A 280000-nucleotide genomic window follows, 5' to 3' on the forward strand; every position below is an offset into this window, starting at 1 on the left:
AACTTTTCCAATTGTCTATGAACCCTATGTTATTTTGCAGACACCACTTAGACAACCAGCTATTGAGTGATGATAATCTGCTAACTATCTCATCACTCCTTTTAACAGGGAGGGGACCAGAGCAAAAAGCTGCCTTTGACATCGTACTTGCGAATTTACACACCTCTTTAATGTTAATTTTGGTGATCTCCGACTGGCGAAGTCGAACATCATTAGTGCCAACGTGAATAATAATCTTAGAGAGAATTTACGATTAGCTTTAGCCAGCACTTTTAAATTTGCTTTGATGTCAGGCGCTCTGGCTCCCGGTAAACATGTGACTATGGTGGCTGGTGTCTCTATTTTCACGTTCCGTGTAATAGAATCGCCAATAACTAGGGCACTTTCAACAGGATCCTCAGTGGGTGCGTCACTGAGTGGGGAGAACCTGTTTGATGTTCTAATCGGAACGTAAGAGTGGTTTTTTGATCCGCGACTATGCCGTCTCACAGTTACCCAGCCCTGCTGCGCGGGCTCAGCCGGAACCAAACAATGAGTGTTCACTAAGCTAGTCGCATCCAAAGTAGTATCTAAAGCTGTTACATTCTCACTACTCTCACATAAAGCTTGAATGCGTGTCTCTAAATCTGAAATCTTCTCTGTCAGCCTGATTAATTCCTAACATTTATCACATGTGAAGCCCTGTTCGCCAACGGAGATAGATATGTTAAACCTGTAGCATGCAGTGCAAGTGACAATGACAGGAGAAGAAGCTTACCGTATTTGTTGATGAATCCAAAACTTACCACAGTTGTCTGATGGAATCTATTTAATAATCCAACACACCACAGTTGTCTAATGAACTCAGAAAACAGGAGACCCGGATGCCGGGATGGAAAGCTACCAGGCTAGCGAAAAGCTAACATGCAGTAGTGATTTAGATTAAAAGCTACTGATCTCAAATTTAACTTGATAGGCCATATTAAACAATATATGGTGATGAGTAAGTTATATTTAGCAGTATAGATAACAGAGAAAATATATTAAATAGAGATTCAAACACAGCTATACAGAGCTACAAACGCTGAGGCAGGCAGGCAGCAGGTAGATAGATGAGCTGGGGTGAGTAAAATATCAGGATATTTTCATTTTAAAGTGAACTAATCCTTTACACAACCCCTATAATTATAGAATCGAGCCTTTTTTCCCATGGCTGATTTTTATTAGCAGGCCAGCGGAGCATGGAGTGAATAAAGCATCCATGAGTCTGTTCCCACGGAGCTACAGCCCAGATGTTCCCAAAGACACTTTTGTTTAGCATCACCTCGCTGCAAAAATATATCGTTTCTAGTACTTGATTCTGATAATCAAAATGAATTACAATAAACTACAACCCTGTTGAAGAAAGAAGGGAACAAAAATGTGTTTTTGTTTTATTGCATGCTTGCAATTTCCCATTGGAAAAGAGCCAGAACACGGAGGCCTGTGTTGAGCATTAGCACAAACACTTCCCAAACCTTCAGAACAAACTCCATCCCCGAGGAGTGTTTTAAAAGCGGCTCGTCTGTCCGCATTTCTTCATGCTGGTTATAGCGGTCTAAAATCCCAGCAATTTCTGCCTGTCTGAGAGAGAGAGAAGTTACAGACACACTCCGAACAGCAGTTCTTCATTCCCTTTAAACATCAGCATGCAGAGGCAGGTTTTAGACCAATAGGAAAACACTGTTCTGAAGCAAAATCACGAGAGTGTTTATTTAATGTAGGAAATACCTAACAATGTTAGAGTAAATAGAATAAACGTGCTGGTGTTATTATTAGCCAAATATGACAGTTGTTTTGTCAGAAATTACGATGCCACAATATATTCCATTAATTGATAGTCTACTATAAATATATTTCATGTTTATGAAATCCGTACTGACTGCCGCGATGTTTTTCATTGTCTGCTTGATCAGTATCGGTCTTAGGTATTGGTATTGACAAGAGCTACTCATGTCAGAGAGAGAGTTTCTGGTGGCTAATAAAGAAAGAACTTGAATTTTATTATTGTTGTTGTCAATGGCGAATCCATCATGGCGGCGAAAATTAAACGTAAATGGAGGTTTTAATCACAGGCTAAATTCTAATCCCTAATTTGTTAATCTGGGTTTAAAAAGAAGTGGTGCAACACAACTTGATTTCAAATAAAGCCTAGATCAACAAATCCTAGATCATCTCTAAACTGGGGCCTATTGCGCTAAACTAGCATAAGGGATTAAGCCGGGATATATTGGTGATCCTGGCTCTATTTATCCGCTAATATACAGGATTCATTTACACGACAGCGGTGTACTAAATGTTGCGTACAGATGACAAGATCACCAAGATATCCCGTCTTAATCCCTTATCCTAGTTTTGTGTAATAGGCTCCTGATCTTAATTTAATCCTTGTTGGTGCAACCCACCCTTAGTTTCAAACTTCTGTTTCAAAATGTACTTCAGGGGCAGTAGAATAGATTTCCAATGTTACATTTACGCCAACGCCAACATTTAGGCTAAACCCAAATGTGGATGGAATAGCGTAAAATTCACCATTTAAAATGTGCACTGCAAAAAATGCTTTTCTTACTCAGTATTTTTGTCTTGTTTCTAGTCCAAACATCTAAACATTCTTAAAACAAGAAGTATTTACTAGACAAGCAAAAGTAATTTGAGAAAAAATAAGTTATTCAAAATGAAGAGAGTTTTTGCTTAAAATAAGATAAATAATCTGCCAATGGGGTGAGAAAAATAATCTTAATTCAAACAGAAAACAAGATTATTTTTCTTATTTTCTTTCTTGTATTTTATTTGTACAAAATCACGAGTGTTTATTTAATGTAGGAAATACGTAACACTGCTGGAGTAAATAGAAAGCGTGCTGGGGCTATTATTGGTGTAGTGTTAGTCAAGCCCAGGATGTTAAACGGTGCCCTCTTCCATCTTGCTCTGGGCTGAGCGATCACATTTGGACAACTGTAGAGCAGGGCTGCATTTCCCCAAAGCATCGTAAACCTCAGCAGATAATGGAGACCATTCGCACCAGTGCCATCCACTCAGGCTCCCAGTGCTTCTGGGAAATGCTCTGGGAGCATCCCAGCAAACATCTCAGCTCTTTCCGTACTAATGAAACATTCGCAGTCTGATATATTTCACTAACCAAATGCGTTTTTGGTTAATTCAGTTTTGTACTTTCTAAGGGGGGTTTGTGCGTTAGTGTGTGTGAGTGCGTGTGTGCATGCGTGCATGTGTGTATGTGTAAATGAGTGTGTGATTAAGGACTAAATGAAGTGAACTTTGCAGTGTAGTCTTTGGACGGTAATCCTGAGCAGTCTGGATGTCTTAGATGTTCCCTGTACAGAGACATGCCTATATCTGTCACAGACCTCATATCAGTTTGAAGACAGCGCACTGGGTTAAAAACTTGGGTAGATCTTAGCCCAAGAGCTGATAAATATACGACAGAACACATGTTGGGCTAATGTTACTCATGCAAATTGTTTTAGGCTATTCATCCCAGAATAATGGGTTTATTTTATTAATAAATTGGAACTATAATGCTAGTTCATTTTACTTAGATTAACTTAAATCCTCTAAACTTTTGTAAAATACTCCACACAACCACTGGTTTACCAGATCATTTCCTTTATTCCATGTTCCCAGAATGTCCTGGGACGGTCATGATGTGGAGATCTTTAAAGGGTTGGGGACGTTATTCAGGACATTCATTCTCCTGCGACTGTTTAGAGCACCGTTACTATAGGACATTCCCTTAGGTCTCTATACTTCATTTCCATCTCGTTTGCAGGACCTCAAACTTCCCCCTAAAGTCACATGAGGAACCTTGATCTGCAGCACTTTCATTACGATGTTATTAACACAAATTCGGGAGGAGCGCTTTCAGATAATTGACACAGATGGAGAGCACTAAGCTAATCAACAAGAGGTGTGTATATATATATATATGCAGCAGTCTTACCTCCATTCTGTTGACAGTTTATCAGCATCCCTTTACCACCCCTTCTTATCATTTTGCTCTTTTAGTTGTAACCACTTACGTACACGGGTACTCTGGGTTCGGGCCAAGTTCGATCGCAGTTCGTGTCACGTCATTCGTCTTCGTCCCTTTTTTCAATGACGTACGACTCGCATTTACTGGGGAATATCCGATTCAATATCAATATCAGACGCAAATGCACGTATCCGATTCAAATCGGCTTCATTCCCACATATGAGTGAGGCCTGAATCTGATCTGCTTACACGTTCACATGTCATATCCGATCTGAGCCACATGAGAGGAAAAATCAGAACTGGGTCACTTGAAGCATGCAGTGTACATGGGGTCTCAGAGAAGCTGTCAATCATCACTCACACTTCAAACATTTCTACTATTCGTTTTTTTTAATAAGTTTGGTTTTAGTTAGTTATTTGATGCTATAAAGGGGGGGTTATAGCATCAAATAATTAGCTAAAACCAAACTTATTTAAAAAAACGAATAGTTGAAATGACATCAGCATAAAATCTGCCTAAAATTATAAAAAAAACATCTTTGGGTAAAAATTATGTGAAGTATTATTTGATTGTTTAGTTTGTCTCGCGTCCATTAGAACACATTCGGGCGGGGCTTATGCATGGAGGGGTGGGATTATGAGTTTATAGAGACCGAGCGTATTTAGGCCACACCCATTGTTTGTTGGAAAACAATGACTTTGTATAGAGGGAATGCACGTGACGTCATCATCAGCTGGAGCGACTGTGATTAGGCCCCGCTGAGTGGCAGAAAGACTGAGAGGCAGCATTGGTTTACAGCGCGAATGCAGCGAAAACTCACAAAACCAGGCCCGGCGCCAGAAGGGGGGTAGGGGGAGGCTTGTCCACAGACCGCAGTCATCGCTGTTCTGAGCTCGAGACGGACTTGATAATAGCGTGTAATTTTCTCACTCAAACCACTGCCAACTGCTGCAGCTTCTGCTTTAAGAGGGAAACGCTGCACATAACTGCTTGTCTAGGATATTTAATCCTCTGTAATAATTCGTAATAATTACATATTATCAGCGAAAAGGAGCTAGCAAAAGATCCAGTGTGTATCTGTATTTGCACTCGTCAAATGATTACATTTCCAACGTGTTTTCGCCTCGGTGAGTAATGTAGCCAATCACAGACATGTTTGTGGACTTCTACAACGGAATTGGCCAATCACAGGTGTTTAATTTGGAATCACTCACCGCTCGAGCGTTTGTCCAGGCGCTGAGTTCAGTTAAACGCGCGCAGCAATCCTCTGTAAGTGCAGACATTATGAAATTAAAGAGATTCATTGTATACGAACGTCACTGCGGAACTTTGTGAGATTGCGTTTATTGAATGAGTGACAGCTTTTAGTGAATATAAAGTTTATTACCACCACTACACGCTTCCAAACACGGACCCATCCACATATACCTGAGGGATTCACTTGAAAAATGTGATGAATGACAGTTAACATAAACATTCTTGTCGAAATGAGGCTCTTAAAAATGTCAGGAAAACACGATTCCTGGCTGCATATCATTATCCATGGATCACTGAATCTTTGGTAAGTTGTAAGGATCGTTTGCTCTACTCGTGTTTTCCTCCACTAACTCCAGTCACGCAGCAGCTCTTCTGCCACTCAGCCCCGGCTCAGAGGGCGTGTTACGGCGGGAAAGTGACGTTGATGCATTCCCTCTGTTGGTTGAGACTGCCTCCTTTGCAGACTAAATGCTTTTCTAAGTATTTTTGTCTTGTTTCTAGTCCAAACATCTAAAAATTCTTAAAAAAATAAGTATTTACTAGACAAGTAAAAGTAATTGTCTTGTTTTGGGAAAAATAACTCAAAATGAAGAGAGTTTTTGCTTAAAATAAGATAAATAATCTGCCAATGGGGTGAGAAAAATAACCTTGTTTTCTGTTTAAATTAAGATTATTTTCTCACCCCATTGGTAAATGGACTGCATTTATATAGCGCTTTTATCCAAAGCGCTTTACATTTTTGCCTCACATTCACCCATTCATACACCGACGGCGATGTCAGCCATGTAAGGCGCCATCCAGCTCGTCGGGAGCAGCTGGGGTTAGGTGTCTTGCTCATGGACACCTCGACACTTGGTCAGGTGGAACCGGGGATTGAACCACCAACCTTCTGGTTTGTAGACAACCTACATGAACCACTGAGCCACTGCCGCCCCATTGGCAGATTATTTAAAATTGACCATTCCTGGGTCTAAATATTGTAGCAGTAAATGAAGAGATGTCACACCGATCACAAGTTCAGTATGGGGTACCGCAAGGATCAGTGTTAGGACCGTTGCTCTTCACCCTGTATCTGCTCCACTGGGAGATATCATTAGGAAACATGGCGTTAGTTTTCATTGTTATGCTGACGATACTCAGCTCTATATTTCCTCACGCCCTGACGAAACCTACCAATTCACACGATTACTGGAATGCAGAGCTGATAATAAAAAAATTGGATGAATAGTAATTTCCTGCAACTTAATTCAGATAAAACTGAATTTTTAATTATTGGACAGAAAAGCTCCACAAGTAGTAACCGAGAATACTGTCTAACACTTGATGACTGCTCTGTCAAGCCCTCGTCGTCAGTGAGGAACCTGGGTGTGCTCTTTGACACCAATCTTTCATTTGAAAGCCACGTTTCTAGCATCTGTAAAACCGCATTCTATCATCTTAAAAATATATCTAAATTACGGCACATGCTCTCAATGCCAAATGCTGAACAGTTAGTACATGCGTTCATGAGCTCAAGGCTAGATTATTGTAATGCTCTACTGGGTGGTTGCCCTGCTCGCTTAATAAACAAACTCCAGCTGGTCCAAAACGCAGCAGCTCGAGTTCTTACTAGAACCAGGAAGTATGATCATATTAGTCCAGTTCTGTCAACACTGCACTGGCTCCCTATTAAACATCACATACATTTTAAAATCTTGCTTATTACTTACAAAGCACTAAATAGTTTAGCTCCCCGGTACTTAAGCGAGCTCTTAACACATTATACTCCATCACGTCTACTGCGGTCTCTAAACTCTGGCCAGTTGATCATACCTAGAATATCTAAATCAACTGCAGGCGGTCGATCCTTTTCCTATTTAGCTCCTAAACTCTGGAACAGTCTTCCTAGCATTGTTCGGGAAGCAGACACACTCTGTCAGTTTAAATCTAGACTAAAAATACATCTCTTTACTATGGCATACACACAGAACATTATTAACTCTCATTATTCAGATCAATTGACTGATTGTTCGGCTGCATTAACTAGGTCAGCCGGAACCGGGAACACTTCCCATAACACCTGATGTACTCGTTACATCATAAAAAGAGTGACATCTACGCTAATGTTGTCTCTCTGTTTATCCCGAGGTTTATCCCGGATCTGGGCCGTGTCCGGATCGGATGGTGGACCTGCCTGGACATGACCAGCTCATCCTGGAGTGTCTGCTGAGCCGTGTCAAATGGTGTCTCCTCCGAATTGGCCTCACCGGCACGCCATGCTCAAAACCCGTCTTCGGCGCAATAATTCTGATCTTTCATGTATTCATACTCTTGTGTAATCGACGCCCCATCCTAAATAAATCCGTCTCTTCCGTGATACCCTGAAATTTTGAATAATCCGATCTAATATGATTTCCGACCTGTAAGGTTGCCAGAATAATAATCTTACACGGTGTGTTAATAGGCCAGAGGAGAACTGGCACCCCGACTGAGTCTGGTTTCTCCCAAGGTTTATTTTTCTCCATCATGCCCTGATGGAGTTTTGGTTCCTTGCCACTGTCGCCTTTGGCTTGGCTTGCTCAGTTGGGGACACTACAAATATGATTAAAGTTATTCAACTAATTATAAAAAAAATTATGAATTAGGTTTTATTTAATTCTATAAACTATAATACTGATCTGCCAACATTGTAAATGGAATGGACTGCATTTATATAGCGCTTTTATCCAAAGCGCTTTACATTTTGCTTCACATTCACCCATTCATACACCGACGGCGATGTCAACCATGCAAGGCGCCATCCAGCTCGTCGGGAGCAGCTGGGGTTAGGTGTCTTGCTCATGGACACTTTGACACTTGGTCAGGTGGAACCGGGGATTGAACCACCAACCTTCTGGTTTGTAGACAACCTACATGAACCACTGAGCCACTGCCGCCCCCTAACATTGTCTCTCTCTGATAAATTAAAATAAGCTGATAACATCACTGTTTACTCCAGAACGACTGTACAGCTAAATCTAATTTTGTTGCAATATTATCTTGTTTGACACTGAAGCTGCTCTGACACAATCGTGATTGTAAAAGTGTTATATAAATAAAGTTGATTGATTGATTGATTGATTGATAAATATCCTATAATTGAGGTGACTTCAACCCGCGGACATGGAGAACAACCGGTGGGAAAACCGCAGACTTGGCAACACAGTGCATTTGAGTTCTGTTGACATTTGACAAATAACGTTATGCATCGCTCCGCTGCTCTGATTGGTTGTTGGTCTGTCCAATCGAGGTTTTTCCTGGTTGGGTTGAAACACGCCCCATAATCACAGCCCAATGAGCATCAGACTCATATTCTGACTAGACCTGAGTATGACGACACCAGGCTATACTTTTCTTGTATCACTAATTTAAATGGGAAGCTTTTATATCTTGTATGTTATACCTTTTGCTCTCTTCTGTCATTGTATTCACTGTTTTTATTGTTAACAAACAAACCCTATCCATCCCCCACACTTTTGAAAAGCTGGTGATGAGGAACAGGTGAGCTCTAAAACACTAAAGCAGTTCCATCTTTTCAGTCATCTAACTTTGTGGAGTGTACAGAATACTACACTACTCTATATTTAGAGCTACATGTAACCTTCTAGATTGTGATACACTGTTAAGAGTTCTCCAGTGTGTGTGTAAAGTATTTCCTCCAAACCTCTGAGAATCTCTCAAATATGTGATGCCTCTAACCTGTCAAACACTGTGATTACTTCTTCCTCACAAGTGCTCATTAGAGCAGCCTGTAAATCTGTGTTTAAGGTGAGCTAGGATAAACTTGTGTGTTCTTGCCAATGCAGTTTCATAAAGCCAGCAAATCTGAGCCTCGACTGAGGATAAACCTGAACTATGCCTGATGTATACACAGATATCATGTTCATGTCCAGCTCGTGCGTGTGTGTGTGTGTGTGTGTGTGTGTGTGTGTGTGTGTGTGTGTGTGTGTGTGTGTGTGTGTGTGTGTGTGTGTGTGTGTGTGTGTGTGTGTGTGTGTGTTCCTTGTTTGGCAATACTTGTGAGGACACAAATGTCCTCACTTATATAGTAAAACATGAAAATGACCCACTAGTGAGGACATTGGACTGGTCCTCACTGGTTAAAAAGGCTTATAAATCAGCCAAAACATGTTTTTATTTAAATCTGTTGTTCTGCACATGTTTCTGTGATGGGTAGGTTTAGGGATAGGGGTTGGGTTAGGGGATAGAAAATATCATTGACCTGATATAAAATCAATGGAAGTCTATGTAATGTCCTCACTAATATAGTGAAACAAACCTGTGTGTGTGTGTGTGTGTGTGTGTGTGTGTGTGTGTGTGTGTGTGTGTGTGTGTGTGTGTGTGTGTGTGTGTGTGTGTGTGTGTGTGTGTGTGTGTGTGTGTGTGTGTGTGTGTGTGTGTGTGTGTGTGTGTGTCTGTGTGTCTGTGTGTCTGTGTGTCTGTGTGTCTGTGTGTGTGTCTGTGTGTCTGTGTGTCTGTGTGTGTGTGTGTGTAGCGTTCAGTCTCTCCTCATGTAGTCAGTGAATCCGCTCATGGCTCGAGCACAGCTGGCTTTTAAAGGGAAAGGGAGATGAGGCTCTGATTGGTTTATTGCTCGTTACGCCCCAAACAGTGGCGTAGCGTCAGGGTATGCTCGTGCAAATGGGCTCGCAGCCGCCCATGGGGAACTTTCAATTACATTTTTAATTCATGGCCACAGTAAATAGATATGTGTATGTATGCATGTTGTGTAGTAATTTCTTGTTTCGTGGAAATGTCTAATTTCTCCATAATTTCTTGTGTGCGTTTATTATTTTTTGCACCCCATGCCGTAGAACTAACTCACTCTGTCATTTTTATATGACGCTGCATTGTCGTGCCAAATTTAAAAAAGAAAACAGTATGAGAGGTTACTAGCGGCAAGCTACTTGAACATTAAAGGATGGACAAATACAAACACAAAAGTGGTGCTTTAAAGAGAAAAGAGAGGGTGGAGAAGTTACTCACGACACAAAAACTACCCAAAATAGACCGTTTTTTTTTTGTGCCGACCTAGTGTAAATGACAACGATGTCAAGAGCTGGACAGTAACTTAGCTCATTTACTTGAGTACTGTACTTAAGTTCACTTTTTGAGTATCTTTTTACAGGTGTTTTACCTGTATTTTGAATTACACATAGCATTAGTTTGTGTTTTAAAGGTTAACGAAAAATTCTGTGAAATTCCTGGCTAATGTACTGGCAGAAAATTACCAGTACATTTTTTCTGTTTTTATTTTTTACAGTGTGATTTATAGTTTATAGCAAAATAGAAGAAGGCGGAGGTCAAAATGCTAATTTTGTTGAGTAGTCAGATTGTATTCCTACCGCTCTACAGTGCTGTGGTGTTATTTCAGACATGCTTTTGCTCATGTGAATTCTGTCGTGACTGGGACACGAGTCATACAAGCATTGTTATATACCATAATAAATAGTTTAGCATCGAAGTGCGAATATAGAAATTAGGCTAGGCTATATAAATTCTCTAATGTGGATAAAGGAATATTTTGTACACATCACTATACAACACATGTCCATATTAGGAGAAAAGGATTGTTGTTTTAATGACAACCTCTCGTTATAACAAGAAAAGATGTCCTTAAAACGACATATGTTGTTATTACGACATAATTGAGTGGGAAAAATATGTATGTGGCAGCAATGCATCACCGTATGTTTTTATGGTATTGTTTGGTATGGTATTTTCTTGATAGACTGAGTGTCTATAAATGTCTCTTCGATATACTTCGGGGGCGGGGTTAGGGGGACTCGTTCAATTTATTTTGCATATGGGCCTGGGACTGACTTGCTACACCACTGGCCCAAAACACACCCATGACGAGGCACAACCCTTTTTGACCATGAGCTGGGCTTGCAGACTGTTTTTTCTACTAGCAAAAGTAGATTCGGACATGCCCTAAGAGCTCCTGCGCCATGAATTCTGCACCTGAATCTGCAATAGGTAAGCAGCTTGGTGTGAAGAAATCAACTGTGGGAGCTATTATTAGAAAATGGCAGACATACAAGACCATTGATTATCTACCTCGATCTGGGGCTCCACGCAAGATCTCACCCCGTCATAATCACAAGAACGGTGAGCAAAAATCCCAGAACCACACAGGGGGACCTAATGTACGACATGCAGAGAGCTGGGACCAAAGGAACAAAGGCTACCATCAGTAACACACTACGCCGCCAGGGACTCAAACCCTGCAGTGCCAGACGTGTCCCCCTGCTTAAGCCAGTACATGTCCGGTCCCGTCTAAAGTTTGCTAGAGAGCATTTGGATAATCCAGAATAGGATTGGGAGAATCTCATATGGTCAGATTAAACCAAAATAGAACTTCTTGGTAAGGGTAAAGATACCCTTTTCATCTTTGAAACCTATGGCTTTAACTGCGTACATCACTTTAGCGCTACCAATATATTGGCTACAGATTCCAGTGCATAGTCATCCACAGCCTATGCCAGAACCATATCGGCTTTCCTCCTTGAATATGAGCTATTTCATTCTTCAGCCTCCTAGCTAAGCTCCTGGGCACAGTGACATCTCAAATGCCTTATCTGGCACCACTCCCAGCTCCAGCATATCAAACACAGTCTGTTTCACCTCAGCCTGTTCCTGTGCCATCTCTGCCAAAGCTCGTGAATGACAGTGGAAGATGGTCCAGTGGGACCAGGTGCAGAAGGCTTTAACACAAAGAATAACTAATTCAAGCCATAACTGTCTACCATGTTGGTGACCAGCCCAAAGCATCTACAGATGTGCAGTCTATAACTGCAGGGCTCCACAAGCTTGGTGAATGGTTAAAACTAAGCTAAACATCTTTGGATTTTCTGCCTCAGCCAGCATTACTTGTCACAGAGCTATGATCACTGATCACTGAGTGATCACTGAACGCTCACCGGGCCAGATCATTAGGTGAATAGGGGATGGCCAGAGAAGCTGGAAATGCAGACACGCTAGCCACAAGTGCACACTAAAGAACTCTTGTGAAGAAAGCGGAGAAGAGTCCTGCATTACAGCCAGAGTTATAGTGCAGAAACACTGGGCCAAACCTAAAAGCTGGGATGACCAGAACCTTCCAGCTGACCTTTTTGAGAAGTGGAACACCTGAGAAAGAGAATTGCAAGGTCAAGCTACCTTGATGCTACTGCATGTTCCTTTTGAAATCAAACATCAAAATTCAGTCTGCATGTATTCTGTGATGCATATGAGACAGCCACAGGTACAGATGGCATACATGAACTTCAAGAAGCATGGCAAGACCCAAACCTCATTCACCATGGCCCGATCCCGATTGGGCCCTAAGTGCCAAACCACAATGCCCTGACTGGAACTCTACACGGCCTTGATCTGTTATGCATATAAAATAATCCAAAAGCAGAGGTGACAGGACAAAAACAGTCTGTAATGATTACTCAAATTAAACTCAAACTACAGGCTGTAATTATGGCACACAGAACTGGAAAAAACGAACTCAGAAGTAGCAGAGAAGGTCATGTGAAGGAAGATGGCTGGACTCCCGAGGAGATGGAGGCAGTTCCTTTATGGGTAACTAGGCCAGGAAAGAGGTCTGCAAAGGCTCACATTCAGCAGATTCAGGGCAGACACAAGACTAGGCGCTAGGCTGAACCGGACAAACAAGCCAAGGTGAGATATTCAAAAACTTGAACAGACAAGGAGAAAACAGCTGCTGCATGGCATGACAAGAAACAATAATCCCACAAGAAGCTGTAAGAGCAAACACCAGATAAAGGGTGAGCACTTAAAGGGTTACTGCAGGGATTTGGCATTAAGCTTTAATGCTAATTAATGTAGTAGAAATGTGAATTATTTTTGAATTTGGTGCCTTCTAGACTGAGAAAAAGACAGAAAATATATGTTTGGCTCATGGGGATAAAAGACAACAATTCCCAGAATGCATTGCTTCACTGCCCTACGAGGCCACTCCCAAAGCCACCACTACTGGATCACTGGATAACTTTCCCACCATGTTCATCTTCATTAAAAAAGCTTCGAATCATTATGAATCAGTGAATCGATTCATGATTCGGATCGTGTGTCATACTGCTGAAATCACGAGACTTTGGTGATCCGAATCATGAATCGATTCACTGATTTATAACGGTTCGAAGCTTTGTTTTGAAATTGGCCATCACTATATAAGTCGTTATTTAGGCTGCTTTCACATCTCTAGTTCAGTTCATTTGGTCCGAACCAAGGGCAAACAATTATACATTGTTGCATTTCTCAGCTTTTTTGGATCCTTTTCACACCACACTGATTGCTTTGGTCTGAACCAGTTGAAACGAACCAAAATGCAGGCACGTGACATCATCCACATCACTCATTGGCCGTGGCGTATTTCCTAAACTGCTTTTCGATTGGTCAGAATTTACTTGTGGGAAAATTCCAGCAGAAGAGGCAAAGCCAGCAAACTATAATAACCCTATGGAGAGACGACTGCGGGCTGGTTTTGTCCCTGGCCATAATCTACTACACTGTGTGTGTTTACCACAGTATGCAAACCATACATTTCTATAATGAAGCGCGGATGCGACGTGAAAACAACGCTCTAATGCACTGCAGACGGCGAGAGCGCATCGCTCGCCACTTCAAGTGGAGGCGTGCATTAATTATTCTTAACTCATGCTCATCTTCCCTGAACATATTTCCAACGATCTATCAGGTAATAATGTCATGCACATAATGTCAGCGCAGCTAACTACGGCAGCTGGTGAAGTCCAAAAATGATCAGTACTTTTGCAGTTGGTTCTGTTCGAGGTCGGATCACGTTCTCACCACAAACGAACCGCTCCAGAGTTCGTTTGAAAGCGTACCGAGATCAGCTCTTCAAGGAGGTCTCGGTCCGCTAGTTTGGTCCGCTTTTGGTGCGCACCCGAGTGCGATCGCTGCTTTCAGACCTGACCAAACGAACCGCACCAAAGAGGGAAACGAACTCTAGTACGATTCAACCGAACTAAATGAGGCAGGTGTGAAAGCACCCTGATTTTTTTTTTGCGCACTAACTCTATTCTGGCCTCTTCATCAATGATTGTAGAGCCGCTGTAGTGAGATGGGCTTTGTAACGACGTCTTTAGTGCCTTTATGGGTCTTGAGAGAGGAAATGACATTGGTGTCAATGAAGGCCTTTCTGAGCCATCGGATTTCAACACTAATATCTTCATCTGTGTGTGAAGATGAGCGGAGGTCTGACAGCATTAGGGTAAGTAATTATTGACAGAATTTACATTTTTGGGTCAACTAACCCTTTAAGGGTACCACCTCAGGACGGCCACTTGTACCTTTAAAATTACAATTTTTTTACATTACAATTTACAATTACAATTTACACTCTTTTTTTTAGAGTGTATAGGATGTTCTGTAAAGCTTGTCTGAGCGAGTGCTAATAACCATGAGGTGAGACCACAGAGAGTCATTTTCTCTCCATAAACACACTCTTCACTAAAGGCTGTTAATGCAGGGACAGATGGCTCTGAGATCTCTCAGTGTTAATGAGAGGCCGCGGCGCCGTCTTTAACACCTGTGACACAACACCTTTCTTCAGTGAGCTGGATCTGTCTGGACATGCATCATTCTCAGCCTCTAATTCACACTTTTCTCTCTCTCATATTCGTAAATGCAGCTACAAAACAGGAAATCAGGAATCGAGGACAGTGCCTAAAGGGTCTACTTCACAGATAAAAACAAATAAAAGATAACTGATTTTTAAAAAAAAAGATGATACACATTGTGTAAATTTTCTTAAATTACATTTTTTTTAATCATTTATTGCACCAAGGCAACCCACCGTTTTAAGTCTTTATAATGTTATTTTGCAGCAATGTCATGTTTTTTTCCAGAGAATTTAAAGACTCAGCAGCAACACTGCAAAAAATGCTTTTCTTACTCAGTATTTTTGTCTTGTTTTGGGAAAAAATATCTCAAAATGAAGAGAGTTTTTTAAAATAAGATAAATAATCTGCCAATGGGGTGAGAAAAATAATCTTGTTTTCTGTTTGAATTAATATTATTTTTCTCACCCCATTGGTAGATTAATTTGCCAATGGGATAAACTTTTCAAGAAGTAAACTTAAACTCATTTAAATACTTGTAGAAAAGTTACAAAGCTCTTTATAAAGCTGCTGTCACTTTAAGGCCGAATGCACGGATCCAATACACTGATACACATCTGATATTCTCACACTGTTCACCTTCACTGAAGACAGAATCAACTTTGTTTATGTGAATACTCCACTAAATGAGCATTTGGACATCCGTCTTCTTCCATTTTGCTCTAAACTATAAATCAGTGTTTAATAAATGCTGTGAAATCATCAGTGATGGGAATAATGGCGTTATAGATAAACGGCGTTACTTTTTTCAGTAACGAGTAATCACACTAATTACTGTTTCCCCCGTTACAACACCGCTACCGTTACTGAGAATAAAATGTGGCGTTACTATTATTGAGCTCACTGAAATGGTTTTCATCCGATCAGGCATGCGCTCTGTCAGCGGACCTGCAGCTGTATGTGTGTGTGTGTGTGTGTGTGAGTGACACATGCACGCGGGCATGCGACCAGGGATCAGGAGTCAGAGCGATATCATGTCCAATGACTTCAAAGGTAGCTTTCGTAAACTGGAAGTATAAGCGCTACTTTTCCCTCATTGAGGTGAAAGGTAAGAATGTTTATAGCCCCGTTTCCACCAAAATTACCCGGAACAATTTGTACCAGGAACTTTTCTACAGGAACTTTTCTCCCCCCCAGACCTGCAGCTGTCTGCGTTTCGACCGCGATAAAGTTCCGAGAAGATTAGGCAAATTAGTCTGGTGATGTAGGACTGCACGCGACTGTTCCTCCAAGCCAGTGACGGACAAGGCTGTCACTTTTTATTCAATATTCGAATATGCATTCGAAGATGACGTGAAATATCCGTAATCGAACTATAAATAAACTATCCGGTTTTTAAAGTGCCATGTAGCGCAATTTTTTTTACTGTCGGTGCGTTTACATGGAGCACTGTAGTTTAAAAGTCCAATCTGAAGGAAAATGCTCCATATAAACACCTCAATCGTAATAAAAATGCCCAAACTGAATGAAATTGTAATCGTTTTGAGATGAATCGTTTAATCGCTTTTAAAAATGCAGAGTTGAAATAAAATGTCGCCTGAGCTCAACCAATCAGCGTGTTCAGCGCCCAAGTCCCGCCCTCGAAAGTTCCTGAACTTTGAAAAAGTACTACCTCGCGAGCAGGGCCGTTTGGAGGGGGAAATATTTACCCGGAACTTCATTTAGACCCTGGTTCCTGCGGTCTAAACACACCGAGTAACTAGGTTTTTCTCCACTGCAAACTCTTATCACCCAGACAGAATTTAACAAAATATCTAGATACATAGTTGAGGACATGCTGCCGTTGTCGGCAGTTGAGTCGGATTCTTTCCGGGCAATCATTGCGAAAATACCCGCGGGAGAGAGAGCGGGTAAGCCCGCCATAAAAGACTTGAGAGCACTTCTTGTTAAACTGTTTACTTTTGTGAGGAAGAAAATACCTCAAGCAGGCTACAGTATGTCTACCAGTTGTGTGACAGTTTTAGAATTTGAATGTGCACTACGAAGAGTCTAGGCTATGTAAATTTGGCTAATATATTTTTTATTATTAATAACTTATATTTTGTTTTATTGTTCCACTATATTACTGATAGTTACAATAATGTATTGAATTTGATAGGTGTCTCTCACATTGTCCCACAGCAACATTAAAATAGTGTAGATTAGTGTACAATGTTTCATAATAATAATTTATTCTATTTAGTGTCCATTTTATTCATTTAACATTTAATATTGGGGGAATCCAAGTAATTTTACATATTTGAACATTAAAAAAAGTTTAAAACACTTGTCTGTTCTACTCATTTCAACTGACTTGTGAAAACTGGTTAAAAAAAATAAATTCTATAGCTTTCCTGTAGCTCAACCAGTAGAGCATGGCACTGGCCACGCTAAGGTCATGGGTTTGATTCCCAAGAATATAAATGTAAATTCTATGACTTTTTTTTTCAGTAACGCAAATAGTTACTTTCCCTGGTAACGAGTTACTTTTATTATAGAGTAATTCAGTTACTAACTCAGTTACTTTTTGGAACAAGTTGTGAGTAACTATAACTAATTACTTTTTTAAAGTAACGTTCCCAACACTGGAAATCATTGAACTTCAAGAGTCTCTACAAGAGTGATTCCTGAAAGGCTTTCTGCAAAAACCCAAACACCTTTTAAAGAAGAAAAAAATCATCACTGACTTTCAAAGCTGCGACAGAAACGACTTTCCACTTCGAGGACCTTGATAGAAATGTAGTGGAGTAAAGAGGACGATATTTGTCTTTCAGATGGAGTGAAGTTAAAGTCAGAAGATTACAGAAAAAATAAAGTACAGATACTCAAAAAGTGTGCTTAAGTAAAGTACTCCAGTAAATGAGCTGAGTGACTGTCCAGCTCTGCCTGTTACGATCGGTAAGTTTGAATGCTAAATTAATTAGTTCCAGGTTGTGCTTGTGTAGTTCCAGCTTAAACTCTAAAAGCAGGCTATAAACCTCTGCATCCTCTGTAGGGGAGCTGGGCTAATCATTCACATCTGGCCCATCTCAATCAAACATCTCCGCATGCACACCTTGTGTGTCCTGCACATTGTGGGACGGCGATGACGATGTGCTAAAAGAATGTGTAACCCATCGAATTACAAAAAAACAGGGAACGCTCTTTTGTCACAAATCATTCTTAGCATCAGAAAAATGCACCCAGTCTAGGTCGAACACAAGCAAAGGTTGGATTCCTGGAACCAACCCACCAACACCAGCGCTGCAAGGCTTTACCTGCCCCTTCGCTCTAAACATCCCAAGCTTTTCATGTGTAGTATTTATGCCTGTCCCTGATTATTGGATTTATAGGCTTGGTTTGTTTATGAATTGCTCTGATCTGGTTTGGATGTGAGATGAACAGCGTCCTCATTGTTGTAATGCCCCGCGGTGCGGCTGGTAATTGTGTACAGCGGGTGTAGTTGGCCAGCTGGAGGTGGTTTGCTGGTGCTATCTCAGATGTTGGGTAGTGTAGGGCTGAAGTGTAAAGATCCAAACCAGCTTCAAAAGAAGCATTAATGGACAAAACCGGGATGATCCCAGATCTGCTGAATGTGATCACCTCTTCCATTCGTCTACTGGCAGTGTGTCTTTGTCTGGGTTTTCTGTAAACCCTCCCACGTATTCTATACTATATGTTAATCCATTTAAAGCTTAAAAAAGAACTGAATGCTTGAGATGTTACTTGTAAGGATGTGGTTGTACTGCAGGATCCAGCCATTGAAATCTTAATACAGCACCCGTATGTTCACGAAGACAGCTGAAACGCAGCCTAAACAACAAGTGGAGCTTATAACTGTTTATCAGTTTTATTTTGATAAACTTGGGTCAACTTACAGGAACGCACTGAAACAACAAACGCACAACAAAGGAAGGTAAAACAGGAAAGGAACCGAGGAGAGTAGCGAGAGAAGGCAAACTATCTAATAACAAGATATACAAGGTTAAGATGAGCCACCTTTATTTATACAGCACTTTTACAAGTCCAACGATTTCAAAGCAGCTTCACAGTGTTAACATGAAGATAATGCATCACAATTTGATTCGGCTGTACAGTCGCTCTGGAGAAAACAGTGATGTTATCAGTTTATTTTAATTATCATATAGTGTCAATGCGGGCAGATCAGTATTATAGTTGAAATGTTAGTGTCCCCAACTGAGCAAGCCAAGCCAAAGGCGACCAAAGGAACCGAAACTCCATCAGGGCATGATGGAGAAAAATAAACCTTAGAGAAACCAGACTCAGTTCTCCTCTGGCCTATTAACACACAGTGGAGGATTATTATTCTGGACACCGCACAGCTCAGAAATCATATTAGAGCGAAATATTCAAAAGATCGAGGTATCACGGCAGAGACGGGTTTATTTAGGATGGCGTGTCGATTACACAAGAGGATAAATACTTGAAAGATCGGAGTCATTGCGCCGGAGACGGGTTTATTGAGGATGACGTGCCGATGAGGCAAATTCAGAGGAGACACCAATGGACACGGCTCAGCAGACACTCCAGGATGAGCTGGTCATGTCCAGGCGCAGGTCCACCATCCGATCCGGACACGGCACACACACACACAACAGGGATGGAAATTAACTTGTTTGTCCACCAGCTGCTGTGGCTGGAGGATTTCATAATCTCCCAGCCACTCAATGTCTTTACAGCCACTTTCTTGTTTTTAACCGACAATGTGCAACTGCATGTGAAATATTAACACTAGAAGCTCTACACTACTTCAGCAGTTTATTTAATCTCAAGTCTCAATGAAATAGCGATATTTTCTCTTTCTCTCTTATACACACACAAACCATGAACTGATATACATGTCATTAAATGAGTAGGGCTCTGTGCGCTCTTTTTTTTTTACCTGGATGTGGCATTTGGATGATTCGTGGTCTTTTATGGCTTCCAGTTTTAGGTTTTTAGTCCCATCAATGAAACTACTAGTTTTGGCATCTTCTGAAGCGTGTTGACGACACACCGAGCAGAACATTGTCAGAAGGGATGCACCGAAATCACAATTCTTGGCCGAAACCGAAATGCTAAAAGAAATGATGCCAATTATCAGTACCATTGCATTTATGGCTAATGCTATGACTGTGTAACTTTACTAAAAATCAAGGCATTGCGATTACATAAAGGAATAAATCAGTTACAAATTATGCAAATACTTATTTAGCACATTGCAACAATGCACAGTATCAAATAAAATTCAAACTAAAATGTTTAACTTGACCTCACTCATGTGTACATTTAATAATAATGCACAGGCCTGCAGAAAAAGGTACAGGAATTGAATAAAGTAATCAAATGTAAAATAACTACATATTTAACTGTTTAAATTAAAGATTAATCCTTATTATACTTACAAAAGCTATTCAATCAAGAGCAGTGAGTGATGTCTTTATCTTCTGTTTGACATTAAACAGACAGCAGTAACGGCTACTGCCCCTTTAAGACCTGATGCAGGGATATGCTCGTCTTTCTCGACTGTATAAAGACTATACGTCTGCTTGGATACTCATCGAGATGGACATGTTGACATACTTTTTATGAGTTTGTCCGTTTAAACGCAAGACTTGAAAGAGAACTCAGTATTTGCGGGCTGTGAGACGAGTGTGCGCTCTCGGATGATGCACGGAGAGGAATCTTCTCAATGCGCGAGTTCTCATTCGCCTCTTCTGGCTTTACACGCGTGTGATGACGGCAAAAATGACTGCTCATATTCAGACATACGCAATTCGCTTGCATTGAACAAAGTTTACAAAGAGGTGAAACAGTAGCTATTTTTACTTACCCGCTAAGGTGGCCGGTAGGTGAAGCGAGTTTACCCGCCACAACTCAAAATCACCCGCATTTGGCTGGTGGCAGGTGCTAATTTATATCCCTGACACACACACACACACACAGGCCGACTGCAGCAAACCTCGGGATAAACAGAGAGACTAACATTAGCGTAGATGCCACTCTTTTAATGATGTGACGAGTACATCAGGTGTTATGGGAAGTGTTCCCGGTTCCGGCTGACCTAGTTAATGCAGCCGAACAATCAGTCAATTGATCTGAATAATGAAAGTTAAAAATGTTCTGTTAGTATGCCATAGTAAAGAGATGTGTTTTTAGTGTAGATTTAAACTGACAGAGTGTGTCTGCTTCCCGAACAATGCTAGGAAGACTATTCCAGAGTTTAGGAGCTAAATAGGAAAAGGATCGACCGCCTGCAGTTGATTTAGATATTCTAGGTATGATCAACTGGCCAGAGTTTAGAGACCGCAATAGACGTGATGGAGTATAATGTGTTAAGAGCTCGCTTAAGTACCGGGGAGCTAAACTATTTAGTGCTTTGAGTAATAAGCAAGATTTTAAAATGTATGCGATGTTTAATAGGGAGCCAGTGCAGTGTTGACAGAACTGGACTAATATGATCATACTTCCTGGTTCTAGTAAGAACTCGAGCTGCTGCGTTTTGGACCAGCTGGAGTTTGTTTATTAAGCGAGCAGGGCAACCACCCAGTAGAGCATTACAATAATCTATTGGCAGATTATTTATCTTATTTTAAGCAAAAACTCTCTTCATTTTGAGTTATTTTTCCCCAAAACAAGACAATTACTTTTGCTTGTCTAGTAAACATTTCTTAATGTAAGAATTTTTAGATGTTTGGACTAGAAACAAGACAAAAATACTAAGTAAGAAGAGCATTTTTTGCAGTGTGAGGGCTAATGTTGGCTCAGATCAGATGATGGAGAGACTCAGAGGAACCGAATGGCCTTTGTATTCAGACAGCAAACGTGAGCGTGTATGTGTGAGAGATGCTGAGCTAAATCTGGAGTTGGCAGTTTCTTAGTAAGATGAGAAGAGCAGAACATGGACACTAATCCTGAATGTCATCTGAATGTCATATTACAATCAGGGTTTTTATGCTTAAGCCTGTTAAAAACAGCAGCCCATCTACACTCATATGCTGACGGTCTCCAGACGAGAGCTGGAGGGCCAGAAAAGCTTCTGCGAATCATGACGATCTCCCTAATCCTGCATTCAGACCCATTGCTTCCCACAAGCCCCGAAACACTAAACGAACACTCAGTGAAACTCGACTCAAATACACAACTAACATCAATGCATGTCAACTAAACTCAAAGCACAAAAAAAATCTCCAACTCATTATTAGTTAGCCCTTTGGGTTTGAAGAAAGCGCCGGCACATTCACTTGGATTTTCCTTATAACAGCGGAAATAACTTAAAATACTCAAGACACACTGCAACACATGATCTTCTTACTCAGTATTTTTGTCTTGTTTCTAGTCAACATTTCTAAAAATTCTTACATTAAGAAACATTTACTAGACAAGTAAAAAGTATTGTTTTGGGGGAAAATAACTCAAAATGAAGAGAGTTTTTGCTTAAAATAAGATAAATAATCTGCCAATGGGGTGAGAAAAATAATCTTGTTTTCTGTTTGAATTAAGATTATTTTTCAAAATGGCCTGCCGCCATTACTGCGTGCCTGCGAAGTGCGTGACGGTGTGACACTTGCCGGTGTCCTCTAATGACATTTCAATGAAAGCGGATCCTGCACATTAAATAAAATGTCTGGTGAAAGGGAACATTGGGTAGATGATGTCAGGCATTGGCCAAAACTTACAGAAAGGTAATTTATTGACAACAGGATGTATTAATGTATAAATGCGTCTGCCAAATGTAATGTAATTAAGACAGCAATAAAACTGAACACTGTCATTGTGAGCTGTGTTGCTAATATTAGGGCCCTGCTTTCCGTGATCACGGAATTGTTTTACACAAACACGTTTTAAGAACATGAAATAACGAACAGTTATGAGGACTTTTGCTGCACTTAGAGCAGCGCGCGGCAGTAATGCACGACGCGCTGTAAATGATAACAGAAAATAAATAAAACATACGTGCCTGTTACAAAGGGACTTTAAGTCACAATTACACAAATGTAACTTCGTAGTTTTCTCTATTGTTACTGACATATTATGGTACGAGTCCACTGCCTGAAAACCTCACGACACTGATTCATACGCAGCGGCTGATCTGTGATGTAGGATGCAGTATCTGGCCAATCCATCCCGAACTCATGCCCTGTAGTTTAGGTTCTGACGCTTATCGCATGCCAGATGATTAATAAAATAATCTTATACCTGTAGGAAGATGTATTCTATTGCTACAACTGGTCGTGGCTATTTATTGCAGCTTGTGAACATATGCACGAGCACATCGGTAGGTCACGCAAGTTTACGTGCTGATTTAATAAGGCCATATTTTTTGTAACTGATCGTTTCATATATGTCTAACGTTAATTGTGACTAGGTCCGTTTGTAATGGACACGTATGCTTTAATTATTCTCTGTCTTTAAGTTTTCTTTACGTTCATCACAGCGCGCCGTGCATTACTGCCGCGCGCTGCTATTTATTTATATATTAATCAATTAATTGTATTATTATTGAAAGTATCAAGATTTACAAACAAATATCTCTGCATAAAATCAACTTATTCGAATTCGAAATAGGATACAGAAAAGATATAGCCTGAGGGAGCAGCTCTTAATATCCTGAATACAAACAGGGGGAAAAGTAATAATAGCATGCATTCGTAACAAAAATAAAATTAATTTATAAGGGAAAAAAGGTAGGCTATTATAACATGACATGAGGGGAGAATCAGTCATTGTTAAGGTATTAACCTCATTTGAGAAGTGTTTTCGTGTACGCACTGCTCTAAGTCCTTAGCAGCAAGGCACGCAGTAATGGCGGCGATGCTTTACTTCCGTGTTTCGCCGGATTTGTGTATATAAAGCTTGAAGTGTCTGCTTTGAAATGAAGTGAGACTGAATGCAGTGCAATGAGACTTTGCCATTAAACAGCCACTAATGTGTTCATAAGCAACTGCACAAAAGATCCCAAATGTCAGAACTTCAGGATCCATAAACACACTCAGACCCCCGAGGACTTATTCATCATTTCATTTTAGTAATTGTATTTTATTATTTTTACCTGCTTGTGTGTGTGTGTGTGTGTGTGTGTGTGAGTGTGTGTGTGTGTGTGTGTGTGTGTGTGTGTGTGTGTGTGTGTGTGTGTGTGTGTGTGTGTGTGTGTGTGTGTGTGTGTGTGTGTGTGTGTGTGTGTGTGTGTGTGTGTGCCTGTTTATGTGGTTTATGAGGACATATCAAATGTCCTCATAATTCAAATGGCCTTAAAAACATACTAAATTATGTTTTTTTGAGAAAGTAAAAATGCAGAATGTTTCCTGTAATGGGTAGGTTTAGGGATAGGGGCAGTGTAAGGGGATAGAAAGTACGGTTTGTACAGTATAAAAACCATTACGCCTATGGAGAGTCCCTGTAAACCACATAGACCAACATGTGTGTGTGTGTGTGTGTGTGTGTGTGTGTGTGTGTGTGTGTGTGTGTGTGTGTGTGTGTGTGTGTGTGTGTGTGTGTGTGTGTGTGTGTGTGTGTGTGTGTGTGTCTGAAAAAAAGGAAGCTCTAAAAATGAAAACATCTCTAATCTCCCTCTCTCCCTCAAACACACACCAGCAGTAAGACCAGCAGCAGAAAACCAGTTCACCAATCCCACAGTAGATGAAAACCAGTTCACCAATCCCACAGTAGATGAAAACCAGTTCACCAATCCCACAGTAGATGAAAACCAGTTCACCAATCCCACAGTAGATGAAAACCAGTTCACCAATCCCACAGTAGAGGAAAACCAGTTCACCAATCCCACAGTAGATGAAAACCAGTTCACCAATCCCACAGTAGAGGAAAACCAGTTCACCAATCCCACAGTAGAGGAAAACCAGTTCACCAATCCCACAGTAGATGAAAACCAGTTCACCAATCCCACAGTAGAGGAAAACCAGTTCACCAATCCCACAGTAGAGGAAAACCAGTTCACCAATCCCACAGTAGATGAAAACCAGTTCACCAATCCCACAGTAGAGGAAAACCAGTTCACCAATCCCACAGTAGAGGAAAACCAGTTCACCAATCCCACAGTAGATGAAAACCAGTTCACCAATCCCACAGTAGATGAAAACCAGTTCACCAATCCCACAGTAGATGAAAACCAGTTCACCAATCCCACAGTAGAGGAAAACCAGTTCACCAATCCCACAGTAGATGAAAACCAGTTCACCAATCCCACAGTAGATGAAAACCAGTTCACCAATCCCACAGTAGATGAAAACCAGTTCACCAATCCCACAGTAGAGGAAAACCAGTTCACCAATCCCACAGTAGAGGAAAACCAGTTCACCAATCCCACAGTAGATGTTGTGTACAGTTACACTTTCTCACAAGACACACAAGAATTCCAGCTCAACATTTACAGGAAACTTATACTTTAATAAAGCTTTCGTTTGCTGCCAACATGTTTTACTCCATGCCAGCGTGATCTTACAAGGCAATATAACACACACCACAACCAAACACAGCCGTAAACACTCTATTACACACCGGCACTGCAAGAGACAGAAGACACACTTCATCATTACTGACACGCAAAACATTAACCTCACATATACAGGACAGGACAGGACAGGACAGGACAAACGCTTGGACACGTCACTATCTCTAACGTTTCTGACAGAAGTTTCTTCTGCTCATCAAGCCTGCGTTTATTAAACCACAAATACAGAAAACAATGTAATATTGTGATCTATTATTACAATTTATAATAATAGTTTTTTTCAGTGTCTTCTCCTTTTAATGCTGATGTGTTTGTGTGCTCAGAGCTGAATGTTCAGGATGGTTCCTCCAGTCTTCAGTGATCATGATCATCAGAAATCATTCTCAGATGAGGATTCATTAGGAGTGCTGGACACAGCTCTGATCACTGATATATCTGAGGAAGAAAAGGCTCAGAAGAACGGCATTTATTCAGAATAAAAACATATCTACAAATAATATAAATCTTCTTTACTATCAGTTTAACACATCCTTGATGAATAAAATTATTGATTTATTTCAAAAAAAAGAAAGAAAAAAAATGACTGACCCCAGATGACTGACCTGTAGAGTATATTACTGATACAAAAGAGTTAACAAAACATTTGCTTCTTTTCTTTCTTTTTAGTTTTTATTCATCAAAGTATTATAAAAGTATCTCATGTTATGAGCATATATTAGTGATCAGAGCTGTGTCCAGCACTCCTAATGAATCCTCATCTGAGAATGATGTCTGATGATCATGATCATGAAGACTGGAGGAACCATCCTGAACATTCAGCTCTGAGCACACAAACACATCAGCATTAAAAGGAGAATACACTTGTTACAATTGTTTTTCTGCATTTGTGATCACATAAATGCAGGCTTGATGAGCAGAAGTAAACAGTAATGTGTCCAAGCGTTTGGCCTGTCCTGTAATGTTTTGAGATGCTTCACCACAGTGCTCCTGAAGGCACACCAACACTGTGGATGTCTGTCTTATGTGGTCTTGAAGACCAACATGCTGACGAGCTGATGGGCAATAAGGTCAGCCGCAAAAATAACTTTTCATCTGTCATTTCTGACGGCGTGTCTGTAGGAAATCCTGAGGTAGTTTTTAAGACGAATGCACTGAGCAGATCAGTCCCTAACTGCACATACACCACAAGACTAGATGACGGAGACGGCCCTCTCCTCCTCTTCAGGAGCCTTCCTTCTTCCTACAGTCCTCGAAGGCTTTGATGCACTCCGCTCCGTCCTTCATCATGAACGGTCAAGTGTGGGACTGCTTCAAAATGACTTCCAAAGTCTCGGATGAGCCGTGCAATTGAGGAACCTCCAGTTTCATCTCACACGGCATTGGTGAGATTGGAGACAGGATTGGAGACCTTTCCACACCCCTTGAATGCGTTGCTCAATCTCTCCTCCGGGTCCTTTCGGTCCAGTGTCTCTGCTCCATACTCCACCTGGGATGCCGCAGCTTTTAACTGGGAATAGAAAAGGGCTTTAGTTTATTGGAATCCGCCACAGGCTCCGTCAGGTGCAGTGCTAGAAGAGTGAGAGGAACTAAAAGAGTCTTGCTTTGGTACAGTCGAAGCCTTCCATACTCTCGAGCATTATTTAGAATAACGTGTGTGTGTGTGTGTGTGTGTGTGTGTGTGTGTGTGTGTGTGTGTGTGTGTGTGTGTGTGTGTGTATAATGCCATGGGTATGACACAGGTATTACAGGAGAGGGTGAAATATGAGGACATTACCCATGTCCCCACTTTTCAAAAGGCTTATAAATCACACAGGAGGAGTTTTTATGAGAAAGTAAAAATGCAGAATGTTTCCTGAGATGGGTAGGTTTAGGGGCAGTGTGTGTGTGTGCGTGTGTGTGTGTGTGGCATTCACAGAGCGAGCCTTTCACTGATGATTACAGCTAAATGGGAAGATACACCCATAACTCACGCGAATCGTCACGGGTGTAGGAATAAGGTAAATATGCTGCATGTAATATTTAGTTAATATCGTTGATGCTCACTTGTGGTTATGGAGATCTAAGCTATCTAAAACTATGAGAGAAAAACATCTGCATCACTTACCCCTCAGGGATGACCGATTTCTGCTTCGTCAAGCCCATATTCCGTCCTCATCATCCTAAAACAAACACACATCCTGTTACTATAAAACCAAACAGTACACACACACACACACACACACACATTTCACACGTTCCCATCTGTAAGCTTCCGATAACACATCGAGTACGGTAAGTAACAGTTAAACCGATACATTTACATTTACATTTAATCATTTAGCAGACGCTTTTATCCAAAGCGACTTACAAAAAAGGGGAGAGTAATAGAAGCAACGGAACAGACAAGGCCAACAACCTGTAAGAGCTGTAAGAAATCTCAAGTAATTAGCACAATACACAATTTTTTTTTTTTTTTTTTTTTTTTTTTTTTAAAAGACAGACATCTACAACAAAAACTCACGTCCGCACAGTGCCGAACACTTGATTTTGATAGCTAAGATAGCTACAACCCATTAGGACTAAGGCTGTTGCCCCAGCTGTTGTCGTTAATGCAGATTCAGTGGCCCAATGGGTTGGTTTTGTATTCTAGCTAAACGCGCAGCAATAGCCATCTACAACAAAAACTCACGTACGCAATATACGGAACACTGGATTCTGATAGTTATGATTACTATGTAACATACCCGCCTGAAGGCGCAAATCCGGATGAGAGACGTAGATATGATCCCGGAGTGTACGCTTTTGGTCGTGGCTGTGGTGATCAGTAAGTGCTATTCTGTATTGGTCAAGTGCAAATGGAAAAGATGTGTCTTAAGATGTTTTTTAAGAATGGCTACAGACTCGGCAGCACGAATTGAGATCGGCAGGTCATTCCACCAGGTAGGAACGGTCCAGGAAAATGTCCGTGAGAGCGATTTCATGCCTCTTTGGGATGGAACCACGAGGCGCCGCTCGTTCGCAGAACGCAAGCTTCTGGAGGGTGTGTAAGTCTGAGCAAGTGAATTTAGGTATATTGGTGCCGAGCCAGAGGTTGTTTTGTAGGCGATAACTAGTGCCTTGAATTTGATGCGAGCAGCCATTGGCAACCAGTGCAGTTTGATGAAGAGAGGCGTAACATGCGCTCTCTTCGGCTCATTAAAGACCACTCTCGCCGCTGCATTCTGGATCAGCTGCAAGGGTTTGATAGTGCATGCTGGAAGCCCAGCCAGAAGAGCATTACAATAATCCAGTCTGGAGAGAACAAGAGCTTGAACCAGGAGTTGTGCAGCCTGTTCTGATAGGAAGGGTCTAATCTTTCTAATGTTGTATAAAGCAAATCTGCAGGACCGGGCTGTTGCAGTAATGTGGTCAATGAAGTTTAACTGGTCATCAATCACAACTCCAAGGTTTCTTGCTGTCCTTGATGGAGTTATGGTCGATGAACCAAGCTGAATGGAGAAATTTTGATGAAGTGCTGGGTTGGTTGAGAAAACAAGTAATTCTGTCTTTGCAAGATTGAGTTTAAGATGATGCTCTTTCATCCAGTCAGAAATGTCTGTCAGACAGGCAGCGATACGAACACTGACTGTAGGATCATCTGGTTGAAATGAGAAGTAGAGTTGAGTGTCATCCGCATAGCAGTGATAGGAGAAGCCGTGTTTCTGAATGACAGAGCCTAATGATGACATGTAGATGGAGAAGAGAAGTGGTCCAAGGACTGAGCCCTGGGGAACCCCAGTAGCTAGATTATAAGACTTAGACACTTCACCTCTCCATGACACCCTGTAGGACCTACCAGAGAGGTAAGACCTGAACCACTGGAGAGCAGATCCTGAGATCCCCGTCCTCTTAAGTGTTGACAGGAGGATCTGGTGGTTAACTGTGTCAAAAGCAGCAGACAGATCCAGCAGAATGAGCACTGAGGATTTGGAAGCTGCTTTTGCCAGTCTCAGTGCCTCAGTTACCGAGAGCAAGGCCGTCTCAGTCGAATGACCGCTTTTGAAGCCGGATTGGTTGTTGTCTAGGAGGTTGTCCCTTTCAAGAAACTTAGAGAGTTGATTGAACACAACTCGCTCAAGGGTCTTTGCAATGAAAGGCAGAAGGGATACCGGTCGGTAGTTTTCTAAAAGTGCTGGATTCAGAGAGGGTTTCTTAAGCAGTGGGGTTACCCGAGCCTGCTTAAATGCTGTGGGAAAGGTTCCCGTGTGAAGAGAAGTGTTGACAATGTGAGTGAGTGCAGGAGTGATTGAAGAAGAAATAGCCTGAAGGAGGTGAGTGGGAATAGGATCAAGTGGACAGGTAGTAGGGTGATTGGAAAGGATGAGTTTAGAAATATCTGCCTCGGAGAGTGGAGAGAAGGATGGAAGCGTGTTCGTGTTAGTTGTTGAGATGTGCGTGTCAGTTAGTGATGAGGAGAACTGTTTGCTAATGAGAGCTGTTTTGTTGGTGAAAAATGATGCAAAGTCATCAGCTGTAAGAGTTGATGAAGGAGGGGGAGGAGGTGGACAAAGGAGAGAGGAGAATGTTTTAAAGAGTTGGCGAGAGTCAGAGCAATTGTTGATTTTGTTGTGGTAGTATGTTGTTTTAGCAGTGGAGACATTTGTAGAGAAAGAAGAGAGAAGAGACTGATAAAAGGCAAGGTCAGTATTGTTTTTAGATTTATGCCATTTCCTCTCTGCCGCCCTGAGTCCAGAGCGATGTTCACGGAGAACTTCAGACAGCCAGGGGGCAGATGGGGTGGGGCGGGCTGGTCTGGATGAAAGGGGGCAAAAACTGTCTAAGGAGGATGTTAGAGTGGAGCAAAGAGTGTCAGTAGCATTGTTAGTGTCCAGTGCTGAGAACTGAGCAGGTGGAGGGAGTGAAGATGAAACCATAGTGGATAGGCGAGAGGGAGAGAGTGAGCGTAGATTACGCCGAAAGGTAATCTGTGTAGGAGTATGTTTTGTATCTGGAGTCAGTATGAGGTTAAGAGTGATGAGAAAGTGGTCTGAGGTGTGTAATGGAGTAACTAAAGTGTTGTCTGTGGAGCAGTTGCGTGTGTAGACCAGGTCTAATTGGTTACCTGATCTGTGAGTAGCCGTAGTAGATACTAACTTAAGGTCAAATGAAGTCAGTAGAGTGCTGAAGTCTGCAGCTAGGTGTTTATCAAGATGGATGTTGAAGTCGCCAAGCAGAATCAGTGGAGTGCCATCCTCAGGGAAGCTAGAAAGTAACACATCCAACTCCTCCACAAAGTTACCGAGGTGACCTGGAGGACGATAGACCACTACCACATGGATTTTAACAGGGTGAGTAATAGTGATTGAGTGCGATTCAAATGAATTGGCCGATAGAGACGGTAATGGATCAAATTTGCAATCATTTGAGATAAGCAAACCAGTACCCCCACCCCTCCCAATAGGCCGAGGAGTGTGTGAAAAAGTATAATTGCTTGAGAGGGCTGCAGGAGTGGCAGTGTCCTCTGGTTTGATCCAGGTCTCAGTTAGGGCCATGAGGCTAAGCTGAGAATGAGTCCCAATAGATGAAATAAAGTCTGCTTTGTTTACAGCCGACTGGCAATTCCAGAGACCAATTGGAATAAAGAGTAAAGTAGCAGAGGATGTTAGGATATAGCGCAAATTATTAGGATTACGGCGTCTCGTGCGTACGGAGCGTGATTTACGAGTGCTAGTAGTTATAGTTGAGATTTGAAAGCACATGGTGAAAAGGCCAGATAGGAATTAGAGCCGAACACAAATAATGAAAAGGAAGATGATACTCAAGTGCCTTGCCGGGGTCCTTGCTCGGGAGGAGTTGCACAGGGAAGAGTTGAAGTCTTTACACTCGTCGGTCTTCACACAAGGAGGGCTTCACACTGCCGCTTCCGCTGCCGCGGACTATCACGCTATTTATACTCACTTGAGTATCGTTATTGAAAGCAGCTGGGAACGCCCCCAACAAACTCGCTTCCAATGTGGCAATGACCAAACAAATGCTAACTCAACAAATGCTAACTCCCACACACACCCAGAGAATATACCAAAACTAATAATACACACCTCAGCACTACACAGACACACTTATCCAACAACAAATGAACAAACAATCAAATGAGAAAAGTTACAAACACTTACAGAGTAGTTGTCTATCAGTCAATTGAATTGCTTCTCTCTAGCAAACCCCTCTCAACAATCATCGATAATATTGTGGGTGTAAGACTGAAAAAACTAGTATATGCCGAAATGTCTGAATGAAGAACAAGGAATCTCTGAGAAAATAAAGGAAATTAACATCTGAACTGTCCGTCACACACCACTGGAGACGCAAGTCTCACCTCACTATCAGCTAATCTACATCTTTCCCTTTTGACCCACTCTCCCCCAATTCCTTCCCACTTTCATGCTGAGATCACTGAAAATACACACAAAATCTCTATATTACAATGGCAATCCACACGATACAGTATTATATGTGTTTGATATCGTTTGAAATGTCTCAGTGCGACTGGTACAAATATCTCAACTCCACAGAAGTTAACCAAAAGATAATCAATGTTTTAAGAGTTTAAAGATATCTTGTCTTAGTTTGGTGGGTGTGGCTTTCAGCCGTTTGGCCTTTACATCAATACAAGTCTTGATCAATGCAAATTCCCATTGTGCACTCGTGTTTACATTTGAAAGAGTTTGTGCATTTGTTTCTGGGTATTTAAGGAAATGTTGCAAAGAGCTCAGGGCTTGACACTTTAAACCGGTCAGCCCGTAATGTTGGATGTCTCAAGATAGCCAGCATTATGTAGTTTTCAGAAGTCAGGTATACATTTCATTCTTTACTTCAGAGTATTTGATGTTATATATGGATTACCTTTGAATTGACTATGTAATTGGCTTTATACATTTACCTGACTGTAAAATAAATTGTTACACTTTGATGGATTCTGACTTGCTCTGGAATTATTCAGGTTGGGTATAATTTCAACAAAGGGTTAAACGGAATAATTAAATGTGTAGTTAAACTATTAAAAATGAATGACCAAATAACCAATTGGCATTCTAACCCAAATTCTAAATTATAATTAAATGGAGTCAGATAACGAGGAATTGGAATAAATCCCCTTTGCCCCGCTGAAAAGACGAACACGCAGCGACCTTCACCCGCTGATCGTTAGCCTCCATTGGGACGATTTGGGCGGCCTTACAGTGGGCAATAAAACAGAATTGGAATTATAATTAATATAACAACGTGTGCAAAACAGTAACAAATGGCGGAAAAGTCGCGTTTATCTTTTATGTATCTGTCTGAAATGTCGTTGCCATAACGCGTTGGTATGGGTGGTGTGTGTTTTACTTGACTGTTTATTGTGAACACTGCGTCCTCTCTCTCTATTTTTATTTTTGTTGTAATTATTATGCTCATTGTAAAAGTAAAATACAATAAGTTTGTGTCTGTAATCGCGAACCAGATGGGTCATTCAATGAACGCCTGTGGCTCGACGGCAGGAAAAACAATCCAAAGAGTCACGATTTTTAAACCTTTTTCATCATTAATCAAAGCTATTATTATAAATGTAGGCTGTCAATAAGGAGGAAAGAGGGGCAGTGTCTCTTAAAAAAAAAACAGAAAGAGGCAATACATAATATTACAAAAATAAATCAACGTAAATGTAGATATAAAACATTATAAAAACGCATGTTTTGTTATACTTCTTAATGTAAAGTAACACTGTTCAACAGCGACACCCGCAGGTGAACTTACAGCGGGTTTCCTGAGCCCATAAAACTAACACACCTGCCAAAGTCACGCTATGATTGGATGCTGGAGAACATAGCGTGGCATTGGGGACGTAATGACGTGCCATAATCGATCTATGTTCTATCACATGTAAAACGGGAACATGAATGGAGTACTCTAAAAGCAACTCATGTAACCACCGTAATCAGAATATTGTCTTATTTAGAATAAGGTCAATAATTAGATTATTGCTGTCCATGTAAACGTAGTCACTGAAAGCTCATTTTCTCAGATATCAAACTCAAATCTAGAACACAAACACACATTTAAAAGGCCCTGCTCATATTGGCACAAAAGGGTGTGGTCCGCTTTTAAGCTGGCGGTTATTTAGAAAAGCAGAAATAATCCGGTACACTAAGCACTACTTCCCTATATAATATACATGATCAGGCATAACATTATGACCACTGAGAGGTGAAGTGAGTAACACTGATGATCTCTCCATCACGGCTCCTGTTAGTGGGTGGGATATATTAGGCAGCAAGTGAACATTTAGTCCTCAGAGTTGATGTGTGTGAAGCAGGAGAAATGGGCAAGCGTAAGGATTTGAGCGAGTTTGGCCAGATTGTGACGGCTAGACGACTGGGTCAGAGCATCTCCAAAACTGCAGCTCTTGTGGGCTGTTCCCGGTCTGCAGTGGTCAGTATCTATCAAAAGTGCTCCAAGGAAGGACCAGTGGAGAACCGGCCACAGGGTCATGGGCGGCCAAGGCTCATTGATGACCGTGGGGAGCGAAGGCTGGCCCGTGGGGTCCGATCAAACAGACGAGCTGGTTTTTGTAATAAAAATATCCATATTTAACATGTTATAAGTAAAATAACTAGCTTCCGGCAGACCACCTTCCATATTTTACTTATGACGAAAATATGATGTCTCTCGCAGTTTAAAATGCTTACACTATGTCCGACGTCATCGTCACACCAGTTACGCTTTCCTACATAAGCAAAAGGGGGTCCAACACAATACTAGGTCATAATATTATGCCTGATTGGTGTATATGCACAACACACACAGAGAAGGTTTGAGTGAGTGTGTTTGACCTGCTCCGGCGGGGGCGAGGTCAGTTCCCGCTGCTGTCCGTGAGGAGAATGATGGGAATACTGAGGGTGAATGTGTCCATCGTCATAATGTTCTGCCATGTGCTTCATCCTGCTGTGAGCCTGATGGACAGAATACAAATATTGCTCACACTTTATATTAGGCGTCCTGAACTATGTAATCAGATTACTTTTTCAAGTAGTAAAGTAACACATTACTTTTAAAATTTACAGCAAAAAAGTTACTTTTTCAAATAAGTAATGCGAGTTACTTGTTTCCCATTTATTGACTGACAGCTCTCGTCTGCCAATGTTGGAGGAAAACATCATAAGTGCAGAGGCATTGTGCGTAAACGTGATGGATGTTGTGGCTCTAGACGTACTAATATCACTTCCACACACACACAAAAAAATCTCTTTCTCAAAATAATAAAATCAAATGCTAAATCAGAACCTCTAATAATTAAATATGTTAAATAAAACAAATATGTGTATGCATTTAATCTCGCTTTATTAACCAATGTTGACCTTTGACGAGTCAGTTAAACCATAAGCAAACATTTATTAATTGTTATTTTTTTAAATTGGTGAAGTAAGTGTTAAACTTTCTTCTCCTGCGTCCTATTCCTTCATTTTTCAGAACAGCGGCACAGCTGAGGTTTGTTTGAGCGGCGCCCTCTACTGGACACGCGTGCATTTGCATTCCCTTTAGCCTGAGGCTTATTGTTTGAGTTTTGGTGTAAAAGGGTCTTTACATTTGCCCAAAAATAGAACAATTATGTTATAAAATAATAAAAACAAGCACAGCCCAGGTGAGAAAAAGTAACAAAAAAGTAACGTAGCGCATTACTTTTCTTAAAAAGTAACTAAGTACCGCAGTTAGTTACTTTTTAAGGGTGTAATGTACGGTGGCCCAGTAGTGCACAACACAACGAAATTTAAAACGCATACTAAAGTTCACAACTAAATCAAAAAACCCACAACAAAACGGAAATGCTCCCGACCACTAGGGGGCTCTCGGAGTGAGGTCTATAGTCTATAGATTCGCCAGTCTCACAAAGATATAAACACTCTGAGCAGTTTTAAGTGTGTAATCATACTATTGACATGAAATATCAATTTAAAATCACCTACATGAATTATAGCTGCATATTTATACTCGTAAGCGCTTTTACCCGCTATCATGGCGCTTGATGCCCAAGGGAACCTCTGCCAATTCCACAAGTAGTTGAAACATATCATATTATAATTTTTAGTTTTGTTTAAATGTTCAGTTTTCAATGTTGTTCATTACTGAGTCAGATTTGTTACAATACAACCAAGCTGTGGCATTTTAACATGTCTGTTTTTAAATGTTAAAAGTAATTTTAATTCATACAAATTATACGTTTTTATCACTTGGTGCAATTGGCAGACGTTCCCTTGGGCATCAAGCACCGTGGTCTATATCTATATATTCACTATTAACTCCGCCTTCTGCCTCAATAAACTCCTACTTTACTGCTTATTAATAGTTAGTAAGGTAGTTTTTGTAGCGTTTAAGTTTAGGTATTGGGTCGGATTAAGGGATGTAGAATAAGCTCATGCAGAATAAGGCATTAATATGAGCTTTAGAAGTGCTCATAAACAGACAATATCCTAGTAATATGCAGGATCATAAGACACTAGTTAATAGTTAATAACTGAACCCTAAAATAAAGTGCTACCGAAAATGTTTATAATTCTGTAAAAAAATAATAATAATAATAATAATTAATCAGTTATACAAGGTATATTTGTTAAATGAAAACCATGAAGGGAATATAATTACATTTAAATCAGGCTTCTCGTGTAATTTGGCGAATGGCCTGTTTAAGCCCCGCCCACTTCTGGATTTATCCAAACACAAAAAAACGACAGAACACTTTTACAACAATTATGTGTGTCGGCACACCGGTTCCCATCTGTGTGTCTTCTTCTGACTCATGAGCAGCGTTGAACAGATAATGGCTACTTCCCTGAAATTCCTTCTCTTGTTCCCAAATGTTTACAAGTCATCCGTCTGGCCTAGAGACAACATTCCCCCAAACTCCCTCAGACCCTGACTCACAGACAGCCTGCCTCTCTAATAGCTTGGTACATTATGTTAGTTAGCGTTAATGCTGGTTACGGGCAGTGGTTATTACTAAAGCTTTATTGCATTATTATGGATTAATATAATGAGGCGCTGTAATAATGACTAGAGTGAAACGCACTGAATCCCAGATGGAAAGGGCTCTCAAACACACTGTCCTAAACAGGTTTGTCCTGCACATATTGAAAAGTTATTTGACTTGTGCTCCTGAATTAAACATTTAACATGGACAAGAGGTTAAGAAACAGAGACTGTGACAAATCCCACAGGGAAAACAATCACAAGGAATAATACATGTTCACTATTAGTTTTATTGAATATATTTATATATTTATTAATATATTTATTTATAGTGTTGTGAGTGTAAGAGTCATTTAAAGGTGTGTTTGCATGCGATTTGACTTGTGTAACTTTAGTTAGTGTGTAATGTCGCTGCGTGAGCATAAACAGTCTCTGCAAAGTTACAGCGCTGAAAGTTCAACGCAAACGGAGATATTGTCTTTTAAAGTCACGGCAGTTTATTGCCTACAAAAATGGCCGCTTTGGACTACAACGAGCTTCTTCCTGGGTTGTTGACATCATAAACCCTCGCTACACTGTAAAAAAAAGGCAAATTTTGAACTTTTTAAGTACAATCGACTTGGATGTTTAAGTTATTTCAACTTAAATTATGTTAAACTGACTTTAAGAAATGAGTTACATCTTGTATAACTAATAAAAACCAAGTTTAACATTTCTTAACTTATTTTGATGAGTTAAAACAATGTAAAAACATACGTTGTCATAACTTATTGAACATAATTGTATTACAGTGTAGTCTCTGCAGATGTGACTTCTGCCCGTAATGGGAAGGGGCGTGGCCTTAACCTGTGCTTCAGCCAATAAAAATACAGGAAACTACATTTGGCCATCTGACCAATCTAAGACCATTGTGTTTTTCAGAGGGAGGGGCTTCAGAGAAGCAGGAAGCGAACGAGCCGCTCAAAGCACAGACAGCGGTGTGGAATAAAGACGGCCAAACCCAGACTCGTCCATGGGATTGTCAGACTGAAGCGTGATTGGTCGCTCAGAGAACACGTCTCCAGTGGTATATAGTGTGTATAGTATTTGCTACATTGAAAGCAATACATTTTAATGAACTGACCTGCTGTTTTTGGTGATTCACGAACCTCTCCTTCTCTCTCCTCAAGGTCATCACGTCTTCAGAGTTCGACATGTTTCTGACGGGAGAAATTTCTAGCAGACTAATGCAGCCATCTTTTTCACTGACGGCAGCCAGCAGAGCCTGTTGTCTGGTGGGAAGGTAAGGGAGGAGGTTACGACCTACGGTAAGTCATTACTTAAATAGAACCAGACACAAACATAAAATACAGTAAACACACACACACACACACACACACAATCTAGTACACGGCAGGAGGGCGTAGTGAGCCATCGAGCGTTTCGGTGATAACTCACAATCCCTTGCTCTCTTCCTGTGATCTGAAGAATTTAGGCCATATATGGTGCACAACTTTACCCTAAAGGTCCCGCATGGAATCTTCACAAACCGCTGCCTAATTACTAGACCCCTCTAAACCAGTCCCTCTCTCCTGCACACACACACACTATTGTTTGACGCAACCACAACGACTGTAAAAACCATGAAGGCAATTTTTGTCTGTGAATGCAGGTCTTAATCTTAGGAACACATATTCACTTTAACTATGACTTTATCATCAATAAACAATAAACAGGTAGTTGTTACGTTTCGGTATTTGGTAGTGATGTAGAATATGGTCCTGCAGAGAAAAAAAATGCTCTTCTTACTCAGTATATTTGTCTTGTTTCTAGTCCAAATATCTAAACATTCTTACAACAAGAAGTATTTACTAGACAAGCAAAAGCCCCGAAACACTAAACGAACACTCAGAGAAACTCGACTCAAATACACACACAACTAACATTAATGCATGTCAACTAAACTCAAAGCACACAAAAAAATCTCCAACTCATTATTAGTTAGCCCTTTGGGTTTGAAGAAAGCGCCGGCACATTCACTTGGATTTTCCTTATAACAGCGGAAATAACTTAAAATACTCAATATTACACTGCAACACATGCTCTTCTTACTCAGTATTTTTGTCTTGTTTCTAGTCAACATTTCTAAAAATTCTTACATTAAGAAACATTTACTAGACAAGTAAAAAATATCTGTCTTGTTTTGGGGAAAAATAACTCAAAATGAAGAGAGTTTTTGCTTAAAATAAGATAAATAATCTGCCAATGGGGTGAGAAAAATAATCTTGTTTTCTGTTTGAATTAAGATTATTTTTCTCACCCCATTGGCAGATTATTTTGCCTGTTTTAAGCAAAAACTCACTTCATTTAGATTATTTTCCCCAGAAAACAAGCAAAAATATCTCATGTTGTTTTACTGATCTAGTAAATGCATCTTGATTTTAGAATTTTTAGATATTTGGACTGGAAACAAGACAAAATACAAAATAAGAAGAGCATTTTGTGCAGTGTGGGTTTAGTTCATTTATTAGACCAGGTTATTTTTTTTTGTTTTATTTTTTTGTGATATCTGGCCTCCATTAGCGTGAGCGGTAATGAGGAGAAGTGTTCAGAAGAGAGAGGAAGGGGAGCAGCACATGTATGCGGACTAAAAAGCAGATATTGTCAATGCTACTTTAAAAAGAATTATACACACCATGTATGGAGACTGTTTAGCTTTTCACATTTGCAATGCCTCCAAACACGCTCATGTCTTTTGCGTAAGAAAAAAAGTAACTTGCAAGTTGATTTACCACTTATCAAATCAAAGGAAGTGATTACCGGCTGGTTACGATCTGAGGCCACTCGTTTTTTACAAATCTCGTAATTACAGTTCTTCCAACATGCCTTTGATTTCAAACTATTCACAGATATCATCTAGAACAACAGAGGAAAGGGAACCTGATTTACCTGCACCATGAGGCACTAACGAACGCAGACTTATGGAAGGAAAGGTTGCAAGAGAAAGAGGTTGCAAAGGAGGAGCATGAACATAGACAGCCGAAAACAATCAGGTCAGAGTTGGAAGAGAAGTTTCCGTTCGTACTCACTTTAGCTGCAGGATCTCTGTTAGCTGTTTGCTGTGATCAGCTCGGGTCTTGCTCAGCTCATTGTCTCGATCAGATAGAGTATTCTGTGTAGATGACAGACGCTGCCTTGTGACATCCAACTCTATTCTGGTCTTCTCTAGAGTCGCCATCAAATCGTCCATCTATGAGAGCAAGATTATATATAAACACGCACTTATTAAACTCATACTCACCTAAAGGATTATTAGGAACACACACTAATACTGAGTTTGACCCCTTTCGCCTTCAGAACTGCCTTAACTCTCCGTGGCATTGATCATCAAGCTGCTGAAAGCATTCTTTAGAAATGTTGGCCCATATTGATAGGAGAGCATCTTGCAGTTGATGGAGATTTGTGGGATGCACATCCAGGGCACGAAGCTCCCGTTCCACCACATCCCAAAGATGCTCTATTGGGTTGAGATCTGGTGACTGTGGCGGCCATTTTAGTTCAGTCAACTCATTGTCATGTTCAAGAAACCAATTTGAAATGATTGGAGCTTTGTGACATGGTGCATTATCCTGCTGGAAGTAGCCATCAGAGGATGGGGACATGGTGGTCATAAAGGGATGGACATGGTCAGAAACAATGCTCAGGTAGGCCGTGGCATTTAAACGATGCCCAATTGGCACTAAGGGGCCTAAAGTGTGCCAAGAAAACATCCCCCACACCATTACACCACCACCACCAGCCTGCACAGTGGGAACAAGGCATGATGGATCCATGTTCTCATTCTGTTTACGCCAAATTCTCACTCTACCATCTGAATGTCTCAACAGAAATCGAGACTCATCAGACCAGGAAACATTTCTCCAGTCTTCAACTGTCCAATTTTGGTGAGCTCGTGCAAATTGTCGCCTCTTTTTCCTATTTGTAGTGGAGATGAGTGGTACGCGGTGAGTATCACACGCAACGTTTTCACCACTGCTGTCTTCACCGCATTCTAGGAATATCATACCAAAATCACATTACGAATGACGAAGTTTGCAGCCGAGCATCGACAAGGCCCATGGGCACGGTCACTGAATGCCGGTTCTGGTTTGCAGGCTAGATCCTACACTGCAAAAATGCTTTCCTTACTTAGTATTTCTAGTCGAAATATCTAAAAATTCTTACATTAAGAAACATTTACTAGACAAGTAAAAATTATGGTCTTGTTTTGGGGAAAAATAACTCAAAATGAAGAGAGTTTTTGCTTAAAATAAGATAAATAATCTGCCAATGGGGTGAGAAAAATAATCTTGTTTTCTGTTTGAATTAAGATTATTTTTCTCACCCCATTGGCAGATTATTTTCCTAATTTTAAAGCTACACTGTGTGATATTTTCCCCCATCTAGCGGTGTAAAGGTATATGACCATCCAGTGTATAATAGTTTCTGTTCCTCTCAATTTCGATTTCGTTTTACCTCCTACGGTGGCCGATTTAGTCATGGCTTCCAGTTCGACCTCTTCGGTGAGTGTTGCTTCAAGTGATGAGGTTACTTTTGAAAACTATTATAATTTGCAGTTATTTAATTTGCCAAATGATCTATGATCAAATTAATCTATGTAAAATGAATAATAGTTTTACGTTTTCGTTATTTTTAACCAGTTCATTGCTAACATCAGCTATCAGGTTCCCAGACGAATGCGAGCTAATCTTAGTAAAGTAACTTTTATCAGTGCTATCGTTATTCTGTATATTGTACGACACCACTAGCGTAAGGCAAACAAATTATAATGCAATTAAAATATTAATCTCATGTTATCCGTCATAGAACACGGATTTATGTTATAAGGTAAACAATACTTTTTCATCATTGACGCGAGGAAAACTATCCTAGACGTCGTTCTAGTGTTATGCTCAGCACACCATGATATAATTAGCCAAGCAACAATAAAACTTCCAATATACACAAATAGGCTGAATTAATATTACCTGTCGAGAAGAAAGCAGGCAACGTCGGCGTTCTTTTTAAAATCGTTGCTCCTCATGAGCTCTTTCCATCTTGGAAAGGCCACTCCAATATTTACTTTTGTCTTGTTGATTTGCCCGTTGCGTTGCCGTCTTAATTCTCTTTTCCGCTTCCTTGGCGACTCTGATACATATCCCGCAATGTTACTAGGTCCGCGACCCGGGTCGAATTTGGTAATCAGTTCCGGGACGTGGTGCTTTCACACAGAAGGCGACCCGGCAATGCTCCGGGAATATTGCGGGTCCGACGTGCAGTGTGAAAGGGGCTTAAGAGTGATCCTCCATCGTCATATAGCAGCCTCAAGCAATCCTCCTCTTCACATTCGACACGGTGCCATCGAGTGTTAAAACGCGAAAAGCGAAGCTTGAATTTACGGGTATGTCCCTCTTTGGCTACTGTACTTTCAAGATGGAGGAGCAACATGGCGGCCGGCATCCGAACCCCTAACACTTATGTATTTTCAATGGTATATTATAAAATTACGAGAATGCATTATTACTTGAAAGAAGTAAATATACATTAATAAGCACATATATTTTTGAAAGAACTAAGTGATTTTAGCTAACAATAAACTAAAAAAGTTACACAGTGTAGCTTTAAGCAAAAACTCCCCCCAAAAAAACTCTCAAAAAAAAAAAAATATCTGGACTAGAAACAAGACAAAATTACTAAGTAAGAAAAGCATTTTTTGCAGCGTATGAATAGGAAGTGGCATCCTGCAAAGATCATTCTGCTCTATTCTTGTGCATTATCTATTCTTAAATAAATTGGGTGTGAATAATATAGCCATGCAATATAAAGTCATGCTCAATTTCTGAGCAAAGTTATAATCTGTGAGAATATACACAGCATATTCTTACCTGTTTTTGAGCATTGGGAGTCATTTCTCCGGCTTGGCCTGGGTTCACAGACTGCTTGTGGTTCTGCTCCTTCACCTGTCTGCAACACAACACAGTTTATTATCATGACTCCATAGAAATGTGTTTATCATCGTTTGGGTTCCTGTTCCCCCTGTTGCAGATGAGAACTAAACTTGAGCTGAATAATGACAGTTGTCTTCTGCTTTATAGCTGCATTTGGAGCAGTTATAACTGATGTTAAGTGGGTTTGATCATTCGTGTCTGTCATGGCAGTTTTATTAGGGGCCAAACACTAAAGGTGCGTAGCCACCTATTGTATCCATTTTGTTCTTCTTCACAGATTGAGGACAGCCTGAACATCACTTACAGCAATTTTGGAGTCGCTATCGCAATCCATCTAGTGCCACTAAACTGTGGCACTTACGTTTATGCTAATAACTTTTAAATTGTAAGGGCTAGAAACAAAATATTTTTTCCTTGATTCCTTGGCTCATGACGATTTTATCCCCCGGCATTTGAACTTTTTCAAACTCATCCTATGTGGTTTGTCTAATGGTTTGGTTTGGACTCGAATCCTCTTCAGACCGCAAAAAGTTCATCAAAGCTTTATGATAAACTTTCCGCAATGCTTTGGTGTATTGAGATTAATCTTGGTACATGATGACCTGCACTGCAAAAAATGCTCTTCTTACTCAGTATTTTTGTCTTGTTTCTAGTCCAAACATCTAAACATTCTTAAAACAAGAAGTATTTACTAGACAAGCAAAAGTAATTGTCTTGTTTTGGGAAAAAAATGTTTATTTGCTCTTTATCTTTGAATGGTCATTGGGTCCCTCCCTCACATTTATCTTGGAGTTTGCGTCTCTAGGTTGTTCGTAGTGAGATTGTTACAATATATTTCATTTTAATTATAAAATATATACTAAGACTATACAAAAACATATTATGAACATGTATGTCATGTGCATGCAAGCTATATGCTATGCATATACAGTATGTGTATTGTGTATAATGAGCTTTTATACAAAGAAATATATGTCATGTTTATTGATAATTATATAGAGGTATGTGAAATATAAAAGACTGTATATAAACATACATTTATATGGGCTAGTTTTATATGTCAATATATGAAATTGTTCCATTTTCTAATAGGTTTTATATATGGGCAGATTATACATTATCACAGAAATAAATCATCATTTAAAGTATAATACATTGAAAACCAATTATTTTAAATTGTAATAATATATCACAATATTAAAAAAATAAATCTGTATTTGTGATCAAATAAATGCAGGCTTGATGAGCAGAAGAAACTTCTTTCAAAAACATTACAGATAGTAATGTGTCCAAACGTTTGGCCTGTCCTGTATATGTTTTCACTCTCTATGTGGATATATGTATATTTCATATGTGTACATATATCACATTTCCGTGGTGGAAGTCATGTATCTGAAGCGTGAGACGCTATGGTTGGCATGTACCTCTGCAGCTCGATGATTTTCTTGCCCTGCTCCAGACGCTCAGACTGCAGCTCCCGCAGAAGAGCCAAAACTCTCTGGACTTCAGCATTAGCCTTCTCCACTTCCTCTTTACGACAGCCGGCTTCGGCCTGGAGAACCTGCAGTCGCTCCGCCAGCTCCGGGTTCCAGCGAGCAACATGCTCCGCTTCACTCGCCTTCACACCAGACAAACACACACAACGTCAGAACAACCTTTCTATCACTCATTTGTTCAGATTACTTATTACACGGCTCTGTGAAATACTTGATTCTGATTGGTCAATCGCTCATTCCAGCGGTATGTTATTTCCAGATAACACACACCGCTCATCCGGGTACTGCGAGTTATCTTGACCGGTTCTACTTCTGTGCTTAACGCTGGCGCCATCTTGTGGCTTAAACAGCCGTGGGTTACAATGGAAGACTTCAAGGCTGGTTTCCTTTATAAAGTTTTAAATATGGATATTTTTCTGACACAAACGCATCGATTGGAATCAGAAGGCTCTATTAACCCATTGGACAGACATTTGACGGACAGCTGCATTTTTTTATGGACTTCAAACTCAACTACTGCTGGGATTAACGTTAGCCTGGACTTTTTAAATATAACTCTGATTGTATTTGTCTGACAGAAGAATGTCATAAACACCTATAATGACCTGAGGGAGAGTAAATCAGAGGCTTGGGTTCATCTTTGGCTGAACTAACCCTTTCAGCATTCATTCTCAACATTTAGCAGCAATAGATAACGGCCTAAAGCAGTCTGGAACTGTTTTTCTTCGCGGAAGCTTTGCGTAAGAGCTAATAAAATATTTAATCTCAAGACAATATTTAGTGTGTAATTTATCTGAGACTAGTAGCCGTGTAATAAGCGGGATAATGTCCACCCAGCCGGTTGTTATCGCAGAATAAACCCCTTCAGAGTGACGCTCCGCTTCGCCTCGGGGTCCTGATCGCTCTGGAGGGGTTTATTCTGCGATAACAACCGGCTGGGTGGACATTAGCCCTTACTTAAAGGGTTAGTTCACCCAAAAATGAAAATTATGTCATTAATGACTCTCCCTCATGTGGTTGGACACCCGTAAGATCTTCGTTCATCTTCAGAACACAAATGAAGATATTTTAGTGTAAAGCTGAGAAAGGCTTCAGATAGGCCTCCATTGGCATTCAGTCCATTCCCACTCACAAGACCCATAAAGGCCCTAAACACATCGACACACAGCCCATTTCACCTCAGCGGCTGGACAATCATTTTACAATGCGACAAAAATAGTTATTGTGCACAAAAATCAAAATAACGACTTTATCCACGAGTTATTGCCGTGAACTCAACGCATGTGTGAGAATATGACGCCGCTCCGCCGTTCATGACCCAGAAGAGGAGGAGCGAGACCTACACGGAAGACAGTAACTCGGTGGATAAAGTCATTATTTCGATTTTTTGCGCACAAAAACTATTCTCGTCGCGTTGTAGCATGATTGTCCAGCCGCTGTAGTGAGATGGGCTGTGTGTCGATGTGTTTAGGGCCTTTATGGGTCTTGTGAGTGGGAATGGACTGAATGCCAATGGAGGCCTATCTGAAGCCTTTCTCAGCTTTACACTAAAATATCTTCATCTGTGTTCTGAAGATGAACGAAGGTCTGACGGGTGTCCAACGGCATGAGGGCGAGTCATTAATGACATAATTTTCATTTTTTTGCAGATCGTTTTGACAACGTTGTCGTCTTTACGCAATAAAACACAACTTTTCCCTTTTTAGCACATCGTTGTCCTGTATAAGTATCCTAAATCCTACAAATGTTTGCATTCAGATAAAATTACAAGCACAGCCATTCATCAAAAGTTTTGAGGTGATTATTATTGAGAGAAAAATGTAATTTTACTCTGTCAGGTGCGCTTGTTCTATCATAAAGTGCAGAACACTAAATTGTAATGTTGTTGGTTCACATAATCCAAAATGATGCTATGAGTTATGAGTGTGTTGGCTTCCATATCTATAATCAAAGGCTTTAGATGTAGAACAAACACAGACACCATTCAACATTTAACAGATTGAACCAAACTAAATCAAACTATACGGCAAGACTTTGTTTATGCCTATAGTGATTTTCTTTATTCTCGTTTGAACATGATGTTACTCATAACTGCGACAAAGCAATAAATCCCTTCCAATAAATATGCAGAGGCCTGTGGGCTGTATGCGATTATTTTCTTTGGCTTTTGTTGATCAGCGCTGATACTGTTATTAGCGCTGTAAACTCTCAGGATGTTTATGACTGCTCCTCTTGTGAAACCGTCACTATATGTGGCACCACGTCAAAAAGCAAGAAGGTATAATTTCCCGAGATTGATGTCTGTTTACTCAAGGTAACATAAAAGAAACATTCTCATAAACGTTGGTTGCCGAGACATGATGAACACTAAGGGATACGGGGGAGATGAGGACATATTTGATCTCTGAATACAGTCATGCTGAAGGAAAGGTCAAGCTCATCGATGGACTGTGACACTGAGGGGTCTCTATGAACAAACAGCACCCGCTGACGGTGTTAATTAACTAAATATATTTGTTTTATAGCCTGATGCACAAAGTATGCACATTTGGTGTGGAACTAAAATTCACCAGCATTTGGACCACCTAAAAGTCTGCTATTTTTGCAGAATGAGTAAGAAACAGAATCTTTTTTTATATCTGATAATATCTCAGATATAAGGCAGATTTAGACATGTATGTGGTAATCCCATTGGCTAGTGTTCATCAAATCACTATGTCTAAAAGCACATGGCATGACTAATGCGTATGAAGAAAATGTGAGTGGTGCTTGCAATGGTTGCCTGGTTGCTAGGGTGTTCTAGGTGGTTGCTAGGGCATTGTTAGGTGTTGCTAAGGTATTCTGGGTGGTTGCTAGGCAGTTGCTAGGGTGTTGTAGGTGGTTGCTATGGCATTGCTATGTGGTTGCTAGGGTATTATGGGTGGTTGCTATGGCGTTGCTAGGCAGTTGCTAAGGTATTCTGGGTGGTTGCGAGGGCGTTGCTAGGTGGTTGCTAAGGTGTTCTGGGAGGTTGCTAGGCAGTTGCTGCAGTGTTCTGGGTGGTTGCTTTGGTGTTGCTAGTCAGTTGGTAATTGTCACAGACGGTTACTATGGAGTGTTTATAGAGTTTTTACTATGTTCTTAGTCTGATTTAGCACTTAACTAATCACTTTTAGCATGTAGCTATTAACTGCTAGCAGGTGAAGCATGTTGGAAATGCTGTTTGCTAGCATGAGTCAAAAGACCAAACCCCCATGTCTCTGATGCATGTCTATGATGTTCTGATGCAGAGATATAGGTCTTGCTAAACGGTTGCTAGGGTACTCTGTTTGGTTGCTATGGAGTGGCAGAATCCAATGATTATACTCCAAAAGTTCCTTGTCAGTATGAATGATATAAATCAACATCCATTCCTCTATGACATTCAGATGTGTATATATCTACTGTGGATTTGGGTTGCTAGGGTGCTTGATAATGGTTCCTAGGGCGTGGCTAGGAAGAGTTGAAGGTGGTTTGTGATTGGCTGTTGATGCCCTGAGTCAAACAAACTCACCCTCATGTGACACTTCTATCCAAAGATATCCTTTTGATCTCTTTCAATGGAAGTCTATGGGATCGGTTGCTAAGGAGCTCTAAATGGTTGCTAGGGTGTGGCTTAATAGCGTCACGATGATCCTGAGATAGTGATTGGCTGTCTGAGTAGATTGAGCCCGCCCCCTTGTCTCTGTGACACTGTAAACAAGAGATGTGGTCAGTACAAAATCCCTATGCGATTTACCATAGTAGGAAAAATACATGCGTTTAATGGGACGACCCTCCCCATTATAAGTCAATGGGGAAATTTGGCAAATTTTGGGCAGCTGTAGCGCCCCAAGGGTACAACTTACACCCCATTGAGATGTATGTCCTGACAGGGCCTGTCAGCCTCTTCAAATGTCATAAAAGTCGCGAGTTTCTACGAAATTCTCGCTCGGAGCTATGAGTGGTCAAAGTTTGCGCAATGTTAAGTCAATGGCACTTTTCAGCTACTTCATAGCATTCATAGCAACCACCCAGAATACAGCCAGGTGTTGGTGAGCTGTTGACTGTGCAATCAACCAGAGGAAAGATGTGAGCAAAAAGAGTCATCATTAGCCAAGTTTACATTCGTGTTTGGTTATCGACAAAGAGAATATGCATAAAAAAGAGTGTGAAATCTGCTGTATCCAGCCTGTTGTGACTTCACCAATAAAATGGTGCACGTAATGAATAACACACATATTTTTTCATAAGTTTTGTGTCTTTAAAAAAATCCTCAAGTCGTTCTGCATATAACGCAAATTAAAGAGTAATTAGACTATTTAAATTCACCAGTTTACTGCTTATTTTCATGAGTAATAGACCTATTACTAAATACTAAATTATGAAATATCAATCAGAAGATCACGACAGGACGGCGTGTAACTGCATTTTGTGACGAAGCCCATGGGTTTGGACACAGGCTATAATTAGTTCAGCCGGAAGCGGGAACACTTCCCATAACACCTGATGTACTCGTTACATCATCAGAACAGTGGCATCCACACTAATGTTAGTCTCTCTGTTTATCCCGAGGTTTGCTGCAGTCGGCCGGGTCCAGATCAGATGATGGACCTGAGCCTGAATATGACCAGCTCATCCCTGAAGTGTCTGCTGAGAGAGGGTCAATTAAACTCTCCTCTGACGGCCTCATCGACACGAAATCCTAAATAAATCCATCTCTGGCGTGACGACTCAAATCTTTCAAATAATTTTATGAATATCTATTGATCTAATATGATTTCTGACCTGTAATGTTGCTAGAATCATAATCATACACTGTCTATTTGTCGGCCAGAGCCTGGTTTCTCCCTAGGGTTTTTTCTCCATTCTGGCCCTGAAGGAGTTTTGGTTCTTGCCACCGTTACCTTTGGCTTGCTCAGTTGGGGAAAGTATATACACAATATTCGACTATATTACCGATATGCCCGCATTGACACTAAATGATAATTGAAATGAGCTGATAACATCACCGTTTTCACCAGAGCGTCTGTACAGCCCAATCAAATTCTGTTCCATTATGTTCCAGTTAATACTGTGAAGCTGCTTTGAAACAATTGGACTTGTAAAAGTGCTGTATTAGTAAAGGTGACGTGACTATCCGAGACATGATGGACTTGGTTGAAGGACTATCCACCAATAGTGTACAGAGTAGGGGTGTAACGGTACACACATCTGACGGTTCGGTACGTACCTCGGTTTTGAAGTCATGGTTCGGTACAATTTCGGTACAGCAGTTTTACAAAATTGCTTTTTATTTATTTTTATTCAACAGTGGTTTATTGAAAAAAATATGTCTAAATTAATTCAATTATAACTAAACCTTTCTTAAAGATAATACTGTAAATATGGGGAGTCCTTACTTAGGCTACACATTGTAATATTAAAGGTTAACGACAGAGCCCAAATATGCCTCAGTTCAGTTATTTTAGATATAATAATCAACACTCATAAGCTTCACATAAGGAAGTTTTTGCATTGACTTCTAAATCTAATTAAATATATTTTCTTCTCCAATTTGTTGCTGAAATATAATCATTTATACATGGCTGTCAAATCATGACAGATTTATTTAAATATGCATTAAATACACAAGACATCAATGACAGGTTAAGCAGAATATAATTAATATATAGGCTAATATATAGTGCATATGTTTATGGAAGAGAGCCTGGAGATTCAGGCAGAGCAGGAGGCCAGAATGGAGCTGGCCCGGCAGATGACCAGGGTGGCGCAGGCGACCGGAGCGGAGCCGGCGGTCTTGAAGACCCCCACGGCGGAGCAGCCGACCACCACAGTAGAGCAGATGGTCTTGAAGACCCCCACAGCAGTGCAGGCGAGGTTGAAGACCCACACGGCAGCGCAGATGACCACCACAGCAGTGCAGGCGAGGTTGAACACCCCCACGGCAGCGCAGATGACCACCACAGCAGTGCAGACGAGGTTGAAGACCCCCACGGCAGCGCAGATGACCACCACAGTAGAGCAGATGGTCTTGAAGACTCCCACGGCAGGGCAGACGACCACCACAGCAGTGCAGGCGAGGTTGAAGACCCCCACGGCAGGGCAGACGACCACCACAGCAGTGCAGACGAGGTTGAAGACCCCCACGGCAGCGCAGATGACCACCACAGCAGTGCAGGCGAGGTTGAAGACCCACACGGCAGCGCAGATGACCACCACAGCAGTGCAGACGAGGTTGAAGACCCCCATGGCAGCGCAGATGACCACCACAGCAGTGCAGGCGAGGTTGAAGACCCCCACGGCAGCGCAGATGACCACCACAGCAGTGCAGACGAGGTTGAAGACCCCCATGGCAGCGCAGATGACCACCACAGCAGTGCAGGCGAGGTTGAAGACCCCCACGGCAGCGCAGATGACCACCACAGCAGTGCAGGCGAGGTTGAACACCCCCACGGCAGCGCAGATGACCACCACAGCAGTGCAGGCGAGGTTGAACACCCCCACGGCAGCGCAGACGACCACCACAGCAGTGCAGACGAGGTTGAAGACCCCCACGGCAGCGCAGATGACCACCACAGCAGTGCAGGCGAGGTTGAACACCCCCACGGCAGCGCAGATGACCACCACAGCAGTGCAGGCGAGGTTGAAGACCCCCACGGCAGCGCAGACGACCACCACAGCAGTGCAGACGAGGTTGAAGACCCCCACGGCAGCGCAGATGACCACCACAGCAGTGCAGGTGAGGTTGAACACCCCCACGGCAGAGCAGGTGGTCCAGGTCTTCTGCTCCGCCGTGGAGGTCTTCAACCTCACCTGCACTGCTGTGGTGGTCGTCTGCCCTGCCGTGGGGGTCTTCAAGACCATCTGCTCTACTGTGGTGGTCGTCTGCCCTGCCGTGGGGGTCTTCAAGACCATCTGCTCTACTGAGGTGGTCGTCTGCTCCGCCGTGGGGGTCTTCAAGACCATCTGCTCTACTGTGGTGGTCGTCTGCCCTGCCGTGGGGGTCTTCAAGACCGCCGGCTCCGCTCCAGTCGCCTGCACCACCCTGGTCATCTGCCGGGCCAGCTCCATCCTGGCCTCCTGCTCTGCCTGAATCTCCAGGCTCTCTTCCACTACATGGGCCTGGCCCTCCATTCCGCCCCCGGGTCCGCCTCCGCTGCACCTCCCTCCTGGACAATTTTAGGAGCGTCTGGAAGCCGCTCCTTTGAGGGGGGCTATGTCACAATTCACCAGTGTGAGTGCCCGTGATCACCACCAGAGGGCACTCCACCCCGGACTGTCACTCCATCACAAACTACATTACCCATAATCCGTTCCCCGCACTCATTAGCACTCATTGTTTACACCTGTGTCTCATCACCTCATTACCTCTGCCTATATAAGCCTGGTTATCGCTGATCTCTGTCACTCATTGCGAAGTCTTGTTTAGCGTCAACTGCATTTCTGAGCGTTTCTATGGTTTCATGTTTCTTGGTTCTTTGGATTTCTTGCCTGTCTCGGATTACCCTTTTGCCTCTGTCCCTTGTTTTGTTTGCCTGATTGAACTGCCTACCTTTGTATGACCTTTTGCCTGTTTTATGGACTACGACTTTGGATTACCCTTTAATAAATACTGCGTTTGGATCTTCAACCTTCTGTCTCAGAGCAGTTCGTAACAATATGATACATTTCAGTAAGTTGTAATGTATCCTTAACATAGCCTACCTTAAGAGATATTAATTCATGTTTATTCTTTGAATTAATAAGAGACGCGGAAGAGATGACCGCGTTTACTCGCACGCCGCGCTCCCGTTTAAACTGATGCGCCTATATTGATCAGTCACGTCACATTAAAGAGCGTCAAAACGGCATTTATCGTTTTAATTTCATGATAACATGGACTGAATACTTAATATATCCGTGAGGGATCTCTAATTGAAGTGTGTTCCGCACTTAAAACAAGCCGACTGTTATCTGTTAAAGATTGCATTCATAGCGTTCGGAACACACGTGCACCGAACCGAAAGCCCTGTACCGAAACAGTTCGGTACGAATACGTGTACTGTTACACCCCTAGTACAGAGTCATGTGAATTATGCCCACTGATCACGCCTCTTGTGCATTAGAAAATACAGAGCAGACTCCCCAGACCAATGTTCAATCTTAATTGAGATTGGTCTGGTGATAGCCAGATAAATTTCATCAGGTATACTTAAAAATCCATAGATAGAAACCTGGCTATTGACTTCAAGAAACAATATGCAGACTTTTTACATTGAAATATTAGTTTCAGAATCATTGTGACTCCTAATAAGGAGAACAGCTTGAACGTCACTGGTTTCTGATTATGTTCACCTGTGTATTGTTTAGTTGCTAATTTTCTTTGTGTATTTCTAGTGTTTCAGTTCGTCTCTCTCTCCATGACCGAAAATACTACAACCTGTGCTATCGTGTGATTTAACTGGATTGTATGTTTAGCCAAAACATTGCAGGTTTTTTGGACTGAAATTCTGACAGCAAAAGTGATGTAACCCTTTAGTCTTCATGTCAGTTAAAACAACCAACACTTACATAATTACAACCAAGTCTGGCATTTCTCCTCACGTACCTCTTTGTCTGACAGACGCTCTTGTAGGACGGCGAGTTTGCTTTTCAGTTCCATATTTTCGTTCTTATGCATTTCTGCCTCTTCTATCTGTCACAGAAAATAAAGTAGAAGTTAGTAATTTGCATAAAGTATATATATATATATATATATATATATATATATATATATATATATATATATATATATATATATATATATATATATATATATATATATATATATATATATATATATATATATATAGTATTGTGCAAAAGTCTTAGGCACGTTGGTATTTTCACCCCCCAAAAATATTTTTAAGCCACTTATTTATATATTTGGCAATAGTGTGTCAGTCGGTAATATCAGTTTACATTTTCAAACATTTGTTGAAATGAAAAAATATATTTACTGAAAAACAAAATCCACAAGCACTGCCCCAACATCTCCAGACTCTTGAAGAAACCCTCCAGCAAAGCTCCTGAAGAACTATGAGCAAGTGAACCAGGACAAAAGCTGTTTAAAACACAAAGGATGCTCACACCAAACACTGATTTGATTTAGTTATTAGGAGTTTTATAAACAAAATCTTTTTATGACATTATTTTTGAAAGCATTCTCACTTTACAGCATTTTTACACAAGTGTCTAAAGCTGCTCAGAGTTCTGGAGCTTTGCTGGAGGGTTTCTTCAAGAGCCTGGAGATGTTGTGGCAATTCTTGTGGATTCTGTCTCAGTTTCCTCATGTAATCTCAGACGGACTCATGATGGAGAGATTAGATCTCCGTGTGGATCAGCTGTTCTCCTTCTGAAGACACAAATCTCACAATTAATGGCAAAATAAATGTTTGAAAATGTAAACTGATATTACCTACTGACACACTATATAAATAACTGGCATAAAAACATTTTGTGGGGGTGAAAAAGTAAGACTTTTGCACAGTACTGTATATTTTTGATCCAATTTCTTAAAACATCTGCCAGCAACCAGTTGCCTTAGGGCAGGGGTGTCCAATCCTTCTCCTGGAGAAGTTTAGCTCCAGCTCTAATGAAACTGAAACAGCTTTAGGATCTCTAGAAACATCCACACAGGTTTGTCTGAGCTGAACTCTCCAGGTAAGCGTCCCTCTGAGAGCGGCTGATGTTTAATTGTGTGTGTGGTTAGCTGTGAATAGCTGAAGCATATATTGAGCACCTTCTCAGAGAGCGCCTCCTCCAGAGTAATGAGTGCGGTGTCCGTGTTGCTGGAGTCGGCCTGCAGAGACGTCACTCGCTCCCCCAAACTCTCCAGCTGTTTCTCCCGGTCCTTCAGCTGCTCCTGCAGGTTCTCCACCTGAGACACACACAGTTAATCACTGTAAACAGCTCATCACCTCTGCCAAGTCATTCTGAGGAGAAATACATCACATGTACCTTGCAGAGCCGAAAAAAAGAAAGAAAGAAAAACGACTACTAATAATAATAATAATCCATTTCCAGGAATTGCTCACATTTCTATGGAAGGACGTTTCCGCCACTAAATAAAAAAAATAAAAAGAGTAATTGCGATTACTGAATTCTGACTTTATATCACACGGTCCTGTAGTCTGACAAGCCTAACCCACATCAAGATGTTTGGTCTGGAAACTCACCATTGACGGCTCAATCCGAGGGGCGGATAAACGGCTGTCTGTCAAACTCCCTCTGCACGCGATAGGATAGCGGTACACCAACCAGAGCAACGAAGGTGAAGCAGAGCTAGCTGACAGATTAAACATTCGCCATATCCGGTCGGCTAAACTCCGAACACATCTTCCCTTCTTAAGAATGACTTCAGTGCCGTTCTTTTCTCAGAGAAAAGCTTAACTCAAGTCTTCCAGAGTCGCGGTCAAAGCTGATTCGACAGACCGCCGTTCGCCAGTTTCTGTGTTTACTAGAAGCACGCAAACGCAACTCGGCCGTCATTATGTTAAGCCCGCCCACCGACTCTATACACGATGTGATTGGCCCGGCCAGAGTTCGGCGTTTACAGCTCAGAAGGGTATTGAGAGTCGGTAGACGACACTCGCGGCAGATTAGATTTGCTGCCGCTAGGGGGCGTCTAGATTTCTAGACTAACAGGCCAGAATTCTGACTTTATATCACGCAATTGTGAGAAAAAAAGTCTGAATCCTGAGATAAAAAGACAATTTTTTATTTAGTGGCGGACACTGGTTGCCATACATCACTGACCGTTTCAGCACAGATGCAGTGTGTGTTTCTGCAACTAATGGCTGATCATCTTCCTTGATGTTTTACTCACTTGATATATTCAAAAGACCCATGTGACCCGCTGGAAAAGTTGAAAAACTGCAACACACGTGGCACTATATTTAGTTTTACTCATACACTCGTACAACATCATATTATTCTGTGGTAAATTAAATACCACAGAAAAAAACTAATGTGATTTCTACATTAAAAAGTTATTCCAGGCAAGAATAAAAAAACTAAAGGCATACTAGTGCCCAGTGCCAGTAGCCGTATCCCTTCTAGTCAAAAACTCACTCCATTTTGATTTTATTTTCAACGAAACAAGAAACACTCTCTTATGTTGTTTTACTTATATAGTAAATGCATCTTGATTTAAGATTTGTTAGATATTTAGACTAGAAACAAGACAAAATGACTGAGTAAGAAGAGCATTTTTTGCAGTGTTTATAATGAGTTGATATTTGTTTTACAGTGGATTGGACTGAAAGAAATGCTGCTGTTTAGAAAGCATTTCTCTAACCGCTCTGTGTCTCGTGTTCAGATCCAACGCCCTTCGAGTTCTGATGTCCATTGCAAACTGTCTCTGGGCAAGATATGCTCCAGATTTACATGTGAATTTGGTTGTAATTGAGAGCGTGTGTGGGTTTAGGAGGGCATGGCTGCAATTGTGTGTGTTTAAACAAGACTTTCTCTGTGGGGCTCTAAACTGAGAACATTTGTGTTCTAAAATTGAGACTGTTTGGCTCCAATTACATATGCAGATATACCACTGAAACAGCCAAAGGAGTCGAGATTATGGCCGGTCTAAGCTGCCTCAATTTGTACCACATCCTCTTGAAGCCACATTCAGAAGTTTGAAGCATTCTTGCGATGGAGATCTTCATACTTGCTGTCAAAAATCATTGTGATGCTTTTGCATCAACTCTGTGACATATTGTAGTTGTTACCACACTGCAAAAAATGCTCTTCTTACTCAGTATTTTTGTCTTGTTTCTAGTCTAAACATCAAAAAATTCTTACATTAAGAAACATTTACTAGACAAGCGAAAGTAATTGTCTTGTTTTTGGGAAAAATAACTCAAAATGAAGAGAGTTTTTGCTTAAAATAAGATAAATAATCTGCCAATGGGGTGAGAAAAATAATCTTGTTTTCTGTTTGAATTAAGATTATTTTTCTCACCCCATTGGCAGATTATTTATCTTATTTTAAGCAAAAACTCTCTTCATTTTGAGTTATTTTTCCCAAAACAAGACGATTACTTTTGCTTGTCTAGTAAATACTTCTTGTTTTAAGAATTTTTAGATGTTTGGACTAGAAACAAGACAAAAATACTGAGAAAAGCATTTTTTTGCAGTGCAATATTTTGTGGACAATTTAAAACTGTGTAGCATCAGTTTATGTCGGGTCATTTCATCATCATCATAATAATAATAATAATCCAGCACTGGGGCCAGTTTATCTCGGAGGCGTCCCAAATCATGTTTCAGGTCTGTGAGCTACAGTGGCCCAGTGCACAACACAACAAAATTTAAAAAGCAAACATAAATTCACAACACAACGGAAATGCTCCTGACCACTAGGGGGCTCTCTGAGTGAGGTAAAGTTAGTTTCCCTTGCCGTTAGTCTATAGATTCATCAGTCTCACAAAGATATAAACACTCTGAGCAAGTTTTAAGTGAGTAACCATTGTATATCGACATGAAATATCAATTCAAAATCACCTACATGCATTATAGCTGCATATTTACCCGCTACTACGGTGCTTGATGTCCAAGGGAACGTCTGTCAATTCCACCATGTAGTTGAAACATATAATTTGTATTAATTCAAATTACTTTTAACATTTAAAAGCAGACATGTTAAAATTCCACAGATTGGTTGTATTGGTAAAACTGACTCAGCAATGCACAGCACTGGAATTTGAACGTTAAAAAAATAAGTCATTTTAATTCATGGTTAGGGTTAGGGTTAGGGGGTTAGGGTTAGGGTTAGGGTTAGGGTTAGGGTTAGGGGGTTAGGGTTAGGGTTAGGGTTAGGGTTAGGGTTAGGGTTAGGGGGTTAGGGGGTTAGGGTTAGGGTTAGGGTTAGGGGGTTAGGGTTAGGGTTAGGGTTAGGGGGTTAGGGGGTTAGGGTTAGGGTTAGGGTTAGGGTTAGGGGGTTAGGGTTAGGGTTAGGGGGTTAGGGTTAGGGTTGATACAAATGATAAGTTTCAAACACTTATGAATTGGCATAAGTTCCCTTTGGGCATCAAGCACTGTGGTAGCGGGTAAAAGCGTTCTCGAGTATTAATATGCAGCTATAATGCATGAAGGTAATTTTAACTTGATATTTCATGTTTTTCAAAACCTCTTAAAATATGATCTGCACTGTAAAACATTTTTTTTTTTTTTTGGTTTCACTTTAAAAAGTAAGTAACCTGGTTGCCTTAAAATTTTGAGTTTATTGAAATTAAAAATGTGAGTTAATACAATGAAGAAAATTTGTTTAATAAATAGAAACTCAAAATATTATTGTATCTGAACCACATAAAAAATGTGATAAATCATGAAAATAGCACTATTTGGCTGCGTCATCAGAAATAAAACACACACAATTATCCAATATGCTTACAAAATCTTTTAATAATATTTTAATAAAGGTTGTCGAATCTCAAAAAATGTTCATTGTATTAACTCAAAATTTTAATTTCAATGAACTCAAAATTTTAAGGCAACCAGGTTACTTTTTTTCTAAAAAATTTTTACAGTGTGTTACTCAGTTTGAGGCTGAATGTTTAGTGTGTTTTTATCACATTATCTGGAATTCCCCTCTGATTGCTGAAGCTATTTTCAGCCACACTCACTTGTTCTTATTTTTCTTCCCAAAGCATTGACTAAGTAAAGGAAGAACAGGAGAAGGGTATGCAGTTCTTCTGGGTCTGCACAGAAACTGGCCTTTATTAGTTAGACCCAGAAGAGGATTGGCAGAATGTCAAATGGTCAGATGAAACCAAAATAGAACATTTGGGTAAAAACTCAACTTATTGTGTTTGGAGGAGGAGGAATGCTGAGTTGCACCATACCTACTGTAAAGCATGGGGGGGGGGGCATTATGCTTTGGGGCTGTTTTTCTGCAAAGGGGCCAGGACAACTGATTAGTTTAAAAGAAAGAATGAATGGGGCATATATCGTGAGATTTTGAGTAAAACCCTTCCATCAGCAAGGGCACTGAAGATGAAACATGGCTGGGTCTTTCAGCCTGACAATGATCCCAAACACACCGCCCGGGCAACGAAGGAGTGGCTTCGGATGAAGCATTTCAAGGTCCTGGAGTGGCCGAGCCAGTCTCCAGATCTCAACCCCATAGAAAATCTTTGGAGGGAGTTGATAATCTGTGTTGCCCAGCGAAGCCCCAAAACATCACTGCTCTAGAGGAGATCTGAGGCAGGAATGGGCCACGTTTGACCTCTGTCATTCCCAACAAAGGGAATATAATAAAGTATTGAGAAGAACTTTTGTTATTGACCACATACTTATTTTCTACCATCATTTGCAAACAAATTCTTTAAAAATCAGACAATGTGATTTGTCTCATTCTGTCTCTCATAGTTGAAGTGTACCTATGATGAAAATGACAGGCCTCTCTCATCTTTTTAAGTTAGAGAACTTGCACAATTGGTGACTGACTAAATACTATTTTGCCCCACTCTATGTATATGTGTGTGTATATATATATATATATGCAACCCCAAATCAGAAAAAATTGGGACAGTTTGGAAAACGCAAATAAAAAAAGAAAGTAGTGATTTCTAAATTTACTTTGACTTGTATTTCATTGCAGACAATATGAACACAAAATATTTCATGTTTTGTCTGGTCAACTTCATGTCATTTGTAAATATGCATCCTTTCCTGTCATTCAGACCTGCAACACATTTCAAAAAAAGTTGGGACAGGAGCAATTTAGGGCTAGTAATGAGGTAAAGGGTTAAATAATGATGTGATTTGAAACAGGTGATGTCAACAGGTGATTGAAATTATGATTTGGTACAAAAGCAGCATCCAAGAAAGATCTAATCCTTTAGGAGCAAAGATGGGCCGAGGATCGCCAGTTTGCCAACAAATACGTGAGAAAATTATTGAAATGTTTAAAAACAATGTTCCTCAAAGAAAGATAGGAAGAGATTTGGATATTTCACATTCAACAGTGCATAACATAATTACAAGATTCAAGGAATCTGGAGGAATTTCAGTGCGTAAAGGACAAGGCCGCAAGCCTAAGCTGAACAACCGTGATCTCCGATCCCTCAGGCGGCACTGCATCAAGAATCGTCATTCATCTATAAGCGATCTCACCACATGGGCTCAGGACTACTTTAGCAAACCTTTGTCAAGTACCACAATACGTAGTTACATCCACAAATGCCAGTTAAACTGTACTGTGCCAAAAGGAAGCCTTATGTTAACAGTGTCCAGAAGCGCCGTCGACTTCTCTGGGCTCGGAGGCATCTGGGATGGACCATCACACAGTGGAAATGTGTACTGTGGTCAGATGAATCAGTATTTCAGGTATTTTTTGGGAGGAATGGACGCCGTGTGCTCCGGACCAAAGAAGAAAAGGATCATCCAGACTGTTACCAGCAACAAGTCCAAAAGCCAGGGTCTGCCATGGTATGGGGTTGTGTCAGTGCCCTTGGCAAAGGTAACTTGCACTTCTGTGAAGGCACCATTAATGCTGAAAAGTACATAGAGATTTTGGAGCATAATATGCTGCCTTCAAGAAGATATCTTTTCCAGGGACGTCCATGCATATTTCAACAAGACAATGCAAAACCACATTCTGCACACATTACAAAGTCCTGGCTGCGGAGGAAGAGGGTACGGGTACTTGACTGGCCTGCCTGCAGTCCCGACCGGTCTCCAATAGAGAATGTGTGACAACGAAGACCCCGTACTGCTGCCCACCTTAAGACTTGTTTGCAGGAAGAATGAGACAAAATCACGCCTGAAACACTTCATCACTTGGTGTCTTCAGTCCTTAAACGTCTTTTAAGTGTTGTGAAAAGGAATGGCAACATTACAAAGTGGTAAATGCTTTACTGTCCCAACTTTTTTTGAAATGTGTTGCAGGTCTGAATGACAGGAAAGGATGCATATTTACAAATGACATGAAGTTGACCAGACAAAACATGAAATATTCTGTGTTCATATTGTCTGCAATGAAATACAAGTCAAAGTAATTTTAGAAATCACTTCTTTTTTTATTTTATTTGCACATTCCATACTGTCCCAACTTTTTCTGATTTGGGGTTGTATATATATATATATATATATATATATATATATATATATATATATATATATATATATATATATATATATATATACAACCCCAAATCAGAAAAAGTTGGGCTGTGTTGAGCCCAACACATATATTATATATATATAATGAAGACAGCAGATCAACAATGGCATTAGATATGCTGCAAAGCTTCTTATCTGCCTGATATATAGTTAGTCCTGCACATAAGGTTACCACATGTGAAGGAGCGAGTCTCAACACAGCTCAAAAAACTTGTGTCAGCTTGTCTAGTTTTTCCACCTTGGCATTCTAATATCTTTTACAACAAGAAATCACAGCTCTCACATAAACATATTTCAATCATGACAGCTCTCGGGTAAACTTTTAGCATGTTAATGAATATGCCAGGTTAGGTTTGGTCCTGCCGCAGATCATATAAACCTGCTAGTACAAATACAGGCTTTGGTTCTTGTCTCAGTACAGTACTGTTGGATGAGGCATCAGTATGTAAAACTGCTTTTGAGGGGTAAAAGCTGTTGTCCTCATCATCGTTATTTATTTAATTTATTTACCAACTGAGGTTCTTCAACAGTCAGCAGTGCTTTATGTCTTGTGTACCTTTTTCTGCAGGATCTTAATCTTCTTCTCTTTGACCTCCAACATGTCCTTCAGGTCACATATCTCACTGTTCAGTGTTCCCTTCTCTTCTATGAGATCCTGGATCTGTTTGCTCTTCCTGTTTAGGAACGTCTCTCTCTCCTCCAAACGCAGACGCAGAGCATCCACCTTCAGACACAATTCAAAAAGAACAAGGTTAATCCTCAAAGCTGGCTTTAATGTTTGGGCTTTTTTATTTGTCACTACCTTATAAAAGTCAGCTGGAAATCATGGTAGGAGAAAGACACAACACTGGAGCAACACTTACCTTCTTCTGTTGAAAGTTAATACAACAACAACCACAAAAGACCATCTAACTTTCTCATTTCCAGTTCTGTAACAATGTGAAAAAAGAACAGCGATATACACTACATTGCCAAAGGTGTTGTGCCGCCTGCCTTTCCATGCACATGAGCTTTAATGCCATCCCATTGTTAACCCGTGGGGTTTAATATGGAGTCGGCCCCCCCTCTCTAACAGCTCCAGCTCTTCTGGGAAGGCTTTCCTCAAGGTTTAGGAGTGTGTTTATGGGGATTTTTGCCCATTCTTCTAGAAGCTCATTTGTGAGGTCAGGCACTGATGTTGGACGAGAAGGCCTGGCTCTCAGTCTCCGCTCTAATTCATCCCAAAGCTGTTCTATCGGGTTGAGCTCAGGACTCTGTGCAGGCCAGTCCAGTTCCTCCACACCAAGTTGGGAGCATGAAATTGTCCAAAATATCTTGGTGAAGCATTAAGAGTTCCTTTCACTGGAACTAAGGGGCCAACCCATGAAAAACAACCCCACCCCATGATCCCCATAATGTTATGCCCCTTTCCACCAAACTTTAGATTTTATACACCTGTGGCCATGGAAGTGGTTGAACCATGGGCGTCGGAAGCAAATAAAAAGTGGGTGGGTCAGAATAAAATATGATAAGTGGGGAAATTGTTTTGTGGTGGGTCTGGGGGTTTTCCCCCAGAAAAAAAATGATTTCATAGATGTGATTTCCTGCATTATGGTGCGTTTTAGGCCATATCCCTTTCCTATACCAAAAAAGACCTCAACCCAGTCAATACCAATAGTCTAATAAAAAGGCTATATTCATTTAACTGCCATAGAAATCAACAGTTTCACAGATAACGATAATGATCAAGTTGCATGTTTTTTATGCTCCATATCCAGACAGAAAAAGTGCCGTTTACTAAACGATTGATTGGGCCAGACAAAATTAGAGAAATCACTGAATTATATACTGTGGCTGTAGAGTAAGACGCATGGCATCAAGTTTTGATGCATATCGCGAACATAGGTTCAAACCCGCCTTTCGCCACACTCGCTCTACTCCCTTTCCCCATCACATATCAGATCGGAAAGGTATTTATTTATTATTCAATAAAAAAAATAGAAAATATTAGAAAAGGGGAAATAAAGCGTTTAACATGTGTTTAATAATAAGTTTCTTAATACGTTTCTCGGTTACGGGTAGTCAATGTAAGCAGACGTGCTGAATTAGAGACGATAAAAGTGAGTGGGTCCAATATCATTGGTCTTAAAAAGTGGGTGGGTCTTATCCCGCCCACACACAATGGTTCCGACGCCCATGGGTTGAACACCTGAATTCAGTGATTTGAAGGTGTGTCCTAATACTTTTGGCAATATAGTGTAGTTATGTTATTCACTTTCATATAAAGTGCACCTATTATGCTTTTTCGAATATATTCCTTTTCATGCAGTGTGTAATAGAGCTGTTTGTGAATGTAATCCATCTGTAAAGTTTCAAATATAAATGGAATTACTGTCTCCTAAAATAAAGAATCGATTCTGAACTGAAACAAGTCATCGGTAATTAAAGGTGCACTATGTAGTATTTTTGCAGTAAAATATCCAAAAACCACTAGGCCAGTGTTATATAATTTGTTCAGTTGAGTTCTTACAATATCCCAAATGTTTCCAACTATTTGTAAATTGTGAGAAAATTGCGATTTTAACTAAGGACAGGGACGTTTCAGCATTGCATTTGAGAGAGTCGCCTGTCAATTGCGTTATATCTGCGTTACCCTCGGTTTCGGCTTTTATTTGGCAGGAGCGCTTTACTCTTAGCAGTGTGAACAAGTGAACGCACGGAGTAACGTCATAACATCGTTTTAAACCCACTTAAATGTATCTAATATGATAAACAGAGCTGCATTACCTCAAAATCATAACCGGAAGAGCGGATCAGTGCAGGCGACCGGCGACTGTCTCCCGTCCCGTCATAATAAAAGTCCCGGTATTCGCGAGGCGGGTATTTGTTTAACAATCGCTCCAGCAGCTGTGCTCAGCTCCACAACACTCGGCCCTGCTCTGCTTTAGACTACAGTAACGTTAATAACCGCATGCATGAACGTGATTTCTGCCTGAGTCCTATTTTCCACCGGCTGTGATGAGAAGACCACATCTCCCAAGATGCTGCGCTCACACGTTGCGTCATCAAACTACGCATTTGTTTTGAATAGGCGCCCTCCAGTGGACGGAAAGTTCCATAGTGCACCTTTAAGTCTCACACTACGCAGGTTTGCGCCTCTGGTCCTGATTGACTGAACAGCGTCTCTTAGCCCCGCCCTCACTAACTGTAGTTAATGCCCGCCTCTCGTCCTGATTGGTTGAACAGCATCCTTTAGCCCCGCCCTCACTCCCTGTAGTTAATTAGCATAATGTCTGCCTCTGGTCCTGATTGACTGAACAGTGTCTCTTAGCCCCGCCCTCACTCACTGTAGTTAATAAGCATAATGCTCGCCTCTGGTCCTGATTGGCTGAGCAGCGCCTCTAGCCCCGCCCCCTCTCCCTGTAGTCGTCTCTGAGACTGGAAGCGTTTGGTTGGTGGAGTTTTCTGTTTTCTGCTGAGATTGAGACGCTCAAACCCACGCCATCGTTACTGTTCCTATCACTGTGTGTCAAGAGCTGAAATTCAGATAGGATAACGAGCGCTTGCTTTCTGACCAATCACAGCAGAGCAGCTCTCAGAGAGGCGGGGCTTAGAGAGCCTGACTCCTGATGGAAGCGTTTCAGACACTGAGAGGAAAGAGCTGAAGCTGCAGTGGAGATCAGGAGAGAATTACAGAGTGTTTGAGCTCGGATGACTGAGAACATCGCCTGAGAACTAAACTAGGAACCTTTAAAATAGCATAATTGGTGCACTTTGCAATGTTTACTGGCTATTTTAAAATCATAAAAGACACCTATTGATGTCTGATATATTTAGTTGGATATGCAGGTTACATCATTTCAGACGATTAAAAATGCAGTGAGATGTGAGAGCTGAGGATTGGGTTACTCTTCACCTGAGAGGAACATGTGCTGCTACAGGGTGTTGTGGAAAACAAAACACACCAGGAAACACACATTTAGTGTCCAGTCAATAAATATCTTATTTCTGATTGGGACGGAAACAAGAAACAAGATTTCAATCAGAAATAAGATTATTTTTCTCACCCCATTGGCAGATCATTTTGCCTGTTTTAAGTAAAAACTCACTTCATTTAGATTTTATTTTTAACAAAACAAGAAAAAATATCTTATGTCGTTTTACTGATCTAGTAAATTAATCTTGATTTAATAATTATTAGATATTTTAGACTAGAAACAAGACAAAATTACTGAGTAAGAAGAGCATTTTTTGCAGTTTAGAGATGACATGGAGCTACACTGCAAAAAAATGCTCTTCTTACTCAGTAATTTTGTCTTGTTTCTAGTCTAAAATATCTAACAATTCTTAAACCAAGAAGTATTTACTAGACAAACAAAAGTAATTGTCTTGTTTTGAGAACACATAAGAGAGTTTTTGCTTAAAATAAGATAAATAATCTGCCAATGGGGTGAGAAAAATATGATTTCTGTTTGAATTAAGATTTTTCTCACCCAGATTATTTATATTTTAAGCAAAATCTCTCTTAATTTTTTTTTTTTTTCAAAACAAGACAAATATTTTTGCTTGTCTAGTAAATGTTTCTTAATGTAAGAATGTTTAGATGGTTGGACTAGAAACAAGACAAAAATACTAAGTAAGAAAAGCATTTTTTGCAGTGTAAAGCAGGGCAAGTTGAAGATTTGTCATCCCAATAGCACTCAGATGTGTGTTGTGTGTGGTTTTGCCGGACCTCTGTCTGAAGCACACACGCTCTGTGCTCTTTGGCCGTGAGCGACTCCTTCAGGACCTCTATGTGCTGTCTGCAGTCTGAGTTTTGATTGGTCAGCGCGTCAAGCTTCGTTTGAAGTGTCATCGACTCAGAGTCTTTCTTTACTACTTCCTGTTTCAGCAGATCAACCTGAGACATCGAGACAGAGACAACAAAACAAGGGCAATAGTTTGCAAAAAAACAATACACAACCAGGAAAACATTTCAAATTAGAGCAAAAATCCACTAGAGAGATGAAATACGGAAATGTGTTCTGTGTGCTGTTGTCATAGACATAAAAATAAGAAGACATCTGTTGTCATGAAACACACTGCAAAAAATAAAAAGTATTTTTGTCTTGTTTCTAGTCCAAATATCTAAAAATTCTTGCATTCAGAAACATTTACTAAACAAATAAAAATTATTGTCTTGTTTTGGGGGAAAAATAACTCAAAATTAAGAGATTTTAAAATCTTATTTTCAAGATTTTGCTTGAAATAAGCTAAATAATCTGCCAGTGGTGTAAGCAAAATAACGTTGTTTAAGATTATTTTGCTTACTCCATTCGCAGATTATTTTGCTTATTTTAAAGGAAAACTGCGGTGAGAAATGACCCTAGGGGTAATTAACACATGCTTACTGAGTAGATCTTTCTCTGGGATGAGTTTTCATGAAAATTTAATGTAAAGAGTTTTATCTCTAAAAACAGATTAGTTTATAACGCTAGTATATGGGGCATAGAATAAGTCAAATTAAATCGCTAGTTAATACCACTAACAAGGCTCAAAATAGCCTTACACTAACACGGCAGCATAATGAGGGTCCCTACATGCAAACCCCCTCTCTTGGGTCTGGCCTTGACGTGGCGAGGGGGCTTGCGTGTTCCAGTGACCCTTCAGAGCGATACCGCCGGGAGCTTGCTCCTGGTAGGGCCACCCTAGGCGGGTCGGTCTACAGTGTAGGTTCCAGACAAACAAAGACCCCACCATGTCGGTACGCTGTGAGGTGGCAGCCCCACCAACCGACTATCCTGCGGAGGGCTAACAACCCACCCAGGAGAAACCCTTTTGTTACGAAACTGATCAGAGAAAGTAGCCGGACTGCCCAACATGGTAACGTACCCCAGCATGCCCCGACCAACGAGTATGGATCAACCTTCGTCGCAGGACCCGAGTCGCCACATGGAATGTCCAGACACTCCTTCGCCCAGGAGCAGCCACCCTGCTGTCCCGAGAGCTCTGCCACTATAACATCTATTTGGCAGGGCTCTGTGAAGTTCGATGGCACGGCAATGGCGAAACAACAGCAGGGGACCATTGCTACTTCTGGAGTGGCCCAGAGAGACGGACAGGCCTTTATGAAGTGGCACTTGCTATCCCAAAGGCAAGACCCTCATCAGCTGGACTCCCCTGAGCAACAGATTACTGTCAGCCCTCCTTCTCCACCAACACGGCAAGATAACAGTAATTGTTGCTTATGCCCCCACCAATGTGGCTGATGAGGATGCGAAGGATGCCTTCTTTGACCAACTCCATCAGGCTGTTGGCTAAGCCCCACCACACGACATTACCATCCTCCTCACCGATGCTAACGCCACTCTGTCCAGCAGTGATCGGTCCACAGGCTCACCTGTCGGCATAACGTTTGCTGACAGGTCCACAAACGACAATGGTAACCGTCTACTCCTTTTCTGCCACCAAAACAACCTAAGCATTGCTGATACCTGGTTTTCCCGGAAACGTATCCATCACTGGACATGGTACAGCCCAGATGGCAGAACCAGGAAAGCGTTAGACCATATCCTCATCTCTCGATGCTGGAAGCAGTTTGTCACCAACTGCCGTGTGTACAGAGGAGCAGAGCTTGGCAACACAGACCATCGCCTGCTGGTGGCCCAGCTCAAGTTAAAGCTGCGAGCTAACCAGCACACCAAGACACAGCCTCGTCTGGACTCCTCCCTACTCAGTGACCCAAACATCGCCACAGACTTCAGTCGCGCCATCCACACCACCTTTGATAACCTGGCTACCGACAAGGTGAACCTTCAGGAAACCTTCAGACCTTCAAGGAAAATGTCATCCAGTCAGCTCACAATGTCTTCGGATGCTTTCGACCTTCCCCGAAAAAGCCTTGTATATCGGAGAGGACACTTAACATCATCGACCGGCGGCGTGAGGCCTGGCTCCGAGGCGACCTGACGGAGTATTGGCGACTGAACCGCCAGCGCAATGTGGCTATAGCCGAGGATAGGGAGAAGTTCTGGCAAGCAGAAGCTAAACATCTAGAGTATGCGGCCAATAACAACAATATGAGCCGTGTCTTTAGTCTGCTGCGCAAAGCTCGTAATGGCTCACGCATCAAGACAGCCCTAGTGAAAGATTCTGATGGCAACCTCATAGCAACTGAAGCAAACTGCCTCGAACGCTGGAAAGAGCACTTCAGCCTCCTTCTGCAGCACGGTACCTCCCCGGCTGATCCCACCATCTCATCGGCCACTAATGCTGCATCCCCCAGCACAGTCTGCAATACAGACCCCATCACACCTGAGGAAGTCAATGAGGTGTGGAAGACAGAGAGGCTTCCCAACGACTGGACTAGAGGAGTCATTTTGCCCTTCTGGAAACATAAGGGTGACAGGCTAGTCTGTGGCAACCACAGAGGCATTACTCTTCTCTCCATCCCCGGCAAGCTCTTTGCAAGGATCTTGCTCACTTGTGCTCTGCCAGCCATCAGAAGCAGCCGCCGCCCCCAGCAGGCTGGCTTCATGCCTAACCGCTCCACAACAGACCAAATCTCTGCCATTCACTTGCTGATAGAGAAGACCTATGAATTCCGTAAAGTCTGACTTCTTTATATCGGGTTCGTAGATCTTAAGGCTGCCTTTGACACCGTTTGCCATACTTCACTGTGGAGCATCCTACATGCCCATGGAGCACCACCCAAGATCGTTGCCCTGTTCAAGTTGCTTTATAGCAACGCTCAGAGCTGTGTCCGCATCAACGGCAGAGAGTCAGACTGCTTTCCCATCTCCAGTGGCGTTCGCCAGGGCTGGGTGGCTGCTCCCGACCTCTTCAAATGCATCATTGACCATCTGATGTCTAGGGTTTGTGACCGAAGGACACGACCCGGAGTGTCCTTCGGTAGTTACACCCTAACTGATCTTGAGTTCAGGACCTATTGGCAGATTATTTATCTTATTTTAAGCAAAAACTCTCTTCCTTTTGAGTTAATTTTTTCCCAAAACAGGACAATTACTTCTGCTTGTCTAGTAAATACTTCTTGTTTTAAGAATTTTTAGATGTTTGGACTAGAAACAAGACAAAAATACTGAGTAAGAAGAGCATTAATTTGCAGTGTAATTGTTGACCTGGTTTAGATTGTCTAAAAATATATCAGACTCAGAGGTTTTGTTAGACACTGATCAATAATAATACTTTTTTTATCCAAATAAAGAAATGAAAGCTTATTCTGCACCTGTGAGTAACTACTGCTGCTTCACCTTCAGTGAAAGTGTCTATCTCTCCACCATCATCTCAGTATCTATCACTCCACCATCTTTCAGTATCTATCTCTCCACCATCTCTCAGTATCTATCTCTCCACCATCTCTCAGTATCTATCTCTCCGCCATCATCTCAGTATCTATCTCTCCACCATCTCTCAGTATCTATCTCTCCACCATCATCTCAGTATCTATCACTCCACCATCTCTCAGTATCTATCTCTCCACCATCTCTCAGTATCTATCACTCCACCATCATCTCAGAATCTATCTCTCCACCATCATCTCAGTATCTATCTCTCCACCATCATCTCAGTATCTATCTCTCCACCATCTCTCAGTATCTATCTCTCCACCATCTCTCAGTATCTATCTCTCCACAATCATCTCAGTATCTATCTCTTCACCATCATCTCAGTATCTATCTCTCCCCCATCATCTCAGTATCTATCTCTCCACCATCTCTCAGTATCTATCTCTCCACAATCATCTCAGTATCTATCTCTCCACCATCATCTCAGTATCTATCTCTCCCCCATCATCTCAGTATCTATCTCTCCACCATCTCTCAGTATCTATCTCTCCACCATCTCTCAGTATCTATCTCTCCCCCATCATCTCAGTATCTATCTCTCCACAATCATCTCAGTATCTATCTCTCCACCATCTCTCAGTATCTATCTCTCCACCATAATCTCAGTATCTATCTCTCCCCCATCATCTCAGTATCTATCTCTCCACCATCATCTCAGTATCTATCTCTCCACCATCATCTCAGTATCTATCTCTCCACCATCTCTCAGTATCTATCTCTCCACCATCTCCCAGTATCTATCTCTCCACCATCTCTCAGTATCTATCTCTCCACCATCATCTCAGTATCTATCTCTCCACCATCTCTCAGTATCTATCTCTCCACCATCTCTCAGTATCTATCTCTCCACCATCTCTCAGTATCTATCTCTCCACCATCTCTCAGTATCTATCTCTCCACCATCTCTCAGTATCTATCTCTCCACCATCTCTCAGTATCTATCTCTCCACCATCATCTCAGTATCTATCTCTCCACCATCTCTCAGTATCTATCTCTCCACCATCTCTCAGTATCTATCTCTCCACCATCTCTCAGTATCTATCTCTCCACCATCTCTCAGTATCTATCTCTCCACCATCATCTCAGTATCTATCTCTCCACCATCTCTCAGTATCTATCTCTCCACCATCATCTCAGTATCTATCTCTCCACCATCTCTCAGTATCTATCTCTCCACCATCTCTCAGTATCTATCTCTCCACCATCTCTCAGTATCTATCTCTCCACCATCTCTCAGTATCTATCTCTCCACCATCATCTCAGTATCTATCTCTCCACCATCTCTCAGTATCTATCTCTCCACCATCTCTCAGTATCTATCTCTCCACCATCTCTCAGTATCTATCTCTCCACCATCTCTCAGTATCTATCTCTCCACCATCATCTCAGTATCTATCTCTCCACCATCATCTCAGTATCTATCTCTCCACCATCATCTCAGTATCTATCTCTCCACCATCTCTCCATCAGTCCTTCATCCTAACCTTGTTCTTCATGAACTTTGAGTGGTTCTTATAGACCTCCATCTGTTTGAATTCTTCCCCCTGGCCATCTGTGTGCAAAAGGCCATTAGTCTTCATTGTTTGGATCTCATCCTCCAGGTCTCGAATATTCCGCTCCAGCGACGCAAGTTTGGTGTCCTGTGTGAAGGACAAACAGCCAAGGGTGTGATTTATGGAGAGAGGTCAAACTGACCGATCGATCAATCAATCAATCAATCAATCAATCAATCAATCAATCAATCAATCAATCAATCAATCAATCAATCAGTCTGTTTGTCTGTGGGGCGGGGGGCATATTTTTTGTGACATATGAGGACTCAAATGTGTATAATGCCATGGGTATGACACAGGTATTACATGAGAGGGTAAAATATAAGGACATTACCCATGTCCCCACTTTACAAAAGGCTTATAAATCACACAGGAGGAGTTTTTTTAGAAAGTAAAACTGCAGAAAGTTTCCTGTGTGGTGCGTGCATGTGTTGTAGCCTACCTTCCATATGAAATCAGGCTCGTAACACAGCGCTGGAGATGTTCTCTGAAACACATGACATCCATATCAGCACACTTTAATAAGAATATGCACGGGGATAATCATAAGAAGATGCTGCTTAGCTTACACACACACACACACACACACACACACACACACACACACACACACACACTCACCGTGTTCAATAAAACCAGAGTTAGAGAGCAAGAATCATACACAGATCAGTGTGTTGTGAAATAGCTGAGTGTGAGCCTGAAAACATCTGACGACACTCGCACAAATAACCAAAGATAAACGAAGTGAATGAATAAAACTTCTCTTGAATCAGTATCTCGTTTGACTGAACATTGACTTCTACAGTTGATAAAGCGCCTCACGCTGCTGTCAGTCTTTAGCAGAGGCTTCAGCTTGTCTTCAGTGTGTTCTTCCTCTCGTGTTTAATTGCATGTTTGACTGGAATGTCTTGCCCCGAGTTCTTTCTCATTATATGTTTAAATGTATGTTATTATTTAGAAGAGATGAATCGCTGCAGAGTATTCCAGCTCATCGAATGTTTTCACTCGCTAAGGGATTTATTTCAGTCATTCTGTCAGGTTTTTTATTGTTTTTTTCTGTTATTCTCTCAGGTTAGGAGCGGCTGATGGGAACGTCTCAGTGTTTCTGGCGTCCCCTGGTGGTCACAGTCCTGTCCTGAATCTATTATTATCATTATTTTGTATTTTATTTTAATTTTTTATAGCAAAATTAACTAAATAATTCGGTATAAGAAATATAAACCATCTTTCAAATCTAAAAGTATGTAAAAAGTTAAAATCTATTGAACAATAAACCTAAAATAAAAGGAAGCAGAGAGATCGAGAAGAAAATGAAAAGAAAGAAGAAATCTATTATTATTATTATTAGCGAACTTTTTAAGATCTAATTTCTTATTGAGCTTTCTCTATGATCAGTGTTGAATGTTTCAGTGTAGTTTGAAGATTGTGTGTTTTTAAGATGTGGTGTCCTTTTAATCAATGAGTTCTTTATACAGTAGATATAAGAGTCTCTTAACGTGTTAACTGCTGTTTTTGTTTTTACTCACACCAGAGCTGGACAAATACTCAACTTCATTACCTGAGTAAAAGTAAAAGTACTACTGGTCAAATATGTTACAAATGAAAGTTGTAAAAACTGATTTTTACTTGAGAAAAACTACAGAAGTATTTGTTTTCAAAAGTACTTAAAGCTGCTGTCCGTAACTTTTTTTATGTTCAAAATGTACAAAAATTATATAATGAGAATGTACAACATGAATCCTTTTTCCAAACCGTGTTTTTGTCTTACCCTGAATCATTATGGTACACTTATAATAAGTGTTTATATTGGGACTATTTCAGGCCAGACTGGCAGGTACCGCTGTGGAAGAGCACAGTCCCTGCGTGATCCGCCATAGAGAAGTTATCCGGCTGCAGTGTTCTTCCGCAAGATGCATGCAGTTCTGTTTATTAACCACTAGAGTGCAAAAAGTTACGGACTGCAGCTTTAAGTATCAAAAGTAAATGTCCTTTGCTATGTCGCCGCATTATTGTATTATAGTTGTATAAATGCACATTATGCCATCATGGTTTAAGCCAGTCAGTGACGCTCCATCTGACACACTAGCAGACGACTAACTTAAACTCATTTAAATACTTGTAGAAAAGTTACAAAGCTCTTTATAAAGCTGCTGTCACTTTAAGGCCGAATGCACGGATCCAATACACTGATACACATCTGATATTCTCACACTGTTCACCTTCACTGAAGACAGAATCAACTTTGTTTATGTGAATACTCCACTAAATGAGCATTTGGACATCCGTCTTCTTCCATTTTGCTCTAAACTATAAATCAGTGTTTAATAAATGCTGTGAAATCATTGAACTTCACGAGACTCTACAAGAGTGATTCCTGAAAGGCTTTCTGCAAAAACCCAAACACCTTTTAAAGAAGAAAAAAATCATCACTGACTTTCAAAGCTGCGACAGAAACGACTTTCCACTTCGAGGACCTTGATAGAAATGTAGTGGAGTAAAGAGGAGGATATTTGTCTTTCAGATGGAGTGAAGTTAAAGTCAGAAGATTACAGAAAAAATAATACTCCAGTAAAGCACAGAGACTCAAACAGTGAACTGAAGTACAGGACTCGAGTAGATGAGCTGAGGGACTGTCCAGATCTGCATTTTAGTAATCATCATACATTCGGAATAGATTAATTTCTACATAGAGAAACTGATTTTGATTAATTCATGTTCAAATTCAGTGGTATAAATGTAATATCTCAGTGTCATTAAATATCTATTTCCAGTGTTTGCTGCCATCTAGAAGAAAGAGCCGAAACTGTCTGCAGGGTGTCTAGAGCTCTCTGATACACACTTTCAAAATGTATTTATAACCTTAAAATCAAGCGCCTTTTTATTACAGCTCAGACAACATATACGTACATGTTTATGACTTTTAGCAGTGTTTTATGTAACTTCAAAGGGTTTCCTGTAAAATGACACCAAGATTGTGTGTTTAGAGACCACTGTCTGTGTGTGTGTGTGTGTGTGTGTGTGTGTGTGTGTGTGTGTGTGTGTGTGTGTGTGTGTGTGTGTGTGTGTGTGTGTGTGTGTGTGTGTGTGTGTGTGTGTGTGTGTGTGTGTGGAGCTTTAGAGACAGGGCCGTAGGGTTTTAAAATCAGTGAGGTCTTAAATTTGATGTAGTTCGTTTTTTTTTTTTTTTTTTTTTTTTTTTTTGGAAAATGTAGAGTTTTCTGATCTACATATGTGCATTTTTAAGCTGTTTAAAGGCCCCCAAAAATTATACAATTTATATTCTATACTTTTATGAATTGAAAAACCATAAGAAAAAGGTGAATAAACATTAAGAGTCAATGTTCAGCAAATATTAGTTATTATGTTTTGAACTATGTTGTATAGCTGAATTTACTGTGTTTGTTGTCAAACTCGAACAAACATTTTTTAAATTTTTATTTAATTTTAATTTATATTGACAAAATATTTAGGTTTTTTTTTTTTTTTTATCAGATAACAGTTTAATCTTTCATATGCTCATGTCATAGTGTTTCACTTCCATTCTTCCAGGGTAAATCTGTATTATTGAAACAAAACCACGTAATTGTACCAGACATGTGAAATTAATGTGGGGGAAAAATTATGACTCTGAACCCCATGGATTTACACAAACTGAGAAAGTCAAAAAGTCCCATTCTGCCTAATCTGATGAAATCAAGCTCATGTTTATTTCTCACACGGACAAAATATGTGTTACATTAGAAAAAATGACATTATGAATCACTTAAATTTTAAGCCTATTTTTAATTTAAAACGGCAAAATTAGACATTTTTATAAGTTGACCTTATTCTTTTTCTCGGTTGTTAAATATTTCTATCCCTAAACAGCTGTCAAATATGAAATGTTACGTTTAGCTACGTGCAATCACACTTAATTTCCATTGAGCTGGAACTCGAGCATCATCTGTGAATGTAAAGCTCGCCTACTTTGATTTGATTGGTCATCTCAAAATGTACGGTAATATTTTTAATGAGCGGAGACAATGTGTGATGCCCTGGGGTCAGCAGATAAACATCACAGGCTCATTTATGGGTGAACTATCCCTTTAAAAATAACACAAAATAATGAACATAACACACTGCAAAAAATGCTCTTCTTCCTTAGTATTTTTGTCTTGTTTCTAGTCAAATCATCTAAAAAAATCTTAAAACAAGAAGTTTACATCAAAATGTAAACTTAATAACCAAAAATTTGACCCAATATAATAACAGTCACAGCAAAAAGCAAGCTGTGTTAACTCAAATAAAGATTTGAATGGTTAAGAATCAGCTGCTGAAATCACGTGACATTGGCGAACCAAGTCGATTCGCTGACTCATAACCGTTTGAATCTTTATTTGAGGATTGAACACAAACGCGGAAGAGAAGACAATGCTGAATAAAGTCGTAGTTTTTGTTATTTTTGGACCCAAATGTATTTTGGATGCTTCAAGAGACTCTAATTAACCCACTGATGTCTCATATGGACTACTGTGATGATGTTTTTATTCCCTTTCTGGACATGGACAGTATAGTGTGCATACACTTGCATACGCTCTCGGACTAAATATAAAATATCTTAAACTGTGTGTGAAGATGAGCGGAGGTCTTACGGGTGTGGAGCGACATTAGGGAGAGGAGTTAATGACAGACCCTGAACTAACCCTTTATATCATACAGGTCATATATGAGGAGCTAAAGGTCTGACCTTCACGCTGATGACGGTGTTCAGGACTTTGGCTTCTGTCCTCCGGTGTAACTCCTGCGGAGGAACGCGGTAGAAACACGGATGTCTGCTCATCATTCTTCTTCTTCTTCATCCGGCTCTCTGACTCTGAGCTGAAGATGGTGTCCTCTTGGGCTCATTTTAAACTCCTAAACTCTTCTTAGCTGTTACGCGTCCGTTCCTCTTTTCTTCTACACATGTCATCGCTGAGCCATTGTGTTTCGGTCTCTATCTATTATTCATTGAATGCTCTTTTCCTTTTTTTCGTCTATGGCTGCGCTCCTCTAAATGTGATCTGACTCTCACAGTGGCCGCTAAACGCTCTCAGTCATCAATCATTCATCACACACTGCAAAAAATGCTTTTCTTAGTATTTTGGCCTTGTTTCCAGTCAAAATACCTACAAATTCTTAAAACAAGAAAGTAAAATTGTCTTGTTTTGGGGAAAAATAACTCAAAATGAAGAGAGTTTTTGCTTAAAATAAGATAAATAATCTGCCAATGGGGTGAGAAAAATAATCTTGTTTTCTGTTTGAATTAAGATTATTTTTCTCACCCCATTGGCAGATTATTTATCTTATTTTAAGCAAAAACTCTCTTCATTTTGAGTTATTTTTCCCCAAAACAAGACAATTACTTTTGCTTGTCTAGTAAATACTTCTTGTTTTAAGAATTTGTAGATGTTTGGACTAGAAACAAGACAAAAATACTGAGTAAGAAGAGCATTTTTTGCAGTGCAGGACTAAAGTATGTATGATCCATATTGGTCATTTAGCATTGTAAAAGAAAACATCAATAATTTAGCTAAATATTAGCCTGAAATGGTAAGCTATAGCTAGTATTATCCAACATGGCAGCTATGGGGCAAAAATGCTGCGGGGTAAATTGAGTCAGTGTTTTAACTCTTCATAAGGCACTGTAGTTGAGTTACATCTCTGGAGGATAAACTGGTGTAGCTTCAATGTAATGTTACACAACTGGTTTAGTTTATCGTTTTCTTTTTTTTTTAAAAAAAGTTTAGTTTGAGTTTATTTGAGAGGAATGATGTAGAACAAATCCTTCTCTGAAAATCACCAGAAGATTATTAATCATATATTTATATATCTTGACACCTGTATCCCTAATGGGCTAACATGTTCAATATCACAGAAAATCTGCCATGAAGAGATCAGTCTGGATAAAATGTTTATTAGTTTCTCTTTCATTAATTCATTCATTTGTTCGTTCATTCTAATTTAGTCTTTATTTGATTTACTTTTACTCAAACTTGGGAAGGTTACAACTCTGGTGTTCATCATATTGTTTCAGAAATGCACAGTTAAAGATATTGACTTTCCACTTAATGTGGTTTTATGTTGTTTAAGTTCGCTTTGAGAACAGAAATATGTAGAAGCAAATTTAATTATTAAAGGTGTTTTTAAAAGAGGTCATTTATCTTTAAAACCTTTACCTGAGTTTGATCCAGATTCAATAAGATGGTGCAACTTACCCACTGACTCGGCTCAACTTACCCCTACCCTTGGGTAAACTGAGCCACAGAGGCCAGGTGTTTATGTTCTGATCATTTAAAACAATGCCAAACATCCTGACATTACTTTAGAGACTTTCATTGCACTCTGCTTTATTTTATCTTATCCTGAGGACCACACAAGTTTAAAATGGCTCATCTTACCCCACTCTCCCCTATGTTTGAGCTTGGGAAAATAAAAAGGTGAAACAAATCAGTCAAACTGAAATTCTAGGACACCAATGAAAATTGCAGAAAGTGTCAAACTTGCAGAAAATATGTATTTGGATTCAAGAAAAGAGCTATTTAAAAAAATTTCGGTAACCCTTTAGTACGGGGAACACATATTCACTATTAACTCCGCCTTCTGCCTCAATAATCTCCTAATTTACTGCTTATTAATAGTTAGTAAGGTAGTTTTTGTAGCGTTTAAGTTTAGGTATTGGGTCGGATTAAGGGATGTAGAATAAGCTCATGCAGAATAAGACATTAATATGAGCTTTAGAAGTGCTCATAAACAGACAATATCCTAGTAATATGCATGATCATAAGACACTAGTTAATAGCTAATAACTGAACCCTAAAATAAAGGGTTACCCAAATATCATTATTACCATTTAGCAGAGGTTATGAAATCATATAAATGTTTATTTTTTTAAACAATAAGTGGCAGGTATGATGTTATTTTTACTTTTATTTCCAGACGTGTGCAGGTGGAGACTTGAACATTAAATGAAAATGAACATTTGGGAGTTTGTGTCTGTCTTCAAGGCTTTAATGTTCAATTCAGACTCAGTTTGATCGTCATGTTCATAGCTCATAGTGATTGTAGTCATATCTTACAATTGGCTTTTAGAGGCGTTCTTATAATTAAAATGAGTTGCTAAACTCTAGAAACTGCAGGGCTATTTCTGATTAAACAGCATGAAACTGGAAAGGGCCTGAAGTTCAGAGGAACGTCTGAGATTTGGTCCGACAGGTGCAGCACTTCCTCAAAAAAACCCCAAAACTGCTTCCGTTTTTCTTCGACAGATGTTTAAATGTCAGTGGTTGGTATAACAGACCCTAACAGCACAAACTGCAGGCTTGAGTGAAAATAAAAAGTCAATGCCACCTAACCTATGAGTGAACATAACCTACTTACATAATAGATTCAATCTGCAGGAAAAAAAACATATTCATAAACAACATAAACATATTCATAAACAGCTCAATCTCTGATAAGTTTCTGTTTAATAATCCTGTATTATGAATTCGGGGTACAAGTTATAAATTGTTGCTAGAATTGGTCCTAATTGAATTCGATATAAATAAATAAAAATTACCCTAGAAAAAAACGAAAGAAAAAAAACCCCAGTAAACTTTTAATATTAATACTTCTCACACATTACAACAAAAATAAATATGACAAAACAATAAAAAAAAAAAAATATATATATATATATATATATATATATATATATATATATATATATATATATATATATATATACAATAAACAGTATTGTACTGCTTTCTTTATTATTTAAAAAAAAAATTTAAATTTATTTTAATTTAAAAATGTTTTTGTTTTATTTTTGTGTGTTTTAGTTGAGCATGCATTGAATTTCCCAGCAAAATTAACTATCCTGAAACATTTCTTTGGATAAAAGCATATGCCAAATGCATAAATGGAAATAACCTCATAAGGCAGCTGAGAAGCTATAGTAATTAAAATTATTATATATATATATATATATATATATATATATATATATATATATATATATATATATATATATATATATATACATACAGTCTTGTTCAAAATAATAGCAGTACAATGTGACTAACCAGAATAATCAAGGTTTTTCGTATATTTTTTTATTGCTACGTGGCAAACAAGTTACCAGTAGGTTCAGTAGATTCTCAGAAAACAAATGAGACCCAGCATTCATGATATGCACGCTCTTAAGGCTGTGCAATTGGGCAATTAGTTGAATTAGTTGAAAGGGGTGTGTTCAAAAAAATAGCAGTGTGGCATTCAATCACTGAGGTCATCAATTTTGTGAAGAAACAGGTGTGAATCAGGTGGCCCCTATTTAAGGATGAAGCCAACACTTGTTGAACATGCATTTGAAAGCTGAGGAAAATGGGTTGTTCAAGACATTGTTCAGAAGAACAGCGTACTTTGATTAAAAAGTTGATTAGAGAGGGGAAAACCTATAAAGAGGTGCAAAAAATGAGAGGCTGTTCAGCTAAAATGATCCTCAATGCCTTAAAATGGAGAGCAAAACCAGAGAGACGTGGAAGAAAACGGAAGACAACCATCAAAATGGATAGAAGAATAACCAGAATGGCAAAGGCTCAGCCAATGATCACCTCCAGGATGATCAAAGACAGTCTGGAGTTACCTGTAAGTACTGTGACAGTTAGAAGACGTCTGTGTGAAGCTAATCTATTTTCAAGAATCCCCCGCAAAGTCCCTCTGTTAAAAAAAAGGCATGTGCAGAAGAGGTTACAATTTGCCAAAGAACACATCAACTGGCCTAAAGAGAAATGGAGGAACATTTTGTGGACTGATGAGAGTAAAATTGTTCTTTTTGGGTCCAAGGGCCACAGGCAGTTTGTGAGACGACCCCCAAACTCTGAATTCAAGCCACAGTACACAGTGAAGACAGTGAAGCATGGAGGTGCAAGCATCATGATATGGGCATGTTTCTCCTACTATGGTGTTGGGCCTATTTATCGCATACCAGGGATCATGGATCAGTTTGCATATGTTAAAATACTTGAAGAGGTCATGTTGCCCTATGCTGAAGAGGACATGCCCTTGAAACGGTTGTTTCAACAAGACAATGACCCAAAACACACTAGTAAACGGGCAAAGTCTTGGTTCCAAACCAACAAAATTAATGTTATGGAGTGGCCAGCCCAATCTCCAGACCTTAATCCAATTGAGAACTTGTGGGGTGATATCAAAAATGCTGTTTCTGAAGCAAAACCAAGAAATGTGAATGAATTGTGGAATGTTGTTAAAGAATCATGGAGTGGAATAACAGCTGAGAGGTGCCACAAGTTGGTTGACTCCATGCCACACAGATGTCAAGCAGTTTTAAAAAACTGTGGTCATACAACTAAATATTAGTTTAGTGATTCACAGGATTGCTAAATCCCAGAAAAAAAAATGTTTGTACAAAATAGTTTTGAGTTTGTACAGTCAAAGGTAGACACTGCTATTTTTTTGAACACACCCCTTTCAACTAATTGCCCAATTGCACAGCCTTAAGAGCGTGCATATCATGAATGCTGGGTCTTGTTTGTTTTCTGACAATCTACTGAACCTACTGGTAACTTGTTTGCCACGTAGCAATAAAAAATATACTAAAAACCTTGATTATTCTGGTTAGTCACATTGTACTGCTATTATTTTGAACAAGACTATATATATAAATAATAACCTTTGCAGCTGAGTTTAAGCATTAAATTGTGGGTCAAATTAAGCCGCGAACATCAAAATTGTGAATAAATGTTGTACACGCATTCCCCAACACCTCAGTGTCAAAGGCATGTTCATGACCATAAATGAGAAACTGTTGCAAAATGTCAACAAATATCCTAGATTAACCAGTATTTTTAACCAGTCAAATTGACCTGCAAGTGTTAGCTATGACAGACAGTCCATGCTTTTAACTTTCAGCTGTTTCTGCTTTCTGGCATATCACTGAGACTAATGAAAGGTGTTTAGATCGATGCATTTTTTGACATTTTAGATCATGTTTTTCCTTCCCATACTACAAAATATATAAAAGCCAAAATACATTTTAACTCTTTCCCAGCCATTGACGAGAATTTCCGGCTTTCCATGTTTTCACATTCATACAGTAGGGGGCGCTATGACATCTTCTGAAAGAGTACAGAATATCCTGATCAAAATACATGTGATGAAGAAGCAGAAACAAGTAATAGAAGCATTACTGACAAACGTCAAATAACGCGATCATCAACATTAAACAGCATATAAATCAAAACTAATGATAATGTTACTGAATGAAGTGTGGCCATAGGACGAGCTACAGAGCTGTGAAGCCCTGAGGTGTTGATGGACTCCATCTGTGTTTAATCTGAATCTCATCTGGACAAAGTCTTTGACAAAAACAAGATTTTCTCAGTTTTTCGCTCAAATAAAATGTACCCACATTCAAGTGTTGATAAGAAAAGAATGCACGAAGCTTAAATTAAACGAGTTAAACGAGGCTCTATTCAGATATTTGGGGAAATTATCAAAAAACAATGGCAGAGAAAGTTAAATACACTGCAAAAAAATGCTTTTCTTACTTAGTATTTTTGTCTTGTTTCTAGTCTAAACATCTAAACATTCTTAAAACAAGAAGTATTTACTAGACAAGCAAAAATTATTGTCTTGTTTTGGGAAAAATAACTCTAAATGAAGAGAGTTTTTGCTTAAAATAAGATAAATAATCTGCCAATGGGCTGAGAATAATAATCTTAACTCAAACAGAAAACAAGATTATTTTTCTCACCCCATTGGCAGATTATTTATCTTATTTTAAGCAACAACTCTCTTCATTTTGAGTTATTTTTCCCAAAACAAGACAATAATTTTTTACTTGTCTAGTAAATGTTTCTTAATGTAAGAATTTTTAGATATTTTCACTAGAAACAAGACAAAAATACTAAGAAAGAAAAGCATTTTTTGCAATGTGTAACATTCTGATCAACCACAACCCCCCAAAACTATAGGACACATCCTCAGTACACTTTAGCCTTTTTAGAAGAAGCTCTCTGTGACATTTTTGTTGTAGGCTTTGACATTGTCCGACACGAGAGCGACACGCAAGTCATTCCAGAAGAGCGGCTGCGCCCGTGGGTTCTTGGGCCAGGATAGGACTGACTTTTTGCACAGCCGTTTTCTCATCTGAAGGTATTTAAACTTGGGGAAGACGAGATCCAGCAAAACAAGAACTGCAACGTCCACTTTCTCATCTAGAAGGCGCTGCTGAACCAGGAGGAAGGCTTGTTGGACCACCCCACTATAGTCACTAGGGCTAGTCAAAACAAACACCGTCTTTCTGCTGCTGTAGACCGCCTTGTGGAGATTCTCAATGCACGATTCTCCAAGCAACCAGTCTCGCTCCTCTAGGCAAAGTCGAAAGCGCCATCTGCCCCTTTTCTCCAATCTCGTAATCATCTCCTTGTAGATCCAATCTCGGACTGCCCTGTTACTCGTATCAAAGACCACAAATGCATCATACTGGTCATTGGTCATGCTGCCATTGGCTGGAGTGTGTCCCTTGTGTCCGGTCCACAGAATCTGGATGCAATACCAAAGGTCCCAACCGTAGAGATGCTTCAGAAGGGGAATGCTGGTCGCAGCCAATGTCAACAATAGAGTGCAGAGTAAAGCAAATCCCCCAAAGATCTCCTGGCATGAGCGAAGGTCAATCGAGAGGACATTCACCCCAGCCAATGACTCTGGGTAAGCGCAGTGAACCTGTGTGGTGAGATGTGGGATGTCCAATTCAGTTTCTCTGAGGAATTTGGCAAACCCTGACATAATGCAACTACAAGTAAAAGGATTTGAATGCAGCACAAGTCTGCAGGAGCTATTATTATTCTGCCCAACAGAGCAGAAGGCATAACCTTTATGGAAAGACGAGGGAAGAGAATTTACATCAAGGACCTTCAGCTGGTTGTGGTTAAGCATTAGGTGTTTAAGGTGAGCGGCCTGACTAAGGAAAGCCCTTGGGATTGCAACTAGTCGATTGTGACTCAAATCTAGGCTTGCGAGACGGAGCTCAAAATGGATGTTAGGTAAGAATGAAAGCATGTTTGAGCTGAGGTTCAGGTGGCAGAGCTGTTTGAGAGCCGAGATGTTTCCCCAAGGGAAATAGCTCAGCATGTTGGAGTCGACTCTGAGCACTTGGAGACTCTGAGGCAAGTTTACCATCACCTCTGGGGGAAACGATTTGAGCTGGTTTTCAGAAATGTCCAAGTGTGTGAGATTAGTAAGACCTTGGAAGAAATGCACGTATTGGTCACGCCTGGAGTCCCACATGATGTCCAAACGATTTCCTGAGAAGTCGAGATACTTCAGAGAAGTACTATTAAGGATGTTAGAGATTCGGAGACCAATGTGATTGTTCGCGAGACTCAGTATTTTAAGAGACGACAAGTGTGAAAGGAACGTGAAGCGATGTCCCATTCCCTTCATGACGAAGTGGAATTCATTGTAGCTGAGATCGAGAGCTTTCAATGTTCCACTAATCTCTTGGAAGGCCTTTTCCGAGTACAGGTCAATGCGGTTGTGTGCCATATTGAGGTAAGCTAGTTTGCCTAGAGGTGAGAACTGCTGGCCATTTAAAGATTGACTGATGTAGTTGTAGGACAGATCTATGCATACCACGTTTTCCATGCCTCTAAAAGTACTTGCGTTCAGCCATGGGATGTTGTTTTGAGACAGGTCAAAAAACAGGCTTTTAGAGCAGATCTGCTTTTTAAAATGCCAGATGGAATAATAAAAAGGACAGTGATCTCCGACAGAGCCCTGCATGGTGTTTGGTACGGGGACTTCTCGGATTTGCAAGCTGTGATATTCATGGTCACGATGTTTCTCACGGGTTTGGTATTTCGATATGGCTTCGGAATTGCAGGTTGAGTAGCATGGACTGAAAGAGAGCATGTTTTGGGAAAGGCCCACCCTCCTTAATGTCCTCAGCTGGCTAATAGAATCAATGCTCATGGAGCAGATGAAGTTCATGCGTAGCTCCAGGGACTCGAGTCTTCGTAGTTTCATCAGAGGTGCGAGGCTTTGGCTTGACAGTTCCTTGAAGAATAACCCACTCAGGTACAACTCCCTTAAAGCCGTCATCTTTTCTATGGCTGGTGACAGAATCAATTCAGGAAAGGACTTCAGGGGTTCATAGTTATAAAGCAGACTGAGGGACACAACATGCTGGAGCTCTTCATAAAAGGTGCCGTTCTGTATGGCGTAGGCTAGAAAGTTGTCAGATAGATCTAGATCTCGGAGATTGTGCAATTGCATAAAGAGGTACCGAGGAATTGTACGAAGGGAGTTTCCTCGCAGACTTAGACCAATTAGAGAGTCTCTCTGATCCACGAATGCATCCGGATGCAGATGCAGAGATTGGTTGTTCGGGCATGGGAAACAGGGTTCAGAAGCATGGTCGCATCTTTGGCAGTTCCACCCCAGGTTAAGGTGTCGCAGATGTGTAAGATTCGCAAAGGACTCTTTGGTAATACGTTCGATCTTGTTCTCTCCCAAGTCTAGACTTTCTAGAGAAAGTGGAAGATGTTGGGGAACAGTGGTCACATTGTTGTAACTAAGGGTAAGGTTCAAAAGCTCAGGAAGATCTCGAAACACACGTGGGTCGATGAAGTAAGGCTGATAACACGGGTTGGCGTAGAAACAATTCTTGCTTAGAAGTAGTTGTTTTAGGAGCGGTGTACCGAGAGGTTTGACAATATGAAAGATGTTGTTAAATTCCAGTCCCAAGACCAACAGCTGTTTTGGCAGAATAGGGATGCTCTTCAGGCTATTCCCTGCTAACTGGAGGGAAGTTAGGTTTCTAAGTCCGACAAATGCTTCTGGTTCAACAATCAGGTTGCACGAAGGCCATCTCTGCTCCTTAAGCTGATCTGGTACACAGTTCCACATCAAGCTGAGGTGCTTGAGATTGGGTAAACCAGAAAACGCATCCCCTTTAATGTAGTGTATATGGTTTAGATTTAGGTTGAGTGATACAACAGCGAGGGATATGAACCTTGGGATTTTACCAAGACGTCTGTGCTGGCAGTCGATATTTATGTGTCCATCCTTGGAAGTGTGACTTTCACATGGATAGAATTGAGGATGCATAGTTGCAAAAAGATGAAACTGATTCAGTATGAGAATCAGATACACGTGTCCAAACATGGCCTAGACACACAAGAACAAAAACATTAGAGACAAATCTGTAATGCAAGTTAAGATGCATTTACTTTTTACTCTGGTATATTCACTAGAACTGTAAAGTACAGCACTTATTGGTTTGTTACTATGCAAAGTAAAAACATAATTAAATCATATACATATTCAAGCATTTAATTGCATATAAACAAATTTCCAGTATTTCTTCATATCACTCAATTCTGACTTTATATCACACAATTCTGACTTTATATCACTCGATTCTGACTTTATATCACTCGATTCTGACTTTATATCACTCGATTCTGACTTTATATCACTCGATTCTGACTTTATATCACACAATTCTGACTTTATATCTCGCAATTCTGACTTTATATCTCTCAATTCTGACTTTATATCTCTCAATTCTGACTTTATATCTGTCAATTCTGACTTTATATCACTCGATTCTGACTTTATATCACTCGATTCTGACTTTATATCACACAATTCTGACTTTATATCTGTCAATTCTGACTTTATATCTGTCAATTCTGACTTTATATCTGTCAATTCTGACTTTATATCTGTCAATTCTGACTTTATATCTCTCAATTCTGACTTTATATCACTCGATTCTGACTTTATATCTGTCAATTCTGACTTTATATCTGTCAATTCTGACTTTATATCTGTCAATTCTGACTTTATATCTCTCAATTCTGACTTTATATCACTCGATTCTGACTTTATATCACACAGTTCTGACTTTATATCACACAATTCTGACTTTATATCACACAATTCTGACTTTATATCACACAATTCTGACTTTATATCTGTCAATTCTGACTTTATATCACTCGATTCTGACTTTATATCACACAATTCTGACTTTATATCACACAATTCTGACTTTACATCTCTCGATTCTGACTATATATCACTCGATTCTGACTTTATATCACTCGATTCTGACTTTATATCACACGATTCTGACTTTATATCTGTCAATTCTGACTTTATATCTGTCAATTCTGACTTTATATCTCTCAATTCTGACTTTATATCACGCAATTCTGACTTTATATCACGCAATTCTGACTTTATATCACACAATTCTGACTTTATATCTGTCAATTCTGACTTTATATCACGCAATTCTGACTTTATATCTCACAATTCTGACTTTATATCTGTCAATTCTGACTTTATATCTCCCAATTCTGACTTTATATCTGTCAATTCTGACTTTATATCTGTCAATTCTGACTTTATATCTGTCAATTCTGACTTTATATCACGCAATTCTGACTTTATATCACTCAATTCTGACTTTATATCTCTCAATTCTGACTTCATATCTCACAATTCTGACTTTATATCTCACAATTCTGACTTTATATCTCTCAATTCTGACTTCATATCTCACAATTCTGACTTTATATCTCACAATTCTGACTTTATATCTCACAATTCTGACTTTATATCTCACAATTCTGACTTTATATCTCTCAATTCTGACTTTATATCACACAATTCTGACTTTATATCTCACAATTCTGACTTTATATCTCTCAAATCTGACTTTATATCTCACAATTCTGACTTTATATCTCACAATTCTGACTTTATATCACTCAATTCTGACTTTATATCACTCAATTCTGACTTTATATCACTCAATTCTGACTTTATATCTCACAATTCTGACTTTATATCACTCAATTCTGACTTTATATCACTCAATCCTGACTTTATATCTCTCAATTCCGACTTTATATCTCTCAATTCCGACTTTATATCTGTCAATTCTGACTTTATATCTGTCAATTCTGACTTTATATCTGTCAATTCTGACTTTATATCTCGCAGTTCTGACTTTATATCTCACAATTCTGACTTTATATCTGTCAATTCTGACTTTATATCTGTCAATTCTGACTTTATTTCTCTCAATTCTGACTTTATATCTCACAATTCTGACTTTATATCACTCAATTCTGACTTTATATCACTCAATCCTGACTTTATATCTCTCAATTCCGACTTTATATCTCTCAATTCCGACTTTATATCTGTCAATTCTGACTTTATATCTGTCAATTCTGACTTTATATCTGTCAATTCTGACTTTATATCTCGCAGTTCTGACTTTATATCTCACAATTCTGACTTTATATCTGTCAATTCTGACTTTATATCTGTCAATTCTGACTTTATTTCTCTCAATTCTGACTTTATATCTCGCAGTTCTGACTTTATATCACTAAATTCTGACTTTATATCACGCAATTCTGACTTTATATCTCGCAATTCTGACTTTATATCTCTCAATTCTGACTTTATATCACGCAATTCTGACTTTATATCACGCAATTCTGACTTTATATCACTCAATTCTGACTTTATATCTCTCAATTCTGACTTTATATCTGTCAATTCTGACTTTATATCTGTCAATTCTGACTTTATTTCTCTCAATTCTGACTTTATATCTCGCAGTTCTGACTTTATATCACTAAATTCTGACTTTATATCACGCAATTCTGACTTTATATCTCGCAATTCTGACTATATATCTCGCAATTCTGACTTTATATCTCGCAATTCTGACTTTATATCACTCAATTCTGACTTTATTTCTCTAAATTCTGACTTTATTTCTCTCAATTCTGACTTTATTTCTCTCAATTCTGACTTTATTTCTCTCAATTCTGACTTTATATCTCTCAATTCCGACTTTATATCTCTCAATTCCGACTTTATATCTGTCAATTCTGACTTTATATCTGTCAATTCTGACTTTATATCTGTCAATTCTGACTTTATATCTCGCAGTTCTGACTTTATATCTCACAATTCTGACTTTATATCTGTCAATTCTGACTTTATATCTGTCAATTCTGACTTTATTTCTCTCAATTCTGACTTTATATCTCGCAGTTCTGACTTTATATCACTAAATTCTGACTTTATATCACGCAATTCTGACTTTATATCTCGCAATTCTGACTTTATATCTCTCAATTCTGACTTTATATCACGCAATTCTGACTTTATATCACGCAATTCTGACTTTATATCACTCAATTCTGACTTTATATCTCTCAATTCTGACTTTATATCTGTCAATTCTGACTTTATATCTGTCAATTCTGACTTTATTTCTCTCAATTCTGACTTTATATCTCGCAGTTCTGACTTTATATCACTAAATTCTGACTTTATATCACGCAATTCTGACTTTATATCTCGCAATTCTGACTTTATATCTCGCAATTCTGACTTTATATCACTCAATTCTGACTTTATTTCTCTCAATTCTGACTTTATTTCTCTCAATTCTGACTTTATTTCTCTCAATTCTGACTTTATTTCTCTCAATTCTGACTTTATATCTCACAATTCTGACTTTATATCACACAATTCTGACTTTATATCACACAATTCTGACTTTATATCACACAATTCTGACTTTATATCACACAATTCTGACTTTATATCTTGCAATTCTGATGACTTTTCTCAGAATTGAGAGATAAGTCGCAATGACATTTAATTTTTTATGAAAACAAGCTGTCAAGATAAACCTTCTCCGTCACTTGAAACATATTTAAAACAGAAAATCACTTACCAGTGGGTTGCAATCCAAATCTCTCAACTCCACAACACATTCACACAGGGAAGCAAAGAAAGCAGAAGCCCTGGGTCTGAGTGTGGGTCTGTTAAAAGCGTTCACCTTTTCATGGAAGTGAAAGAAAGGTCTGCAGTAACTGACAGTCAATCACACGCAGTCGGGGAACAGATGTTCAGAAGTGGCAAAGCATGTGATGGAAGTAATATTAGTTATTCTTGGTTTAAAAATAGCTACTGAAAATAAGAGATGGAGTTCGTAACAAACAGTCAGGGAGTAGAAAGTACTGGGCTGCCAGGGCTATAGTCCATTAATATTTGCATTTGAGCTGTTATCTAGCTCTAAACTGATATTGATGACGCATACACACCACACTTTTGAACAAATGAATATAAAGTTATTCCGTGTCGACTCAACCAGATTTCAAATTGTAGATTTTGTTAATAATTTTTTCTGTAGAAAGACAAACATAAATAGTGATGAAATATTAAAATTTTAAATATCAGAAATGTATATACAGTCTTGTTCAAAATAATAGCAGTACAATGTGACTAACCAGAATAATCAAGGTTTTTAGTATATTTTTTATTGCTACGTGGCAAACAAGTTACCAGTAGGTTCAGTAGATTCTCAGAAAACAAATGAGACCCAGCATTCATGATATGCACGCTCTTAAGGCTGTGCAATTGGGCAATTAGTTGAAAGGGGTGTGTTCAAAAAAATAGCAGTGTCTACCTTTGACTGTACAAACTCAAAACTATTTTGTACAAACATTTTTTTTTCCTGGGATTTAGCAATCCTGTGAATCACTAAACTAATATTTAGTTGTATGACCACAGTTTTTTAAAACTGCTTGACATCTGTGTGGCATGGAGTCAACCAACTTGTGGCACCTCTCAGCTGTTATTCCACTCCATGATTCTTTAACAACATTCCACAATTCATTCACATTTCTTGGTTTTGCTTCAGAAACAGCATTTTTGATATCACCCCACAAGTTCTCAATTGGATTAAGGTCTGGAGATTGGGCTGGCCACTCCATAACATTAATTTTGTTGGTTTGGAACCAAGACTTTGCCCGTTTACTAGTGTGTTTTGGGTCATTGTCTTGTTGAAACAACCGTTTCAAGGGCATGTCCTCTTCAGCATAGGGCAACATGACCTCTTCAAGTATTTTAACATATGCAAACTGATCCATGATCCCTGGTATGCGATAAATAGGCCCAACACCATAGTAGGAGAAACATGCCCATATCATGATGCTTGCACCTCCATGCTTCACTGTCTTCACTGTGTACTGTGGCTTGAATTCAGAGTTTGGGGGTCGTCTCACAAACTGCCTGTGGCCCTTGGACCCAAAAAGAACAATTTTACTCTCATCAGTCCACAAAATGTTCCTCCATTTCTCTTTAGGCCAGTTGATGTGTTCTTTGGCAAATTGTAACCTCTTCTGCACATGCCTTTTTTTTAACAGAGGGACTTTGCGGGGGATTCTTGAAAATAGATTAGCTTCACACAGACGTCTTCTAACTGTCACAGTACTTACAGGTAACTCCAGACTGTCTTTGATCATCCTGGAGGTGATCATTGGCTGAGCCTTTGCCATTCTGGTTATTCTTCTATCCATTTTGATGGTTGTCTTCCGTTTTCTTCCACGTCTCTCTGGTTTTGCTCTCCATTTTAAGGCATTGGAGATCATTTTAGCTGAACAGCCTATCATTTTTTGCACCTCTTTATAGGTTTTCCCCTCTCTAATCAACTTTTTAATCAAAGTACGCTGTTCTTCTGAACAATGTCTTGAACGACCCATTTTCCTCAGCTTTCAAATGCATGTTCAACAAGTGTTGACTTCATCCTTAAATAGGGGCCACCTGATTCACACCTGTTTCTTCACAAAATTGATGACCTCAGTGATTGAATGCCACACTGCTATTTTTTTGAACACACCCCTTTCAACTAATTCAACTAATTGCCCAATTGCACAGCCTTAAGAGCGTGCATATCATGAATGCTGGGTCTCGTTTGTTTTCTGAGAATCTACTGAACCTACTGGTAACTTGTTTGCCACGTAGCAATAAAAAATATACTAAAAACCTTGATTATTCTGGTTAGTCAGATTGTACTGCTATTATTTTGAACAAGACTGTATTTATTATTGAGTAATCCAGTTTTGTAGCGGAAGGTCAAAAGGACAATGTTCACCTGAGATCTGGAGCCAAACTACAGGAGTGTACAAACGACTTTCAGAGATTAGCAGATCTATTAGTGAAATCTGTTGACTTTATCAATCTGTGTTTCATTATATGCCAACGTTGAGCGCTCAAACATGGGGAAAAGCACTTCTGCTGTGTTTTTTGTCTCAAGTTTGCATGCCTCTAACTCCAGAATTATTAAGATGTGATAATATCCTTTTAGATTCGTTGTCTTTACAAACTTTCCTTTTTGATTCTTCATTTTAAAGACCCTTGATGGTTCAATCCCAGAGATTTGGAGATCTTAAAGTGGTTCCATGAGAAAACCAGTGAGTTCAGTAGTCGACAAATGTGACCAAATGTGGGTCAGTTTGAACACAACTGATACTCTTTATAATTAAAGAGGAATATCTGAAGAACAAATAAATGTTAAAACTAGAAATGTATCACCTCAACTGCATAGAACAGCCCTGTCTGAGAGCCATAATTATTGTTTTTCAAGGTTTTGACCAGAGAAATTGACCAGTTTACTGATGGAGCTGCATTGAGGCTCTGGGAGTGAACCATCGAGGGTCTTTAAAATGAAGAAACCAAAAGGACAGTTTGTTGAAAACCAGAATCTAAAAGGATATTAAGATATCTTTAATACTTCTAGAGTTGCAGGCTCGCAAACTTGAGGAAATAAAACACAAGAAGTGCTTTTTCCCCATGTTTGAGCGCTCACCGTTGGCATATAATGACACACAGATTGATAAAGTCAACAGATTTCACTAATAGATCTGCTAATCTCTGTGTGAGAATAAAATAATGAAGCTGCCATCTTTATAAAGTCATTTTTACACTCCTGTAGTTTGGCTCCAGATCTCATTGTTCTCATTGTCATTTTGACCCTCCTCTACAAACAGTGGATTAGTCAGTCAATATACATCCATGAATGCCATTTTGGCTTTAATCACTATTTATGTTTGTCTTTCTATAGAAAACAAAATATTAACAAAATCAAAAATTTGAGCCGGGGAAGTTTCCTAAATTTGGATGATTTGACTCAGAATGACCCAATATTGTGAAAAGAGAGCAGAAGGGGTGAGGTTTGGACCACGTAATGGAAAAAGCTTAAAATCAGCCTTACAGAAAGTCACTCAGAGCATTTTATTGAAAATAATGCCGTTTAGTACATATCCCAGAAAGCAACCATATTACAAAAAAACAGAACTTCAGAAAATGAGCTTCGCACAAATACAATTTGCCAAAACCTGAAAAATAAACCCATTTTAAAGAGCAGTAAGAATTGTCAGTGTAAATTAGATTGGATTATTTAAAACACACTTATGGCACCGTATCATTTCAATTTCTTCAAATATCACACAATATACCAGTGAACATCATCAAGTGCTTTTGCTTCAAATAGATGCAGATTCTGAATCAATTCAAGAGAAAAGCACCAATATAATGCCTTAATATGACAATGCAGCGGTTTTCAATGAACAAAGGGGCAAGAGCTGATTATGCAGAGGAAGTGACATCACAGAGAAAGGTGTTGGGTAACCCAGAGAGCGGCGTTTACGAACCCATCCGATTCTGCGTCAACTTTGGACAAAGCGTGATTATTTCCTGGATACCACAGCAATCTGTGGACATATGAGCCAATAATCAGAGAAACGATTAGAATGAACCGCTAGAATTATAATCATAAATCCCTTAATAATACATGAACAAATACAGACAGCGAACTACTGTATTTATTACGGTATTTTATTATCTGACATGCATTTGACAGTAAAGGTCCTTTCACACCGGACGCGTAACGAAAAAGCAAATATTTCGCATGCGAATATTTCGCGTCAAAACCATTCACATCAGCTGCGACACAAATTTGCGACGTTTCAGAGCTCCAACATCCAAAACATTCACAGAGACAGCTGAGAAAACACGGACACTTCCTCATTCAGTGAAGACGAGCTTTTCATTTTATTTAAAGGACCGAGAAGAAGGTTTTGGGAGCAGCCAGTCTTAAAGAACAGAGTCTGAAGGGGAGGATGCTAATCTCTACAGGAGCTAAAGCTTCATCATGACCGCTTCTGCACTTACTTTCTAAAGTCTGTGGGACAACTTGAGGAGCTCATCCTGAGACGGCAGAGCATCTGACGAGACTAACACACACTTCAGGAACCAATCGAGCCGCAGCAGATGTTTCCAGTCGAGTCACAATGTGAACATTTCAGTGCCACAGACGTACTGATGGCAACACGCTCACTTTCTATAATCGCAGACACAAGGTTTAGAAAAAAATCAACTATTTATAAAAGGTAATAACATAAGTTATTATACTAACTTATAAGTTAAGTTATTGCTGTCTGTATCATGCAGTGGGCAAACACAGCTGCAGCTGTACAGCTTACGGTTGTAATCTCATGAGAAATGCAGTGCCTGGCAAAGGTTAAAGTTGACTGAATAGCTTGTGACATCAACTGGACATTTTGTCACCTTTGCTTCCTTGTATGTGATTGGTTAAAGCCGTTTTTGTCGCCGCTAGAGTAAAAAAAAAAATCGACATCGAAACGAAAAAAATAAATGTCGTTTTTTCGCCTCAGCACATTCGCGTTCGGTGTGGAAGCGCTCATTACACACACAGCTGATGGAAAGAAAAAAACATCGCACGAACAGGCATGTGATTGGCTAAGGACAAAAAAGCAGGAAAATATACCATATTTTATAATATAGACCAACCCCACCCCCCGCCGCGCCGCACAAACTGGTGGCGGATCAATACGGACAGTAAAGCAGGACCCATAACAACTTATTTGAACAAAAAAATACATTTTATTGTAATAACTTTTTTGTACAGTATGAAAAATAACTTATTATTTGGTGGATGCATTTTTACCCAATTTAAATAGCTAAATGTGCAAGATGCACATTTTCATGTCAAAAGAGGGCCTCAATTTTTCTATGACTCTTTAGCCTTTGTAGAAAGCTTTTTTAGAGCCTCTACACGTTTCTTTTGGAATTTGCGCCTGGCATGATAAATTAATCTATAATGACGAAATGGGGGTGCAATTCACATTTATTCCACAAGGTGGCGATGTCTGACACACAATGATGAAGTGACGTTTCACTCATAGTTACCTCTGACAGAAAACGAAACAATAATAATTATAATCTGCAAAACTTGAAATCACTCAGTGATTTACTGCAGAGAGCAAGTACTAAACACAATCATATGTTAGTGTCACTGTCTCTTGATGATGGATGTGGTCAAGAAGCTGTCAGTGAGCAAAATATTGATTTTGAAGACGTTGAAAATGAGTTGGAGAATATGCGTGAGATGGCGAATATGAGGCAGATGCTGAATATACTGGTAAACGAGCTCTGACGAGGTCATGATGATGGTATTAAACATCTGCTCAAACTGAACCCTTCCAAGCTCCAAAAGGTAAAGAAATAGGTTTTATTTTATTCTTCTGTAGCTGTTACTCTAACATCAGGAGTTTTATATATTATCGCGACAGGTAGAGGTCTAACGTTATCCATGTTAAATAAGTTATAGAACCGGGTCCCCAATATGTAAGAATGTTTGGCGAAACAGTCATGCATTTAAGGGTTAAGTTATCGAATGGCTTCAGATGACTTTGTCACCCAAACTGACGTGAAAAAAGCGGGGGGCGCCGAAAAGCGCGCTGTTTGCATATATAGCTAGTGCTAGCAAATACAAGTAATGTTAGCTGTCAAGTTAATGTTAAATGCAGCTTAAACATCCTGCCATAGTGGAAAATCAATCAAAATCGATCATCTAATCAATCGACAACAAAGTCAAATTAGTAACTTATAGGTTATATATAGACACAAGCAATAGTATACCCAGATCATCCGATCCGGCGATGTTCTTGTCACGATACAGTCCTTGTTGCCCATCCCGCGATCGTGGTTTCGACCCGGGTTACCATGGTGACGGCTGTAAGATGACGGTCAAACCACCAATTCCCCCCCCCCCGCCCCCGCCCCCGCCATTTTTTTTTTACAGATCTGCATGATTTACGTAGGTCACATTTTCAGGTCGGAAAATCCGGAATTCCGGATTAATCCGGAAAAATCACATCCCTGCACGAATTATTTGCACGCCAAAATCGGGTCCAGTGTGAAAGGGCCTTAATATTATTTATTTTTCTTAGGCTGCGTTCACACTTGTCATGTTTGGTTGGATTAAAACAAACCCTGGCGCGATTGCTCGTTTAGTGCGGTTCATTTGAACACGTGAACACTGCCATCTGAACCCTGGAGCGCACCAAACAAGCGGACCATATAAAGATGGGTCTCGGTCCGCTTCCCAACAAACTCTGGTGCGGTTCGATTGATATATGAACGCCACACGGACCAAAGACATGTGAACGAAGCAAAAACCGGCCGTTAGAGGCCAAACGTGAAACAACGAGGAAGTGCCTCATTAATATTTGGTCCGACGAGCATGCTTCAAAAATGCTACAAAAAACGCACAAAAAGCAAACCTGGCTCTTCTCATCAAAGGACCTGCAGTGTTGCTCATGTGACGGTACAGACGACAGAACGGCCGTCTCTTTTCTGCACAACGGAGGGAATCCTGGAGCTGTTTCCAATGTTTTGAACATTTTATGAGCTCTTCATGAGTTCTCAGCGGGTAAATAATGCCACATGTACACGCATTAAATGATGGCGTTTAATCAGCACACAGCATTGTTCTGAATGTTCGGTAAGCAGCTCCTACGTCATATAAGCCGACCAGTTCGCTAACTTTAGGGTCGCTGTTATAAATGCCAGTGTGAACGCTAAGCGGACCAGGACTATATGTTCTGTTTTTGTTTTTTGGTCCGGACCAAACGAACCGAACTACAAGTGTGAACGCACCCTTAAGCATTAAAGAACTTCAAATCTAACACCACAAACGGAAAAGGGTATTTTAGTTTTACAATACTGTATAAAAACAGTGCAACAAATAAATCTAGGAATATAAAAAATGATGTATTAATCAATCTCTAAACAAACCAAGCGAAAAACAAGCAACCATCTAGGCATACTATTTGTAATAGGAGCGTATTATTATTACATAGAGACGCTGAATCTACTTTAGGCTACAACAGTAGCCTAATATATTCTGTCTATTTCTGTACGTTTAATTTGTAACAGCACAACTTCCTGTGTTTGCAATGCATTCTGGGCAGCGAAGAAGAACCGTGCAGTGGTTAGCTAAAGTTAGCGGTCGTCATAATAACTAACGTTAGGTCTTGTTTATGAATTACGCTATCGGATCGAGTATTTTTCAAGTACTCGTCGATACCGATGCCACAATTTGTTGTGGTATCGTTAATATTTGTGATACTCGTATCGGAATAACTCTAGAAAGGATCCCCAAAGGAAAGCCCGTCTGTGGCCGTACTCACCTCACTGGAACCTGCAGCGCTTTCAGGGCTCTGTAGTACTCAATGCCCTGCTTACTGGGAACACGCTTATCATCTTCACCCAACATCAGAAGAACTGGGGCTTTTACCTGAGGAACAAAGGTGAACACATTTATCAGTTTAGCTTTAAAACTTTCAAATAACACGCATATTTTTAGAAATAAGATGCAAAAATAACTCACTGGACAAACTCAAATTTAATTCCAATGAATTTGTGCCCACAGCCTAAACACAGCCACTCTTCTACATAATGGTAACCCCAAAATTACAGAAACTCCTCAATGTCTAACATAACTGAACATTAAACACTAACACAAACTAACAACATCTTTCCCTTTACTGAAAAACACATAAAATAACACTTTAATCCCTGAATTTACTCTCCTAATGTAGGCCCTCGCAAAGCATGCTGGGAACTACAGATCCACTGCCCAGTTAGTTATGTCAGCACAAATATTTCATGTAGTTTTAACACAAAATAATTAAGTAAACTTCAGTGATTGAACACAATTCAATTAGGTGGAGACAACATTAGATATGTTTAAGTAAAGTGGACAGAATTTTACCCTCTTGAGCCAGAAAAACCAGTGGCCTGTTCCTCAAAGCTGGTTTCAGTTATCCAGGTAAGTTCGAGATTAGTTTGAGCAAACTCTGTTTTTTTGGGCTCTAGAAGGTGGACTGGTTTTTAGCGGTGTTCATCACCACACAGCATTTATTCTGGGTTAAGGCCCTTTCACACTGGACACGATTTTAGAGTGCGAATAATTCGCGCAATGGTTTGATTTTTTGATCAGCTGTGTGTGTAGAGCGCTTCCACACTGAACGCGAATGTGCTGCGGCGGAAAAACACCATTTATTTTTTCGTTTCGATGCCGATTTTTTTTTATTCTAGCGGCGACAAAAACGGCTTCAACCAATCACATACAAGGAAACGAAATGTCCAGTTGATGTCACGAGCTATTCACTCAACTTTAACCTTCGCCCGGTGTGGCGCTTCTCATGAGATTACAGCTGTAGGTCTAGTTAAAGCTGAGTTTGCTACAGACAGCAATAACTTACTTAACCTTTTATAAATTGTTGACTTTTTTCTAAACATTGTGTCCGTGATTATGGAAAGTGAGCGTGTTGCCATCAGTACGTCTGTGGCACTGAAATGTTCACATTGTGACTCGACTGGAAACATCTGCTGCGGCTCGATTGGTTCCTGAAGTGTGTGTTAGTCTCGTCAGATGCTCTGCCGTCTCAGGATGAGCTCCTCAAGTTGTCCCACAGACTTTGGAAAGTAAGTGCAGAAGCGGTCATGATGAAGCTTTAGCTCCTGTAGAGATTAGCATCCTCCCCTTCAGACTCTGTTCTTTAAGACTGGCTGCTCCCAAAACCTTCCTCTCGGTCCTTTAAATAAAATGAAAAGCTCGTCTTCACTGAATGAGGAAGTGTCCGTGTTTTCTCAGCTGTCTCTGTGAATGTTTTGGATGTTGGAGCTCTGAAACGTAGCAAATTCGTGTCACCGCTGATGTGAATGATTTTGACATGAAATATTTGCATGTTTATATTTTGACATTATATTCGCTTATTCGTTTCGCTTTTTCGTTATGCATCCGGTGTGAAAGGGCCTTTAGAGATCGCAAACCCAAACTGGACCAATCAGCTGCAAGTAAAGATGCAATAAAGCCACACCCCCTGTATCTCTCGTCAAAACTTTAGAAATGTTATTTTGCATCTTTTGGTGCTAATTATTAATTATATGAATTATAATCCCTTTGAATTCATATAATATGTTCATATAAATATTATATTAATTGACAAGTAGCCAAACAGCGTGTATTAATTTGAGCTCTTTGTGAAACTATAATTATTACGCATATTTCTTTGATTCACATCATGCATTGACATAGTCAGATCATCTTTCATCTGCCTTCTCAAACTAAAGTGTTTATTTCTGCCTTGTAAACTCATTTTATTTCATGATAATTTTCAGAACGATCTCTCAATCTTCAGAAGAGAGGTGTCCTCAACGGACGCTGTGATTGGCTGTTTGCTGCACGTGTCACTTTCAGGTGCTTCAGAGTTATTTGCTAACTCTGGGTTAAACCTGAGTTGACAGAGAAAGTTTGAGAAACAGTCGAACTTGATCTAAACCAGGTTGGATTTATCTGGATTTGTCAACTCTAAACCTGCTCTGAAACTCAGAGTTTGTTCAGCTTTATGCAACGTTAAGAAGTTAAAAAAAAAATATAGCTGCAAGCAGCAATTATCAGGCCCAAGCACAACAGAATCCATTTCATGTTTTGTTAAATTACAGTGCCACCAATTGGCGCAGTCCCACCTCTTTCTGTGTAGTGTCCCCTTACATACACATGTCAAATTTGGTAAAAATATCTTTCATTTATGAGTTATAGACATTTGTATTGATGAGCATATAAAAAAATAACCCAAAACGAGTTTTGCCACTTACTATCAAAATTTTGACATTTAGCCATTAGCATGTAGTCAACCCGCTGTGATTTTGATTTTCCTACAGTGGTTTGGTTTCGATCAGACGGTGTTAAAGATATTCGCAACAACGTTGAACACACCATAAGGCGAAACCTAGCATGTTTGGAACTGGCAAGGATCCAGGAATTTAAGGACATGACTCCCGTAAAATAATTAATAAAATAAATAAGCATGTGAATATCTGATTTTACCACTAGGTGGCACTGGCTCAAAACTTCTCAGGCTAATTCATGGCATCGAGCCGATGACTCATACTGAGTTTTGTAATGATGCGCTAATGTGTTCATAAAATACAGCATTTTACTACAAAATTATACTATAAAACTACAAAATGGCCGACGCCCAAAATGGTATCATTCAACTCAACATGCCGCCCCGAATCTCACGAGAGATTTTTTTGTATCTCCGGAGCAGTAGGTGGCACTGTGCCGAAACGCTGCAGGTAGGCATGTGCCGATATCAATTTTTCATGCTGCGATTAATTGATGACGTTTTATCACGATATACGATTTTATCACAATATTTAAATAAGTTGCAAAAAAAAAAGTGTTGCCATAGCATAACAGCTTTAAGAACTATTTTTGTAAGAACAAAAATAACTGAATGTTTAAATACAATAATGCACCAAAAATATATACAGATCTGGAAAAAATTAAGAGACCCATCATTGAGAAATCAGTGTTATGTGGTCTCTTGATTTTTTTCAGAGCTGTAAAAGTACAATTTCAAACAGATTAAAGTGCAAAAGAATTAGGCTATGAACAACAGGTACGCTTACAAATTACAATAAGGTCTCATTATTTAATGCATTAACTAAGATTGAGCAATAGCTACATTTGGTACAGAAAGTATAATGTTTTTATTAATGTTAGTTAAGAAATACTGATCATTGTTAGTTTCATCTTAGGTCCATTAAAAGTTATTTTGATTTTGATTTTAATGTTATTAAAAAGTAACTAAGAAATTGACATAGAATGATTAATTCTTTATAAGTATTTTTCATTGTCAGTTTGGTAATAATGAATTAACATGTTAACTAATGAAGTCGTATCTCAAAGTTATACTGAACAATAACAAATAATTAGAACAGTTCTAATTATTAGGGTTGTAGTCCAGATTAAAACATAAAAATGTTTAAATTTGAAAATAAATAGCCTATTAAGTCTTTAAGTATTAAGTATTTGGTGCTGTGATGAACAACATTGAGATTACAAAAACGAATGGCTGTTTTAAAAACTACACGCGGTTTTTGTTTGTTTGCTGGTTTCCGGGGTAACCGCTGCATTCTGCAGTTCATCAGCGCCCTCTGCTGTCACTGAGCGGCACTTCAGCAGCGCGTCTCCTTCACCGGTTCAGTCATGTGCAAACGCACGTTGGGCTTGTTTATATCTGAGCGCGTGTCCCTTTGACGCAGAATACAGCGGTGTTGAGCATTTATACGGTTGATAACCTGTACTAAGTTTGGTCAGAATATGATAAAGCGTTGCGGAGATACAGCCTCACGCTCATTTTGGCAGGCACTTTGTCGAATTCGTTCGTGCGTTATTCGAGAACAGTTTTACGAATCAACCTGAATTCCATAACGTTTTGTCTGCGTGGTCTGAAGATGATCTGGTTAAATCTTTATGAGAATCTGAGTAACGGCAGAGGAGGAGTTCGAGGTTGTTTCACTAGTTTTTTCAGAAAATTCAAAATGGCGTGAAAATTTTAATCATTGATATGGTGGAAATGGATAACTGTTCCACCATTTTGAACATGCTGGAAGAAAATAACCAATCGTCCTGAGCCAAGGAATCAGAGGAAAAAAGAGTTTTGTTTCTATCACTTACGGATCAAGAGTTATTAGCATTAATGTAAGTGCAACATTGGACAGTTGGTGGCGCTAGAGGAACTGAGACTCCAAATTTGCACTGGTGACATTTCAGATTGTCCTCTATGTGTGCGCCAAATTTCACAACTTTCCTGCAAGTGGTTTCATGGGCTGCCATAGACTCAGACGCGGAAGAAGAAGAAGAATAAAAGGAATGCCAAGGATTCCAACAGGAGCTTACACACCGTCAGTGCTCGGCCCCTAATAAACATGCCATACGCTCACCTTGCTCACGTGTTTTATGGGGGACTTGTTCAACATTTGCTCCAGAGTAGCAGGTTCAGTTTGAATATCTGTGTTATATTCATATCCAGCTTCCACCATACACCTGAACACAAACACACCCAGAATCATCAGGTCAATATCACAGTACATTAGCCTTATTTCAATCAAAAGAAAGAAAAAAAAATACATTTAGGAAAAAAAAAAAAAATAATAATATTAACTGTATTGCAATAAAGGTTCTTAGTTGTGTTGGCGTCTCCTCCAACAGGTCTGAGGTCAAACCCTCCATCAGGAGTCAGGCTCTCTAAGCCCCGCCTCTCTGAGGGCTGCTCTGCTGTGATTGGTCAGAAAGCAAGCGCTCGTTATCCTATCTGAATCTCAGCTCTTGACACACAGTGATAGGAACAGTAACGATGGCGTGGGTTTAAGCGTCTCAATATCAGCAGAAAACAGAAAACTCCACCAACCAACGCTTATGCTAATTAACTACAGTGAGTGAGGGTGGGGCTGAGAGCCGCTGCTCAGCCAATCAGGACCAGAGGCGAGTGTTATGCTAATTAACTACAGTGAGTGAGGGCGGGGTTGAGAGCCACTGCTCAGCCAATCAGGACCAGAGGCGAGCGTTATGCTAATTAACTACAGTGAGTGAGGGCGGGGCTGAGAGCCGCTGCTCAGCCAATCAGGACCAGAGGCGAGCGTTATGCTAATTAACTACAGTGAGTGAGGGCGGGGCTAAGAGACGCTGCTCAGCCAATCAGGACCAGAGGCGAGTGTTATGCTAATTAACTACAGTGAGTGAGGGTGGGGCTAAGAGCCGCTGCTCAGCCAATCAGGACCAGAAGCGGGCATTAACAACAGTTAGTGAGGGCGGGGCTAAGAGACACTGCACAGCCAATCAGGACCAGAGGCGGGCAATAACAACAGTTAGTTAGGGCGAGGCTAAGAGACACTGCACAGCCAATCAGGACCAGAGGCGGGCATTAACTACAGTGAGTGAGGGCGGGGCTAAGAGACACTGCACAGCCAATCAGGACCAGAGGCGGGCATTAACAACAGTTAGTGAGGGCGGGGCTAAGAGACACTGTTCAGCCAATCAGGACGAGAGGCGGACAATATGCTATTTAGTTACAAACCCACTGTCAGAATTATTGATGACTCGTTTCAGTTCAGGATCGATTCTTTCTTTTAGGAGGCAATGACTGACAACAATTGCAGCGCTTTTACATAAACACATTAAATCTGATCTGAACTCGAAGGTTGACGTCACTTTACCAGTCTGGAATGTCTGTGCTGCCGATCATGGAGGCCAGATTCGTGACGGGATTTCGTGCCACACACGCCTTGTAAAACTCAGGATACTGTCCAATCAGATGACAAGCCAGGAATCCACCGTGAGAGCCTCCCATCACAGCGATCTTCTGCTCGTCGAACTCACCTCGCTTCAAAACACCATCCACCGCCAGCTGTTTACAGTTACACAGCACATTAAACACACAGGTACAGACTGAAGTATAGTCACAACTCACATGCTGCATTATTCCAGCAGGGCCTACAAACTTCAGAACTTCTGAAAATCCAACAACCAAAATAAATGTACTAACTTGCGAACATGTCATATATTTGGTTATGATCGTGGGACCAGGAGCTCAGTGAGCGCTAGTGTTTACCTGCACGTCTCTTACGTCCTGTGTGCCGATGTTTCCTGGTAAGGAGTAGATGTTATCCTGACCAAACCCAAGTGAGCCTCTGTAATTCACTACGACAGGAAAAACACATAAAATATATAAAATCGGCATCGGCCGATATGAAAAAAATGTGCCGATATGCCTTGCCAATATGATAGCATGTTGATATGTACCTGCGATAACTCGCATTGAGGTCATTCTTGAAGTGAAAACAAGCAAATACATTGCATGTACAGTGATTTATATGAACAGTTTTTAAATTCTGCCTTGAATTTGTGAATGCGCGTGCAGCAGAGTTGCCAGGTTTTTAAAACAAAACTAGCCCAAAACAAGCCCAAAACGAGTCCAAAACAAACCCAAAACTAGCCCAAAACTAGCCCACAACTAGCCCACAACTAGCCCACAACTAGCCCACAACTAGCCCAAAACAAGCCCACAACTAGCCCAAAACGAGCCCACAACGAGCCCAAAACGAGCCCACAACTAGCCCACAACTAGCCCAAAACAAGCCCACAACTAGCCCAAAACAAGCCCACAACTAGCCCAAAACAAGCCCAAAACTAGCCCACATCTAGCCCAAAACAAGCCCACAACTAGCCCAAAACAAGCCCACAACTAGCCCAAAACGAGCCCACAACGAGCCCAAAACGAGCCCACAACTAGCCCAAAACTAGCCCAAAACAAGCCCACAACTAGCCCAAAACAAGCCCACAACTAGCCCAAAACAAGCCCACAACTAGCCCACATCTAGCCCACAACTAGCCCAAAACAAGCCCACAACTAGCCCAAAACAAGCCCACAACTAGCCCAAAACGAGCCCACAACGAGCCCAAAACGAGCCCACAACTAGCCCAAAACTAGCCCAAAACAAGCCCACAACTAGCCCAAAACAAGCCCACAACTAGCCCAAAACAAGCCCACAACTAGCCCACAACTAGCCCAAAACGAACCCAAAACAAGCCCACAACTAGCCCAAAACGAGCCCAAAGCGAGCCCAAAACGAGCCCACAACTAGCCCAAAACAAGCCCACAACGAGCCCACAACGAACCCAAAACAAGCCCACAACTAGCCCAAAACGAACCCAAAACAAGCCCACAACTAGCCCAAAACAAGCCCACAACTAGCCCAAAACGAACCCAAAACAAGCCCACAACTAGCCCAAAACGAACCCAAAACAAGCCCACAACTAGCCCAAAACGAACCCAAAACAAGCCCACAACTAGCCCAAAACAAGCCCAAAACGAACCCAAAACAAGCCCACAACTAGCCCAAAACGAACCCAAAACAAGCCCACAACTAGCCCAAAACGAACCCAAAACAAGCCCACAACTAGCCCAAAACAAGCCCACAACTAGCCCAAAACGAGCCCACAACTAGCCCACAACTAGCCCAAAACGAGCCCACAACTAGCCCAAAACGAGCCCACAACTAGCCCACAACTAGCCCAAAACGAGCCCAAAACGAGCCCACAACTAGCCCAAAACGAGCCCACAACTAGCCCACAACCAGCCCACAACAAGCCCAAAACAAGCCCACAACGAGCCCACAACTAGCCCACAACGAGCCCACAACTAGCCCAAAACGAGCCCAAAACGAGCCCACAACTAGCCCAAAACGAGCCCACAACTAGCCCACAACCAGCCCACAACAAGCCCACAACTAGCCCAAAACGAGCCCACAACTAGCCCACAACTAGCCCACAACTAGCCCAAAACGAGCCCAAAACGAGCCCAAAACGAGCCCACAACTAGCCCACAACTAGCCCAAAACGAGCCCACAACTAGCCCACAACTAGCCCACAACTAGCCCAAAACAAGCCCACAACTAGCCCAAAACTAGCCCAAGACGAGCCCACAACTAGCCCAAAACGAGCCCACAACTAGCCCACAACAAGCCCAAAACAAGCCCACGACTAGCCCAAAACTAGCCCACAACTATGCCTTGCCAATATGATAGCATGTTGATATGTACCTGCGATAACTCGCATTAAGGTCATTCTTGAAGTGAAAACAAGCAAATACATTGCATGTGCAGTGATTTATATGAACAGTTTTTAAATTCTGCCTTGAATTTGTGAATGCGCGTACAGCAGAGTTGCCAGGTTTTTAAAACAAAACTAGCCCAAAACAAGCCCAAAACGAGTCCAAAACAAACCCAAAACTAGCCCAAAACAAGCCCACAACTAGCCCAAAACAAGCCCACAACTAGCCCAAAACGAGTCCAAAACAAACCCAAAACTAGCCCAAAACTAGCCCAAAACAAGCCCACAACTAGCCCAAAACAAGCCCACAACTAGCCCAAAACGAGCCCACAACGAGCCCAAAACGAGCCCACAACTAGCCCAAAACAAGCCCACAACTAGCCCAAAACAAGCCCACAACTAGCCCAAAACAAGCCCACAACTAGCCCAAAACAAGCCCACAACTAGCCCAAAACAAGCCCAAAACGAGCCCACAACGAGCCCACAACGAGCCCAAAACGAGCCCACAACTAGCCCAAAACAAGCCCACAACTAGCCCAAAACAAGCCCACAACTAGACCAAAACAAGCCCAAAACAAGCCCACAACTAGCCCACATCTAGCCCACATCTAGCCCACAACTAGCCCAAAACAAGCCCACAACTAGCCCAAAACGAGCCCACAACTAGCCCACAACTAGCCCACAACTAGCCCAAAACGAGCCCATAACGAGCCCAAAACGAGCCCACAACTAGCCCACAACTAGCCCAAAACAAGCCCACAACTAGCCCAAAACGAGCCCATAATGAGCCCAAAACAAGCCCACAACTAGCCCAAAACAAGCGCAAAACGAGCCCAAAACGAGCCCACAACTAGCCCAAAACAAGCCCACAACGAGCCCACAACGAACCCAAAACAAGCCCACAACTAGCCCAAAACGAACCCAAAACAAGCCCACAACTAGCCCAAAACAAGCCCAAAACGAACCCAAAACAAGCCCACAACTAGCCCAAAACGAACCCAAAACAAGCCCACAACTAGCCCAAAACGAACCCAAAACAAGCCCACAACTAGCCCAAAACAAGCCCACAACTAGCCCAAAACGAGCCCACAACTAGCCCACAACTAGCCCAAAACGAGCCCACAACTAGCCCAAAACGAGCCCACAACTAGCCCACAACTAGCCCAAAACGAGCCCAAAACGAGCCCACAACTAGCCCAAAACGAGCCCACAACTAGCCCAAAACGAGCCCACAACCAGCCCACAACAAGCCCACAACTAGCCCAAAACGAGCCCACAACTAGCCCAAAACGAGCCCACAACTAGCCCACAACTAGCCCAAAACAAGCCCACAACTAGCCCAAAACGAGCCCATAATGAGCCCAAAACAAGCCCACAACTAGCCCAAAACAAGCGCAAAACGAGCCCAAAACGAGCCCACAACTAGCCCAAAACAAGCCCACAACGAGCCCACAACGAACCCAAAACAAGCCCACAACTAGCCCAAAACGAACCCAAAACAAGCCCACAACTAGCCCAAAACAAGCCCAAAACGAACCCAAAACAAGCCCACAACTAGCCCAAAACGAACCCAAAACAAGCCCACAACTAGCCCAAAACGAACCCAAAACAAGCCCACAACTAGCCCAAAACAAGCCCACAACTAGCCCAAAACGAGCCCACAACTAGCCCACAACTAGCCCAAAACGAGCCCACAACTAGCCCAAAACGAGCCCACAACTAGCCCACAACTAGCCCAAAACGAGCCCAAAACGAGCCCACAACTAGCCCAAAACGAGCCCACAACTAGCCCAAAACGAGCCCACAACCAGCCCACAACAAGCCCACAACTAGCCCAAAACGAGCCCACAACTAGCCCACAACTAGCCCAAAACGAGCCCAAAACGAGCCCACAACTAGCCCAAAACGAGCCCACAACTAGCCCACAACTAGCCCACAACTAGCCCAAAACAAGCCCACAACTAGCCCAAAACTAGCCCAAGACGAGCCCACAACTAGCCCAAAACGAGCCCACAACTAGCCCACAACAAGCCCAAAACAAGCCCACGACTAGCCCAAAACTAGCCCACAACTATGCCTTGCAAATATTATAGCATGTTGATATGTACCTGCGATAACTCGCATTGAGGTCATTCTTGAAGTGAAAACAAGCAAATACATTGCATGTGCAGTGATTTATATGAACAGTTTTTAAATTCTGCCTTGAATTTGTGAATGCGCGTACAGCAGAGTTGCCAGGTTTTTAAAACAAAACTAGCCCAAAACAAGCCCAAAACGAGTCCAAAACAAACCCAAAACTAGCCCAAAACTAGCCCAAAACAAGCCCACAACTAGCCCACAACTAGCCCAAAACAAGCCCACAACTAGCCCAAAACGAGCCCAAAACGAGCCCACAACTAGCCCAAAACAAGCCCACAACTAGCCCAAAACAAGCCCACAACTAGCCCAAAACAAGCCCAAAACAAGCCCACAACTAGCCCACATCTAGCCCACAACTAGCCCAAAACAAGCCCACAACTAGCCCAAAACGAGCCCACAACGAGCCCACAACGAGCCCAAAACGAGCCCACAACTAGCCCACAACTAGCCCAAAACAAGCCCACAACTAGCCCAAAACAAGCCCACAACTAGCCCAAAACAAGCCCAAAACAAGCCCACAACTAGCCCACATCTAGCCCACAACTAGCCCAAAACAAGCCCACAACTAGCCCAAAACAAGCCCACAACTAGCCCAAAACAAGCCCACAACTAGCCCAAAACGAGCCCACAACTAGCCCAAAACAAGCCCACAACTAGCCCAAAACAAGCCCACAACTAGCCCAAAATAAGCCCACAACTAGCCCACAACGAGCCCATAATGAGCCCAAAACAAGCCCAAAACAAGCCCAAAACGAGCCCACAACGAGCCCACAATGAGCTCAAAACGAGCCCACAACTAGCCCAAAACGAGCCCACAACTAGCCCAAAACGAGCCCACAACTAGCCCACAACTAGCCCAAAACGAGCCCATAACGAGCCCAAAATGAGCCCACAACTAGCCCACAACTAGCCCAAAACAAGCCCACAACTAGCCCAAAACGAACCCAAAACAAGCCCACAACTAGCCCAAAACAAGCGCAAAACGAGCCCAAAACGAGCCCACAACTAGCCCAAAACAAGCCCACAACGAGCCCACAACGAACCCAAAACAAGCCCACAACTAGCCCAAAACGAACCCAAAACAAGCCCACAACTAGCCCAAAACAAGCCCACAACTAGCCCAAAACGAACCCAAAACAAGCCCACAACTAGCCCAAAACAAGCCCACAACTAGCCCAAAACGAACCCAAAACAAGCCCACAACTAGCCCAAAACGAACCCAAAACAAGCCCACAACTAGCCCAAAACAAGCCCACAACTAGCCCAAAACGAGCCCACAACTAGCCCAAAACGAGCCCACAACTAGCCCAAAACAAGCCCACAACTAGCCCAAAACGAGCCCACAACTAGCCCACAACTAGCCCAAAACGAGCCCACAACTAGCCCAAAACGAGCCCACAACTAGCCCAAAACGAGCCCACAACCAGCCCACAACTAGCCCAAAACAAGCCCACAACTAGCCCAAAATGAGCCCACAACTAGCCCACAACTAGCCCACAACTAGCCCAAAACGAGCCCAAAACGAGCCCACAACTAGCCCAAAACGAGCCCACAACTAGCCCACAAGTAGCCCAAAACAAGCCCACAACTAGCCCAAAACTAGCCCAAGACGAGCCCACAACTAGCCCACAACTAGCCCACAACAAGCCCAAAACAAGCCCACGACTAGCCCAAAACTAGCCCACAACTAGCCCGAAAACAAGCCCACAACTAGCCCACAACTAGCCCAAGACAAGCCCACAACTAGCCCACAACTAGCCCAAGACGAGCCCAAGACGAGCCCACAACTAGCCCACAACAAGCTTTTTAAGAAATTACTAGATTTTCACATCAATACATGTTTGTTTTAATAGGCTACAGACAGCGCGCTGTGCCTTTAATTCAGCGCGTTAAGAACAGCAAATCAGACTCGGTGCAGAAACGATCGCAGCACTTCGCACTGACGGACCGACACTGCGTGCAGTGTGAAAACTGTAATCTGATAACAGTATGGAAAAAATATGCACCGCAAACAGACTACGCTGTGTGAGAAACGAGCATCAGCAGGTGTCGCTTCGGATAGCCATGCCCGATGTAATGCCACTTACATACGACTCTCATGCTGCCACATAACGTTACCTACTGTTACAGTTCTGTCCACCGCCCTCCTTCCGTCATCATTTCACAGGGAATCCAAAATGCTCTCATACATGCGATGTGAATGATGCGGGAGGCTTTTCAGGTTCTTCTGCCCCTCCGCTAGCCAATGTTGACTGATTGCCTTCACGTGAACGACTGCTGTGTGTAGTTTCACTGAAACTCGGCGAGTTTAAAGGAACAAAATTACTTAAAAAGCAATATCGGCAAATGAAACGGTCCTTTACTCTGCGATCGCTAAACAATTAAGATGAATCCGCAAAAAAAAAAAAAAAAAGCGCAATAAATCCGCGGGTCACGTGCGTTCCGAACCGTGGATCGTGATCCGTTGCACCCCTAGTCTAGTAAATGCATCTTGATTTAAAGGTGCACTATGTAGTATTTTTGCAGTAAAATATCCAAAAACCACTAGGCCAGTGTTATATATTTTGTTCAGTTGAGTACCTACAATATCCCAGAAGTTTCCAACTATTTGTAAATTGTGAGAAAATTGCTATTTTAACTGAGGACCGGGACGTGTCAGCATAGCGTTTGAGGGGGTCGCCTGTCAATGGCGTCATATCTGCGCTACCCTCGGTTTCGGCTTTTATTTGGCAGGAGCGCTTTACTCTTAGCAGTGTGAACAAGTGAACGCACGGAGTAACGTCATAACATCGTTTTGAACACACTTAAATGTATCTAATATGATAAACAGAGCTCCATTACCTCAAAATCATAACCGGAAGAGCGGATCAGTGCAGGCGCCCGGCGACTGTCTCCCGTCCCGTCATAATAAAAGTCCCGGTATTTGCGAGGCGGGTATTTGTTTAACAATCGCTCCAGCGGCCGTGCTCAGGTCCACAACACTCGGTCCTGCTCTGCTTTAGACTACAGTAACGTTAATAACCGCATGCATGAACGTGATTTCTGCCCGAGTCCTATTTTCCACCGGCTGTGATGAGAAGACCACATCTCCCAAGATGCTGCGCTCACACATTGCGCCATCAAACTATGATTTGTTTTGAATAGGCGCCCTCCAGTGGACGGAAAGCTCCATAGTGCACCTTTAAGAATGTTTTTATATTTAGACTAGAAACAAGACAAAATGACTGAGTAAGAAGAGCATTTTTTGCAGTGTATATGTGAGTGAATCGCTTCTCAAACAAGAACAAATGTAGGCGGGGCTTGATTGTGTCTGTGGGAGATTGATTGAGTGTGATTGGATGGTGGTGGTTTGCTATTGGTGGATCTCATGTGAATGACCGATGGTCCCGCCCTCGTCATCAGAGACGAGAGTTCATTAGTGCAACTGTTTTCATGGAAAGCCAAGTGTGTGTGTGTGTGTGTGTGTGTGTGTGTGTGTGTGTGTGTGTGTGTGTGTGTGTGTGTGTTTATGACCGCTCCTCACCCAGCAGGACGCCGAAGCCCATCTTACACAGAACTGCTGTGGACAAAACCCACTCCGTCACCAGCACCGAATGAGGGCCGCCTGAGAGCAAATCAGCAAAGCATGAAGCATGTCTTAGTTCATCTTTACATTAAAACATATAACGGTCACTACAGAGCAGACCATGTGGCATGACGATGAGAGGCAGTTTGCTTCCCTCCGGCGTTTCCTTCGGCTTCAGCAGAACGGCATCAAAGTCCAAACCAGCTGAGGAAGAACAGAGAACAGAGTTGATATGTTCCCAATGAAATGACACACAGATACAGAGCAACATGTGAACACACACAGCCCTATTACCCTGATCTGAGCTCACGGCACAGCTGCTCTTAGGGCACAATTAACCAATCAGAGCCTCATCTCCCTTTCCCTTTAAAAGCCAGCCATGAGCGGATTCACTGATTACATGAGTGTGGCAAGGGGGGCGTGGTTCAGCGAGGTCTGCAGCGGGAGAGAGGGCCGCGGGACGAGCGGTAAGTGAGTGGGTTGGACGCAGATTAATAACACCTGTCTCTTGTTCTAGTAATGAGCGCGGAGACGGGATAAAACACCAGCGGAACCAGAGACCAGGGAGAGAGAGTCGGACTGTTGGTGCGAGAACACAGAGACTGAGTTTACCCGGAAGCCGGAAGTGCCGCGAACCGGAAGTTATTGTTGCTTAAGAGTTTGACTGAGAACACACGAAGAAGTGTGTTCTTGACATTGAGAAAGAGAAAATAAAGATACGCATCAACAGTCCAGCAGACCCCTGTGTCCTCTTCCTTCCTTACTATATCGAACTTGCTACACTGGTGCCGAAACCCGGGAAGGAAGCAGGACAGAGCCGCCGCCATGACAACGCCCTCCGCCGCGCCATTTGCGGAGATCATCAACTCCCTCGCGGTCCTCCACCAGGAACACCATAAGGCATTGCTGGACCTTCGGACCGAACAGGAGCGCCGCTTCGAGGCCATCGTCCAAGGCCAGCAAGAGGACCGCGAGCGGTTCCGGAGCTGGATGGACCGGGAGGTTCGCGCCGAGGCCGCTGGGCGGGCCAGCGCACCGGTGCACGTGCCCCTCCAGAAGATGGGGCCGGAAGATGACCCCGAGGCCTTCGTAGATCTGTTCCAAAAAGCCGCGGAGGCCTGCGGGTGGCCCCGGGCACAGTGGCCGGTGCGCCTCATCCCCCTTCTATCCGGCGAAGCCCAGGCGGCCGCGCAACATCTACCGGTGGCGAACCTCCTGGACTACGACGACCTGAAGCGGGCCATACTTCAGCGGGTCGGCCGGACCCCAGAACAACACCGCCAGCGTTTCCGCTCCCTGGAGTGGGGTGAGGCCGGTCGACCCTTCGCATTGGCCCAACAGCTCCGGGACGAGTGCCGCAGATGGCTGCTGGCCGGCGGCAGCGACGGGGACCATGTTGTCGATCTGGTGGTGCTGGAGCAGTTCATCACTCGGCTTCCCCGGAAGACCGCCGAGTGGGTCCAGTGCCACCGGCCCACGTCGCTGGAGACGGCCATCCACCTGGCGGAGGACCACCTGGTGGCGTGCCCGGGGGTCGGCGAACCCCCACTAACTTCTCTCTCTCTCTCTCCCCCCTCTCTCTTTCTCTCTCGACCTGTCCCTCTCCCCAGGTCCCGCCCTCCAGGCCCTCCTCGCGTCCCCCCCAGAGGCCGGGGTGGGATGGGCCTTGGACCGTCTGGGAGTTCGCGGGTCCCGCCCAGGGGGGCGGGGCCACTGGGGGCTGGTGGTGACAATGGCTCTGGTTCCGCCCCCTTTCCGCGCTCATCCTCCAACCCACTCCCCGCCGCAGGGGTGGCGGGTAAGCCTGGGCTGGCCTGCTGGCGGTGCGGTGATCCGGATCATTTTGTGGACCGATGTCCGAGGATGGACATCGGGACAATGATCCGGATCCCGGACGTCCAGCGGACCACCCCCAATCAAGCAGGAGAGTACCAAATTCCTGTAAGTATCAAGGGGGGTACATATCAGGCCTTGGTGGATTCAGGATGTAACCAAACCTCGATCCATCAAAGCCTGATGCAGCCTGGGGCATTGGATACAAGCCGCATGGTTAAGGTGCGGTGTGTGCACGGGGATGTGGTGGAATATCCGGTTGTCCCAGTCACGATACAGTTTAGGGGGAAAAAGCATAGTGTTGAGGTGGCGGTTAGTCCCCACCTCCGGCATCCGCTAATTCTGGGGACGAATTGGCCCGCCTTTTCGGCGTTATTGGGGTCGTTATGCGCGGATGCCGCTTGGGGAAAAAAGGCTAGGAACGGGGCGGTGCGAGTGCAGGTTGGCGAGACTGATACGGGACCCTTGGGAACAGCTTCAGGGGAACCGAGCGGGGTTGAGAGACTGATTCTCTCGGACCGCGATGACTTCCCTCTGGAGCAGTCCCAAGATGAGACTCTAAAACATGCTTTCCAACAGGTCCGCACTATCGACGGTCAGTCCCTCCAACCCGCATTGCCCGTCACGTATCCTTATTTTGCCATAATTAAGGATCGGTTGTATCGAGTGACCCAAGACACTCAGACAAAGCTAGATACAACCCAGTTGTTAGTACCAAAGAGCCGCTGGGAAATGCTTTTCCAGGCGGCTCACTCTAACCCGATGGCGGGCCACCTGGGACAGGCGGCCACGCTGAATCGTTTAATGACCCGATTTTTTTGGCCAGGCATTCATGACAATGTGCGCAGGTGGTGCGCGTCTTGTCCTGAATGTCAGTTGGTGAACCCACTGGCCGCCCCAAAAGCGCCATTGCGCCCCCTACCATTAATGCAGGTCCCCTTCGAGAGAATTGCGATGGACCTCATCGGGCCATTAGAGCGATCCGCACGCGGACATCGTTTTGCGCTAGTTATCGTGGACTACGCAACACGATATCCGGAAGCAGTGGCTCTCCGCAACATCTCGGCGAAGAGTGTTGCGGACGCACTGTTTCGTTTAATCTCCCGGGTGGGGATTCCGAAAGAAATCCTCACTGATCAAGGCACGGCGTTTATGTCACGCACGTTAAGCGAATTGTACGGATTATTGGGCATTAAATCCATTCGAACCAGCGTCTATCACCCACAAACGGACGGCTTGGTCGAACGATTTAATCGCACTCTTAAATCCATGATCCGTAAATTCCTACAGGAAGACGCCAAAAATTGGGATCGGTGGTTAGAACCCCTCTTATTTGCTGTGCGCGAGGTCCCGCAAGCCTCCACAGGGTTTTCCCCCTTCGAGCTTCTCTACGGTCGACAGCCACGGGGGGTGCTGGACGTCCTACGAGAAACTTGGGAGGAGGGGCCTTCGTTGGCCAAAAACGAAATTCAGTACGTCATGGACTTGCGAACAAAACTCCACACATTGGGGCGGCTATCTAGGGAGAATTTGTTGCAAGCCCAGGACCGCCAGAGCCGGTCATATAACAGGGGTACTAAACTACGCAAATTCACACCGGGAGAGAAAGTGCTCGTTCTACTCCCAACGTCGAGCTCAAAATTAATGTCAAAGTGGCAGGGGCCGTTTGAGGTCGCACGGCAGATAGGAGAGCTCGATTATGAAGTGATACGATCCGATAGGAACGGGGCACGTCAAATATACCACCTCAATCTGCTAAAAAAATGGAATGAGGTGGAATCGGTGTTGTTGGCAACGGTGATCGGGGGAGAGGATGATCTCGGGCCAGAGGCGAGCATTAAAGCACAATCAGTCGCGTTGGCCCCTGGGGGAGATCACCTCTCACCGTTACAACTCGCTGACTTATCGAAATTGCAGGCGGAATTCGCTGACGTGTTCTCGCCCCTACCGGGACGTACCGACTTGATTCAGCACCATATCGAGACCGAGCCGGGCGTGGTAGTTCGCAGCCGGCCGTATCGCTTGCCTGAGCACAAGAAAAAAGTAGTTCAGGACGAATTAGGCGCAATGCTCGACATGGGAGTAATCGAGGAGTCCAACAGTGACTGGGCGAGCCCGATAGTTTTGGTCCTCAAAACAGACGGCTCGGTCAGGTTCTGTGTGGACTACCGCAAGGTGAACGCTGTGTCGAAGTTCGACGCGTATCCAATGCCGCGGGTTGACGAGTTGCTTGATCGGTTAGGTACGGCTCGATTTTATTCGACACTGGACTTAACAAAGGGCTATTGGCAGATCCCCTTGTCTCCATTGTCCAAAGAAAAAACAGCTTTCACCACGCCGTTTGGATTACACCAATTTGTCACGCTTCCTTTCGGCTTGTTCGGGGCGCCCGCAACCTTCCAGCGACTCATGGATAGGATTTTGCGTCCCCATGCTGCATATGCTGCTGCGTACCTGGATGACATAGTGATTTATAGTCACGATTGGCAGCGGCATATGCAGCATGTGAGGGCGGTCCTGAGGTCGCTGAGGAGAGCGGGGCTCACGGCCAATCCGAAGAAGTGTGCGATTGGGCGGGTGGAAGTAAGGTATCTGGGCTTCCACTTGGGTCATGGGCAGGTGCGTCCCCAAATTGATAAGACTGCCGCAATTGCAACCTGTCCGAGGCCCAAGACCAAAAAGGAGGTAAGACAGTTCTTGGGGCTGGCGGGATATTATAGACGGTTTATACCAAATTATTCGGACCTCACCAGCCCTTTGACTGATCTTACTAGAAAGGGGCTACCAGATACGGTCCAGTGGACGGAGCCGTGTCAACAGGCTTTTACCCAAGTAAAGGCTGCTCTATGTGGCGGGCCGCTCTTACACTCCCCTGACTTTTCTCTCCCTTTCTTGTTGCAGACTGACGCGTCGGACAGGGGGCTGGGCGCAGTCCTGGCCCAGGAGGTGGAGGGGGGAGAGCGGCCGGTGCTGTACATTAGCCGTAAGCTCTCCAATACCCCTTTTCCACCAAGGCAGTGCTGGTGCTAAATCGGAGCCAGAGCCTAGTTTCAAATCGGTTCTTTGTGTTTCCACAGCCAAAGCACCAGCTCCGAGCCAGGAAAAGTGGTTCTTAAGTAACACCAAAACATTGCTGGGCTAGAAGTAAGAACCGCTTGCGTCACCGGCTGGGGGCGGCGTTACCGTGATCAACAAGATGAACACAAACCTGTGACCGCCATTTTTTCAATAGCAGCTAATCAAGCTAACAGCTGCTGGATTGTAATCTCCGTCTATACAAATCATGGAGAGCTGCACAAATGCGTTGGATTTGCGGCGTTTTAATGCTGATGTAGGATCATAAAGCCATGGGCCACTGAGGGAAGGCTTGTTCGAGATGCATCGGCGCGCGCTGTGCAGACTGATTGCGTATGACATCAAAGTAGAGCGAGCGCCAACGACCCCTTATGCTTTTGAATCGCTCGCGCAGTATTTGGATATCATATGTGGGTTGGTCTGCGCAGCGTCAATGCATTAGATAGAACACGCCTGGAAATTGTGTGTGTGTGTGTTTCCCGCTGCCTCGCTAGCAGTAGAGTCCTGCAACGGGTCGGGTACCCGCGGGCATAAAAGTGGCTAAAACAGGTGGATTGTGACATAAATTATAAAATACACGGGCGGGGTGTGGGCGGATAATTAATTCCGTGCGAGCGGGTAGAAGCGCGGATGAAAAATATGTGCAATATTTTTCTGTGCTGTGGCAAGGCGGAGGAGCGAGCGAGACCGGGGCGTGATGGCGAATGAGTGTCACCTGTGAGCCACACCGGTCTCAAATCCTCTCACGAGTCACGAGGGAGCTCGGCGGCATATAAGGACGAGAGATCACTAGACCTGGATTTTACGTTGAGTTGTGTTTGTTTTATTATGTGTGTGCGTGGCAGATGTCCGTGAGGGGCCGCGTTACTTTCGCTTTGTTTGGTTAAGTCTTTTAAATGTTCGCCGGTTCTCGAAAAACGATCAAAACGATCCGGTCGTCCTTCTTCCCCCCCAAACATACTGTATTACAATTTCTATGTCCAATTTACCATTACACATACACGCAACAACTATTTGCCATTTGATCCATCACGTCACCACCACTGTGACTTTTGTTGATGCCACTCGTAGCCCAGATGGAGCGAGCGTTGCAGGATTAGCAATGGATGAAGTAAAAGTAAAGTTGGTGAGAAGTATATAAAATTGTTGACAACGAGTCTATAAAGGCACTTTAGCCTGTTTCTTTAGCCCATTCATGATGCTGTTGATGTTGAGAGAAGTGCAATATTAAAAAAAATAAAGCATTTTAATTGAAATGATTTTAGCGTGTGTGATTTATTGCGGGCAGGGTTCGGGTAACGGGCAAATATTAATGGGTCTGGGATGGACCCGTGCAGGACTCTGGTATGACGTAAGACCTGGCTCTGTTGTGGCTCTTAGCATGTGGAAAAGAAAACGGTTCTTAGAAGGCTCTCAAGTCGAACCAACTTAGAACTGACACTATCACTGGCTCCGAACTAGCACCCGGTTCATTCTGGTGGAAAAGGGGTACAAGAGGGAAGCTAAGTACAGCACCATAGAAAAGGAGTGTTTGGCCATCAGATGGGCCGTTCTCACTCTCCGCTATTACCTCCTGGGGCGGGAGTTCACTCTCTGTTCGGACCACGCTCCTCTCCAATGGCTCCACCGCATGAAGGATACCAACGCGCGGATCACCCGTTGGTATCTGGCTCTTCAGCCGTTTAAGTTCAAGGTGGTCCACAGGCCGGGTGCTCAGATGGCTGTGGCCGATTTCCTCTCCAGAAATGGGGGGGGGGGGGCTGCAGGCCGGACGGCTCCCCGGCCTGAGTCGGGCGGTGGGGGTATGTGGCAAGGGGGGCGTGGTTCAGCGAGGTCTGCAGCAGGAGAGAGGGCCGCGGGACGAGCGGTAAGTGAGTGGGTTGGACGCAGATTAATAACACCTGTCTCTTGTTCTAGTAATGAGCGCGGAGACGGGATAAAACACCAGCGGAACCAGAGACCAGGGAGAGAGTCGGACTGTTGGTGCGAGAACACAGAGACTGAGTTTACCCGGAAGCCGGAAGTGCCGCGAACCGGAAGTTATTGTTGCTTATGAGTTTGACTGAGAACACACGAAGAAGTGTGTTCTTGACATTGAGAAAGAGAAAATAAAGATACGCATCAACAGTCCAGCAGACCCCTGTGTCCTCTTCCTTCCTTACTATATCGAACTTGCTACAATGAGGACAGACTGAACGTGCGCGCGCGCGTGTGTGTGTGTGTGTAATAATACCACACTCTCAATTGTGCTAACTGGCCTAAGTCTCAGCTCATCTCATCTCTCAGTGTCAGCTCATCTCTCAGTGTCAGCTCATCGCTCAGTCTCAGCTCATCTCTCAGTGTCAGCTCATCTCTCAGTCTCAGCTCATCGCTCAGTCTCAGCTCATCTCTCAGTGTCAGCTCATCTCTCAGTGTCAGCTCATCTCTCAGTGTCAGCTCATCTCTCAGTCTCAGCTCATCTCTCAGTCTCAGCTCATCTCTCAGTGTCAGCTCATCTCTCAGCTCATCTCTCAGTCTCAGCTCATCTCTCAGTGTCAGCTCATCTCTCAGTCTCAGCTCATCTCTCAGTGTCAGCTCATCTCTCAGTGTCAGCTCATCTCTCAGTCTCAGCTCATCTCTCAGTGTCAGCTCATCTCTCAGTGTCAGCTCATCTCTCAGTGTCAGCTCATCGCTCAGTGTCAGCTCATCTCTCAGTGTCAGCTCATCTCTCAGTGTCAGCTCATCTCTCAGTGTCAGCTCATCTCTCAGTCTCAGCTCATCTCTCAGTCTCAGCTCATCTCTCAGTCTCAGCTCATCGCTCAGTCTCAGCTCATCTCTCAGTGTCAGCTCATCTCTCAGTGTCAGCTCATCTCTCAGTGTCAGCTCATCGCTCAGTCTCAGCTCATCTCTCAGTCTCAGCTCATCGCTCAGTGTCAGCTCATCTCTCAGTGTCAGCTCATCTCTCAGTGTCAGCTCATCTCTCAGTGTCAGCTCATCTCTCAGTGTCAGCTCATCTCTCAGTCTCAGCTCATCTCTCAGTCTCAGCTCATCTCTCAGTCTCAGCTCATCTCTCAGTCTCAGCTCATCTCTCAGTCTCAGCTCATCGCTCAGTGTCAGCTCATCTCTCAGTGTCAGCTCATCTCTCAGTGTCAGCTCATCTCTCAGTGTCAGCTCATCGCTCAGTCTCAGCTCATCGCTCAGTCTCAGCTCATCGCTCAGTCTCAGCTCATCTCTCAGTGTCAGCTCATCTCTCAGTGTCAGCTCATCTCTCAGTGTCAGCTCATCTCTCAGTGTCAGCTCATCTCTCAGCTCATCTCTCAGTCTCAGCTCATCGCTCAGTCTCAGCTCATCTCTCAGTGTCAGCTCATCTCTCAGTGTCAGCTCATCTCTCAGCTCATCTCTCAGTCTCAGCTCATCTCTCAGTCTCAGCTCATCGCTCAGTCTCAGCTCATCGCTCAGTCTCAGCTCATCGCTCAGTCTCAGCTCATCGCTCAGTCTCAGCTCATCGCTCAGTCTCAGCTCATCGCTCAGTCTCAGCTCATCGCTCAGTCTCAGCTCATCGCTCAGTCTCAGCTCATCGCTCAGTCTCAGCTCATCGCTCAGTCTCAGCTCATCGCTCAGTCTCAGCTCATCGCTCAGTCTCAGCTCATCGCTCAGTCTCAGCTCATCTCTCAGTCTCAGCTCATCTCTCAGTCTCAGCTCATCTCTCAGTCTCAGCTCATCGCTCAGTCTCAGCTCATCGCTCAGTCTCAGCTCATCGCTCAGTCTCAGCTCATCGCTCAGTCTCAGCTCATCGCTCAGTCTCAGCTCATCGCTCAGTCTCAGCTCATCGCTCAGTCTCAGCTCATCGCTCAGTCTCAGCTCATCGCTCAGTCTCAGCTCATCGCTCAGTCTCAGCTCATCGCTCAGTCTCAGCTCATCGCTCAGTCTCAGCTCATCGCTCAGTCTCAGCTCATCGCTCAGTCTCAGCTCATCTCTCAGTCTCAGCTCATCTCTCAGTCTCAGCTCATCTCTCAGTCTCAGCTCATCTCTCAGTCTCAGCTCATCGCTCAGTCTCAGCTCATCGCTCAGTCTCAGCTCATCTCTCAGTCTCAGCTCATCTCTCAGTCTCAGCTCATCTCTCAGTCTCAGCTCATCGCTCAGTCTCAGCTCATCTCTCAGTCTCAGCTCATCTCTCAGTCTCAGCTCATCGCTCAGTCTCAGCTCATCGCTCAGTCTCAGCTCATCGCTCAGTCTCAGCTCATCTCTCAGTCTCAGCTCATCGCTCAGTCTCAGCTCATCGCTCAGTCTCAGCTCATCGCTCAGTCTCAGCTCATCGCTCAGTCTCAGCTCATCTCTCAGTCTCAGCTCATCGCTCAGTCTCAGCTCATCGCTCAGTCTCAGCTCATCTCTCAGTCTCAGCTCATCGCTCAGTCTCAGCTCATCGCTCAGTCTCAGCTCATCGCTCAGTGTCAGCTCATCGCTCAGTGTCAGCTCATCTCTCAGTGTCAGCTCATCTCTCAGTGTCAGCTCATCTCTCAGTCTCAGCTCATCTCTCAGTCTCAGCTCATCTCTCAGTCTCAGCTCATCTCTCAGTCTCAGCTCATCTCTCAGTCTCAGCTCATCGCTCAGTCTCAGCTCATCGCTCAGTCTCAGCTCATCGCTCAGTCTCAGCTCATCGCTCAGTCTCAGCTCATCGCTCAGTCTCAGCTAATCTCTCAGTCTCAGCTCATCGCTCAGTCTCAGCTCATCTCTCAGTCTCAGCTCATCGCTCAGTCTCAGCTCATCTCTCAGTCTCAGCTCATCTCTCAGTCTCAGCTCATCTCTCAGTCTCAGCTCATCTCTCAGTCTCAGCTCATCTCTCAGTCTCAGCTCATCTCTCAGTCTCAGCTCATCTCTCAGTCTCAGCTCATCTCTCAGTCTCAGCTCATCTCTCAGTCTCAGCTCATCTCTCAGTCTCAGCTCATCTCTCAGTCTCAGCTCATCTCTCAGTCTCAGCTCTTACGGTATTGGCTGTTGTCCTGCTCAGGCCTGAAGTTTAAGGTCTGCCAGCTGATGTCCTCCTGAGCCTGAGTGTCCTCCAGAGTGACCCACGACACCTGTTTCTCAGAGCCCTTCGCTGGCAGGAAGCCCACGCGCTGCAGAACAGACCAAACATTAGTACAATAACTGACAATGGTGCCAAATATATGAGGGATAAAACTCTCTGAGATCCATTTAACCATTAAATGTCAACCAAACAGCAATGCTGACAAGACGTCCTCGTGGCTGGATGCACTCTTTGCTTTATTTATTTATCTGTTCCTCATTTTACCTTTAACTCCAGTACAACAAAAACGACACACTGATGTTCAGCTCCCAAACACACGTATTAACTTGCAATGTTTCGACCAAAATGTCTTTGTCAGGCAAAACAACAAATCTACTACTAAATACAACAACATCCAATGAAAAAAGAGGAAATACTTTATAATAATCTGCCAATGGGGTGAGAAAAATAATTTGCATTGGCAGATTATTTATCTTATTTTAAGCAAAAACTCTCTTCATTTTGAGTTATTTTTTCCCCAAAACAAGACAATTACTTTTGCTTGTCTAGTAAATACTTCTTGTTTTAAGAATGTTTAGATGTTTGGACTAGAAACAAGACAAAAATACTGAGTAAGAAGAGCATTTTTTGCAGTGCACAGCTGAAATTATTGAGATGTCAAGAAAAATCATAGATGTTATACATCAGGATATTTCACGTGACATCACACACTGATGCATATCATATATACAGGTAATGTATGCATACTATAAACACTACGATTGACATTAACGATCCAATCTTTAGAATCAGCGGTGGACCCTAAACTGGTTTTGGGGAATGTGTGTATAATGTGTGTGTGAATACCAGGTCAGGAGGGCGGTTTGGAGAAGAGCAGCTGACCACCATCAGATCTCTGTGAATATTCAGCAAACTCCAGCTTCCTTCCTGTGACTCTACAGAGAGATCACACTAGTGTCATATGAGAAGGCATGTGTTACGCAAGACCATGACAAGAGCTATACATACCAGAGGTCAGAGACGTCACCTCACGACTCGAAGTATCCACAACCAGCAGATCCTGGAATATGCAAACACAACACACCTTTACTTATACTTTACACAAAGAAGCTTAACAATGACAAAATCAGTGATATATTTATATATTTGGCAGACGCTTTTATCCAAAGCGACTTGCATTGCATTCAAGGTACACATTTTACATTATTGTCAATTCTTGCTCTCCCTGGGAATCGAACCCATGACCTTGGCGTGGCTAGCGCCACGCTCTACTGGTTGAGCTACAGGAAAGCCGTTCACCCTGTTTAGTGATGGAAACAGAGTTCAGCTCTGCTGTAAAGTCATTGACGAGTTATTGTTGATTCAGTTCAGTTCGATAACTGTGTAAGCATGTTTGGACTAGAAACAAGACAAAAATACTGAGTAAGAAAAGCATTTTTTGCAGTGAAGTTCATCAGTTATGAAATGCAAGCGATGAAGTGACTCCGCAGGATAATTGCGATGCTCACTGGTTTGAGATTCGCAATCACACGTCATTCACGCTCTACCGCTTACTGGCGACTATTTCGTATAAATCAGAGCTTGTGAGTGTGATCACATTAACCAGAAGAAACTCTGAATCTCTTTAGATTCATACAGAGTACATTGCAAAAGAATATGTGTTTTAAAATATGAACCGTTTTATTAAAAAGTAGACATTTCAAGCTTTCTTTCATGTTTGTGTGACGAGTATTTGCTGAGTTTCAGTTCATTTTCCAGACGCGTTTCAGAAAGAAGAACAGCTGAAAGCGCACCCTGTTTAGTTTATTTTACAAAAGCACACAGTTTTGTTGTTATTTTGAGTGTACACAAATAAAAGTAGACCGTTTATAGTTTATAACTGATATCTTGCATTTATCTGCATGGCCAAAAATGATGGAGTATTACGAGTTGTTTCCGCTGACATGGAAAAAAAAATCCACCAGAACGCGCCGGCGCCGTCTCGGCCAGAGGGTTAAAGAAACATAGCCTATTTAATTTCATATTTATGGTGTGTGGTCTAATGACATCAACACCCTGTATCAGGTGTGCATAATTATTAGGCAACTTCATTTCCTTTGGCAAAATAGGTCAAAAGAAGGACTTGACAGGCTCAGAAAAGTCAAAAATAGTGAGATATATTGCAGAGGGATGCAGCAGTCTTAAAATAGCCAAGCTTCTGAAGCGTGATCATCGAACAATCAAGCGTTTCATTCAAAATAGTCAACAGGGTTGCAAGAAGCGTGTGGAAAAACCAAGGCGCAAAATAACTGCCCGTGAACTGAGAAAAGTCAAGCGTGCAGCTGCCAAGATGCCACTTGCCACCAGTTTGGCCATATTTCAGAGCTGCAACATCACTGGAGTGCCCAAAAGCACAAGGTGTGCAATACTCAGAGACATGGCCAAGGTAAGAGAGGCAGAAAGTCCACCACCACTGAACAAGACACACAAGCTGAAACGTCAAGACTGGGCCAAGAAATATCTCAAGACTGATTTTTCTAAGGTTTTATGGACTGATGAAATGAGAGTGAGTCTTGATGGGCCAGATGGATGGGCCCGTGGCTGGATTGGTAAAGGGCAGAGAGCTCCAGTCCGACTCAGACGCCAGCAAGGTGGAGGTGGAGTACTGGTTTGGGCTGGTATCATCAAAGATGAGCTTGTGGGGCCTTTTCGGGTTGAGGATGGAGTCAAGCTCAACTCCCAGTCCTACTGCCAGTTTCTGGAAGACACCTTCTTCAAGCAGTGGTACAGGAAGAAGTCTGCATCCTTCAAGAAAAACATGATTTTCATGCAGGACAATGCTCCATCACATGCGTCCAAGTACTCCACAGCGTGGCTGGCAAGAAAGGGTATAAAAGAAGAAAATCTAATGATATGGCCTCCTTGTTCACCTGATCTGAACCCCATTGAGAACCTGTGGTCCATCATCAAATGTGCGATTTACAAGGAGGGAGAACAGTCCACCTCTCTGAACAGTGTCTGGGAGGCTGTGGTTGCTGCTGCACGCAATGTTGATGGTGAACAGATCCAAACACTGACAGAATCCATGGATGGCAGGCTTTTGAGTGCCCTTGCAAAGAAAGGTGGCTATATTGGTCACTGATTTGTTTTTGTTTGGTTTTTGAATGTCAGAAATGTATATTTGTGAATGTTGAGATGTTATATTGGTTTCACTGGTAAAAATAAATAATTGAAATGGGTATAAATTTGTTTTTTGTTAAGTTGCCTAATAATTCTGCACAGTAATAGTCACCTGCACACACAGATATCCCCCTAAAATAGCTCAAACTAAAAACTAAAACTTCCAAAAATATTCAGCTTTGATATTAATGAGTTTTTTCAATAATAAAATTAATCCTCAAAAATACAACTTGCCTAATAATTCTGCACTCCCTGTATAAAGGGGTATAAATAAACGTAGATGGAGAGCTGAATCACATTGATCAAATCAGACGCTTTCTTACTATTTTTTTCCCATCACGGTCATATTTGTTGTGTTTTTGTCATTGAGAGAAAAGCGTGCATACAGCACATTTTGACATATTCATCTAAACAGCGTCGGGATGTTCATTAATATAATGCTGCAGAGTAGGGCTGTGCAATATATCGAAATTATCGAAATAACGCAATATGCATAACGCAACGGCACGCAATATCTGAATGATTTTAATCGGCTACTTCAACACTCTGAATATACACACACAGTTATGTGAAAAGGGCCGTCTTGATGAGTATTCATGTAAACTCAGTCGGGTATTCTTTAAGTGAATGATATCAGTCGGGGAAAGAAGCCGAATGCGTGTCGATAGGATCTGTGCATTAGCTCTTAAAGTGACAGTAAACCTGCTAATACAGCAAACAACAGAAGAACAAGAGAAAATCACCCCGTTCTCTCGGCTGAGTAACCTTTACGGCTTTATTAAGTGTATTTTTAATTCATGTGAAGACTATTGTTTTTAGTTCTTATTTTTGATAACACAGATAAATTAAAATAATCATCCACCCCTAGATCAGGAGTCTTTGTTTATCTGGATGTTCTTGATGTTCAGTTTTATGTTGATATAACTATATATTATCAAGTCAAGCAAAGAGTTTTTGGTATTTAAAGCTACACTGTGTAACTTTTTTAGTTTATTCTTAGCTAAAAACACTTAGTTCTTTCAAAAACATTTGTGCTCATTAATGTTTCTTTACATCTTTAAAGTAATAAAGTATTCTGGTACGTTTATAATATACCATTGTAAACACATACAGGTGAGGGGTTCGGATGCCGGTCGCCATGTTGCTCCTCCATCTTAAAAGTACAGTAGCCAAAGAGGGACATACCCGTAAATTCAAGCTTCGCCTTTCGCGTTTAACACTCGATGGCACCGTGTCGAATGTGAAGAGGGGGATTGCCGTGTTAATCTTGGACTAAATCAGCCACTGTAGAGTTAAACGAAATCAGAATTGAGAGGAACAGAAACTAATATTCACTGGATGGTCATAAACCTTTACACCGCTAGATGGGGGAATATCACACAGTGGAGCTTTAAAGATTGCATTACATTTTTTCTTTGTTTATGTTTATGTTAAAAATATATTGTCAGATTCATGACACACATTTTTGCTAAAACGCTGCTGGTCACTTTCAGAAGTTGAAGCGGTGCTTTCTTTACCCAGGAAGAATGTGAAAAACATAAATGGTATCATTCTCAGTTTTTAAATCATTTTTTTAAGATAATTGAAATAGATATTACACACAAATAGCAATATCGTATCGCATATCACATTATTTCACAAGATATGGCATATCGCATTTTTTTCAATCATCGCACAGCCCTAATGCGAAGGCATTTAAAAGCAAACTACGAACAAGAACTTAGCAGCGTGTGCTGGAGAGAGACGCACGCAAAGAGAACTGTTCAAATGAATATAAGATACGGGTTTTAGTTGTAGGTAAGGCACACAAATGTGCTTATATAAAGTTCCCATCTAGACACGAAAACAGTGATGCCATACTAAAGGAGCTACAGAACACATTGAACTGTTCAAGAAATCGAGAAAATATTTATAAAGGCAAAGCCAGTTCAGATCCAGATAATCCCATCCCAAAATAATGCATTTTCAAGTCCTGAAACCGGCTTCTGAAAAACAGGTGACGTCCCTGTTGTTGGGGGGGTTTGGGACGTTTTTAATGTCAAAGTAAAATTAATTATCTCATCTAAAAGCTAGTGGAAATCTAATTACATGGAAATGCATGAATTATATCTGTATATTAAAATATATGGTTGACTAACTCCAAAAGGAAGAAGGCGTCGCATATGAGACTCACAGTCACAGTTCATCTCTTAGCACAGCGCTCGTGGCTCGTGACTCGGCGAGACGGTTTTCCAAGATGGCTGCTGTCTGTAAACACGTAATGAACTGTCTTTATAAAATATCTTCTTATTAAACTGTTTGTACACTTTTTCAATCCTCAAATAAAGATTCAAACGGTTATGAATCAGTGAATCGATTCATGATTCGTATCTCGTGTCAAACTGCTGAAATCACGAGACACTGGTGATCCGAATCATGAATCGATTCACTGACTCATAACCGTTTGAATCTTTATTTGAGGATTGAACACAGACCCGGAAGAGAAGACAATGCTGAATAAAGTCGTAGTTTTTGTTATTTTTGGACCCAAATGTATTTTGGATGCTTCAAGAGACTCTAATTAACCCACTGATGTCTCATATGGACTACTGTGATGATGTTTTTATTCCCTTTCTGGACATGGACAGTATAGTGTGCATACACTTGCATACGCTCTCGGACTAAATATAAAATATCTTAAACTGTGTGTGAAGATGAACGGAGGTCTTACGGGTGTGGAGCGACATTAGGGAGAGGAGTTAATGACAGACATTTCATTTTTAGGTGAACTAACCCTTTAATGTGAGAGATATTACCGTATTTACCGTACCTTACGGCTTCTCTGAGCGCAGGAGATCAACACACGCTGGCTATCAGATGACCAGCAGCGGGGCGAAAGCATCGAGCTGTAGATCCCGGTGAAGCCATCTGACACACACACACACACACACACACACACACACACACACACACACACACACACACACACAGACACACACATTAAACAGGCCAGAGATCTTCATTTCAATAACACGTATTCTGAACTGAGTTTTTGTTTTTGTAAATATTTTATACAATTTCTTTACCAACTAACCAATTAGGGCTGCGCGACGAATCGCATTTTACGTGAAATCATGCTTATCGCGATTATGAAACCGCAAAGGCTGAGATGATCTTTTATGCGCAGTTTGTCTGTGTAGTCTTAAAATGATTTTTCTCACCCCATTGGCAGATTATTTATCTTATTTTAAGCAAAAACTCTCTTCATTTTGAGTTATTTTTCCCCAAAACAAGACAATAGTTGTCTAGTAAATGTTTCTTAATGTAAGAATTTTTAGATATTTAGACTAGAAACAAGACAAAAATACTGAGTAAGAAGAGCATTTTTTGCAGTGTAAACGCTGCGAGTTTGAGTTGCTTATAACGTGCATTTGAAAAATCAACATGCGTCAAACATCTTCCCACCATAAGCAGCAGTCATGTTTAATCGAAGCGGTTTAATCTGTTTAATGAGCTCACAGATAGTACGATGTTTATAGCGATATCCACATGGATTTCCATGAATGACGTGTGCTATCATAGTTCTGCAGAATATACTTGGAGTATAAAAGAGCAGCGTTTACCCGCAGCCCTTGCCAAATCTCGTGAGGTTTTATTGCGATTTATCGTGCAGCCCTATAACCAATAAATAAATTATAAGTAATGTGCGGCCGTGCACGTACCCTCTCTGGCTCTCTGCACCACATCCACCACAACACTCGTCTGCTTGGTGTACCAGTCAAACTGCGCACGCACACACACACACACACACACACACACACACACACACACACACACCACAGGGCACATCAGGCACATTACTCAACACTTTACATTACACTTTCTTTTACTTTACAGGCGGGTCTGATGATATTTCATGCATTCTGCCTTATTTTAGTCGATTCTCATGATAAACATGGACAACGTTTCAAAACACGAGATGGACGTGTGATGGAGTATTTCTGTGCCAAACACACTCCTTCAGGATTACAACACATTTCGGAAAGTGCTGCAGAGAATGGCCCTGTGTGATGTCACAAAGGGTAGAACTCCTTATATGGGCACTTCTCCCGGATGGGAACACAAACACACACACACACACACGTCTGGTTCACTATCTTTGTGGGGACTCTCCATAGACGTAATGGTTTTTATACCGTAAAACTGTAATTCTATCCCCTACACTGCCACTAAACCTACCCATCTCTCACACACACACAAACACACACTGCCCCTAAGCCTACCCATCTCACACACACACAAACACACACTGCCCCTAAGCCTACCCATCTCACACACACACACACTGCCCCTAAACTTACCCATCACAGGAAACATTTCGCATTTTTACATTCTCAAAAAATCTCCTCCTGTGCGATTTATAAGCCTTTTGAAAAACCACTGACTGGTCCCCACAATATATGTGATCTCAGGTTTTACTATCCTTATGGGGTCCCCACAATGTGATATAAACAAGGGCACACACACACACACACACACACACACACACACACATATGCACACACACCACACAGAGCCGGCTGCACTGCTGGTGTGGGCCGAAGACTCCAGACTCCAGGTACGCGATGCGGCAGAGATCCGGACTCAGCCGAGGAGAGCAGACAGAGCTGGAGTTACAGGACAACTGCTCTGAGAACACACACACATGAGGAAAAATCTATAATTGTGAGGAAATGTACACATTCACACACACTCAGACTCTCACACTCACTCAAACACACACTCTCACAGAGACTCTCACTCTGACACACTCAACACACACACTCACACACACACTCACACATTCTGTACAGAATGGTTCAAGATGCGTTACCACATTTTCCACTAGCCAGATCCACATGGAACAGAGCCGACCTGCAGAAGGAACAGCAGGTGTGTCAGCAGAGAGCACAGAGCACCAGTTTACCCTCTGCAGACGATCCTCACCTCCTGTTGGAGCAGTATTTCAGCCCCAGTCTGAAGGGCTCGCTCCACCAGCCCACGAACACCAGCCCTGTGTCATTGGGCGACCAGAACGCCTGTGGACAACAGATATTCAGCTGCCATTTAGATTTTTATAAGAACTAAATAAGAATAGGCTTCTTTTTTTTTTTCTTTTTTTTTTTGCAGATTGGAGCAAACAAAAATTCTCTCTCTCAGTTCTTTCTCCAGTAGCTCGTCTGTTTGATCGGACCCCACGGGCCAGCCTTCGCTCCCCACGGTCATCAATGAGCCTTGGCCGCCCATGACCCTGTGGCCGGTTCTCCACTGGTCCTTCCTTGGAGCACTTTTGATAGATACTGACCACTGCAGACCGGGAACAGCCCACAAGAGCTGCAGTTTTGGAGATGCTCTGACCCAGTCGTCTAGCCGTCACAATCTGGCCAAACTCGCTCAAATCCTTACGCTTGCCCATTTCTCCTGCTTCACACACATCAACTCTGAGGACTAAATGTTCACTTGCTGCCTAATATATCCCACACACTAACAGGAGCTGTGATGAAGAGATCATCAGTGTTACTCACGTCACCGGTCACCTCACAAAAGTCAGCAAACTGAACTCAAATCCTCCAATGACATCCTTTTAAAATCCAAAACATTCTCAATCCTAGGGTACCCAATAATGATAATGAAAATCATTTTACTCCAGCATATAATACTAGCAGAAGTTTCTCATTGACAGCAATGAGCTCACATGCAGCGTTGCAATAAAATAGCTTGTGTCGTCAGGTAGAGAAAGTGTCCTCATCGTTCTGGAGCGTTACGCATTGTTTTGCTGTTGTTGGAAGCTCCTAAGGGAGGGTTTCTGACAGCCATGCCATGTTTATGAATGTAATTTATGAATTATAACCCGTCAAATTGGCCAGTGAGTTGACAGCACTACCAGCCACGCTTGATTTTCATCCATATTTGGTGAGTTGGTTGGTTGGTCTTAATTTCAAATGCCTTTTATTGAACAAAAGCTCTAAAAACCCTGGATGGAGAATAATGTGCTTTAGTGTGACCTCATCTATTGAGCTTATAGGTCAATCCTCATTCATAGCTTTCAGATGAGATATAATGTGGGTCTAGACTAGTGTGCTGCTTAGAATAGACACATCTTAGACAGGGATTTACCACGCTGACTGTCAGTAAAGTACAGCACAGTAAAATGCCCTCACATGTAAAAGTGCCCCAACTAAAGCGAAACAAAATTTTGAATAAATCCAAATGTGTTATACTGGAAATAAGACCAAAATATCACATCCTCCACATACTGCCTCATTTATAAACTCTATAAACTTAATATGGAGTTGGCCCACCCTCTCTAACAGCTCCAGCTCTTCTGGGAAGGCTTTCCTCAAGGTTTAGGAGTGTGTTTATGGGGATTTTTGCCCATTCTTCTAGAAGCTCATTTGTGAGGTCAGGCACTGATGTTGGCCTGGCTCTCAGTCTCCGCTCTAATTCATCCCAAAGCTGTTCTATCGGGTTGAGCTCAGGACTCTGTGCAGGCCAGTCCAGTTCCTCCACACCAAACTCCTCATCCATGTCTTTATGGAGCGACGCTTTGTGCACTGGAGCGCAGTCATGCTGGGACAGGAAGGGGCCGTCCACAAACTGATCCCACAAAGTCGGGAGCATGAAATTGTCCAAAATGTCTTGGTGAAGCATTAAGAGTTCCTTTCACTGGAACTAAGGGGCCAACCCCTGAAAAACAACCCCACTTCATAACCCCCCCCTCCACCAAACTTTACACTTGGCACAATGCAGACAGGCGAATCTCGTTCTCCTGGCAAACGCCAAACCCAGACTCGTCCATGGGATTGTCAGAGAGAGAAGTGTGTCCCACGACATGAGGAATTAATGACAGAATATACATTTTTGGGGGAACTTACCCTTTAAAGCTTATTTCCATTTAAATCAATATAAAATACGTCAAAATAAGCACGATATCAATCTGAACTCATGTTCAAACTCAGACTGGTCCTGTACCTGTCCAGGAGAGATGTCTGTGGGTATTCCCTCCAGAACAGTGATGTTGCTGCCTTCAATATCCAGAACACAGAGAACCGGGCTGCTTTTATTCACAAGCGCTTCACCCCAGTCTTCATAATACTCAAACTGATGCCCCTGCCACACACACACACACACACGAACACACATCAACACAATGCAAATTAAAAACATTGCTGCATCCCAATTCGCCTACTTATACTACGACCTAAAAGTACTAAAAGTAAACTCTTGAGTGTGTCGTAGAAGAGTATGCAATCTTTGGGATCTTTAACAGATTCGTCACAGTTCAAATCCTCCACATTCAGTTTAATCTCCTACCGTATCGGAGAGAAATGTAGTCGCTCGTTGATCTGCCATGTGTGTGTCTTTAATGCAGAGACTCTCCTCATGTGTTTGTAGTCTAAATATAATGATGCATTTAAAAGTTAACGGCCAAACGTCATTACAAAAGTTCACAATGCTGCTGCAGGTGAAATATAATGTGGACAACACTGAATAAATATTCGTCAGGTTAAATACGGATAGTTGATCACTCAAACCTTTACCTAACCTCTCTCGTCTGACTCGCACATCCGTCATGTTTGTAGTTTTTTAACGCTTTTTATCCGCGTTTGTAGTTCTAATCGAACCCTCGTCCAAGGGTAATATCAGCCGTTAGAGTGTGCGTCGATCCGCACTTCGAATTCTGACCGGAATAATAAGTCTCTTTGGCATACTCTTTTCAGCATACTACGATTTGGGACATGATAGTTCTACTTTCGAATATTATTTAGTATGGATAGGGTGTGAATTGGGATCCGGGGCATAACACAAAGTAAAGTAGGAGCAGACGGCATATGTGATGCCAAACTTTTACCAGGACCGCCTCCTCTTTCTTGTCCGTCTTGATGCCGTCCTCTTCATCAGCGAGCACACCCGTCTCCAGCCCCTGCAGTTCAGGATAAAGTGAGGTTAGATAAAGAACACACTCCAGAATCATTCCAAAGTGTGTGTGTTTCCTGTAAACCTGGAAGTATGACTCTGTCTTGGGTCGTTTCTTCTCAGCAACATACAGGAGGTGAGTCTCTGAATGAGACCAGACCATACAGCCGAACTGATCTGAGAACAGAGAGCACATGACCCTCATTATGTGTTCACGACCACCCATTAGGTGAGTTAAATGTAATTTTCCTATGAATTGCTGTGAGCTGCTTTAGAATAAGGCGAAACCTTAATGGAATCTGCCACCAACTAGCAAAAGAAAATAAGCTGTTTAAAAATTAAAGATTTTCATTGAAAACGATTTAGACTTTATGAGTGAGTCATTGAATCATTCACTCAAGAGACTCATTCAAAGACACTGATTCATCCAATAATGGAACAAGAGGAGTCTTTATGAGTGAGTCATTGAATCATTCACTCAAGAGACTCATTCAAAGACACTGATTCATCCAATAATGGAACAAGAGGAGTCTTTATGAGTGAGTCATTGAATCATTCACTCAAGAGATTTGTTCCAAAACACTGATTAATTTAGTAATGAAACAAGTGAAGTCTTTAAGACTGAGCCACAGAATCATTCACCCAAGAGATTTGTTCAAAAACACTGATTCATCCAGTAATGAAACAAGTGAAGTCTTTAAGACTGAGCCACAGAATCATTCACCCAAGAGATTTGTTCAAAAACACTGATTCATCCGGTAATAAAACAAGTGAAGTCTATGGGCCCTATCTTGCACCCAGCGCATTTGACTTTGTACACCGCCGCATGTGTCATTCCTATTTTGCATCCGCGCAGAGCGCGCTTTTCCCTCCACAGAAGCACATCGCTAAACTAGTGAATGAACTTGCGCTCCCTGGGCGGTTCAGCGCAAAAAAGAAGGCGTGTTCCGGCGCAAACAATCACTGGAGCTATTTTGCTGTTCCATTAAACAGTTGCGCCACTGACCAGAAAAAACCCAGTCTAAAGTCAGCGGCGCGTTGCGCGTTGTTCATTATGCTATTTTAAGGGCCATGCTTGACCATAATGTATAGCGTGCACAACGCGCAGACACTCTGCTCATGAAATCTACACAGATGCAACAGTTATTTTTGCAAATCATAAATTGTTACACTAAAACAAATATTAACACATTGTGGTGTGCCACGAAGATGTGAAAAAATAGGCATAAATCTAGCTTACAAATTATTCAGGCGTATTGTAGTAATTAAGGATCAGACCTGTTTGCCCAATAGTGGCAAGACATATATATATATATAAATATATAAGGACATCTGACAAATTGGTCTGTCCGTCAAGAACCAGGAAAAAAAATCGACTGAAAAAATAAAAAAACTGTTTAACCGACGCTATTGTGGGTGTTTCTCCATCCCCATACAACACAACTCCTCTGTCTTTCACTGCCTTACGAAAGGAAAATATATTTACCAATATATTACTTGAAATATATTTTAATATATTGTAAATATATGGAATAATATATTGATGGTATTATAAAATATATTATATATTCATGTAATATATTGCAAAATATACAAATGATTGCCGCTTTCAATATATTGCAATATATTGAAAGATATAAATATTAATTCCCATATATGTGAATATATTGCCTAATGTATTGCATGAAATTTTCCAATATACTGCAATATATTTTTGTTTCGTAAGGGCTGCTCTTACAAGAACATCAGTCTCCTCGGCTGTGAACCGCTCCTGGCGTGCGCCTGGTAAATACGCCATAATAATAGCGATCCATAATGGAACTTGCGCAGCTGCTTTTAAAGGGAATGCTGGATGCCGCTCTGATTGGTTTATTCACGTTACGCCCAAACCACACCTATGAATAATGAAGCTACTTCAGACCAACCCATTTTAGATTTGCGCCGGGCGCAAGAGCCATTTATCCCGCCGGGAAAACAGCAACAGCGCTGAGACCCGCCCACAAAGTTACTTACGCTCCGCGCTTTGACACTTGCGTTTCAGATCGTTAAAATAGGGCCCTATGAGTCATTGAATAATTCACTCAACAGTTTTTTTTTTACTTTTTAAATATACTGCAGCAATTAACATTTTGTTAGAGCATGCTATTTTTATTTAGTTGGGGTGAGAATCTTGATCTGTTTGCACAAAAAGAAATCGATTCTCAGTTTATCCAGAATCGTGCAGCTCTATCGTGTGTAATGCCGCCTTTATGTGCTATCGGAAACTTGATAATTCCCACTTCTGAAGTCGTGATTATGAGCTCATGCCATTCAAATTTTGAAATGCGAGGGCGTTCATGTGCAATTTTTACCTAGGAAACTCGTATTTACGATAATTCCCAGAGCACGTGAAGGCGGCATTAATGTCTGTTGGGTGAATGAACACATTCAGGGCAGGGCAAAAGTATGTGTGTCCAATTAAAGTTACAATTCAAAATGACCTGAACTGTGGTAAACTTACATTTGACTCGTTGCAGAAAATCAATTAGCAAGATAGAAGCGTTGTATCAAAGATTAATCCTTATTTCGCCTTAAGCACTAAAGCATGTGATCTGTGCCATCTAAGAGAGCCATGTGGCTGCTCAGCACTGCAGATGTGAAACCGATGGCTGTTTGTTCTTTTGACCAGCAGATGGACTCAGCGCTGAAGAGTAATGACCCTCTCCTATCGAGATAAATGTTTTCCTCTTACCATCCTCATACACTTTGCCGTGTTTGTTGAGAGTCGTCAAATTAAGACACTTCAGCTTCCTGTTCTTGTGCCAGATCTAGACAGAGAGAGTGGAAAAGATCGCGGTTACACACTGACTGACTGCGATGGGACCAACAGGGGGACAGATCGCTCTTTAAAGGGTTAGTTCAACGATAAATGTAAATAGTGTGATTAATTCCTCCTGTGGTTGGCCAGCCGTCAGACCTCCGCTCATCTTCACACACAGATGAAGATATTAGTGTTGAAATCCGATGGCTCAGAAAGGCCTTCATTGACACCAATGTCATTTCCTCTCTCAAGACCCATAAAGGCACTAAAGACGTCGTTACAAAGCCCATCTCAGAATAGTGTTAGTGTGTAAAAAAAACTAAATAGCGACTTATATAGTGATGGCCGATTTCAAAACAAAGCTTCGAACCGTTATGAGCAGGGATGTAGTGGAGGATAAACGCACGTAAACGCCGTTTACGCACCTCCCAAAATTCAGAAATAGCGTTTACCCACCTCCAAAGTGCGTTTATCCACCTCTAAATAGAGTTTATCCACTTCTAAAAAGCCTACAGTTCCTAAGCCATTTTAATTTAAGCTTGTGTCGTTTTAGTTTCATATTGTTCATTTTCATTGGTTGTCTTTCATATCGTGCTGCAACTGTCAGTGAGAGTAGTGGAAAGTTCGGATCATTTTACTGACTCGGATCTTTGAGTCTCGTTCAGCAAAATGAACCAATCTTTTCTCTTCCCGTCTCTATGGGACTGACAGGAAGAACAAAAGACTCGGATCTCACCTGTCGATTCAGAATCAGAACAATCAGAACCCATATGTTGCGTAATGCGCACGTGCAGTCAAAACAAAGTGAACGAATCACTCTCTGAGACAACTCGGTAGTCCCGAGTCATAATAAAGATTTGTTCAAAATGAACGAATCACTCTCTGAGACAACTCGGTAGTCCCGAGTCATATTAAAGAGTCGTTCAAAATGAACGAATCATTCATGAACGACACGCAACCAAGATTCAAAAATGGATATCCAGAAATTTTCAAAATGACAATTATCCATTTGTAGTATATTTAATCAGCTTGTGACACTTTTCAATCACTTTTCAAATGGACAAAGAGGCACTCTGGACATTGTTGTGATATTAATTAATCACAGGCAGCTGGTTTAATGTAGAGAGCATGTCGAAACCCTGTAATAAAGCTGTAATGATGCAGTGTATTTTGTGTTCAAATAGAACATTTTTGGTTTTATTGTTTTTATAGTTTAGCAAAATCGTCTGTTAATGTCGGCAGCCATTAGGCTACACTTGTGGAAACTACAGTCCAACTTATATTGTCTTTCTTCTGTTGATTACAGAAACTGAGTTTTCTTTAAATTAAAATATGTGGCACCAAATTCATCCTTCTGTCGTTAATCTGCACCCGCCTCATTAGCAATTGGCAAAAACTGAAATTGACAACTATTTTGATAATCGATTAGTCGGCTTAAGTAATTTTTTAAGACAACAGTCAAATTCTTTGATTCCAGCTTGTTTAATGTGAATATGTTCTAGTGTGTTCTCTCATATGTGCTCATATTAGCCACCTCGTATTAGTATGAATTGCCGTGAGATCGGGCTGCATACACCGGTAGGCAGTGGCCCACCTTACCGTGACCACGATGCAGTCACCCAGAATTTATAGTTTACCCACCTCTTTTTTTACCACTACACCTCTGGTTATGAGTCAGTGAATCGATTCATGATTCGGATCGCCAGAGTCACGTGGGCCGCGTCTGAACCTGGAAAATGCTGCCTTCGGAGGACACATTTGAAGGCAGGAAGGCATTAAACCAAGTCCGAATCTAATGTTAGCTTCACTCCCTGCCTCCTGAGAAACCTTCATCTGATCGAGTTTTGAAGGCAGGTACATGTTTTCTTCGCTGCCTTTGATATCCCACAATCCTGTGCTTTACATTCAGTGACCGTTGAGCTGGGAAAAAAAGATGGCATCCGAAAGTTGTGCTTTCTGGTCAGTTTGTGTGTAATTGTATGTTAATAACCAGCATTTTCCACTTCTGATGTCATTTCTAACAAGATATTACTACTGTAGTAATTAAATATGTGTTTAGTTCTCACCAGAGCTCTCTCTATTATGAAGTAGATCATTAAACTGTTACACTGCCTTAGAAGTCTGTCCGAAATCAGTTTTGAGAGGTGCCTTCATGCATAAAACGCTGCCTTACAAGCCATTGCCTGATAAGGCTACAAGTCAGCTGGCTAGGTTTTCGGACGCTGCCGTGATTTCAGCAGTTTGACTCACGATCCGAATCATGAATCGATTCACTGACTCATAACGGTTCGAAGCTTTGTTCTGAAATCGGCCATCACTATATAAGTCGTTATTTAGTGTTTTTGCGCACTAACTCTATTCTGGCCTCTTCATCAATGATTGTAGAGCCGCTGTAGTGAGATGGGCTTTGTAACGACGTCTTTAGTGCCTTTATGGGTCTTGAGAGAGGAAATGACATTGGTGTCAATGAAGGCCTTTCTGAGCCATCGGATTTCAACACTAATATCTTCATCTGTGTGTGAAGATGAGCGGAGGTCTGACGGCTGGACAACCACAGGAGGAATTCATCACACTATTTACATTTATCGCTGAACTAACCCTTTAAATAAAAGTAAATAGAATATTATTAAATGTATTGTAATTTTACAGTTAGGGCTGCATGACCACAGCCCCAGTGTGAAGTCAATCAATCAGCTTTATTTATATCGCGCTTCTCCAATGCCGATTGATTCAAGGCAGCTTCACAGTGTTAAACAGGACAATATTGCCATAAAATGTGATTTGGCTGTACAGTTGTTCTGGAGAAAACAGTGATGTTATCAGCTTATTTTAATTTATCATGTTGTTGGCAGATCAGTGATATAGTTTATAGAATTAAATAAGACCTAATTAATTAATCCATAAGGTGTGGTGGTATCGTGGGTAAATGATCTGACCTCCAGGAAGTGCTTGTCTTCTCCTTTAATGCTGCTTTCTCTCAGAACAGCTTTCATGTCGCCGGATGGGGAATCCACACTGAGCAGCCTGAACACACACACACACACACACACACACACACACACACACACACACACACACACATCTCAGAGGTTTGATCTTTTTTACATGGTGTTTTAAACTTGTGTGACTTAATTTGGAAAAATCGAATTATGTGGGTGAACCCTCCATTTATATACACTATAATGCCAAAAGTGTTGTGCCGCCTGCCTTTCCATGCACATGAGCTTTAATGCCATCCCATTGTTAATCCGTAGGGTTTAATATGGAGTCGGCCCACCCTCTCTAACAGCTCCAGCTCTTCTGGGAAGGCTTTCCTCAAGGTTTAGGAGTGTGTTTATGGGGATTTTTGCCCATTCTTCTAGAAGCTCATTTGTGAGGTCAGGCACTGATGTTGGACGAGAAGGCCTGGCTCTCAGTCTCCGCTCTAATTCATCCCAAAGCTGTTCTATCGGGTTGAGCTCAGGACTCTGTGCAGGCCAGTCCAGTTCCTCCACACCAAACTCCTCATCCATGTCTTTATGGAGCGACGCTTTGTGCACTGGAGCGCAGTCATGCTGGGACAGGAAGGGGCCGTCCACAAACTGATCCCACAAAGTCAGGAGCATGAAATTGTCCAGTGGCGGCTGCTTTACTCCACCGCATCCCACGCTTTGCATTGCTCTTGGTGATGTAAGGCTTGGATGAGCTGCTCGGCCATGGAAACCCATTCCATGAAGCTCTCTCCGCTGTTCTTGAGCTCATCTGAAGGCCACAGAAGTCTGGAGGTCTGGAGCTGTTGACTCTGCAGAAAGTTTGAGACTTCTGCGCACTGTGACCCTCAGCATGCGCTGACCCCGCTCTGGGATTTAACACTTCGGGGCTGAGTTGCTGTTGTTCCCAATGGCTTCCACTTTGTTCTAATCCCACTAACAGTCGAGCGTGGAATATTTAGTAGTGAGGAAATGTCAGGAATGGACTTATTGGACAGGTGTCAGCCTATCACGGCCCCACGCTTGAGTTCACTGAGCTCCTGAGAGCGACCCATTCTTTCACTAATGTGTGTAGAAGCGTCTGCAGGCCGAGAGCTGGAGTTATACACCTGTGGCCATAAAGAGATCCAACACCTGAACACAGGGATCTGGAGGGGCGGCACAATACTTCTGCCAATATAGTGTATGTTTTCTTGATGATTTATAATGAACCTACTCTCCCTTGATCTCAGTGCAGTTTCCCGAGGGGCCGGAGTACACCACAGACGTCTCATCATGAAACACAATATACTGACGACAAAACTTCACACTCTCAGTCCTCTCCAAATCCCGCTGAGTCCACTCTGAAAAACACAGCGTCATGTGTGAGAGAGTACTATTAACATTTGTAATCTGTAGCGTTGCTTTAACCTGTAAACTATCAATGTAGGCTAAAAGGAATTATAAACATTAACATTATGAATTTCTGTTAAGCTGATTTGATATGCTTGTAATACTATGAAGATGTTGTAGCACTGTCTCACTCTCTCACACACACACACACACACACACATACACCTGTATAGATGTTGTAACACTGCCTCACACACGCACACCTGTGTAGATGTTGTAGCACTGTCTCACACACACACACACACACACACACACACACACACACACCTGTGTAGATGTTGCAGTACTGTCCGCCGTATCGTGACGTCACCACCGGACCCACGTCAGCGCGACACAAGGCGGGGAAGCGACACTGATCCCGGTACAGCTGAGCGATCTCCGCCGGCTCCCGGAGCACCTAACACACACACACACACACACACACACACACACACACACACACACACACACACACACACACACACACACACACTGAATATACTAGTCATTCACAGAACATGTGCGTGTTTAACTGAACATCAGCTCAGAGCACGTGACGCGGAAGTGCTCAGAATAACACTGAGCTGTTTTTAGGCTGTTGAGGTGTGTGTGTGTGTGTGTGTGTGTGTGTGTGTGTGTGTGTGTGTGTGTGTGTGTGTGTGTGTGTGTGTGTGTGTGTGGTAAGGATGCAGCTGTAAGCGGTGTGTCAGTGGTTTATCTGTACCTTTGAGCCCATGACAGCGCAGTGTGAAGAAAAGAGTCGCTGGAGAGGAATTCTGCGAGTAAACATGGAGCTGAGGGGGCGGAGCCACGGGCCGCGCCTCTCATTGGTCAGAGGAGCTGAGAGGGCGGAGCCATGGGCCGCGCCTCTCATTGGTCAGAGGCGATGACGTGCTATTATTTATATCACTCAAGGGACTTATTTTGTTTTTATCATTGGCACACATTATTAATCGGGTGATTATACCGTATAATGGTTGCTGACCCCTGCCTGGCCACCCCTATAAAAAAAAATCCTGGCTCCGCCACTGTGACAGCAATGTCTCGTAATAGAAAAGTATTTTTATGTATGGCAACGTTGATACAAAAGATTCTGCATAGGCTACATGTAATTAAATAGGCCTTATCATACACGTTTCCTATAATCTTAAGAACATTTTGAGACACCATGAATATGAACTAAAATGTGTTTTTAACATACTATCTCTGTATTTAAAAATTTTTTTAAAAAAATAATATAAAATAATATTTTAAAAGCACATTTTAGTTCCTATTCAATGGTGTCTTTAAGTACCTTATGGAAATGCGCTTTTTTTCACTTATATTTGTGTATTTTATATAACAGACCTATAGATTTGGATTTTTTTAAATACCATTTATTCCCATAAAATAAAAGGCTTTGTGATTAAAAAGATTGAATCAAATTGAGAATGATTCAATGACAAATGCATATTTAACAGTCACTTGTTGCCAACTGGTGGGGTAAAAGGGGTGGGACCATAACTTTTAACGATTAATTAAGCAGGTCCAATGGATGAAGGGCCCCTCAGGAGGTAAAAGCCCAGGGGCCCCAGACTTAATGCGGCCCTGATTATACATTGTGTCATATTATTCAGAAACATATGTTTCTTGTGAAATAGCATAATATACCTTTGTTATACTATAAAATTAATGAAAGACCATATAATAATAAGTACTATAATGGCTTCAGGCCCAGTTATATTTAGGTTATGAACCGAAGCCAGATCATTCATTATTAATGCCTGTTGTGTACAGTCTGCATGGATTCAGTATTATGCAGCATATGGCCACAAATTAATATAAACCATCAGCATTGACGACTGCCACTGCCAGTTTAAATCGCAAAACACTGGCATTTAAATCCATATGTAATATATAGCTCAATAAATGCTAAAACGCTTTGGTTGTGTTGACAAATTACTTTGTAAAATTTTGGATCTCCTACTCAGTTCTTCAGAAATCACACGAATTTTGGCTTCAAAATGGTGAAATTCATTTTGTTTTGAATCATTTGATTTAAATCAGTTTTAACCCAGTGAATGGGCTGTTTTAACCCAGCAGTTGGGCTGTTTTAACCCAGTGAATGGGCTGTGTTAACCCAGCAGTTGGGCTGTTTTAACCCAGAAATTGGGTTATTTTAACCCAGTGAATTGGCTGTTTTAACCCAGCAGTTGGGCTGTTTAAGCCCAGTGAATGGGCTGTTTTAACCCAGTGTATGGGCTGTTTTAACCCAGCAGTTGGGCTGTTTTAACCCAGTGAATGGGCTGTTTTAACCCAGCAGTTGGGCTGTTTTAACCCTGCGGCTGGGATATTTTAACCCAGTGGTTGGATGTTTTAACACAGAGTGAGTGGGATGTTTTAACCCAGTGAATGGGATGTTTTAACCCAGTGAATGGGCTGTTTTAACCCAGTGAATGGGCTGTTTTAACCCAGCAGTTGGGCTGTTTTAACCCAGCAGTTGGGCTGTTTTAACCCAGCGAATGGGCTGTTTTAACCCAGAGATTGGGTTATTTTAACCCAGTGAATGGGCTGTTTTAACCCAGCAGTTGGGCTGTTTTAACCCAGCGAATTGGCTGTTTTAACCCAGAGATTGGGTTATTTTAACCCAGTGAATTGGCTGTTTTAACCCAGCAGTTGGGCTGTTTTAACCCAGTGAATGGGATGAGTTAACCCAGCAGTTGGGCTGTTTTAACCCAGTGGTTGGGATGTTTTAACCCAGCAGTTGGGCTGTTTTAACCCAGTGAATGGGCTGTTTTAACCCAGCAGTTGGGCTGTTTTAACCCAGTGTGTTCTGTAGAGAAAGAGTGTGTTCTGCAGAGAAAGAGTGTGTTCTGCAGAGAAAGAGTGTGTTCTGCAGAGAAAGAGTGTGTTCTGTAGAGAAAGAGTGTATTCTGTAGAGAAAGGTTGTGTTCTGCAGAGAAAGAGTGTGTTCTTCAGAGAAAGAGTGTGTTCTGCAGAGAACGAGTGTGTTCTGCAGAGAAAGAGTGTGTTCTGTAGAGAAAGAGTGTGTTCTGCAGAGAAAGAGTGTGTTCTGCAGAGAAAGAGTGTGTTCTGCAGAGAAAGAGTGTGTTCTGTGATGCTGAGGTGAGTGTGTTCTGCAGAGAAAGAGTGTGTTCTGCAGAGAAAGAGTGTGTTCTGTAGAGAAAGAGTGTGTTCTGCAGAGAAAGAGTGTGTTCTGCAGAGAAAGAGTGTGTTCTGTAGAGAAAGAGTGTGTTCTGTAGAGAAAGGTTGTGTTCTGCAGAGAAAGAGTGTGTTCTTCAGAGAAAGAGTGTGTTCTGCAGAGAACGAGTGTGTTCTGCAGAGAAAGAGTGTGTTCTGCAGAGAAAGAGTGTGTTCTGCAGAGAAAGAGTGTGTTCTGTAGAGAAAGGTTGTGTTCTGCAGAGAAAGAGTGTGTTCTTCAGAGAAAGAGTGTGTTCTGCAGAGAACGAGTGTGTTCTGCAGAGAAAGAGTGTGTTCTGCAGAGAAAGAGTGTGTTCTGTAGAGAAAGAGTGTGTTCTGCAGAGAAAGAGTGTGTTCTGCAGAGAAAGAGTGTGTTCTGCAGAGAAAGAGTGTGTTCTGTGATGCTGAGGTGAGTGTGTTCTGCAGAGAAAGAGTGTGTTCTGCAGAGAAAGAGTGTTCTGTAGAGAAAGAGTGTATTCTGCAGAGAAAGAGTGTGCTCTGTAGAGAAAGAGTGTGTTCTGTAGAGAAAGAGTGTGTTCTGCAGAGAAAGAGTGTGTTCTGGAGAGAAAGAGTTTGTTCTGTAGAGAAAGAGTGTGTTCTGCAGAGAAAGAGTGTGTTCTGTAGAGAAAGAGTGTGTTCTGCAGAGAAAGAGTGTGTTCTGGAGAGAAAGAGTTTGTTCTGTAGAGAAAGAGTGTGTTCTGCAGAGAAAGAGTGTGTTCTGTAGAGAAAGAGTGTGTTCTGCAGAGAAAGAGTGTGTTCTGGAGAGAAAGAGTTTGTTCTGTAGAGAAAGAGTGTGTTCTGCAGAGAAAGAGTGTGTTCTGCAGAGAAAGAGTGTGTTCTGCAGAGAAAGAGTGTGTTCTGTGATGCTGAGGTGAGTGTGTTCTGTAGAGAAAGAGTGTGTTCTGCAGAGAAAGAGTGTGTTCTGCAGAGAAAGAGTGTGTTCTGTAGAGCAAGAGTGTGTTCTGCAGAGAAAGAGTGTGTTCTGCAGAGAAAGAGTGTGTTCTGTAGAGAAAGAGTGTGTTCTGCAGAGAAAGAGTGTGTTCTGCAGAGAAAGAGTGTGTTCTGTGATGCTGAGGTGAGTGTGTTCTGCAGAGAAAGAGTGTGTTCTGCAGGGAAAGAGTGTGTTCTGTAGAGAAAGAGTGTGTTCTGCAGAGAAAGAGTGTGTTCTGCAGGGAAAGAGTGTGTTCTGTAGAGAAAGAGTGTGTTCTGTAGAGAAAGAGTGTGTTCTGCAGAGAAAGAGTGTGCTCTGTAGAGAAAGAGTGTGTTCTGCAGAGAAAGAGTGTGTTCTGTGATGCTGATGTGTGTGTGTTCTGCAGAGAAAGAGTGTGTTCTGCAGAGAAAGAGTGTGTTCTGTGATGCTGAGGTGTGTGTGTTCTGCAGAGAAAGAGTGTTCTGCAGAGAAAGAGTGTGTTCTGTAGAGAAAGAGTGTGTTCTGCAGAGAAAGAGTGTGTTCTGTGATGCTGAGGTGTGTGTGTTCTGCAGAGAAAGAGTGTTCTGCAGAGAAAGAGTGTGTTCTGGAGAGAAAGAGTGTGTTCTGTAGAGAAAGAGTGTGTTCTGCAGAGAAAGAGTGTGTTCTGTAGAGAAAGAGTGTGTTCTGCAGAGAAAGAGTGTGTTCTGCAGAGAAAGAGTGTGTTCTGTAGAGAAAGAGTGTGTTCTGTGATGCTGAGGTGTGTGTGTTCTGCAGAGAAAGAGTGTTCTGCAGAGAAAGAGTGTGTTCTGGAGAGAAAGAGTGTGTTCTGTAGAGAAAGAGTGTGTTCTGCAGAGAAAGAGTGTGTTCTGTAGAGAAAGAGTGTTCTGCAGAGAAAGAGTGTGTTCTGTAGAGAAAGAGTGTGTTCTGCAGAGAAAGAGTGTGTTCTGTAGAGAAAGAGTGTGTTCTGCAGAGAAAGAGTGTGTTCTGCAGAGAAAGAGTGTGTTCTGTGATGCTGAGGTGTGTGTGTTCTGCAGAGAAAGAGTGTTCTGCAGAGAAAGAGTGTGTTCTGCAGAGAAAGAGTGTGTTCTGTAGAGAAAGAGTGTGTTCTGCAGAGAAAGAGTGTGTTCTGCAGAGAAAGAGTGTGTTCTGTAGAGAAAGAGTGTGTTCTGTAGAGAAAGAGTGTGTTCTGCAGAGAAAGAGTGTGTTCTGCAGAGAAAGAGTGTGTTCTGTAGAGAAAGAGTGTGTTCTGCAGAGAAAGAGTGTGTTCTGCAGAGAAAGAGTGTGTTCTGTAGAGAAAGAGTGTGTTCTGCAGAGAAAGAGTGTGTTCTGCAGAGAAAGAGTGTGTTCTGTAGAGAAAGAGTGTGTTCTGTAGAGAAAGAGTGTGTTCTGCAGAGAAAGAGTGTGTTCTGCAGAGAAAGAGTGTGTTCTGTAGAGAAAGAGTGTGCTCTGCAGAGAAAGAGTGTGTTCTGTAGAGAAAGAGTGTGTTCTGCAGAGAAAGAGTGTGTTCTGCAGAGAAAGAGTGTGTTCTGCAGAGAAAGAGTGTGCTCTGCAGAGAAAGAGTGTGTTCTGCAGAGAAAGAGTGTGTTCTGCAGAGAAAGAGTGTGTTCTGTAGAGAAAGAGTGTGTTCTGTAGAGAAAGAGTGTGTTCTGCAGAGAAAGAGTGTGTTCTGGAGAGAAAGAGTGTGTTCTGTAGAGAAAGAGTGTGTTCTGCAGAGAAAGAGTGTGTTCTGGAGAGAAAGAGTGTGTTCTGGAGAGAAAGAGTGTGTTCTGCAGAGACAGAGTGTGTTCTGCAGAGAAAGAGTGTGTTCTGCAGAGAAAGAGTGTGTTCTGTAGAGAAAGAGTGTGTTCTGTAGAGAAAGAGTGTGTTCTGCAGAGAAAGAGTGTGTTCTGCAGAGAAAGAGTGTGTTCTGTGATGCTGATATGTGTGTGTTCTGCAGAGAAAGAGTGTGTTCTGCAGAGAAAGAGTGTGTTCTGCAGAGAAAGAGTGTGTTCTGTGATGCTGAGGTGTGTGTGTTCTGCAGAGAAAGAGTGTGTTCTGCAGAGAAAGAGTGTGTTCTGTAGAGAAGGAGTGTGTTCTGCAGAGAAAGAGTGTGTTCTGTGATGCTGATGTGTGTGTGTGTTCTGCAGAGAAAGAGTTTTCTGCAGAGAAAGAGTTTGTTCTGGAGAGAAAGAGTGTGTTCTGTAGAGAAAGAGTGTGTTCTGCAGAGAAAGAGTGTGTTCTGCAGAGAAAGAGTGCGTTCTGTAGAGAAAGAGTGTTCTGCAGAGAAAGAGTGTTCTGTAGAGAAAGAGTGTGTTCTGCAGAGAAAGAGTGTGTTCTGTAGAGAAAGAGTGTGTTCTGCAGAGAAAGAGTGTGTTCTGCAGAGAAAGAGTGTGTTCTGCAGAGAAAGAGTGTGTTCTGTGATGCTGAGGTGTGTGTGTTCTGCAGAGAAAGAGTGTTCTGCAGAGAAAGAGTGTGTTCTGCAGAGAAAGAGTGTGTTCTGTAGAGAAAGAGTGTGTTCTGCAGAGAAAGAGTGTGTTCTGGAGAGAAAGAGTGTGTTCTGTAGAGAAAGAGTGTGTTCTGGAGAGAAAGAGTGTGTTCTGGAGAGAAAGAGTGTGTTCTGGAGAGAAAGAGTGTGTTCTGCAGAAAAAGAGTGTGTTCTGTGATGCTGAGGTGAGTGTGTTCTGCAGAGAAAGAGTGTGTTCTGCAGAGAAAGAGTGTGTTCTGTAGAGAAAGAGTGTGTTCTGCAGAGAAAGAGTGTGTTCTGTAGAGAAAGAGTGTGTTCTGTAGAGAAAGAGTGTGTTCTGCAGAGAAAGAGTGTGTTCTGCAGAGAAAGAGTGTGTTCTGTAGAGAAAGAGTGTGTTCTGTAGAGAAAGAGTGTGTTCTGCAGAGAAAGAGTGTGTTCTGCAGAGAAAGAGTGTGTTCTGTAGAGAAAGAGTGTGTTCTGTAGAGAAAGAGTGTGTTCTGCAGAGAAAGAGTGTGTTCTGTAGAGAAAGAGTGTGTTTGTGGCAAGGGGGGCGTGGTTCAGCGAGGTCTGCAGCGGGAGAGAGGGCCGCGGGACGAGCGGTAAGTGAGTGGGTTGGACGCAGATCAATAACACCTGTCTCTTGTTCCAGTAATGCGCGCGGAGACGGGATAAAACACCAGCGGAACCGGAGACCAGGAAGAGAGAGAGTCGGACTGTTGGTGCGAGAACGCAGAGACTGAAGCCGGAAGTGCCGCGAACCGGAAGTTATTGTTGCTTAGGAGTTTGACTGAGAACACACGAAGAAGTGTGTTATTGACATTGAGAAAGAGAAAATAAAGATACGCATCAACAGTCCAGCCGACCCCTGTGTCCTCTTCCTTCCTTACTATATCGAACTTGTTACAGTGTTCTGCAGAGAAAGAGTGTGCTCTGTGATGGTGAGGTGAGTGTGTTCTGCAGAGAAAGAGTGTGTTCTGCAGAGAAAGAGTGTGTTCTGTAGAGAAAGAGTGTGTTTTGTAGAGAAAGAGTGTGTTCTGTGATGCTGAGGTGTGTGTGTTCTGTCAGCACACGTTTATTCTGGCTCTGATCAGACGAGCCGCTGTATATCTGTGTGTGTGATGGCGTGTAAAGCACACTTCGAGTCAGGAGTTTTTAAAATCCTCTTTTATTTTTTCCTGATTGTATCGGAGGGTCATTATTACTTTCATCACACAACATGACGTTACATCAAGCCTACTACAGGTATACACTGAAACGAACACACACTTTACAATGGGTATATGGATATGCTCTCACAACAGTCAATGGACACTTATTTTATTTTTCCACCACCTGTTGTCTTTTTTTGTCCCCATCCACAAATTAAATGGAAGCCGTGTCTCTTTTTTAAAGAGTCTTTTACAATCACAACAAGTATAGACCATAGACCAAAAATGTCTCAATACAATTTTTTTGTTATTTTTTTACATTTCCAAACAGTCCACATGAGCCGATCACATACACAGTGTGATTTATTGGAATATTTATGTGTTTATTTGGTTTCTGTTGATGTCGTGATGCTCCATTTTTTTCTTAGACTTAATTTACACAAAGCCACAGGTCATTTTACACCTTGCTCTGAATGTTTCGTGTGCAGAAGTATAGTACAATTTACATGTTTTACAGATATATTCATGTGTTCTTAACCGTGGAAATGGTTGCCAGTGCTCTGAGCAGCGGAGGATCGGGACGGGACGGGACGCCTAAGGCCCATGCACTTCTCAGGATACTTTATAAACACTAATTCATCGGATTATTTCCTTTTTGCCCGAGTGACAGTGACCTGTTTGTGTGTGTTTCTTTCTTTGTGCCTCTAATTTACTCCTACAAGAGTAATTGTTTTCTAACGCAGTAAAAAGGATCATAATGCACGATGAGTGAAGAAATAAATCCCACAGATATAATGGCAGGTGATCTGCTTTCCCTGACATACATCACAGTCAAAAGTCTAATGAATCAAACCTAGGGTGTCGGAATGAATGGCTTTCTTGGTATTGTAGTTAAGCCCTTATAGCTCTGCATATATCTCCCCTTGGTGCATTAAGTCTATGCTTTCCTGAGGTGAAAAGGATCAGACACACACATGCACAATAAAAAAGAAACCTCTGAGCCGCCGGGCAGAATGATAGCTAATATAGTTCATATAGCAGGCAGTACAAACAGCTTCCGTTGGGTGATTCTCACACATCGCTCCTATATAACCGCTGCCCATATACATTCTCTTCCATTTACATATTTATCTGTTTAATAAAATATGATTTACTACATTTTGGTATAGTTATTTAAAACTTCCTTTTGAAAAAATAAATATATCCTGATATATATAAACGAATATAACTGAAAATCTGTAGTCTGTGTTTCCTCTGAACACAGATATTACTGTATGATCGCATAAAGGATCATCTAAGACCAGATTTCTCCAATATAAACCTCCTCATATACTATATCATTATATTTAGGTATTGCACCAATAGGCAGCCACACTCTAAAAAATGTTGCTTTAAAAACAACCCAAGTTGGGTTGAAAAGGGACAAACCTGGCAATTGGGCTGTTTCAACCCAGCAGTTGGGTTGTTTTAACCCAGTGGTTGGGCTGTTTTAACCCAGTGAATGGGTTATTTTAACCCAGCAGTTGGGCTGTTTTAACCCAGAGGTTGGGCTGTTTTAAACCAGCGGTTGGGCTGTTTTAACCCAGTGGTTGGGCTGTTTTAACCCAGCGGTTGGGCTGTTTTAACCCAGTGGTTGGGCTGTTTGAACCCAGTGAATGGGCTGTTTTAACCCAGCAGTTGGGCTGTTTTAACCCAGTGGTTGGGCTGTTTTAACCCAGCGGTTGGGCTGTTTTAACCCAGCAGTTGGGCTGTTTTAACCCAGCAGTTGGGCTGTTTTAACCCAGTGGTTGGGCTGTTTTAAACCAGCGTTTGGGATGTTTTAAACCAGCGGTTGGGCTGTTTTAACCCAGTGGTTGGGCTGTTTTAACCCAGTGGTTGGGCTGTTTTAACCCAGTGGTTGGGCTGTTTTAACCCAGCGGTTGGGCTGTTTTAACCCAGTGGTTGGGCTGTTTTAAACCAAGCGGTTGGGCTGTTTTAACCCAGTGGTTGGGCTGTTTTAACCCAGTGAATGGGCTGTTTTAACCCAGCAGTTGGGCTGTTTTAGCCCAGTGGTTGGGCTGTTTTAACCCAGTGGTTAGGCTGTTTTAACCCAGCAGTTGGGCTGTTTTAACCTAGTGGTTGGGCTGTTTTAACCCAGTGGATGGCCTATTTTAACCCAGCAGTTGGGCTGTTTGAACCCAGAGATTGGGTTGTTTGAACCCAGAGATTGGGTTGTTTTAACCCAGCGAATGGGCTGTTTTAACCTAGAGAATGGGCTGTTTTAACCTAGAGAATGGGCTGTTTTAACCCAGCGGTTAGGTTGTTTGAACCCAGAGATTGGGTTGTTTTAACCCAGTGAATGGGCTGTTTTAACCCAGAGATTGGGTTGTTTAAACCCAGAGATTGGGTTGTTTTAACCCAGTGAATGGGCTATTTTAACCCAGAGATTGGGTTGTTTAAACCCAGAGATTGGGTTGTTTTAACCCAGCGAATGGGCTGTTTAACCCAGAGATTGGGTTGTTTAAACCCAGAGATTGGGTTGTTTTAACCCAGCGAATGGGCTGTTTTAACCAAGTGGTTGGGTTCTTTTAACCCAGTGAATGGGCTGTTTTAACCCAGCGCTTGAGTTGTTTTAACTCAGCGAACCCAGTTTTATATAACTCAACTATTGTTTGAAAATGACTGTATGGCTGGCTTAAAATGAACCTAAAGTATGTTGGAAATTAACATGTATTAATATGTTTACCAAATTAACATCATTAATGCCTTTAATGAATAATAATTAAAGAGTGAACATTTAATTAAATTCCTTATTATTATATAAGTGTTCACTTTTGATTATTTTTGTTGCCTCTAGTATTTTATTTAGGGTTCATTTTAAGCCAGCCATACAGTCATTTTAGTTAAATGAAACTACCCAGCACATTGTGCAAACAGTTAACCCAACCGCTGGGTTTGTCCATTTCCAACCCAACTTGGGTTGTTTTTATCCCAGCATTTTTTGGAGTGTCCGCATCATCTTCCATCTAGCGTCCATCCGTGGACCGTGAGAAATGATTGGCGCTCGTGTTAACCGCTATGGCTAATCGGTTCCAACAGTGGGAGACATGCCACAGATATGGGGAAGGAAATGTCCATTCAGATGGAGTATTTACAGTACAGCTTCTCTTCCACAAACAACCCAGCCCCTAATATAACATCTGTGAAGCTGCGAACTCTCCGATTCGGTGTTTTATTTCGTTTCAATACTAGTTTGTGTTTCTCTCAGCGGAGAAATGCATTGCATAGAAGGTCTGAAATTAAAAGTCTTCTTAGTCTCGTTGTTGATCAGAATTTTTTTTTTTTGATTGATTGATTGATTGATTGATTCAATGATAATGTAGATGCATACATACACACATCCAAAATCATTCACACGTACCATTAGAACATATAGCAATATCAATATTTTGTCTTTTTTTTTTTAAACATGCAATCTCTACTTGCTTAAAAGATCCACCATTCCACTAAACACCTCCTTATTTCTCCCACCAGTTTTTCTTAATTATTACCGTTATTGAATAAAAAATTCTCATGGCTTTGACACCTAACGTGTAATCGTGAGAGACTGAGCATCACTTATTTAATGACAGATATATTACAGGTTAACACACTCTCCTGACCGCGACTGTAAAAACATCGGACGATTGTGCTCTTTACCGACTGTCCACCATCCTCTATTGCTTTTGATCTCATTTTAAACGGATAAAAATGAACAAAAACAAATGTAAACAATGATTCAACAGCAATGAATAAACGTAATATTTAAAAATTCAAAAATAAACTTTTTCCATATACAAACAATGCGAAAATTAAAATAAATAGAAACTGTGATATAGAAAAATATCTACAAACATATAGTAAGGCGACAAAAAGAAAAAGATAATGCACAATATTCCAGCTGGCCAGTACCGTACGATTGTTGTAAAACTCCCCATCTGCTGCCTGAGGACGATTTCTGAACACTTTGGGAAGGACGGTGAATAAAAAAGACCTGATGGGCCAGAGCCTGCGTTGGGGATGAGCGGAGCCGTCCTCTTCTTCATACGCTCCTTCTCTCGCTGATATCGTGAACAGTGTAAGGTCTTGGATCACATGCATTCCCAGTCCACTTTACACTTTTATAGCACATAGCAAGAGAAGGAAGGAAAACATAAAAAGACTCAAACAAACACAGGTTGTTGTTGTTTTTTCTTCTTCATTCTGGAATGTAGAGTTAAAGGACGTAGCATAGAGATGTGTTACAGTAACCATGTTCATGATTTTCCTTCTTTTTTTTCTCTTCTTTTTCCTTGAGGAAAAACCTATGAAGTTTTTCTAAGTGTTGGCGATGTCTTCCGTTCCTGAGAGGGGAGTGAAGAGCGTTTTTCCAGGAGAATCACACTTCTCTGTGAGGTTAATGCGCAGATTAAATGTTGGCATTATTATCGACCGGCGTGTTTTTCTGATAGTGTGCGACTGGAGTCATCGCTCTTCTTCTTCTTCTGTGTCCCGTAGGCCGGGAAGCTTCCTCATGTTGTTCGGATGGAACACAGATACAGAGTTCCCAAATAATCTGAAGAAGAACAATATGAATACAAAGACGGCATTACAATCCAATGGCAGACATTTCAAATATCAAATATGAAAATAATAACTATATTCGGGAATACTTTAGTATGGGGAACACATGTTCACTATTAACTCCGCCTTCTGCCTCAATAAACTCCTAATTTACTGCTTATTAATAGTTAGTAAGGTAGTTTTTGTAGCGTTTAAGTTTAGGTATTGGGTCGGATTAAGGGATGTAGAATAAGCTCATGCAGAATAAGGCATTAATATGAGCTTTAGAAGTGCTCATAAACAGACAATATCATAGGAATATGCATGATAATAAGACACTAGTTAATAGTTAATAACTGAAACCTAAAATAAAGTGTTACCAAATTTTCAAACATGTTTCCCTAATGCCGAGTTCACACTGCCCGATTTTAGGACCAATTTTGACTCGCCGACAGGTTTTGTAAAATCACAGATAATATCCGGTGCCCTCAGAGGAGCGTCTATCTCACTGCACTGGGATGCTTGAAACTACTGCCATATACACTATATTGGCTAAATTATTGTGCCGCTCCTCCAATTCACTGAGTTCAGGTGTTCAATCCGTGTATAACTCCAGCTCTCGGCCTGCAGACGCTTCTACACACATTAGTGAAAGAATGGGTCGCTCTCAGGAGCTCAGTGAACTCAAGCGTGGGGCCGTGATAGGCTGACACCTGTGCAATAAGGCCATTCCTGACATTTCCTCACTACTAAATATTCCACGCTCAACTGTTAGTGGGATTAGAACAAAGTGGAAGCCATTGGGAACAACAGCAACTCAGCCACGAAGTGTTCAATCCCAGAGCGGGGTCAGCGCATGCTGAGGGTCACAGTGAGCAGAAGTCACCAACTTTCTGCAGAGTCAACAGCTCCAGACCTCCAGACTTCTGTAGCCTTCAGATGAGCTCAAGAACAGCGGAGAGAGCTTCATGGAATGGGTTTCCATGGCCGAGCAGCTCATCCAAGCCTTACATCACGAAGAGCAATGCAAAGCGTGGGATGCAGTGGAGTAAAGCAGCCGCCACTGGACTCTAGAGCAGTGAGACGTGTTCTCTGAGCGACCAATCACGCTTCAGTCGGACAATCCCATGGACGAGTCTGGGTTTGGCCGTCGCCAGGAGAACGGGACTCGCCTGACTGCATTGTGGCAAGTGTAATGTTTGGTGGAGGGGGGATTATGGGGTGGGGTTGTTTTTCAGGGGTTGGCCCCTTAGTTCCAGTGAAAGGAACTCTTAATGCTTCACCAAGACATTTTTGGACAATTTCACGCTCCTGACTTTGTGGGATCAGTTTGTGGACGGCCCCTTCCTGTCCCAGCATGACTGCGCTCCAGTGCTCAAAGCGTCGGTCCATAAAGACATGGATGAGGAGTTTGGTGTGGAGGAACTGGACTGGTTTCTATGGCCGAGCAGCTCATCCAAGCCTTATATTCAGCAATCGTTTTTTACTGCCCACTCCACCTAAGAGATAATAAAGCCGCTCCCCACTGTCTTCAGTCTATGTTTCCAACCCCGGATTAGGACTGACATTTCAAAACTTCAGATTCTAAAGCTACTTACAGGCTTTCAGAGCGAATAGAGTCGTCTCCTTTGAATTATGACCTTGAGTTGGCAGAGTCCTGTGATTCCTGTCCTGGTTGGCTTAAAAACAAAACAAGAACAAAGTCATAAATGGTTTTCACAAAATGGCCACTATCCCTAACAATAATGAACATCTGCCAATTTAGTGGCATGTTTCTTTATGCCTTTCAGACAGTCGTCACACCAGAGGATGACTCGGGGAACATATCCAAAATACCAACCCTAATGTAATATGTATGACATTTTATCATAAGTTTTCATTTTCTTACCAGAACAACCAGATAGCTTCTCTCCCTCTCACTTTCGTTTGTTGTCTTCTTTTTAAATTAAAACGTTTTAGGGAAACTTCATAGGTTTTTCCAGTGCAAAAATGTCCTCTGTCGTTGTAGAGACCCTAAAATAACACAGAAACACTGGGAATAATCCCTGAGGCTGAACACATGCCCTCTTCCTATAATGCACAGTTCCTATAAAGCAATCGCACCTTTAATTGTTCTTCCTCACCACAAGGAGGTGAACTTCTTGCCAAACCCAGAGATGGCTGTGCCAGTCACAGAAAGTAAAATAAAATGAGAAAAACAATAGATTAATATTGATTATAAACAGAATGGTTCAAATAATTACATGCCCTTTTGCTAATGAAAATTACTTCAGAACAAACATTGATTAATATGATTCTTTGACTGACCCATTACTTAAACTAGACCTAGAAATACTCGTTCCGTCTCGGAAGCTCTGCTCACCTTCTCCTAATTTGCCGGCCTGCTCTGCCGCTCCTCCGGGCAATATCTTCGACAGCATGCTGTCTCCTTCCACACCGGTCTGACCCGCGGCGGCGCTGCCGATTCCTCCAGGCCGCGTGGGAGCCTTGGACCCTACAGAATTATGGGAACATTTTCAACAGCAGTGTTCATTAGGACAGCAAATTCTGATTTACTTTTAGTCTTATTAGTCTCCTAAAATCTAATGAGTTTAGTTAAATTATAATGCATTAATTGATCATTTAAGCATTACATAACCGACTGTTACTTGAACCGACATTTTGACATTATTGTGATGTTGTCATTAAAATACACAAAGGGGAGCTCAATTCACTGTTGTTGTTGTTGTTGTTGTTGTTTTTTAAACATATATAAATAGTTTTTATAGCTTTGTATTTCTGTTTTAATTAGTAGGCTATATCAGGTTAAGCTAAAGCTTTACGTTTGTTTATTTATTTTTTAAATTTCAGTTAACATTTATTTAATTTCAAGTAATGAAGTTTTTTTTAATGGTTTTAGTAAACTATTATTATAACCCTGATACTTTGTTGAATATATATATATATATATATATATATATATATATATATGTATATATATTCAATTTTCAATATATATATAGTCTTATTGTTTAGTGTTTTTTGTGTATGATGTTTGTTTGTGTTGTGGAAACAATTGCAAACAAGGGAACAATAAAAGTCAACAACAACAACATGTCAAATACTGGTCTTTCTATGAATTAAATGGGAATTAAATTAAATACAGTGTATTGTGTAAACAAAAACAAATATATAATGCGTGACTTTTAGTTATAAACAAGCTTGAAATACACAGTGACTCTTATTTTAAAATGCCTTTCACTTGCAGTTGCAGATGCTCATGCAAGTTTAGATGAGGGAGATAAAATATGCATTGCTACAACCGTCTAAAGCATTTTACTATATAAACATTGTCATGTTCAATGTCAAACATTGTATTCATCAGCATTAGTTCATAAACAATTGCCTGGTATAAATGTGCACTATTCATTAATGAAAATGTCAGTAGATTTCCATCATAGTTTTTGTCATCCAACACTAGTTTTTACTTAATTATCGTCTGGTTTTCGTCAGTGAAAATAGGTTGTTGGCAAAAATGATGATGAAAATATTTTGTCAACGAAATGAACACTGATCAACAGACACATATATCCCCCACTTCCTTTAGCTATGGAAATGGGTAAAAGATCTAGGAAGTAATCCAAGATAATGTAAAGATCAGACTGTGACCACTCATTAATCCTCAAGACACAGAGCATGGCTGTCTTCCCGATATTTACAGATCAAAAGTATACACACATTTGTCCCTAATTTATTTCGTGTAACGTTTGTTTTTCTCCCTAAAGGCCGATAGTACATCAGTGACATAGGCACAGTGTTATTTTGCATGTAAGATCTGCTGCTGCATGAATAGACAAACATATATGTTGTAGACAGGTGGAGCTGGGGAGGTGGAGGGTTTTTACAGAAAACACTATTTAAATGTTGAGCAAGAAAGCTCATTGGCTGCCGAATCAGCAGAGGCTGGTCCGCTTGTGCCGTGTAGTAAATGATGGGATTGCATGTAAAGGACCAATCAGCCTGTGACATCTAGGGCCCTATAATCCACCCGGCGTAATTTAACGTCATGCTCACGTCCACCTCCACAGTGTTTAAATATATGCACTGGCGCAGTGTGTGTGTGTGTGTGTGTGTGTGTGTGTGTGTGTGTGTGTGTGTGTGTGTGTGTGTGTGTGTGTGTGTGTGTGTGTGTGTGTGTGTGTGTGTGTGTGTGTGTGTGCTGTTGAACATTCCTGTGTGTATACACTGCAAAAAATGCTTTTCTTAATTACTTGTTTCAAGTCCAAACATTCTAATTCTCAAAATAAGAAGTATTTACTAGACAATCAAAAATTATTGTCTTGTTTTGGGAAAAATTAACTCAAAATGAAAAGAGTTTTTGCTTAAAATAAGATAAATAATCTGCCAATGGGGTGAGCAAAAAAATTGAAAACAAGATTATTTTTCTCACCCCATTGGCAGATTATTTATCTTATTTTAAGCAAAAACTCTTTTCATTTTGAGTTATTTTTTCCTAAAACAAGAATATTTTTCTTAATGTAAGAATTTTTTGATATTTGTACTAGAAACACGACAAAAATACTAAGTAAGAAGAGTTCCTCACAATAGCAAAGCTCCAACAATAATCCTGAACACACCTGGTTTAGACCAGACGCCCATGGGGGAGCGAACACACACACACACACACACACACACACACACACACACACACACACACACACACACACACACACACACACACACACACACACACACACACATGTTTAAATATTAAAAATAAAAGGATTCCTCTCTGGAGAAGTGTTCAGTCTCTCCTCATGTAATCAGGGAATCCGCTCATGGCTTTTAAAGGGAAAGGGAGCTGAGGCTCTGATTGGTTTATTGCCCGTTACACCCCAAACACACCCATGACTCATTAAGATATGAGGGACGACCCTTTTAGACCATGAGCCGGAGCGCAGACCGTGTTTTCCGTCATTAAACTAGCAGAAGTGGATTCGGACACGCCACTGAAATAGGGCCTATAGAGTTTGTGAACTGAATTAGATATTATTAATACTTATAGGTCTTTTGTATTTCCTGGTATTTAGTGACAGCACTGAGCAGCACGGCTAACATTTGGTACAATTAATGAATCCACACTAATCCAGCACAATACAACTATGGTATGCATATGTATTTTGTTAAACCCCACAAGCAATACATGCTGTCCTTTGCCTGAGATTTAATGAATCTAGGTCATGTTGTAGTTTGAGCACACTTACCTATCCCGGTAAGCGGAGGTTGAGCTATTTTGGCAGGCTGGCCGGGAACTGCTTTAGCTCCGATAGCAGTGGCAGGAGTCGCCTCTGGTTTCATCTACAGGAGACAAGAGACACATGTTCATAAAATACAACTATAAACATATTAAAATGGTTACTTATATGTTAAGTGAAAGTTTGTTTATTTTTAATAGAAGAATAAATATATATTTAATGTGAAATTAAACAAAAGCAATATTATGATTTAAAATATATGGAAAATTTTAAAAGTGCTGTTTAAAAGAAAACTATAACTCACTCTTTCAATCTATAACTTAAGCAGGCACTAAAGAAAGGGGAGTTTTGTAACAGAACAGAGTATAGAACAGAGATGGTGAATACAGGAAATTTGTTAGGCATACATTTGAACATATAGACAGAAGATTACGTAACTAAGCATATGTAACTAGTAGAATTGCATTAGAAGAAAAAGTAGGTTTGCACTTCCTTGGGGGGAAACAAATGCAAGGCAGCAACAGAATAGTGTTAAAGTTTCAGGTAAGCCTTTTAAGTCTTCGTTTTGCATTAATAAAATGCAGCATAAGAACCACTTTGCCGTTGTTATGCACAAGCATGTGTGTTGTTTTTAGTTGGCTACACACAAGCATTGACACATAATGCAATAATCTCCAAGTAAGATCTAAAATAGTAATATTTCTTAAGTCAAATTACCATGGATAAACCGACAGGATAGGGTGTTTCTGTAATACAGGATCAGAAGAACAAATCCTATTCAAAATATCAATACAGTGCTGCCTTGCTAGACCTGTAATAAACCAGGCACAGGTAAAACAGGTCAAAAGAATAATGTTCATCTCATCTGGCCACAGCGATCTGAGTTTAACTTCTGAGGGCTTTAGACTGGCTCTGAAAAAAATAGTTGTTTATTTACTTTCTTTGTTTAGTAGAGCACTAAAGATGAATCTGTTGGTGATTTCTAAACTGCAAGTCAACGTGTGCCGTCACTGTGAGAGTCAAAAAGCAGATAAAGGCAACTCAAACTAAATGCCATTGGCTTCTGATGATATATGTTTATGTGCGTATACATCAGAGAGCCTCTGTTGGCACGAGTGAAGCATTGCACTGTTATTGTGCATACATCATGCAAGAGAAATCTTGAGGTTACGGATTACAGGTAATAATGTTGAAAATAATGTTCAGTTTCTTGCACTGTTTTGCTTCGTAAGACCATACATAGACATAAGAATATATAATCAGGGGGCACAGGGATTCATTTCGTATTGCCTGGATCTGCTTTTTTGACTGTCAAAGTGAAGGCATCCATTAAAATTCTGTCACATTACTGCAAGCATTCATAAATCTCATCCATAATGTTCATAAAGACTAACCATCATAAACATCACAGGAACATGCCTAATAGGTGACTCCACCTTAAAAAAGGATCTGGCTATTTAATACATTTTTGACTTGCATTTCTTGAATCACCAAAGACTGGCTTTAAAAATCATCTTTAGTGTTGTACTGAAAAATGAAATTCACCTACATCTCGGATGATCTGATGGTGAATAAATGAACTATTCAAGGGTTAGTTCACCCCAGAATGAAATGTCTGTCATTAACTCCTCTCCCTAATGTCGCTCCACACCCGTAAGACCTCCGTTCATCTTCACACACAGTTTAAGATATTTTATATTTAGTCCGAGAGCGTATGCAAGTGTATGCACACTATACTGTCCATGTCCAGAAAGGGAATAAAAACATCATCACAGTAGTCCATATGAGACATCAGTGGGTTAATTAGAGTCTCTTGAAGCATCCAAAATACATTTGGGTCCAAAAATAACAAAAACTACGACTTTATTCAGCATTGGCTTCTCTTCCGCGTTTGTGTTAAATTTTTGCAATCCGAATCATGAATCGATTCGCTGATTCATAACCGTTTGAATCTTTATTTGAGGATTGAACACAAACGCGGAAGAGAAGCCAATGCTGAATAAAGTCGTAGTTTTTGTTATTTTTTGACCCAAATGTATTTTGGATGCTTCAAGAGACTCTAATTAACCCACTGATGTCTCATATGGACTACTGTGATGATGTTTTTATTCCCTTTCTGGACATGGACAGTATAGTGTGCATACACTTGCATACGCTCTCGGACTAAATATAAAATATCTTAAACTGTGTGTGGAGATGAACGGAGGTCTTACGGGTGTGGAGCGACATTAGGGAGAGGAGTTAATGACAGACATTTCATTTTTTGGTGAACATACCCTTTAATGAACCCTGAAAAGGATGTAGCCTACTAACATGGCTCATTCTGAATAAGAACAGACTTCTGTTAGGCATTCATAAATCTCATCCATAGACTAACGGTTATGAACATCACAGGAACATGCCTAATAGGAGACTCCACTTTAAAAAAGGATCTGGCTATTTAATGAAATTACTCTATGTCTCAAAATATTTACTTACTGCAGCTGGGGAGGTCTGTGCTACTGAGGTGGGTTGTCGAGCCATTGGCCCAGTCTGGCCAGGTTTAGCTTGCAGTTGCTGGGCTTGTACTAATTGTGGTTGCGCTGTGCCTGTGGCAGATATCTGCGACCCTGACCTGGCAGCTGCTGTCTGTGCCTGTTGTTGAAGCTGTGCTCGCTGGCCTTGCTGCCCATCAATAGGTGGCTGGGAGACAGCTTGCCTGCTTGAACTTGAAGGTCCACCTTGTCCCTTTTGTCCAGGCCCAAGAGGTCCTTGCTGTCTGGATGATGAGGGGTGGTCCTGTAGCTTCCTGCTGGAGGAGCCTTGATGTTGGGAGGATTGCTTTCCAGATCGGGAGCTATGGTGGCCTGAGGTGTCTCGGGAATAATCTGAGGAGTGGTAGCCCTGAGAACGAGACTCTCCCCTCCTTCCTGAAGATGACAAGGAGCGGGAGTCGTGCCGCATGGATGGATCCTTCGAGGAACGTGACGATCGAGAGGAACGAGGCTCATCTGAGTGGCGTGAGGAGTGCCTACCAGTACTTCCACTGCTGTGATGGCGGTGCTCTCTAGACGAAGTATGCCGGGTTTGACCATAATCATCTTGTGGCCAAAGATCTTCTGGTGGCTCGTCGTAATCATGGTACGTGTGCTTGACATGGCCTCGCCTCCCAGAATGACCACTACTGCCATAGTGACGGGAACCTCGAACGTCGCGGGGCTTCTCAAACCAGTCTGTCTCCTCTTGACCGAGATGGTATGCTTTGGAAACCAAAAGCAGATCACAATCAATCTCGATGTCTGACGGCGAAAGAGGATTGCACACTGAGACCATGCAAAAGAAAAAGAAGAACACAAATAGCCAAGCTTAACGAAAAAGCATGCAATCTATTTAAACACACAACATTTAAAGCCATTTTTTCATTATTAGGTTTGGAGGTCAAAACCATTCAATACCATACACAAATGAAGCACCTTGGCAAAGAACAAGAGTGGGCAAAAATAAAGAGACCACACAACAACTCATGCAGTTTTTGGAACTGAGCACAACATTGAGAGTCAGTTTTATTGAAAGCTGCATGTTGCCTGAAGACAAAAACAAGGGCATGCACTTGATTTTCACGTCTTTACTTCAGCTATTCACTCTCTTTCTCTGGGTGGGTGGGGGATGTTTAAAGTGGGCAGTAACGCTGGCATTCAGCTCCCAATTACCTTCGCTGTCAGAAACAGCACAATGCATATCGTCAATTATATACATATCGTCTGGTTTGTAGACATGGGTCCGGGGCAGGTCTCGAATATGGTCCTGCACATCGGGTAGAGAGTGACTTGAACCATATGAATTTGATGGATAGCTGAAAGCCCTCCCAACACCCATGAGCTTCGTCATGAGATGCGAGCTCTCCTTTTCTGAATACTGAGTGGGGTGCACACTGTGGCCATAGTTGCTGTGGTATGACCGGTCTACACGGTCCCGTTCATATGACCTGCTTCTGTAGGCCCTCTCACAGGGAGAGATTTTGTCCATGCCATAGCCAGTTGAACGGGACCTGCCATAGCCATAGAGACGTTCATCGTTATAGTTGCCCCGTTGTGGACTGTAAGTGCTCCGTAGCCCATAGATGCCATCCTGAAGTTTATGGTAATGGGAACCTGAGCCATAACCACTGGTTGCAGAGGTGCTCATGGTGTAAGAGGCCAGATCTGCCTCCACATCATGAGCTTCCTCAATTGGGGAAAACTTGGATATCTTCTGCTCAATGCCTTGTTTACGATGTTTGCTCCTCTTGGAGGACATGACGGCTGAAGGACATAGGTTCTTTGAGGAGTGCCTTTGGGCTGCCCATGTAGGTGTTGAGTGACTGCAGTCATCATAGTAATATGATGATCCCCCACCCATGCTACTGCTTCCCACTACCCGGCCATGCGTATTTGCCCCTTGTGCTTGGTAGCTGCAGGTGCTCTTACCCCTGCCATGATGCTGGTCGTACAGATCTGCATCACGTTCATCCTCTGGTCTGCCAAAAGAGCTCCCCCCTCGAGTGTGAAGTCCGTCACTCCCATATCGTCCATGACCCTCACTGCGATGTGACTCTGAACTAGTGCCCATGCCTTCTTTGGTGAGTTCACATATGTCATCGATCATGACATAGTTCCTTGAGACATTCTGATCTAGGTTGGAGGATCCATATAGGCTATCACTGGTGTACATAGAGGGGCTTTCCATTGAATGTATATGGTCAGATAGTGTTGTCTGGCCATATGTATTGGTAGGAATGGTATTATATTGCCCATAGGAACTGGCTGTTGTTACGGTATATCCATAAGTATTTGCAATTGTTGTTGTGTACGGCCCATAACTACTGGATGAGATTGTTGTGTATGGCCCATAACCAGAGGTTGCGGAGGTTGTTAAAGACCCACCATATGTATTTGAAACAGAAGAGGAGTAGGGACCATAAGTGCTTGCCATGCTTGTGCTGTATTGGCCATAAGATGAACCCAAACCAGACTGGCTGTAATTGATATCTTGGGCAGTGGTTGATACTACAACTGTAGGATGACTTATAACCTCATAATTAGTGGGCATCTTGTGTTCAAGGTCAGCAAGTGATGTCTGTCGTGGCTTTTGGTGAAAAGGGAGAGTGTCTGTCTGTGGCGGATAATTGCTTGCTTGACTGACCGGATAGGGGGGTCCCTGGCTTGGGTATGGTGTACTGTGGGTTGGATAAGGGACTGGACCAGTAGGTGGTAGCTTAGGCAGAAACCCTGGTTGACTTGGCTGGGCTGGAGGTGGCACTGACGTGTCTGTTGGATATGGAGGCTGGCTCTGTGGGAAGACTTGGGGAGGAAATGTCCCTTGGACCTGATAAGATAGGGTTGGATAAGTCTGTAAGGGTGTAGGTTGGGGAAGAGCTTGAGCTTGGGAGACTGACGGATAGGGAGGTTGATTGAAACCTGTGCTCTGTGGGGTAGGTGCCGGTGGGAGACTTTGGGAGTACTGGTACGACATGAAAGATGATGTGGGGGGAAACTGGGCAGCAGTGTTCAGCTCACAATTATACTGGCTGAGTGGTGCCGTGCTAGGTCTGGTCAGTAGCCCATTGCTCTCAAAGGATGAGGCCGCGGCTGTCAGGCGGAGATTGTTGAGCTCAGAGTCTGACATATAGTCTCGTGAGTCACCCATGCAGCGCAGGTATGTTAGCTCCCTCCTGTCTCTCTCCTTCGCCAAAGTTTCTTTTCTCTGTGTGATGCCCAACTCCAGGTATCTAAGTTTGGCGTCAATTTCCTTTTCCTCCTCCTCCAACTCAGCCTGCTGCTTGCGCAGCTTTGTAGATTCTTGTTCAACAGCCTTCAGCTCATGGGTCAAGTCCTTAAGTAGACTGGCCTTTGCAGCTAAACGAGAACTCCCTTTCAGAGATGGCAGAGAGGGCATTAGTATGTGGGATAGGTTAGGGGGGACCATAGGCATTTGTGTCTCGTCTGGTGGGGGGCTTGGCAAGGTCCTCTTCACCTTCCTTAGGAGGGAGCTCTGCTGCAGGGCTGCCAGCTGTAGAGACACAGGGCCCAGGAAGAGTGAAAGAGCCAGGACCATGAAATACAGAGGATAACACAATGTTATATATTAGTGTACTACACATAATGACTAACATAGCTCAAACTACTGGTTTAATGTAGGGATGCACGATATTTATCGGACAGATAAATTATCGGGCGATATGGGTGAAAATTATATAATTTTTATTGCTCCGATAAATTAAAGAAATCCGATAACTAGATCCCATAATGTATGCTTGCTGGTAAATCATTCAATCAGTCTGATTTATCTGAGGGTGTGTCTCAATCAGCTCTCTGGTTCAGTAGTCGGGCACTGATCAGGGAATCAGTCAATGGGTAGACTCCCTGATCAGTGCCCTGACTACTGAACTAGCACCCCAGGATTCCTCTGCTTTCCGGCTCGGGCATTGGTGCTCCTCGTTTACGGGTTACATTGGTTGTCTTCCCGGTCATAAGTGACCGGACACCTAAAAATTAAACTTCCTCCACCCCAGTAAAACCAATGCAATTTATTTTTCTTCAATAATATTTTTTCTTTTTAATTTTGTATTTTGAGATGATTTGATGGTACTTTTTAATATTTATGCAATAAATATTGTCTATTTTTGCCATTTAAAATTATAAAATATATATATTTTTTTAAACATTTTATTTTTTATTTTTTTTAATTGCAGTATTTTAGGTTAAAATAGAGACTAGGCCTTCAAAAAAAACAAATAATTGAAGGCAGATTAGCGCCCTCTTTTGGAATTATTTAAGAAATTATGCAACCATGGGTGGCTTGTGAATTCCCAAGTTCACTTTTCAATGCATTTAATATTTTTTTTTAGCTGGATTTGAATAAATATATAAAAATAATCAAATACTATTTTTATATTATTACTTTTTTTTAGAAATGGTGATTTTTTTTCTGTGAATTTGTGTTTTTGCAGATTTCCCATTCATTTCCTATGGCAAGTGGGAGTATTTTTTTTTACAACCACTTAGCATGCTCGAATCATGCCCTTAATTTTTTTTGTGTGTTTACATACCTAATGTTAGAAAAGTAACCAAGTTTCATGTCATTCTGACGAAGATGTGATTTTTAATAATTCAAAATGTGGTTCATAGGTTCAGTTTTTCATGGGTGTGTGTGTGTGTATAAGTGTGCGTGTGTATGTGAGTGGATGTGTCAATATCACACTCCTGATGTTTTAGAGTGTCATCCCTATACTGCTGTGTACTTTTTTTCAGCATTGTGGCCGATTTGTAGATTGTACACACAAATATCCTCCAAATATTTGTGTTTTTGCAGATTTCCCATTCATTTCCTATGGGGGTCATTTTTGACCGAAGAGCACAAGTGGAAGTAATTTTTTTATGACCACTTAGCATGCCCGAATAATGCCCTAATTTTTTTGTGTGTGTTTACATACCTAATGCTAGAAAAGTAACCAAGTTTTATAATTTTGAGATGAAGCTGTGATTTTTAAAAATTCTAAATGTGGTTCATAGATTAAATTTTTCATAGGTGTGTGTGTGTATAAGTGTGCGTGTGTGTGCGTGTGTGTGAGTGGATGTATCAGTATCACACTCTTGATGTTGTAGAGTGTCACCCCTTTACTGCTGTGTACTTTTTTTAGCATTGTGGCCGATTTGTAGATTGTACACACAAATATTCAGAGAATTTTTGTATTTTTGCCGATTTCCCATTCATTTCCTATGGTCGGTCATTTATGACCGAAGACAATGAACGTTACTTTTTTTTTAATGACCAATTAGCATGCTCGAATCATGACCCCAATTTTTTTGTGTGTTTACATACCTAATGCTAAAAAAGTCACCAAGTTTCATATCATTCTGATGAAGCTGGGATTTTTAAAATTTTAAAACAGAAACTTTTCCGGTCAGAAATGACCGAAGAGCACCAGAGGGTTAATAAGGGAGTGGAGCAAAGCGAGTGCTTTCAATTAATTCCTATGAAAGTTAAGCTTCCATATGCTTAAACTGAAAACGCACCAGCACGCACACACTGTGAATGACTCTGTGCGACTCTGTGAATTAGTTTCCGCCAATTCGGGGGCGGGTTGCTTGAATTGTGGGTCCATTAGCCTATTATTCTTAATGAAAAACACAACAACAACACAGTGCAATAACAAACTTTTTTAAATAGAAGCTTTTACATTAAGTTTTGAAACCGAATCTTCCGCGATCCGCTTTTCTGTCAGCTCTCCTCACTCGTGATGAATGAGATCTGACTCCTGTTGCGTTTGTGATGCGACACTCAATCGGATCATGCTTTAGTAAGCAGACACCTTCAGTTTTTATGTACTATCTGTTCTCTGACGGAGGGGGCGGTGCCACGGTGTGCATGTGATGTGACCAGTAAACACCGGCAACACCGACTATAGCAAACCTAATGTCAATGCATTTTATTTATGTATTTGAAAAACGTGATTCAAAGTCTATATTCCTTCCTCCTCATCCTCATAAGTTAATATATGCAGTTTTTATGCATGAAATACTCGAATATAAATGTGTTGTTATTAAGTGCAGATAAACCATAGTTCTGTCATAGTTCTGTTAAACCCTTTCTGTTACTAAGTATTGTGGTGCCTTACACAAAACATAAAAACATTTGAAGAGTCAGAACTGATATTTGCCATTATAGTTAGACCAGAGCTACTAAAATATCACTTTCATCAATGCATTTTAGATTTTCTATTCTCTTGGGTGCACAAACTGCAGATTGTATGGAAATTATAATATAAAATAGGAATTTATCGGTTATCGGTTTCGGCCACAAGAAGGACTTAATTTATCGGTAATCGGTAGCGGTTAAAATTTTTCATATTGTGCATCCCTAGTTTAATGTGATAAAAAACTGTAAAGGTGATGATACACGGTGCAACTTTTTGAGCAATGTTGCCAACATTGGGCAACCAGGTGAGACACAAGGCCCATGACCAGATAGAAATGTGTTACCCATTCTCAATGGGAAAGTGCCCAAGCAACATCACTGATCAAAAAACTTGCCCCTTGGATCATCACCTTGAGAGTACACATTCTGCAGGGCAATACATGGTATTTTCTGCACTGTTATAATTAGAGTTTCTCTTAAAAAAAGAGAGAAAATCTGTGGCACAAACAGGCAAAAAAGGTCCCAGAAACTGATTGAAAGGTAATTTACTCCACTCAAGAATGCAATAAAAAACAAGTGCATGTGAAAACATATTTTAAATGTACTTTCTAAATTCTGCACATACTGAACTGCTAGCGGAAATTAAAAACAACACCATAACAAATAATAATAAAAAACTACATTGGAACAATATTAAACCAGCAAAAACTAAATATATAAATCCAAAGGATATACAAACTGCCATTTTTTAGCATCTCAGGCTAGTAGACAGAGACATAATAATGAATTTCACACTGCAACTTCATGGTCAAGACCACTTCAATAATTACATTTTCTGTATACAGTATATGATGTATAAACAGCAGTTCATATAGTCCTTTATACAAAGTACAAGTTTACAACCAAAGAGATAATAAATTACACATACCTGACTCTGAAGGGCTTGCTGTTGATAAAGTGAAATCCTAGCCTTGGTATTTTCATCTGTAGTGGGACTGAGAGGCTTAGGGTCTGACATAGATCTCTGAATATTCTTCATTGGGCGGGGAAGGGCCTGATGTCTCTGTGATGGCTCAGCAATACAGGACTTCTGCTGCGGGGTGACATGTGCTTTATTCAGCCTCTCACTAGAAGAGAATGATGTTTCTATGATGCGTTGTGGAGAAGAAAGAGGAGAAACAGGGGAATACAGCACCTGTGGAGATTTAGGTTGTTGCCGGATCAAGCTGGACAGAGACTCATTGTGCAGGTGATGCTGCTGGTAACCAAACTCCAAAGGATCAGGCCTCCGCCTCCCAAACTTCACAGCACTCTGTTGACCTGGGGAGAGTGGATCAGCTGAACCAACCAACTGGATACTGGTGGGGCTGACAGTGGTAGCAATGCTTATCTGTGGAATAACTATGCTTTGAGACTGAGTCTCATGGTCAGTTTGGCAAGCTAAGCTTTGACCCTTCTGTGTTCTCTCAGGACCAGAAATATAGTGGACTATTTCAACCTTGTTGGGGTCTGGGATGGTGACATGTATGCTCGGGGATACTCTAACCAGCTGCTCAGTTTCTGTTTGGCAAGAACAGTCTCGAATGGTCTGGATGGCAATGCTGGAGGATGTTGTCTTAGTAGTTGAAGTGGTAAATGGAGGTGCTTCGGATTTGTGGTCTACACCAGATTCAGCAGAATGTCTTGTGTAACGGGAACGTCTACGTCTAACTGGCTGTTCCCACTCTGCCTTGTCTTCGTCATCATCTGTCTGAACACTGGAGTCCACACTACGCCTAGTCCGTCGTCTTCTTGATACCATATATCTCTCCTCTCCATCTTCATCATCTGTTTGCACACTGCAGTCTACTCGCCTTTGGGGGAACATTGTCAGTTCTCCGTCATGTCCATCTTGCAGTCGAGGCATAGATCTTTGTTTACGCATGGACCAGATTTCTGGCTGATCTTCACTATTTCTCAAGCATATCTCTGATGTAGAATTTGGTAATGATCTTAAGAAAACCTGAACATCATTATACATATCTGGGGCCATTTCCTGTTGCTGAACCATTCTGCCAGCATGATCACTGATGATTTGGGTATTTGAACTGGCTGCAGCAACAGCTGTTGCAGTCTTCTGTCTCTTTTGTTCCTCAAGCTGTTGCTGTAACTGTTGTTGCAAAGATTGTATCTGGTCAAGCTGCTGTTTTTGTTGAGCTAGTTGCTCTCTTTGCAGGACCAACTGGCTTTCTCTCTCAGTTTGCTGCTGCTGCAAAACTTGTTGCTTTATAGTCTGCAATTCCTGAATCTCTCGCTGTACTAGCATCTGCTCTTTTTCTCTATGCCTCTGCAACTCTGTACGCTCCCGCTCAAGCTCTTCCTGAAGTCTTAGCTGTCGCAATTTTTCAAGTTCCACTCTTTCTCTCTCAATTTGCAAAAGTTGTTCCTGCTGTTGATGCAGTCTTTCCTCTGTTTCTTTTTCTTGAGTTTGAGCAAGACTTCTGATAGCAGTAGTTCTCCCTCCTTGAGATGATGGGGGTGGCTGTGCTTTGGGAGCCATAGGATGACCCTGCACAGGAGGATAGGGTTGCGCAGATGGTTTAGATTGTGGTAGTTGGTGTTGTATAAGAGGCGGCTGGGCAGTGGCCTTGTCCTGAAGGTGGGACTGAGATAGATTCATTGGTTGCAACTGGATCTCGGGTTGGCTCATTGCCACAACCACTGGTGTTGAAATAGGTGCTGATGTGATAGATCCAGCCGGTACAGAAGAGAAATGAATTGGTTGTGTAACAGTTCCAGCTACTGTTAAGCTTACTGGAGAATTGCCAAGGTACAATGGAGTATCTTGGACTGTGGTGATAGCTGGAGACTCAGGTAATTTTGTAGATGTTGTAACAGGGAGAGGATTAGGCGTAGGATATTGGAAATGTGCCTGCCCAGTTCTTGGAGCTAGTGGCAATCTAGTTAGGCTTGCCAGAGGTACTGGTGTCATATTTGGTGAAGGATAAGGTCTATAAACCCCTCTTAATAAAGGATGTAGCACAGAAGCTGGTTGGGTTGTAATTGGAACTGTGGATGCAATTGGTGTATTTATAGTTGAATAGATCATGCCATCAGATGATCTAATAGCGGATGGATACATAGCTCGAAGACTGGCTTGTCTTGCATTTATGAGATCAGTAAGAGCTTGACTATGGGAAAGAGGCTTTCCATCTGGGCTGTACTTGAAACCAAATCTGGGACTTTGTTGCAGATTCATTCTACTAGGTGGACCACTGCTTCTTTCGGTGCCCAGCTGGAATATGTCAGGGTTACTACTATATCTGTCTATGGAGTTAAGAGCTGCACACATGCGACTTATCTCCCTGGCAGTTGTGGCACTGTATTGGGCAAGATTAGACTCTGCAAAATCACCTGAGAAATATCCATAATCTGAGCTGATATTGGTCAAAGAGCTGTACCTTCTAATTGGTAGATCTGCAACATCACCCTGACGAAGATCTGTGTAGGAACCATATTGAAGCCCCATTCCAAGGTACCCTCCATCATAGCCATCCTTTGCTGTGTCTGTGAATAGTTCTCCAGAACCATGAAAATGTGGATCAAGATTTGCTGGATATGATGACAACCCTGCCTCTGCAAGGTTAGTTTCCGACATTGATGGTTGAAGACGTCGAGGGAGGGGCAACGTGTATGATTTAATTGTGTAATCTTGGTATGTCTGTCCATCTTGCCGTAAATCAAGTTGTTGATAGGGCTGTGGTAATGTGGAAGGTGCTCTTGACGATAGCTTAGAAGTCTCATCAGTGACTGGTTTCTGGGAGAATGGACCACCCACACAGCTGCCACCAAAGGGCAGATTATAAACCATGTCACAGCATGTCACTTGATTTTCTGATTTTATTTGCCCAGTTAAATTCATTGCATCCTGGCCTTCCTCTGATTTGATGAGTTGTGTGATAGTAGCTCCTGCTCCTTGTGCAGTGCCATCTATCTGGACCATCATCACACGAGGCTTTACATTTGTTAGATTTATTATTCCTGCCTCTGCTTGCTTTCCCCTTAAATCAAGGGAACCTCCAGCACTATAAACCTCAGATGTCATTGCAGGTGAGATGACATTAACCTCTGTGGCAGTGCTTGTCTGAGTGACAAGCACATCCTTTTTAATTAGAGGTAGTTGGCTAGATAAATTCAACTTAGCAAAAGAGACAGCTTGTTGTTGTTGAAGCTGATGATGTTGCTGAAGCTGCTGCTCAAGAAGTTGTTGTTGCTGTTGAAGCTTCTGCTGCTGTTTAAGTAACTGCTCTTGCTGGATACTCAGGTCTTCCAGCTTTGCATCAATCTTTGGTATAGATGGATCAATTGGTGGTGGCTTGTTTGGTGCCAGGCAAACAACTGTTCCCATATCTTTGCCCAAATCAACTCTGCTTTCAAAAGGATCACAATACAGCACAGGGTGCTTAGGTTGGGACATGAACATAGATGCAGCTACAGTAACACTGATAGTTGTAGCTGTTGGAGTCACGACATGCATCTGCTCCTGTGTATTCAGGTTCATTATTAAGGGCTGAATAGTTGTGGATTGACGAATGGGGCTTCCTTCAACAGACCCAGAATATTTTCGAGATTCTGTGGCTAAAGAAGTCAAATCCATTCCTTGGTCAGTCATGATAATTGGTGTTGGCTTTATGCCAGTTCGTAGATCTACTACACTTCCACTCTGAAACCTTTGTCCTTGCTCAATTCTTGAAGTACCAGGAACTGTGGAAATTCGACAAAGGGAAATGTTTTCCATTGACATTGATCCACGTGTGTACATGCTAGCAGTGGTGACCATGCTAGTTCCAACACTAACGGCTCTATAGTTCTTGTAGAATCGATGCTGTTGTGATAGTTGATGTGGTGGAGTATCAGGGGGGCTGACAGGAGGTGAGTAGGAATCAAATGTTGATTGGCGGCTAAACCTTGTTGGTGAAGACAAAGGAGATGTAGCTGTGTTAACTGTGACTGGCTTTGGTGGGCTAGTGGGCTCAAACTCTTCTGTTCTAACCATAAAATGGGTATCTTGAGAGGACTGCTGTCTAAAAAGGCATGGTGAAACAACCCCATGTGAAGTCTGAGTGCCCTGTGCCATAACTGGAGAGGTGTGAGAAGCATTCCCAGATGAAGCTAATATTGAAGGGATAACTGTCTGAGTTGAAAGCTCAGCTGTTCTCCTAGCAAGAGATTGTGTAGGACTATGAAGAGGAGATGAAGTGGGAGAAACAGGTGGACTCCTTTCATGGTAAGTATAACACCTAATTGATCTCTGGCCAGATTCACTTATAGCTTCTGAGGATGTTGAATTATCCCTCATTTGGACTCCTTTGCTGATTGCCATTTTCCTTGCAGCGCTTTCTCTTTGGTTGCAAGCCTGAGTGATTGCGGCTATTTTGTGAGACACATTTGAAACACTAGCAGTGGTTGTTGTGGTCTGCCGACCATATATATTGGGTTGTGTGGTGGACATTGTTTGACTGGCACTAGTTTGAGAGACAGTGACAGCATCCCTGGCATACACTCCATAAGCAGCAATAGTTGTGGCAGCAACTGGTGGTGTAATACCATTTTTACCAGTTTGATTTCTAAGTCTTTCTTTAGGCCCATCTTTTGAGAAATGCTGAGTTACTTTAACATCAGGTATCCGCCCTCCTGTCCCAGCTTCAGAAAATGATATTGGTGCTGAGATCTGGGTAGGGCTTGTGCCAGGAGTCAGTAAAGCATTGCTTTGTTCCAGCAACTTAGCAAAGGCTGAGCTTGTATCTAGTAACTGCTTTTCTGAGTAGGACACATCCATCTCCATTTGGTCATCAAGCTGCTTTGAAATGTTTTGTGAGGTCTGGCGGATCTCTTCATAGATGTCAACTGTGTCCTCATTCTCATAATGAATATTATCTTGATCCGTATAATCATATTCATCCTCAATATCTTGTCTGTTTCTAATATCTGATTCTTGATAGGTGTTTGTGCTGTACTGTTGTGAAGATTGCGGCGGTGTCTGCTGCTTTTGCTGTTTCTGCAACATCTCTGCTTTCCTCATCATTTCTTCATATACTTCTTCTGCACTTTTTAATTTCTTTCCACTCGAGGAAGTAGTTGTAGCAGCTGTAGATGATGTAGTTTGTGGTTTTTCAGTAGGAGAATAAAGTGACATGAAGGTTGGTAGGTTGTACTCACTACCAGATTTGTACAGCTTTGATGACATTTCATAGCCCTCGCCATCTGAGTCTGCCGAAGGAGAGTATTCTGAGCAGGAGGACCGGTGGAGTTCCTCCATCTCGGCTGCCTGTCTTAGTTCCTCTGTTGGAGAAGCATCCTCAATTGGGGATAGATTGCTTGGGGGAGTCTTCGATCGTTCTCTGCGTCTTTGTGCCCTTAGCTCTTCTTTGTCACGTTTTGTTTTCCGGACAGTGCTTCGTATTCTCTGTTGCTCCACTTCTCTCATCTTTTCCTGCTCCCTTAGGAGTTCTTCTTCTTCCCTCAATTCATCTTCTTCTGAAGAATCCTCAATGGTGGGTAGGAGAGGGCCATGGGAGCGATGCCTGGCCTTCCTCTGCTGCTTCGCCTCCTCCAGACGCTGCCTGCGACTAGGACTACTGTCACTGTCCTCTTCCATAGAGGATATGGAAGTAGGGGATATCCCCGACGTGTAGCTAGAAGTGGTTGGTGGGAGGGTGGAGGAATATTCCCCTCTCGACCTTTCTTCTGGAGAACCAGTGAGGCTTTCCATCTCCAGCTCAGGCTCTCTGTCGAGACTCAGGTCATTGTCATTGTTTAATTCCATGTCTCGACTATAACTGCTGGTGTTGTTCAATTCTATGGTCTTGAATCTGCGTAACCCTCCTTGTGAGGCCATGAGGTCCTCTTCAGCTGATCCTTTGTATACATCACTCGCTGTTTTACTCTCTTCCTCAAAGCTACTAGAGTGATAAGTGAGACGGCGCTTTTCTTTTCCTGAGTCACTGATGTGCTTTTGTGCCTTTTTTAGCTTTTTGTAGCCATAGCCTTCATCCTCATCATCATCCTCTTCTTCCATTTCCTCTTCTTCGTCCTCATCCTCAACCTCCTCATCTGCACTCATCTCCATAATTTGCCTCCTCATAAACTCCTCATCCGTAATCTCTTCGTGCTCGACATTTCTTTTTTTATGGCTACTCTTCTCTGCTACAGCAGTAATTGCTCTAAACTCTCCCTCAGTTGGATCTTCCTCCTCTTCCATAATGCCTTCAAGGTCCTCATCTGAGTCATATTCCTCTGGACTGATTGATATTGAGCGAGATTGATGCTTCCTTAAGTCACCGTGTTGCTGTTTTCCTCGCTTTTTGTCTTGTGCTCTTTCCCCTTCAGATGAAAATTTTGACTCTAGGAGGGGTCGCATGGAGCTCTCCAACTTAATCAGCTCAGACGGACTTGGAGGTGTATGGTGCCCAGTCAGACCTCTCTCACTCATCTTCAGCTCTTCCTCCTGGATAAGACCAATAATTTCACTATGTGAACTGGAGATGCCATCTGAGGAATAGCCAGTATCACTCAAACTCTGTGGGCTCCGTGATAAATCATGATTGCTGTTTGTCTTGCTGGTTTCCTGGGAGAGCAAAACACATAAATACAAAACACTTAGACAAACGAATGCCAGTGCACACCATAAATTCAGTCTATAGAGTGATACTCTATTAATCAGTACACTGAGCCCTCTCATTATTGATCAAAAACCTTCTGTTAAAAGCATGGTTGTAAAATATCTGACAATACTATGCAACTGTCACATTTGGTTTTGGGATTTGGTTCACATTTATGTTCACATTCACATTTTGGTTCAAATTTTTCCTGTAACTTTGCCTCAGGCATGTTTACTAGTTCTTGTCATGTAACCTCCTTTCCCTTATGTGATTATGGCTGCGTCCGAAACCTGGAAAATGCTGCCTTCGGAGGACACATTTGAAGGCAGGAAGGCATCAAGCTGTGTCCGAATCTAATGTTTGCTTCACTTCCTGCCTCCTGAGAGACCTTCATCTGATTGATTTTTGAAGGCAGTGTACATGTGTCCTTCGCTGCCTTTGATATCTCACAATCCTGTGCTTTCCATTCAGTGACAGTTTAGCTGGGGAAAAAAGATGCCGTCCAGAAGTTGCATTCGCGGGTCAGTTTGTGTGTAAATGTACGATTTTTACCAACATATTACACTTCTGATGTCATTTCTAGCGAGAAATCACTACTGTAGTAATTAAATATGTGTTTAAATAAAGTGTTACACTGCCTTAGAAGTCTGTCCGAAATTAGTTTCATGAGGTGCCTTCATGCACAAAACGCTGCCTTACAAGCCATTGTCTGATGAGGCAGCGAGGCAACGAGTCAGCAGCCTAGGTTTTCGGGCGCAGCCGATGTCATGTTCTTAGTTTCTTGTTCTGATTGGTTCCCTTGTCTATGTGTCGTGTTCTCATTGGCTGGTCTAGTCATTTGTCCATAGTCTCATTGGTTCATTGTCATATGGTTGAGTTCTGGTTGTTCATTGATAAAGCAAAGTTAATATACTCTGCAATGGTTCCAGGAATGTCCCTTTCAGGTATTACGTATTTCCAGTGATCATCAAGTCCATTGCGAAAAATGCCCTTGAGGGCAACATCGTTGAAATCTACCTGGTGACAGAGTTCACAAAAGTCTTTGGCATAATCCTCAATGCGACGTTTGCCATGGCGAAGGTGAAGGAAGGCAACTGCTCCTTCGTGAACAGGAATAGATGAACAAAGGCTTGGCTTGGCTTGGCTTGGCTTGGCTTGGCTTGGCTTGGCAGAGATTAGCTTAGAATTGACAAGAAACATGAACTCACCAACAATGGTACAGGGGATAATACTTGACAGATTGACAAGGTAAACTTGAGGACTATATATACATAGACTAGGGGAACACGTGACTATGATAACCGATGAAGAACCAGAACTCCACCACATGATAAGGGCAAGGAGGTCACTTGACTAGAACCAGGAAACATGACTGAGGCAAGACATGAAAACAAAATATGAACCAAATCCCAAAACCAAACGTGACAGCAACAAGCAATGCAAAGATATGCAACTTCACTTTGGCCTTTTTTTTTAAAGTAATTTTAAGATTAAAAATACTTACGATTAATGATTTAACAATAATTATTTTTACATAATGTTTACATTACTATGACCTTACCTCATAGTACTTGGTAGTGCTCTGTAATTCTTTCTTTTCATCTTTAGTAGGTGTCTGAATTGACTCTGTTGTTCCTCTCTTCTGAGTTGGTTTATTGTCCCTATTGTCAAGGTCAAATTTATCTAGTTTGGGTGCAGTTTCCTTCCTTACTTCTTCACAAGTAAATGCAGCAGTGGTAGACAGAGGAGGTTTTATAGCTGTAGTAGGCGGTATAGATGTCTTTATATCACTTGCTGGTCTAGCTAAGGGGGAAGAGAAAGCACTCTGTTGAGAAACTGAAGGTTTCTGCTTTGGTGACATTGCCTGAAGCCCTGGCTGATGCCGAGGTGAACCTGCCGGCTGACGGCTGGGAGATGTAGGTAGAACTGGCACAGGGTCAAGTCCACCAGACATCAGCCTCTGAGTCTGACAGTTCAGACAGAGCCATTCTTTCTTCTGCAAAACAACAGGGAAGTTTAAGTTCAATACTTAGAATCGCAAAATTATCTTAGAGTGTACTTTTCTTTGAAAAAGGTACACAACGTAACAAATATATTAAAAAAGTAATAAAACACAAAGGACAATGTTGCTAACAAGATACTTAGTGAGTAAATGATTGTGAGCAATGCTTTTTTAATTGCATTAATGTCATGATAAAACATAGGTAGCAATACATATTGACATACATCCAAGTGTAAGGGATTATCAAAAAAGAAAAACATGTAGAATAGGACTTGGTTGAATCTATCGGCTGTTGGTTAGATTTTGAGATGAATACACTTAAAAATAAATGCAAGCTTGCAGTCAATTGAGAAAGTGCAGGGTGAACTAAAAATTATCGAGAAGAGCAATTTTCACAGAAGGACTTCATTACACCTTATGAGGTCGTGTGTAACCATGAAGTGGTCTCATTTGAAAGCAGACAAACGTATAAAGGACGTAAATGTATTGGGAAGTTATTAGAAATATGATAAGGAATAAAATATGAAATCGCCCTTATTGCAATCTAGAAATGCATTGCAGCTAAAGCCACCGGCTTATCATGTTTAATTTCAAATGTGAAGATGATAACTTTTATTAAATGTTTTTTAAGGCCATGTCCTGATTGTATTTAAAGACTGTAAAATGCTAAATCACGTTCTAAGCATCCATCCATTCACTCTATTACAGAGGTGTCAAACTCAGTTCCTGGAGGCCCAGCCCTGCTCCAACACATACCTGTAGTTTTCAAATAATCCTGAAGGATGAGCTGGATAATCGATTAATCAGGGGTGAAACTAAACTGCAGGGAACTGAAGAACCGAGTTTGACCTGGCCTATTGTTTTGTGGTGCAAATGGCCCATTCAGTTCAAGTTTCCCCAGCAAACATTCACACCCTAATTATTATTCTTGTGTCTTTATTATATTTACTGATGCCTTTCTATTCACACTGTTTTAATCCCTCATTTCTTTGATCAGACTTTCCAATTCCAATGATCTTTACTTTTACAAATTAGTCATGACACACAATCGCTCCTGGTAACAGGCTCATTCACTAAAAATGCTGGGTTAAAAACAACCCAAGTTGGGTTGAAAATGAACAAACCTCCCTCACAGTCCCATTTATCTGCTATAGGGCCATTAGGGGAGGGTCTTTGTCTTCCCAGGTGTGAAATACATCAATATTCATGATGATCCACGCCCTGCCTGCATAAGCCTTTCTGACACAAAACATCCTACAAATTTTAAACCAATATATTGTTTTATGTTAATGAGTGGGAAAAGTAATTGTTTTGTTTTTTTTGAAGCAAAAATTCTAGCCTACATGATCCAGTTTTCAAAAGTCTTGTGACAAAATATTCAGTATTTCCACCAATAAGTCCACCTTCGTTTTATGGACTTATTTCAGAAACTTAAACATTTCTCAAAACTACAAACTTTTAAATCTATGCTGCTCACATATTACTGTAGCAGAGTTTGTGCTGAATACAGGGTAAATAAGTAACAGAAAGAAGCACAAACATCACAGCATGTCAAAAACACTTCGAGACCCCAGAGGGTTAAAGACAACCATTGGTGAAACAACCCAGCTTATTGGGTTGTATACATTTACCCTGGGTTATTTGCAGCATAGTGCTGGGTCAATCAACCTGATATTGAAGGTTTTTCATTTTAAACAAATATCTTAAACTCTGTATATAAAATATATTTTTTTATTCAATGACAAGTCAGTCTTTTACAATCATAAAAACATTTAGTAAACATTTTAGGAAGTGTCTGTGAGAAAAAAAACTGTTCCAGTTCATTCAATGGCAGTCTTTTACTATTATTTTGTTTGCTAAGTTACATTAAAAACAAGTATAACTTGTGCCAGCTCGTCTGTCAGACATTTACATTTCAACCCGCCAAATGAACAGTGTGACCACAGCCACAACGCTTGATGAGTAGCACTACTATTGCAGTTAGTGGAGTGCATGGCAACTTTGTTAGAGGTTATGGCAGCAAAGTTACGTTGTGTCTCAGCCCTGGTCACGCCATTGGTTTGGCGGAGGTTAAACATCCTTATGGTGGCGCAGCGTTCGCTCTGAGTGTATATCCGGTGTATGCTTCATTTGTAGAAGGCTAGTGTTCAAACATTTGTTAGTTGTACATGTCTTCTGATCGGATAAAAAAAAAATTGTATACGTTTTTTACGCACATTTTTAAAATTATGCAGATCTTTGCGTTTCCAATATAGCTATTGATGTGTAGAGAGTGATCGAAAACCATGTCGCCTAAATGCCTAAATCCGGTACTACAGCTTATAAACCTGCAGCACTTTGGAAAGTACAATACAGAAGATACAACACAGATGTCTGGGGTGAACACAGTTACTCTACACATATCACACACAATTTGTAGAAAAATTCTAACTTCTTTCTTTCATTTTATATTGAATAAATTAGGTGGAATAAAATGTAATGGTATGTATGATGATTTTAATGATCGGAAATTGATTCTATTGGCACTCAATGTGAAAAAAAGGATTTAACGGGTTAGTTAACCCAAAAATGCAAATGCTTTCATTAATTCCTCTCCCTCATGTCCTTCGATACCCGTCAGACCGAGGTCTTTTAACTAAATAACGACATGTATAGTGATGGGCTGATTTCAGAACAAAGCTTCAACCGTCAGTAATCAGTGAATCGATTCACTGATTCATAACGGTTCGAAGCTTTGTTTTGAAATCGGCCCATCACTATACATGTCGTTATTTAGTTTTTTTTTGCGTACAAAAACTATTCTCATCTCCTCATAAATGATTGTAGAGCCGCTGTAGTGAGATGGGCTTTGTAACGACGTCTTTAGTGCCTTTATGGGTCTTGAGAGAGGAAATGACATTGGTGTCAATGAAGGCCTTTCTGAGCCATCGGATTTCAACACTAATATCTTCATCTGTGTGTGAAGATGAGCGGAGGTCTGACGGCTGTCAAACGACATGAGGGAGAGGAATTTCTGACAGCATTTTCATTTTTGGGTGAACTAACCCTTTAAGACGAGGGAGAGTGAAATAAGAACTAATGAGAGAGAAGAAAGAAAAAGGAGGCATGGTTTCAGCCCATTACATTACAAGATGTGTGTAGCTCCTTACCTCCACCAGATGTGGTGTGGGATTGAAACCACAAAGATTGCACACCTCTGTATGGCACTGGGTGCACGACCTGTAGTTCGGGGGTTCTGTTGTTCCGACATTGAACGCAGTCTTGCATAGTGGGCAGGTGACGTCTGGCTTCTGGATAACTGGTTGAGTTGGAGGTTGCTTTAGTGGGGACTGCTGTTGGATAAATGGTTGAGTTGGTGGCTGTTTTAGTGGGGACTGCTGTTGGATAAATGATTGAGTTGGCGGCTGTTTTAGTGGTGACTGCTGTTGGATAACTGGTTGAGTTAGAGGTTGCTTTAGTGGTGACTGCTGTTGGATAACTGGTTGAGTTGGCAGCTGCTTTAATGGCGACTGCTGTGGTATTGTTTGATGGTGTGCCAGCGACTGCTGTTGTTTCGGCCCTTTTTGATGGTGCACTGGTGACTGCTGCTGCAAAGGCTGTTTCTGCGAAGGGGCTCCAGGACCTTTAGGGAGCATGACTCCTCCTGGGCCAGAGCCAGATGGCCCAGCTGCAGTTTTAGCACTAGCTCCAACAGTAGCATCACTAAAGATAACCCTTGTCCCCTGGGCACTCTGGTTACGGGCGGGTGACGGATGCTGTGAGGATCCAGGAAGAGGATCAACAGAAATAAGGGTGCTTGCCTGGTTTAGGAGAGATGCCCCAAAACCAAACAGCTTAGTAAGACCATCTTGAGGTGCCTCGTGGGAGGGTGGGTGATGGGCTGGGGAGCTCCCGGCACTTCTGGTCTTATCGAATTGACCTCCAAGCCGCACTGGAGAGCCACGCCCCAGATCGGACTGCGATTGTGCCTTTGCTAAGCCAGGTAAAGGCACTGCACCTGGATGAGGAATCCGTCCTATTTGGGCCACTTTTTCTGGACTTTTTGGTCCGAATACTTCCCCTCGCTGCCTTTGGGTATCCTTGGACCCTGATTGGGGACCTGAATGTGGTTGCTCTTTTTGTGTCTGAAGACCAGTTTGTGGCCCACTCTGAAGTCCAGTCTGGTTAGGTCCAGTAGGACCAATTTGTCTCTGGATCCCAGAGAAAGCTTGAGTCTGAGGTTGGATTTTCGTCTGTGCCTGCGTTTGGGATTGTAGCTGCGGAGTGGGCTGAGCTGAAGGTTGGATCTTGGGTATGGGGTCAGCCTTCGGTTGATGAGAGGGCGAATGTATCTGCTGCTGACTCTTGGACCGTGGTGTGGTCATGTTTATTCCCAAAGCCCGCTGCATCTGGCAGTTTAAACAGAGCCACTCCTTGATCTGTTGAAGACACACATATTAGTGCATTACTCAGAGAAAGATATACACTCCATTCAAACCTATGGAATCACTTTATGTTCCACATTACTTTAATTGACCAAGGACACATTAAAGTCACAATGAAATTAACATGGACAATTCTTGTTTTATAAAACATTACAGTGTTTATTAGGGGTCAGGCACTGAAGGTTCATATTCTCCTATTGTAATCAATAGTGTTCTTATTCTTCTTTCACTCTGAAAGTCTATGACAGCCCATAAAATTGCTTGCTGGAAATGTATTAAATTTGGCACACAGATAGAGGGCACTCTGAACATTAACCACAGTGAATTTGGAGTCTTTAATTCAATCTCTCTAGTGCCACATGCTGTCCAAATTTGACCTTACGTTTCTGCTAATATCTTTTCAACCGTAAAGGCTAGAAACCATTCTGCCATAGTCGGCCAACCCTCCTGTTCGAACCCCTTCTAGACCATTTGTCCATTTTTCACCAAATTTGAGTCCCATAATCTTCAGACCATGCCGGCAAAAAGCTATGGATTTTGTGTTGATAGACAAAACCACTTTTATATACCGCATTGACAAATTTTATGACATGATGCCAAAATTACTCTGAGGCTGTATCTCTGCAGTGCTTTGATATATTGATACCAATGTAAAAGTTGCAAAGATCTGTCATTGTCACCGCGCTCTGACCACACCACATCCACTTTAGACATTGTTTTAAATTCATGCGTCTCGTAATCCCAATAGGGAAGAAAAGACTAGCACAACTTCAATTTTCATGCTGATTTTAAATGCCTAAGAAGAAATGTTTCAAATGTTTTTTTATATTTAGAATAAATTCAGAATTCTTCAAAACCTCACTGTGCAGACCTTTTGCATTATTTCATGGATATTCAGGTTTCGTTTCATCTCATGAGGTTCCATACAATTTCTGTTGCACTTTCTATAGGTGGGATTGACTTGCAGGGCACTTCTCACTGACTTTGTGATCATACAGCTAAACACCTCAATCATATAGATAACTCTCTACAGAGAGTTAGTAGACATGTGGGTGCAACGTTACTTAAAGCCAATAAAATGTGTTAAAAGGACTCTCAAAATAAAGTGAAATCTGAAACTCTAACATAAGCTCCTCATGTCGGAAGGTGCAACTTCTCACTGTAAAGAGTACATCAGAGGAGGAAGGGGGCTTTAGAGGAGAACGAGAAGTTGGAGAGTGGCATAACAAAACAAAGTCCAACACAAAGATCAAGGGGGAGTGGAGGATGGGAGGACCCAAGGGAGCAGGATGAGCCAGATGTTGGTCCAGAAACTAGCCATGAAGAGGTCCCAAGGTGGAATCGAAGGCAGAAGGGGATTTGGTGGAGACTTGACTGGCACCACCCAAGGGACTGCCGATGGAGATGCCACTGGAGATGGAGAGTCATGGAGCTGACATGTCGTGTGGGCTTTTCGACATTGCTGGTACTGGAGAGCGAGGTGGAGCATCCGGGGTGGCACACAGGAACTTGAAGACTGAGGCAAAACTGGTTAGACTGAGGATGAAGGTGGAGGGGGAAGACACGCTCTGTACGCACGAGACGCCGCAATCCTAATAATTTGCGCAGTCTACAGAAATCCTCTGCTACTTTACTCTCTATTCCAATTGGTCTCTGGAATTGCCAGTCTGCTGTAAACAAAGCAGACTTTATTTCATCAATTGGGACTCATTCTCAGCTCAGCCTTATGGCCCTAACTGAGACCTGGATCAAACCAGAGGACACTGCCACTCCTGCAGCACTCTCAACCAATTTAACTTTTTCACACACCCCTCAGCCTATTGGGAGGGGTGGGGGAAATTTGATCCATTTCCATCTCTATCGGCCAGTTCATTTGAATCACACTCAATCACTGTTGCTCACACTGTTAAAATCCATGTGGTAGTGGTCTATCGTCCTCCAGGTCACCTCGGTAACTTTGTGGAGGAGTTGGATGTGTTACTTTCTAGCTTCCCTGAAGATGGCACTCCTCTGATTCTGCTTGGTGACTTCAACATCCATCTTGATAAACACCTAGCCACAGACGTTCTCCGTGAACATCGCTCTGGACTCAGGGCGGCAGAGAGGAAATGGTGGAAATTTAAAAACTATACTGACCATACCTTGTATCAGTCTCTTCTCTCTTCTTTCTCTACAAATGTCTCCACTGCTAAAACAACATACTACCACAACAAAATCAACAATTGCTCTGACTCTCGCACACTCTTTAAAACATTCTCCTCTCTCCTTTGTCCTCCTCCTCCCCCTCCTTCATCAACTCTTACAGCTGATGACTTTGCATCATTTTTCACAAACAAAACATCTCTCATCAGCAACCAGTTCTCCTCACCACAAACTGACACGCACATCTCAACAACTAACACGAACACGCTTCCATCCTTCTCTCCACTCTCCGAGGCAGATATTTCTAAACTCATCCTTTCCAATCACCCTACTACCTGTCCACTTGATCCTATACCCACTCACCTCCTTCAGACCATTTCTTCTTCAATCTCTCCTGCACTCACTCACATTGTCAACACTTCTCTTCACACGGGAACCTTTCCCACAGCATTTAAGCAGGCTCGGGTAACCCCACCGCTTAAGAAACCCTCTCTGAATCCAGCACTTTTAGAAAACTACAGACCGGTATCCCTTCTGCCTTTCATTGCAAAGACACTAAAGCGAGTTGTGTTCAATCAACTCTCTGTGTTTCTTGAACAGGACAACCTCCTGGACAACAACCAATCCGGCTTCAAAAGCGGCCATTCGACTGAGACTGCCTTGCTCTCTGTAACTGAGGCACTGAGACTGGCAAAAGCAGCTTCCAAATCCTCAGTGCTCATTCTGCTGGATCTGTCTGCTGCTTTTGTCACGGTTAACCATCAGATCCTCCTGTCAACACTTAAGAAGACGGGGATCTCAGGAACTGCTCTCCAGTGGTTCAGGTCTTATCTCTCTGGTAGGTCCTACAGGGTGTCATGGAGAGGTGTAGTGTCTAAGTCACATCATCTAGCTACTGGGGTTCCCCAGGGCTCAGTCCTTGGACCACTTCTCTTCTCCATCTACATGTCATCATTAGGCTCTGTCATTCAGAAACACGGCTTCTCCTATCACTGCTATGCTGATGACACTCAACTCTACTTCTCATTTCAACCAGATGATCCTACAGTCAGTGTTTGTATCGCTGTCTGTCTGACAGACATTTCTGACTGGATGAAAGAGCATCACCTTCAACTCAATCTTGCAAAGACAGAATTACTTTTTTTCTCAACCAACCCAGCACTTCATCAAAATTTCTCCATTCAGCTTGGTTCATCAACCATAACTCCATCCAGGACATCCAGGAACCTTGGAGATGTGATTGATGTCCAGTTAAACTTCACTGACCACATTACTGCAACAGTCCGGTCCTTCAGATTTGCCTTATACAACGTTAGAAAGATTAGACCCTTCCTATCAGAACAGGCTGCACAACTCCTGGATCAAGCTCTTGTTCTCTCCAGACTGGACTATTGTAATGCTCTTCTGCCTGGGCTTCTAGCATGCACTATCAAACCCTTGCAGCTGATCCAGAATGCAGCGGCGAGAGTGGTCTTTAACGAGCTGAAGAGAGCGCCTCTCTTCATCAGACTGCACTGGTTGCCAATGGCTGCTCGCATCAAATTCAAGGCACTAGTTCTCGCCTACAAAACAACCACTGGCTCTGCACCAATATACCTAAACTCGCTTGTTCAGACTTACACACCCTCCAGAAAATTGCGTTCTGCGAGTGAGCAACGCCTCGTGGTTCCATCCCAAAGAGGCATGAAATCACCTGGTGGAATGACCTGCCGATCTCAATTCGTGCTGCCGAGTCTGTAGCCATTTTTAAAAAACATCTTAAGACATATCTTTTCCAATTGCACCTGACTAATACAGAATAGCACTTAACTATCCATTAATTTTTGTTTGTTTGTCCAAAAAAAAAAAAACTGTGTACTGTGCTAATTAATTGAGGCTTATTACAGCTCTTACAAGTTGTTGGCCTTCTTTGTTTCATTGCTTCTATTGCTCTCCCCTTTTTTGTAAGTCACTTTGGATAAAAGCGTCTGCTAAATGATTAAATCTAAATGTAAATGTAAAGACAGATGTAACCAATATAATCCAACTGCGGCCACAAATAGGCGTTATTGTGCTGGTGGGGTTACCGTTTTCGCTGACTGGAACGCCCCCATCTTCATTGCCTCTTCTGCTGGACTGCTAGCTGTCAACATCCGGATTAATATGTAATATTATTAATATTATTAAGCATAATTTAAACTTCAGCAAATCAACACAGTGCTCAAACAACAAAGCTTGGCTTTAATGATAAAACAAGAAACTAGAAACTCTGGTGACTGGATTACTACAAAAAACGGAATATTTAATCGACCAGCCTCCCACTGCCGTCAGCTTACATTCCGGAAGGGAAAACACAGCTGCCTACTTTCAAAAGGATAAGAAAATGCCTCTTTTAGTTCAAGAGTCTTCTTGCTGCACAATCTGCCACAGACTTTTACACCGGATTGTAGTTCTTGAAACAAAGTTATTTGCAGAACCACCAAACCGGACAAATCACACAGCAGAGCTTTATCATGAACGCCCTCTGCACACAGCCAGTGAGTCCCATAAATTTAGTGCTACTCAACTGGTAGAGAAATAAGTAACTGATCAACACATTAATCGATGGTATAAACAGGGAGCAAGACCCAAAGGCACTCGAGAAGTCAGATTGTCACAAGCTTTATATATTGCTGCAGTAGCATGCTCTACCCCAGACACAAGGATTGCAAACACCGGTTTCCTACCACCATCTATACATCTCGAAAACAGATTTGAAGTATTAATGAATGTGGGTAAGAAATCCCTGAAAGTGATGAATGTGATTGAACACAGATTAAATCAGCCCACAGCTAACACTAATGCTAACAGGCGCTCAAGGTTGAGCAGACAACGACACTCAGCTCAGAGCGCAGCCAAACCCAGGACTCTGATAGTGGGTGACTCCACAGTCAGAAACATTCGCAGCAGAGATACAACTACATGCTGCCTTCCACAAGCAACCATTTCTGATGTAAACAGGGAAATTCAGAACATCCTGATAAAACATAAGACTGCAAATTGACTTATCATTCATGTAGGGAAGAACGATATTCAGAGAGAGCAGTCAGAATTCAATAAGACGGATTTCAATTAACTTTTTTAAACGCTTAGAAAACTGAAAGTTCAGCCATTCATCAGTGGACCACTGCCAGTAAGAGGAACAAATAGGTTCTTACGGTTGCTTGGGCATGGCTGCAAAAAACCTTTAACATGAACGGAGTTAATTAATCGACAACTTTAATCTCTTCTGGATTCAGAGACAACTGTTTACATCAAATGGCCTCCACCCAAACAAACTTGGTACAAGAGTGCTATAGGACAATATTTATTTTTCCCTTCATCATCCTTCAGCTATGTGTTTCAACCCACTCAAGCTGGATGGCACACACACACCTGTACAGAGTATGGACGACCACAGGACTTCATTTAAGCTCCTGAATGGACATGCAATTGACACACCCCACAAGGACAATGATAACAACATGCAGCCACAACAACCATTGCTCACGGACACACTCCCAGCTGAGCCCTGCCCACAGAGCTCACCACAGACAGACTGTGACGGATCAGAACTGCTCCAAGATTCAGCACCCAAAGATGACTTTCTGAAAAATGGACAGCGAAGCCAGGATAACATATTTCAGCTTCCGATAACACCAGAGCAACAGATTTGTTGCTTCTAAATGAAACGTGGCTAGAAGAAAACTGTAGTGCAACAGTCCTCAGTGAAACAGCCCCTCCTAAGTTGCTGCTCTTTTTAAAGATGTCTTGCTTTTTAAAGAAGCAAGAATCATTTGGTGACTATTTGTCTCTCGAATATCTGGGTATTGTGTTAAAAGGTGCTCCACGCATCCTGCTTATCATTAATTACAGCCCTCCGAAATACTCTCCAGCCTTTATTGAGGACTTTACAGAACTGTTATCAACAATCATGTGAGTGATTTGCTATATGATGGGTGATGTGATTGTTGTTGTAATTTATTGTCATTATGTTTGTAATAATTTTATGCCATTAATGTACAACACTTTTTTCCATTCTTTTGGTTTAGAAAGTGCTTTATAAATAAAGGCTGAGTTTAGAATATTTGTCCAGGCATACAAATAAATTATGAACACATGCAAAAATAAGAGAGAACCAACAAAATTTGTATAACCTATTATGTTGTAGTCAATGTCTTTTTGTTTTTCTATGCATCTCTGTAGAACAGCTCCAAAACTCTGTAAGCATTAATCTTTTGAGAGGATTGGGTGAGTTTTAACAGGTGCATGAACCAGTGTATTTATTAAATAACTATTGGGACAGAAGATTGTTTAATTTGGTAGCAGAGACATCTAGTGGAAAAAAAGATAATCCATCCTTATTTCATTGCAGAGAGAATGGATGGATGGATGGATGGATGGATGAATGATGGTCTTGGGATCAGATTTTCTTCTAGCCTTTTTATCATCTTTTCTTATTCTCAAACATTTCAACCCAAGGCTGTTACGTCTGATGTTCTTCCCCTCACAATAACACAGACAGCAACAAATATAAAATATAGCTGCAAGCAGCCATTAAAGGGCCCAGCACAAAGAAGGCATGTAAAGCCGCAACGCGTAGGTGTCTCTGTCACCAATTTTTAAATGTTTAAGCCATGAAAAAATAAAGGCTTTTTAACTTTCTCAATATACCCATCGAGTGCCTTGGACTACTTTTGCATTTAAACTTAACTATCCTACACAACCAAAGAGCACCGAGATCTTACACCCTGTGCAGCACTTCCTGCATTCCTTTGCATTGATACTTTTGTAGATGTGTTCCTAAAAATATGCATATATTTTTACGTTTGCACGTGACTGTTTTTAAACCTGTGTTAGACCCGTGTTTCCCCTTGTCCGACCCGACCCGCACCTGTATCCGACACAGTTGGATGTTTTTCACCCGTTTCAGCAAAATTTGCGGGTAGATCCGTCGGGTACCCGAACCCGTGCAAGACTCTGCCGCAAGGTCTCGACACTTTTTGAGTACCTTCAGGCCATGGTTCCAAAGACACATTAAGTTTCTGTCACGTCACAGACAAGGGAAAAGGGTGCGAGGACTCAAGTGCAGAAAAAAGATGATTTATTTACAAAAACAAAACATAAACTCAAAACAAAACCCACGAGGGGGAAAAACACATAATAGAATAATATAAATACAAACTTAAACAAACCAACAGAATCACGGGGAGGACAGAAGACGCAGACATTACACAAGGATCCAACACAGACTGACAAACACAAGGAGCTTATAAGGGGAAGAAATCAAGAGGGAACAGGTGGGGCAAATTAACCAATAATCAGATAACAAGAAGGGCGGGGTTGACAGTAGACCGGAGACATGACAAAACCCACATGTGCACACAAAACAGGACAGGCATGTGACATTACCCCCTCCTTAAGGAGCGGCTACCAGACGCTCCACTAGGGACAGGGATGGGAGAAACAGACCAGGGCGGGACGGGAGGGGCTGACCAGGGCGGGACAGGAGGGACTGACCAGGGCGGGACGGGAGGGACTGACCAGGGCGGGACGGGAGGGACTGACCAGGGCGGGACGGGAGGGACTGACCAGGGGGGCACGGGAGGGACAGACCAGGGCGGGACGGGAGGGACAGACCAGGGTGGGACGGGAGGGACAGGGGAAACAGACAAGGAAGGAACAGACAAGGGAGGGGCAAACAAGGGAGGGACAAGGAAAACAAAAAGTTCAGGAGGCCATGGTGGCACACAAAGTTCGAATGACCAGGGCGGCCCGCCGAAGTCGGGAGGCCCACCGAGTTCAGGTGGCCGGGGCGGCCCGCAGAGTTCAGGCGGCCAGGGCGGCATGGGTAGAGCAGGGCGCCAGGGAGGCGCGGTGAGAGCAGGACTCCTGGGTGGTGCGGTCAGTGCAGGGAGCGCCAGGGAGGTGCGGTGAGAGCAGGACGCCTCAGAGTCGCACGGAGAGCAGGACGCCTCAGCGGCGCACGGAGAGCAGGACGCCTCAGCGGCGCACGGAGAGCAGGACGCCTCAGCGGCGCACGGAGAGCAGGACGCCTCAGCGGCGCACGGAGAGCTGGACGCCTCAGCGGCGCACGGAGAGCAGGACGCCTCAGCGGCGCACGGAGAGCAGGACGCCTCAGCGGCGCACGGAGAGCAGGACGCCTCAGCGGCGCACGGAGAGCAGGACGCCTCAGCGGCGCACGGAGAGCAGGACGCCTCAGCGGCGCACGGAGAGCAGGACGCCTCAGGGGCGCAAGGAGAGCAGGACGCCTCAGCGGCGAACGGAGAGCAGGACGCCTCAGCGGCGCACGGAGAGCAGGACGCCTCAGGGGCGCACGGAGAGCAGGACGCCTCAGCGGCGCACGGAGAGCAGGACGCCTCAGCGGCGCACGGAGAGCAGGACGCCTCAGCGGCGCACGGAGAGCAGGACGCCTCAGCGGCGCACGGAGAGCAGGACTGCTCAGGGGCGCAGGGAGAGCTGGGCGCCTCAGGGGCGCAGGGAGAGCAGGGCGCCTCAGGGGCGCAGGGAAAGCAGGGCGCCTCAGCGGCGCAGGCAGGGCGTTGGGGAAACTTCTCCAGTCCAGCAGTATCCACCGGCACTGGGACCACCGGAATACGATCTGCTGGCATTGGGACCACCGGAACATGATCTGCCGGAACTGGGACCACCGGAACACGATCCACCGGCACAGGGACCACCGGAACACGATCCACCGGAACTGAGACCACCGGCACACGATCCACCGGAACTGGGACCACCGGAACTGCCTCCGGGGCTTCGGATAAAGCCCTGTGCTCCTTCCACGCATGCAGGACTGCCACCACAAAGCATCCCATCACAGCCCTCCAGGCCGTTTCCGGACTCGGGACCACCGGAACGGAGTCCACCGGCACAGGGACCACCGGAACACGATCCACCGGCACAGGGACCACCGGAACACGATCCACCGGCACAGGGACCACCGGAACACGATCCACCGGCACAGGGACCACCGGAACACGATCCACCGGCACAGGGACCACCAGAACACGATCCACCGGCACAGGGACCACCGGAACACGATCCACCGGCACAGGGACCACCGGAGCACGATCCACCGGCACAGGGACCACCGGAGCACGATCCACCGGCACAGGGACCACCGGAGCACGATCCACCGGCACAGGGACCACCGGAACATGATCCACCGGCACAGGGACCACCGGCGCACGATCCACCGGAACTGGGACCACCGGAGTGGTGGATGACACCCTGTGCTTTTCCCAAGCATGCAGGACTGCCACCACAAACCCTCCCATTACGGCCCTCCAGGCCATGTCTGGACTCGGGATTCCCGGACTCGGGACCCCCGGAACTGGCACCGAGGGAGAACTTCTCTGCTGAGTCCTCATAGTATGGTTGGATCCTTCTGTCACGTCACAGACAAGGGAAAAGGGTGCGAGGACTCAAGTGCAGAAAAAAGATGATTTATTTACAAAAACAAAACATAAACTCAAAACAAAACCCACGAGGGGGAAAAACACATAATAGAATAATATAAATACAAACTTAAACAAACCAACAGAATCACGGGGAGGACGGAAGACGCAGACATTACACAAGGATCCAACACAGACTGACAAACACAAGGAGCTTATAAGGGGAAGAAATCAAGAGGGAACAGGTGGGGCAAATTAACCAATAATCAGATAACAAGAAGGGCGGGGTTGACAGTAGACCGGAGACATGACAAAACCCACATGTGCACACAAAACAGGACAGGCATGTGACAGTTTCGTAGCAATATGCCAATACGTTTGTAAATGGCCAATGCCCTAAATGGCCGATTAAGTATCGTTCGACTTGCTGCACTGAATCTATAGAGACCAGGTTTGACTTTTGTTCAAACCATTAAAAAGTTATGAGAAAAAAATGTCAATTTTAAAAATATTTTTTACCTCCAGACCACTAGGTGGCACTGCACTGCAACTGTGCAGGTTGCCTCAGGTCATGGTTGTCCTAATAAGATTGGTCCAAATATACTAAAGTGTTGCGGAGATATAGCCTCACACACATTTTGTCGTGCTCTATTGAATTGTTTTGTGCGTTATTCTAGAACAGTTTGATGAATCAACATTTACTTCGGCATGGTCGGAAGATGATCTGGTTAAATTTTCGTAAAATTTACTTTGGAAGAGCTTGAAAAGTATTTTTTTCTGAAAATTCTAAATGGCGGAAAGATTTTCATGACAGAAAATGATGTCATAGGTTTGCAATCGATTCGAGCAAAAGATTCTGAGGAAAAAATATTTTGTTTCTAATGGCTTTTTCACAAGTGGCTCTATGGGCTGCCATAGACTTCCAGAGTGATGGAAGAAGAAGAAGAAGAAGAAGAAGAAGAAGAAGAAGAAGAAGAAGAAGAAGAAGAAGAAGAAGAAGAAGAAGAAGAAGAAGACAAACGATTATAACAGATGCCTTCGCACTTTCAGTGCTTGGCCCCTAATTACATGCTTGTTAACGTATGCTTTAAAGTACTACTGACTGGGTATTCTTCCATTACACCTTGAGAAAACAACATTTGGTTTCACCTGCATCACTGAACAAAAATTAACCCAACTAAACTAAAATATGGCCAGTCCAGCAATGATTTGAATGAAAAACAGAATAAAGTATGGTGTCACAGAAAACATGCAAAGACTATAAGACTTTTACTATAACTAAGACTATTAGAAAATAATCATCATAATCTAAAGCATAATCAATAAGAATAAAACCATTATGTAGCAGGAATCCCAATTATTCAGAAGTCTTACCCCTATAAGGTGTGGGTTGGGGTTGAAGCCGCACTGGTTGCACGCTGTAGTGTGGCACTGTGTACATTTGTTGAAATTTGGCGACCCACCAACATTTGTCAACTCTGTAGTATTGCAGACCGGACAGAGTTTACTGCTAGGCATTGGTGCTATCTGGGGTACGGAGTATGGTGAAGTTGGCGCACTAGCTCTATCAGGAGACACTGACGGTGAGCGGCCTGTTCGTCCGCCACCACCACCGCTGCTGCTGCTGCTGCTGCTGAAGTCCACCTGAAGGTTGCGTCTGGAGGCGTGTTGTCCAGGGCTTTGGTTGGGTCCCATGCCCCCTGACGAAGCTTGAATTTGAGACTGATGTGAAGTGGTCTGGGGATGTCTAGGTCCATCATGGGTTGCCTTTTTGTATGGGTTCACACTTGCTTGCATTCCAAAGTCACCGCCTGAACCTCGATCGCCAGCAGTTCCATAGCCCAGTTTTGGGCTTGATGGTGGGCCTCCCCCTCCGGCCAGTCTAAATGAGAAGGAGAGAATGAGAACATCTGATTAATCTTGTGCACCTTTTTAACAAGCCTGCTCTTGACATTTCAGCCATTTAAGTAGCCTGATATCATTGAGTAAAAAATTCAGCTCAGTTATTAATTTACATTACACTAACATTGAATCATTTAACAGATATATAGTGGACACCACAAGCAATTTATCATACAGGTACCAACAATATTCACAGTACCACAATAACAAAGGTTATGGTACTTATAGTAAAGATAAGCAGAAAAGTAAAATAGTTTGTTTCTAAAGTGTCTTTGTGTGTGGTTTTGGTGTAGCTGGTGTGTATGTTTCAGGTGTGGAGGGCCATGACGGCTGGAGACTCTGGTGAGGAGGGCCATGATGGCTGGAGACTCTGGTGAGGAGGGCCATGATGGCTGGAGACTCTGGTGAGGAGGGCCATGATGGCTGGAGACTGGTGTGGAGGGCCATGACGGCTGGAGACTCTGGTGTGTAGGGCCATGATGGCTGGAGACTCTGGTGTGGGAGGGCCATGATGGCTGGAGACTCTGGTGTGGAGGGCCATGACGGCTGGAGACTCTGGTGTGGAGGGCCATAACGGCTGGAGACTCTGGTGAGGAGGGCCATGACGGCTGGAGACTCTGGTGTGGAGGGCCATGATGGCTGGAGACTCTGGTGTGGGAGGGCCATGATGGCTGGAGACTCTGGTGTGGAGGGCCATGACGGCTGGAGACTCTGGTGTGGAGGGCCATAACGGCTGGAGACTCTGGTGAGGAGGGCCATGACGGCTGGAGACTCTGGTGTGGAGGGCAATGACGGCTGGAGACTCTGGTGTGGAGGGCCATGATGGCTGGAGACTCTGGTGTGGAGGGCCATGACGGCTGGAGACTCTGGTGTGGAGGGCCATGACGGCTGGAGACTCTGGTGTGGAGGGCCATGATGGCTGGAGACTCTGGTGAGGAGGGCCATGACGGCTGGAGACTCTGGTGTGGAGGGCCATGATGGCTGGAGACTCTGGTGTGGAGGGCCATGACGGCTGGTGACTCTGGTGTGGAGGGCCATGACGGCTGGAGACTCTGGTGAGGAGGGCCATGACGGCTGGAGACTCTGGTGTGTAGGGCCATGATGGCTGGAGACTCTGGTGTGGGAGGGCCATGATGGCTGGAGACTCTGGTGTGGAGGGCCATGACGGCTGGAGACTCTGGTGTGGAGGGCCATAACGGCTGGAGACTCTGGTGAGGAGGGCCATGACGGCTGGAGACTCTGGTGTGGAGGGCCATGACGGCTGGAGACTCTGGTGTGGAGGGCCATGATGGCTGGAGACTCTGGTGTGGAGGGCCATGATGTCTGGAGACTCTGGTGTGGAGGGCCATGACGGCTGGAGACCCTGGTGTGGAGGGCCATGACGGCTGGAGACTCTGGTGTGGAGGGCCATGATGGCTGGAGACTCTGGTGTGGAGGGCCATTACCGCTGGAGGCTCTGGTGTGGAGGGCCATGATGGCTGGAGACTCTGGTATGGAGGGCCACGATGGCTGGAGGCTCTGGTGTGGAGGGCCATGATGGCTGGAGACTCTGGTGTGGAGGGCCATGATGGCTGGAGACTCTGGTGTGGAGGGCCATGATGGCTGGAGACTCTGGTGTGGAGGGCCATGACGGCTGGAGACTCTGGTGAGGAGGGCCATGACGGCTGGAGACTCTGGTGTGGAGGGCCATGACAGCTGGAGACTCTGGTGTGGAGGGCCATGATGGCTGGAGACTGGTGAGGAGGGCCATGGCGGCTGGAGACTCTGGTGTGGAGGGCCATGACGGCTGGAGGCTCTGGTGTGGAGGGCCATGACGGCTGGAGACTCTGGTGTGGAGGGCCATGACGGCTGGAGGCTCTGGTGTGGAGGGCCATGACGGCTGGAGACTCTGGTGTGGAGGGCCATGACGGCTGGAGACTCTGGTGTGGAGGGCCATGATGGCTGGAGACTCTGGTGAGGAGGGCCATGACGGCTGGAGACTCTGGTGTGGAGGGCCATGACGGCTGGAGACTCTGGTGTGGAGGGCCATGACGGCTGGAGACTCTGGTGTGGAGGGCCATGACGGCTGGAGACTCTGGTGTGGAGGGCCATGACGGCTGGAGACTCTGGTGTGGAGGGCCATGACGGCTGGAGGCTCTGGTGTGGAGGGCCATGACGGCTGGAGACTCTGGTGTGGAGGGCCGTGATGGCTGGAGACTCTGGTGTGTGATGTCTCTGTTTTATGTCTAAAGAACAGTAAGGTAGTGTAGAAGGGTCACATGCTCTTCAAGCCTCTTAATTTTTCATATTGCCAATTGACAGTTGTTCCGTTTGATCCATTACTTTGGAGAGTGCAGAAAGCCAACTTTATTCCGTTAGGAAAAGATGCAGAATGTTAAAGTCAAGAGAACATGCACTGAAGTGGATGGGTGGGAAAACAAGGGATAAGCAAGGCTACATCCCAATTTGCATACTCTCTCAAATCGTAGCATGTTGAAATTAGTATTCCAAAGATACCCAGATGGTCTACTTTTTCCGTTCAAATTCTGAAGTGTATATCTGTGCACCCTTTAACGGCTAATATTACCCACAACCCATTATGAGTTTGACGAAGATTCGATTAGAACTACAAACTTTTTCTCCACAAAAACTGTACATAGTTTTGGGGCAAATTATAAGTAGGCGAATTTGGATGCAGCAGTGTGGGATGAGATAGAAAAAGAATCGCTACTTTTACCGGTTGCCAGATATTGATTACAGAAAACATCTAAATGCAGCTGATGCCAAACTAACCGACGAAATAAAAGTAACAGATAATAAAACATGACCATTTATTTTTATGTTTCTCCTCAAAAAAATAAGTGTGAAGATTTTTGACTCAGAAAGTACACATTATCTGACGACATGTTGCTAATGTAACCTAAGACAAAGAAGGATTGGAAAATTATTTTTACAAACAAGGCAACTAGATAAAAATGTACACCTGCTTATTTGCCGTGCTTGTTTTTGTCTGTGTCACGCGTGGTTAATAAGTCACTGCAGGCTGTGCAGATGTCACTGTCTTTCACATTCGAGTTCAGCCGCGTTAGAACATAATCAAACCCAGGTCTAATTTAATCAGGTCAGAAGTTCTTCCGGCCGTTTGTGATTGGTATTGTACTTCTGAAGAGTGAGCATGTGCAAATGTCATGCTTTTCAGCTGTGTTTGGGAACATTACTTTTAAAAGTATTGCTTTGCTTCTATAAAAAAAGTAACTAATGATGTAAAGTAATGTTTTTCTTTATCTCAGATGGTTATGGCTCTCTCCGTCTCTTACAGACCAATATAGCATTATGCTGGCTTGCTTTACCTTTTCTATTTTTTTCTCCTAAAGTTTGACAGTAATGCATCCAAAGTCATAGCCTGTATCTGTCATGTGAAACTTTGCAATATTCATGACCATTGATCCTTTCAACAGCAGGAAAAGTACAACTGAGCAAAGAGCAGAAGCTGTCAATCACATCAGTTCAGCGTGAGCCAAAACCTGTTATTATTAAAAAAGCGCACTACAATGCATAATCTCTTATTTACACCATGTCTACACTTTGTTGGTAATAAAGACAGGATTCACGAGTGTATTAGTCACCCAAATATTTTGCACTGCTGAGTGGATTCCACTGAAATATTCTTCATGTTTCAAAAAGCTATAAGAAGAACAATGGCCATATTTCCTGCAAACCTTCATGAGTGACAATCACATTTAATTATGAGAGTGAGTCTGATGCATTACTGTGTCAAACCTTTACAATAGAAAAGGGACAGAGAGCTGAGGTGAGGAAAATGTGCAAAAGTATGCATTACTATCTATAAAACGTGACTTCATTTTTACAATAACGCAACATTGTAATCAATTAGTTTCGAAGGTAATGTTTCCCAAGACTTCCGATTTGGATACTGTACAGTCCTGTGAAAATCATATCAGATATGCAGAGTTTGTAGTGTGGAGCACACTTATGACAACCAATGTGGATGAGCGTCTGCTTTTCAGAAATATTACAATATGAAGGGATAGGGCAGAGAGACTGGAGTCAGAATTAATGAGACACAACCCTCACAGTGCATTATGGGGATTCTCTATCGGTTGTAAACTCATTACTGCAGTGCATTATGGGATTGATTGAGTGCACTCAATAAATGTCCACTGTGGTTTCAGACAGCATTCAGATGGCTGTCGATTATAGAGGGTGATTTTAGACACAACCTAAATCAATGTGCAAACCTATCCATCCTTAACGCCATGCCCTCACAATCGCTTATATATGCCAAGCAAACAAGCAAAATGACAGGTGTGCGTTAGTTATACAGTAACCTACATCATCTATATCAAAATGGACAAAAGCACACAACTCAAAAAGCCCTCAAACACATGTCATCAGCGAACAAAAACTATGTGAAATACCATATTCTACATCCCTAAATCCGACCCAATACCTAGACTTAATAACTACCTTACTAACTATTAATAAGCAGTGATTAGTAAAATAAGGTCTTGCTTTAATATGTGCTTTATGAGTACTAATAAACAGCCAATTTCCTTGTAATATGAATGCTAATACGCAAGTTATCAGTGAGAACTGGACCGTACATCATGTTTTTCTCACTCTGGATCTTAATTTGATTTAATTGTGTGCACATTGTTTTTTTCTGTATGGAAGCTAATGTATAATAAAATGAATGTTATGCACTGAGGAAAAAAATGTGTTTTACTTGATGCGACTACTTATTTGTTTTCTTAGTGTGTGTTACGGGTCTAATTGTGAACTGTTAAAAAAATGACGATTGACTGATTTTTCTTAAATATTCAGTTTTTATGGTTATCACATGATATTCTGAAAAGCTATTCTTTAAAATGTGATTTAATGTGATTATAAAACGTGTCCTCCACCTCTGGTCAAACGTATATAAAGTATTTATTATTGTGTACACTACGTTTTCTTTAGCTTGTCTACTCTTCCTCTTGAAACTTTAATGCTCTCAGGATAAATAGCTTATGAAGTTCCTGATTTGTAAGTTGCTTTGGATAAAAGCGTCTGCCGAACGACTCAATGTCTGGTGTTTCCATCCATTATCCTTGCACAAACACTTATCGCGCTTCATTTTCCTCTCACACAGCTTGAGCTGCCATCTCTGTCAGATGCACTTCAGCCTCACGCATTTATTAGAAAACCATCGTTTTGTAGCTTCTCATCCAGCGAGTGACCCAATTCTCATGTATGATGAGTGTTGTTGAACCTTAACTTAAAGACAGAGTTTATGGGTAAGCTTACAGGAAAAAGCATGTGGTGAACAATACTGCACACATGACGTGGTTCTGCTGTGCTGACCTGTGGTATAATATAACACTGCTTCGCTATCCACCTTATATTGCACTGCGGAAGTGAGCTGTTTCTGTCAATGTGAGACTTCTGATTCATTAGCACTGCAGGAAAATAGAATAACAGTGCAGTAAACCGTAAAACGATGTGCGCTACACTGCAAAAAAATGCTTTTCATACTTAGTATTTTTGTCTTGTTTCTAGTCTAAATATCTAAACATTCTTACATTACAAATAACTCCACCATAATCACTCAAAAATAAAAAAATAACTCAAAATGAAGAGTTTTTGCTTAAAATAAGTATTAAAATATTTCCTTAAATAATCTGCCAATGGGGTGAGAGAAATAATCTTGTTCTCTGTTTGAATTAAGATTATTTTTCTCACCCCATTGGCAGATTATTTATCTTATTTTAAGCAAAAACTCTCTTCATTTTGAGATATTTGTTCCCAAAACAAGACAATTACTTTTGCTTGTCTAGTAAATACTTCTTGTTTTAAGAATTTTTAGATGTTTGGACTAGAAACAAGACAAAAATACTGAGTAAAAAGAGCATTTTTTGCAGTGTACAAACCAGTGTTTATTATTAAGACAATAAATTCAAATAATTTGCAATATCAAGCAGCATAACGAGCAGTTTTGTACAGTTAAAAACAACAGGAGGTGGATGAGAGCAAAATCCAGGCACATTCAATTCACAAAGACTGCTGCAATCTGACATGCAATAGGGAGAAGAATGGAGTCCGGAGAAAGCATGTAAGATCTGCTGCTGCATGAATCCTGTATCAGATCAAGACAGGTGGAGCTGGGGAGGTGGAGGGGTTCAGATAGCGCTGCAGGAAACACTGGACCAGACTGTTTAAATACTGAGCAAGCTATCTCATTGGCTGCCTGATCCGCAGAGGCCAATCAGCTTGTGCTGTGTGGTCATGCTGGTCAACTGCCCCGTCTAGTGTTTCATGACTGAACTAGGTATATAATAGATGTTATTTCATTTACAATATCAGGAGCTGGCAGTGCCGCACTCCACGACACTTCTCATGTGTCTCTTTACACACCGCCTAACATGTAAAAATGCATTCATCATGCTTTGGGGCTGTTTTTGCTGCAAAAGGACCAGGATCCGTGTAAAGGAAAGAATGAATGGGGCCATGTATCATGAGATTTTGAGTATCAGCAAGGTCATTTAAGATGAAACGTGGCTGGGTCTTTTAGCATGACAATGATCCCAAACAGACCGCGCGGGCAACAAAGGAGTGGCTGCAAACAATTCAAGAAGCATTTCAAGGTCCTGGAGTGGCTGAGCCAGTCTCCAGATCTCAACCCCATAGAATATCTTTGGAGGGAGTTGATAATCTGACAGCCCCAAAACATCACTGCTCTAGAGGAGATCTGAGGGAGGAATGGGCCAAACTACCAGCAACAGTGTGGAAAAACCTTATGGAGACTTACAGAAAACATTTGACCTCTGTCATTTTCTAACAAAGGGTATATAACAAAGTATTGAGATTAACTTCGTTATTGACCAAATACTTATTTTCCACCATCATTTGCAAATAAATTATTTAAAAATCAGTAGTTGAAAATCTCTCCTAGTTGAAGTGTACCTATGATGAAAATTACAGGCGGTGGAAGAACTTGCACAATTGGTGGCTGACTAAATACTTTTTTGCCCCACTGTATCAGATGTATGAGCCTATAACAGATGGTGAAAGACAACCTCTGCAGAAGAAGATCGACACCCACTTCACCATCACAGCTTTGGCCACGCCCACTGGAGTGTTAGTGAGATGACGAGGACAGACCAACGGACTAGAAATAACATTACCTTCCAAAGGATCCTATAATGCTAGGGATGTGCTTATATATGTGAATGTCTCAGTTGTGCATTATTTTTTTGTGTTCATTACATTTCTCTGTGGATTCTTTGGGAATTCGGTCACAATTTCAGTGCAGGCTTTGCAAATAGACTTTTACGATATGGACTCGATAGAAATGCCACAACATGGGCCCTATCTTGCACCCAGCGCATTTGACTTTGTACACCGACGCATGTGTCATTCCAATTTTGCACCCGAGCAAAGCGCGCTTTTCCCTCCACAGAAGCACGTCGCTAAACTAGTGAATGAACTTGCGCTCCCTGGGCGGTTCAGCGCAAAAAAGGAGGCGTGTTCTGGCGCAAACAATCCCTGGTGCTATTTTGCTGTTCCATTAAACAGTTGCGCCACTGACCAGAAAAAACCTCGTCTAAAGTCAGCGGCGCGTTGCGCGTTGTTCATTATGCTATTTTAAGGGCGCATGCTTGACCATAATGTATAGCGTGCACATCGTGCAGACACTTTCCTCATGTAATCTACACAGATGCAACAGTTATTTTTGCAAATCATAAATTGTTACACTAAAAAAAAATATTAACACATGAGATGACGGAAATCATTGTGGTGTGCCACGAAGATGTGAAAAAATAGGCATAAATCTAGCTTACAAATTATTCAGGCTAATTGTAGTAATGAAGGATCAGACCTGTTTGCCCAATAGGGGCAAGACATATATGTGTATAAGGACATCTGACAAATTGGTTTGTCCGTCAAGAACCAGTAAAAGAAAATCGACTGAAAAACTGAAAAAACTGTTTAACCGACCCATCCCCATACAACACAACTCCTCTGTCTTTCACTGCTCTACAAGAACATCCGTCTCCTCGGCTGTGAACCGCTCCTGGCGTGCGCCTGGTAAATACGCCATAATAATAGCGACCCATAATGGAACTTGCGCAGTGCCAAAGACTTTGTCTTTGTGCCAGTAAATCAAACCACTGATTAAACGCTCAACTTCACATTGTTTCTCTTAATAGGATGAAAATAATCCATTATTTAAACTGTGATTAAATTCATCAAAGAAAATCGATCAAAGAACGCTCCCTTTACAATCGCTGGAGCTGTCATTCATACAGCACGTGTTTATCAGTGGACTCGTGACAAACTCCCGTAATAATCAACACATCTCTTATTTACATTGTGTTTGCACTGTTAGTTATGATGAAAGCATTCGTTAGTGTGCAGAAATAAAGTTACAATGCCAAGATCCTGCATTCATGAGCTCAACATGTCTCTGATCGGCTACAATGATCATCACTGCAACCTTTCATACCACCATCTGAATAGAATGCCATAGATCTGACTATTATGCCATATCTGAAAATAATGCCATTGGTCTGAATATTATGCCATAGAACTAAATATAATGCCATAGATCTGAATATAATGCCATAGATCTACAAATCAATTACAAAAAAGTTGGGACACTGTACAAATTGTGAATAAAAAAGGAATGCAATGATTTACAAATTTCATGAACTTACATTTAATTCACAATACAATATAGATAACATATCAAATGTTGAAAGTGAGACCTTTTGAAATGTAATGCCAAATATTGGCTCATTTTGGATTTCATGAGAGCTACACATTCCAAAAAAGTTGGGACAGGCAGCAATAAGAGGCTGGAAAAGTTAAATGTACACATAAGGAACAGCTGGAGGACCAATCTGCAACTTATTAGGACAACTGGCAACATGATTGGGTATAAAAAGAGCCTCTCAGAGTGGCAGTGTCTCTCAGAAGGCGAGATGGGCAGAGGATCACCAATTCCCCCAATGCTGCGGCGAACAATAGTGGAGCAATATCAGAAAGGAGTTTCTCTGAGGAACACTGCACAGAGTTTGAAGTTATCCTCATCTACAGCGCATAATATCATCCAAAGATTCAGAGAATCTGGACCAATCTCTGAGCGTAAGGGTCAAGGGTCAAAACCAAACTGGATGGCCGTGATCTTCAGCCCTTAGACGGCACTGCATCACACACAGGAATGCTACTGTAATGGACATCACAACATGGGCTCAGGAATACTTCCAGAAAACATTGGAGAACACAATCCACCGCGCCATCCACCGTCGCCGGCTAAAACTCTACAGGTCAAAGAAGAAGCCATATCTAAACATGATCCAGAAGCGCAGGCGTTTCCTCTGGGCCAAGGCTCATTTAAAATGGACTGTGGCAAAGTGGAAAACTGTTCTGGGGTCAGACGAATCAACATGTGAAGTTCTTTTGGGAAAACTGGGACGCCATCCGGACTAAAGAGGACAAGGACAACTCAAGCTGTTCTCAGCGCTCAGTCCAGAAGCTGATCTCTGATGGTCTGGGGTTCATGAGTGTGTGTGGCATGAGCAGCTTACACATCTGGAAAGGCCATCAATGCTGAAAGGTCTATCCAAGCTCTAGAACAACATATGCTCCATCCAGACGGCGTCTCTTTCAGGGAAGACCTTGCATTCTCCAACATGACAATGCCAGACCACACACTGCATCAATTACAACATCATGGCTGCGCTGAAGAAGGATCCGGCACTGAAATGGCCAGCCTGCAGTCCAGATCTTTCACCATTAGAAAACATTTGGCGCATCATAAAGAGGAAGATGCGATAAAGAAGACCTAAGACAGTTGAGCAGCTAGAAGCCTGTGTTAGACAAGAATGGACAACATTCCTATTCCTAAACTTGAGCAGCTCGTCTCCTCCGTCCCCAGACGTTTGCAGACTGATATAAAAAGAAGAGGGGATGACACACAGGGGGAAACATGGCCACGGCACAACTTTACTGAGATGTGTTGATGCCATGAAATTTAAAATCAACTTATTTTTCCCTTAAAATTACACATTTTGTATTTTGAATAAAATATTGAAACTTCCACATCATTGCATTCTGTTTTTATTTACAATTTGTACAGTGTCCCACCTTTTTTGGAATAGAGTTTGTAAATATAATGCCATAGATATATAGATCTTAAGCAAAATCAGCCAATCACAGCAGTGGGCGTTCACACTGAAGTTTCACAGCGGCCAATCACAGCAGTGGGCGTTTACACTGAAGTCTCACAGCGGCCAATCACAGCAGTGGGCGTTGACACTGAAGTCTCACAGCAGCCAATCACAGCAGTGGGCGTTCACACTGAAGTTTCACAGCGGCCAATCACAGCAGTGGGCGTTGACACTGAAGTCTCACAGCAGCCAATCACAGCAGTGGGCGTTCACACTGAAGTCTCACAGAAGACAAGCCCTTTCAAACTGAGGCTAAAATCAGGGTAGGAAAAATGCCTTTTATTTCTAAATAATGACCATTTTTGATGAAAAATTCATACTAACATTATTAGTGTACCCCAGGAAACATCATAAAACAAATTATGTTCATTGCCCCTTTGAATATTGTAAATTGCACTAAAAGAACCACAACTCTGCATTAATGCATGATGTTCTGAAGAATATTTCTATTAGGCTACTACTGACAAGCCGGAGCCACATCAAGATGTTTGGTCTGAAAACTCACCATTGACAGCTCAATCCGAGGGGCGGATAAACGGCTGTCTGTCAAACTCCCTCTGCACGCGATAGGATAGCGCTACACCAACCAGAGCAACGAAGGGGAAGCAGAGCTGACAGATTAAACATTCGCCGTATCCGGTCGGCTAAACTCGAACACATCTTCCCTTCTTCAGAATGACTTCAGTGCCGTTCTTTGTTCTTTTCTCAGAGAAAAGCTTAACTCAAGTCTTCCAAAGTCGCGGTCAAAGCTGATTCGACAGACCGCCGTTCGCCAGTTTCTGTGTTTACTAGAAGCACGCAAACGCAACTCGGCCGTCGTCATTATGGCCCCGCCCACCGACTCTATACACGATGTGATTGGCCCAGCAAGAGTTTGGCGTTTACAGCTCAGAAGTGTATTGAGAGTTGCTAGATGACACTCGCGGCAGATTAGATTAGCTGCCGCTAGGGTGCGTCTAGATTTCTAGGCTACTTTGAGAATTAAAAACAGCTGGATATCCGTTTCTTGGTTGCCATTTCTTCCTATTTCTCCAGGAACACTAAAGCTGTCTCAAATGATGCACTATACACTACTGCACTATGTACTCAAGTGTCTTGAGAATGAATTGAATATGAATATGAATTGATAAGGTTATTTTGTCATCGTCCAATATTCCCTCCCCTTCCGCTATTTCAGGAAAGCTGCGACTCTTGAGTGCATTAAGTTTCTAGCACGGCACACTTCGTTTTTCGGTTAATTAAGTGCATCATGTGGGTTTTTTAAAATGCACTTTTTGTAAAGTTAAATTTCATTGTGAACACACACTCAAAAAACGCCACAGAATGCATAAGTACGCCAAATCTTCAAAGCTATGCCAATGCATGTCCATCATTTTGAGATTCATTGATGGAGTCCAAAATCACACCGAACGCCCTGGAAGGGTCGCCAACTTTTGCCTCGCTTTTTATTAAAGCGGTGATTCCGTTTTTTTTTCTAGGCTTGGTTGTGTTTATGGGCCGTAGTATAACATGTCTTAATACTTCTTCTTTATTTTTAAACGCTGTATTTTTATTCTATCCTCCCTTTATTCCACACCGCTGTCTGTGCTTTGAACGGCTCGTCTGCTTCCTGCTTCTCTGAAGCCCCTCCCTCTGAAAAACACAATGGCCTTAGATTGGTCAGATGGCCAAATGTAGTTTTCTGTATTTTTATTGGCTGAAGCACAGGTTAAGGCCACGCCCCTTCCCATTACGGGCAGAAGTCACATCTGCGGAGACTAGCGAGGGTTTATGATGTCACCAACCCAGGAAGAAGCTCGTTGTAGTCCAAACCGGCCATTTTTGTAGGCGATAAACTGCCGTGACTTTAAAAGACAATATCTCTGTTTGCAGTGAACGTTCAGCGCTGTAACTTTGCAGAGACTGTTAATGCTCAAGCAGCGACATTACACACTAACTAAAGTAACACAAGTCAAATCGCATGCAAACACACCTTTAATAAATGCTGACGTGTGGTTAAAAAGTGATTCGGCTGTGGATACCATCTTCTGGCGAGACCAACACACTGCATTATGGGTATTCCCTGGCAGTTGAGTGTGCATTGGTTGTGCACTTGGTATCACGGTGCATTATGGGATTGAATGAGTGCACTCAATAACGTCTACCACTATAAAATGGCTGTCCCTTCAAATCGTGCACTACATAAGGATACGGAGCGATTTCAGCACAGCCAGTGTTCCCCTGATCTTTGGCTCAGATCTGGATATAATATATCACGCTCATCACATCTTCAGTCAATGCATTAACAAATTTGATGGCAAGACACCAACAAGGAGCTGAGGCTGCATCTCTGCAACCCTTTGGTGTGTGTGCAATCGTGATCATTAAAGCTCTGCCTGATGGAATCACATTGGGTTTGTGCTTAGTCTCTGCTCGCAGACATAACTTTAATAATTACAAAAAGATACAAATACGATCTGCAAAATGTTACAATTCTGCATAGGTGACAGCCTTTGGAAACCAGGACGAATCGAGCATGCGCGCGTTTAAAGGGAAAATCCACAAAAACACAGATCGGTGTGTAGAGAGTGTGTGATGATGGCTATGCCTGAAAACACACACACAGCTCCTGCTATTATTAGCCTCTGAGATCAGATGTAAATATGAGTCATGAATGAGCCCCTGTGCGTGTATTGCAGTGCTATCAATTCTTCATGTAAAAGCACTTACAGCTGGAGCTCCTCTCACCCTCCATCACACACACACACACACACACACACACACACATTTGTGTTTGTGAAATGTGGGATCATTCCATAGGCGTAATGGTTTTTTATACTGTACGAACCGTATTTTTTATCCCCTTACACTGCACCTACCCCTAAACCATCACACACACACACACACACACACACACACACACACACACACTGACAGCCATTTGCAGAGAGGAAGAAGCGCTCCTCTCGCTCTGAGGATTCTCAGAGAACACACACTCACGAACACACAGGCGTCGAAAGAATGGGATTTATGTCAAAATAAGTGAAGCTGGATGGACGTGTGTGTGTGTGGGGGGGTGTGTGTAGCCTATCATCTGTAGCAAACGTGGCAGATCTCCCAGCAGACACTGATTGATCGATTCACGAACAACCAACGACGTGCGCGCGCGTGTGTGGGGGGGGGTGGGGGGTGTATTTGTGAATAAAGCGCGCGCCCGAGAAAATATTCAAACGGGTGACAATTTTCATTCACACGATCATTCTCTCTGTCTCTCTCTGTGTGTGTGTGTGTGTGTGTGTGTGTGTGTGTGTGTGTGTGTGTGTGTGTGTGTGTGTGTGTGTGTGTCATCTCGAGCTCAGGTGTGTCGATCTCTCCGATGGGTCGACGTCAGCACATTCCCAATGCTCTTGTGTTCGCGAGCACAGATCGTAGCCTAGAAACAAGCACCAGCATCCTCATCCTCATCCTCAGCATCAGCATCAATCACACACTCCTCACTGTCAGCCCGTGCATCACATTCGAGGACTCGCGGTTACCGTGTGTGTGTGCATGTGTGTGTTTGTGGTAAATTGCCCCGGTTCTTACCGATGCATCCCCGCCCTGGGTTCGAGTCCAGCCCCGGCCGCTGCGCCATTCACGGGCTTCACGAGCTGTCCAGAGCCCAGCGGTGCTGATCCCGACATCATGCCCGCCACAGTGGCCGCTTCCCCGGCCTCCAGGCTCGCCTCGTTGCCCATGGCTGGATCGAGCGAGCAGGCCGATTGTGTTTTCTATTTATAATAAACTCAGGGAACGCAATTATATAAAAAGATCCGCTCAGCGCCGATCTTCCTCCGCCATCATCATCTCTCTCTCTCTCTCTCTCTCTCTCTCTCTCTCTCTCTCTCTCCTGCGCATTCGGTGCGCTCGAGCGCGGGTGGGAGGGGACACACATCCAGCGACTACAGTACGCACGCGTGCACGCCTCAAATCTAGGATAGACCGACGGCATATATTTATTTATATATGCGCAATATTAACTCCCATATCACATATAGCATAAACTCGCTCGCATATCGCGTTATGGAGTCGCACTGGTCGAGTTCTGCTTGAAAACTAGGGCAGAACATCTCCATTAAACCGCGCTCGCACTGACAATCCATCCGGAAAGCTTTTAGTCTTCCTTCAGCTCAGTCAGTGTGGTGTGTGTGTGTGTGTGTGTGTGTGTGTGTGTGTGTGTGTGTGTGTGTGTGTGTGTGTGTGTGTGAGTGGTTCTTGAGGCTATTCACCAGTAATGTACATACAGCTGCACGTGAATGAATCGCATGCTCAGTTCACTAACAGCACTACAGACATTACAGAGGACACTTCATATAACCTTAACTCGTGCAAGTTTTAAATTAATCAAAATTAATTTATTAGACCTAAATGCGTAAGATGATCCCATGAGGAGAATCCGTAAAACTGATCTCCTGACGGATGCTCTCAGGCTCTGTTCATGAGTTTCTCTCTTCAGCTTGTCAGGGTTTGCCTTGATTGGCCACTAGAGGACGTCCTATCCACACACACACACACACGCACACGCACACGCACACGCACACACACACACACACACACACACACACACACACACACACACACACATACACACACACACACACACGCACACGCACACGCACACGCACACGCACACGCACACGCACACACACACACACACACACACACACACACACACACACGACAGGTTTTGGGGCATTAGATCAATCAGCTGTCTGACTCCATCCTGACATTTAAATACAAACACACACTTAATGCACTAATAATGAATATTATATATCTAGCATTTGTTTCTATTAAGTTAATTTATTATATACACACTCAAAAAAATGAACTTATGATGCTGTTCACTTTATTTAAGCAATTCATATTGATTTAATACCATTATATCAGGTTTCTGGTTCAAATGTGATTGATTCATGTTAAAATGACTTAAAACCGTCACTCTTTGACATAACTTGATGTGTTTAATTTAAAATAACATGGTTAAATCAAGTAAGCCGAACAAACAGGACTTTCACTTCCCATCATGCTTTGCAAATGGGCTGAATTTGGAGATTAAATGTTTAAATAAAGTGCTATTTTATGCATTTCTAACAAGATGAGAAAATGAAGAGACTTTTTAATGTTTAATGTTTTGTTTGGTTGTCATTTAAAAGTGTGTGTTATGTTTGTGTTTTTGGATGTTACCATTGTGGTGAAGTGTAGACCTTGTGGTTAAGCTGTGCTGTTCTCAACGAGCTGTTAACTGTGCTTATGCCAGTGACGAGATGTGCTTTACTTGATTATTGTTTACAATAAGCAAGTGATCAAGTGTTGTTGAGTAATAGTTTTTATAGCAATAAAGAAAACTAATTCATGTGACGCAGTTCCCAAAGAATAAATATGGCCAACAGTTCTATCCCTCTCTATCCTACTTTATCTAGTTGGAATGACATGATATATTTTAGTAGTTTTGACTAAATGATTTTAAGCTAATACAACAAGATAGTTGAGCTGACACTAATAAATTAAGCTGTGCCCAACCATAGTAAATAAGTTGAATCAACCTTAATAAATTAAGTTGACCCAACGTAAGTACATTAAATTGGAATAACAGAATTGCATAATGCTCAAATAAAGCAAGTTAATCATGTGGAAATACTTTCCATGATTTTTTTATGTTCATTCAAAGAGTAATTTTTTTGAGTGCAGGTGTTGGTCATATAATTATAATATCATCAAAAAGTTGAATTATTTCACTAATTCGATTCAAAAAGTGAAACTTTTATATTATATTCATTCATTACACACAGACTGATATATATGTTTATTTATTTTAATTCTGATGATTATACTCAATATATATCAACTAAGGAAAATCCCAAATTCAGAATCTCAGAAAATCAAAATATTATGAAAAGGTTGAATATCGAAGACACCTGGTGCCACACTCTAATCAGCTAATGAACTCAAAAGATTCACGAAGAGTGGACTGCAGCTGGAGTCAGCGCTTTAAGAACCGCTGCGCACAGACGTATACAAGACACGGGTTTCAGCTTCACACTCCTTATATCAAGCCACTCTTGATCAACAGACAGCGTCAGAAGCGTCTCGCCTGGGCTAAAGACAAAAAAGGACTGCTGAGTGGCCCAAAATTATGTTCTCGGATGAAAGTAAATTTTGTATTTCCTTTAGAGATCAGGGTCCCAGAGTCTGGAGGAAGAGCGGAGAGCCACACAATCCACGCTGCTTGAGCTCCAGTGTAAAGTTTCCACAGTCAGTGATGGATTGGGGAGACATGGCATCTGCTGGTGTTGGTCCACTGTGTTTTCTGAGGTCAAAGATCAACACAGCCGTATACCAGGAAGTTTTACAGCACTTCATGCGTCCGTCAACTTTATGGAGATGCAGATTTCATTTTCCGACAGGACTCGGCACCTGCACACAGTGCCAAAGCAACCAGTACGTGGTTAGAGGACCATAGTAGCTCTGTTCTTCATTAGCCAGCAAACTCGCCTGAACTTAACCCCATAGATAATCTCTGGGCTATTGTGAAGAGGAAGGAGCGATACGCCAGACCCAACACTGCAGAAGAGCTGAAGGCCACTATCAGGCAACCTGGGCTCTCATAACACCTGAGCCGAGCCACAGACTGACCGACTCCATGGCACGGCACATCGCTGCAGTAATTCAGGATAAAGGAGACGCAACTGAGCACTGAGTGCTGGACATGCTCATACTTTACATGTTCATACTTTTCAGTAGCCCAAGATTTCTAAAAAATGATTTCTTTGTATTGGTCTTAATTAATATTCTAATTTTCTGAGATACTGAATTTGGGATTTTCCTTAGTTGTCAGCTATAATCATCAAAATTAAAAGAAATAAAACATTTGAAATATATCAGCCTGTGTGTAAGGAATAAATATAATATACAAGTTTCCCTTTTTAAATGGAATTAGTGAAATAAATCAACTTTATAATGATATTCTAATTATGAGCTGCACCTGAATAGCTTTACTATCTATAATAAAACTGTTAAATGTATCAATTATTTATTTATTACATTTTTATTAATTTATATCAATTTGTTAATTAAATAGAAAAATACATTTTTGATTGTATTTTTTGTTCCATTTTATGTAAAGTTAACATTTATTCATTTATTTATTTGTTTGTTTTATTCTAATTTATTTATGTATTTTACACACACACACACACACACACACACACACACACACACACACACACACACACAAACACATACAGTCAAGGTTTATGAATTGTTTCCTGCTTGTCTCGTGTCTGTTTTGTTATGTGTGTGTGTGTGTGTGTGTGTGTGTGTGTGTGTGTGTGGCTGAGACTCATTGTTTGATCTGCGGCTCAGATGATCGCTATCACAGCACCAGCTGCAGCTCATCACTCTCTCCTACATATACTCATCCGTTTCTCATGTCCATTGTCAGATCGTTGTTGATGTCTTCTGTGCTGTGTGTCTCCTCGGCCCTGTTTCGGCGTTTCAGTCTCGTGCTTCTTGTTCCTGCTCAGTGTTCCTGTGGATGGCACTCTATCTGGATTCCAACTGCACCTGATCACAAAGACTCACCATTCTCATCTGTTCTGTGTTGGCCCTCTTAGTCCCTGCGCCACCCGTCATCTGTGTCTGTTACATTATATTTTCTGTGTGAGAATAAATGAGATTACTTGCAATTGCTTCCTGTTAGCCTAGAAATCTAGTGGCACCCTAGCGGCAGCAAATCTTATCTGCCGCGAGTGTCGTCTAGCAACTCTCAATACCCTTCTGAGCTGAGAGTCGGTGGGCGGGGCCATAATGACGGCCGAGTTGCGTTTGCGTGCTACTTGTAAACAAAGAAGCGGGCGAACGGCGGTCTTTCGAATCAGCTCTGACCGCGACTCTGGAAGACTTGAGTTAAGCTTTTCTCTGAGAAAAGAACAAAGAACGGCACTGAAGTCATTCTGAAGAAGGGAAGATGTGTTCAGAGTTTAGCCGACCGGATACGGCGAATGTTTAATCTATCAGCTCTGCTTCACCTTCGGCACACACACACACACACACCAGGGGCGGAGCCAGACGATGTAAACATTCGGGGCAAACAAAACTGATTTTTTTTCCCATTTACATCAGCTAAATGCACTATTTTTCAGGCTGTTTGAGATAATAGAATGCCTAAAAATCTATATACTATCTGGGGGAAAATAAAAAAAATTCACCCAGTAGAGCCCACAACCTGTTTGGTATTTAACTGTTCTCCAGCTGTAGTGAATCCAAAACACCAAAAATGTTAAGGATGACTCATTTTCACCCCTGGCAAATAAAAAAGGCAACCATTATCTGACTATGTTTAAGTTAGCCTGCATAGGTGAGATTGGAATTTGGTGTAAACATCATTACTAATCTTTAGAGTTCAGTTTGGTTTACTTTGTGCTTAGCTGACAGATTTGCTACATCAGAATCCATGACCAATCAGATGTTGTTTTCGGCTGCAAACTTTCGCGGTTGGTTAGTTCTACAAATGAAATGCCAATATTTGGATTAGACAGTGCTGTGTGTGAGACTGAGAGCTTTATAATGACACCAGGCATGACATGTTTCTGTGAATGGAGACGGCACGGGAGCTCGCGTTAGAATAACTTTGGATGATTTCAGGTAGAAATCTAAAGGCGCACGGCGACCAAATATAATGAAATAACCACCTTAAATGTGTAATGTTGCCTTTTTTTATTTTGACATGAAAGCTTACATGTTAAGGGAGTAAACTGGCCCAAAATCTCAAATTTGACTATGTTTTCATCTGTCGTGTTAATAAGTAACACCTAACGTTAACTCGCTATAGCTATACAGTCATGTACAGTGTTACAACAGCGGATTCACAAACCTGTAACGCTTTCGTCGGACACAGAATCTCTCTCTGGCCGGTGAGGTTTAGTGTTCCTTTTAAAAAAATGTGTAGTGCCCATGTGCCGGTGAAATACAAAAGCCCGCGTCAATCCCTGATGACAACGACGAAGAAGAAGATGTATATTCTTCTTCGTTAGTTTTTATTGGCATTTGGCATTGGCAAACAAGCTGAGTGATGTGCGATGCATTGCCGAGCGCGACACACACGGTAATAGAGCTTTTGTTTCATTTTTTGCCGGAATTGGAAATGAAACTATATAAGTATAAACAAGACAAAAATACTACGTAAGAGAAGCATTTTTTGCAGTGTAAGAGTGCTTATGAACTGAGAGAGTGAAGGTACCGATGGGTTTATAGTCGGTGGCATCGAAGGTCCTGAAGGAGGATCCGAATGGACTCTTCATCTGCTGCTCCATCATATCATCCTCATCGTCAGCCTGCAACATGGCTACAACACACTCCAGAACATCAGACACACACACTATTCATCCAGAGCAATATCGTCAGAATAAACACGTGCGCGCGCGTGTGTGTGGGGGGGTGGGGGGTGTATTTGTGAATGCAGCGCGCGCCCGAGAAAATATTCAAACGGGTGACAATTTTCATTCACACGATCATTCTCTCTGTCTCTCTCTGTGTGTGTGTGTGTGTGTGTGTGTGTGTGTGTGTGTGTGTGTGTGTGTGTGTGTGTGTGTGTGTGTGTGTTCGGGAAAAGATTCGGGGCTTTTGACAAAACATTCGGGGCTTAAGCCCAATTAGCCACCCCCCCCCCCCCCCCCCACATTTTAATTTTATTATTTATATTTGTACGTTTTATATGTTAATTTTACATTTAATAACTTATTGATTTATTTTAATTGTGTTGATTTATTTTAATCTTATTTATATATTTTAGTATTATATATTTATTTTATTCTTATTGCTTTCTTTTAATCTTATTGATTGCTTGGTTATAATATTATTTATTTATTTGTTTATTTAAATCTTATTTATTTATTTAAATCTTATTTATTTAAATCTTATTTATTTATTTAAATATTATTTATTTAATTTAATCATATTTATTTATTTAAATCTTATTTATTTATTTTAATCGCATTTATTTATTTTAAAACCTTATTTATTTATTTATTTAAATCTTATTTATTTATTTAAATCTTATTTATTTATTTAAATCTTATTTATTTAAATCTTATTTATTTATTTAAATCGTATTTATTTATTTTAAAACCTTATTTATTTATTTATTTAAATCTTATTTATTTATTTAAATCTTATTTATTTATTTATTTAAATCTTATTTATTTATTTAAATCTTATTTATTTAAATCTTATTTATTTATTTATATCTTATTTATTTATTTAAATCTTATTTATTTATTTAAATCTTATTTATTTATTTAAATCTTATTTATTTATTTAAATCTTATTTATTTAAATCTTATTTATTTATTTATTTATTTTAATCGTATTTATTTATTTAAATCTTATTTTAATCGTATTTATTTATTTAAATCTTATTTATTTATTTTAATCGTATTTATTTTAATCTTATTTATTTATTTTAATCGTATTTATTTAAATCTTATTTATTTATTTAAATCTTATTTATTTATTTTTATCGTATTTATTTATTTAAATCTTATTTATTTATTTAAATCTTATTTATTTATTTATTTATTTTAATCTTATTTATTTATTTATTTAAATCGTATTTATTTATTTTAATCGTATTTATTTATTTAAATCTTATTTATTTGTTTATTTTAATCGTATTTATTTATTTCAATCTTATTTATTTATTTTAATCGTATTTATTTATTTTAATTGTATTTATTTATTTTAATCGTATTTATTTATTTTAATCATATTTATTTATTTTAATCGTTTTTATTTATATCAATCTTATTTATTTATTTTAATCGTATTTATTTATTTTAATCTTATTTATTTAAATTGTACTTATTTATTTTTTTCTTATTGATTTATTTTAATTTAATCTTATTGATTGATTTGAATCTTATTTACTTAAATTAGTTTATGTTTTTTCTCGAGAGTTTCCCCTGATCTATGACACTGTGTTTAATATCGAGTTAAACCATCATTATGTGTTTATTTGTTAATGAGGGATTTGTGGAAACATGTTTTTAGATTTGTGGGTAAAACTTATATTTGTTTGTCAGAAAAATTAGAACATTGGGGTAAGATGAGCCATCCATAATTGGCACAGAAGTGTTACTATAGTGTTTTTATTTTTTTAATATAATAATTATTGTAATTAATTTATTATTCAGTATTTCCATGAATGAGATTTACATTTTAGATATCTTTGCTTTCATTAAAATCTCCAGGTTAGTTGATTTCACTGTTTCTGTTATAATACATCTTCAATTAAAACATGGGCATATTAAATATATAAATATCCATATGCTCATATCATTCACAGAATATTTCTACCTTTCAGATGAATCTCTTCTACTGGAATTCTTTCTCTAAACTGTCAAAATGTGAAAAAGTTGTATTTTTCATTAATAACACTTTCATAAGAGCTCACACACACACACACACACACACACACACACACACACACACACACACATGGCCGTATATAAAACACAAGACAAAAGCTAGATTGTGTAAATGTGCAGTGGCGAATGACACGCCGCTGATAACGGCTCTCATAGGAATCACTGGCCTTTCTAGGTCAGCATTGCTCACAGAATCAGGTCACGGTGAAGGAACATCTCATGTGCTTCACACACTTACTGAAGACTTGCTTTCATCTGGGCTTAATGAGTCAAGCTCAACTTCAAGAACTCGAAAGACACATGAGAGTCATTATAATTACATATTCACAAGATGTGTTCTTTTCTTCTTTGACATACATTGCATAAAATATTTTATGAGGAGAGGAGCAAGTGAACATTTAGTCCTCAGAGTTGATGTGTGTGAAGCAGGAGAAATGGGCAAGCGTAAGGATTTGAGCGAGTTTGGCCAGATTGTGACGGCTAGACGACTGGGTCAGAGCATCTCCAAAACCGCAGCTCTTGTGGGCTGTTCCCGGTCTGCAGTGGTCAGTATCTATCAAAAGTGCTCCAAGGAAGGACCAGTGGAGAACCGGCCACAGGGTCATGGGCGGCCAAGGCTCATTGATGCACGTGGGGAGCGAAGGCTGGCCCGTGGGGTCCGATCAAACAGACGAGCTACTGGAGCTCAAACTGGGGAACACATGGCCCATACATTTTCCCTAATTTGTTTTTGAAAACTGATCAGTTCATAGCAAAATGGAAGAAGACGGTTCTTAGGCCCAGTGTGTGCACTCATAGCCATACTTTGAAAGTATGTTTCAGTAAAAAAAAAAAAAAAAACAGGATTAGTTTAGTTGGCATACACTTGGTGCATGTCTTATAAAATATTAAAAAAACATTTGGGAGAAAGAGATGAAGGGGGGGATTCTGAAATCCACTGCCGCTTCAATATACCTGTATATATTTATATCCTAATTAACTTCATAATCAAAACTTTAATCAATATTTATCCTATATTATTATAACGATTCTATCCAGTTATGATTTTGCTTTGTTTCTTGTTTTCTAAAGTGTGTATTTGGTCTCTGAGGAGTGAATGAGGGTCTGGCCTAGAGTTGTGTGATGTGTCACTAAACACTGGCAACAAGGTCATGTGTTTGGATTTTGGAGGTATCACACACCCCTAACATGTCAGGAGTGCAGCAACAGGGTTTGCTCACTTAGCCCGGCTTCCAGATATGAAATATGGATTTGTCTTTCATTTAATTTATTATGTTTTATTCCTTTTATATTTCCTTTTACTGAAACACTAAAGAATCAAGATGAATATTGCCTGTACTATTGTGTGTCCCTCTCACTAAAAGAAAGCACATGTTATCAGTATGTTTTGGTAAGAACTAGTTAGAACTGGAGCTTAATCAGCTCCAACCTTGGAGAGACTGTGTATCTGTGTATGTGCGCAATATTCTGTGTTACAGATCAGAATGGTGTCAATGGGCACCCTAAGAGATGGGTGGACTTGTTGTTCTGGGCAAGCTGGCGCCTGCTCCAGATCTGGAAGGTCACTGCGGGCCTAATTCTGGGTGAAAGCATCAACAAGTGACACGTCAGTGGAAACGTGCATCAGATTAACTGACTCGAGTGGAAATTTACCATGACTCTGCATTGTCTCTGAGCCAATCAGAACCATCCACATTGCAGTAATGACGTGGATAAGACCTTGAAAACGGTATAACTGTTGGGACAATTGTATGTACGATAGGGCGAGGCAACGAGACGGTGAGAGAGGGAGCGCGGCCTACGAACTCCTTGTGAGACTTGAAGCTGGCTTCTGCTTTTGAAACTGCAAACTATTCTTAAGTAAATTTTTCTTTTATTTAATTGGAATCCTGACTCTGTCTTCATTTCTTCACTACTGGTCCTGGGTCATAAGCTGTTAACCCCTAACAGTTTTGGTGGAGGATGCGGGCAATCATTCCTTGGTGACACCCCTGGCAAAACAACAAATAAGGTAGTAGAAAGCTTTAATTACTTGGATAGGGTTATCTGATTGGAAGAGATGGTAAAGGGGAACGAGAGAGCTTCACTTCGATAGGAGTGAGGAGTTGATTATACTTGTGTGATAGTATAAAGTAAAGTCGCTGATGGCATCGTTACGGTTAACGGTAGAAGGCAGCGCATTGAAGCGTACTCAAGAAAGGGGGCCCCGGTGGGCATTTAGTGCGGTCACTACCCCTACAGGAGTACGTCCCTGGAACGGTGTGTGAGTCCAGTAGGCATCGCAAACCTGCGCCATCTCTTCCATCTCAGATAAGGGGATCCCCGAACTTAGAGTTTAGAAATTAGTGAATCAGGCAGTCAGGGAATAAAATATTAGTTATTAGTTAAACAAAATAAAAATAGATTCAGGAGTTGTTTGCCAGGGATGCATCTGGAACGATCCCGAGTAAAATAAAAATTGTGACCCAAATTGGCACGGACCAGTATGTGTGACGTTTTCGTACAAGTGTCCTTTGCAGTTTCATCACGCAGAAGCCACAGCTGTGTTGGGTAAAGATCGCCGCCTCCATCTCTTGCTGTCTCGGGTGAGTATGAACTTTGACTAAAATATGGCTGACAAATTGTGACACGATCAGTAACTTGATCAGTCTTGATAATATGTTGAAATGAAAGAGCAAACGCTGTAACTAGCTTTGTTCTGAAGCCCTCACTTAAAATAAATTTGCAGAACATATTTATAAAAAAATAAAAATATGGCAGCAAGGTTTTAATTCAGACTGAAAAGTTAAACAGCAACTTGACTGGCTACAAACAAAGAGTGCGTATTAATGAATTTGTAGAATGGGTGGGGTTTAACCCCTGAAAGAAAAATCCCAGAAGATTACTGAGGGATGGTATAGTCTAACTGCCAAACATAATAATGTCTGAAATTACTGGAATTGAGGTGTAGTCTGAAAAAGGGCTTGAGATTGTTTTTGAAAAAGCGAAAACACCAAGATGTGTGAGCAGCCAGTCTTATCTGCCCCCTCCCCTCTTGCGCGCTCTTCTCTTCTCTGACTGTCCGAGCGAGTGCCGCTTTAGGCACCGCCTTACAGACTGGGAACTAGACTGAAACATGCTAGTTGCTAAATGACAGAGTGTTTTAATTGTGGTCAGCAGGGCCATTTTGAACGTAACTGTAACTTCCCACCCATAAGGTGGAGAAATGGTGGCAAATCAGCCCATCAGACTAAATTTTGTAGATGAAACAAAGTAAGAAAGTAACAAAGAAGTGGCTTACACTCTGTCTAACAAAATAATGAAATATGAATTTAACGACTTAAGTAATTATTTTTGAAGGAAAGATCTATGAAAATTAATTACAATTTTGAGGTAAAATTAAAGACACTGACTGAAAAACGTGAGGCAAGAAAATGTATAAATAGTAACGTAGAAGGTTAAATGACAAATTTATGAAAAAGTTGGTTCATGTTACTCTAACTCTTGAAAAATTATGATCATGTTATTAAATGTTGGTAAAAACTGTTTGTACGATAAATTGGGGTTAATATGTTAAAAACCCTAGATTGTTGGTGTTTTGGTTTAAAAAAGTTAAGCTGGTGCAGAGCTGTAATAAAACAATTCGCTTATCTGAATCTGGCCCCCACCGTTTCTGGTGCTATGGCCAAACTTGCAAGAGTAACAGAGACTTAATCTGAGAAACGTAAAGTTTCTAAATTAATTGTATGGGCAAAAGACAAATATAAAATTAATTAATTGAAAATGTGATCTCTGTCTAAGGATAGAGTTTAAAGGAAATGTTTGATGTCTTATTTGAAAACAATTTTAATTTCTAGCCAGATCTTATGCTGAGCTAGTGAGAGTAGTATAAAGTTTATGAAAACGCAGTGAACCATCCTGAATAACTCAGAGTCTCTCTCTCATTCAAAACCAGCTCAATGCTGTTATCTGAGCCTGTGTCAGAGGTGATAAGATATTTCTAGTAAAAGCACAGTGCATCAGTTGAAAATCATAGAGACAGTGATTTGTTAAAAAGAGTGAAAGTGCCATTAGGAGGGCAATAATAAAGGTATCAAATGTTTTTAAATACAGAATTTTAATGAATTGAAATTTTTAAATAAATTATTCCATGACCAGTGACATCTTTGTCTAATCTTAGCCGCCACCATGCACAGGACCAATGGATCAGGTCAGAGTCGACATGCAGGACATTAAATTGAGTGGACAGTGGTTATGGCTAAATTCACTGAGTATAATCTACGCATTATGTTGCGGTTTGGAAGATGTAATTGGTATCAGTGATTAAGTGTTATGATTAACCTGTCTCCATGTTCTACTTATAGTAAGCAGACTAAATGGCTCTGGTGACTCTTGAATGCACTTTCCCCAAGGCTCCAGAAAAACATCTGATCCATTTTAAGGGTCAAAGATCTCAAGCGATGACCAATGTGAATGAGGGTGATTCGCCTAAGACGGGTAAGATCCTCTTTTGGCCAGCAGGGGGACGACCTAAGACATGGGGGTCACCGGCATTGGGCACTTCCAAGAAGGGAGGTGTTTTTATGTGAGGTGTGTATGAGAGTTGAACCGATGACTGTGAGGCCAGCAGCATCAGTAAGGGGGGACGCTGTGGTTGTAGGGGCCGAGAGTCCAGACAAGACACAGCATGGCCTGCCCTAATAATGGCTCCTCCATACCGCTCACTCAAATACCGCACTGTTTGTGAATACCAGGGAAGACCCTGAGTGAAAGTTATGATGGTAAAGGTCATTCAAGAGCCAGCTGAGACCATGAGGTGATTGTCAATAACTTTGTGGAGACCAGAACAAAAATGCATTAACTGAATCAGTAAAACTGTGATATTGAACTAATATTTCCATATCATGAGTTTAATCCTGCAGGTCATTAGATATGGCAGAGGAGAATTTGAAGGCATGGTGGTGTCTAAAGATAAGAACAGCTGTTGAAGTTTAAAGAGGAGGTCTGGATAACAAAAGGTATTTAACTAAAGTAACTTGAAGAAAAAAAATTCATAGCATAACTTATTTTGAGATGATTATATAGCTCTAATTTGAAAGTTAAACATTTACATTTCTAAACTTTGTAAAGGTTAAAGGTTAATGAATTCAATATAAGAGACTATCCGTGTAAGAGAGAGAGAGAGAGACTGCTTGAGAAGGAGGAATGGTGCTCTGTCTGTTATCGTCGTGCTAAAGCTGAAACTAAACAAAAGCAATGATATCAGAACCAAAACAACCCAGCTGACTTCTCTAAAAATGAAGGAATAATGAACAGACATGATTTGAAAATTGGTTAAGAAACCATGTAAGAACTGAGTTTAAATATTTTTTTAGTTAAACACTAAAAACAAATTTTGATAATGAGCAATTCAAAATTATATGTTTAATGTGCGTATGTTTGTTGATGACTGCACTTTATGTTTTGTATGTGTTGGTTTGTGTAACTGTTCTGTCCTGAGAGTGTGTGTGAGGTCATTAACCTCTGGAATGAGTGTTTATCATTACAGATGGGTTAAGGCAAACGACAACTTTTAAAGAAACTGCTAATTCTGAAGGAATCTGGAAAAGTTGATCCAGAACATGGGACGAGCTTTAAGTGGACTGGTATCCAGCTCTGTCCGTTACTGGTAATTATGACTAATTTTGTCATTTATGATGCTGATTTGAATTAATCTCTGGATTAGTTGAAGTGGAATTATAAAGTTAAAGATTGCCGTTTCTTAATGGGTTAAACACCCATCTCTAAATTTAACTGAGGGTTTAAATTGAAATTATGTCAATTGATTAGAAATGGTGAACATAAATGTTAGAAACTTGACGGCAGAGACAAAGTGACAAATTGGCTGAAGTCACTATCTAAATTATCCAGAGATTCCCTCATATTTCTGAAGGCAGAAGGGCGGCCAAAAAGATAACTTCTAAAAGAAAAAGTTTTATTTTTATTTTTATTGTTTATCCCTTAAATGGATGCAGGACATTAGATGTCTAGTAATAATGTCTAATTAATGTTAAAGGAGCAAGTGACTAACTTTTTTGTGTGTGACTGGGATTAGGAGATGAGTAAAATAATATTTTGGTTTCTGTAGAGCAGTAGATATAAGACTGAAACACTAATGGTCACATGGTGCATCTGCACTGGAGATTTACTATTTTGATAAAGAATAATCTGACAAGTTAAAACGAGAGAGACATAGCCCTAAAGATTAATGTTGTGAAAATAAAACTTCTGACATAATTTATGAACACTTTACATCAAATTAAGTTAATATTGAACAATGAATGATTTTCAAAATACAGATTGTTTTAAAACAGTTTTAAATAAATTGATGATGACAGTACAAAATTGAATACTTTATAAAGTAATATGGGAGATAATGGTAATTTGTAAGTTCCTGGTAAAATTATAACAACTTTGGTGTAAGTGGCAAAGGAAGGCTAGTGAGGATTTGATGAGAAGTATCACTGCCAGATGACATGAATCAACAGGGTAAAGATTTTGGTCATTTGGAGCTTACGCCTAAAGAGTTTTAATGGACAAGACATTGAAAGAAAAATGTTACTTTAAAGGAAACCCTAATGAATGGATTTTGAATGGTTTACTAAATAACATGGGTTTGGAAATATATTTTGAAAAATAATTTGTATTGAGTATGATTAAGCACAATGTCACAAGATAAAGATGTGAACAAGCTGAATGAATGTAATACAAATGGATAAATATGTCACTTTGATGAAGTTTTCAACATTAACAATTTTATGGTTATGTTCATTTTAAGTTAAAAAATGATGTGGGCTATCATTAGTGAAAACTGGATTTGATGGAAAAAGCAAGTTTGATAAAAAGGTTTGAGTATGTGGAAATCTATGTGGAAAAGAAAATGGAGTTATGAAAATAACAAGAAAATAATTGATAACAAGAAAATAATTGATAACAAGAAGGTTCTTGAGTAAAATCAGCGAAAAGCGAATGAAATGGATGTTATGTACATGTTTGGGAAAGAAATGAATAGAATGTGAAATTAAGATGGTACATGCATGTAGACTGTAAACTGAAGGATGTTTTATGCAGAGACTGAATGTAATTGGATGGATTATTATGCCTATTTATTTTGTTCATTTTTATTTCAGACCACTATTGTTTTGAAGATGAAAAAGGTCTGTGTTTGAAATAAGTGTATTTAAAATCCCTATTTTTAGATTAGATATCTTGGTATTTATAATGGGGTGGTATTTAACATGGGGTGCTAATGTAGTATGTCCTCCTGAGGATGAATGTGTGCTTATTGTAATCAATCAAGCCATTGATAAAACCAAATTGGATAAGATTAATAATGGTTGAAGTTAAATCCCTGAGGGGAAAGAGATTTTCTTTTTTCAAAGATTATAAACTAAAAGGGAGGGCATTGAACATTATGAAGCGGCCTAAATTGGTAGACCAACTTTAGGGGGTCATTGGGACCCCAAAATTGGCCTTTAGGAGGGAGTGAAGGGGGGGATTCTGAAATCCACTGCCGCTTCAATATACCTGTATATATTTATATCCTAATTAACTTCATAATCAAAACTTTAATCAATATTTATCCTATATTATTATAACGATTCTATCCAGTTATGATTTTGCTTTGTTTCTTGTTTTCTAAAGTGTGTATTTGGTCTCTGAGGAGTGAATGAGGGTCTGGCCTAGAGTTGTGTGATGTGTCACTAAACACTGGCAACAAGGTCATGTGTTTGGATTTTGGAGGTATCACACACCCCTAACATGTCAGGAGTGCAGCAACAGGGTTTGCTCACTTAGCCCGGCTTCCAGATATGAAATATGGATTTGTCTTTCATTTAATTTATTATGTTTTATTCCTTTTATATTTCCTTTTACTGAAACACTAAAGAATCAAGATGAATATTGCCTGTACTATTGTGTGTCCCTCTCACTAAAAGAAAGCACATGTTATCAGTATGTTTTGGTAAGAACTAGTTAGAACTGGAGCTTAATCAGCTCCAACCTTGGAGAGACTGTGTATCTGTGTATGTGCGCAATATTCTGTGTTACAGATCAGAATGGTGTCAATGGGCACCCTAAGAGATGGGTGGACTTGTTGTTCTGGGCAAGCTGGCGCCTGCTCCAGATCTGGAAGGTCACTGCGGGCCTAATTCTGGGTGAAAGCATCAACAAGTGACACGTCAGTGGAAACGTGCATCAGATTAACTGACTCGAGTGGAAATTTACCATGACTCTGCATTGTCTCTGAGCCAATCAGAACCATCCACATTGCAGTAATGACGTGGATAAGACCTTGAAAACGGTATAACTGTTGGGACAATTGTATGTACGATAGGGCGAGGCAACGAGACGGTGAGAGAGGGAGCGCGGCCTACGAACTCCTTGTGAGACTTGAAGCTGGCTTCTGCTTTTGAAACTGCAAACTATTCTTAAGTAAATTTTTCTTTTATTTAATTGGAATCCTGACTCTGTCTTCATTTCTTCACTACTGGTCCTGGGTCATAAGCTGTTAACCCCTAACAGAGAAGAGTAAAGTTGGGAGAATATCAGATGTGTATCAGTGTATTGGATCCGTGCATTCGGCCTTAAAGTGACAGCAGCTTTATAAAGAGCTTTGTAACTTTTCTACAAGTATTTAAATGAGTTTAAGTTAGTCGTCTGCTAGTGTGTCAGATGGAGCGTCACTGACTGGCTTAAACCATGATGGCATAATGTGCATTTATACAACTATAATACAATAATGCGGCGACATAAAGAAGGAAATTTACTTTTGATACTTAAATACTTTTGAAACAAATACTTCTGTACTTTTACTCCAGTAAAAATCCGTTTTTACAACTTTCACTTGTACCGGAGTAATATTTGACCAGCAGTACTTTTACTTTTACTCAGGTAATGATGTTGTGTAGTTTGTCCGGCTCTGTCTAAATGATGAATTCACTTCCACTATCGTTGCGTAATTTACCATCACTTTCTACCTTCAAGACCCAGCTTAAGACTTATCTATTCAATTTGTATTTTGGATGATGTGGCTAATGAAGACCGGTTCTTGTCTTGTGTTGGTGAGTATGCTAATGTCATTTTGTGCAAATGTATTGTCTATAACTTTGTAAAACGACCTTGAGCTTGGAAAAGGCGCTATATAAATAAAACGTCTTCTTCTATAGAATGGATGCCAATGTAAACGCTCACTACTCAACCACAGCAGGCGATCGGTAGACCCAAATCACAGAGCACACGTTGAGATGGTCTGATCTACAAAAATCAGATGTGGTGATTAGACCGAAGCTCTGAAGCCTCCTCATGCACTAAAAACACCTTCGGTACTCCAGGGTCTGTTTGGACCCTGTGGAACGGAAGCTTATAAACCCGTGATAACTACGCTTTTTTGTAAGTTGAATATGGATGGAGGTCTGGCGCAAGCTAGATATTTATGATGATAGATGCACTATTATGATGATAGATGCACTTTTATGAAGGATAAAATCTCCACATCTGGAGTTCGGCTGACCCCCATCAATCAGAGCCTTTCTGGATGACCTTTCCATCACCAGGGTCTGGAAGAGGCTTCAAATGAGCTTCAAACCTGCTTTTGGCAGATAACTGCCCCCAATCATTCCTCCAGAGGACTCTGAGGAGCGTCTGTACCTGCCTAATAATACGGATTCTCTTTTCCAGACCTGAACTTATTTAAGTGTCATCATTCTCAGCATTGCTTAGTGCTGCTAATTCTTTCATACCCTTCTTCTAGTGCTGGGTGACATGATCAAAATCTTATATGACACTTTTATTTCATAACGATAAATACAGTGGTGCTTGAAAGACGCATTAAGAGTCAGGGGTGAAAACTTTTGCACAGGATCAAGATGCCCAAATTTTTCTTTTGTTTAAATATCCGTTTGTTCAATGTAGTTCTGCCCTTCAGAATCAACAGAAGATACTCATGTTTCCCTGAAGACAAATTAAGTAATTTACCTCGATCTTTAACCTCTTAAAGGCTCTTAAAGGTAGGGTAGAACGGATCTAAAACACTTTTGTCCAAATTTGTTTAAACTTTTGTTTAAACTTTTTTATATGTCAACACATAATTAAAATGTAAGTACTCTGAAAAGGAGAGTATAAAAACCGAGTGACTCTAGACTTTTTAATCTGCAATAAACACTGCTCATTATTTTCATCCGGGACGAAACAAATGATTGGCTTGGGCGACTGTCACTCTCTCTCGCTACCATGGCAACCACCGCTTTCGCTACAGGACCCGCCCATATGAGCACACCTAGGAAGAGCAAAAGCATTCAAAATGCACGGGGCCGGGTGTTGCAGTCAGCGGAGGCAAACAATGCAAAACAGGAAGACAGTAGGCCTACATGTGAAGGCAATGCACAAGAAGTCTGTGGATAAACAAAGAAATCAAACGCGAGTAAATATGGGTGTGGCTTTCACACGATGGCGAGAACTGAGGGACCTGAAAAACGCCTCATTGCTGGCTGTATTTCTGCTGGACAGGTCATCTTTCATTCTGATTATACATTTTTTTGGTTTATGTTTTCATGAAGCATGTCTCGCTAGCACACAAAGCTGCCTAATATAGCTAACATAACATTACTGAGCATAAAGTTACAATATTATACACTTAGCCATTAGTAGAGATGATAAATACTCAATATGCTTAGCTCAAGTTGATCGCTGTCGTGTTGAATTTCGCTAAATTTAACTTTAGATGACAAAAAGCATGTGTGTAAGCTAGTACACCGCATCCAGCATTGAGTTAGCTTTAGCTGCTGCTAATCAACAATGCTTTCATCACGGAAACTCTTACATGCTAAACACAGTATATGTTATGAATCTTACACTAAATTCATCTTCATCACAGTATAACTGATGTTATTGTGGAAACATGATGCTACCCGTTTTCTTTGCCTCATAAATATAACTAGCTCGTTATCGAATCAAACACAAATATCTTTTAAACTTTACCAGTAGCGGTATTCTAGCTGGATAGTGAGGACTAAAGACATCTTATCTGTTTATATTCATACTGATAAACTTAGATGTTTTATTATGTGATTCTGACATGATGTCACAACATGCACTCCGCTCGTCTGAGACGCATTGTCTTCCAGCTGATTGGTCGGTGAGGCGTGTTCATGTGTTTTGGGGGCGTGGCTTTGGAAAGAGCCCAGAAGGGAGAAGGTGGAGTGAATGGAAATAATGAGCTGTCTTTAAAACAGTCCTGAGAGGTCTACAGACACTCAATTTTTATACTTTCTTTCTCAGAGTACTTACATTTTAATGGTGTATTGATGTATAAAGAACATTTAAACAAATGTGGAAAAAAAAAATTTAACCAATTCTTACCTACCCTACCTTTAATGCGTCGTGTTTCTCCTTCTGGAGCGTCAGTGAATCTTTTAACCTTTTTTTAATAGTTGTTTGAGTCCCTCAATCAGCCTCACATCTCAGAATCACACACTCACCGCTGGAAAGGGTTCAGATATGCAGAAGATGCTGGAAAACTGAAGAATCTGCAGGAGCTGGAGGATTTTTGTAAAAAAAAAAAAAAAAAAACTGGACCATGGCGCAATGGAAGAAGGTGGCCTGGTCTGAGGAATCACGTGTTCTTTTACATCACGTGGATGGCCGGGTGTGTGTGTGTGTGTGTGGCTTACCTGGGGAACACATGGCCCCAGGATGCACTATGGGAAGAAGGCGAGCCGGCGGAGGCAGTGTGATGCTTTGGCCAATGTTCTGCTGGGAAACCTTGATCCAATCGAGCATCTGTGGGATGTGCTGAACAAACAAGACCGATCCATGGAGGCCCCACCTTACAACTTACAGGACTTAAAGGATCTGCTGCTAAAATCTTGGTGCCAGATACCACAGTACACCTTCAGGGGTCTAGAGGAGTCCAGAGACGGGTCAGGGGGACCAACACAATATCAGGTCATAATGTTATGCCTGATCGGTGTATACTGAAATAAGCTCGCTCTTCAAACTGCAAAACGCTTCTACTTCTAACGCTTGGTTTGCGTTCCTATAAGAGTGACATCACGTGAAAACTTTGAATGGTAGTCAATGAGTTCATCAACCATTTAGAGACCAACACTCTTCAAGATCTCGGTGTTAAAGGGATAGTTCACCCAAAATTAAAAATTCTGTCTTCATTTACTCAATCTGAAGTTGTTCCAAACCGGTTTGAGTTTCTTTCTTCTGTTAAATACAGAAGAAGATATTTAAAAGATTATGGATAACCAAACAGTTGATGGACCCCATTGACATCCATAATAGGAAAAAAAATCCTATGGAAGTCAAAAGGGCCTTCAACTGTTTGGTCACCGATATTCTTTCAAATGTCTTTTGTGTTCAGCAGAAGAAAGAAACTCAAACCGGTTTGGAAAAACTTCAGAGTGAGTAAATTATGACAATTTTCATTTTGGGGTGAACTATCCCTTTAAGCAGAAGAGAGAAACTTAGGATTGGAACAGCTTGAGGGAGAAAAATATTTGTGTGTGAACTGTCCCTTTAAACGATGACCATAGAACTAGAATCATCTTTCAGCAAGAGCTTAATTGGTTAATTCAGTGTTATAAAAGGGTGTGCACACTTGCAAACACGCCATTTGAGGCTTTAAAACATTTCTATTTGTTTACCGCTTTCAAGATTACACCAAAGTTGGCTAAAGATCTGACATGATTTCTTTAGCGGTTTTAGTTTTTGAAATGAGTGGTGTGCAGACTTTACTTCTGTCTGAGGGTCAGAGACCGCTCTTCAGAAGGCACACTGCTGAAGTATATTAGTCCTCTGTAATGTCACGGGACACTCAGCGGCAGAGCAGGACCTGAGCAGACTGTCTGCAGAACCAGTGAGCGCACGCTGATAAAGAATGGGTTTCACAGTGATGTGTCCATATAAGAACAGTGGAAATACAGTAACAAACACGTCAGGGGTCAGCATTGGTCAGGGGTCAGTAGCGAGCATTGGTCAGGAGTCAGTAGTCAGCATTGGTCAGGGGTCAGCAGCAAGCATTGGTCAGGGGTCAGTAGTCAGAATTGGTCAGGGGTCAGTAGTCGGCATTGGTCAGGGGTCAGTAGTCGGCATTGGTCAGGGGTCAGTAGTCGGCATTGGTCAGGGGTCAGTAGCGGGCATTGGTCAGGGGTCAGTAGCGGGCATTGGTCAGGAGTCAGCATTGGTCAGGGGTCAGTAGTCAGCATTGGTCAGGGGTCAGTAGTCAGCATTGGTCAGGGGTCAGAAGCGGGCATTGGTCAGGGGTCAGAAGCGGGCATTGGTCAGGAGTCAGCATTGGTCAGGGGTCAGTAGTCAGCATTGGTCAGGGGTCAGTAGTCAGCATTGGTCAAGGGTCAGTAGTCAGCATTGGTCAAGGGTCAGTAGTCAGCATTGGTCAGGGGTCAGTAGCGAGCATTGGTCAGGAGTCAGCATTGGTCAGGGGTCAGTAGTCAGCATTGGTCAGGGGTCAGTAGCGAGCATTGGTCAGGGGTCAGTAGCGAGCATTGGTCAGGCGTCAGTAGCGAGCATTGGTCAGGCGTCAGTAGTCAGAATTGGTCAGGGGTCAGTAGTGAGCATTGGTCAGGGGTCAGTAGCGAGCATTGGTCAGGCGTCAGTAGTCAGAATTGGTCAGGGGTCAGTAGTGAGCATTGGTCAGGGGTCAGTAGCGAGCATTGGTCAGGGGTCAGTAGCGAGCATTGGTCAGGGGTCAGTAGCGAGCATTGGTCAGGGGTCAGTAGCCAGCATTGGTCAGGGGTCAGTAGTCAGCATTGGTCAGGGGTCAGTAGTGAGCATTGGTCAGGGGTCAGTAGTGAGCATTGGTCAGGGGTCAGTAGTGAGCATTGGTCAGGGGTCAGTAGCGAGCATTGGTCAGGGGTCAGTAGCGAGCATTGGTCAGGGGTCAGTAGCGAGCATTGGTCAGGGGTCAGTAGCGAGCATTGGTCAGGGGTCAGTAGCGAGCATTGGTCAGGGGTCAGTAGTGAGCATTGGTCAGGGGTCAGTAGTGAGCATTGGTCAGGGGTCAGTAGTCAGCATTGGTCAGGAGTCAGTAGTGAGCATTGGTCAGGGGTCAGTAGCGAGCATTGGTCAGGAGTCAGCATTGGTCAGGGGTCAGTAGTCAGCATTGGTCAGGGGTCAGTAGTGAGCATTGGTCAGGGGTCAGTAGTGAGCATTGGTCAGGGGTCAGTAGTGAGCATTGGTCAGGGGTCAGTAGTCAGCATTGGTCAGGGGTCAGTAGTGAGCATTGGTCAGGGGTCAGTAGTGAGCATTGGTCAGGGGTCAGTAGCGAGCATTGGTCAGGGGTCAGTAGCGAGCATTGGTCAGGGGTCAGTAGTGAGCATTGGTCAGGGGTCAGTAGTGAGCATTGGTCAGGGGTCAGTAGTGAGCATTGGTCAGGGGTCAGTAGTGAGCATTGGTCAGGGGTCAGTAGCGAGCATTGGTCAGGGTGAACATTTTTCTTTCATGGTGAACAGACAGTTTGACAACACTCAAAAAATGAATAAAACCAAACAAATTGACTCTTTTATTGTAATAACATGTATAGTAAAAATATTTTTAATACATTCTGTACACAATGTTGCCGTAGAGGTTTACTTTTGGAAAGGCATGAACAAAAACATTAAACCATAAAGTAAGTAAAGGCTGTACACAGATGCTTAAAAATGTTTAACTTCATGTCAAATGCAATTCAAGAAGCAAACAAGTGCATCTACGGCAGCGCCAGTGAACTTCCTCTTACAGAGCTGCAGGTGTCAGCAGGGGTCAAGCCTCACAGGCCGGACTGTCCTTTATATGAATCTAGATCAACGGAAATTATTGCTCAGTCAACGTGTCAGACATCTCAATCCGATTGGTCAGCTGACAAAAGGGGCCTTAAAAAAGCACCGCCTTGAAAAATGAACAAAACTACCCTTCAAAAAGCAAAAAAAGCATGAACTAAACGTCTAAGCAACTAGATTTTCAGCCGTTTAGATTAAATCAAACTAAAGTGAGATCACCTGAGGAGTGGAGGGCAGGTCACAGGTCAATGGACATACTGCACGTGTGCATCAGATCTACCCAGAACCCCACACACACACACACCGAAACACACGCTAACACACACACACGCACGAAGGTGTTGAAGCGACGCCAGCGTGTAGAAGGAACGTTACCAAAAACAAACGCCGTTCGTTTCGCACGAGCCGCCCATCCACTCCTCCGCTGGACATCTTCCTGTCAGGTGTTCTCTGAGGTCACTTCCTGTAGGGTCACTTCCTGTCGGGTCACTCATTCAGGGCAAGGATGATGTCGTCTTCCAGGTCCGAGTTATCAGAGCTGTCTGCTACAGGAAAAGGAGAACAACGGTTCAGAGAATAAACATAGCATGACATCTTCATATTTACATGGCATGTCGTGCATGTTTTGATTTTGTTCGCAAACACTTCTGATGCTACAGAATCATAGACTGTAATAAATATGTCCGTAGTGTCCGTGACGTCACCCATAGGATTCCGATGAGCTGTTCTGAAGCGTAAAGTAGAGACGAGCCGTCGCCATCTTGTGAGGGAGTCATCGCGAGTCACTCCCGGATAACAGACAATGGGCAAAGAGGCGGGATGTGGGCGGAGCTTAGGTGACACAATGACTATAGACGGCAGATAAATGGCTATCCACCTGTCACTCAAAGTAACCACGCCCTTAATTATGCAGAACTTTAAGGCGTTATATATTATAAACGAATGAGTTATAAAAACATTCGCCCCCTCAGTCGTCATGAAGGTCAAAATTAGCCGTAGAGACCAAAAACACAATTTGTCTCAGACTGTAAACATGTTTTATTCTGCTGTAAAGTTGGGCATTTTAACATGAGCTCAATGAGATTCTGCTCCTTCTGGAGCCGCTCTAGTGGCCAGACGAGGAACTGCAGTTTACATTACTACAGTATCGGCTTCTGGAGCCGCTCTAGTGGCCAGACGAGGAACTGCAGTTTACATTACTACAGTATCGGCTTCAGGAGCCGCTCTAGTGGCCAGACGAGGAACTGCAGTTTACATTACTACATTATCGGCTTCAGGAGCCGCTCTAGTGGCCAGACGAGGAACTGCAGTTTACATTACTACAGTATCGGCTTCTGGAGCCGCTCTAGTGGCCAGACGAGGAACTGCAGTTTACATTACTAAAGTATCGGCTTCAGGAGCCGCTCTAGTGGCCAGACGAGGAACTGCAGTTTACATTACTACAGTATCGGCTTCTGGAGCCGCTCTAGTGGCCAGAGGAGGAACTGCAGTTTACATTACTACAGTATCGGCTTCTGGAGCCGCTCTAGTGGCCAGAGGAGGAACTGCAGTTTACATTACTACAGTATCGGCTTCTGGAGCCGCTCTAGTGGCCAGAGGAGGAACTGCAGTTTACATTACTACAGTATCGGCTTCTGGAGCCGCTCTAGTGGCCAGTGGAGGAACTGCAGTTTACATTACTACAGTATCGGCTTCTGGAGCCGCTCTAGTGGCCAGTGGAGGAACTGCAGTTTACATTACTACAGTATCAGCTTCTGGAGCCGCTCTAGTGGCCAGAGGAGGAACTGCAGTTTACATTACTACAGTATCAGCTTCTGGAGCCGCTCTAGTGGCCAGTGGAGGAACTGCAGTTTACATTACTACAGTATCAGCTTCTGGAGCCGCTCTAGTGGCCAGCGGAGGAACTGCAGTTTACATTACTACAGTATCGGCTTCTGGAGCCGCTCTAGTGGCCAGACGAGGAACTGCAGTTTACATTACTACAGTATCGGCTTCAGGAGCCGCTCTAGTGGCCAGAGGAGGAACTGCAGTTTACATTACTACAGTATCGGCTTCTGGAGCCGCTCTAGTGGCCAGAGGAGGAACTGCAGTTTACATTACTACAGTATCAGCTTCTGGAGCCGCTCTAGTGGCCAGTGGAGGAATTACAGTTTACATCACTTCAGTACTGGCTTCAGGATCGCGGGAGGAGCCGGTTGTACAGGACCTGCTCTCCCCTTTGCACATAAAGCCTGATTTACTTCAACTGGTATAATGTTATTTTGAACAAAACCATTAAAAACAAATCTCATTTCAGGACTTTCTGGAAAAGTTCGTTCTGGCTGGAGAACACATTCGAACTCTCATTGGTCGGTGTGGTGATGCTGTAATAGGTGGGTGTGGCTCTGAGGCCCCGCCTTCTTTGAGGTGTAACTCTTCCCAGGTTCATTTCTGGTGTTCGGACGCAAGTGAAAACATGAACACACGCAGGGCTCCAGATGAACATTAGAAAGCCGTGGCATTTTCTGGAGGAACATTTATCAAAAGTTAATTTAAAGGCGTGGTTGCATGCGATTTGACTTGTGTAACTTTAGTTAGTGTGTAATGTCGCTGCTTGAGCATAAACAGTCTCTGCAAAGTTACAGCGGTGAAAGTTCAATGCAAACGGAGATATTGTCTTTTAAAGTGACGGCAGTTTATTGCCTACAAAAATGGCTGGTTTGGACTACAACGAGCTTCTTCCTGGGTTGGTGACATCATAAACCCTCGCTAGTCTCCGCAGATGTGACTTCTGCCCGTAATGGGAAGGGGCGTGGCCTGGCAACCTTTGCTTGGCACTTCAGCCAATAAAAATACAGGAAACTACATTTGGCCATCTGACCAATCTAAGACCATTGCGTTTTTCAGAGGTTTATTTGTCAATCAGATGCGCGAGCAAGTTACGTTCATTACGACGCAACGTTAGACTTGGTCATTAATCTGTACTCTAGTCTAGGCACATTTTCTTTCAGAACTATCATTGGATTATAGAAAATAAAAGAAAATAGAAAATGAAAATAAGACCCTCACATCTGCATCTGTCAGCAGCGCTCAAAACCTACCTTTGTGGACAACATCATTTTAGCTTAAATCGTATAATGGTTGAGTTTTTGTGTGCAAAATGTAGTAAACTTGTCCACGATGCAGGATCACAGAAGGAAACAATGACAATAAACACCATTAATCTAAGTGAATGAAATGCATGGTAATGATCGGTGATGTGCGTTCACATATGGCTTTATTTGAACGTTTTATACCATAAAAATAAGTTGTTAGAATTGCGTTCTAGTGACGTCATCACACAATGGCGCAAAAAAAAAAGAAGCTGAAATGCTTTCTTCTTAACTGGTTATTTGCAACTCATTTTCCTAAAGAACCTTTTGCAGAAATAAAATGGACTTCCAATTATTATTAATGAGCGAGAGTCAAATGAATGGTAAACTATTTCGAATTGAAAAGGGCTCAATTCAAAATGTTGACTCTCGATTCCCAACGCCTTGAAAGCGATTCTTTTTGTAATAAATGTCAAACTTACTGTTGGCTAACACGAGCTCCACATCTCGCTCATTGTCATCAGAATCATCATCATCATCATCGTCGTCATCATCATCATCATCGTCGTCATCATCGTCGTCGTCATCATCAGCCTCTTCATCCAGAAGACGAGCCACCTCTTCATCATCAGATGGAGAGAAGTCGTGCTCTCCATCCTCCTCCTCTTCCTCCCCGTTATTCTCATTCTCCAGCTCGGCCAATAGCGGGTCAGTGTCGATGTCATCGATGTCATCATCAGAGTCATCATCATCCTCTTCATCCTGATCGTCCTCCTCCTGAATTAAACAAAGGACATCAAACTTGGTCAGAAGACATCAAAGATAGACAGAGAACGCCAGAGAAACCCTAAAACAGGTTAAGCCATGCGGTTTCTACATCGAGCTTCATTCAGAAGGTTTCGCAGAGTCTTCTGAACTCCATCCTCCCTTCAGCAGTGTGGGGGACATCGAAGTGCACATCACAAGAAAAGGGCTTTCACAGACATCAAGTATCATTTTAACGGTCAAAAGGACTAAACTAAAATAAATGTTTAAAAAAAAAACACAAAAAAACCCTTTAAAATATATATTTTATTAATTGAGGATTTACAGAATGGCTCATTCCATCAAACACACACACACCCTCACTGACACACACACTCCTTCTCTCGCACGCACGCAAGCACTCTCCTTTTCTCACACACACACACACTCGTTCTCCTTCTCACACACGCACACACTCCTTCTTCTTCTCACACAAGCACACTCCTTCTCTCACACGCACACTCCTTTTCTCACTCTCCTTTTCTCACACACACACACACACACACTCGTTCTCCTTCTCACACACGCACACACTCCTTCTCCTTCTCACACAAGCACACTCCTTCTCTCACACGCACCCACTCCTTCTCTCACTCTCCTTTTCTCACACACACACACTCTCCCTCTCAACACCCACTCTCACACACACACTCTCATTCTCTCACACACACACACACACACACTCTCTTTCTCTCACACGCACACACTCCCTTTCACTCATTTTCTCACACACACTCTCCCTCTCACAACACCCACTCACACACACACACTCTCCTTCTCTCACACACACACACACACACACACACACACCTTCTCTCACTCTCCTTTTCTCTCACACACACACACACACTCTCTCACACGCACACACTCCCTTTCACTCATTTTCTCACACACACTCTCCCTCTCACACACCCACTCACACACACTCTCCTTCTCTCACACGCACACACTCCTTCTCTCACTCTCCTTTTCTCACACACCCACTAAATAAAAACAAATTTCTAATGTGTGGTTTGCGTCAGCCTCACCTGATCTTCCTCATCCTCTTCCTCCTCAGCGAGTCTTTGGCGACCGACTTCATACAGCCGACACACAGTGTCCATATTTATCGAGTCCTGATTCTGTAGCGCGCACACACACACACACACACACACACACACACACACACACACACACACACACACACATTGTAGGTTTGTAGAATTCATATCCGAGAAGATAATTTTGTGCACTGTCATCAAACCGAACAAGACAAATCTCAATTTTAAACCCACAATGATCCAGAGTTGATGCAGCTATACACACAAAACCATATAATAAATAAAATAAACCGCTAAACGCACAGCATACCTCAATGACCGCCAGATAGCAGTCTTTCGTGTCTGTGCACAGGTCAAAGATGTTCCTCTTCACGTCAATGGTGGCTGAGAAAGCAAACAGACCATCATAAAGATCTAATATACAAACACACACCAGTCCCAGATAGTTTTGATTGGTCTGCAAATGCAAACCCTAATGCCTTTACACTAGAAACACAATACACACTCTGATCAGACGGATCTGCACTGCAAAAAATGCTCTTCTTACTCAGTATTTTTGTCTTGTTTCTAGTCCAAACATCTACAAATTCTTAAAACAAGAAGTATTTACTAGACAAGCAAAAGCAATCGGCTTGTTTTGGGGAAAAATAGCTCAAAATGAAGAGAGTTTTTGCTTAAAATAAGATTAAAAATCTGCCAATGGGGTGAGAAAAATCTTAATTCAAACAGAAGACAAGATTATTTTTCTCACCCCATTAATTTTGAGTTATTTTTTCCCAAAACAAGACAATTACTTTTGCTCGTCTAGTAAATGTTTCTTAAAGGTCCCGTTCTTCATGTGTTTTTGAAGCTTTGATTATGTTTACAGTGTGCAATATAACATGAGTTCATGTTTCGCGTGTAAAAACACAGTATTTCTCACACAGTTGACTTATCTGTACAGCGCTGTTTCCTCTGTCCTAAAAACGGCCTGATGATTTCCTTGTTCTATGAAGTCCCTCCTTCAGAAACACGTAACGAGTTCTGATTGGGCCAGCGCTTCCCGCGCTGTGATTGGACAGCAGCTTAGCACGTTGCCCGGAAAGGTCCCGCCTCTTACCATAACGGGTAGATACGCGCGCTCAATTTTATTGCAGAAATGTCTATATTGCCTTATCAATTTGAGCCGGAATCAGACCCGGAGAATATCGAAGAGGATCGATTACAACCTGCTCAGGAAAGACTTTTGCTGGATGTTTCAGAACGGTCAGCTGTCTATTCAGGAGTTTAAACTGATCATTACAAACACCAACAATCGATGGGGTCTGAATGAATTACTACACTTTTATATGCTAAGTTTTTCGGATTAGTTTCAATTACCATCTAACGTTAGTTAACAAAGCTAAACAGCGTTGCACTTTGTGTCATGAGTTACATAAACTGTTAAACGGACCGACTTAAATAATAAAATACACTTACCGGTTGTGCTCCATAAACAACGCCTTCTCCAGACAAAGAGGGAACTGCGTCATCTTTAAAGAATAATCTTTTTGCGAATCCGGCATTAAACTGATTGAGATTGAGGAAGCAGTCCTCAGCAAAATGTGCTGCACATAGTTTTAAATTGTGATCATAATTTTCCGGAACCGAGTTAACCATAAACTGTAGCCATTGATCTCTACGTACAGCGTCCGTCAGTCCTGCAACGGGTCGGGTATCCGCGGGTACCCGCATAAAAGTGGCATTTATAAAATTCACGGGCAGGGATGCGGGCGGATAATTAACTGTGCGGGCGGGTATACCAGTGGCGCGGATGGGCGGATGAAAAATGTGTGCAATATTTCTGTGGCAAAGCGAAAGAGAGAGAGAGCGAGACCAGGGCGTGATTGTGAATGAGCGTCACCTGCAAGCCACACCGGTCTCGAGTCCTCTGAGGGAGCTCGGAAGCATATAAGGACGAGAGATCACCAGACCTGGATTTTCACGTTGAGTTGTTTACTTTTTATTATGTGTGCGCTTGGCAGATGTCCATGAAGGGCTGCCCACTTTCGTTTTGTTTGGTTAAAGTCTTTTAAATGTTCGCCGGTTCCCGCCTCCTTCTTTCCCCATCGAACATATTGTAGGCTATTACAATTTCTATGTCCAAATTACCATTACACATACACGCAACAATGATATGCCATTTGACCCATCACGTCACCACCACTGCGACATTGAAACTTTTGTTGATGCCTCTCGTAGCGCAGATGGAGCAAGCGTTGCAGGAGTAGCAATGGAAAAAGTAAAGTTGAGTGGAGTAGCTATATGAAATTGTTGACAATGAGTCTTTAAAGGCACTTTTGCCCGTTTCATTAGCCCATTCATGACGCTGTTGATGTTGAGAGAGGTGCAAGATAAAAAATAAAGCATTTTAATTTGAATGTTTTAGCGTGTGTGATTTATCGCAGGCACGGGTCGGGTAACGGGCCAAATATTAATGGGTCTGGGCGGGTACGGATTTAATTTTGATATTTTCACGGGTCACGGGGCGGATCTGGTGCTAAACCTTGCGGGTGCGGGCGAGGGCGGGTCTCCAAAAATGGACCTGTGCAGGACTCTGGCGTCCGCGGGAAGGCCAAACAAAGGTGATCTGACTCCAGGATGAAAATAACAGCGTTTCAATGGCATGGCGACAAACACACTCTAAAAAAACAACGCTTCCTATTCTCGACCTGCGAGAGCAAAAGGACAACGCCCCCGAATTTGCGTGTTCTTGTGGGAGGAGGGTTCGTCAACAAACGGTTCTAGTGTCGTCACAGCAGGAAGTGCAGCGGTGTCGTCCAAACCGGCCGCTCGCTGTAGGCTTTGAAAGGGAACTTCTGTTAAATAAAATATCTCGCTTGGCATTGAACTTAGAGCTTTATAATTTTACAGGTATTATTTATGCTCTAACAGCAACATTACACACTAACTAAAGTTTGAAAGATGGAATCGCAAAGAACGGGACCTTTAATGTAAGAACTTTTAGATATTTTCAGTATAAACAAGACAAAAATACTACGTAATAGAAGCATTTTTTGCAGTGTAAGAGTGCTTATGAACTGAGAGAGTGAAGGTACCGATGGGTTTATAGTCGGTGGCATCGAAGGTCCTGAAGGAGGATCCGAATGGACTCTTCATCTGCTGCTCCATCATATCATCCTCATCGTCAGCCTGCAACATGGCTACAACACACTCCAGAACATCAGACACACACACTATTCATCCAGAGCAATATCGTCAGAATAAACACTAATTAATATTCATGAGTATTCAGACCCAGTTATGATACTCATCAATGTGTCTTTACACTGCAAAAAATGCTCTTCTTATTCAGTATTTTTTTCTTGTTTCCAGTCCAAATATCTAAAAATTCTTGAATCAAGATGCATTTACTAGATCAGTAAAATGACATAAGATATTTTTGCTTGTTTTCTGGCGGAAAATATCAAAATGAAGTGAGTTTTTGCTTAAAACAGGCAAAATGATCTGCCAATGGGGTGAGAAATATAATCTTATTTCTGTTTGGGACGAAAACAAGAGACAAGATTTCAATCAGAAATAAGATTATTTTTCTCACCCCATTGGCAGATCATTTTGCCTGTTTTAAGCAAAAACTCACTTCAGTTTTATTTTATTTTTAAGAAAACAAGAAAAAATATTTGTCGTTTTACTGATCTAGTAAATGCATCTTGATTTAAGAATTGTTAGATATTTAGACTGGAAACAAGACAAAAATACAGAGTAAGAAGAGCATTTTTGGCAGTGTAAACTTGTTCTTTAAATCAGGGTGGGGAATGGAGTGTCGACCGATGAGAAACCGCAATAAAGATGGCAAACATTAAGACCCTGTTTGTCCCTCACCTCCGTAAATGACGGTCCCGTTGTTGTTGAAAACAATCCTGCACTGATCGAGCGCTGGGACGGTGTGAAGAAGATGGAACGTCCTCAAATCCCACTGGAGCTCCGGTTAAAGCAAACAATGCAGCAAAGAAAGGCTCAGCATTCAACAATCTCCATGTTTTCCGGCAAGACTTTCCCCAAATCAACAGCATCATTTTTCTACATTATTATAGGCACTGTCCTACTGGGTCACACTCTACACTCGGAGTCTTTAACTACTGTGTACTGCAATCAAAAACTAAAGTAAGGATCAGTTATAATGTGCTTATTGTGGTTAAAACTGTGACTATAGAGGTTAGGGATGACCGATAACTTTATATTTGAAAGCCGATAACCGATATATCGGCCAATAAATCTAACAGATTTTTAAATAATTTCTGAGAACACAGGTCTCAACATTAATTACATGTCCCAAACACACAATTATTCATTATGATTTTATGGAGCCGATATGCACTGAACCATTTTCCTTTTTGAAGTGATTCCAAATATATTTTAAGATATTCAGAATGTGCATCTGAAGTGTTGCCGCTGAAGGAAATAACACATTAAGACATTCTTATCAGCCGATACCACTAAAAACTACAATATACATTTCCTGAAGAAAATGTGAGTGGTGCCTGCAGTGGGAAAACTCAGTACTCGGTTGCTAGGGTGTTTCTAGGCGGTTGCTAGGGTGTTCTGAGTGGCACTCGGTTGCTAGGATGTTTCTAGGCGGTTGCTAGGGTGTTCTGAGTGGTTGCTAGAGGGTTGCTTAGATGTTCTCACTGCAAAAAAAATGCTTTTCTTACTTAGTATTTTTGTCTTGTTTCTAGTCCAAACATCTGACAATTCTTAAAATAAGAAGTATTTACTAGACAAGCAAAAGTCATTGTCTTGTTTTGGGAAAAATAACTCAAAATGAAGAGAGTTTTTGCTTAAAATAAGATAAATAATCTGCCAATGGGGTGAGAAAAATAATCTTAAAGGGGTACTTCAGCGCTGGGAAGATGAATCTGTATTTAAACTGGGTCATCAATGTAGTAGAAATGTGAAATTATTTTTGAATTTGGTGTCTTCTAGACTGAGAAAAGACAGAAAATGCATTTTTGTCCCATGGGGATGAAAGACTACAATTCCCAGAATGCTTCGCTGCCCTGTGCCATTCCCAGCGCCACCAACTTGATTACAGTGACTGAGTTAGAGAAGACACTACAAATAAAACCTGAACGTGTCTGTTCAATATAATGAGTGAGTCTCCGCGCGAGTATTACAGCACTGAGCACTAACTGCACGAGTGATGAGAGCTGAGGTAATCGCGACTACACTCGCGGCATACATTCACAACGCGAGTTCAGTCTGGCGCGTTTCAGTTCATGCCTTTACAAGCTTAACTTTCATAGAAATTAATTTGAGAAGTTAAAAGACTTACATTGCTCACCATAGCTCCGTTTAAATGAGTGCCTGCCAGCTGAGCTCTCCCTGCCAGCTGAGTGTTATCTCCCATCCCCCATGCGCGGATTCAAAACATGCGGAAATGGCTCCCTCTGCTGGCTGTAGTCTTTAGCCTTTGGGCAAACATTCCTCCTATGATGCAAAAATCGTCAATTTGCATCATAGGAGGAATTTTTCCGGAAATAAAATGCATAAATCTCTTGTCTCAGGGAGATATGAGGGGGGAAAGCACAATCATTTGAATATACTCCAGGGTTTCTACTGATACAAAGCCATATGCTAATCGCTGAAGTAACCCTTTAATTCAAACAGAAAACAAGATTATTTAGTTTACCCCATTGGCAGATTATTTATCTTATTTTAAGAACAAACTCTTAATTTTGAGTTATTTTTTCCCAAAACAAGACAATTACTTTTGCTTGTCTAGTAAATGTTTCTTAATGTAAGAATTTTTGGATAAAACAAGCCCCGGCTCACGGAGCAGAAAAGGATACGATCTCAGTGTTGATGATGACCTCCAGTCCGTTGGGATGGAAAACGCCACTGATGTTCATGTTGAACTTGTCAAACTTATGGATGGCCTGAGCCGTGCGGACGTCCCACATGACCCCATCATTCAGCACAAGGTCGTCCGTGGGGTTAAAGGTGGCACAGTTGCGCTTGTAGTTGTTGGCCAGGTCGGGGTTATTGAGCGTCAGGATTTTCTGCCCGGTCTGAATGTCATATATCTGCAGAAACACACACCGTAGAGTCTGATGCTGTTATTTACACTGCAAAACATGCTCTTCTTACTCAGTCATGGTGTCTTGTTTCCAGTCTAACTATCAAACAATTCTAAAATCAAGATGCATTTACTAGATCAGTAAAACAACGTAAGATATGTTCTCGTTTTGTTGAAAATAAAGTTAAAAGGGGTTTGTGCTTAAAACAGGCAAAATGATCTGCCATTTGGGTGAGAAAAATAATTTTGTTTTTGATTGAAGTCTTGTTTCCATCCCAAACAGAAATAAGATTAGTTTTCTCCTCATTCCATTGGCAGATCATTTTGCCTGTTTTAAGCACACACACAAAAAATCCCCAGAAAACAAGCAAAATATCTTATGTCAATTTACTGATCTAGTAAATTACTCTTGATTTAAGAATATTTAGATATTTGGACTGGAAACAAGGAAAAAAATACTAAATAAGAAGAGCATTTTTTGCAGTGTAGCCCTAAATAACGTTCGATAGACTCGATTTAAAGGAGACTTGCATGTGCGATGTGTTCCTTTGTTCCTATGACTCTGTCCTGAGAGAGTTTGCTGAACTCCACATAATGATCATCCAGGAATGAGTGCCTAGAAACAGGAGCTCACGATTATTAAACCTCATCAGTAGTGCGTGTTAACAGCTCATGGGCATGCAGACTCACTTCATGATGAACACAGACTTCATCCCCCACAGCGCTGATAACGGATAGCTCCAGGAGGCCGACGTCAACAGCAGGGAGCCGTCCTGAGACACAACAAACACACACACACATTAGGGATGCACCAAACGTACCAGGTGATTTTTGATCAATTTACAACCATCGGCATATCGGCTATAGTTAGGGATGGGCGATACCACTTATTTTGTTTTCGATATGATACCAATACTTTCACGGCCAGTATCACGATACCAATACTTTCAAGGCCAGTATCACGATACCAATACTTTCAAGGCCAGTATCACGATACCGATACTTTCAAGGCCAGTATCACGATACCGATACTTTCAAGGCCAGTATCACGATATCAATACTTTCAAGACCAGTATCACGATACCAATACTTTCACGGCCAGTATCACGATACCAATACTTTCAAGGCCAGTATCACGATACCAATACTTTCACGGCCAGTATCACGATACCGATACTTTCACGGCCAGTATCACGATACCGATACTTTCACGGCCAGTATCACGATACCGATACTTTCAAGGCCAGTATCACGATACCGATACTTTCACGGCCAGTATCACGATACCGATACTTTCAAGGCCAGTATCACGATACCGATACTTTCACGGCCAGTATCACGATACCGATACTTTCACGGCCAGTATCACGATACCGATACTTTCACGGCCAGTATCACGATACCGATACTTTCACGGCCAGTATCACGATACCGATACTTTCACGGCCAGTATCACGATACCGATACTTTCACGGCCAGTATCACGATACCGATACTTTCACGGCCAGTATCACGATACCGATACTTTCAAGGCCAGTATCACGATACCAATACTTTCAAGGCCAGTATCACGATACCGATACTTTCAAGGCCAGTATCACGATACCAATACTTTCAAGGCCAGTATCCCGATACCGATACTTTCACGGCCAGTATCACGATACCAATACTTTCAAGGCCAGTCTCACGATATCGATACCATTTCTTTCATATCACCAATATCGATACCGATACTTTCAAGGCCAGTATCACGATACCAATACTTTCAAGGCCAGTATCCTGATACCGATACTTTCAAGACCAGTATCATGATATCGATACCATTACTTTCATATCACCAATATCGATACCGATACTTTCAAGAGTGATCGCTTTAATTTCTTATGAACTGGAGCACGTCTCATAAATAAACCGAAACGCAGCAGGCTACTTGCCTCACAGACAGGAGAAATATGCGCATAGAAAGCTTAAAATGTCCACTTTTAAACGAAGCGATTCGAAACGAAAATATGTAATTAAGCAAAGTGCAGTGTTGACCCGAGCAGCTAACGCGTTTCTGTTCAGAATACTGCGCTCCGCCGGTCACTGCATGAGCTGTGAGTTTAACGCGCATTTTTACATCACTTTAATATATTTTTCTTTCATTTTTTATATTATAATAATTTCATTCTAACACCTTTATTTTATAGTATTTAAAATACAGGCCTATGGTTAGCTTTTATAGACATTTTCAACCGTTTAAGAATGAGCTATTTTTTTTTCAGTTGAGCTAAGGTTTCTCTCTCGTTTTATTTTTAGCGTTAGTAGGCTATTTTAAATGTTTTCCAGGTTTCCCTGTTTTATTAATGTTTGTATTATTAATAGGCTATTATATTTATAATTTAGCCTAATAGGAAATAATATTTTTAGAGCGTTTTAAAACATTTAGCCAAGCCAATGTGCTTCTCTTTGCGCGTGTATAATGAAAACACAACCAACGTCTTATCCATAATTTAAAGGTTTGCTTTAACACATATAGGCTACTGTAGTTATGCATCAAAAACACTAAAAAGGTGAGTGTATGGTAAGTACTATTTATAATGTATTTGGCAACGCAACGTCCTGTGAGTTTATCAGTAGTCATTTTTATGATGTCGATTATCGTCTGATAACACTGACTGTTATTGATATCGACATATTTGCGAGACATCGTCGATATATGATAATATCGTCATATCGCCCAGCCCTACTTTCATATTACCAATATCGATACCGATACTTTCAAGGCCAGTATCACCAATATCGATACCATTACTTTCATATCACCAATACCAATATTTTCATATCACCAATATCAATACCGATACTTTCAAGGCCAGTATCACCAATATCGATACCATTACTTTCATATCACCAATACTTTCATATCACCAATATCGATACTTTCATATCACCAATATCGATACCGATACTTTCAAGGCCACTATGACCAATATCGATACCATTACTTTCATATCACCAATACCAATATTTTCATATCACCAATATCAATACCGATACTTTCAAGGCCAGTATCACGATACCGATACTTTCATATCACGGATATCAATACCAATACTTTCATATCACCAATATCAATACTTTCAAGGCCAGTATCACGATACCGATACTTACAAGACCAGTATCATGATACCGATACTTTCATATCACCGATATCAATATCGATACTTTCAAGGCCAGTATCACCAATATCGATACAATTACTTTCATATCACCAATATCGATTTTTTTCTCACCCCAAGCGAACGCTTTCTCTGCGATCAATTGGTTCTCTCTCGCAGTATTTGCGTGCTTTCAGATCATGGCTCAAATGAGCAGACGTGCAGTTTCATTTATCACACACACATTGTATTTCCATGTTTTATGGGGCTTTCCATAGGCGTAATGATTTTTATACAGTACAAACTGTACATTATCCCCCTATACTGCCCCTGCCACTATACCGACCCATCACACACACACACACACTGCCCCTAAACCGACCCATCACACACTCACACACACTGCACCTGCCCCTAAACCGACCCATCACACACTCACACACACTGCCCCTGCCCCTAAACCGACCCATCACACACACACACACACACTGCCCCTGCCCCTAAACCGACCCATCACACACACACTGCCCCTAAACCGACCCATCACACACTCACACACACTGCCCCTGCCCCTAAACCGACCCATCACACACACACACACACACTGCCCCTAAACCGACCCATCACACACTCACACACACTGCCCCTGCCCCTAAACCGACCCATCACACACTCACACACACTACCCCTGCCCCTAAACCGACCCATCACACACACACACACACACACACACACACACACACACTGCCCCTGCCCCTAAACCGACCCATCACACACACACACACACACTGCCCCTAAACCGACCCATCACACACTCACACACACTGCCCCTGCCCCTAAACCGACCCATCACACACTCACACACACTGCCCCTGCCCCTTAACCGACCCATCACACACACACACACACACACACACACACACACACAGCCCCTGCCCCTAAACCGACCCATCACACACACACACACACACTGCCCCTAAACCGACCCATCACACACTCACACACACTGCCCCTGCCCCTAAACCGACCCATCACACACTCACACACACTGCCCTGACCCTAAACCTACCCATCACACACACACACACACACACACAGCCCCTGCCCCTATCTAACAGTTTATTTTTTTCATACATAAAAAAATATATAGATGGATTTAAGCGGGTCCCTCATAAAGGTTCATCATATTTGGGGGTCCTTGGAATCATAAAGTTTGAAAACCCCTGTATTATATAGAATCTGGACCCCATTAGAGCTTCTGTGTAAGAGTTAGTGAGTGAGTGTGTGTATGTGTGTGTGTGTGTGTGCTTACTCTGGAGGGCTCGAGGTGTGTGATGGCGGAGCTGTGACAGCTGTAGCTGGCCTCCTCCTGTCCACTGAACACGTTGTAGAGTTTGAGTTGGCCGGTGCAGGTGCCCAACATTAGGAAGCGCTCTCGAGCGGAGAAGGCACAGCACATGAAGCCGCTCTCATCCTCCTCAGCCTCCCTGAACACCGAGATCGGGCGAAACCTGCACACACACACACACACACACACACACACACACACACACAGCCTTTCACTGAGAAACAACAACAACTACTAATATTTTCATTTTGAACAACCGACAATGATTCTTCAATCCCAAGCTCAATCTTTCTGTGTGGTTTTCAGTATATTTCCGTTTCAAATAAAGATTCGTACGGTTATGAATCAGTGAATTGATTCATGATTCGGATCGCGTATCAAACTGCTGAAATCATAGACATCATATAGGTAGACGCCCTATTGGCTGCTGGGCGCCGAGATTTGCGGCGGCCATTTTGAACCGGTCGTACTCCTAGTTTCGTTGCATAGCAGCAGTTAAGATGCCAGAGCACTGTGCAGCATTTTCCTGTTCTAATCGGCGAACCATCTTAAGTAGGGTTCGCGGGATTACTTTTCACAAGTAAGATTTAACTTTGCCATCGTACTATTGGTTGTATTTTGTCCTTAAATCCAGATAATTGAGAAGGAGCAAGGATCTTTGATAGTACTGTACTGAAATCGTAGCTAGCTAATGTTAGCTAAGCTATGTATCTCCCTCAACTCAAGTGTTTTCCACATAACTTAAGTTACTATTCAGATCAAAAAGATGTTAGAAAGCACTTGTTAGAAGCACGAAACTTACTTTTAGTGTTTGGTAACATTATGTGCCTATTAGTACCAACACAATCCAATCTGAAGTTAATACATGCATTGCTGACCGGGCATAATAGCTGTCGTTGTGTTGCAGATGAAGGCGAACAGAACAATCCCAATCACAAAGGCTGATGCCGGAACTTTATCAGAATATTATATATTTTGTGTGTGCGTGTGTGTGTGTCAAATCATTATAAATTGTTTCAACTTATTAAAATATCTTATTTTACTTCAACTCTCTGTTTCTGCTTCTTTATCATATAGATATATTGTGTGGTTTTATAAATCCCCGTATATCCTATATCACATATTTTGATTTTGGACGTCTGGACACTTTATATCTTATATCAGAATATTATGTAACTGTTAAGCCCACTATAGCCCTATTCGGACGGTAATTGTTTCTCATGTGGACGTCTGTAAAATACATTTGCATGCCACCTCAGTGATAAAACTAGTCTATTCGGATGGCGATATATTCCCGGTGGAGGAGCGAGTGATCCTCCGCACCTGGGAAACACTGCTCACGTGGTAATTCAAATGATTGTCTGCTGTAAAAATGTCATATGCTTGGAATAAAAAGAATTTAAAAAATCATATTTAACAATAAGACATTATTTTATTTAAATGTCTTGTTTAAAAAAAAAGTAATTTTAAAAATGAGCGGAAATAACGGCTCATTTCAAATGTTTAAGTGTTTTTTTCTCTTTCTCTTTGAAAGAGAAAAAACGGTGAAAGAGCGGTGATGAAAGCTTATTCTTGTAAATACTTTCCAGCATTTTAGTAATAAAAGTGTAGGCTTTAGATCTTTAAAATGCATCCGAAAAATACCTTACGACCCCACGTGAAACAATTACCATCCGAATATGGCTTAAGAATATTAAAATACGCTGAACCATGTGTCCTGTATCATAGCTACATTAATGACCTTTGCAGCAAAAAAACCCGCGTTAAAATCGGTTAGGTATTCAGTGAGATGTGATTAATTAAATGCGCTGACAGCTCACTGCGCCTGGCAAACAAGTTACACTCAGTGGAGCTGGCGACCGGTTCAAGATGGCGGCTCCACGGCTCGACCGTGCCAATAGGCAGTAGCGCTCGATAGGGCGTCTATCTATATGATGTCTATGGCTGAAATCACGAGACATTGGCGATCCGAATCATGAATCGATTCGCTGATTCATAACCGTTTGAATCTTTATTTGAGGATTGAACACAAACGCGGAAGAGAAGCCAATGCTGAATAAAGTCGTAGTTTTTGTTATTTTTGGACCCAAATGTATTTTGGATGCTTCAAGAGACTCTAATTAACCCACTGATGTCTCATATGGACTACTGTGATGATGTTTTTATTCCCTTTCTGGACATGGACAGTATAGTGTGCATACACTTGCATACGCTCTCGGACTAAATATAAAATATCTTAAACTGTGTGTGAAGATGAACGGAGGTCTTACGGGTGTGGAGCGACATTAGGGAGAGGAGTTAATGACAGACATTTCATTTCTGGGCGAACATACCCTTTGAGGCCCCGATCACACAGAACACGTTTTTCAGGTTCGAAAACGCAAGGTGCAGTGCAAAATGTTTCTAGGCAACCCCCGAATCACCTGTACTGTCAGTCAAATCAAGCGGCGTGCATAACGCTCTCTTACAACCGAAATGCATTCAAAAAAGGCGCCTCTCGCTGCAAAAACAAATGCTGTGTGATCGGGGCCTAAGGAGGGATATCGGTTCATAAAAATGAGACATCAAATCAATATTCGTAGCCGTAGCACATGTGGAAGCAGATCCTGTGGATGCAGAAATCTGTGAACCCTCACCTGCTGAAGATGAGATGCCGGTCAAAGCAGCCTCCATCAACGCCGCCGTATTTAGGATAGATGACCCGGCGCGTGTGCCTCGGGGTGAAGTTGGTTGGCGCCTGCCGTCTCTGTTTGGGCTCCGGACACTGGTGCGGCGTGAAGAGGCTGAAGGGAGGACACGTCGTCACCGGGTTCTTGCAGCGCGCGTGCTGCTCGCGCAAATACTCCGTTATGATGCTGGAGACAACCAGACATTACTCCAAAATTACTCAGCTACAACATTTCTGGACCATAATCAACACCAACACCCACTTTACATTTAGCTTCCAGTGTTCAGGAATAATAGCACCTTATCCTCCTTCCACTAAACAATAGTTTCTGATGTCAGAAGGGCATTTATTTAAGCATTTATTCAAGCTCCACAAGGTATATAAACACTATCATTTCAGCCATTTTGCCTAAATCTTCTTAATATCTCTGTCTGTCTCTAACTGCATTCACTAGTAGATTTAATGGCTTATCACTTTTGACCAATAGGTGGCGCTGTGAGTAAGTTGATGTGGTCGGAGTGAGGTTACAATGACATGCAAAGTTTGGTATCAATATGCAAAAGCAATGCAAAGTAACTTTGGCATCATGCCTCAAATTTGCTGCGGTGTATACGAAAATGGTTTTGTCTAACAACACGAAACCCATAACTTTTTGCTGGCATTGTCTGAAGATGATACGATTTGATGCCAGTGGTCTAAGAGGAGATCAAAAGTAGGTTTTTAAAGAAAAATCAAAAATAGCAGACAGGAAGTTCGGCCAGCTACAAAATTGGTATCCATGTTCTCAGCATGACCCAAGGACTCTATTGAGGAATCTAGTGAGGAATCTAGTGAGGAATCTAGTGAGATTGGATCATTTAATCAGAAGTTACTAGCATTTTTGGAAATTCCATTTTAACTTTTGACCACAAGGCGGCACTGCAACATTTGAGTATCTTCAGGCCATGGCGTCAAACACATACCGAGTGTCGTATGGATACGCCAATGCGTTCAGAAAAGTGGGATTTTTTCCCCCCAAAACCAGTTCAGCGGAAATCCCGCCCTGCAACCAATTTCATTGGCTGAGGTTACAGTGACTGGTATGTTTAGGGATCAGGATTGGGTGTAGGCAATCAATATTGTGATTGACATGGCCAATTAAGTGTTTAGAATAGGCTCCAGGGTGGGATTTCTGCTGAACTAGTTAAAAAAAAAAAAAAGTAACAAAATTAAATAAATCACGCTTCAGAAAATATCTGATTTTACGATTGAATGAAAAATGACCAACACCCAAAATGGCCAATATTGGAATAATTGTGTCGTTTGACTCTGCATGCAGCACTGAATCTAAAGAGACCAGTTTTATTAGAGCAAACCATTTAAAAAGTACAAATAAGATATTCAAAAAAAGCTAATTTTCCATATCTCGTCCACTAGGTGGCACTGCGCTGAAACTGTGCAGGTAATCTCAGGTCATGGTTGTCATACACACCAAATTTAATCAGAATACTCTAAAGTGTTGCAGAGATATAAGCCCCTTTCACACTGCGATTCCGGCAAATCCACAGATAATGCGACCCGGCATTTGCGTTATTCGTGCGAACTGGACGTACGAATGAGGCTGAATCACGTCCATCGCGCCGCGCCGCTCGAAGCGTGTATACCGCGCCGCAGGACCTCCAGACGCACGTCAACGCGCCTATGTTTACTTAACATGGAAATCATTCGCTCCAGATGACCTATTCACGTTCCTTGTGAACGTACCTTAACATTTCAATAAAAGTTTTCAACTAAATATCCAAATAAAATGTATTACTTAATTAACTGTATCAGCTATACTGATCTGCTGAATCACATTTAGCTGCAATATTGTCCGGTTTAACACAGTGAAGCTGCTTTGAAACAATCGTCATTGTAAAAGTGCGATATAAATAAACTCGACTTGACTATGAATGGCCCCTAATAAAGACTAGCAGACCTGTCTAGAGAGGGCGGAGAGGGCAGATGTCTGTCCAGTTGCTTCTTCATGGCCGGACTCTGGATGAAAGCGCCATGATCCGATTTCTGCCTCAAGACTTTTGGCCTCTTCCCTCCGGCAGTGACACACGGCGACGGCCGCTCCCGCGAGAACACGATCCGCCCAATCAGAGGCGAGACGGCGGGGGACGGCGGGGGCGGAGCTTGTGAGGTGGAGGGGCGTGGCTGTGGGTGATGAGGCGTGTGGCCAACCAGGCGAGCCGCGACTCCATTGGTGAGCCGAGGAGTCCGTGGGATTCCGGCGGCCGGAGACGGAGACGTGGAGACGGAAACTGGAGTAAACGGCGGGATGCTAGCGAGGGCTAGAGCGTGCATGGGCAGCTCGGCTTCTTTCGTGAGCGCTGTGGCCGTATCTGACAGACCTTTAGATAGAAGATGGTTCCGAATCAGCAGCAGAAGCTCCTTCTCTGGGAAGGAAATGCGCGACTGTGCCACGACATTAGCCCGCTGCAGCCGCGCCAGCGACACATCCGTACCAATCAACAAAGGCTTCCCGGAAACTCGCTCAATTAGCTCAGCTGCAAACTTGCAAAAGCGCACATGTTCGCTGCGCTTGTCCTGCAAAACCGGCTCCTTCATGAGCTGCTGGATTTGTCCGCTGCTGAATAAAGGAAGCTTGCTGATGATCTGCCTCACCGCGGCGCTTCGAGCTAACCCCACCAGGGCTTTGCACGCGAGGGCACGGATCTGATCCGCGTCTGTAATGGGCATCTTGATGGTCAGCAGGGACAGCAGGACTTTAATCCCATTGTTGGACTGGACCACGTTCCACATCTTGGCTAGGACGCTCTCGCTGGCCCGATGGCTCTGGGGAAGACGGCGCCGGGGCGTGCCTGAAATGAACTTGCCAATGCTGGAGACGCGTTTGTCTGGAGCGCAGACGCAGTTTATGATCACCTGCAAGGCCGACTTCTGGATTTCAGCGTCATTTACAAACACTTCACCCTCTGCGACGACCAGCACGATGCTCATACCTGCAGAGCACGCACACACACACACACACACACACACACACACACACACACACACACACACACACACACACACACACACACACACACACACACATTAAACACTGGCATTATTAAAAGTGCTCTAGAATGATTTGAAACTATGTTAAATTGTTCTCTGATATCTACATAGAGGGTGTGTGGCTTATTTAAGGAAAAAAAATGTCCAGACACAGTTTTACAGGTCCATTTACAACCCTATAAATTGTCCCTAGGATGTAATGCTCTGTTTTTGCCTTATTTATTACACACACACACAAATTAAACACTGGCGTAAATTAAAGCTCCACTGTGTGATATTCTCCCCCATCCAGCGGTGTAAAGGTTTATGACCATCCAGGGAATATTAGTTTCTGTTCCTCTCAATTCTGATTTCGTTTTAACTCCTACGGTGGCCAATTTAGTCCAAGATTAACACGGCAATCCCCCTCTTCACATTCGACACGGTGCCATCGAGTGTTAAACGCGAAGCTTGAATTTACGGGTATGTCCCTCTTTGGCTAATCTTAAATCTTCATCTATGGATAAAGCTATGGTTATGGTACCTGAATCATCAGGAAATTAATGCATGAAAAAAGCATTTTTTTCACTTTAAGGATGTTTCAAAATTTCAAATGAGTTTTTATTTGACATCAAATAAAATTGTGTTTGTGTGTTTACACGTATGCGCGTGCGTTTACATGTATGCGCATGCTTTTATGTGTGTTTACGTGTGCGCGTTTACACGTTTGAGCGTTCGTTTATGTGTGTTTACGCGTGTGCGTTTACACGTTTGTGTGTGTTTATGTGTGTGTGCGTGTTTACACGTGTGCACGCGGGTTTGTGTGTTTACACATATGCGCTTGCATTTCTGTGCGTTTACGTGTGCGCGTTTACACGTGTGTGCATTTACACGTGCGCACGCGTTTACGTGTGCGCGTTTACACGTGTGTGCGTTAATACATGTGTGCATTTACACACATGCGCGCACGTTTACACGCATGTGCATTTACTTGTGTGTGTGTGTGTGCATTTACACGTGTTTGCGCGCGTTTAAAAGCCCAAATGCATCGTTAGCCAACTACAATACCCCAGAACAGCAGATCTCACCAACAGTGTGTTTTTGTGTGTGTGTACGTATTTACATGTGTGTGTGCGCGTCCCAGAACAGCATATCTTAACAACAGAGTGTGTTTGTGTGTGTGTGTTTACATGTGTGTGTGTGTGTTTACGTGTGTGTGTGTGTGTGTGTGTGTGTGTGTGTGAACAGCAGATCTCACCGACAGTGGAGATGGAGGAGCCGCTCTCGTCCAGCACAGCCACGTTCTCCGACAGCAGAAGCTGAGTTTTGGGAATAACGGTCAGAATGCTCAGGATGTCCAGAGCGTACCTCACAGTGTCGGCCCTAAAACACACACGACCCAGAAAGAAGAGCACTTACTCACTGGTCCCCGCATTACACACAGTTTAAACAACAGTACTGGAGAATAGGGGTGGCCGATCTGCTCTAATTTTAGTGTTTTTCCCACACAAAACAAAGCGCTGTAGAAATAAATGCCCCTTAATTCACAAACTAATGACACATTTGAGCATATTATATTAGAGAATATTGTTTCTAACATGCTACGGTTGCACAGCATGCAGTGTTCAAATCAACCCAAGCCTTAAAACTGGATTCAAAATAAATATAGAATAATAAGGAAGCAAACATTAAAAAAAAATTTAGATGGAAACTGATCAACAGAGATGGTAAAATAATGAAGACGGAGAATAGGAGATTGGACGCCCTGGCACTCACAGGGCTTCCAAAATAGAAGTCTCACGTCCGACATAAAGACTTCTAGCCTAATAACAACTATATATCAGCTGATATTATACAGACCATATACACCAATCAGGCAGGAGAAATGGGCAAGCGTAAGGATTTGAGCGAGTTTGGCCAGATTGTGACGGCTAGACGACTGGGTCAGAGCATCTCCAAAACTGCAGCTCTTGTGGGCTGTTCCCGGTCTGCAGTGGTCAGTATCTATCAAAAGTGCTCCAAGGAAGGACCAGTGGAGAACCGGCCACAGGGTCATGGGCGGCCAAGGCTCATTGATGACCGTGGGAAGTGTACATGTGTGTGTACGTACGTGTTCACGTGTGTTTGTGTTTACATGTTTGTGTGTGTGTTTACGTGTATATGTGCGTGCTTGTGTGTGTGTGTGTGCATTTACTTGTTTGTGTGTGTTTACGCGTGTACGTACATGTTTACGCCTGTGTGCTTACGTGTTTACGCATGCGTGTTTACGTGTGTGAGCGCGGTTCCTCACCTGCCGTAGTACGTCCTCCAGTCGCAGGCGATGGAGATGAGCTGCAGAAGCAGATGAACACAGGACAGTTTGTGAAAGACTTCTGCAGGCTCCCAGTACAAGCGCGCCGGCCCGAACTCGATCAGGAACTCCACCATCTCCACCACCTGCTCATGGGTGTAGGAGCAAGCCTGCAAACATTACAACAGGAAAAAACATCAACAGCTCGTTTTCAGCTTAGAGCGGTTCACCTTAGCAGACTGCCACGATTTACAACTCAACGTCTTTCCAAAATCCTATGTTAAAAAAAATGATGCAGGATATTACACAACCAGTCAAAAGTTTGGAATAATAAAGATTTGTTTTTGAAAGAGTCTCTAGATTTATATAGTTATTTATACTCATTCACAAGATTTATATAGCGCTTTTAACAGACCCTATGGCCATCCCAAGCGCTTTACATATCGCCTCACATTCACCGACATGTAAGGCACCATCAGCTCGTCGGGAGCAGCTGGGGTTAGGTGTCTTGCTCATGGACACTTCCAACACTTGGTCAGGTGGAACCGGGGATTGAACCACCAACTTTTCGGTTTGTAGACAACCTACATGAACCACTGAGCCACTGCCGCCCCATAAATTTCTGTTGTGTTTCTCACAGAAACCGATCGGTTCGTGTCTTAAGACATCAGTGTGTCGTCACAGGGGTTTTGTGCATGTTGTCTAAGCATGTTTGTTTTACTCTCAGAGAGTTGTTACACATTCACATCATTATATCAGCAACGGTTAAGTTAAAAATCTTCATTAGTGTTCTCCTGAAGAAACAAACACACCTACATATTGATGCCCTGGAGGTCAGCAGATAAACATCACAGGCTCATTTATGGCTGAACTATCCCTTTAAGCCGCACTAGACTCATGACAGTGATGTACCTTGTAATAAGGCTGTGGGTGTATCAGCGCTCCTCCCTCCGTTCTCTGCAGAGACTGCTTGACCTGCTCCACTTTAATGCTCAGGTGAGCCTCGAAGTACCTGCGCAGAGCCATACAGGTGTGCTTGGCTGTCTGTCTGCTGGAGAAGATCTCATCGTCGCTCAACAGCGCCCCCTGGTCCTCCGGGTTCAAGATCTCCAACGTGCTAATCTATAACACACAGCAGACTTCAGGCAAACACTGCAGGCACACTAACACTTATATGGGTAATCAGCAGATCTGGACAGTCCCTCAGCTCATCTACTCGAGTCCTGTACTGAAGTTCACTGTTTGAGTCTCTGTGCTTTACTGGAGTATTATTTTTTCTGTAATCTTCTGACTTTAACTTCACTCCATCTGAAAGACAAATATCATCCTCTTTACTCCACTACATTTCTATCAAGGTCCTCGAAGTGGAAAGTCGTTTCTGTCGCAGCTTTGAAAGTCAGAGGATGATTTTTTTCTTCTTTAAAAGGTGTTTGGGTTTTTGCAGAAAGCCTTTCAGGAATCACTCTTGTAGAGTCTCGTGAAGTTCAATGATTTCACAGCATTTATTAAACACTGATTTATAGTTTAGAGCAAAATGGAAGAAGACGGATGTCCAAATGCTCATTTAGTGGAGTATTCACATAAACAAAGTTGATTCTGTCTTCAGTGAAGGTGAACAGTGTGAGAATATCAGATGTGTATCAGTGTATTGGATCCGTGCATTCGGCCTTAAAGTGACAGCAGCTTTATAAAGAGCTTTGTAACTTTTCTACAAGTATTTAAATGAGTTTAAGTTAGTCGTCTGCTAGTGTGTCAGATGGAGCGTCACTGACTGGCTTAAACCATGATGGCATAATGTGCATTTAATAAAATAATGCGCTGACATAAAGGAAATTTACATTTGATACTTAAGTACTTTTGAAAACAAATACTTCTGTACTTTTACTGCAGTAAAAATCAGTTTTTACAACTTTCACTTGTAACGGAGTAATATTTGACCAGCAATACTTTTACTTTTACTCAAATAGTAAAGCTCTGTACTTTGTCCACCTCTGTGGATAATAAAAGAACTTAGACCGTGTAAGGCTGGAAAAAGCTAGTAGATGCCGAAATGTCTAATCGCTCTGAGAAAACAAAGGAAATTAGCATCTGAACTTATTCATACAGTTAGAGTCTCTGTCCGAGACGACATCACACTGAGTGAACCATCTATGAATGACTCTAATTTACACGCCTTTCCTTTCACATGAAACTTCCCCCAAACTACTGCTCCCCCAAACTTGAGATCACCTGAAATGCACCAGAAATCTCTTTGTTACAATGTCAATCCTCACGATACAGTATTATATGTGTTTGATATCATTTGAAATGTCTCAGTGCGACTGGTACAAATATCTCTACTCCACAGAAGTACACTAGAACATCCTAAACGTTTAAAGAGTTTAAAGATATCTTTCCTTGGTGTATGGTGGGTGTGGCTTTCAGCCATTTGGCCTCTCTTCTAATCAAGTCTATAGGACCTGATCAATGCCAATTCCTATTGTTAACTGGTGTTTCCATTTGAAAGAGTTTCAAATGGTTCTGGGTATGTATCTGGTTCTGGGTATTTAAGGAAATGTTGCAAACAGCTCAGGGCTTGACACTTTAAACCGGTCAGCCCGTAATGCTGGATGTCTCAAGATAGCCAGCATTATGTAGTTTTCAGAAGTCAGGTATATATTTCATTCTTTACTTCAGACTATTTGATGTTATATATGGATTACCTTTGAATTGATCATGTAATTGGCTTTAAACATTTACCTGACTGTTAAATAAATTGTTACACTTTGATTGATTCTGACTTGCTCTGGAATTATTCAGGTTGGGTATAATTTCAACAAAGGGTTAAACGGAATAATTAAATGTGTAGTTAAACTATTAAAAATGAATGACCAAATAACCAAATGGCATTCTAACCCAAATTCTAAATTATAATTAAATGGAGTCAGATAACGAGGAATTGGAATAAAATCCCCTTTTCCCCGCTGAAAAGACGAACGCGCAGCGACCTTCACCCGCCGATCGTTAGCCTTCATTGGGACGATTTGGGCGGCCCACAATCGGATCTGGTGACGCACGAACCACTAAGCAAACACGAAGAAAGGCATACCAGGTTGACGAGCCGCCGGAGGCCATCTTGCTTGTCGAAGAGATCGAGGACGGCTCTGAAGGAGAAGCAGATAGAGAAGAACATGGTGGCGTGGCAGCATCCGGAGGCGTGGGAACACTCCAGCAGCCACAGCGTGTAGTTTACCACCTCGGATAGCAGCGAATGCGGCAGCATACACACCTGAGGCAGGTAGAGGAGGACACCGGGTTAAACACGCCAAAACATGCTCCTTTTTTTAAGGATTTTTTACTTGTTTCCAGTCCTAATATATCTAAATATTCTAGGCAACACTATTTTAAGGTTTAGTTATTAACTAGTTGCTTATGATCATGCATATCACTAGGATATTGTCTGTTTATGAGCACTTCTAAAGCTCATATTAATGCCTTATTCTGCATGAGCTTATTCTACATCCCTTAATCCGACCCTATACCTAAACTTAAACGCTACAAAAACTACCTTACTAACTATTAATAAGCAGTAAAGTAGGAGTTTATTGAGGCAGAAGTCGTAGTTAATAGTGAATATGTGTTCCCCATACTAAAATTCTTAAATCAAGATGCATTTACTAGATCAGCAAAACGACAAGATATTTATTCTTGTTTTTTGGGGAAATATCAAAATGAAGAGAGTTTTTGCTTAAAACAGGCAACATGATCTGCCAATGGGGTGAGAAAAATAATCTTATTTCTGTTCGGAAACAAGAAACAAGATTTCAATCAGAAATAAGATTATTTTTCTCACCCCATTGGCAGATCATTTTGCCTGTTTTAAGCAAAAACTCACTTCATTTAGATTTGATTTTTAAGAAAACAAGAAAAAATGTCTTACGTCGTTTTACTGATCTAGTAAATGCATCTTGATTTAAGAATTGTTAGATATTGTGGGATTACAAATTTATAAACTGTTAAATGAAGGTTCCAATCTAATAGTGTACAAGCTGTTTGTTATGTACATTAGTGTTTTACAGGTTTGAGGTACAGATTAACCACATTCTAACGAGATCAAGCTAAGCAGTCTTTTGCCTTTATGCACTTCCTGATCATTGCGCATGACAAGCTCAGAGCACAGTTGTGCTTTAGTCTCTGATAATGTGAATGTGTGAGCAATACTGTCAGAGTGATTGGATTTGCATCTACGCATATGATTGGCATTGTTATGCTGATAGGAATAAATAAAAAGTAACGCCTGCCCAAAAGATATACCTAAGTTCTCGTGGTCTTCACTTCTGAGTTTCCAACAATATTTAGAATAGAAACAAGACAAAATTACTAAGTCAGAAGAGCATTTTTTGCAGTGTAAAAGACTGCGCTCATCATACCCGCTCCATGGCGTCCTGGTTGTATGCGAGGTAATATAGGCACAGAGAGACGCCGGTGGCAGCCATGGAGGGCCGCGGGATCTCCAGCAACTTCGGCACGCCTCCATGCGCAACAAACTCCGCAGCAAACTTCTTATGGAGGAGAAGAGATGCAAGATACTGAAAGAGAGAGAAAGAGGGAACGTGTGTGATACACTGCAAAAAATGCTTTTTTGACCAAGTATTTTTATAGTCCAAACATCTAAAAATTCTTAAAACAAAACAAACAAGAAGAATTTACTAGACAAAAGAATTGTCTTGTTTTGGGGAAAAATAACAGAGAAAAATAAGTTAATGATTAAAAAAAATGTATCTTGACTCAAACAGAAACCAAGATTTTTTTGCGTACCCCATTGGCAGATAATTTTGCTTATTTTAAGCAAAAACTTTTAATTTTTAGTTATTTATTCCCAAAACAAGACAATAATATTTTCTTTTCTAGTAAAAAAAAAAGGATTTTTTAGATATTTCGACCAGAAACAAGACAAAAATACTAATTAACAAAAGCATTTTTTGCAGTGTACCCAAAAACAATCTCAAAACTAGCTTTGTAAAGCAAAACCACACACAGACACATTTTGAGTTTGTCATTATAACCAGTTTGAAGGATAAATCTTGATATCAAAACATTCAGTTGACCTGTGGAGTGTGTGTGTGTGTGTGTTACCTTCAGGGCTTCAAACGTGAGCTGGACGTCGTTGGTCTGTTTCAGGTCCATGTAGTGCATCAGGAGCTCACGAGCGCCGAGCTGCATGAAAACAGCCAGCAACTGCACACACAATCACAGCGGCTTCATTCAACCCATTAATGAGCTTTAAAAAGAGGACAATATACCTCAAATGCATTTAAGCGCTCCTGTAATGCCCTGTTTAACAAAGATGTAAAAAAGATGCTCCTGAGGGGGGGACTGGGGCGCTCCTGAGGGGCTTGGATCATTAAAACCATCATAAGGTCCTGGTCTCTAGGAGTGCGGCTTAGGGATGGCAAAAACTAAACGTTTCCTCGACCGACCACCGAGCCTCATTAGCCGGTTGAAACCGGTTAACCGATTAGTTTAAAATATGCTGCGCTATTTGAAATAACAGCCGCGAGCCGCGCCTGCAATTTCGAAACTCTGTCGCATCTCTCTGCCTCCTGCTCCCCCTCTCTCCCTCTCTCACACACACACACACACACACACACTTCCTTCCACTCACGTCACTTTTTTAAAATCCCCTACAGCGCGAAGCATGAGTCCCGCAAACGCGGCGCAGAGGAGCTTGTTTGTAATCTGAGGACAATGGCTCCTTAGTTTTGAAATGGGTGAAGGTGTTGAAGACAAAGGCGTTTGTCTGGCGTTAGAAGCTCATTTGAAACATTGCCGCGGCTCATTTAATAAAATGACAGCTCCGAAGAGACGCCGCTTTAGTTCGAGGTAGTGCTAACAATAATAAAGAAAGACGATCAACACCTTATGTGTTCCCACTGAAATGTAGATGTAATATTTTTCCAAATGTGAGCCCATCTTATGCGGAATGACGCTTCATACATCCCTAGTGCGGCTGTGGGACATTACCTCCTGATACTCTCCCAGCGGAGTGAGATACTGCAGGATGAGCCGCTGCTCTATGCCTGATGTGAGCGGGAACAGGTGGTAGTTATTCCCAATAACCCACGGGCTCATCTCAGACCAGCTGCTGTTGGACAGCTCGCTCAAGCTCCGCTCCGGCTCGGAGAAGTTCAGCTTCTGCTTCACTTTCCCACCATTCTCCCTCTTCCTCCAGTTCCTCATGCCTTCCTCCACAGGGCCGTCCGTCTCCTCCAGCTCAGACGGCACCGCCGCGGCCGGCTTCATCAGGCCTTTCATCCCCGCGCTGCACCGCCCCAGGCTCCTCAGGGCGGAGGCGGAGTCCGGCTTCTCCATCTGAGGCCTGAACTCTCCATCCACAGTCTCCTCATCCAGAGGCAGCATTGGAGCCAGACTCTTGCTCGGACGCTTGCTGTCCCTCCGGCTCTCCACCTCCTTATCCTGGAGCTCCCTCAGTCTCTGCAGCATTAAAGGAACCTGACACACAAACGGACAGCATTGTAAATGATGCACGTTGGTTTTAAAGGCGTCATGAACTGGCTTTAAAAAAAAAATATATATACTGTTGTCTAAGGTCAACTAATGATGTTTGTGTGGTTTTTACATTTAAAAAAACTAATAATCGGCTATTTTCTACACTGGTTTTGAGGCTCTCTCCTGAACGCTGGGTTCTGATGGGCGTGTCAATGGAGATTGGAAGTAAACGCCCACAACTAGGATTGGATGAGATTTGCATATTCAGACCTGCAAACTCCTCAGAGTAAAAAAGGTGACAGTGCCGGGGGGGGGGGGGGGGGGGGGGGGGGATATCATAGACTATATATATATCATTTATTTAATTAAAAATGCAGTAAAAAACGTAATACAATGAAATAATTCATCGCTAAATTAATATATAGTAAAGTGTGATTTATTCCTGTGATCAAAGCTGAATTTATCATCATTACTCCAGTCTTCAGTGTCACATGATCCTTCACTAATCACTCTCAGATGAGGATTTCATTATCAAGAAACATTTATGATTATTATCTGTGTTGAAAACAGTTTTGCTGCTCATGATCATGCTGCTTCATTTTTGCGGAAACCACCATACCATTCAAACATTTGTGGTCAAATTAAAAAAAGAGAGAAATTAATACTTTTGTTGATCAGACATAGGCTACATTCAATTGATCACAAGTGATATTTTTAATATTACAAAAGATAATTTATTTAATAAATGCTGTCCATTGAACCTTCTCATCAAAGAATCCTGAAAAATAAGATGTATCATGGTTTCCACAACATTTTTAAGCAGCACTACGGTTTTCAACACAGATAATAATCATAAATGTTTCTTGATTATCAAATCCTCATCTGAGAGTGATTAGTGAAGGATCATGTGACACTGAAGACTGGAGTAATGATGATAAATTCAGCGTTGATCACAGGAATAAATGACACTTTACTATAATCACATAGAAAAAGGCTGCTTTCATTTGTAATGGTATTTCACATTATTACTGTTTTAACTGTATTTCTGATTAAATAAATGCAGCTTTGGTGAGCAGAAGATAAACATTTCAAAAGCTGTCAGTTAGCACTGCATTATTCATATGATATAGGCCTACTTTATAGTCAATAAATAGCCTACATTGAGATGGCTTGAAAAACACACATAAAGTAGGGATGCACGATATTGGATTTTTGCCGATATCCGATATGCCGATATTTTTCAGCTCATTTTGGCCGATGCCGATATATGTTTATTTTTTCCCTTTGTTTGGAAACAACACCATTTTGAGCAAAAACTCAAGCAAAAAATGAAAAAAAAATTTCATTCTGGTTTCAGATTTCTGAGGTATCCTTCTTGTTGAAGATAAATAAATGTTAATAAAGTACTTTTTATGATAAGAGTATATTAAAAGCTCTGAAAATAACAATAATAAAGTCAGTAATTTTTCACCCCAGATGCCGCTGTAACCTAAATATTGTATTTTTGGATTTAACGTTTGTGCACATGAAGTGGGGGTGGCATGACATCCATTGATGCTGTCTTTTAATTCTACAATTATTGTAGAGCTCCTTTGATTATTTTTCATCATCCATTTCGTAAAATTTTATTACAGATTAATACACTGTATATAAAAGTATTTAATTTACAAGTGTCATGCTTGTGATTTATGACATCATTACTGATTTGTTTATTCAGAACAAGAAGTAACTTCAATTTATTTGTGTATTCTACTTTTCATTGTATTAGTGTAACAACAGCGCACCCAGTGCATGTACAAATATATAGCGGTCTAGCTGGAGGGCACTAGGACCTGGAGGAGCTTCTGCTGCTGTGGAGGCTGCCGCACGTGCTAGAGAGTGGGGAGACGCGATTGGGCTTGTTTTGGGCTAGTTTTGTTGTGAAAACGTGGCAAATCTGCTGCTGACGGTCACGTCCTTCTGTACGTGCATTCAGAAATTCAAGGCAGCATTTAAAAACAGCCAATATAAATCACTGTACATGCAATGTATTTTCTTGTTTTCACTTGAAGAATGACTGCAGTGCTGACATGGTCTTATCGCTGTAGCACTCCTTGCACACGTGAGTTATTGCAGGCACATATCAACACGTTATCATATCGGCAAGGCATATCGGCATAATGTTTTCATATCGACCGATGCCGATTTTTATATTTTAAGCGTTTATCGGCCGATTCCGATGTCGTGCCGATAATATCGTGCCTCCCTAACATAAAGCATATATATTGTCGCAATCGTCTGATTGTCGTCGTCACGTTTCATCATCATAACGATTGTTTTCCTTCAGCTGCAGCTCCAGCTCCAGTGACAAAGTTTCTACGAGTCCGCTTTTGGACTTTCTGTGAGAGCGCCTCCTCATATTTAGATACGAATAAAATGACAGGTCATGCATAGATTACTTTTTGTCTCTGAATTTAAATCTTGATGTATTTATCATGTATTCATGTATTGATTGTGTCCTCAAGAAGCGCGCAATCGAGGTAGAGAAAGCTGCCTTTAGCGTCCCTGTTAACTTGCCCGCCCTCGCGCAGGTAACGCCGGTTCATATCCCGCTCGGAGCGGGTCGACTAGGATCGGGAGACCCAGTGAACGTGCGGAGGATGAAAGTGCACTTTATTAAAAGTGCAGGGGACACATCCCGTAATCTACGCCCATGCTTGAATTGAACACTAAGCTTGCTTACTTCCATCCGTGAGACTCGCGTGGTATCTCGATAGCCAGGCTTATGTTTTGGTAACTCTATTATTATAGGGTTAGCCCTATAAACACACCAGGCGGCTACTATACCTTTCTGACAACGCTTGAGTAGCAATTCTTTATTTTTGAACTTTATAGTTACGTTCTTTTGCGCTTTAATCGGTTAAAACATTTGTTTACTTTATACATTGTGTGTATTCTTCAAAAAAGGGCTACTGTTAAAAGGTGCAGTGTGTAAGTTTTAGCAGCATCTACTGTAAGGGACCCGTGGTGTGAGTAGATAGAAACGGCTCATTCTAAAGTACCAATGACCATATTTACTTTAGTCCATTTTTGAAGAATACACTAAATGTATGCTAAGTTTAAAGGTTGAGTGTGTAAGTTTGAGCGACATCAAGTGGTGAGGTTGTGAATTGCAACTGCTCACCCATCTATTTCTGAGCATAGAGAAGCTACGGTGGCCCACACAGGACACGTGGTCCTCTGAGACAGCAGAAAGTAGCTAGCGCTTTGTAGAGAAGTTTGTCCCTTTAGGGCTACCATAGATAGACTTCACCTTAAGGGACCCGCGGTGTGTGTAGATAGAAACGGCTCATTCTAAGGTAATAACGGCTGATTATACTCCACTGAAAATATAGTTATGTTCATTATACTGCATTTCTGTCAATAGATCCTCATAAATACTACACACTGCACCTTTAAAATGTTCTTTTTGTTATATTATAAAAAACACTTAACCCAAGCCAGAAATTATTAAATAAGTCAGACAATCCAATTTTTTAACCTTTGGCAAAACATAAAACACATTATGTTTTATCTATTTATTTGAATGTTCACGGTTCAGTACACGCTTGGGATTTGAGTTTTTGCAGACCTGCCAACCTTGAAGAAATTTGATGAGTACTAGCCCCCCACCAATGTGCGCTTTACCGTTGCCCACCCGCCAGTGAGAAATCTATAACTCCATAATAAATAATATGCACATAATATACTTTCACCAATTAAGATGTATTAGTTACTCCATAACCAAATACAAGTAGACCATAAATGTTATACAATTACTGCAATAACGCCCAGCATTGAATTGAAAACAAACCTTGCATCACAGCCCATTCCATCATTGTGTTCATGATATTATAGAAAGGCTGGTGATGGTGAATCATCATACAAAACAGAACCAAAGACAGCCTAAACACAAAGAGCAAGACATAATAACATCTCGCATTCATGCACAAACTATTCACTATAGCACTAGCAAAAGTGTTTGTTTTCCAGTAGATGGCAGTAATCTTCAACTAAACTATGGCACATTTCATATTTTCACTATAAAACTGAGAAAAGTATTTTCTTTTATTTGAATCTGACATAACATTTTGCTATTATATACAGTAAATATTGTTACTAATGTAAATTTCATTTAATATTTAATCAAATTAAATATGAATTTAAATTAATCAATTTATTTAATTTAACACAACTAAATAACTGTAGAGTAAAAACATTAATAAAATATTTACTGATTTTTTGCAATCGTAGCCTAATGAAATTGACTATGGCCTACAGTAAACCTTTAAATAAGAGTTATTGAACTGTTTACACTGTCATATACAAAAAAAGAGCCTGTACTGCACAGGAAATAAAAATGAACACGGAAAACCTGACTACCTCACCAACGCATGAGCTATTGGCTAACACTGTATCCCCAGAATATCAGCAGTAATCTCCGTCTCCGATCGGCGCACAGGGACAAAAATAAATAAATAGTCTAAATAAAACGCACATCAGCAAACCTGACCTTACCTGAATAGGCTACTGTACAATTTTATCATAAAAAAACGTAATTTGGCATCATTTCAACATGCTGTTATTTAGCCCACTGCTAATTAATGCATACTGGAAAAAGAAAGAAAGCTTGAATAAAATAAGTTGGCATTATAGGCTATTTAACTCAGGGTGACGAGTCGACTAGGACGAGCCTGAAGAAATTAAACCGGTAATTTTGACTGAATGGAAAAGAGAGCGCGACTTTTTCAGGCAGATAGTGCAAATTATTTTATAACAGCAGGCCAAACAATCATACAAGAAACAAACTATGGAGCAACGATATTAAAACGCTGACTCTATTCATTCGCTGAAATTTGCTGCAAGTCCACCGCACTACAGTGCAACGTGCATGTTCACATTTTTAATTGTCCATAACAGCCCCAAAACTCGCCTGCTTGCCTTGCACATCTAATTAATGGGCAAAGTTTTCCGACGATTTTTCTTACCGTCTTTTTTTGTTGTTGCTGTGGATGTTATTGAGCTTGTAGAAGTTTAGCTCTTGCATTCTTCTGAACATCTCGCGCTGCCATTGCCCGATGTCATTTCTGATATAACTCCATAATCTGTCTATGTTTTAAATGCCTTTTCCCCGAATGACAGGCTGTTTTAAAATATAACTAGGCTAATATCATAACAAAATAACCCAGGCAGTCCCATCTACGAGATGGAGGCCTCCAGCTGGGCTCATAGCTTGCCAGATATTGTTACCAGGGGCTGTAACAATATATATATATTTTTCATATTGTATATATATATATATATATATATATATATATATATATATATATATATATATATATATGTGATTGGTTCAATCGCCACCCGCCCAAATTTATTTAAAATATAATATTCTGTCATGTCATCGGCCCGATCCGCGGCTGTTACCGCCAACCGCACATCTCTATGAGGCGGTTCAGCCGTGGCATGCAGCCTGCAGTTATCCGGCCGGCCTGCTTGAGTCCCTGAACACGTGCAGGCGCGAAGCATTTGACTAGGAGGGGCAGATGGGCGGAGGGTTAAAATGAAGCGCTCTGATCGGCAGAAAGTTTTACACACTGTGGCCCAGCGGCAGAATCAACATCATGGATGCACTGAGAGCGGTGAAATGCGAGATGCAACCTAGAGAGCAGCAACTCGTACAAGCGTACTTAAGAGTCAAAATACGTGCTGAGTACGAAAAATGCGTACATGTTGGAAGGTCTGGTTCTGCATTTTATTTATTAGTGTGCCTTTGAGTCTACGCGCTGATATGAGCAAATTTTCCACTCATATGCACTAAAGTTATGCGGCGTGTAGCCACGCTTGAAAGGCTGGAGTCAGAGAGTTATACTCACAGCACTACAGTTATTCTCAATCACTAAAGCTCATTATTTGCTGCGATTTAAAGCCGCGCCGGTTAAACATTTCATTGGCTGCTTATGCCCTTACATGAGCTGAGCGCACTAAAGCCTGTCAAACACACACGAGATTACTGGACTGAGTGTCTTACTGCGATAATACTGTCACACACACACACGGTTAACATATATAAACACAGTTGGTTATGTCTAAAGTGATAGTAAAGTCGTGTGTGTGTGTGTGTGAGATGCGGACAGGTCTTAAAGTGACAGCAGCCTATAGTGAACACTTGTCCTTAAAGGGACAGCTCACCTCTAAAATGATGTTAATAAAACAACAAAAGACAACGAGAAAAATCACTCACTGCTCTTGAATAAAATCAAAAACACTAACACCATAGTTTTTAATCAATGGATATATTATTTATAAGACTAGAGTTTTCATTTTCATTCAATTTCATACTTAATGCAGCTGTACATCTCTGAGCTGCCACTGTAAATATATATATATATATATATATTTATTTTATATTATACAATACACTAGGAATGTGCACAAGGGTTTTATAAGTAAAGTTGAGTTTAAGAAAGGTTTCAAGTCTTTTAGGTAAAAGAAAGAAAGAGTATCGCAATAAAAACACTCTTATTTTCCCTTTCTGTTCCTGTCGCCTAGGAATAGCAAAAAGACGAACCGAACTGAAGACTGTGGTTATAAACCGAGGTGTGTGTTGAAGCGTATTGTGGACCGCTAGCGTGTGTGTGTGTGCTACAGCGCTCAGCATGCAGTGGCCTCACCAGCACTGAGTTCTCCTCGCGGTAGTTAGCGGCGATGTCCTGGTTCTCCATCGCTCCCGCCAGCAGACCCGTGGCGTAGATCCTGAGCGGCTGCTCCGCCTCCTGAGCCCATTTAAACAAGCGCTCCACAATCCCCTCCTGTCACCGACACAAGCACACACACTTACAACACTCCACACACACACACAACACACTTACAACACACAACACACTTACCACACACACACACAACACACTTACCACACACACACACAACACACTTACCACACACACACACAACACACTTACCACACACACACACAACACACTTACCACACACACACACAACACACTTACCACACACACACACACAACACACTTACCACACACACACACACAACACACTTACCACACACACACACACAACACACTTACCACACACACACACAACACACTTACCACACACACACACACAACACACTTACCACACACACAACACACTTACCACACACACACACACACACACACAACGCCCACAACATGCACAACACACACACACACAACACACTTACCACACACACACACACACACACACACACACACACACAACGCCCACAACATGCACAACACACAACACACCACACACACACACACACTTACACACAAACAACACACTTACCACACACACACACACAACACACAACACACTTACCACACACACACAACACACAACACACAACACACTTACCACACACACACACAACACACAACACACACTTACCACACACACACCACACTTACCACACACACACCACACTTACCACACACACACCACACTTACCACACACACACCACACTTACCACACACACACCACACTTACCACACACACACACACACACAACACACACTCGTGATGCTGCAGAAGCCGCAGTGAGGACCACAGTACCTTCTCCTGGAAGACCACGGCCGTCTCCAGGCCGGGCATGATGTTCAACAGCAGTCTGCAGGCCGCAGTATTCAGAGCCACTTCACGGCTGCTCATCACATACGTGTTCACCAGCTGCACACACACACACAGTTTGTTTTTGTGACATATGGGGACAATGTATGTGACTAAATGTTAATTAATTGTCTAATGAGCCGTCATATGACATCAGTGTCATTTTCAGCCGTGATGGTCTTCAGGAAAACACACTCTTGGTCATGTGATGTTTAACTGTATCATACATTATAAATATAAAAATGTCACATTGTGAATGTTTAGCGTGGTTTCTCTGTGTGAGCGGCTCATGTGTTGTGATTTCGGTGATTTCGTGTTCTTATTAGGAGGACCCACAAATATTCCCCCATTGCATCATTATACATTATACTGAACATTATATATAGTCGCTTAATGTAGTAAGGTCACTGAAACTCTGAAAACTTTAGTTTCCCCCTCAGGCATTACTTCCTCTCTCCCCGTGCTCATCTCGTCCCGCCTCTCCTGCTATAAAGCACTACACCTATGAGAATAACCCCTCTGAAACGCTGTGAATAATCACACTACTAAAACTAAATGTGCTCTGGTGAATTAAATGATGTTTGCGCTTTGACTTTGAGGAGTGTGTGTGCGCTTTAGATGATCAATGCAATCCGTCTCCGCTCTAATCGCAGGAACGCTCGACAGAATGGCCGCTCATCTCAAACTGGAAATATTCAGCTCATCTTGAACTCTAATTCTGCCTTTACTCTCTCGTGTTGTTTTCTCAGTCATCAGACTACAGTATGAGTAAATCTGTTCATCATAAGCCGTCACTCGTGTCTCTTCAGGAGACTTGGGTTCTGATAATACACTCCATTAGTTATTCTTACGATGCCTTTAGGACGTTTGTTTTGGATCTTTTAAGTTTGAGAGGAATAATGACTTTAAACGAAGGGACAGAAATCCCTCAGGACTCATAAAGAATATAATGCGTTCAGAAGTTAAACAAAAAACAACATGATGGTGAGTTCATGATGACCGCTCGTTTACATTAGTGGTGATTTGTGAATGTGTGTTTGGGTGAATTAACCGTATTAGGCCGACTACAGCAAGCGGAGGTTCGGATTAAAAACACTCGCGAATCATAGTTTCCATCAACGATACATATCGTCACATTCTTATATCGTGATATATCGTTGCACCCCTAGTCAATTTACTTGCAATTTCTTCCCCCAAAATTGGACTATTTTGTCTTTGAGCGTCGGCTCTCCGCCCCTTTGGGCTGTTGTTCATTAGATATCGTTTGTAATAATATAATTTCCATTTTAAAGCAGTATTCTCACCAGTTTGACATTTTAAATCTGCATTTGTGATATTTTTACCCTTTATAAAGGGCCTTTTCCCCTAATCTTATTAAACATAAGCTATGATTCAGGTTTCATATTCTTAAATTCTTTCATTAATAAATTAAACTAGAATAAGACACTATAGGGCTGTTACCAGTCAAATTAAAAAATTTACACTGAACAATTGCAACTGCATTATATAATGTTATGAGATTGTTCTAAGAAAAATCAGAGCCTTATGAAGATTAATAATCACATTAGACAGTGTCGGCATTTGTGTTTCCATCCCCAAAAAATCTAAAAATGATCGTTAAGACACTCGTTATGCCACTGAAGACTTTATATAATCATACATTTAACAAAACTGAACTTTGGTCGCACACGTCAAACAACGAGAGAAAATCCCTTCAGTTTGTTTACATTTGATTGCTTAATTTCTGTAGTATTTCTCGAATGCTACTGTTAAACAGAACTACTGACACTTGTAGCACATTTTATTTTAATTTATCATCAGACTGTATTCGTCCTATTGTTGGCGGTAGTTCTCTTATTGAGGTTTACTTCAGTAATTGACCGTTTGCAAAGACCCGCCCCCTTTAGTTACTGTTGCTATGTCCGACCAGCTCACACACACACACACACACACACGTTTGTTTTTGTGAAATATGGGGACATTCCATAGGCGTAATGGTTTTTATACTGTACAAACCGTATTTTCTATCCCCTTACACTGAACCTACCAATCACTCACTCACTCTCACACACACACACACACACACACACAACACACACACACACACACACACACTGCCCCTAAACCTACCCATCACAGAACACATTCTGCATTTTTACTTTCTCATAAAAACTCCTCCTGTGTGATTTATAAGCCTTTTGTAAAGTGGGGCCATGGGTAATGTCCTCATATTTCACCCTCTCCTGTAATACCTGTGTCATAACCGCCCGCAGACACACACACACACACACACACACGGTTATTGTGATTATGCATCCGATCTTACCGCATTCATAAAGTCATCGTTCTTGAACAAGATTTTCAACAGGTGTCCCAGCATGCACTCTGGGTCTGCACGCCCTTTAGAGCAAAACAAGAACTCAATATTAGATTATATCTATCCGGAGACACTCATGATGATGATGAAGGCTCACCTGGATGGCGGTCATCAAACGGGTCAGGGTCCGCTTTATGATACTCCTCTGTCTCCCGCTCAACCAGATCCGAAATCCTACAGACAGGAAAAGAGGGAGCAAAGCCTTTAAAGGGACACACCAATAACACTTGTGTCTGATTCTTTCATGTTTGGTACTCAAGGAAACAGAGCATCAAACCCAATGTTTCAACTTAATACACACAGATATGATGAGTTCATAATTATGATGTCTCCGCCACTGATCCAGTGATTCACTGACTCGCTCATAAAGACTTCACTTGTTTCATTACTGGAGGAATCAGCAAACCTCTCGAGTGAATGATTGAATGTGTGTGTGTGTGTGTGTGTGTGTGTGTGTGTGTGTGTGTGTGTGTGTGTGTGTGTGTGTGTGTGTGTGTGTGTGTGTGTGTGTGTGTGTGTCTCTCTCACCTGGTCAGGATGTGCAGTAGTTCGCTGGATCCGGCCTGTTGTTCCCGCTCCCACTGCTCCAGAAGAGAGCTCAGCTCCGCTTTAGAGTCCACACCTGCTCCATCCCCACCGGCAGACGCCATCAGCCTGACACACACACACACACACACACACACACACACACACACACACACACACACACACACACACACTTCAGTGCGCAACGCCACAACAACACTTGATGGACATGGACATCCTTAATCCATAAACATAGGAGAACACACACTGACCTCACACACACTCTCTCTCTCACACACACACACACACACTTTCTCTCTCTCTCTCTCTCTCTCTCTCACACACACACACACTCTTTCTCTCTCTCTCTCTCTCTCACACACACACACTCTCTCTCTCTTACACACACTCTCTCCCTCTCCCTCTCGCACACTCTCACTCTCTCACACACACTCTCTCTCTTACACACACTCTCACACACTCTCTCTCTCTCTCACACACACACACACACACACTTGATGGACATGTCATCACCGAGAACCACAAACATTAATTCATAAACATAGGAAGTAAAACTTGAAAAATAGCTGAATAAATCATTATTGAGGCAGAAGAGCTTCTGATGAGAATGGTGATGATGAATGAGCAGTGTCTGAGTCCGGGTCGCCGGTGATGAAATATATTAATAAACTCATTAACCGGGTGAGAGTGTCATGAAACACCTGCTAATATGAGCTAGCCGGCTTATTCGCTAAAGAAACGCGTAGCTAGCACATTTATAACGTGTATGTAAATATTTAATGTTTACACGTTTACTGAAGCACACACTGGGTTGACATGTGAACACACTCACACACACACATGTAAACAGTGTGTATAATGTCGTTTGGCGCGCGAGGACTCACCTTCAGCGCGCGCGCGCACCCCGCCTCAGACTCACTAACGGCTCTCGGTCCCCTCACGAGCTGCTGAGACGCGTCGCGGACCGTTATAAGCACATGAATAGCGTCGCTTAGGAGCTCATGACACTCGTGTCCGCCTTTAGCAATGTGCTGCAACTTTATGATGGCGATCTCTGAGCGCGTCATCGCCCGGCGACGACAGGAAGGCGTCGATGACGTCAGACCCTATGGCAGTGACAGGAAGGCGAACACTTTTTTTTTTTTTTATTATTTTTTTATTTTATTTAAAGTATCAAGATTTACAAACAAACATGGCTGCATAGAATCAGTTACTTCAAAATAGGACATACAGGATATAGCCTGAGGGAGCAGCTCTTAATATAAACAGTGGAAGGCGAACACGAGGAACGTTCGTTTGCTTGAAAAAAATAAATAAATATATTATATATATACGTGCAACAAATCCTACATTTCCTATTATAATAACGCTTACACATCCCCTGGGCACTCTTTAAATAAGGATTTTTAAAAATCCTAATAAATAAAAAACCTGTCCACCCTAATCTTTGGATAAAATATAACAGCAGCTTCAAAGTAGATCCTGTTCGTTAGTAACTTGTAGTAGAGAGAGAGAGAGAGAGAGAGAGAGAGAGAGAGAGAGAGAGAGAGAGAGAGAGAGAGAGAGAGAGAGAGAGAGAGAGAGAGAGAGAGAGAGAGAGAGAGAGAGAGAGAGAGAGAGAGAGAGAGAGAGAGAGAGAGAGAGTGAGTGTGTGTGTGTGTGTGTGTGTGTGTGTGTGTGTGTGTGTGTGTGTGTGTGTGTGTGTGTGTGTGTGTGTGTGTGTGTGTGTCACCAGGAGGCGCTGTGTGTAAGAGCAGATCCCCTTTGAGTGTTTGATCAGTTTATATAATATAATCTTCGGATGCTGTTTGAGAAGAGTGTGTGTGTGTATATATATATATATATATATATATATATATATATATATATATATATATATATATATATATGCGTGGTCTGCTACAAAGAAATGTACAAAATACAATAGTTTTAATTACACAGTATTGAATTAAAGACTGCTACTGCTTTACATAGGCTATAAATCACACTAAATACACTGAGTGACGCAATGTGGCAAACGAACAGTTATTTAGGCTGCTGATTAAAATGGCATCTCAATGCACAATAAAGTGCAAACAGGGACATCAAAATGAGTTCAACAGTAAGTTTACAATCACACCGAACGCTTATCACATTAAACCATTTCACATTAGTTAAATTAATGACTTAATGCACTCTGCAGAAATGATAGCGATCGCGAAAGGTCTTCGACACGTTCAGTCAATATATGCGATGATTTAACTCAAAATGATGAATACATGCACGCGCAATTTTCAACTTGTGTGTGCTAAACACAGACTTGCATGAATGTGCTGCAGTTATAGAGACATGTTTGTTAATGCAAATGTTTTATTTTGCATTAGTGTATCATGATTTGAGATGATGTGCATTTGTGGATCATGTGACATTTGATTCATTTGGATTTTGACTTTCATTTCGCGTTTTTAAGCATTTCACAACTCAAAGAACTTAGTACACGGGCCCTCCTGCATACAAGGTTATTATAGTTTTGCATTTAAAAATACTTTTTACTTTATTATCGTTTTTAATTTTCCTACAAATTTCAGTTTCGTTTTAGTTAGTTTTATAAATGGTTTTGCTAGTTTTAGTTTAGTTTTTATTTTGTAAACACACTTCTGTTCACTTTTTATACAGTTATAAATAGTTTATAGTACAGTTATTATATAGTTTTTAGATTTAGTTTTAGTAATTATAGTTTAGCAGAAAGAAAAGTAGAGACCAAATTAAGATTAATTTCAGCAAAGCTTAATGTTTGCACAGATTAGAGTTTACTCTTATGCAGACATCTTAATAATAAAAATAAAATAAAGGGATACAGATTGTTTTATTTAATGCCATGTCAGCATCTAAGGCTATATTCATGGTAAAAATTAAATTACAAAAATACAGATATCATACACAGTAAAAATGTTTTGTTGTTTTAACTTAAAAAAGTAAGTTACCTGGTTGCCTTAAAATTTTGAGTTAATACAATGAACATTTTTTGAGATGTGACAAACTTTATTAAAATATTATTAAACGATTTTGTAAGCATATTGGGTAATTGTGTGTTTTATTTGTGATGACGCAGCCAAATTGTGCTATTTTCATGATTTATCACATTATTATGTGGTTGAGATACAATAATACTTTGAGTTTCTATTTATTGAACTAATTTTCTAATTTTTCTAGTAGTTAGCGGGTTTTGTTGTAAAAACTCGGCAACCCTGTCTGCACGCGTGCTGGAATAAACGATCTTTGCCAGTGTTGAAAAAACTAAAAGAATTTAATGACAAACAGAGCACTGACCCAACATGATCATCATTACTGAGAGAAATAGTGAAGCTGATGCAGATACAAACAAGCTCTCCGTTTAGGATCAGAACAAATATAATCCAAGCCCCTTTGATGACGTGATGATAACGGTACTGTTGATCATCTGTCCGTCATCGGCTAAAGCCCGCCCTGATGATCTCATTGGTCAGTTTCTGTTGATCATCTGTCCTTCATCGGCTAAAGCCCGCCCTGATGATCTCATTGGTCAGTTTCTGTTGATCATCTGTCCGTCATCGTCTAAAACCCGCCCTGATGATCTCATTGGTCAGTTACTGTTGATCATCTGTCCGTCATCGGCTAAAGTCCGCCCTGATGATCTCATTGGTCAGTTACTGTTGATCATCTGTCCGTCATCGGCTAAAGTCCGCCCTGATGATCTCATTGGTCAGTTTCTGTTGATCATCTGTCCGTCATCGGCTAAAGCCCGCCCTGATGATCTCATTGGTCAGTTTCTGTTGATCATCTGTCCGTCATCGTCTAAAACCCGCCCTGATGATCTCATTGGTCAGTTACTGTTGATCATCTGTCCGTCATCGGCTAAAGCCCGCCCTGATGATCTCATTGGTCAGTTTCTGTTGATCATCTGTCCGTCATCGGCTAAAGTCCGCCCTGATGATCTCATTGGTCAGTTTCTGTTGATCATCTGTCCGTCATCGGCTAAAGCCCGCCCTGATGATCTCATTGGTCAGTTACTGTTGATCATCCGTCCGTCATCGGCTAAAGCCCGCCCTGATGATCTCATTGGTCAGTTTCTGTTGATCATCTGTCCGTCATCGTCTAAAACCCGCCCTGATGATCTCATTGGTCAGTTACTGTTGATCATCTGTCCGTCATCGGCTAAAGCCCGCCCTGATGATCTCATTGGTCAGTTACTGTTGATCATCCGTCCGTCATCGGCTAAAGCCCGCCCTGATGATCTCATTGGTCAGTTACTGTTGATCATCCGTCCGTCATCGGCTAAAGCCCGCCCTGATGATCTCATTGGTCAGTTACTGTTGATCATCTGTCCGTCATCGGCTAAAGCCCGCCCTGATGATCTCATTGGTCAGTTTCTGTTGATCATCATTCTGTCATCGGCTAAAGCCCGCCCTGATGATCTCATTGGTCAGTTTCTGTTGATCATCTGTCCGTCATCGTCTAAAGCCCGCCCTGATGATCTCATTGGTCAGTTACTGTTGATCATCTGTCCGTCATCGGCTAAAGCCCGCCCTGATGATCTCATTGGTCAGTTACTGTTGATCATCCGTCCGTCATCGGCTAAAGCCCGCCCTGATGATCTCATTGGTCAGTTACTGTTGATCATCCGTCCGTCATCGGCTAAAGCCCGCCCTGATGATCTCATTGGTCAGTTACTGTTGATCATCCGTCCGTCATCGGCTAAAGCCCGCCCTGATGATCTCATTAGTCAGTTACTGTTGATCATCCGTCCGTCATCAGCTAAAGCCCGCCCTGATGATCTCATTGGTCAGTTACTGTTGATCATCCGTCCGTCATCGGCTAAAGCCCGCCCTGATGATCTCATTGGTCAGTTACTGTTGATCATCCGTCCGTCATCGGCTAAAGCCCGCCCTGATGATCTCATTGGTCAGTTTCTGTTGATCATCCGTCCATCATCGTCTAAAGCCCGCCCTGATGATCTCATTGGTCAGTTTCTGTTGATCATCTGTCCGTCATCGGCTAAAGCCCGCCCTGATGATCTCATTGGTCAGTTTCTGTTGATCATCTGTCCGTCATCGGCTAAAGCCCGCCCTGATGATCTCATTGGTCAGTTACTGTTGATCATCTGTCCGTCATCGGCTAAAGCCCGCCCTGATGATCTCATTGGTCAGTTTCTGTTGATCATCTGTCCGTCATCGGCTAAAGCCCGCCCTGATGATCTCATTGGTCAGTTTCTGTTGATCATCCGTCCGTCATCGGCTAAAGCCCGCCCTGATGATCTCATTGGTCAGTTTCTGTTGATCATCTGTCCGTCATCGGCTAAAGCCCGCCCTGATGATCTCATTGGTCAGTTTCTGTTGATCATCCGTCTGTCATCGGCTAAAGCCCGCCCTGATGATCTCATTGGTCAGTTTCTGTTGATCATCTGTCCGTCATCGGCTAAAGCCCGCCCTGATGATCTCATTGGTCAGTTACTGTTGATCATCCGTCCGTCATCGGCTAAAGCCCGCCCTGATGATCTCATTGGTCAGTTTCTGTTGATCATCCGTCTGTCATCGGCTAAAGCCCGCCCTGATGATCTCATTGGTTAGTTTCTGTTGATCATCTGTCCGTCATTGGCTAAAGCCCGCCCTGATGATCTCATTGGTCAGTTTCTGTTGATCATCTGTCCGTCATTGGCTAAAGCCCGCCCTGATGATCTCATTGGTCAGTTTCTGTTGATCATCTGTCCGTCATCGGCTAAAGCCCGCCCTGATGATCTCATTGGTCAGTTTCTGTTGATCATCTGTCCGTCATCGGCTAAAGCCCGCCCTGATGATCTCATTGGTCAGTTTCTGTTGATCATCTGTCTGTCATCGTCTAAAGCCCGCCCTGATGATCTCATTGGTCAGTTTCTGTTGATCAACTGTCCGTCTTCGTCTAAAGCCCGCCCTGATGATCTCATTGGTCAGTTTCTGTTCGTGGATAATTACTCCTCTATGGAGCAAGGCCAGACCGGACTGCCCGACCTAAAAAAATTGTGTGCGGGGCTAAGTATCATTTTTCACTTTTCGTTCCACATATCACTCCACACCTATGGCAAGCCGTTTTCGCTTAAATTGTTTCCAGCGTTACTCGTCGTAATTGCATTTTTACTAGTAACAATTACAATTTAAGAGCTCTATAAATCAATTCTTAGTAAGAATTTAATTGCAAAATAATTGTCTCTATTAATAATTGCAAAATAAAATAATTTAATTGTCTCTAATTGAATTTTTACTATAAAAATAGTCTCTGTAATTGAAATAAAAAGCTCTACAATTGGAATTCTTACTAGTAGTAATTGGATTAGAGCTCTCTCTGAATGGAAGTCAATGGAGACATATGACTAGTAAGAACTGATTTGTAGAGCTCTCTAAATAAATTCTTACTTGTAATAATGCAATTACGACGAGTACGCAGGAAACAATTTAAGTTAAAATGGCTTGCCATACCATGCCATTCCAATCTCTTCCTGAACCAAACAAGATACCGTTACATGAATGGCTGTTAGCGTCTCCCTCCCTACTTTACACTGCAAAAAAATGCTCTTCTTATTTAGTATTTTTGTCTTGTTTCCAGTCCAAATATCAAAAAATTCTCAAATCAAGATGCATTTACTTGATAGTAAAATTACATAAGATATTTATTCTTGTTTTCTGGATGGAAATCTAAATGAAGAGAGTTTTTGCTTAAAACAGGCCAAATGATCTGCCAATGGGGTGAGAAAAATAATCTTATTTCTGATTGGGACGGAAACAAGAAACAAGATTTCAATCAGAAATAAGATTATTTCTCTCACCCCATTGTATGGAGAGAAAACAGTATCTAAACCTTCCACAAATGCACGCGAGAGATCCACATGCGCACGCACCAATCCACAAATGCACGCGAGAGATCCACAAAGCAATCCACAAATGCACGCGAGAGATCCACAAAGCAATCCACAAATGCACGCGAGAGATCCACAAAGCAATCCACAAATGCACGCGAGAGATCCACAAAGCAATCCACAAATGCACGCGAGAGATCCACAAAGCAATCCACAAATGCACGCGAGAGATCCACAAAGCAATCCACAAATGCATGCGAGAGATCCACAAAGCAATCCACAAATGCACGCGAGAGATCCACAAAGCAATCCACAAATGCATGCGAGAGTTCCACACACACAAAGCAATCCACAAATGCACGCGAGAGATCCACACACACATTTAATTATGTGTAAATTACACACCTGTAATTTAATGCACAGTAAATCACAAGTCTTTTGCATTGGTGTTCTTCTTAGAATGCCCCTGAATATGCGCTTTTGTACCTGTGGAATGTTTTGAGACTGTCGTTCCGTGGCCTTGATTCACAAATGCACAGAAGCCTATCCGTATCTGTCCCAAAGATGCGATACAGTGTTCTTCCTCCAGAGGGCGCTTACCGGCCTTCGAACTGAATCTTCCAAAGGGCTAAATTCATTTTGTTTTCTGACTTGGTGAGACAACTGAAGTCTAAACATTTTTCACTAAATATCTTATACATAAATACAAATATAGAAAACAAACCTTGTTTTATTCTTCAACATGAGATCAGAAAATACATAGCCTATTAACAAAAAAACATTCGGATAACAGGAAAGCTTTTGCGCATGTGGATCTCTCGCGTGCATTTGTGGAAGGTTTAGATACTGTTTTCTCTCCATAAAAGGCTGCTCTCGCTGGGGTTAATCACTCTTTTTATAAATAAACCAGATTTGAGCTTTAAACAACTACATTCTCGCCTAAAAAGTCTTAAAACTACATTTTGTGTTAAAACAGTCAGGGGCCCTTAAATAAAGATTGGAACGGTTATGAATCAGTGAATCGATTCATGATTCGGATCGCGTGTCAAACTGCTGAAATCACGAGACATTGGCGATCCGAATCATGAATCGATTCACTGACTCATAACCGTTTGAATCTTTATTTAAGGATTGAACACAAACCCGGAAGAGAAGCCAATGCTGAATAAAGTCGTAGTTTTTGTTATTTTTGGACCCAAATGTATTTTGGATGCTTCAAGAGACTCTAATTAACCCACTGATGTCTCATATGGACTACTGTGATGATGTTTTTATTCCCTTTCTGGACATGGACAGTATAGTGTGCATACACTTGCATACGCTCTCGGACTAAATATAAAATATCTTAAACTGTGTGTGAAGATGAACGGAGGTCTTACGGGTGTGGAACGACATTAGGGAGAGGAGTTAATGACAGAAGTTTCATTTTTGGGTGAACTAACCCTTTACAGAGCAATCCGGATGGCAGCGCGCACACTGACAGTTGATTGGTTGACTTACCGAAACAGGCCAATCAGGACGCTGTCTGTCTTACCTGCAGGAGGCATGCGCACTAGTACCGGATATACCCGAATATAAGACGAACCCCATTTTCCAGACTTATTTGTGGGGGAAAAGTATATTTTTGTAGAAAAAAATCTGTTTTTCAACAGAAAATTGTTTTATTTGAAAATTCTACTGATAATTCATGGCTTTTTTTTAACACAAGGACAATTAAAATAGTTGTAAATAGAAATAATAAATAAAAATAAATAAATAAATAAATAATAAAAAATATAGGCCCTAATGGTGAGTAATAGATCCCTATCTGCCTGATTCCAAATTTCAGTACCCCTGTCTGAGATAGACGAGATGGAGCAGGTCCACAATGTCTCCTGGACCTTACAAGACGGGCTCCTGTAGGGGTCGTGACCTTTGCCCCGCAGGGCCTCCCCTTTCTTGAGTCCGCTGCTTTACACACAAGCAGAATGAAGCGAAGCACACTGCTCTCCTTTTCCAATCTCTTCCAGTCAGACAGCGCTAATCAAAAATAATAACCAACAGATTCATAAGAAATAGAAATATAGTTGCAAAGAGAAGTCAAATAATAAAATGATGAACCAAAGATAAGAACAAAGGTGAACTAAAACAGTTATAAAAGATGAAGCACAGATAAGATCAGGTGCGCTCAGTGGGCCGTACAGTGGCTCAGAGCTCATCCAGTAAATGCTCAGCTGATCAGATGAGTTCTGGGTCTGGATCTGAACGTGGCGACTGTTGGAGCGACGCTGAGCTCTGGAGCGCAGTCATGCTGGGGCAGGAAGGGGCCGTCCACACACTGCCGTCATCGGAAAGGGACCGCCATTCCAGACCGGAAGTGTGTGTGTGTGTGTGAGAGAGAGAGAGAGAGTCTGTGTTTCAGAGAGCGTGTGTCTGTGAGAGAGAGAGTGTCTCTGAGTGTGTGTGTGAGAGAGTCTGTGTTTCAGAGAGTGTGTCTCTGTGTGTGAGAGAGAGTCTCTGTAAGTGTGTGTGTGTGAGAGTGTGTCTGTGAGAGAGAGTGTTTGTGTGAGAGTCTGTGTGTGTGTGTGTGTGTGTGAGAGAGAGAGAGTCTGTAAGTGTGTGTGTGTCTGTGAGAGAGAGAGTGTTTGTGTGAGAGTCTCTGTAAGTGTGTGTGTGTGAGAGTGTGTCTGTGAGTGTTTGTGTGAAAGTCGGTGTGTGAGAGTCTGTGTGTGCGTGTGTGTCTCTTTAAGTGTGTGTGTGAGAGTGTGTCTGTGAGAGAGTGTGTGTGTGTTTCTGTAGGAGTCTGTGTGTGTGTCTGCGAGAGTGTGTGTGTCTGTGAGAGTCTGTGTGTGTGAGAGAGAATGTCTGTCTGTCTGTCTGTGTTTGAGTCTGTGTGAGAGTATGTCTGTGAGTCTGTGTGTGTGAGAGAGAATGTCTGTGTGTGTGTGAGTGTGTGTGAGAGAGAATGTCTGTGAGTCTGTGTGTGTGAGAGAGAATGTCTGTGTGTGTGTGAGAGAGAATGTCTGTGTGTGTGTGTCTGTGTCTGTGAGTCTGTGTGTGAGAGAGAATGTCTGTGTGTGTGAGTCTGTGAGTGTGTGTGTGTGTGTGTAAGAGAATGTCTGCCTGTCTGTGTGTGTCTGTGTTTGAGTCTGTGTGAGAGTATGTCTGTGAGAGAGAATGTCTGTGTGTGTGTGTGTGTGTGTGTGTGTCTGTGAGTGTGTGTGTGTGTGTGAGTCTGTGTGTGTGAGAGAGAATGTCTGTGTGAGAGTATATGTCTGTGTGTGTGAGAGAGAATGTCTGTCTGTGTGTGTGTGTGTGTGTGTGTGTCTGTGAGTGTGTGTGTGTGTGAGTCTGTGTGTGTGAGAGAGAATGTCTGTGTGAGAGTATATGTCTGTGTGTGTGAGAGAGAATGTCTGTCTGTGTGTGTGTGTGTCTGTGAGTGTGTGTGTGTGTGAGAGAATGTCTGTCTGTCTGTCTGTGTGTGTCTGTGAGTGTGTGTGAGTCTGTGTGTGTGTGTGAGAGAGAATGTCTGTCTGTGTGTGTGTGTCTGTGAGAGTATGTGTTTGTGTCTGTGAGTGTGTGTGAGTCTGTGTGTGTGTGTGTGTGTGTGAGAATGTCTGTCTGTCTGTGTGTGTGTGTCTGTGTGTGTGTGAGAGAATGTCTGTCTGTCTGTGTGTGTGTGTCTGTGAGAGTATGTGTGTGTGAGTCTGTGTGTGTGTGAGAGAATGTCTGTCTGTCTGTGTGTGTGTGTCTGTGTGAGAGTATGTGTCTGTGAGTCTGTGTGTGTGTGTGTGTGTGTGTGTGTGTAAAAGACCCCGGCTACACTTAACACAATTATACGATTTTTTAAACAAAAGAAAGCACGTTTATGATTTATTTTCACACACACTCCGCTGCTCATCATGGAGCTGTGGGAGACGCTTCATTCACTCTCAGCTTTATTCACCAGACCCGTCAGATCCCGCCGCTACAGCGCACAAAAAATGAAACCATAAATATATGCTTATAAAACAGTTCAATATTTACTGCAAAATATTTCTTACAGAGTAAAACTTGAAAAAATAAATGACAAAAACAAAAAAAATAAATATAGGAAATGGACAGTAAGGCCTGTAGAAACATTAAGCTTAAATAACCCGACACACACACACACACACACACACACACACGCTCCTTAAAGTCACACATTTCTGTCCTGACCTGCTGACAACACACACATGTATTATATACAGCACACACACACACACACACACACACACACGCTCCTTAAAGTCACACATTTCTGTCCTGACCTGCTGACAACACACACATGTATTATATACAGCACACACACACACACACACACAGATCCAGAGGCCTTCCGGACATCATGCATGTGTGTCAGGCGACGTTACAGACCATAATACTGAGGGATCATCTGAGCAGAAGTGATAAGACTTTACTCTACTCTTCATTAAACTACACACACACGTTCAGTTTAAACAAATTATAAAACACAACTATAAGTTAAATCAAAACATCACAAAGGCTTGATCCGGACACGATGCTCCTCCGACACGTTTTGGCACTGATTCCGCCACATCGGCGAGACATTCAGATGTGTGTGAAAGACCAACACATGAGAACAGAAGCACACGGTAAGCCCTTCTGGAACACACACACACACACACACACACACACACACACACACACACACACACACACGTCCTACTACAGGAGTCGTTTGCTCATGTTTTCTCACACTCAAGCCATCACACACTTCAATGATTAATAAAACACAAAACGTGTTTGTGTGTGTGTGTGTGTGTGTGTGTGTGCAGAAAACGCTCTTCTTACTCAGTATTTTTGTCTTGTTTCTCGTCCAAACATCTAAAAATTCTTAAAACTAGAAGTATTTACTAGACAAGCAAAAGTAATTGTCTTGTTTTGAAGAAAAAAAAAGAAAAATGTTCTTCTTTTTTAATTTTCGTTTAGTTTATCTTTCACATTTCTGAGGAGAAAGTCAAAACTGAGAGTTTATATCTCATAATTCGGGCGTAATAAATCACAATTGAGACTTTATATCTTGACAAACTCACCATTCTCACGTTTTTTCCTCAATGGTGAATATATCTCAAAACGGACGTTTCCCTCAGAAACGTGATATAAAACGACGAATTATAATACAAAGTTCTTCTTTCACGTTCTTCAAACGTTTATTTGTTGCAATTTGGACTTTATGAATAAGAACTGAGAGTTTATTTCTCACATTTCACAAATTACGAGATATAAACTCACGATTATATTATATTCCCCAGCGTTTGACTGTTTCTCAGAAATGGGATATAAAACGACGTGACGTGTTTTTCTTTTACATTTCTGATGAGAAAGTCTAAATTTGCGAGTTTGTGTCACTCTTCGGACTTTAGAAATAACAATTGAGAGTTTTTTCTTTCATATTTGTAAGAAAAAGCACAAATTCTCACTTTTTTCTCAATTTATATTTCCAAACTCAGATTTTTTTTCTCAGAAATGTGATATAAAATGATAAAGCATGATCCAAACTTACAATTAAGTTGATTTCTCACATTTCTAATAAAAAAAGCCCAAATTACAAACTATAAACTCGAGAGAGAGAAAAAAAGGAATATTTTTCCTTCATTGTGAATTTATATATTTAACTTTTTCCTCAGAAATGTGATTATAATATGACTTGAATTAAGATTTGCAATTGCAAGAAAAGCCCAAATTGCGTTTCTCTCTCACAATTGCGAGTTTATCGTTCACATTTCTGAGGAAAAAAGTCTAAATTTACGAGTTTATGTGACGTTTCGGACTTTAGAAATGACATTTGAGAGTTTGTCTCACATATGTACGGAAAAAAAAGCACAAATTTCACTTTTTTCAATTGTGAACTTAAACCTCTTCCTCAGATGTGATATAAAATGCCTTGTAATTATAACTCGCAATTTGTGAGAAAAGTCTAAATCTTGCAATCGAGAGTTGATGTCACATTTCTGAGAAAGAAAGTAATAATTGTGAGATGTGCGTTTTATTTGTGTTTTTCTCAAACACACACTGATTTCCCAATGGACAATTCAATCCCAGAATACATTTAGGCAGAGGTGACGTGGTGTGTGTGTGTGTGTGTGTGTGTGTGTGTGTGTGTGAGGCTAATAAATACTGCACTCTAAAGAATGCTGGGTTAAAAACAACCCAAGTTGGGGTGAAAATGGACAAACCCAGAAATTGGGTTGTTTTATTGGGTCCATTCACTGGGATCAAACAACCCAACTTCTGGGTTTTTCCATTTTCACCCCAACTTGGGTTGTTTTTAACCCAGCATTCTTTAGAGTGTGTGTGTAACCGAAACGTCTCGCATGAACCTGAGAAAACCAAACAACTCCTGCCATTGGGAAGCATTCGGCACCATTGACACCCCTCGATCTGCTCACACACACACACACACACACACACACACACACACACACACACACACACACACACTGGTCTCGTGACACTATATGATGTAGATAATATGCTGAGCAGCATGCAGTATGTATATGTGTTCTAGATGCGGTTCGGCACAGGCGTCTGTACATCTCTCTGACACACAGCAGCACTGAGTGCCAAACATGCCATAATTCACCCCAAAATCACGTTAATATTCACGGTAAATGTGCGTCTCATTTAGATTATAGCTAGCAGAAAACACACGGTACAAACACATGAGGGTGAAAACGTCACTAAATAAAACAACTCTAAACACACACTGCAAAAAATGCTCTTCTTATTTAGTGTTTTTGTCTTGTTTCCAGTCCAAACATCGAACAATTCTTAAATCAAGATGCATTTACTAGATCAGTAAAACGACATAAGATATTTGTTCTTGTTTTCTTAAAGATAATATCTAAATGAAGTGAGTTTTTGCTTAAAACAGGCAAAATGATCTGCCAATGGGGTGAGAGAAATAATCTTATTTCTGTTTGGGACGGAAACAAGAAACAAGATTTCAATCAGAAATCAGATTATTTTGATCACTTCATTATGATATTTTTTTCAACAAAATTAGAAAAAATATCTTCTGTCGTTTTACTGATCTAGTAAACGCATCTTAATGTAAGAATATTTCGATATTTGGACTGGAAACGAGACACAATGACTGAGTAAGAAGAGTGTGTATTTGCAGTGTGTTTGTGGATTTTGGGGTAAAGTACGGCCGGG

The 280000-nt window shown here is 41.8% G+C and overlaps 5 protein-coding genes across 10 annotated transcripts; all 5 read right to left on the reverse strand.

The window, feature by feature from the left end:
- Nucleotides 1-26787: 26787 nt before the first annotated feature.
- Nucleotides 26788-74625, reverse strand: LOC137037991 (ERC protein 2). Its single transcript, XM_067412424.1, has 14 exons — nt 74530-74625; nt 70246-70290; nt 69735-69890; nt 64637-64804; nt 60482-60649; nt 53546-53683; nt 52373-52459; nt 43714-43907; nt 42227-42305; nt 39392-39552; nt 37447-37594; nt 34193-34312; nt 27472-27526; nt 26788-26874 (listed from the first exon to the last, which is right to left on the reverse strand). The coding sequence occupies exons 1-13, from the start codon at nt 74623-74625 to the stop codon at nt 27500-27502; spliced, it is 1587 nt and encodes a 528-aa protein (XP_067268525.1). The 3' UTR covers nt 26788-26874; nt 27472-27499.
- Nucleotides 74626-80791: 6166 nt separating this feature from the next.
- tlr9 (toll-like receptor 9) lies at nt 80792-83990 on the reverse strand. Its single transcript, XM_067412423.1, has one exon. It carries the CDS (start codon nt 83988-83990, stop codon nt 80826-80828), a length of 3165 nt encoding a protein of 1054 aa, XP_067268524.1. The 3' UTR covers nt 80792-80825.
- A 6935-nt stretch (nt 83991-90925) lies between these two features.
- On the reverse strand, nt 90926-138143 carry LOC137038382 (acylamino-acid-releasing enzyme-like). Its single transcript, XM_067412886.1, has 23 exons — nt 138061-138143; nt 137625-137754; nt 137182-137308; nt 135933-136020; nt 132928-133003; nt 130282-130373; nt 130132-130203; nt 129252-129389; nt 127227-127318; nt 127114-127154; nt 126808-126929; nt 125963-126023; nt 125071-125168; nt 120111-120162; nt 119949-120037; nt 119058-119190; nt 109307-109390; nt 109145-109225; nt 101483-101571; nt 101088-101278; nt 99816-99918; nt 95207-95313; nt 90926-91423 (listed from the first exon to the last, which is right to left on the reverse strand). The coding sequence occupies exons 1-23, from the start codon at nt 138124-138126 to the stop codon at nt 91318-91320; spliced, it is 2238 nt and encodes a 745-aa protein (XP_067268987.1). The 5' UTR covers nt 138127-138143; the 3' UTR covers nt 90926-91317.
- Nucleotides 138144-145204: 7061 nt separating this feature from the next.
- Nucleotides 145205-203057, reverse strand: bsna (bassoon presynaptic cytomatrix protein a). Of its 6 annotated transcripts, none has more exons than XM_067412891.1 (14): nt 202770-203057; nt 188467-188974; nt 176258-177526; nt 172668-173102; nt 164662-171072; nt 164395-164556; nt 158501-160838; nt 157290-158050; nt 154821-154914; nt 151940-152071; nt 151681-151737; nt 151466-151590; nt 151176-151256; nt 145205-149590 (listed from the first exon to the last, which is right to left on the reverse strand). In XM_067412891.1, exons 1-11 carry the CDS (start codon nt 202919-202921, stop codon nt 151697-151699), a joined length of 12303 nt encoding a protein of 4100 aa, XP_067268992.1. In that variant the 5' UTR covers nt 202922-203057; the 3' UTR covers nt 145205-149590; nt 151176-151256; nt 151466-151590; nt 151681-151696. The 6 variants fall into 6 exon arrangements, with proteins under 6 accessions (XP_067268992.1, XP_067268991.1, XP_067268990.1 ...); XM_067412890.1 differs by having other exon boundaries at nt 164395-164559; XM_067412889.1 differs by having other exon boundaries at nt 145205-147260; nt 147502-149590; nt 164395-171072.
- Nucleotides 203058-225178: 22121 nt separating this feature from the next.
- Nucleotides 225179-267062, reverse strand: LOC137038384 (DDB1- and CUL4-associated factor 1). Its single transcript, XM_067412894.1, has 25 exons — nt 266859-267062; nt 265957-266082; nt 265526-265602; nt 265378-265451; nt 262998-263111; nt 262072-262209; nt 254894-255382; nt 254006-254107; nt 253300-253458; nt 251979-252158; nt 249803-250012; nt 248891-249060; nt 247859-247983; nt 245531-246563; nt 243542-243760; nt 240870-241068; nt 237108-237190; nt 236949-237033; nt 236191-236424; nt 234224-234317; nt 233440-233544; nt 230673-230746; nt 230351-230443; nt 229001-229295; nt 225179-225992 (listed from the first exon to the last, which is right to left on the reverse strand). Exons 2-25 carry the CDS (start codon nt 266076-266078, stop codon nt 225934-225936), a joined length of 4533 nt encoding a protein of 1510 aa, XP_067268995.1. The 5' UTR covers nt 266079-266082; nt 266859-267062; the 3' UTR covers nt 225179-225933.
- Between the last annotated feature and the right edge of the window lie 12938 nt (nt 267063-280000).

The sequence above is a fragment of the Pseudorasbora parva genome, chromosome 13, assembly GCF_024679245.1.
Source record: "Pseudorasbora parva isolate DD20220531a chromosome 13, ASM2467924v1, whole genome shotgun sequence".
In the NCBI taxonomy this organism is placed as follows: Eukaryota; Metazoa; Chordata; class Actinopteri; order Cypriniformes; family Gobionidae; genus Pseudorasbora; species Pseudorasbora parva.

Bases quoted from the DNA above. Each gene is read 5' to 3' on its own strand.
- LOC137037991 (XM_067412424.1), bottom strand. From the start codon at position 74,625: ATGATGAGCAGACATCCGTGTTTCTACCGCGTTCCTCCGCAGGAGTTA. The intron at 69,891-70,245 runs GTAGGCTACAAC...TCCTTCACACAG, and splicing joins AGCCTGATTTCATATGGAAG to GACACCAAACTTGCGTCGCT. The intron at 42,306-43,713 runs GTACATGCCAAC...GTTGTGTTGCAG, and splicing joins AAAATCATCGAGCTGCAGAG to ACAGGTGAAGGAGCAGAACC.
- LOC137038382 (XM_067412886.1), bottom strand. From the start codon at position 138,126: ATGTTTACTCGCAGAATTCCTCTCCAGCGACTCTTTTCTTCACACTGC. The intron at 109,391-119,057 runs GTAAGAGCTGAG...GTTCTTCCTCAG, and splicing joins GCAGGACAACAGCCAATACC to CTGGTTTGGACTTTGATGCC. The intron at 109,226-109,306 runs GTCTGCTCTGTA...ATTTGCTCTCAG, and splicing joins TCTCATCGTCATGCCACATG to GCGGCCCTCATTCGGTGCTG.
- LOC137038384 (XM_067412894.1), bottom strand. From the start codon at position 266,078: ATGGCGTCTGCCGGTGGGGATGGAGCAGGTGTGGACTCTAAAGCGGAG. The intron at 255,383-262,071 runs GTGAGGCCACTG...TTTGTGTGTCAG, and splicing joins GCGAGGAGAACTCAGTGCTG to GTTCCTTTAATGCTGCAGAG. The intron at 236,425-236,948 runs GCAAGTCTCCTT...GTGTTTCTGCAG, and splicing joins CAAAGGAACACATCGCACAT to ATATATGACATTCAGACCGG.
- tlr9 (XM_067412423.1), bottom strand. From the start codon at position 83,990: ATGTTTGGACACGTGTATCTGATTCTCATACTGAATCAGTTTCATCTT.
- bsna (XM_067412889.1), bottom strand. From the start codon at position 202,921: ATGGGCAACGAGGCGAGCCTGGAGGCCGGGGAAGCGGCCACTGTGGCG. The intron at 177,527-188,466 runs GTAAGACTTCTG...TGTCTTCAACAG, and splicing joins CCAACCCACACCTTATAGGG to ATCAAGGAGTGGCTCTGTTT. The intron at 171,073-172,667 runs GTAAGGTCATAG...TTGCTCTCCCAG, and splicing joins GCACTACCAAGTACTATGAG to GAAACCAGCAAGACAAACAG.